The sequence below is a fragment of the Puma concolor genome, chromosome D3, assembly GCF_028749965.1.
Source record: "Puma concolor isolate L17-30 chromosome D3, mPumCon1.1.hap2, whole genome shotgun sequence".
Lineage (NCBI taxonomy): Eukaryota > Metazoa > Chordata > Mammalia > Carnivora > Felidae > Puma > Puma concolor.
Window position 1 is genome coordinate 53,784,528 of NC_141678.1, and position 273,813 is coordinate 54,058,340.

The 273,813-nt window shown below is 38.4% G+C and overlaps 4 protein-coding genes and 1 non-coding gene across 16 annotated transcripts; 3 read left to right on the plus strand and 2 right to left on the minus strand.

The window, feature by feature from the left end:
• Positions 1-12,551: 12,551 nt before the first annotated feature.
• TRAPPC8 (trafficking protein particle complex subunit 8) lies at positions 12,552-96,413 on the minus strand. 5 transcript variants are annotated; one of them, XM_086682684.1, is made up of 30 exons: positions 95,915-96,413; positions 87,581-87,775; positions 83,518-83,607; positions 81,829-82,003; positions 78,850-79,003; positions 76,251-76,344; positions 74,691-74,950; positions 74,220-74,335; positions 73,375-73,525; positions 67,813-67,913; positions 61,842-61,947; positions 55,477-55,494; positions 54,243-54,374; positions 50,341-50,565; positions 49,427-49,535; positions 46,964-47,158; positions 46,415-46,545; positions 43,966-44,040; positions 43,306-43,432; positions 42,730-42,884; positions 37,285-37,727; positions 33,388-33,535; positions 31,968-32,064; positions 30,611-30,679; positions 30,464-30,522; positions 27,988-28,161; positions 24,563-24,664; positions 20,140-20,285; positions 14,535-14,624; positions 12,552-13,595 (listed from the first exon to the last, which is right to left on the minus strand). In XM_086682684.1, exons 1-30 carry the CDS (start codon positions 96,069-96,071, stop codon positions 13,361-13,363), a joined length of 4,329 nt encoding a protein of 1,442 aa, XP_086538810.1. In that variant the 5' UTR covers positions 96,072-96,413; the 3' UTR covers positions 12,552-13,360. The 5 variants fall into 5 exon arrangements, with proteins under 5 accessions (XP_086538810.1, XP_086538808.1, XP_086538809.1 ...); XM_086682682.1 differs by having other exon boundaries at positions 55,477-55,497; XM_086682683.1 differs by having other exon boundaries at positions 55,477-55,497; positions 74,691-74,947; positions 95,915-96,412.
• Positions 96,365-143,901, plus strand: LOC147575574 (uncharacterized). Of its 5 annotated transcripts, none has more exons than XR_015242523.1 (3): positions 96,365-96,463; positions 97,656-97,716; positions 143,033-143,901. XR_015242523.1 is itself a non-coding variant. In XM_086682689.1 (3 exons), the coding sequence occupies exons 1-3, from the start codon at positions 96,559-96,561 to the stop codon at positions 143,072-143,074; spliced, it is 429 nt and encodes a 142-aa protein (XP_086538815.1). In that variant the 5' UTR covers positions 96,458-96,558; the 3' UTR covers positions 143,075-143,901. The 5 variants fall into 5 exon arrangements, 2 of the variants coding, with proteins under 2 accessions (XP_086538815.1, XP_086538813.1); XR_015242524.1 differs by lacking the exon at positions 143,033-143,901 and adding an exon at positions 111,749-116,916; XR_015242522.1 differs by lacking the exon at positions 143,033-143,901 and adding an exon at positions 111,749-116,916 and having other exon boundaries at positions 96,458-96,884.
• Positions 143,902-147,844: 3,943 nt separating this feature from the next.
• Positions 147,845-189,008, plus strand: RNF125 (ring finger protein 125). Its single transcript, XM_025931228.2, has 6 exons — positions 147,845-148,663; positions 164,775-164,928; positions 168,824-168,918; positions 171,007-171,097; positions 181,474-181,581; positions 184,884-189,008. The coding sequence occupies exons 1-6, from the start codon at positions 148,224-148,226 to the stop codon at positions 184,968-184,970; spliced, it is 975 nt and encodes a 324-aa protein (XP_025787013.2). The 5' UTR covers positions 147,845-148,223; the 3' UTR covers positions 184,971-189,008.
• A 9,238-nt stretch (positions 189,009-198,246) lies between these two features.
• LOC112868473 (U6 spliceosomal RNA) lies at positions 198,247-198,351 on the minus strand. Its single transcript, XR_003224297.1, has one exon. It is a non-coding gene; the product is annotated as a U6 spliceosomal RNA (small nuclear RNA).
• A 6,912-nt stretch (positions 198,352-205,263) lies between these two features.
• On the plus strand, positions 205,264-238,280 carry RNF138 (ring finger protein 138). 4 transcript variants are annotated; one of them, XM_086682690.1, is made up of 8 exons: positions 205,264-205,379; positions 205,919-206,112; positions 217,936-218,101; positions 219,281-219,396; positions 231,100-231,156; positions 231,980-232,091; positions 233,638-233,745; positions 236,005-238,280. In XM_086682690.1, the coding sequence occupies exons 2-8, from the start codon at positions 206,003-206,005 to the stop codon at positions 236,071-236,073; spliced, it is 738 nt and encodes a 245-aa protein (XP_086538816.1). In that variant the 5' UTR covers positions 205,264-205,379; positions 205,919-206,002; the 3' UTR covers positions 236,074-238,280. The 4 variants fall into 4 exon arrangements, with proteins under 4 accessions (XP_086538816.1, XP_086538818.1, XP_086538819.1 ...); XM_086682692.1 differs by having other exon boundaries at positions 231,106-231,156; XM_086682691.1 differs by lacking the exon at positions 205,264-205,379 and adding an exon at positions 205,531-205,599.
• Positions 238,281-273,813: the final 35,533 nt, after the last annotated feature.

Here is a 273,813-nt window from a genome sequence, read left to right on the forward strand (position 1 = left end):
GCCCTAAGTAAATACAAAAAGATTGAGATCATACCGTACATATTTTCAGACCACAAAGCTATGAAACTCGAAATCAACCACAAGAAAAAATTTGGAAAGGTAACAAATACTTGGAGACTGAAGAACATGCTATAAAGAATGAATAGGCTAACCAAGAAGTTAAAGAGGAAATTAAAAAGTATATGGAAGTCAATGAAAATGATAACACCACAACCCAAAACCTCTGGGACACAGCAAAGGCAGTCATAAGAGGAAAGTATATAGCAATCCAGGCCTTCCTAAAGAAGGAAGAAAAATCTCAGATACACATCCTAACCTTACGCCTTAAGGAGCTGGAAAAAGAACAGCAAATAAAACCCCAAACCAGCAGAAGACAGGAAATAATAAAGATTAGAGCAGAAATTAATGCTACTGAAACCAAAACACAGTAGAACAGATGAAACCAGAAGCTGGTTCTTTGAAAGAATTAACAAAATTGATAAACCACTAGCCAGTTTGATCAAAAAGAAAAAGGAAAGGACCCAAAGAAATAAAATCAAGAATGACAGAGGAGAGATCACAACCAACACAGCAGAAATAAAAACAATAATAAGAGAATATTATGAGCAATTATGCCAATAAATTGGGCAATCTGGAAGAAATGGACAAATTCCTAGAAACATATACGCTACCAAAACCGAAACAGGAAGAAATAGAAAATTTGAACAGACCCATACCCAGTAAGGAAATCGAATTAGTAATCAAAAATCTGCCAAAACACAAGAGTCCAGGGCCAGATGGCTTTCCAGGGGAATTCTACCAAACATTTAAGGAAGAGTTAACACCTATTCTCTTGAAACTGTTCCAAAAAATAGAAATGGAAGGAAAACTTCCAAACTCTTTCTATGAAGCCAGCATTACCTTGATTCCAAAACCAGACAGAGACCCCACTAAAAAGGAGAACTACAGACCAATTTCCCTGATGAACATGGATGCAAAAATCTTCAACAAGATATTAGCCAACCGGATCCAACAATACATTAAAAAAATTATTCACCACGACCAAGCGGGATTTATACCTGGGATGCAGGGCTGGTTCAATATCCGTAAAACAATTAACATGATTCATTACATCAATAAAAGGACAAGAACCATATGATCCTCTCAATAGATGCAGAGAAAACACTTGACAAAATACAGCATCCTTTCTTGATAAAAATCCTCAAGAAAGTAGGGATAGAAGGAGCATACCTCGAGATCAAAAAAGCCATATAGGGACAAGGCAGGGATGTCCACTCTCACCACTGTTATTCAACATAGTCTTGGAAGTCTTAGCCTCTGCAATCAGACAACACAAAGAAATAAAAGGCATCCAAATCGGCCAGGAGGAGGTCAAACTTTCACTCTTCGCAGATGACATGATACTCTATATGGAAAACCCAAAAGATCCCACCAAAAAACTGCCAGAATTGACTCATGAATTCAGCAAAGTTGCAGGATATAAAATCAATGCACAGAAATCGGTTGCATTCCTATACACCAACAATGAAGTGACAGAAAGAGAAATCAAGGAATCGATCCCCTTTACAGCTGCACAAAAAAACCATAAAATACCTAGGAATAAATCTAACCAAAGGGTGAAAAATCTATACACTGAAAACTATAGAGGGGCGCCTGGGTGGCGCAGTCGGTTAAGCGTCCGACTTCAGCCAGGTCACGATCTCGCGGTCTGTGAGTTCGAGCCCCGCGTCAGGCTCTGGGCTGATGGCTCAGAGCCTGGAGCCTGTTTCTGATTCTGTGTCTCCCTCTCTCTCTGCCCCTCCCCCGTTCATGCTCTGTCTCTCTCTGTCCCAAAAATAAATAAACGTTGAAAAAAAAAATTTAAAAAAAAACAAAAAAAAAAACTATAGAAAGCTTATGAGAGAAATTGAAGAAGACACAAAGAAATGGAAAAAGATTCCATGCTCCTGGATAGTAAGAACAAATATTGTTAAAATGTCAATACTACCTGAAGTAATTTACATATTCAATACAATCCCTATCAAAATAGCACCAGCATTCTTCACAGAGCTAGAACAAATAATCCTAAAATTTGTATGGAACCAGAAAACACCCCGAATAGCCAAAGCGATCTTGAAAACCAAAGAAAACCAAAGCAGGAGGCATCACAATCCCAGACTACAAACTGTATTACAAAGCTGTAATCATCAAGACAGTATGGTATTGGCACAAGAACAGACACTCAGATCAATGGAACAGAATAGAAAACCCAGAAATGGCCCCACAAACATATGGCCAACTAATCTTTGACAAAGCAGGAAAGAATATCCAATGGAATAAATACAGTCTCTTCAGCAAGTGGTGTTGGGAAAACTGGATAGCGACATGCAGAAAAATGATGCTGGACCACTTTCTTACACCATACACAAAAATAAACTCAAAATGGATGAAAGACCTAAATGTAAGACAAGAAGCCATCAAAATCCTCGAGGAGAGAGCAGGCAAAACCTCTTTGATCTTGGCTGCAGCAACTTCTCACTCAACACGTCTCTGGAGACAAGGGAAACAAAAGCAAAAATAACTATTGGGACCTCTTCAAAATAAAAAGCTTCTGCACAGCGAAGGAAACAATCAGCAAAACTAAAAGACAACCAACAGAATGGGAGAAGATATTTGTCAACGACATATCAGATAAAGGGTTAGGATCCAAAATCTATAAAGAACTTCTCAAACTCAACACCAAAAAACAAATAGTCCAGTGAAGAAATGGGCAAAAGACATGAAGAGACACTTCTCCAAGACATCCAGATGGCCAACCAACACATGAAAAAATGCTCAACATTACTCATCATCAGGGAAATACAAATCAAAACCACAATGAGATACCACCTCACACCAGTCGGAATGGCTAACATTAACAACTCAGGCAATAACAGATGTTGGTGAGGATGCAGAGAGAACAAGGATCTCTTTTGCATTGTTGGTGGCAATGCAAGCTGGTGCTGCCACTCTGGAAAACAGTACGGAGGTTCCTCAGAAAACTAAAAATAGAACTACCCTATGACCCAGCAGTTGCATTACTGGGCATTTATCCATGGGATATGGGTGTGCTGTTTCGAAGGGACACATGCACCCCCATGTTTATGGCAGCACTATCAACAATAGCCAAAGTATGGAAAGAGCCCAAATGTCGATTCATCGATGGATGAATGGATAAAGAAGATGTGGTATATATATATATACAATGGAGTATTACTCGGCAATCAAAAAGAATGAAATCTTGCCATTTGCAACTACGTGGATGGAACTGGAAGGTATTATGCTAAGTGAAATTAGTCAGAGAAAGATAAAAATCATATGAATTCACTCATATGAGAACTTTAAGAGACAGAACAGATGACATAAGGGAAGGGAAACAAAAATAATATAAAAACAGGGAGGGGGACAAAACAGAAGAGACTCATAAATATGGAGAACAAACTGAGGGTTATGGGAGGGGTTGTGGGAAGGGGGATGGGCTAAATGGGTAACAGGCACTAAGGAATCTACTCGTGAAATCATTGTTTCACTATATGCTAATTTGGATGTAAATTTTAAAAAAGAAAAAAGAAAATTAAAAAAGAAAAGAAAGTGAAACGATTGGCATTGCATGAGCAAATGGCGCATGTTTTGTCCGTAAGTCATATATGAGTGATATAAAATAATTCCTGAAAAACAAAACAAAACAAAACTCACATAGATACAGAGAACAGCTTGGTGGTTGCCAGAAAGGAGGGGGTTGGGGTGGGTGAAATGAGTGAAGGGGATTAGGAGGTACAAAGTTTCAGCTGCTGAATAAATAAGTCATGGGGATGTAATATACATCATGGTGAGTAGTCAGTAATATCGTATTGCATATTTGAAAGTTGCTAAAAGAATACACTGCAAAAGTTCTCATCACAAGAAAAACATTTGTATAATTTTGTATGGTGACAGATAGTAACTAGACTTACTGTGATCATTTTGCAATGTATACAGATTTTTTTATTGAAGTATAATTGGCACATGATATTATGATGTTACATTAGTCTCACATGTACAACATAATGATTTGACAGACAAGTTTATACATTGACCTGTGCTCACCACAAGTGTAGCTACCATCTATCACCATATAACACTATCTCGATAACCATTGACTATATTCCTTTTGTTGTACCTTTTATCCCTGTGACTTATTCATTCCTTAACTGGAAGCCTGTAGGTCGCACTCCCACACGTATACAAATATTGAATCAGTATGTTGTATACCTGAAACATAATGTTATATGTTAATTATACCTCAATAAATAATTCCTGAGAATCTCTGTGAGAATACTCTAGTTCCTTGTTATCAAGGGGAATTGGATCCAAAATGTCACTTATAATGTGAAGACTATGGTACTTACCAGCAACAAATGGTAAATACTGATACTATACATTCATTCAGGAGATAATTCTAAATTCTATCATTATACTCATAAAAATGTCACATCCCCGAGGAAACCTAAGACATGAACATTTTTGCTGTTAAATATGTACATTCATCGTTCCTATTCAGATCTGTCTAGGCATAGGGGTTGGAAATTAGTTTTTAAAGTTATTTGTTTTGGGGTGCCTTGGTGAGTCGGTCAGTTAAGTCTCTAGCTTTGGCTCGGGTCGTGATCTCATGGTCCGTGGATTTGAGCCCTGCATCGGGCTCCCTGGTGTCAGCACAGAGCCCACTTCAGATCCTTTCTCTCTCTCTCTCTCTCTCTCTCTCTCTCTCTCTCTCTCTGCTACTCTCCCACTTGCACATGCTCTCTCTCTCAAAAATAAACATTAAAAAATAATTTTGTTTTTAACTATTGTAATTTTTAAGTAAAGGTATTTTCATGGTTAGATGTATAAATGGTAACAAAGAATATCAAGTAAAAGGAAGCCTGCCCCCTGCTCCTGTCCCACAAGCATCCACTTTCCAGTCCAGAGACAACCATCATTATTACCAGGTTCTCCTGTTACCTTCCAGAAATACAACCCCAATAAGCAAACATTTTCCCAAATATGTACTTTTGGGCAACCGTGAGATAATTCAGAAAGCTGCCCCAATGACTGAATCCAGCTTGTAAGTTTTCCTGTTGTCCCCAGCGGCCTGGGGGGACTTCCAGTTTCAGTCATCTCACCCTATGGTATCATATCCCACTGGGAGGACTTCTACAGGTACATTGAAACTCCAACACATAGCCTCCCCAAATATGACTTAGCAAATTATATATTGGACACCAACCATGTTTCAAACACTTTATTTTTTTTTTTTTGTTTATTTATTAATTTTGAGAGACAGAGAGAGCAATTGGGGGAGGGGGCATAGAGAGAGGGAGAGAGAGAATCTGAAGCAGGCTCCCCACTGTCAGCAAGGAGTCCAATGTAGGGCTCGAACTCATATCCGTGAGATCACGACTTGAGTGGAAACCAGAAGTTGGATGCTTAACTGACTGAGCCACTCAGGTGCCCCATTTCAAATGCTTTAAAACCCATTATCTCATTTAAATATACCATAAAAGAATACCACGATATAAGGAAATAAAGAGGTTAAGAGATTTGTCCATGACCAACAAGTGGGGGTGGAGGAATTTTTTTTCTAAAATTTTATTTTTTAAGTAATCTCTACACCCAACATGGGGCTTGAACTCACAACTTCGAGATCAAGAATCACACGCTCCGTGACTGGGCCAGCCAGGTGCCCCACGATGGAGGAATTCTTACCGTCATCTTTTATCAGAGGTTTTGTTGATTTAACAATTTCCCAATGTAGCCTCCATTTTAGATTGCACTATGACAAATTAAAATGACTTTCTGATCAGTAAAACTTTAGTTTTACTTTCAGTGCCTTAAGGCAACTTTCAGTGCCTTAAGTTATTAAAAGTTTCAAGAAAATCCATCCATCTTGATTCTCTGGATGAGGTAAAGGCTACTAGAAAGTCAATTAAGTTTTAATTATGAAGTATATCCTGGCTTAATATCGTTAATGTTAGGTTGGTAAATTATTAATTTGCCTGATTCTAATTCTCTGTAGCAGAAGAAGGAAAATGCTAACCTAAACTCCACTAAGTGCTACCTCCTAAAATGATAAATTTCAACATTGTAAAAGTAAATGGGAAGGATGGCACCAATGTAAAATTGCAGTCCTGGTGCCCTCTAGTGGACATGGTTGGTTTCAGGAATCACTTGCTAAATTCTAGCGAAACCTGCCAAAGAGGAATGAGGCATTTCTTCTCACTATGCTTTGTCCTCTCCCCTTTCTCCTCCTTTATTCTCTGGTCTTGTCCAGGTTCCCAAAATATACTGATGATATCACTCAGTGTCAAAACTAATAAAACTTTACTTACAGAAACAGGTGTTTGTTTACAAAAATAGCCACACCTTTTCATTTACATCCCATGTTTGGCAGCCAGAGACTGTATGATCCTGAACACACGAAAAGGCTGTCTGCTACTGGACAGAAAAAGTTTGCTGATCTCTGGTCTGTAAGCGTTATCACTAGCTCTGAAAAACGCTTGGTGAGGAAGGGCTGGTCCCTGGTCGAAAATGTCTGGGAAACCCCCATGAATGCACATGAGCAGTAAAGAAACCTCTAATTTTAATTCCCTCATTCCCTAATTTGTTCAGTCAGGGAACTCTTTTTCATCTAATACCTATTTACATCCTATTCAGTGAAAAACATCTTGGGAAATACTATTTTATAATACTGTGCTTAAAGCATTAAGTCTTATTACAGTTCTTATCAGTCTAAGAGGAAATATTCCATCTTGGTGCATCTGTACTCATTTCTTAAGTTATAGTTAAATGTTATATTGAGTGTAATTTACTTTAAAATAGTTCACCAACGGGGCGCCTGGGTGGCTCAGTCGGTTAAGCGTCCAACTTCCGCTCAGGTCATGATCTCCGGGTCCGTGGGTTCAAGCCCCGCATCGGGCTCTGTGCTGACAGCTTGGAACCTGGAGCCTGCTTCAGATTCTGTGTCTCCCTCTCTCTCTGCCCCTCCCCTGCTCATGCTCTGTCTCTCTCTGTCTCAAAAATAAATAAAAACATTTAAAAAATAAAAAAAAAAGTTCACCAACACAGGGGGATATATAAGTTCGTTTTAACCACCTAGGAGTAGTTAAAAAACACTTGAAGTACCTAACCCAGGAATGGTTATTTAGCCATTGAAAATATCTCCTCAGTCCATAATCCAAAAATGTCTACCAAAACCTTTCAAATATCAGTTATCTCACTTAGCACTAGTTGAGTTTAATCAACGTAAGGTGATTGATGTAAGTGGTGTTCAAGATATGCATATTGGCCAGAGATATTCTACAAGGTCCTCCATGTTTACATGAAGACAGTTTAAGGAACTAGATAGGCCAGTAGCCTATACCCCTTGGAGGGCTAAAATTCAGTCCTGGTTCTGGCCACTAAGTATCAAGAAATTCTGTCACTTGATTCCAATCTGAAGATTAGCTGAATCTTTGCCACTCACCATCACATCTGAATTGAGTAAACATTTTAATTTTTTTTTTTTTAACATTTATTAACTTTTGAGAGACTAGGCGTTGAGTGGGGGAGGGGCAGAGAGCAAGGGAGACACAGAATCTGCAGGCTCCAGGCTCTGAGCTGTCAGCACAGAGCCCAACGTGGGGCTCGAACTTACTGACCAAAGAGATCATGACCTGAGCTGAAGTCAGATGCCCAACCGACTGAGCCACCCAGGTACCCCAAGAATTGAGTAAACATTGCTGCCAAAATGCAGGGAGCTAGAACTTCTCCAGCATCTAGGAAGGAGTCTTTATGGCTGCTTTGTGAATTGCAGTACTTATGTGTAGCAGAATTCACTGTAACATGTCAACCAGCAAATAACCTGAGAGGAAGGAAAGCTGAGGCTGATATGAACACACATCCCAGTGAGCCTGCAACAGACCCAGTTTATGCCTGTTTGTCCCACTGAAATTAACAGCGCCCCCTTTCACTCTCAAAATACCTCATTTGCAGTGAAAACCCATGTGGCCATCTTATTTATAGCTCTCATCTACCTATGCCTAGTATTTGTGAATGGCAAAACTGACAATGTCAAAAGCTACTAAGAGTTAATAGTTATGGATGATCAATGGCCAAGAAATAGTAAAGTTGACAGGCAAGCTGGGATTGAACATCAACCACAGCCTAATTGTTTACTTTAACTAATTGAGCATAAGAGCTATTGTAAACTGAATTTTTATTTCAATATCCTTAAGTAGAAAACTAATCTTTGAACAATTTGCCATATTTTAGGGGCTTATGGTTAAGACAACTGGCCTAGCCACCTAGAACTTTTAAAGAATAATATTTCTATGATGTGACTAAAAATTAGATAGAAACAAACTTGATAAAAAAAACAGTGCTTTGCAGGCTCCCTAAAGCAATGTTTCCTAAAGTGTGGTGGACAGGCCCCCTCATTAGCTTCAGGACTTGTTAAAAACCACAAGATTAAAAAAATTTTTTTTAATGTTTATTTATTTTTGAGAGAGAGAGAGAGAGAACAGGGGAGGGGCAGAGAGAGAGGGAGACACAGAATCTGAAGCAGGCTCCAGGCTCTGAGCTGTCAGCCAGAGCCCAATGTGGGGTTCAAACTCATAAACTGTGAGATCATGACCTGAGCAGATGCTTAACTGAGACACCCACGTGCCCCAAACCACAAGATTTAAAAACAATAAACAAACAAACCTCAACAACAAAAACAAGATTCCACACTCAAACCAAACCAACAAAATTGGTCTAGGCAGGTAGACCATCGATTTCTAGGGAAGTAGTGTATGGAATTCCACTTTTAGTAGTGACCAATGATTATGCCCATACAGTTTGAGAACTGTTGCCCTATTGAGTCCTAACGTCTGGAATATTCCATAAGACACCTTAGCTCTTGGCTAACTATAATATAGAACTTCTTTATGTCTATGCCCATACCCTGAGGTCTGCTGGTAAATGTTTATCAACTTACAGGAAAAAAGTTTCTAAGCAGATATCAAGTCTTTGCAGCACAATTTACAAATAATAAAATATGTAATATTCTGTATTATAAATTCTATATAGCTCACTGATCCTCACAGAAGGTTTTTGTTGAGTTTTGCCAAACTCTTACACAACCAACTTATGTTGCAATCAACAAATGAAAGTAATTCCAATATGAGTGTTGGTTGATATTTTTGTTTACGTTGAGGAAGAGGAAAGTGAGAAGACATGCCATGCCGGGTCCTCACCTGATGCTGTTCATCAATGACATGAGCAACTTCTTTGCTGATCTGGATAATAGTTTTCAGATTCTGGAGGGATATTTCCTCAAATATTTGTGCTATTCATAATGTAACAGCTACCTGAATGCAACACTTTTAACCTACATTATTATATTCCCCATTGTTCTCTGAGAACTAAACAGCAAACATCAATACATCAAGTCCTAATGTGTAGCATCTGATGCCCCTGGGGTAAATATTCCCACTATGGATAATTTCAAACTTCACCAGAGCAAGACGGCATTGAATGCAGAGTCAGGAACAGATGAGCAGTAGCCTAAGACCCAGAAGTGCTTTGTTTTGTTTTGAGAGAGGGAGCATGTGCTCGACTGGAGAGGGGCAGGAGAGAGAGAATCTCAAGCAGGCTTCACATTCTGCTCGGAACCCAACATGTGGCTTGATCCTACAACCCTGGGATCTTGACCTGAGCCTAGATGAAGAGCCAGGTGCTCGACTGACTAAGCCACCCAGGCGCCCCCCTGCAACCCTAACAGAAATTGCTCTGTGGCCAGGTTTTGAATCTTCAAAGTTCTTGAATCTGGAAAATGAGGTATTTTGATCTCTCCTCACTTTTGTGCAGTTCCCCCTAGAAGGTTGCTGGGATACATACTAGAATAAACTGTGGCAACCGCCGAAAGCACAGGGGCTGAGGTTCCACCTGCTTCAGACTTGGCCGAGCCTGGCTCCCTCTGGCCCACACCACAGCCCGTCCTCCTTCAATTACAGAGGCCAGCCTTGGAAAGAGCTCTTCCTCTTCCTTTACTGCGTGTATCAGGGTTTTGTGGTAAAATTCTGGGAGTTGCCGGTCCCAGTCAAATGAGCCTCTCCTCTGGTTAGTAAGTTATTTTGAAACCAGACTTTCTAATCAACAGATAATAGCCTTGAAATAATCCGCCTGGAATGTTTGCTGAACTAACACATACCATTCAAATGCAAAAAATGAACTGGGGAGGGGGGTGCCTTTCACAAAAGCATCTAAGTCTCAGATGTGTCCCTTCCTCCCACCAAGTACAGCATAATTAATTCAACAGCTAAGGAAGTGCAAACTGTTGGTTAGTAAAGCTGACTTCTATCACAGCTTAAAGATCAAAACAGAAACCTGGGGAGGAGGGGGGAAACACAGGACATGCAAACTCTTCTGAGGCCCCAAACTACAGCCCAATAACCCTGGAAACAAGCAATGGGATATTATCAAACAGCGCTGGCCCTAGCAAAAGCATGAGATGGATCAAGTTTCTCTTTGGCTCCTCCAATCCCCGCCCCCACCCCTGCACCTCCCACCAGCACTCCTCACCTTCCTTCTAGGCACTGTTCCTGTGTCCCATGCCACCAGGAGCCGAGACCTGCTCTTACAAGCAGCCTGACGAATCTTATCGATTTGGTTATTACAGCACTCACAGGTTATTTGCATTTTAATGGAGTCTTCTGGAAATCAGGCCTAAGGGCGTGAAACTTAATTAAAAAATTTCTGTTGAGATTGTAAGTTCTTTGAGCTGCACAAGCCTCATAATACTCAATACTCTCCTAAGTAGCCAACTGATAAGGTTATTCCCGTTTCCTTAGCTGCCTGATGAATGGACCCTGTTTCTTGCTGCTCCTAAGAGACCCCACTGCAAAGCCTATCAGAGCTCCATCTGCCAGATCTCCTGTTGAGTACTTAAAAAAATTTTTTTAACGTTTATTTTTGAGAGAGACAGTGCGTGAGCAGGGGAGGGGCAGAGAAAGAGGGAGATACAGAACCTCAAGCAGGCTCCAGGCTGTCTGCACAGAGCCTGACGCGTGGCTCAAACGCAAGGACTGTGAGATCACGACCTGAGCCGAAGTCGGACACTTAACCGCCTGAGCCACCCAGGTGCCCCTCTTGCTGAGTACTTTTGCAGTGAGGGTAGACATTGTTTGAGAGGGACTTCAGCTGGCCCTTAACCCCTGTGTTCTCTTGGCTCCTTTCCACAGTTCCTTCTGGATTCCTGTCTTCCCCACCTCCACTCTCTACAAAGGCTTGTAGTAGATGCTTGAGACAGTTTGCTGCAATTCAGTGCTAGATTCTCCATGTACAGATAATTTCAAATTAGCAGTATTCTCTGTCTAGTTATGCTAAAGGTAGGAGTTGGGTGCGGCTTCACTTGCTCTTCTTGATTTGTATACTTAATTGCAGAATGAAGGGAAAGGTGAAGATTTAGGTAGACATCATTATCCTAGGGCCACCTGGAAATAAACTCTCTGGTTTTGTCTTAAAATAGGCTTCATTTCCATTCTTGAAAGTATTCTTGCTGAGTTTAAATTCTGGCTTAGCAGTTAGTTTCTTTCAGCCCTTTGAAGATACCCCCCCCTTTTTCTGATTTCCATTATTTTTATTCCGTGGTATGCTATCAGTTATGCTACCAATTGTCTTCTGTATTCAAGATTGTATTCCCCTTTTCTTTAATTCCCAGCATTTTCACTACGTGGCATCCAGATATAGGCTTCTTTATATTTCTGTTGTTTGGGATTTACTAAACCACTTGAATCTGTAATTTGGTGTTCATCTTGGAAAATTCTCAGAGATTCTCTTCAAATACCACTTCTGCCCTACCCTCTCTCTCCTCCTTCTGGGACTCCAGATAAACATAAAATTTTCTCACTGAACCCAGTAGGTCCCTTAGTTTCTTGTGCTTATTTTCCAAATACTGTCTCCTTGCTTCAGAAGTTCCGATGATTTCTCCTGACCTGTATTTGTTTCAAAATATGTCAAACATAAGGCTCTGTGCATCGGCTGTTTCTTCCTAAGTAGATAAACACTCCCAAGGCAAAGTAGCCTCAAATGTTGATCTCTCCCCTCTAGACTTTCTTCTAGATTTTGGTTCACTAATAACTGACTATACTGTTAACACTTTGTTTTTTGTAAGAGGTTTTCTTCTCTTTTGTCTAGAGTCTACTTTTCTTCAGCAGGAAGGCTAATCACCTCGTCTACCATACCCAGCATCAGAGTCTGCAATGTGGTTATTTTCAATAGTTCAGTAGGCATGATCTTCCTTTCTCCCAGGATATTAAAGAATTCTCCAAATTTGTAACTGGGTGTCAGACATGACATATTTACAGACAAAATTTGTTTGCTCATGTAAACATGGCCACCAAGGACTACTGGAACAAAGCCTTGTACTTCATGTTTGGAAACAAGGCTTTCTCAGGAAACTAGTTTGTCCTGCTATAATTAATATGGTTAGCATTCATTTTAAATAAAAACTATATGATGTCCTCAGAATTAAAAAAAGGCATCTAATAAATCTATACAGTGAATAGCATGTCTTTATTCTATTTACATTTGTTATAAATATAATACATTTTTGAAAAGCTTATTTTTAATTAACTTGAGATTCATATTTTAAACAGATCAACTCAAATGTTAAAGTTACATAATAAAGAATATGATAATTTAAATGACAAAAAATCTCATATTGTGAAATAGTGCACCCTATACTGAGATGAATGAGGAAAAAAAAGTCAAACTCCTTTCAAAACTATATTCAAAGCATCAGAAAAAATTTTTTTCTTTTTACAAAGTTATGTATAAGCCATAGGAACCACCAGATACTGAAGTATGAAGACTCTATAACCAAAGTTCAAAATGTATTTTAGAGAATTGTGTGAAGCAACACAGGAAAATCCGTATTTAACACTCTATAGAACTTCACAGTAAAGCTGGAATTTATTGACTAATGGCTTAACAAGAGTATCACCAACAAGGCCTTTCCTTCCTCAAAATCATCTGGTAATATTCATATACCATCAATATGTTGTAACAGCAGACTTAGACACTGGTTTTTAAGACAGGGCTTAATAAGGTGCGTGGCTATGTTGAAATTCTGTATTATGAGCATGTAAATTATTACCAGGGTTTAAAGAAATACAAAAAAAGAATATGAGTATTCTCAGTCCAACGTGCTTTGACATCATCAACAGATTGACAAGTTGAAAGTATTTTGCAGTGACCCGACACCAACCTCCATAACAAGTTAGGTATAACAAATACTGCTGTTAAAACCCATTCAGTAAAATAAAACTGATTCTTGTGGATTTCAGTACAAATTTGCAAGTCATCACACATTATTGATGATGATCAGGGCAGGCATGGAGTTCTGCTGACTCGTTTCAAACACTGTAACTTGGTCCGATAACTTGGCAAATACCCTAGGTGTTCCAAGGTTATAAACACCTGTATGGACAAAGCATGCCTTCAGCTGCAAACTGTGAATCTCCTGGCTTCTAAGCTGAAGTTTATATTGTGTTTGTCCAAGCCATGTAAATGATCCATGGATTTCCAATGCTTCTGGACTATGTGGGAGAAGGAAAATGGTAAGTTGAAGGGTTTTATAAAAATTTTCCCCAAGTCTCAGTAACACATCCCTTTCATCTAGCAATTCTACTTCTAGAAACTTTTTCATGAAGCCAACTGTTTCTTAATAACAACAATGAAAACAGCTAGTATTACTATTGCTCTAATAGTCAACATTTATTAATAGTTACTATGTTCTAGGCACAAGCATTATTGCATTTAATGCTCACAACAGCAGGTAGGAAATAATGGAACCTGATTTCAAACCTCAGCTTTTAACCAATTGGTTATCTGTACCTAAAAAAAAAAATCATATACAAGGAATGCTTATAATACTGAAACCATTTATAATGCTGAAAAATGGAACCCAGTATCTACCAATAAGGCATTAATTTATGACACACATAATCATACATAGGACATGTCTGGATTCCATACAGCTGCCCCAGATCCTATTTGGAGTGTTTATACAGTAGTAATCCATTCACGTTTCATATTACTTTTCCAAAAATCCAAAAATTTCTGAATTCCAAAAAGCATCTAGCCTTGAGGTATCAGATATGGAAGTATGTACCTGTGTTTTTGGGTAAGTATTATTTTACAATCATACACGCACAAAAAAAAAACCTTAAAAACACTTCTATCACAAACTTGCTGATATTCAATTTTAGAGTTTTTTATCACCAACAAACTTTTCTGAAAAATTCTGTCTCCAATCAAAACAATTCACTGCTTTTGGAAACTGCTTGTTATTTTATCACTATTGAAATGCTGAGACAACCCTCTGTAAGTCTTCTGTAACATTTCTGTAAAACCAAACACCCAGGGCACGCCTGAATAAACTTTCTCCATCCACATTAGGTAATTATATCCATAATTAAATTGTTCTCAAATCAATCTTAAGCCACAAAACAATCTTGCACTAAATACATCTTTACCTTGTTGTTTTATGCCGAAGATCAACTATTACATCAACATCAGCCTTAGAACAATTGGAAAGTAAAAGGGTGACTGGTACTAAACAAAGGCTGTGGAAGAAAAATGAAAAAGGTTAGGCTGTGTATTTTCTTTTTTAAATCAGCTATCTTGAAAATAACACTTAAGAATACCTAACAATCTCCTTAAAACTAATTAGATTCAAGTAGGGAAAAAAACTGAGTTCCAAAATCACTCCAGACAAATTATTTGTGTATATAAGAAAAACCTGTTACTACAATACTTGCATACTAAATCCCAGAATATATACATCCACAAAACCATCTTATTTCCATTTATTATAGCTACTACTAAAAAAAAAAAAACAAAAAAACAAAAAAACAACAAAACAAAAAAAAAACACCCAAGTGTTTCTAAGTGGTTATTTCTCAAAATGAAAAACAAAGTAAAACTCAGATCAATGAAGAAAAAAATAAATCATGAAAATGCCAACAACTAATCCTGTTCTCTTTACGTTTCTTGAAATTTACTTTATTTTGGGAACTTGGACTAGATTGACCTTTGCTTTTCTACCAAATTTGCATAAAAGCCATTGTGTTACAGAGAATATGAAAGTTCTTTCTATAGAACAAATTATGAGGAAAGCCTTTTTAAGTGGACACATTTTCTCAGGTAACCCAGTTTCTCCTATCACTTTAGAATTAATAAATTACTAAAGCATTACTAAGCACAGAAAGGACAGGCAGTGACAGAAGAGGATATATGAATAGACTGGTGTATGTTCAAATCAAGAATATAATAAATGGACATAACCTGGGCACAAATGAAGCCTGCTTACATACTAGTATTAATATTTTATTCTATAAACACAAAGAATAAAGAGATAGTAAAAACTAGGTGTGCCTGGGTGGCTCAGTTGGTTAAGTGTCCAACTCTTCTTTTTTTTAATGTTTATTTATTTTTTAGAGAGACAAATGCAGAATGCAAGTGGGCTGGGGTTGGGGCAGAGAGAGAGGGAGGCACAGAATCCGAAGCAGGCTCCAGGCTCCGAGCTGTCAGCACAGAACCTGATGCGGGGCTCGAACTCATGAGCTGTGAGATCATGACCTGAGTTGAAGTCGGACGCTCAATCGACTGAGCCACCCAGGCGCACCAAGTGTCCAACTCTTGAGTTCGGCTCAGGTCATGATCTCATGGTCTCTCTCATGCAGAGCCTGCTTCGAATTCTCTCTCTCCTCTCTCTCTCTGCCCCTCTCCCTGCTCCCTTTCTCTCAAAATTAATTTAAAAAAAAAAAAAAACACTTTATACTAATAGTCTTTGAAAAATGCTAATCTGATGAGGCACAAACAGTCCCTAGAGACCAAACTGCTGACAACTATCCCCCCACCACCAAATTTAGCATTAATAAAAGCATACTACAGTTTGACTAAGGTTCAAATATCTACTCAATAATTCTGTACCTCAGTTTTCTCAACTGCAAACTAGGAACAATAATTGTACCTACCTCTTGGGTTTGTTATGATTAGGTGAGATCAAATATGCTAAGTGCTGAGAATAATGCTCAAAAGCTCCATAAACAATGTCTAATGTGACTTCTTATTTTGAAAACTATGGCAGCTAAACCCAGTGTTTCACCTCTGTTATCTCTGGTCAAATATTCTTCCTCATATTCTTGTTCCTGTATGATCCGTGTGCTACTGACATAACCAAACCTCCTGCTGTCGCATTCCCTCCCACATTTCTGTTACATTAAGAACACTCCCCTAGACCCTTAATCTCTATGTTTCTATATCTTGCTTTAACTGAAATTTGGCTGAATACACGGCTTCCTCTACAGTCCTCTCAACATTAGATGCTGTGTTTCTTCCAACAGCTTCCATATCTCGGGTCAGAATGTATCGTTAATGTAGTTCTCAATGCCACTTCTTGATGATTTCTTCCTCCTACCCCTTCTGTCAAAACATCCATTTTTTGGTCATATTACTCCATGGTTTTTAATCTTTTTTTATGTCCTCATACTAAAATACTAAAACCAAAAACAGTAACTCAGTACAGCAGATTCTTTGGGGGAGGGAGAAAGGATGAGTATTTTGAAATATCTGAGGTAAAGATGAGGGAACCATCTGCTTGACCTCCCACCTCCCATTCATCTTACACGTCTGGGAAGCAGAGGCATACCACCTACGTGAGAGACACTGCTCGAAGGCTTCTCTTCCAGATCATATATTGGCTTCAGTTAAAAGCTTCAGCAGGAATTTGCTTTCTTCTTTTCAATCCTGACAACTTTACTAAGTAGATAACTCATTCAACACCTTCCCAAATTCATACCACCTCCATAACCATCAGTACTATTCAAAACTCATCCATCTACCTTCCTTAACCATACTGTATTTTTTTTTTAGTCACCTAAAATAGCTACCTCTGAAATAATACTGTCACTCCACTCTCTGACAACCATCTCCCATTTCTCCAGCTCTCTCACTCAAGTATACTTCTATTCTTAGTTTTGTAAGGATGACCAACCACTCTGGCCCTCTACATCAGTGCTTCTCCAGTGCTTCTCCATCTTGGTGGCTGCGGTGTAACTATAATTACTGTTTAGCCATTATTTACTCCCCTCACTTCATTATTTACTTCCCTAGCCATTATTTACTTCCCACTGTGGGACTAGGAGTCATTCTTGTTGATGTGAAGGTGAGGCTAATTGGCCAATGGAATATTAATGTCTTTGACGCAAACAAAAGCCTTAAATGTGCTATCTCAGTATAACTCACCTTTGTACTCCAGAGATATGCCATAAGAAGAACATATCCAAGTAGCTGCTGCCCATTGCACTGAGCCCAAAATATATGTGGTGCAGACATGAACCCAACCAACCACAGCTTGAAGGTGAGCTGCAGCCAAACGGTAAGCTGATCTGCGGATCCATGAGTATAAGAATGCCTTATAAGCAACTAAATTCTGGAGTGGTTTGTTGTGAAGCATTTCTGTGGCAACAGTGATGGATACAGGTACATGCTGGTATCATCTGAGGACATTTAAATTATACAGATGCCTGGGTCCTACTCCCAGAGATTCTGATTTAACTGGCACTGGAATCTTTAAAAATTCCCCAGGTAATTCTAATGGGCAGCAAGGGCTGGAAAAAACTGCCACATTTCATCCTTATCTAGCCTGCCTTGTTTTCACATACTTTGTGTACAGTTTTAATTCTGTGATGTTTTATTTTTAACCCACCACTCTACTCTAGTTTGATCAAACCTGCCCTGCTTCACATAATTCCATGCTAGATTCCCAGATTCTATGATGCTTTTTAACTCCAATTGAATCATGTGGACAATTCCTAAATATCCTTACCTCTAAAGCACAGCCAAGGTTTTAACTGCTACGGTTAAAAAGAAACACCATGGAATCTAAGATATGAAGCAGGATAGGTCTGATAAAGTAGAACAATGGGTTACAATGAAACATCGGGGCGGGGGGGGGGGGGGGCCTGGATGACTCAGTCATTAAGTGTCTGACTCTTGGTTTTGACTCAGGTCATGATCTCACAGTTCATGAGTTCAGGCCCTGCATCAGGCTTTGCACTGACAGCGTGGAGCCTGCTTGGGATTCTCTCCCTCTCTCCCTCTCCCTTTTTGTCCCTTCTCCTCTCTCTCAAAAATAAGTAAATAAACATTAAAAAAAAAGAAACATCAGGGAATCCAAATTTCCCATGAAAGTACATGAAGTCATGACAGATTGATAGGGATAAAACATACCATCTTCCCCCTCAACTACAGCTGCATATTAGAGCAACATTAAGACCTGGACAAAAAGAATTTTATAAATAATTTAAATGGTTAAAATTTTTAAAAATCTGACAACAGTGGTGGTAAAGATATGAAGCAAAGGGAACTGCTGGTGAGTTGTACAAGATGGTCAAACTATTTGGAAAAATTCCTAGATAAGTATGCAAAAATAAGGGGGGCTGGGCAAGTTCACATAAACCGAGAGATTATACACAAGATTATTCACAGCAGAATTCAAAATAGCTCAAATATGAAAATAATCCCAAAGTCCATCAAGAGAGTAAATTATTCCAGTGTGTTCAAACATATTCATATGGCAATGAAAATGTTATAGCTTCATGCAGTGGCTGACAATTACTAACATAATATTAAATGAAAGCAGCTGGACATAAAAAGAAGATACTCTGTATAATTCCATTTATATAATAAAGTTCAAAAAATGCCCCATGAAAATCAAAATTAGAGATGCATATAAACTTAGTTGGGAAAATTATAAAAAGAAGCAAAGAAATGACTACCAATATGGCGGGGGGGGGGGCAGGGTAGTGACTGCGAGGGAGTACCAGTGGGCTTCTGTGATGCTAGCAATATTTTATTTCTTGAATACAGGTAGTTTGGTTATTTGGGTGTTAATTTTGTGGGGGGCAGGGAGGAAATGACTGTAGTCACTCATTGTCAGATCCAGTAAGTAACCTTTTCATCCTTTTACTATTTGACATTTTTGCAGCATTTTAAACAGTTAACCCATTTCTCTCTCACTGAACTTTTGAGATATCACTTTCTCATTGATCTTTTCTTCCTAATTACTTCTCAACCAGTCTTTTTCACGGATTTCTTTTTCCTTAGCTTTTCTCTCAGATGTCATTGTTCTGCAGGTCACTGTTCTTTTTGTTCTATCCCACCTCATCCCCACCCCTACCCAGGGTGACTTCACCAAAATTCATACCTTCAATTTTCACTTATAGACTGATTCTAATAGACTTCTCTCCATGTTTTTATACCTGCAAACCAGCAACTTTCTGAAGTGTCATCTGATTTAGGACTTTTTATTTACAGAACCTTAAGTTTATATAATCAACCTACTTACCAAAATTGCAAATACAGATGCCCCTTGAACAATACAGGGGTTAGGGGTACCAACCCCCACACGATTGGAAATCATATACACCTTCTGACTACCTTAACACTTAACTACTAATAGCCTACTGTTGACCCAAAGCCTTACCAATAACATAAACTGTCGATTAATGCATATTTTGTATAGTATATGAATTATATACTATATTCTTATAATAAAAGAAACTGAAGAAAAGAAAATATTAAGAAAACCCTTAAGAGAAAACACATTTACAATAAAAAAGATCATGTATAAGTAGACCCACACAGTTTGAACTTCATTGTTCAACTGAACTGAACATCATTCCCCAAGAAGTTTGGCACTTAGTAAATCTTAAGTAAATGATGCTATTAAAACTTGAACTGTTTGATGAGTCTATACTATAGTCATTTCTTACAATTAATTTGTGTCCAACACAAAAACAACATATTTTTTCCTTGTTTTTGACTTAGTGATAAACTTGCCCACCAGAAACTTTTGGCAATTGAGGTGTCTAAGGCAAATAGCCATCTCTAACCACAGGTGCAACATACAGTAATCAGAGTAAAGGGTAAAATATTTAAGAGCACTTTACAGATACTCAATATTATTCTAAATTTCTTCATCAATATTTGGGTTAATGCTATCGTTTAAATAAATAAGAGTCTCTGCGTGGGTGTGCACACGTAGAAAAATTTTAACAAAAATAAGCCTCAGACCTTTTTTGATGAAATGGATGATTAAATGATTCTGGATAGTGAAGACTCGTTTTAATGAGATTAGAAAGCTGCTCTACTGACGGTCTTAAAGGAACTGTAGTGTTTTCTGGCCTGAAAAATTTTAATAGTTCCATTTCTGGTGGTTCCTGAGAAAAGAAAAAAATATACATATGACAATAAAAACACTGTCTTGTTAAAATATAGCATAAACAAAAGTAGTTAAAAACAGCTGAGATAAGGGAAAGCATGAACAATACTTTCTGCTGTTATTTAAACCAATAGAATCATCTGCGATATAATCTAGGATAAAGAATTTAGACTCAGGGGCACCTGGGTGGCTCAGTCGGTTAAGTGTGTGATTCTTGATCTCAGCTCAGGTCATGATCTCGCAGTTTGTGAGTTGGAGCCCCATGTCAGGCTCTGCATGGACAGTGTGGAGCCTGCTTGGGATTCTGTCTCTCCCTCTTTCTGCCCCTCCCCTGCTCATGCTCTCTCCCTTTCTCTCTCAAAATAAATAAATAAACTTAAAAAAAAAAAAAAAAAAGAATCTAGGATCAGAATCATTTATTCATTCCTTATTTATTATATGCTGGAGTTAGACTTGAATTCCAACAATTTCACATATTAGCTCTGTGATCTTGGATAAGGCATTTAATATCTTAAGACTTAATTTCCTCATTTATAAAAAAGTCTCATAATAATTTCAAAATCTGTTGTGGGTCTCATCTAGTAAAATTCCTTATTACTTAGTACTTAAGCTACAGACATTCAATTGTATAGCATCTGTTTTAATAAAGAACTAAAGTTGCCTTAAAATTTCATTTTGAAAATAGACTGCTGTGTTTTATAGATTGTAATCCTTCATCTCTATTAACTGAAGGTTAACATACATGTAAAAGTCTCAATATAGCCAATGTCAGGCATACTGTAAACATTTCAATATCATTATCATCTAAATGAAAAGAGAGAGTATTGTTCCCTTTCTAGTGGTATTTTTTTCTTAACCATTTTTTTCTCCATTTCCCTTTACCATCCAGGAAAATTTTGATTTTTAATTTCTTGCTAGCCTAGCTGGACATTGATCTACACCAGGGATTGGCAAACTACAGCCCATGGACCAAATTCAGCCTGCCTCCTGGGTTTTTTTTTTTTGTTGTTTGTTTTTTGGAAAGAAAGTTTTATTGACCCATAGCCATATCCATTTGTTTACATCCTGTCATATGGTTGCTTCTGGACTTCACCAACAGAGATGAGTAATTAAGACAAAGACCTTCTGGCCAGTAAAGCCTAAAATATTACCTACCATCTGCTTATTCTTGGAAAAAGTTTGCTGATCCCTGATCTATATAGCTGTAAAAGCAAGACCTAAATTTGCTTTTGATTTATAAGTCAGAGAAAAGTGACTAGAGGTTTACTCTGGAAGAAAGAAGAGAACGGAAGCAGAATTTCTGGGGTGCTGGTTATGTTCTATTTCTTTATCTGGGTCCTGGTTATACTGGAGTATTCTTCAATTTGTGAAATTCAATGTGCTATTCAACTGTTCTGTATTTATCTTACACTTCAATTGAAAGTTAAAAAAATGTATTTTTTAATATATTCCAATCATCAAAAAATAAGCTATTATTTGAGACTTCTAAGTTATACTAAATAAATTTCTATATGCCACTTATTAGGAGGAAAATACATGAACAACAGCCATGAAAAGGATACCAAAGGCCCAAGCTAATTTACTAACAGAATATTTAAAAGGTTTCCCCCCTCCCAGCTTTAGAGTAGCAAAAAGTATTTTCACAATCAGCACTAAATATTTGTGCAGCAGTTTGATAATAAGGATCTGATTCTACCTTATGACATTTCTACCACAAGACAGACAAGGTGTAAAGAATAATTATCCTGGTTTTACAAGTGAGTAGTAAGCTAAAGTTCATTAAGTTATGCAAGTAATTTATACTAGATCATCAATCTGAAAGTTTTTGGGCTCCAAATCTATTATTCACAGTATGATGAAACTGCTTTATGTCCCAAGCTCAGTTAACCATATAAAGAGAATATAAAATATTTCAAAAGTGAAATACAGAGAAATAAAAAGGATATGCTATTCATGGTACATAAAATGAAAATATCACTTTTTTTGTAAATGTTTATTTATTTTTGAGAGAGAGAGAGAGCAGGGGAGGGGCAGAAAGAGAGGGGGACAGAGGATCTGAAATGGGCTCTGCATTAACAGCACAGAGTCTGATGTGGGGCTCAAACTCAGGAACTGAGAGATCATGACCTGAGACAAAGTCTGATGTTTAACTGACTGAACCACCCAGGGGCCCCAAGAATACAAATATATTTTATATAAATCACTTCTGGGGTACCTGGGTAGCTCAGTCAGTTGAGCATCTGACTTCAGCTCAGGTCATGATCTCACGGTCTGTGAGTTCAAGCCCCGCATCGGGCTCTGTGCTGACAGCTCAGAGCCTGGAGCCTGCTTTGGATTCTGTGTCTCCCTCTCTCTCTGCCCCTCCCCCACTCATGCTCTGTCTCTCTCTCTCTGTCAAAAATAAACAAACATTAAAAAAAAATTTTTTTAAATCACTTCTTCCTTTTCTAAATACTTATTCTGCCTATGTTTGAGATATTCTAGATTATCAAAAGTTTGTAACACAGACAACCAAAACTTAGGACTTCAAAGGGGAAAAAACAATTTTCTTATATTAAGAAATAGATCCAGGGTTAAATTTGATATCTTCATTAAACCTAATGGAATATTACCATTAGTAATCATCAAAGTAAAAACTGATTCAAGTTGTAGAACAACCAGTGGATGCTAAAACTAGTGGAACTAGGTTTAACAAGAAATCAGACATTTACATAGGCCCAAATTATTTCTCCACAAATTACTTATTAGAAACAACAGTAACTTTACTGTAGAGAAATAAGGTGGACCTTATCAGTGTGACCCATCACTGATAATGAAACAAATTAATATCAAGAGCTTTCTGATGTAACTCACTGGCAGGGACATAACATCACTTCTGTAGTATCCCTGCCAAAAATGTATAACCTTAATCTAGTCCTGAGGAAACAAGAAAAAACCAAAGAGGTATTATTTTACATTAAAATAACTTGCCCATGCTCTTCAAAGATATCATATGACACAGGACAAATGAAGGCTCAGAAACTGTCCCAAATTAAAGGAGACTAGAGAAACAGGACAAGTAAATGCAATGTATGATCTTAGACTGGATCCTGGTAAGAAAACACAAACTGTTACAAGGATAAAATGGAGAACTCTGATGGCATTTGAATATGGGCTATACAGGAGTACTGCATCAATGTTAAACTTCATGAATTTAATAATGGTTTTTGTGATTATTTGAGAGATTATTCTTTTTTTTTTATGATTTGGGAGAAGTTTTTTTTTTTTTTAAATGTTTGTTTATTTTTGAGAGACAGAGAGAGACAGAGTGCAAGCAGGGGAGGGCAGAGAGAGAAGGAGACACAGAATCCGAAGGAGGCTCCAGGCTCTGAGCTGTCGGCACAGAGCCTGATGCGGGGCTCAAACCCACCATCTGATCCGTGAGATCATGACCTGAGCTGAAGTCGGACACTTAACTGACTGAGTCACCCAGGCACCCCTATTTAAGAGATTATTCTTATTCATTGCAATCCTCAATGAAGTAAATAGGGGCAGAGGAGAAGGATGTCTGCAAATTTACTTGACAGTAATTACTTAAGAATAATTAAGAAAAAAATCAATGTGTACATAAACAGAGGAAGAATGATAAAGCAAAGAAGGTAAAATGCTAACCACTGGTGAACCTTGGTAAAAGGTGTAAGAGAGTCACTCTTTACACAATCCTTGCAGCTTTTCTGCAAGTTTGAAAATTATTTCAAAATAAGTTTTCAAAAATAATGTAAGAAAGCTTGAAATTAAGATTCATTATTTAGAAATGCAATACAAGGTCATGGTTCAAATTACTGGAAATTTTGTTCATATATACAAGAACTTTTTGGTAAGATGAAATAGTATTTTATGAGAAATGAGAACACATATTAAATACTATTCCCAGCTGCTGCACAACTCCAGGGGCCTTTACATTTCACGATATGCCTCCTCTGGAGTTCTGCAGTGGCAAGGGCATGTTTCCCTTCCTCTCAAGCAAATCAATTCTTTTTGTAACTATGAATTCTAGATTCAATACAGAATATTAGGAAACCTCAAGATCACAAGTGTATCTAATACTCTTACAAGATGCTAATGAATTTTATTTATGTTCATTTCTCATTCTAATTAGTCATCTGCCACCAACCCCTCACGCAAATCTCAATATAAAAGCCTGCATATACCAGCAGATCCCTTTAAAAACCCAAAAACCAACCAAACAAAAAACCCCAAGTTCACAAGAAGACCCAAAGCAAACATTACTATTACCTGTTTCTGAGGACATGAAAAGGCTTCTTTTCCTATAGTGCGAAGAATAACATGATGCTGACCTTCCAAAATTAGCTGCTTACTATCTTCCACTACATAAGCCTAAGACATACAAAGCACAAAAATGTTACCTTGCTTGGCAATACCTCAAAAGTAATGAATGCAATTATTTGATGGAAGGTAGAAATATCATGGCTGTTTATCAATTATCAACACGATGGCTGTGTCAGCATTTCTACTTTTATTTACTCATTCAATAAATAATCTGTCAAAATCTGTTTGCCTCAGTATAATACAGTTGGGCCTGGATATTTGAAGGATACATCTTAAAATCTTTTTTCAGTTTTCTCTAGAGCTCTTAAGAAACTAGTGCTATAACACAAGTCTTTTTGTGATTGAACTACCAAAATACAGGCAAAACGTACATGCTTCTGAAATGCCACAGGGTTTATCACCTAGAAGAACATAATCGTGAAAACAGTCATAAATCTTATAAGTGGAAATGTCACACCCTTGGAGATATCTTAAACATAAGTACATATACTTAAAAAAAAAAAAAAAAAAAAGGCCAATTTCATCTATATCAAAACACTGGTTCCAGCATATAACTCATCTCCCTCTTGAACCACTTCTGTCCCAGAGAAAATATAATACGTAAATGGCTCTGATACGCTGTTATTGCCACATTATGCAAATACAAAGGTTTAAAAATTTTTTAACAAGCCCAATTTTTTTACTATTAGATTCAACAGACACAAAATTTCTCAGCCAAAATGCTATAGAAGTTTCTAAATGTTTATGTTCAATTTTTGTACTCATTTTACCATGACCAGTGACAGCATGTCATCTGCAGACCAACTTGGGAGTAGTGCACTAAGGCATTGGACAGCCCAGGACCTGCTCGTGTGAACTAATACGTAACCCAAAATGCTGGACTTAAACACCTGACGCGGTGGACCTTTGAGAGGTTGAATACAAGGTTCTGAGACATGTCACGTTTTTTCCAATGGTCTCATGGGATCGAACAAAAATCACCCCTAGCCATGTCTAATTCTATAAATAACATTCTCCTTTCTGCACAAAGGCTTCGCTTTTTATTTTTTTATTTTTTTTTTAGTTTTTTTTTTTTCAACGTTTATTTTTATTTTTGGGACAGAGAGAGACAGAGCATGAACGGGGGAGGGGCAGAGAGAGAGGGAGACACAGAATCGGAAACAGGCTCCAGGCTCCGAGCCATCAGCCCAGAGCCTGACGCGGGGCTCGAACTCCCGGACCGCGAGATCGTGACCTGGCTGAAGTCGGACGCTTAACCGACTGCGCCACCCAGGCGCCCCAAGGCTTCGCTTTTTAAAACAAACATTTGGGGCGCCTGGGTGGCGCAGTCGGTTAAGCGTCCGACTTCAGCCAGGTCACGATCTCGCGGTCCGTGAGTTCGAGCCCCGCATCGGGCTCTGGGCTGACAGCTCGGAGCCTGGAGCCTACTTCAGATTCTGTGTCTCCCTCTCTCTCTGCCCCTCCCCCGTTCATGCTCTGTCTCTCTCTGTCCCAAAAATAAATAAAAAACGTTGGAAAAAAAAAAAAAAAAAAATTTAAAACAAACATTTATGCTTAGTTAAAACTGCTGAGTTTTTCTGTGCCTCTTTTCCAATTATTTTTCACAAAGATGTTGTCTGAGCTCGGTTTTTCTCCTGAATTATATTTTATTAAAAGAGTCCTAGGCATCCTGTGTTTCCTCCTCCACAGCTTAAATGACTTTTCAAATTTCATTTCATTCAGTGTGTCATTTCTGCATTATCTAGAGACCTCACTAAAGGAACTCTACCACTTTCTCAAATGAGTATGTGATAAACACAAATACGAGCCACTACCAACTTCATATCCCATTCTTCATTCTATTCCAATTTCCATTTTCTAGCCAAGGAGCATCACAATCTTAGTTTTCTTCTTCATGTGATCAGCAGTACTACTAGTAGTGGGATTTTATTCCGGGCTGTTTTTTAAAAGGTAACACTTTCACCCCCAGCCAAAGTTACTGTGGACTTAACAATGAATACAGAGTACAGATTACTCAAAATCTTGTCTCAGTAATATTACAAACTGTTACACGGCAGGAATCTGTGGAGTGACAGCCACATACGCCACGGTTCTAGTATATATTTAATGACTGGTTGGTTTACATTAAGAGGAAAATACTGCTAAGCCTGAAAATAGAATCCTCTTGATTCTAAGCCCCAAGAACATCTGATTTCAAGCTAAAAATGTGTAACTGACCTTTTAAATATTAAACATCTATAGTCAACAAAAGTACCAATTTGTTTAAGCAGTTTTATTAAAACTCATGCAAAAAATAAAAAATAAAAAACTTATGCCAGCTTAGTTTCAAGAAAGTTTATTTAAAAATGTGTGATTTAGTAAAAATAATAGTCTAGAATATCTGAACCAATTTAAAAATACATATATTGATCATCTACTATGAAAATACCTCTATGTGAGAGAGCTCTTGTATCAGACAACACAAAATGAAACCTTTCCACATAGTTCAGGTGAATATCCTTAGGCAAGATCCTTAATTTCACTGTAGAATTGTTTTTTAAAAAGTAATATATAATTTTATTATATATTCTATGTAATGTATACTATTTATATACAATTATAAATTTCTAAGATACAGAGGGTACACTGTGCGAAACAAGCCTGCTCTGTATAACAGGTAACTCTAAGGAAGACTAATGCCTAAGCAATCTCATTTTGCTCTGTCATGTGTGGATCTTATTTGGATATGATTTTTTAAAAATTAAAATATTTTAAAATAATCTGGAAAAAACAAAAACAGACCAACAAATAGATCATAATTAAGAATTACTGTTAATTTGGTTGGATGAGATAACAATATTTTGGAGATGTTAAAGAAAGTCTTCATCTGCTAGAATACAGAGCATTTACACGTAAAATATTATGTCACTAAAAAAAAAAAATACTATAGCAAATAATAAAGGAAAATAAAAATAAAAGAAAACAAAGGAAAGGGGCTAATGGAATAGATGAAAGATGAATAGCAACAAATTAGTGACTATGGAGTCTGAGTAATGGGTACCTGAAGGTTCACAGTGCTATTTTTTTCCATTTTCAGTTTCTGAAAATGCCAATAATAAAGAATTTAATAATAACAGTTGTTTTCATTAACAAATCTATAATATTCTCAGTACCACTTAGAAGTAACAATAACAAAGAAGAAAGCTATCTAATTTGAATTCTTTAAGTAAAAAAGTCATTATAGAACTACGAAATAAAATTATAAAACAACTTTAATATTGAAACTAAAAATTTAAGCAGAAAAAATGCAAATACCAGCTTACATTTGTTCTTTAGCTTAAGGCTCAAGTATCTGTAAGCAAGGCTTGCTGAAATAATTTAGTAACACATACCTTCCATAATACGACAATATTCAAATCCACCTCACTGCACTTCTGAATCAATCTCACAGCATCCTCTAATGACTGTTTTTCAGTATGCACGGACAGCTGGGCTTGTGGTTTCTTTAATTCAGAAGATAAGCTTCGATAAAAGAAGTCTGCACATGGACTTGCTGAACTTATTATCTGTCAAAAGAAAGTCACTTATCTACATAAATGTTTTCAATTAAATACACCCTACCAAAATTTATATTTCTCTATATGTTTCTGTATAACCAAAACGCTTATTAAAAAATTTCTTGTCAATCTGTCAATAGAGGGAGGCTGTAAAACACACTAAAACATTTAAACACCTAAAATATTTGGTATAAATTACCCTGAATCTTAAAGCTGTTACCTCAAAATAATTAATCTACACTGCCATGACATTAGGTTTGACCTTCCAAGTATCCAGGAAGATGATGGGTAGCTCTAAGAAAATGAATAAAAAATAAATTATTGAAAAGTAATATTTTTTGTACTATTAAAATAACAGAAATAGTTCTCATTCGAATACTTAGAATACTAGACAACATCGAGTGAAACAGAATGCAAACTGAGTAATTGGTCTTAATGTGGCTCTTCTACTTGAAGGAAGAGAACATGAGAAAAGAATTTTTTAAAAACTTCTTAATGGAATCAGAAGTACAGGATTTCCTTTAATGGGATATTATGTTTCACAGTAAACTGTCTACACTTAGGATTCCCTTCGTTATAGGCTATATTATATAGATGCTAAGTTTCAAGTTAATTATTAAATATTAATAAATATACACATTTTCCCTTTAAGAATAAACTATTTTCTGGTAAGCAATTGTCCCCATAGTTCTCTCATTAATCTGTAGTGCTTGGGGAGTTCTATTTACTCAACCAGATTCATCAAAAGGGAAAATGTCCTTTTTTGTCTTTACTTTCTTCAGTACTCCTATACAAAATTATTTGCTAATATATACAATAAAAATTATACACTTAATATGATTTAAGGGTCTTGATTATGTCTCTAGGGATTTTAAATTTAAAAAAGAAGTGAAAAGGACAAACAACTGAAATCATGAAACCTAAATTCAGTCATTCAGGAGGCATGGCATTGCTAAAAGTATACTTGTTTTGGAATTACTGGGCTTTTGGTACTCTGAGATATTTCTAAATAACTGCTTCTTCAAATAGGCAAAAGATAGCCACAAAGAGTGAGTCAGATGAAGGCCAATGATAAGAGAAATACAAAAGCATAAGAATGTCTGGAATTATCAAATCAAAAAACACAAAGAAGAAACAATAACACAAACAGTAACGTTGGTAACAGTACCAGGGCATGCCTACGTGGAAGTTTACACCCTTGGTCCAGCATTTCTCAAAGCAAATCACCACATCACCTCGTCAGATTATATGCAGAGCTGGCTGAAAATGCATATTCCTGGGGTTAAGCTTCCAACTCTCTGATTTCAGCTTGGGTCATGATCTCACAGTTTGTGAGTTCTAGCCCCACATAGGACTCTGTGCTGACAGTGTGGAACGTGCTTAGGATTCTCTCTCTCTCCCTCTCTGCCCCTCCCCGACTCACATTGTCCCGGTCTCTGTGCCTCTCTCAAAATACATAAATAGGAAGGGAGGGAGGGAAGGAAAAAATGCATATTCCCAAACTCCCCCCAAGACATAACAAATCAAAGTTTTGGAGGCAGGAAAGCAAAATTTTCATTTTTACAAAATTCTCAGATCAAAAATAGGGTCTGAAAAAAAAAAAAAGAGACTAATAACCTTAACATCATCTGGGAGCTTACAGTAATTTAGTATACATATTTTTTATTAAGTAAACTATGCCCCATGCAGGGCACGAACTCACAACCCCCAAATCAAGAGTCACATGTTCTACCAAATGTGCCAACCAGATGCTCCAGCTTATAGCAATTTAGAATCTCAGGTCCCACCCTAGTCCCACTGAAATAGAATTTGCATTTAACAAGAGCCCCACATGTTGTGAAAGTTTGAAAACCTACTCTAAGTGATTCTTACAAATAATTAACTTGAAATACTACTGTTTGGGAAAATACATTTAAAACTACAAAAGAGCTTATTATTTTGGTCTCAGAACCATATGATACACCAAAATCCAGAGAAATATCATCTTTATGTTCCACTGTAACCACTTTCCCTAATAAATTGGTTCCCTTGTATAATCTGGTTTCTTTCTTTAATACCAAGGTTTATACTTTTTTCCTGTGATACCCTCAAAAGAAAGTTAGTTTTGAATAACTAACTAAAATGGCATAATCCACATAGTATTTCTGGTCTGTTTTAGAGCATGAAGGGAAGCTGCAAAACCCAACAATGTTGACATATTCACCCACTAAAGATTTTGAGGATTACTAAAGCAATAGTTTTGCCAAAATAGATATTCCAGAACTGTGACTTTGATCCAGAAGATCAAATGCTATTGTGCTTATTTTCATACCTGTTCATTTCCAAAGATGATATCTGCAAAGGTGTATTTTTCTGAGGACTGTGTGGCAACTAAAAAACAGGGGAAAACAAGCTAATCATATCGTTGGCATGAAATATAAAATACCATTAAGAAAGTCTGAAAATAAAATGAATTTACCTTCTTTTTCCTTACATCGTATTGCCTTGAAGCAAAATTTTCCCTTCTCCCTGCTGGCAAGTTTGGCATCTAGAAAGAAAAGAAAGAAAAAATTTCAAAGATCCTTCTCAGCTTCTGACATGGTAAAACCTAATTTATTATTCAGACTTCCTTAACAATACTGGAAAATAATTCATAATTATAAATAATGTTTAATGAAAAACATCTTTGTTTTCATGTCAATAAAGCAAATTTCACTCAGCCCATAAAAAGGATGAAATTCAACTTTCTTGAAATACATGGTCACACATGTGCTTGTGTGTGTGTGTGTGTGTGTGTGTGTGAATAAATAATACTCATTTTATATTTATGTGTGTGTGTGTGTGTGTGTGTGTGTGTGTGTGTGTGTGTGTGTGAAATTACAGATAAAAGTTTAAAAGATCCGAACCTGGGAACCAGGGAGCCCACAACCCACCATTCTATCATTTCTTCATTTCCTTTCAGTATTTTTTCATATGTATGACTTACATCAATATTGCTATATGCACATACTGTGCTATGATGCATTTCCCTGCTATTACAGACACTTTTAAAATGTTAATAAATTTTAGTGACTAAAAAATAGTCTGAGTTATAATTTACATTAAAGCCACACTGAATTTCTCCCTATTAAACACAACTTTGCGATTAACTGCCCTGCTCTCAGTATACAGATTTTCCTATGTTTTGAATTAATTCCTTTGTACAAATTCCAAAAATAAGGATTACTGAAAGGCTAAGTATGAGTTTAAATATTTTTATAGCTTCTGAAATAATACTGTACAATTTTTCTCCAGAAAAAGCAAATATTTTGTCAGCTTCCCTCCACTCTTAAAAGCACTGGCATTCTCATATTACTACCAGGATAACTGACAGAAATATCCTGCAAAACAATCTGTCAATATATATCACAAGTATGTATATTCTTTTAAGTGTTATATGGGTATAAAGTCAGTCACTACAGAGGTATGGTTATACACAGAAAAAACAGCCTACCAATGGCAAAGGACACAAAAAGAACCTTCCACATTCTAGTCTATATGTTTCTGTACTGTTTGAAATTTTGGAAGTGATCATCTACTCAGGCACTGATTTTCCAACTGAATAAAGAAAATGCAAATAGAAATATGTGGAAGGGAATAAAAAGATGGGAAAGAACAGATTAAGATAGGTAATTTGATTCACAGTCACTTGAACTAATGAAAACACAACTTAATGCTTAAAAAAGTTAATTATAAAAAAGGTACCAACAATCTTCTGATATTATAGTACTATTCTGAAAAAAATCAAGCAATGAAGATTTGAAAATTTACTATGAAAAGGAAAATAAAGCACAAACCTTTGTTTTCAGAGAGATTTACAGATTTCTGGAATTTCCAGTGTTTGCTACTACTCGATACTTGTACTATATGGAATTCCTTAACACCTGCTTCACTCTATCAAAAAGAAATAAGAGTCATTTAAGATTTAGGGGCATGAACTTAGAATATTCTAATGTAAATAATATTCTGACTCTGCTACCAAAGTAAGTATTAATTAACATAAGATTAAATTTTTATTTTAAAATAAATAATATACATTTCGGAATGCTTACGTTATTTAAATCCCTCCTTAAACTTACTTAGAGAAGTCAACATTTTATATGAGAACTGTATTTAACTATGATGTACTCCCACTGGAGTATTCAGTCATTAGAACCTATCATAATGAGTTACTGATAGTATTTAATCAAACAGTATTTGTTGTCAATTTTTAATCAAAACTGTAGTATTTTTTTTATTCCTTCTCATCTTTCTGAGATATCTCATTGTCATTAAGGCAAAAATAAACAAAAATTGAACAAATCAGAATCTCCATACACAGCCAATGCACATAAAGTTAATCTGTATACAATTTTTCATTTACCTGGAAAAGAGCTAATTTGAAATTATTACAATTTTCTTACTTTTACAAATGTTATTTTCTTTAAAGATCACCAAAGTATTAAGCACATAAATCCTAAATATCCTAAAAAGCAACCTTACAAATTTATGAAGCTAAAACAAAGGACATTACAGAATTCATTACAGAATAAGCAACACCATGTAAGTATCTGAACTGAATCAATTTGATGCTAAGATGCTATCTTATTATTATTAAGTAGGCTTCACACCCAGAGTGGAGTGCAATGCAGGGCTCGAACTCACAACCCTGAGACCAAGACCTGAGCTGAGATCAATGGCCTTACCAACTGAGCCACCCAGGTGCCCCACTAACATGTTATTTTAATAATGAGATCACATTTCCTTCTTTAATACTCATTTTTATATTTAGAGTATATAAATAAACAGGAATGATAAAATGCTTGAAATGCTTTATATAAGGAAAATGGTACCCTCAGAAATATGTAAGTGACGATTACCAAGTTAATAATACTGAATGGAAAATCCTAATACAGAACTTTGTAAATTTAATTACATCAACAGATTCTGAATGGTGAGACTAGAAAGCACTCTATCAGATCTCTTTTGGGTTTAATTACTCACGTATAGGGCTACCTTTCATATGATACATACCATATTAATGCCACCAGGTCATTTTATTTGAAGAGACTTAAAATCACAAAGCTAATAGAAAATTAAGACGTTTTCACACTGTTGTATATGAATATTCCTAAATTCCTAGCTTATGCTATCTTGTGAAAAAAGAATCCTTTACTAAAAATAAAGGAAACACTTCCACTATAATTAAAAATAAAATTTAGTTTTAAACCAACTTACAGTATTGGTATTTTCCACATCCACAAAGACTAACATATTGCCCCCTCTGCCCTCCTCATCTTCAAGAGAATTACTTCTGCAGACAGTGGCCCGTACATTCAAAGATCGGCTGGTACAAATGACTGCAGTGTGTCTTAATATTCTGTGACTAAAGAAATAAAAAATAGCAAGTTTAATGTAAGAACCTCTCCATGTGTTATGATTCTCTAATTCCAAATAAAGCTTTTAAAACCTAATTGCTCTCAGGACCACTTATACTCAGAAAACAAAACAAAAACAGAATAATAAAGTAAAATTATGTAGTGTAACTTCCGTTCAATTCTTCTCAGTTCAGAAGGAAACTAATAGTCACCTTGACTCTAGGCATGTCTGCTTACCAAACTCATCAGTCTAGCACAGGAAAATAATTTTCATGCAGCCATGTCCTCATTATGCTTCTTCTCTGACAGTGGTTCCAAAGTAACTGATCCCCTATCAAGTAAACTTCAAACTTTAACTTGGCATTCAAAGCCCTCCACAATACAGCTATTTACATTTCCATGTTAATTCCCCGTTACTTTTTTTTTTTAATGTTGCCTCCTAAATTTTTTTTTTAAATGTTTCACATTTACTTATTTTTGAGACAGAGAGAGACAGAGTGTAAGTGGGGGAGGGGCAGAGAGAGAGGGAGACACAGAATCCAAAGCAGGATCCAGGTTCTGAGCTGTTAGCACATAGCCCAACGCGGGGCTAGAACTCACGAACTGTGAGATCATGGCCTGAGCCGAAGTCAGACGCTTAACTGACTGAGCCACCCAGGCGCCCCATAATTTTTTTTTTTTAAAAGTACAATTGAAATATACTATCCTATTAGTTTCAGGGATAAATCATAGTGATTCAGTATTTTTATATATTATGAAATGATCCCTTTGATAAATCTAGTGACCACCTATCATACAAAGCTATTGCAATATTACTGACTATATTCCCTACACTGTACATTGCATCCTCATGACTTCTTTTATAATTGAAAATTTGTACCTCTTAATCCCCTTCACCTATTTCGCCTACTCCACCAACTCCTCCCTACTCTGGTAACCAACAGCTTCTTTCTTCTATGAGTCTGTTTCTGTTTTTTTTTGGATTCCACATACAGGTGAAATAATGTGGTCTGTCTTATTTTACATAGCATAATACCCGTCCAGGTCTCCACCCATGTAATCACAAATGGCAAGATTTCATTCCTCTTTATGGCTGAGTAACGTTCCTCTGAGTGTGTTTGTGTACACATGTGCATTGCACATCTTTATCCTTATCAACAGGACACCTAGGTTGCCTCCACAACTTGGCTAATATTATAAATAATACAGCAGTGAACAAAGGAATGTATGTATCTCTTTGGATTGGTGATTTTGTTTTCTCCAGATAAATACCAGAATTGAAATTGCTTTATATGGTAGTTCCATTTTAATTTTTTGAGAAACTTCCATACTGTTTTTCTAAGTGGCTGTACCAATTCACATATCCACTAACAGTGTATATGTGGGTTCCTTTTTCTCCACATCCTCACCAATATATATTACTTTGTGTCTTTGATAACAGCCAATCTGACAAGTGTGAAGTAATAGCTCATTGTGGTTTTGATGTGCATTTCCTTGATTAGTGATGCTGAGCATCTTCTCTTGTGCCTGTTGGCCATCGGTAGGTCTTCGGAAAAATGTCTACTTAGATCCCCTGCCCATTTTTAAATTGGGATTTTTTTTCTTTTTTAAATTTTTTTAAAAGTTTCTTTATTTTGAGTAAGTGGGGGAGGGGCAGAGAGAAAGGGAGAGAGAATCCCAAGCAGGCCCTGTACCATCAGTGAGGAGCCCAACGTGGGGCTCGAACTCACAAACTGCAAATTCATGACCTGAGCCAAAACCAAGAGTTGACACTTAACCGAGCCAACCAGGCGCCCCTAAATTGGGGTGTTCTTAATATTAATTGTGTAAGTTATTTATATTTTTGGATATTAACCCCTTGTTGGATATATGATCTGCAAATACTTTGTCCCATTCAGTAGGATGCCTTTTTGTTTTGCTGATGGTTTCTTTGTGCAAAAGCTTTCTAGTTTGATGTGATCCCATTTGTTTTCGCTTTTGCTGCCCTTGCCTGAAAACACTGGTCCAAAAGAATATTGCTAAGATCAGTATCAAAGAGCTCACTGCCTATGTTTTCTTCTAGGAGTTTTATGGTTTAAAATCTTGCATTCAAGTCTTTACTCCATTGTGAATTATCTTTGTTTATGGTGTAAGGTAATGGTCCAGGTTCATTCTTTTATATGCAGTTGTCCCATTTTCCCAACGTCATTTATTGAAGAAACTATCTTCTCCATTGTATATTCTTGCCTCCCTGGTCAAGATTAATTGACCACATATGCATGCATTTATTTCTGGGTTTTCTATTGTGTTCCACTGATGTGTGTCTATTTTCGTCCCAGTATCATACTGTATTGATTACTATAGCTTTGCAGTATAGTTTGAAATCAGGTAGCATGACAGTTCCAGCTTTATTCTTCTTTCTCCAGAATGCTATTTGGGGTCTTTTGTGGTTCAACACAAATTTTAGGATTCTTTGTTCTCATTCTGTAAAAAATGCCAATCGTATTCTGATGGGGCTTGAACTGAATCTGTCGATTGCTTTGGGAAGTATGAACATATTAACAATATTAATTCTTCCAATCCATGAACACAGTGTATCTTTCCATTTATTTATGTCATCTTCAATTTCTTTCATTAATGTCTTACAGTTTTCACAGTACAGGTCTTTTATCTCCTTGGTTAAATTTATTCCTAGGTATTTTATTCTTTTTTACGCAATTGTAAATAGGACTGGTTTCGTAACTTCTTTTTCTGATAGTTCATTATTAGCATCTAGAAATGCAATCAATCTCTGTATGCTAATTTTGGATCCTACGACTTTACTGAATTCATTACTTCTAACAATTTTCCCTTCTTTTACACATATTTTACACTGCGACCAAACTAACTATATTCAGTTTATATTTCCTAATTTGCAAATCTTCATTCATATATACAGCCACTCCCTGGAACACCCACTACTCTCTTGCCTATCCCCCTTGATACCCAAATTTTGAAATCTTTACTTTCCTTGGAAGGTCATTTCACCACTACTATATTCTACAAAGCCTTCTCTGACTGCCTTGGCCAGAGTATGCTCTATTGTACTCTGAAGGAGAATATTATTGAGTATCTAATATGTCCCCATTATAAATACTGTATCATTTTGTCCTCAGAAGTCTTATTTTAGATATTCCATTAATAAATGGAGTAATACAATTATTCCTAGTTAATTTTATAAAAATGACAGCAGCATTATCACAAATAAAATAACCTGTTGTTTAATGATTTATAGGCCACAGACCCTTGTGAGTGCCAAGGTAAATTTCTTCAGTGACCCTTATTATAACACCACTCTAATCATCTGTTCTGCAAATATATATTTTCCCCCCATACATTCCCAGGAGTCAGAAGAGGGCACAGGGAAAAGGAAAGGTAAAACGAAGTAATTTTCTTGAAACAGGATGACTATCGACAGGTTGTTTTCACATACAAATGGTACCTGTGAACTTCATTATTATGTGGTAACTTTGGCCCTGGTACTTGGTCGAATCAGAGAATCATGAAGTTAACAGACAGAAGCCACTAAGAAGATTATAGTAGCCTAATTTTTTTCACTTTTGGCTACTTAGAACTTAGATTAGGGACAAACTCAATTATAAACATCATGCATAATACAGAAGGGAGTAATTTTTTAAATAAACAATGACAGATGTTAACAAATATCAAAATGTTTATTTGAATTTGTGCACATACATTAAACACAGAGCTTAAATCAAGAAAGTTTTATAATACTCACCGGATCTTAGGCTGCTTTTTAACACTTTCATAGTAAAACAAAAAGTTAATTTCATGGACACCTTCTTCATCTGGCCCACGTAACCACATTGGTAGCTGGACTGAAGCTCCAGGTAGAAGAACAGTGTCAGGAAGGGGAACAGGAATCACCTCTGGCTGACTCCCTATGCCAATGCCAAAGTCTACAGAGGAAGCCGATGATATGAGTGCCATACACACAGCGGTAGAGTCTGTCGCAACAGTCTTGTAAGCACTACAGTTCTCAGAAGCTGAAGGACTCAGTGGTGTTAGAACAGCTGTGTTACCACCAAAAGTAAAGAACTCTGGACGTTTAGAAACAACCTTCAATCCAGTAAGAGGACTTTTGCTGACATTGACAAACTCTACATATGCTTTTCGGATTTCTCCACAGAGGAGCCCTGTAGGGAAATGTATAAAGAATACCTGCATTGGAGGGAAAAAATATTATTATATTGTCTGTTAAAAATTCCGAACCTCTAATGAATAATAAGTTGTTATATTTCTTTATAAAGAGAATTTCATTAATTCTCTTTGATATCTCCCTGAATATGTGGCAATTAACAATACCATTTTAGAAAATGTTATTCAACAGCAGATGTCAGAGGTATGAATTAAAGACAAAACATCAGTGACAAGTGAGTATCAGCAAAACTCTGACGACTGTGTAGACTATGGGTAAGAGAAGTTGTAAGAAATATAACATAGCTATGTGAATTAAAGAATTGTCAGTTGAAAAGCCCTTATCAATGTCAACTTGAAAAGTAGCTCAACTATTTGTTTACACAACAAGATGAAAAGATACCCCATAAGTCTTAAATGGGAGGAATGTACAGATCCATGATTCCATATCCATAATTTTAAAACCAAAAAGCTCCAAATGACCTCAAACGTTTAGTAACTCACATGGGAACAAAACCCGATCTAACAGAGGCTTTTTATACCCTTTCCCATTTAGTGTGATAGTCCTATGGTTCAGTCACACAATATTAATTTGCTTGATTTCCAGATGCTACCACAAACCCAACAGGGGTTACATAACACTTTATATAAGAAACCACACACACACACACACACACACACACACACACACACACACACAATTTCTAAAAATTAAAGGAGAAAAAAATTTCCAACACACATCCGGCCTCAGAATTTCAGATAAGGGAATGTGAACCTGTATTACAGAGGTAGAAATATGGGCTACCAACCATCTAGTAAGTTATCTGCATTTCCCCTTAAGTCAGGAGCCTGGGTGGCTGGGCATTTGACTCTTGCTTTCTCCTCAGGTCATGGTATCATGGTTTGTTAGTTTGAGTCCCATATAGGCTCTGTACTGGCAGTGCAGAGCCTGCTTGGGATTCTCTCTCCCCCTCTTTCTGCCCGTCCTCCTTGCATATGCACACTCTCTCTCAAAATAGATAAAGTTAAATAAAATTTAAAAAAATAAATAAAAGATCCTTAAGTGTAAATATCAGAGGTACACTGAAAGTATCCAAGAAAAGAGGAACATAAAGGTAAAAGTGTAAGAAAAAATGTTCTAATGAAGTTATGACTAGTAGTCCCAGAGGAGTTATAAAAATCCAGTGGAAAAACCTGTTTCTTAATCTAAGTTTGAAAGGAATTTCACTATGGCCATAGTCTTAAGGAAAGCAGATAAATTCTGTGGATGTCAGAAGCTTTAAAAGTGGATATGAAAATGGGGTGCGTGGATGGCTCAGTTGGTTAATTAAGTGTTCAACTTCAGCTCAGGTCATGATCTCACAAGTTCACGAGTTTGAGCCCCACAGTGGGCTCTGTGCTGACAGCTCGAGCCTGGAGCCTGCTCCAGATTCTATGTCTCCCTTTCTCTCTGCCCCTCCCCTGCTCATGCATGTTCTCTCTCTTTCTCTCTCTCAAAATAAACAAACATTAAAAAAAAATTTAAAGAAAAGGCCTCTGACCTAAATCCTCCCCCCCCCCAAGGTAAGAGGATGGCAAGACAGTGAATAAATGTACATTTGTGTATTTTCTTAAGGCAAAATATTTATGGTATGGATCTATTGTGGGGTTTTTTTGTTATTCACTACAAGCTTTTTTGTTTAATCAACCAAACACCCGTTGTTACTATGTAGAATAAGAGGTCCTCTACATATTCTACCTTCTGCAAGGAAAATTACATCTATAACAATAAAGTTTTTTTTTAAACCACTATGGTATGCAAGAAGAAAACTTAAATACAGAATGAGCAATATCAAAAACAAAATAATTTTAAAGACTACTCAGTTAAACATTTAAAATTAAACATCATCTGGTTCAATTTTCCTCATTTCGTAAGAGAAGAAACTTTCCAAGGTCAGATAATTAGAGATGGAGCTTAGAAAAAAGTCTAAAAGAAAGGCTCTATACGTAATAATCTATCATCTGAGAAGTACCGCACTTAAAAACCATTTGTACTTTTACCAATCTTAGTAACAAAGAACATCTTAATCATCAGATACAATGAAAAGTATAAGCTGGGTGGCTCAGTCAGTTAAGCATCCAACTCTTGATCTTGGTTAGGGTCGTGATCTCACAGTTCAGTTCCTGAGATCAAGCCCTGAGTCGGGCTCTGCACTAATAGTACAGGGCCTGCTTGGGATTCATTCTCTCTCCCTCTCTCCCTCTCTCTCTCATTCTCTCTGCCCCTCTCCTACTCATGCTCTCTCACACTCTCAAAATAAATAAATAAGCTTAAAAAAAAAGGGTAAGCTATAAAAACTGAGTATTCTGGTGTCCTCAATGGACTGATTTCAATTAACCAGAGGGGTCAGAATCTTCCCTTTCAAAAGTAAGCTCTAGGAAATTCTTATGTATAGAATTCCAAGCAAACTGTATAAATTAGTGACTTCTAAACTATAATGATGGGGGGGCGCCTGGATGGCTTAGTCAATTATGCATCCAACTCCTGATTTCAGCTCAGGTCATGATCTCACACTTGTGAGATTGAGTCCTGTGTGCCTCTGTGTGGACAGTGCACAGCCTGCTTGGGATTCTCTCCCTCCCTCTCTCTCTCTGACCTTTCTTTCCCTACTCACACATGCACTCTCTCTCTCAATACATATAAACTGAAAAACAATAAATAAATAAATAAATAGCTAGCTAGCTAGCTAGCTATAATGATGAATAGCCCTAAAATAAAATTTGGATCCCAACTCATTTCAATCCATCTTCAGCCTTAGAACTCCTAGGTGTAGCAATGCAAATCCTAATAAAAATCCAATGCATTACTACGGGAACTTGACAGGCTTATACAAAAATGGCACAAGTATAAGAAAAAAGAAAAAAATTAAAGATTAATTTTTAATCTGGTTTGCCAGATTCAAAAAATTATAAAGCAAGATTATAGTATTGACAAAGAAAGATGAGGAATTATTATGGGCAAGAATAGGTATACACACTTTAAGGATATTAGTATATTAGAAAGATGGTATAATGAGTTGCCAATATTCAATTAACGGTAAAAATAAAGTTCGACTCGCTACCCCTTGACATTCGGAAGAGTATTATTCTCTTGGATTTAAAACAGAACACAGACATTAAAAAATAAAACGGTAAAAGTTTTGACTATAGAAGTCTCTTAAAAGTGTTTGTAAAACTCAGAAGCAACAAAGGACAATCAGATAGGCCTTCATATATGTTAAAAGCCTTAACATGGTGAAAGACACCAAATCAAAGTTAAAATATATAAAATATTTATCAAGCAGAAGCTAGCACTGAAGTCAGTCCATAAGTCTTTTTTTTTTTTTTTTTTTTGCCCTACATAACTCTTTAAGTGAACCATAATTAACCAAGTGTAAATCTTGGGCAGAATACATGTGGCTCAGCAATACCCTCCCTCAAACACAACCCTCCCCTTTACTTTTTTAATGAGTATACCTCCCCCTCCCCATACAGGCATAGGATTAGTGCCCATAAAAACCATCCAATGAGAAAAGGGAAATGGTACCCAATTCAAAGGGTATCAACAGGTAATCATATAAACATATAGAAGAAAAAAAATCATATGAACAAAAAACGTATGAAGATTGATCAATCTTATCAGACATCAGAGAAATGTAAATAAAAAGAATGTCATTTTTCACCAATCTGATTTGCAAAAGTAAAAAAAAAAAAAAAAAGTGATAATACCCAGTATGTCATAAATGTGAGACAACGGATATTCTCATGCTCAAGGTAAGTGCAAATTGCTATAGCCTTGCTGAAGGTAATTCTGTAGTATGTTACAAAACATTTTATTTATATATCCTTTGACCGAGCAATTCCACTTTAGTCTAAACTAGAACACAAAGTATATACATAATGTGATTTACTGCAGAACTATCAGTAATGATGAAAAACCAGAACCACACTCAACAACAGACAAATGGTTAAAATACATTATGGTATCTAAATAAAGGAATACCATATATAGCTGTAAAATAAGGAATTTTTACTGAATGAAAACAAAGACCAAGTTATGTTGTTAAAGACAAAAAGTGAGTAAGGATAAAATGTACAGTATGATTCCATTTATAATTACTAAAACTATACATAAGTGTTCAGTGAAAGGTCTGAAAGGAGAAAACGCCAATTTAATATCACGAGCACTTGTAAAAGGTAAGTGGCTAAGCTTCTAACTCCCCTACTAAGAAAACTTGATGCAGGAGGAAAGACCTTCTGCCAGTGTCTGTAATACTATACAACCCTGCCACTGGTCTGCCTCTCAGGTAGACAACTGATCCAAGGTAGGCCAGATTTCTCTCCTAGAAACTTGAAACTAGTAATAAAGTGGCACAAAGACTGGAAAAGTTGTTAAACTAAGGTCATATCAAAAGCAATGCTTTCTAAAGGCTCACAAACATTTGCTGCTAAATTTCCTGGAGGTGCCAAGTCCTTATTTTTCTGAGACTTACTGTTCTAGAATACTTCAGTTTCCAAGAGATGTTCCAATATCCTTTAACTAAATAATACATTTTCTCTTTTTTGGCTTATGCTCCCTAGCATCAGTTTCTATCTCCTGCAACTAAAAAAGCTGGAACTTATATGGCATAAAAGTAGGGTGGGGTAGGAAAACAGAGAATAAAGGGAATATTGTTTCTTATGAATATATTTATCTATTTTGTGTAAACTTTTTATAAGCATTAATTCCTATATTATTTGTGTACCTTATCAAAAAAGAGCCACTGATTTTAATAAAGTGTTCTTTATTAAAGTGTTCTCAATTTCCATCAATATTTTGAGGTTTATATTTTATAACCTGGCTGTGACTTATCTTTGTAAATTAGACCTATTTAACCCTAGCTTAGCAATAATTAAAAAGTATGGTTCAATGTAACATCAGTACCTTCAGAGTCTATAATTAATTTACTGAAAATATTATCTGACCTTATAATTTATTAAGTCCATGAAATTTTAAAAAGTGAAATACCTCCAACAGTGGCATTTCCTCCGTGATAATGGGATCTAAACGTCGATCAGGACCATATTTGATAGATGTTTTCTCTTCTTTTGTATTGTTAAGTCGAGGGCCTTGAATTTCTAAATCCTGTCTCCCTCTGACTGACATACTCAAGGAATGTTTTCCTGAAACAAAAAATAATCAATGCCCTAAAATAATTTGATATGTTAAGTGACATAAATTTAGCTTGAATACTGTAACTTTCATATTATTTCTAGAAAAATTCTAGACAATTACTGAGTAGCATGAATCATCAAAAAATTAGTCACATTTTACTTTTATGTTTAACCATACCCACTGTATGCTGCTCAATTTCTCATTTAGGAGAAATGAGACTTACTTACTTTGCAAATACAAAATACATTAGAAAGGAATACAGTTGTTTATTTTTGAAGCAATGGCAGAGTTTAAAATAATCCAAATAATCTAACTGCCTTGGTTAAAGGTACATTAGACCCATTTTTAAAACATGCTATTTTCATTCATTTTATTTTATGAAGATTTAATTACTAGTTTTGTATCTGTTTAGCAATGCTATGGTTTTACCTGTGTGACATCCAGGAAGAGAACCAATGCCATCTACTGTCATGCAGCCCTGAATAGTGCCAAGATTATAAACAACTCCGAGAATATGCAGCTCCCCTATGTGATGGGGAAAGAGCTTTAGTCTTGCCTGTGGAGATATTTAAGTCACTCTTATTATCTGTTTTCATAATATCTTAAATAGTGCAATACCTAAATTCTGTAATATTGCAGAAATTGAAAGTCATGACCTAAGCTTTTGAATAATGAATTAATTTATTATACTGGAAAGCATTTGCTTCAAAAGAAAAATCTGTAAATTCTGTAAATTCTACAATTACAGGCACAGATCTTAACTAATACTTCAAAGTAAACAAAAACCAAAATATTCTGGTCAACCAAATGTCATATGAAATTACCATACTGACCACCCCACAAAAAAAAAAAAAAAAAAAAAAAAAACCCAAAAACATTGCACCAGGCTTCTTTGAAAATTAACAAGCCAAATTAACAAACCAGACTACTCTTCTCCCACCAATTTCCTCTTGTGCAATTCCTGTTTCTGAATCTTCCAAATTTTAGCTTTTAAGAAAATTAGAATATAAAATAAACCTAATAAATTGGTTTTTTAAATTTGTTTCCAACTTACTTTTTCTTAAGACATAAAAATAAGAAAATAATTACCACTTTAGATTCTTCACTGTTAATTAAGAATTCTGAAATAAGTTCAGTTCCAATCATTTTAGGTTCACCTGTTACCTGAAAAATATTTTGTAAAATACATAGTCTAATGAAAAGTATCAGAAGAATATTAACATTCCTATACATCAATATTTAAGAACAATAACAATAATTACAGTTAGCATTTACCAGGTTCTTACTATGTGCTAATCAATATACAAAGTTGTTTTTTTTTTTTTTTTTTACTTTCACACCTGGAGTGATCTAACATGTGATATATTTTTCTATTTCATTCAGTCCAATTCAAGTGAGGAGGATAAGTGATCTACTCAAAGTTGCAGCCACCAAGAGGATAAAACTTCAAGACATAAAGTTCAGCTACTAATTGTCAACAATGGCCAAAATGGCCGCTTAGTTTAATTTTGCAGTAAGAGCAAATTTCTCCATCTTTTACTCTGACTGGCCTCTTTTTCCACATTGTCCAATTGTATCGAGTAATGGCAGCCTAAGCAACATGCATAAAAGACTGGTGGACAATAAGGGCAGTAGGAGAGAACAAAAAAAAAGGCCTCCTCCAAATCAATGACTTCTGTAAGAGACTATAATCTTTGGTCATGTAACAAAGCACAGTTAACTGGCTCACACTTGGGGTAAAGCTGGTCCTCATAAACACTGTTTTACTTTTACCATGAAGTTAGTTATTTCACACAATAAATTAAAATTACATTTCCCTAAATTTCAGTTCAGTATCTTAGTCCATCAGCAGCAGAAAGTTATGAAGAAATCCAAAGAGTCTGAAATTTACAGGATAAAGTAGAACTTAATTATACACAATGAAAAAATTCCACTTTAATAAACCTCCTTTAAAATTTAATATATTAAACAGACTAATATACTAAAAAGCTAATGGATCTTTTAAAAAACTGTACCAAGAGTGAACCATTCATAAGCTTCTTATTTGTATTCCAGGCATCAGAAAAAAAAAATTAGAAAAATTCATGGAGTTGCTAAAATTCAAGTCAGAATAGAGCCTACAAAATCTCAATCTTTGGAACTATCCACAATGAGTGTAATCACAAAACGTCTTCAATGAATTTAACCAACAAGACTTTACAGAAGGAAATCTTTAAAAATCAAAACACTCCAAGAGAAATAATTTAATAGTAAAGTTTAGTACGACATACATCTCTTTCCAGTTCTCCCTTCATAAATCAATGCCAAATGTTGGGATATTTCCCAGTTCCAAAATAATGATTAAAGCATATATCAAGGTAGTACAAAGAAGTAAAAGTTATATAGTAGATAGTGGTGAATAGCCCAGTAAGTGGAAAAAAAAATTATTTTTCCCAGTTATTTCTGTTACAATCAGCTTGGTAATAAAGATTATTTGTCCAAGTCATTCCTACTTCAATAATAACTATCTTAGGGTTGGGTGCCTGGGTGGCTCACTCAGTTAAGTGTTCAACTCTTGATTTTAGCTCAGGTCATGATCTCATGGTTCGTGAGCACAGAGCCTGCTTGGGATTCTATCTCCGCTCCTCCTTGACAAGTGTGTGTGTGCTCTCTCAAAATAAACTTAAAAAAAAAAAAACCAAAAAACTATCATAGATAAAGAGCTTATTACAGACACGAATAAGAAAAAGATAAAATACATATAAAGATAATCCAAAAAAAGGAAATCCAAGATCTTCAACTTCACCAGAAATTAATGAATGAGATGGAAAATAATAAAGTAAAACAGCATTTTTCATACCTAGTAAATCAATTAAGATGCTTTTTTATAAATAAGAATGCTTAATGTTGCAAAGATGAGATATCCAATCCCATGTGTTGCTGGTAAAAAGCTTTGGTATGACCTCTTGGGAAACCAAAAGAGCACTAACATACTTATTCCCTAAAATTTTTTAACTTCATGCCTAGAAATCATTATTACAGAAATTATCAGGATGAAAAAAGTATACACCCAAATTTTTACCATTGAATTATGAGGATAGTAAACAAATGGAAACTTCTAAAACAACTATCAATGGAGACACAGTAGAAGAGCTTACAGATCATCCATGATGGAATATTACACAGAAATGAAATATTAAGACATGTTAATATCAAGATACACATACAAATCAACAGAATGAAAAAAAACCAACATACACAATATTTTTAAAATCCCATATATGAGAGAAAACATACAAATAGAAATTACTGGAAAGATATATAGAAAAGTGTTAAAGTGGTTATTTCTAAATACTGAGAAGACAGATTTATCTTTATTCTGTATGTTCTTTGTATTCTCTATTTTCAACAATATGCATATATCATACTTTTTATAGCTAGGGAAAACAGGCATAAAAAAGAATAAGTGTAGTTCACTGAACAGAAAATATTGAAATGTTATGCATCTGCTAGGCTATTACTGAAACATGCTTATTACAAATACCTTTTAATAACTTACTAGTTCTTTAACTTCTTCATTATCCTTTCCACTAATATCTTTAGGTTGAAACTTCCATAGCAATGACAAATCAGTCAACAAAAGTGGAACCTTCAAAGGATTTCTAAAAGCCACTTCCACTGTTATTGGTTCTACAAAAAGAAAGGCCTAAATTAGTAACTTCAATAAACCCCACCTAGCATGCTATGCTTCAATTCTCTGAACACACCTTACTTTCACAGCTCTGCATTTCTGCCTAGACTGTCCTTTACCAGCTTATAAATGTCCATTTATTCAGGATTCAGTTTTAAAACTACTTCCTCTAGAAGATTTCCCCAATTCCTATGTGCTAACGAATGTCACTCTCTCTTCTATATTCCAATAGCACACTTATATACTAGTATTACATCTCATACATAGTGCCTAGTTTTATACATACAGCTCACTAAGTTATGATTCCTAATTTATTTTTTGCATGCCTGGCTTCCAGTAATTTTTGGCACATAGAAAATTATCTTGCATCTGCTGTAGGTAAACAAAAAACCATGAATAAAAATTCAAGTATATCACCTTCTACAACTGCCAGTGGAAATCTTGAGTTATCTGAATAACTATTCAAACAATATTGTGTGGGGTAGAAATTGGATGGAACTACTCCTCTGTTAACCACAGCTACAACTTGTTCCTCAAGTTCTCGCCACTGCTGAGAGGATTCAGAGTCATATTCCTGATCGAGACTTACATGAGTAGCTGCTTGCTTTTCACCTAAAAAAAAAAGTGTCACAATTAAACACGTTTGTTAACACCTGCCTTCAATGAAACATATTATTATTATTATTATTATTATTGTATTTGAGAGAGAAACAGAATGTGCACGCAAGCAGGGGACAAGGGCAGAGGGAGAAGAAGTGGGGGTGTGGGGCGAAAGAGAAAGAGAGAAAGTGAGAGTGAGAGAGAGAGAGAGAGAGAGAGAGAGAGAGAGAGAGAGACAGAGACACAGAGAGAGAGTCAGTCTTAAGCAGGCTCCACGTTCAGCACAGAGCCCGACACCGAGCTCAATCCCACAACCCCGGGATCATGACCTGAGCCAAAATTGAGTCGGACACTCAATCGACTGAACCACCCAGGCGCCCCTGAAACTTATTTTAAATAAAAATATGAGGTATCCGAATAAATACATATACATATACACTCTTGCCTATAATTATCTGAGAGAAAAATATCCTCTTATTAACCCTAGTCTAACTGGAACTTGGCTTATAACACTGATGTTCTTTTCCTCTTGACTCTGAAAGAATATATTTTTCCTAATATTCCAAATAATTTTATATGAAATACTTCAAACATACAGAAACACATGGGGAATAACAAATATTTATATATTAAAATTTAACAAATGCCAATGTTTGTTATAAGATCCCAAATACTGTTCATAAAATAAATGTTACAGATAGAATTATTGCCCTCTGTGTAACCCTCCCAAATCCTACTGCTCTCCTTCATGTCCACTAGCCCTTCTTCCCAGGGTTATTCCAAAGCTGAAATATAATGTTTTCATCCATATTTGTTTTTTACTTGATCACATGAATATATACATAAACAATGCATAGAATTGGTTTATATGTTTGAAATTTATAGAAATGGAATTACATTTGACTGACTGTTCTGTAACTGTTTTCACTCAACATTATGGTGTATTATCCATGTAGAAACATACAGAACTATTTCTACAGCATGAATCCATTGTATAAATATGCCAAAATTTATCAATTCATTTCCTGCTACTGTTTCACTTTTTTTTTTTTTTGCTGTTAACACTAATGTTGCCATAAACATCTTGATAAATATTTTTTTTTTTTTTTAATTTTTTTTTCTACGTTTTTTTTTTTTTATTTATTTTTGGGACAGAGAGAGACAGAGCATGAACGGGGGAGGGGCAGAGAGAGAGGGAGACACAGAATCGGAAACAGGCTCCAGGCTCCGAGCCATTAGCCCAGAGCCTGACGCGGGGCTCAAACTCACGGACCGCGAGATCGTGACCTGGCTGAAGTCGGACGCTCAACCGACTGCGCCACCCAGGCGCCCCTTGATAAATATTTTTAAATAAAATACTAAATTAAATCTCAAGGAGAAATATAGTAAGCTTAAATATAACAATACACAGAATCACAAAGTTTACTCTAACATACATCAATATATTTATACTCTTGGCCCAGTATACCATTCTAAGGTTCAATCCTAAGAAAATAAGCCTATATTTTAAAAAGTCTTACAACAAGGACAGCAGAATATTGGCAATTGTTCTCTGCTTCTGTGTACATTTGAAATTTCCATAATAAATTTATTAAATTTATTAATTATAAATTAATAAATAAATTTCCATAATAAAAAGTTAACAAGTTTTATCCACAAGAACATCCATCACAATGTTTATATAAGGAAAAGAAGAAAATAGTCCAACTATATAAGACACGAACATTACAGTACTTTATAAGTACTGAATAAAGTATCTTACAGCCATTAACATTGTTCATTAAGATTATATAATAACATGGGAGTGCCTGGGTGGCTCAGTTGGTTAAATATCTGATTTTGGCTCAGGTCACGATCTCATGATCTCATGGTTTGTGGATTCGAGACCCACGTCAGGCTCTGTACTCTGAGCCTGGAGCCTCCTTCGGATTCTGTGTCTTTCTCTTTCTGCCCCTCTACTGCTTGTGCTCCCTTGCTCTCTCGAAAATAAATAAACATTAAAAAAAAATTTTTTTTTAAAAGGTATGTAATAACATGGGCATTTTTCCTATTATGTGAGAAAACCCATTATAATTATAGCTATTTTGTTATTTCTAGCTTTTAGAGCCGGAAGAAAAACCATTGAAGTAGTGGTTATCTTCAAGGTGGCAGGATGGTGACATGGTAGAGTTACTTATCTTCAAACATTCTTCAACAATTACAACATCATTTCTTAAATAAAGAAAAAAGCACTTAAAAAAATAGTCACTAGGTAAAAAGGCAAAATAAAATTTTACAAACCATCTGCTGGTCGTCTGTCGTGGCCAAAGAAAACCCGTGTGGCTGAACTGTTAATATACGGTAAAGGTAGCTGCGGTAAAGGGCCATCTGGTGACAGCTGACTTACATTCTAGGAGAAATACAAAAGAAAAAAGTTTTTTTGAGAAAATTCCATTTCCTTCATATTTGCCTCCTCATTTTTTAATATGCAAAGTATTAAAAACATGTTAAGCAAGAATATTAAGATAAACAATTAATAGTTTTACTTAATACATCAGTCATAAAATTTTAGGTCTCATTTATTCTGGCCCAAGAGAATCTTCCTAAAGTTACTCAGCTAGCTATTAGCTCTCTTTGGAAGTTAAAACTTCCAAATATTATTTTGGTGCACTTTACTTCCTGTGACTCATTACAGCATCCTATCTGCCAAAATTCTAACCCATATGATCTCAAATTAATAAAGTTTCTTAGAAAGAGGTATTTTTCTGCAGGACAGATAAAATATTCATTATCCATAGGTCTTCAGAAAAAAATTCACAACTTTCCACTTTTTCCGTAAAACAATGTTTTGTATTTTCTACCCTCTTGTCTCAGTGAAGTATTTTCTCACCAAGGGATGGTATGAGGACCCAATATAAAAAAATTTGTATGATTCAAAAAAAAGAAATAATAGTCCAGAATGTTGTTAATTCCAATATAAATCAAATGCTTAATGAAATATTAAAATCCTCTTGTAAAGAACTGTAGAAGAGCAATGCAACTCAGATCTATGACTCAAGAGCATAGCCTGCCACACTTTATTATGGCAGATAAGTACATAAATTCTAAGAAAGCCATTTTATTAAACTCCTACTAGACACCACTGAATATGCTTTTTGCTGAAAGTAATAACTTAAATATAATTTTAATATCTAGTCCTGAAAATAAGTATTCACCTTGTAAACATAAAGATACTCTCTGAGGAAGGCCCCTTGTTGAGCAGCAGATTGTTTACTTTCATTGATTAAAATATGCCTAAAAGCAGACACAGCATTGTCCAGTTGCCTAAGGGTATAGGACTGGCGCCCAATAGTGAAGTTAATGTGATCCTCTGCCAGAGACCAGCCTTTTCCTTTGTAAACCTGCATGGCTTGACAATAACAGCGTAAAGCATGCTTTTTCTGTAAAAAAATAAACAAAGTATTACAATCTGAATTTCTCTTGGACTAGAAAAAACAAATACACACACACATAATCACATAACTGTTAATAGGTACTTCCTCTAACAGAGACTGGAATGATGAGCAAAATGAAACTAACATTTATGAAAACCCCATTGCAATTATTACTAAAAACCAAGAGATCCTGAAGTAGGCAAGTTAATTGCTTTGTCCAAGGGCAGGAAGTCTAAGAAGTCAGAAATAATAATGACTTTATAAAAAACCATCTAGGAGTTCTCAGAATGGCAGTATATGGAGTCATGAATCAGAGGCTTGGTTGTTATTTTAATGTTTTTTTTTAATGTTTATTTATTTTTGAGAGAGACAGAGACAGAATGAGAGTGGGTTAGGGGCAGAGAGAGAGGGAGACACAGAATCCAAAGCAGGCTCCAGCTGTCAGCACACAGCCCGAAGCGGGGCTTGAACTCACAAGCTGTGAGATCATCACCTGAGCTGAAGTCGGCCACTCAACTGACTGAGCCACCCAGGCGCCCCGGTTGTTATTTTATAACTAAGAACTATCTTACCAATTTTGTTATGATCATCTCTATACCACTGCATTGGGCTGAATGAATACCCCATACGTGTGTATGTATGTATTTATATGTGTATACACATTTTTTAACTACTGTTTCACTTGGGAGTAAGAGTATGATATATTCTTTTTTTTTTTTTTTTCCCCACTGCTGCATCCTGCCACACCTGTGAGCAATTATTTGGCATTAATTACCTATCACTGCCACACTCTGAACTCAGACAACCTTTAGCTTAAAACCTGGATTTGGTACCAAGGAAGAGGCTTCTCCCCACTCAACCTTCTGCTTCAGAGTATACTCTTATACCTCCTCTCCTCTCCAGGGTGGATTACAAACTTTTAGTATGTATATCCAAGACTGCTCGTTTTTTAAAAGAAATGTTTCCTTGTAAATAAATAATTAAAACAAATCAAAATCATCTGCCACTTAATACCATAGAATTTAAGAACTCAGTATCTCTTTTGTGATATTCCTACAGAGATACCCAATTTGAATCTCATCACGAGGAAACACCAAACAAACCTAAATTGAGGGATACTCCACAAAAATAACTGGACTGTAATCTTCAAAAGTATCAAGGTGATAAAGTCAAAGTATCTTTCTGAACAGGATCCTTATGCTATAAAGGACCATTTTTATGGGACAACTGTCAAAACCCACATGGGGTCTAAGGATGGGTGGTACTGTATTAGTACTAAGTTCTTGATTTGATGGTTGTATTATGGTTATATAGTAGAAAAAAGTCTTGTTTCTAGGAAACAGGAAATAATGTCCTAAAGTATGTGGAGGTAATGAGATACCAGGGAGACAACTATCAAACACTCAGGTAAAGTTTCTAACTGTACTTGTAACATTTTTATAAGTTTGAGACTATTTCAAAATAATTTTAAAGTGATGTTTCTTGAAAACACCCCTAATCTCCATACTGCATTTAGTAAAAAGGAATACAAACAAGTCTTAAAAACTAAGAGATACAGAGAAAAAATTGAATATGTCAAAATGCTGAGTTCAAGTACATTTTTAGGATTTCTTGGAAAAACATCCAATGAGATTTAAAAGGTAAAAAGGATTTAAAGTCTGCTTTTTAAAGTAAGAATTGAAAGACTGTCTAGGGGTATACTTGGACACATATACATATACCCTCCCCAGCAATTTTTTTTTTTAAGTTTATTTATTATTCTGAGAGTGAGAGCAGGAGGGGCAGAGAGAGAACTGGAGAGAGAGAATCTCAAGCAGGTTCCACACTGTCAGCGTGAAGCCTGAAGCCAAGGCTCGAACTCACAAACCTGTGAGGTCATGACCTGAGATGAAATCAAGAGTCAGACACAACTGATTGAGCCACCCAGGCACCCTCTCCCCAGCACTTCCTTAAAAATTTTTTTTTACTAATTATCATAAAAAAAATTTACTAATTTTAATCTTTGGTAATGCCAGTTCCTTTTTTTTAAATGCCTTTCACTAGTTGATAATCATAATGGAAATCTAATGGGGAAAAAAAAAAAAACCTATAAAAAATTTCTAGGGGCGCCTGGGTGGCTCAGTCAGTTGAGTATACAACTCTTGATTTCAGCTCAGTTCATGTTCTTGCAGTTGTGAGATCAAGCCCCATGTCAGGCTCTGCAATGGGCATGGAGCCTGCTTGAGATTCTCTCCCTCCCTCCCTTTCTACCTCTCCCCAGCTTGCACTCTCATGCATAGGCTCTCTCTCTCTTAAAAAATAAAAAAAAAGGAAAAAGGAAAAATTTCTAGGGACAAGATAACCAATCCAGCACAAATTCTCAGGGAGGACTGAGAAATGGCATTACTATACAAACATATCTCCTCTACTGTCCTCTCATCCTTGCCAACAACACACATTTTAATGGAAATGTCATGAAAAGTTGGTGTTTCTCAGAAACAATTTGGCCTCAGTCACAACTGTTTGTGTTCTACGTCCTACCTTCCAAGGAAGATACTGTTCTTGACCAACTTCAATAGGATATGCATTTGCTTTTCCAACAGAAAAGCATTTCTAGTCATGCTTTCAGCTGCTACATACTGTCTGAGAAAGAGGTTCAGGGTCTATATAGAATGTTCGCAAAATACAAAACCAGGTACCCTGGAATCATTAACTCCATGATATAACTACAGTTAGATTACTGAGCCAAATAGTAAATGTATGTCAACCTACCACAAATGTAGCCATTTTTAATTTGCTATGCATTTCCTAGAAGCAACATGCCCTACAATTTCAGAAGATGAAATATGCATGGCTATTTCCAGTTTCAATGACATCATCATGTTCACAAATGAAACCATTCACAAAAGTGGACAAAGATGTGGAAAAAGAATGACTTGTTTTTAATAAGAGACAATGGACCATTCGCAATGAGGTATATAATTTTCCTCCCAAGCAAAGGGAACCACATACTTTATGCATTTTGTAAATTTTTGAACAGAACACTTTTAAGTTTTTTATTTTGAAAGAGACAGAGACAGATAGGAACACAGAGAGCATTCTTCAATCCACATTTCTATCCACCATTTACTACCGCTACCACTCTGCCTCCAGCAAAGTCCCTCCAACTAATGCTTAAAGAGGCAACTGGGGCTGGAGAAACTGCTCTAAATTAATCGATCTAAATTAAAGATCTCTCCAACCCAACTGCTTCCAGGTACGAGAGAGAGATGATTTCTACTCATTAAATATTTAGTAAATATCAAAAGGCACTTTGAGAGGTAACAGAAGACTAGAGCTGAAGTAGGGACAGTCCAACCACTGTGAAGGATAATTAAAACTGGTTGAATACATTCAGTATATTGGAACTTTCACATATATACTTTGGTTTAAGCTCACAAAACTTTGGGAGAATTTTCAAATTTTATAAATACAAAACCTGAGGCTCAGAGAAGTAACCCAGGTCATGTTGTGAGTAGAAGATCAAGACTGAAGCCCACATTTACCTAAATCCAAATCTCATGCCCTTACCAATATAACAAAATTTACTTCCATTTTTAGGATTAATTTTAAATCATAAAAAATTGACAAATGACATACATTTATAAAATACATAACTGTAACAAAAATTAAAATAATTTATTTGTTAAATAAAATGCACTCACTTGCCCTGCTTTACTAAACCGATGTCCTGCCAGTATCATATGAAATGCGTATTTTCTAACCATGGGGCTCTTCATGTTTATAAAGCAATGTGCCGCCTGTTCCAAAAGAAGTGCACTTCGAAGATCAGAATCCTATTGAATGTTTAAGAGAAAATAAGGTTAGTTTCACAAAATTAAAAGTAAAAAGATAACTGGTAAAAAAATATTTACTTTCTAAAAACAATATAAGCATATTCACATTAACTTAAGAGTATCTGAGGGAAGAGATCAAGGGGCAATCTAATCTTGATGATTCTTTCTTCCAATAAGCATGAACTTTTCTTAAAATCCTTCAAAACATTCTCTACCATGAAATATTTTCTTTTGTTTTTCATAAAGCCAAATGTGTGGTTATGATATGTACCCTGTAATAAATCTCTGAAGAAATGTAATCCCTTTTCAGGGTGCCTGGGTGGCTCAGTCAGTTAAGCGTCCGACTTCAGCTCAGGTCATGATCTCACACTCCGTGAGTTCAAGCCCCACGTCAGGCTCTGTGCTGACAGCTCAGAGCCTGGAGCCTGCTTTGGATTCTGTGTCTCCCTCCCCCTCTGCCCCTCCCCTGCTCATGCTCTCTGTCTCAAAAATATACAAAAGAAATGTAATCCTTTTTCAAATGGCAAAGAAAAAAGTATATAAACTGAGAATTTAATACAGGTATACTGAATAAAGATAAACCAGAAAAGAGAATGCAGAAAACAACAGATTCACAATTATCTAATTTCTTCTGAAACTGATCTGTGACATCCAATAGCCTATTTCCATCCAAGATAAAAGGAAAGATAAAAAGAGAATGTGTGTAGATTATGAAATAATCCAGTCTACTATTTTATCCTCTATTAACTTTACTGGATTTAAAAGCAATTCTCAATTTTTGCTTAATTCAAGAATGTCAAAATGACTGCTTTTCATTAAAAAATTTAGAAGGCTTTTCCCTTAGAAGATTATCACCTACTATTAGTATTATTAGTAAATGGTCAACTCAAATTAGTTTCCACTTCAACAGACTCTTACAACAGTGTCTACAAAAACCACATACCGCATTTACATCCTCACCCATAAGGACAACCTTTCAAATGAAAGAGCCATCATCACTTTACAAATAACTGAGAAAGTAGTGAAGGTTGCTGATCAAGCATCAACAACATTTTCACCAAAACTTTCTCTAGGTTTTCAGCTGTTCTCAAGCTGAACTTACCATGCCCTTCCATGTGTTCTGCTGCCATTATTTTCCCCAGGGAAAGTTGAAAACAGAAAACATTTACTTTAAATGCAATAATGTCAACAAATTATAGTTACATCAAATAGTGCTCATAATCAGTGTAATCAGTGATTATAACTATCTCTGCAGCAATCACAAAATTAGAGTGGAAACAGATCTGAGGAAAAAATCTAGAAAGCATCCAGTAAATGGCAGATATTATTTCAATCCCCTTGTGACAAAAACTAAGTATCTGATCAGGTGTTTTTTTCTAAGTAAGATCCCAAAGCTAGTAAGTGGGAAAATCAGGAATGTACAATTAACAAGCAGTTCTTATCCAAGGGTTTACATCAGAATTACTTAAGGCACCTAGGGAGTATACTTTTTTTATTTTTTAGGAAAATGTTTTCTTTAAAAATACTTTTTTCTAAAAGAATAAATGTTCAGAAAAAAAAAAAAGTGAACATCTTTCTTTCCTACCCCATGCCTCATCTGACTTTCCAGAGGTACCTACAGTTACCAGCTTGGTGTTGGTGTTTGTCATTTCTCTCGCTCCATATTTGTTTTTATGTAATACATAGTTTTCTAAAAATACACATACTTTTTGATACATAAATGGTATTATACAGAATATTCTTTATCTCATTTTTTGACTTACAATAATATCACGGACATCTTTCAAGACACCTACATCTCTTATTTCTTTTAAAGCTACATTGTATCCTGTTATATAAATACACCATAATTTTATTAATACAGTGTCCAACTGATTTAATATTGCTTCAGAATTTTGTTACTACAAAAAAATACTTTGATAAACATCTTTACAAAATCATTTTTGAGTAATTATACATTTTTATTAGACACATTTCCGCAAGTAGAACCGGTTAGTTAATGAAAGCTATGTATATAGTTCAATTTCTAGCCAACAGAAAAAAAAAAAGTAATACCAACATATAGTCATCTCAACAGAGAAGGAGTGTATGTTTTCTATTCCACTCAGCCAAAAATCATTTAAATTTTTTTTTACCTCTTTAATTAAAAAAAAAAAAAAAAAAACCACTTTGCTCAACATACATTTACTAGTAAGGCTGGTAATCTTTTCGTACGTTTAACGATCTTTGTATTTTTTCTGTGAATCACCCATTTATACTTTTTTTGTGAATGGGTTTTTGTGATCATGGGGTTTCTAAAAGCCCTTTGTACGCTTAATCAATATGAGGTCTTTGTCATACATTTGCATTAGTATTTCCCAGTTTTTACATGAAAGTTTATTTAGTAGTCAAGCATACTATCTTTTGCCTTTATAGCTTCAAAATAACTGCATCAAACTAAGAAAGGGTGATATCATTCCTAGATTAAAAAAAAATGTTTTCCTACATATTCTGTTAGGTTGTTTTTCCATATTATAACTTAATCAAGCTATAATTATATTATCATGTAACAAGTAAGACAGGAATCCAACCTCAAACAGTTAGATGTCACAATACTATTTGGTGAATAACCTAACATTCCCCACTAGTTTTAATGATACCTAATCATATGTTGTATTTAAATTCTCATCCTATTCCATTACTCTCTCTTTTTATCACTGTAAAAAGTTTCAATTTCTGTAGCTTTGTAACATTTTAATATCTGGAAGAGCAATTCCCTCTAATTACTTCTTCTATTTCAGAATTTTATTTAGGCTTCTCAATAGTATTTCACAGGTTTTTTTAAGTGCTATAAATTAAGTCTATACCTAGTATGTGCAAGCGAACACACGCTGGCACATACAAACATACAGCATAAATACATATATATGTTTTTTAATTGCCTATGAGGCTTCATTAAACTCAAAAACTTGGAAGGGCAGCAATCCTGGACATTTTGATTAAGATAAGGAACACGCCTTAGAATCTTTGATGGTATGTAAATGATTCTAATGTATAACCCAATTGAGACCAGGACAGTAAACCCTCAGCACAGTCAAAATTAATACTCAAAGGCTGACCAATTTAGAAGAGACCTGGAAGTCCATGGCATATTATTAATTTAGTTGAAGCAAAATTTGACTCTTGAATCCAGTATGGCAGTTGTCTGAAAAAGAATCAATTTGCTGTGCTGAATGCCCTACACTCATGGCTCACTGCAACTTTGTTCTTTAGTAGTCCCTATCGCTTACAGTGACACCTAAAGGAGAAAAAACATTCCCCTGAAACCAAAAAAATAGCCCCGCAAAGAATCACAACTGCCATCAGTGTCGATGGAAGAAAAATGAAAGGATTTCACAAAGTGACAGTTTTATCTAGAAAGCAGAGGCTTTGAATGAATTGAATAAAATTTTATTTTAGTGGTAGTTCACATCTATGATATGAACAAGTCTATTACATACGCTCCATAAGGAACTAAGAAAAAAATATCTGATACTACAGAACTGATACAGGTACTGGTGGCACAAACTTAAAGGAATTAAATCTCAAGGATGGCTTTCAGATTTTTTCTTTGGGTAACTATGAAGTTAGCAGGAAAGATGCTATGAGCTGATGAGTTTACCACAGGAACAGTTCCTGCCAAGGTGAAGAACCTTGTAAAAACTATTACTATCCCAGATAGTAAAAAAAAAAAAAAAAAAAAAAACTGATTTACTGTGTTTAAATGCAGTAACAGACAAAGGGGCTATTAAGACCAGAATAAATGTTGAGCACAGAAACAAAGACATAAGTAGAAGAAAAGCATCATATCTTAAGCACCAAATTCAGACACGCTGTCCTGTGTGGTGGTAAATGTGGCATACTGTATCACTAGCTGGGTTTGCTCTGTCATCCTGAGAATCCCAGGGCCTAACAATAGTAAGATCCACTTGCCCATAAATTTGCAGTCCAAAAAATAAAGCCAGAAGAATTTTCGCTAGATAATTTTTATTCAAGCTCCTAAAGCATAAATTCCCTTTATATTCACTGATAATTCCTAGACTGAAAAACAGCAATATATTCAAACCCACGTTAAGATTATTTATTACAATACGGAACATCATCGCCCTCAAGTGTCTACATGTTCAGCTCTACAAAATAATTTATGTCTAGCAACTATTCATATTGATCAGTTGTCAATGCAATATCAATTACTCAACATTGTTAATATCATCCCTTAACCTAATTAGTTAACCTTTTTAGAATAATTAATGGTTCAGCTCAACAAATACAGGTAAATTATATACCATGTGCCAAGGCCAGTGCTAGGCAAGAAAGACAAAAATGTAGAAGACAACACAGTTCCCTACCCTCAGGAACTTAAATATGATTTCCAGTATTACATGACAAGTCAGGTCTTCCAGCATTATATGAGAGGGGAGGATAGAGACACAGGATAACCTGGGGCACTGCAGATAACTATCTTTAGGACAAGACTGATATAAGGACTTGTAGACAAGGTGAACAAAGAGGAAAAGGGCCACAGTCCAGAAGGACATTAAGGACATGAACCAAGACAGCAGTAGGAAGGACTTAAAGTGGAGGGAGTAAATTATTTGGAGATACGGAAAGAAAACAACAAAAACAAAAAACACCCAACTGGATTAGTGATAGGAGAATACAGGCACCTCTCAGTTTTGTGCTGAGCAAACAAGGAGCTAGATGGTTATACCATAATTTTAAATCATGATCAACAAGGTAAGAAAGTTTCTGTGTTTAGATATGTTAACTTAAGGTGCTTTAGAAACATCCAAGTAGGTAAGTCTAAAAGGCAGCTGGCATTACAAATCTATAAACCTCAAAGAGATCAGTGTTGAAGACAGATTTAAGAGTAAAAATCATCACTAAGAACTGACAACACCCAAAAATGTGTAGAGTAAAAAGTACAGCAGTCCAAGGATTAAAACCATAGGGTATATTAACATTTAAAAGGCAAACAAAGGAGGCGCTTGATTTTGTTCTTTTGCTCTTAAGCATTCATCTAAAAAAAAAGGCCTATCTTTAACCATACTCACAAAATCACTACCATTGTACTTTACAAGCCAGGAGTCAATGCAACTTAATAATATCTGTTGTAAACCTTCACCAGCAACTATAAATGGATTACTTTTTCTGTCTTTTGAAATATTCATAATATAGATTATTTTCAATGCTTAAGATTATTGTTTTTAAAAGTTCATACTAGTGAAAACAAGATTAAAAAGTCCTCAGTGATTACTCATTTTAAGTATCAACTGTATATGAGAATGATGCACATGTATGTTGCTTTAAATATTGTTATACATAAAATACCTAGGAATAAACTTAACCAAAGAGGTGAAAGACCTGTACTCTGAAAACTGTAAAATACTGATGAAAGAAACTGAAGATGACACAAACGAATGGAAAGTTAATCCATGCTAATATACTGGAAGAATTACTGTTGTTAAAATTACCATACTTCCCAAAGCAATCTACAGATTCAATGCAATTACCATCAAAACACCAATAGCATTTTTCAGAGAAATAGAACAAACAATACTAAAATTTGTGGAACCACAGAAGACCCTGAATAGCTAAAGCAATCTTGAGAAAAAAGAACAAAGCTGGAGGTCTCACAATCCCAGATTTCAAGATACACTACAAAGCTTTAAAAATCAAAACAGCACGGTACTGGCACAAAAATGAGATATACAGACCAATGGAATAGAATAGACATCTCCAAAATAAAAGCCATCCTTATATGATCAATGATCTATCTATTTAATCTATGATAAAGGAGGCAATAAAATACAATGGGGAAAAGTCTCTTAAATAAATGCTGCTGGGAAAACTGGACAGCTACATGCAAAAAGAATGAAACTGAACCACTTTCTTTACACCACTCAAAAATAAACTCAAAATAGATTAAAGACCTAAATGTGAGATCTGAAACCATAAAAATCCTAGAAGAGAATGCAGTAATTTCTCTGTCATCGACCATGACAATGTTTTTCTAGATACGTCTCTTTTTTTGTATAGGGCAAGGGAAACAAAAGCAAAAATAAACTATTGGGACTGTTATCAAAATAAAAAGTTTTGCACAGTGAAAAAACTGTCAACAAAAAGGCAAGCTACTGAATGGGAGAAGATATCTGCAAATAATATACCCAATAAGAGGATAATAGCCAAAATATATAAAGAACTTAAACTAACTCAACATCAAAAAATAAACAATCCCATTGAAAGTGGTGTAGAGGACCTGAACAGACATTTATCCAAAGAAGACATACAGATGGTCAACAGACACTTGAAATGATACTCAACATCACTCATCATTAAGGAAATGCAAATCACAATTACAATGAGACATCACCTGTCAGAATGGCTAAACTCAATAACACAAGAAACAACAAGTGTTGGTGAGGGTGTGGAAAAAAGGGAAACCTTGTGCACTGCTGAGAATGCAAACTGGTACAGCCACTGCGGAAAATAATATGGAGTTCCTCAGAAAGTTAAAAATGGAACTACCCTATGATCCACTAATCACACTACTGGGTATTTATTTTCCCAAAGAATACAAAAACACTAATTTGAAAGGATATATGCACCCCTTGTTTATTGCAGCTTTACAACAGCTAAGGTACGGAAGCAACCGAAGCGTCCACTAGTAGACAAATGGATACTTATATACAAAAGGGAATATTACACAGCCATAAAAAAGAATGAACTCTTGCCATCTGCAACAACATATAGATGGACCTAGAGGATATTATGTGAAGTGAAACAAGTCAGACTGAGAAAATCAAATACCATATAACTTCATTCATATGTAGAAACTTAAAACAAATGAATAAATAAAAAGCAGAATCAGAGCTATAAATACAGAGAACAAATTGATGGTTGCCAGAGGGAAAGGGTTGGGGAAATGGGCAAAAATGGATGAAAAGGAATGGGCAATACAGGCTTCTAGTTATGGAATAAGTCATATCATAGGGAATAGCCAATGATACTGTAATAGTGCTGTATGTGACAGATGGTAACTACACTTGTGGTGAGCACAGTATAATGTATAGAGAAGTTGAATCCTGTGTTGTATATCTGAAATTAATGTAACATTGTATGTCAACTATACTCAAAGTAAAAAATTTTTAAGGAAAAATAATCTAAATAAATAAATAGTAACACATAAGTCAGAATCTAATTCACAGAAGATGTACAATATATGTTTGTGGTTAATAATAGCATAGACTTAAAACTTAGAAATAAAATAAATTCTCAAAATATTTATGAAATATCACATTTAAAATTAATTCAACAAATAGCTAAAGTAGCATAGTGTAAATTCCCAAAAGGAAATTCCCCTCTACTTATGTTTTGCACACCCTTTCAAGAAAAAAGACACACTTTTTAAAATTTATAAAGTGTTATTAAAGTAAATATTTTCAGTACCTCACTGGTCAACCGTATTAGGAGAGCTGCGGCCTCTGAATATTTGCTTTGGCTTTTTAAGATTTCAGCACTAAGCAATACACATCTTTCAGCCAATACCATATTCCTAAAGAAAAAAAGAAAAGAAAAATATAATTAGCACTACAATAATATCTTAATACATCATAGTAACCATGTGTTAAATAAAAGTTCCAATTCTAGTTTGTGAATAAAAAGAAATCCATGTTCTTGTTTTCCACTTACCAAAAAGGTTAAAAAGAAAACTTCAAAGAATTCTCATAAGTATTCAAAACTTTTGATCATCATATAATTTCACGGTAAGAATACGGTGCAAAGTCACATTTTCTATACACAAAACACTAGAACCTAAATGGTATATTTGAACCAGCTGCTGGTTAACAAATAAAACTTGCTATGAACACAAAAGAATACATACATTTCACCATATTTCTTTCTCTTTCCTCATTGCAAACTGTGGTTATGTGTGTTTTAATATACAGCTACTTCTGGGAATACTTAAGTGTTTTCCATCTAGTAGTACCATTGAGATATTTCAATTGGAGATAACATGAGGGGCAGTGATGCCTAATTGATTCTTGAGCAAAATCTTTGTAAAAACAGACAATCAGCTGATTTTTCTTCATGGACTACTATCATCAATAATTAAAAATAATAAAATACCATTATTAACTCTAATAAAATAGAGGCATATGAGTGGCTCCGTTGGTTAGGCATCTGACCCTTGATTTCGGCTCAGGTTATAATCTCACAGTCATGAAATTGAGCCCTGTGTTGGCCTCTGCGGCAGGCGTGGAGCCTGCTTTTAAGATTCTCTCTATCCCTCACACTCTGCCCCTCCTTCTCTGTCTCTAAAAAATAATAATAATAATAAATTAAAATATTCTTACTGTGAAATTATAAGATGGAATGCTTTTGCTGGGAAATAGCAAAGTTTTTTATTTTAATTTTCTAATCCTTATATCAAAATTGGCCTTAAAATTGCACAGATTACTAACTTGAAGGTCATTCTGAACAGTGATATTTTAAAAATACAATTTTCTACATTCAAAAGTTATCTGCCATAAGCTTACTACAAATCATGTTTTCTTAGGTTAGTATTTATAAACATCTAAGGTTATTTTAATGAACACAAAAGACTAACTCCTAATTAGTAACATCTACTCATATATAATATGCTCTCTTCTTTTTTTTTAAGTATATTTATTTTGAGAGAGAGAGAAAGAGAGTATGGGGGTGCAGAGAGAGAGAGGAAGACAGAGAATTCCAAGCAGGCTACACACCATCAGCACACAGCCCCATGTGGGGCCAGAACTCACAGACCATGACATCATGACCTGAGCCGAAGTCCAATGCTTAACCTACTGAGCCACCCAGGCACCCCTTAAATATGCTCATTTCTTAAAGAGTTTTAAGTAAACTTTATAAACACTCTTACATCTTACACTATTGTTTTGCTTATTTTTGTTTGATTCCTCACCTATTTTCTCCATGTGGTCAGTTATTAGGTTAAACGCTACCAAGTCCTAGATTTGATTAATTTGTTTATTCAAGCAACATTTAAAAAAATCATTTTGGGGGCACCTGAGTGGCTCAGTCGGTTGAGCGTCTGACTTCAGCTCAGGTCATGATCTCGCAGTTTGTGAGTTCGAGCCCCGCGTCAGGCTCTGTGCTGACAGCTCAGAGTCTTGAGCCTGCTTCAGACTCTGTGTCTCTCCATCTCTCGGCCCCTCCCCTGCTCATGCTCTGTGTCTCTCTGTCTCTCAATAATAAATAAACGTTACAAAAAAATTTTTTTCTTAAATCATTTATGTTCATATTTGCAAATCAATCAATGTGATACATCACATCAACAAAAGGTATAAAAACCATGTGATCATTTCAATAGATGCAGAAAAAGCATCTGACAAAGTACAACATCCAGTCACGATAAAAACCCTCAAACAAAGTAAGTTTAGAGGAACATACCTCAACATAATAAAGTCCTTATATGAAAACCAACAGCAAACATCACACTCAGTGTATGAGTTTTTTTCCTAAGGTCAGGAACAAGACAAGGATGTCCACTCTCACCACCTTTATTCAACACAGCAGTGGAAGTCCTAACCTCAGCACTCGTACAACAAAAAGGAATAAAGGGCATCCAAATAGGCAAGGAAGAAGTAAAACTTTCACTATTTGCAGATGACATGATACTATACATAGAAAACCTGAAAGACTCCACCAAAAAACTACTAGAACTGATGAATGAATTCAGTACAGTTGCAGGATATAAATCCACTGCATTTCTATACACCAATAATGAAATAGCAGAAAGACAAATAAGAAAAAAAATTCATTTACAACTGTCGCAAAAATAATAAAATACCTAGGAATAAACTTACCCAGAGAGATAAAAGACCTGTATTCTAAAAACTGTAAAACACTGATGAAAGAAAGTGAAGACAACACAAACAAACGAAAAGACAATCCATCCTCATGGATTGAAAGAACAAATACTGTTAAAATGTCTATACTATCCAAATCAATCTACAAATTTAATGCAATCCCTTTCAAAATACCACAGCATTTTTCATAGAACTAGAACAAATAATCCTAAAATTTATATGGAACAACAGAACCTGAATAGCCAAAGCAAGCTTGAATAAAGAGGAACAAAATTGGAGGTATCACAATTCCAGAGTTCAAGTTTTATTATAAAGCTGCAGTAATCAGGGTGGCTGCAGCCTGGGTGACTCAGTCGGTTAAGTGTCTGACTCTTGATCTCGGCTCAGGTCATGATCTCACGGTTCATGTGTTCAAGCCCCATGTTGCACTACGCACTGTCAGTGCAGAGCCTGTTTGGGATTCACTCTCTCCCTCTCTCTGTCCCTCCCCAACTCACACTCACTCCCTCTCTAAATAAATAAATAAATAAATAAGACTTAAAAAAAAAAAAAGCTGTAGTAATCAAAACAGTATGGCACTGGCACAAAAACAGACACATGGATCACTGGAACACAACAGAAACCCCAGAAATAAACTCATAATTACATGGTCAACTAATCTTTGATAAACGAGACACGAATATGCAATGGGAAAAAGTCTCTTCAACAAATGGTATTGGGAAAATTGAACAACTACATGCAAAAGAATGAAACTGGACCACTTTCTTATACCACACACAAAAATAAACTCAAAATGGATTAAGGACCTAAATGTAAGTCCTGAAACTATAAAAATCCAGGAAGAGAGCATAGGCAGTAACTTCTCTGACACTGGCCACAGGAACATCTTTGTAGATGTCTCCCAAGGCAAGAGAAACAAAAGCAAAAATAAAATATTGAGACTACATCAAAATAAAAAGCTTCTGCACAGCAAAGGAAACCAACCACACTAAAAAACAATCTACTAAATGGAAGAAGATATTTGCAAATGACCTGATAAAGGATTAGTACCTAAAATATATAAAGAACATATATAACTCAACACCAAATACAATTAAGCATCAATCCAATTAAAAAATGAGCAGAAGACATGAACATTTCTCCAAAGAAGACATCCAGATGGCCAAAAGACACATGAAAAGATGCTCAACATCACTCATCACCAGGGAAATGCAAATCAAAATCGCAATGAGATATCTCCTCACACCTATCAGAATGGCCAAAATTTTGAATTTTTAACAAAAATATCTACATTTTTTAAATAAATAATTTTTTAAAAAATCATTTGGTTCAGGCATTGGAAGTGCTACAAACTCAAGTATTTCCATGACACAATCCCTAACTAAAAAAGGAAACTGGTATAAAACAGGTAATGGACACCTGGGTGGCTTAGTCAGTTAAGCATCTAGCTCTTGATTTCAGCTCACATCATGATCTCACAGTCATGAGATTGGGCCCCGCATCAGACTCCACACTGAATGTGGAGCCTGCTTGACATTCTCTCTCCCTCTTCCTCTCCCCCTCCCCCACTGCATGTGTGCCCTCTCTCTAAAAAACCAACAAACAAAAAAACATAGATAACCAACGGGGAATACTTGATATTTACTATGATTTGGGGAGAGAAAGGGAATGGATGGCATCATAAAAGAATATTTAAGAAAATCTTTTAAGGATAAACAGGATCTCATCAGTTAAAAGGTGAAGCATGGTATTCTAAGAGGAAGGCATTGTAAAAGTAATATTGCATTTCCTGTACTTTAAGAAAATTTATTTACATTTTAATATTTCTGAGATCAGGGAGCTTCTTAAAATGCACATGTATAATGAATGTAGTGTTTCTCATTTATCCCAAAATATATATTAAATTGATGATAAATCTTATCAATTATGATAACTTAGAATGAAGATTATAAAGTAAATTTTTTGCAAAACAATAAGTGTAGACTTAGAAAAAGATGATAGTCTATTGCAGACAGGAGGACAAAATTGGATTGCCAGACATATCTGGCTATCTGAGTCACTAGGTATTATGCCTTCTCTTTTGCATCATTCCATGTGCCTCTCACCGAAAGCTATGTACCTTGTGAAAACAAGAAAAATCTTCTCAGAGAACGAATATTCAAACTTCTTGAAAGTTTTTTACTACTCTAGTTTCTATGACACCTCACTCTCCTAGTTCTTCTACCTTCTGAACCTCACCTTTTCAGAATCCTTCAATGTGTCCTCCTTCACACAGGGCATATCTCCTGCCAGACTCTCCAAATATATACATATATATATGTGTGTGTGTATATATATATATATATATATATATATGTGTATATATATATATATATATATATATATATATATATATTTTTTTTTTTTTTAAATATAGTTTCGAACAGACTGTAAAAGGTAAGAGGTGGGATCCAAAATTGGCTCCACCACTTATTAGCTGCGGCCCTAGAGCAAGTTAAACTCTAAGTTTCATTCTTCTCATCTATAAGTGAGGATAATGATAGTACCCACCATTTCACAGATTTGTTGTAAAGATTCAATGAGCATGTAAATTACTTTGGCATAGTGGCAAATGCTGGGCACACACAAAAAAGTTAATGCTTATTAGTGCTGTTAAAACACTAAAAAACACACTGCTATTACTAATCCTTAAACAACATTATAAGAGACAAGACTGCCTCTTTATCTGTCTTCCAACCCATTCATTCTACATAGAACAGTCAGATCAACCTTCCTGAAAAATCACTTTTATTATGTCAAGGTTCTATGTGAATATTCAGGAACTCTCCATTGCTAATACATAAATCTTAACTACAGCTTAAGAATAACAATAATAAGTGAGAGTGAAGGCTCCCCACACCAATGTCTCTCAAAACACCTTTTCATGTACACCTTCTAACCTAGCCAAGGCTCCATTTCCTTTTACCAGTGATGTTCAACCAAAACATTATTCCTGCCAATCACAATTCCTGAAATATATTCATGGCTGTCAAATCCCCACTACCTTTCTTCTAGATTCATTCCTTAAAAATACTACGAAACCTCCTCTGACCACTTTCTGCACCGGTTCATAGTCTCCTTACAGGTGGTGAGTTCTAACTACTATAGAGTTCCAAGAGAACTCATTATGTGTGAAGAAAACACTTCTCGTTTTCTTCCCTGGACTACTATTTAATTCTCTGTGTTCTGCCTATTTAACAAGAAAAATTCAAAATGGCTAACCCCTGGCTTAACAATAGTTTAGGTTAGAGCTATCCTCACAATAAAATCATCCAATGTAACATATAACCCCAATTTTACATGTAACAAATTCTTAACTACAAATCCAAACAAAAGAGGAAAATAAGGGATGTAAGAAAACACTGACTTTTAAAAAAATCACCTCATCTTATCTGAGTATACGGACTTGATTTGGGAGCTTGTTTAAGTTTAAAGCCTGAAAAACAAACAACCATTTACATCTAATAATAATGTAAGTGTTAAATTTACCTCTAAATGGACAGAACATAAACATTCTAGTCACCTACTTGCAGATATCCCTGTATGTCTGGATTGCTGTATCCATATAATGCGCAGGGTATGGCCTAGGCGCTCCTGGCTGAAGGAAAGCTGACACTGCTGCCATTTCCTAAAGAAAAAGATATTTATACTATTTCAAAAAGAGGAATATTCTTATAGTTTAGCATTTGGAAAGCTAAAAATTGGACTGAAGTTTGCTGGGGCTTTTTATGTATGATATAGAAATTTCATGGATTAATGCAGGCTTGAAAAATATATGCTTTTCGTTTTTCAATTCTACAGTCAAATACCAAAGTCTGTCATTCAGAATTTAAATGAGATTTTCAAGAAGACCTCAGAAGCATTTTGAATTATGGTGTATATATACAACTACCAAGCACACCTAGCTTAAGATTCTGCTACCACTTCCTCTCTGTTCTTCCCTATTCCTCAATGAGGAAACAGACCAATGATAAGACCATATAGAGCAAGACAAAATAAAACACATCTCTTTCTAATTACTGGCATCAGAACAGGCAAAGAGAGCTCTCAACAACTTGAACTATATATATTTTCAGCTATTTACACACTCTAATGTATATCCTATACCATATAAAAGGCACAAAGACCTTATTTCTTAGACTTAAATTACTGTCAGTTTTCTAGATCTTTGTATTTCATTTTTAAAAGCCAATCTATTGTCAATGTGTATGCTTTCAGTTAATAATGCAAAAAATATACAATAGTCCTAATGAATTTAGAAATGATGATCCAAATATGGGTTTTGGCTTTCTTAGTAAAATATCCCATGTCCTTTTATAGACCAAGTTTTAATAAAAACTAGAAATAAATGAAACCTTCATAAATTGGGAAGGAAAACTGTTAATGCCAACACTTTTAGGATGAACATATGTATTTATCTGCAACTTTTAAAATAGAAAAAAATACAAATAATTACCTAAAAACCAGAGAATAACTAAAACCTTAAACGTGACAGACTATAGGTTTCATGACAATATAAAATGTATCTGTTACAGAATGTCTTTCCATCCTCAGTACCCAGCAGTGTTTGCTCCAAAATTTACTGAAAAAACTGAATGAAAATACATTATATCCAGGGGCACCTGGGTGGCTCAGTCAATTAGGTTAAGTGTCTGACTCTTGATTTTAGCTCAGGTCATGATCTCGGTTTATGAGTTTGAGCCCCACGTAGGGCTTTGCACTGACAGTGCAGAGCCTGCTTGGGATTCTCCCTCTTCTTTCTCTGCCCCTCCCCTGTTCTCTCTCTTTCTCTGTCTCTCTCTGTCTCTCTCTCTCTCTCCCTCCCTCTCTCTCTCTAAATATAAATAAACTTAAAGAAAAAGCATTATACCCATGTGACAAAGTACACTACAGCTCTGAAACATGGTTTCTTAACTACTTTATTTTTTTTTTTATTTTTTTTTTTCAACGTTTATTTATTTTTGGGACAGAGAGAGACAGAGCATGAACGGGCGAGGGGCAGAGAGAGAGGGAGACACAGAATCGGAAACAGGCTCCAGGCTCTGAGCCATCAGCCCAGAGCCCGACGCGGGGCTCGAACTCACGGACCGCGAGATCGTGACCTGGCTGAAGTTGGACGCTTAACCGACTGCGCCACCCAGGCGCCCCACTACTTTATATTTTAACTAATGTAACGAATACACATATGCTTCTATATTATACAAAAAAGCAAATATGCATTGAACATACCGTATACTATATTGTACAAAATACCCATTTACTACATACAAACAATATATATTACATATATTAAAGGGTACTAAGAAAAAATCCTGTGAGAAAAATATGCCCCCAAATTCTAAGTTATTTTCTAATTCTGCAAGTATTAAATCAATATACATTCAAACAAAACCGACATAATTTTTACAGATCTGGTGAGAACATTCAGAATGATCACCCCCAGCTATTATTATCAAACCATTAAATCATTTCTTATAGTCATCAGTAACAGATCAATACTTTTTACAAAAATTTTCATCAAGAACCACAGTGATCTACTTACCCTTCAGTTAGTTAAGGTAGTTATATAACTGAACTACAAAAAAACAGTATTAAGAATTCCTATTACTGGTTTTGCTATGATACTTAATTTTAAAGATAGCATAACTAAATACCTTCTACAATTTTCAGCTAAAAAGGCAAGCAATATAGTCTGTCCTACTACAACATTTATTTTGACCTTATCAATTAGCTAAATATGTGAATGGTAAATAGGAAAGTGGTATCAACACAAATAAAATTTGTATTCATTTATAAACAATTTTTCTTGGGCAAGGGGATCAAAAATAGCAAATATAAAATTATAACCTTCAGCAGGAAAGGAGCAAGCCCTAAGCTCAGCTGTTGCACAAGCAGGAGCTCCCTTTATCTGTATTTTACAGAAAACGAATGCCTGAGTTTTGGTGCTCACTGACTCTCTCTCTAGAGAAGTACATGCCCAGTGTAAATGCACAGTTCTTGGCTTAAGACAGCTTCACTTTGCTCCACGCTCCCCATCATGGCACCATAACGGATTAGGAGCTCTTCTTCTCCGCCTCTACTCCCAGCCAGTACTGATATACTGGTTCTGTGTGTGTGTGTGTGTTTTAATGCCTTTAAGTAACTTCTAGGCATGATGGAGCAGCCTCACTAGATTACATATATCATCTCTCAAGGTACAAATTTTGTGTTCTTGTTTGTACTTTGTTTTAAAAGATACATACATAGTTTTTTTTTTTTTAATTTTTTTTTTTTTCAACGTTTTTATTTTTACTTTTGGGACAGAGAGAGACAGAGCATGAATGGGGGAGGGTCAGAGAGAGAGGGAGACACAGAATCGGAAACAGGCTCCAGGCTCTGAGGCATCAGCCCAGAGCCCGACGCGGGGCTCGAACTCACGGACCGCGAGTTCGTGACCTGGCTGAAGTCGGACGCTTAACCGACTGCGCCACCCAGGCGCCCCCATACATAGGTTTTAAGAAGACTTCCCGACCCTATTTTTCTCCATGGCCTATTATTTTTAGGACAGTTTTATAGACTACAAGGATTTTCAGGTATACATATATTATAGCAGATATACCTTTATTTTCCATTGCTAAACTGTTTTTTCTCATACAGTTGCTATTAATACCACCACCTAAATGGCTTAAATACAGTATTTATCAGATTATAGATAAAAATGAAAAAGCTTACACACCATAAAACCACTGACATTTTTTTGCCATACCTTTATAAAGACCTACCTAAATACAAGCAATGAATTAGCAAGTACATAATGTAAAATTTTATCAATTCATAAATGTTATATTTATGAAATAACATTAAGTATTTATTATTTCATATCCATATAGTCATCATTTTAGATGACTATAATAAAAGATTACAGAATGTCTGGCCAAGGACAATTCATGTAAGTTTTCAAACACTTCAATTTATAAAGATAGCATATTTTAAGTTCCTGAACAAGGTTTTTATTTTTTTTTTTAATTTTTTTTCAACGTTTATTTATTTTTGGGACAGAGAGAGACAGAGCATGAACGGGGGAGGGGCAGAGAGAGAGGGAGACACAGAATCGGAAACAGGCTCCAGGCTCCGAGCCATCAGCCCAGAGCCCGACGCGGGGCTCGAACTCACGGACCGTGAGATCTTGACCTGGCTGAAGTCGGACGCTTAACCGACTGTGCCACCCAGGCGCCCCTTAAGTTCCTGAACAAGGTTTTTAAAAGTTAGATGTTTTTCATTAAAAATATTACAGGAAGGGGCACCTGGGTGGATCAGTCAATTAAGCATCTGACTCATGATTTTGGCTCAGGTCATGATCTCATAGTTCGTGGAATTGAGCCTGCACTGTCAGCACAGAGCCTGGTTGGAATTCTCTCTCTCTCTCTCTCTCTCTCTCTCTCTCTCTCTCTCTCTCTCTCCTCCCTCCCTCCCTCTCTCTCTCAAAATAAATAAATATTTTTTTCGCTCTCTCAGAAATAAAGAAACTTTAAAATTTTTTTTTTTTCTTTTTTTTTAAAAGGGGCGCCTGGGTGGCTCTGTCGGTTAAGCGTCCAACTTTGGCTCAGGTCATGATCTCGCAGTTTGCTAATTCGAGCCCTGTGTCAGGCTCTGTGCTGACAGCTCAGAGCCTGGAGCCTGCTTTGGATTCTGTGTCTCCCTCACTCTGCTCCTCTCCCGCTCATGCTCGCACTCTCTCTCTCTCTCTCAGAAATAAAGAAACTTAAAAAAAAAATTTTTTTTTTTAACATTACAGGGGCACCTGGGTAGCTCAGTTGGTTTTGCATCCAACTTCACTCAGGTCATGAACTCAGAGTTCATGAATTTGAGCCCCACATCAGGCTCTCTGCTGTCAATGCAGAGCCCGCTGCAGATCCTCTGTCCCTCTCTCTCTCTGCACCTCCCTGCTCATGCTCTCTCTCTCAAAAGTAAACATTTAAAATTACAGAAGTGAAAAGGAAAAGTAATATAATTTTGCAATTTTAGCTTTACATTTTTAAGTTGCCTATTTTAGTTTTATACACACATAATATTAAAATAAATGCAAAATAAGTGGCAATTACTAACAAGCGCCTACATGATAATTCCCAATGAAATATTTATTCTCATACTTTTTTGTTCTTCGCACTTTGTTTACAAGCTTACATACTCTTAAAGTGATTATGTAGAATGCAACAGTGCTGATTTTACTCTTTTCTACACACAGAAAGCAAATTACGCATATACATATGACAACTTTAAAAGAACATGAAAATGTTATAAGGCAACAAGTATATTAAATTCTCTCTGGGGATGCCTGGGTGGCTCAGTCAGTTAAGCATCCGACTCTGGGTTTCGGCTCAGGTCATGATCTCGCAATTTGTGGGTTTGAGCCCCGCATCTGGTTCTGCACTGACAGCCTGCTTGGGATTCTCTCTCTCTCTGCCCCTCCCCCGCTCATGCTCACTCTCTCTCCCTTTCAAAATAAATTTCTGACACACCAAGGTTTACATATCAATTATAAAAACTAACATAGCTGATGCTTACTGACAGCTTATAACATACAAGGCAGTGTGCTAGGCACATCACATGCCCTTATACCTCTTCATCCAACCCTATGCCGTAAGGGTTCACACTGTACAGGCGAAAAAACTGAGGCTTAGAGATGTTCAATACATGCCTAAGATGACAGTTTGTCTCACACCAAAGTACATGTTCTTAACCAATATATAGTCTTACATCAGAAAAAAACATTTAAGCAATTTTAAAATATTTTTCAGTAGCTCTAAAAGCATCTGCTAAAAAAAATTACTCAATATAATAACAGAAACTCAAATTAAATTTTGAAAGCATACACAAAAATTAGAAGGTACTAGACAAAGCTAAGACATCAACCATTATATCTGACCACGTTTAAACCAGTTTGAGGAAAATCCATCAATTCAGCATAAACTAATTCAAAACCCATAAAGCATTATGTCCTCTTTGAGTACAACTTTATCTCTAGGTATTTTGTTTTCCATTTCATAAAGAGATTTCTAAATCATTTATGACAATAGAAATAAGAAATTATAATATTACAGAATACCAACCAATGCACCAGCTGCATAAAGCATTGCTTGATCATTAAGAAAATCTTTCTTTGCAGTATGATAGCAACTATAAGCCAAATCATAATGCTGCACCAAAAAGCATAAGTCAGCCATTTTTCGGATTTGAAGCTCTGGTGCTTCCGGTGGATACCTATAAATATAAAATGAATTAAGAAAGGAATTTATAATTTATAACCCCTGAACCATCAAATATTACAAAATGTCTAACAAGCTAGACAAGTGAGTCTAAAATATTAGGAAAACTAATCTGATTCAACAAGAATTCTGTCTCCAGTGGGAGACTGTCATTTCTCAAAGACATTTGGAAACATTTGTATTTATATAATTTATAGCCCTATACTGAGAACTTCTCAACAAGAGGCAAGAAATTTTTCCATGGTCAAATTATTAGGCAAATGGTCAATTCTAGGTAACTCACTATACATACAACCACAAAAAAACACAAAAACCCAAAATGAACTTTATTTTCCCTTGAAACAAAATTTTCTAAATATATGCCATGGCTCAGAACCACTAGACCACAATATTTTATTTAGATGAGTTATTAATGAATATTTGTTCTAATTCCATCTTTTTACAAATAGGGAAAGAAACCCAAAGTAAGGGACTTTCTCCATTGTTATTTATTTTTAGATACCCAATTCCCTAATGGTTTAAAAACATTTTTTAATATAATTAACTTATAGTCACTGTTCTTATCTACTGAAGTTTTAACAAATATGAAACTAAAAAACTAAAGAGATAATTTTTTGCAGGACATCACACAGTCACACACCAATCAGAGTTAAACAGAAGAAAAACAAAAACAATAATATTTTACTCACAGCAATCCAGATGTATTTTTCAGCTCATTAATGCTTTTTTCTGGAACTTTACTGCCACTAAACCATTTTTTAGTTGCAGAAAATAGAGATCGACTTAAACCTTTTCTTGATATTAGCTACCAAAAAAAGAGTATACGTTACAAATATGAGATTTAGTATTTTACTTTTACATACAATATATTCTAAATAACTAAAAAGCTTTAATAGTGAGCAAATATTCATTTTAACAACACTGATTTAAAGAAAATTGTCCAATATGCTGGCAAAATCCCTAATGTAAATAAGTATCTTCTAGGATTTAAGAGAATTTCATCACTGACAGTGATGCCAATAAATACTAGCATTAGTCTATCTTAAAAAAAAAAAAAAAAAAAAAAACTTCAAGTACTTTAAATAACTTATACTACTATATTCCCAAATTTACTCTTTACTGAAAATTTAAAAATACTAATCCGAACAATTAAATCTTACCTGATCATTTAATTGCCGAATTGTTTTCTCTATATGTGGCAAAAGGCCCCGAAAAGTGAACTCTTGTATAAACTGTCGAATTCTATCATGATCAGTAAGGGTTAAACATGCACCATGAATAATTCCAGTATTTGCTTTCTTTGTTTCATGTAATGATGAAGCAGATTTTACATGATCTGGGCCATCAATGCTGTTAGAAGCGTCACTGGATGAGTCCAACTGAAGTGGGTGAGCTCTAAAGTTATTTGGTAAGCCATCTACTGAAAAACAGATCTTTCTTTTACTTTCAGAATGCAACAGAAAATTGATATTACTACCATACTGCTAAAGAAAAAAAAAAAGAATGTTGTAACCCTTCATCTTTCTGTGTATCTCAGAAGTCTAAGATACAATAACATTAACATTTTCCCTCCTAAAACTACAGGACTTGGGTTAATATTTGTTACATGTAATAGCAATTTAAAGATTTTAAATAGGGGAGCCTGGGTGGCCCAGTCAGTTAAGCATCCAATTCTTGATTTCGACTCAGGGCGTGATCTCAGGGTTTAGACAGCACAGAGCCTGCTTGGGATTCTCTCCCACCGCTCTCTCTGCGCCTCCCTCTCCCCACACCTGGCTGGCATGTGAATGCATATGCTCTTTCTCTCAAACTTAAAAAAAATTAGATTCATATAAATAAATGAAGAAAATTACAGTGTTAAAATAATATAACGAATAAATTTAAATAACACAACTAAGCAATAACAAAAATTTTAACAAAACAATTTTAGAGGGGCGCCTGGGTAGCTCAGTCTGTTGAACATCTGACTTCAGCTCAGGTCATGATCTCAAGGTTTGTAAGTTTGAGTCCCGTGTCAAGCTCTGTGCAGACAGCTCAGAGCCTAGAGCCTACTTTGGATTCTGTGTCTCCCTCTCTCTCCACCCTCCTCTGCTCGTGCACTCTCTCTCTCAAAATTAAACATTAAAAAAATTTAAAAAACATTTGTAGAACTATCACTATCAAAAACTGTAATTTAGGGGCGCCTGGGTGGCTCAGTCGGTTAAGTGTCCGACTTCAGCTCAGGTCATGATCTCGCGGTCCGTGAGTTCGAGCCCCGCATCAAGCTCTGTGCTGACCGCTCAGAGCCTGGAGCCTGTTTCGGATTCTGTGTCTCCCTCTCACTCTGACCCTCCTCCATTCATGCTCTGTCTCTCTCTGTCTCAAAAATAAATAAACGTTAAAAAAAAAAAATTAAAAAAACAACAACTGTAATTTAAAATACAGAAATAAAGCTCTCAAAATCATGTCAACTTTGGGAATAATTAATGCTGCACACAGTACCTTCCCCCTTGCCTCCTAAAAAATTTTTAAAAGAAATAGTATATATTACTCTCGGTAAACAAATTTTTAAATGTCAAAAAACGTCAAACTCAAATGACTCAAAAAACTCTTCAAAGGAGAAGCCCATTTTATTTTTATTATGAAAATTTCCCCCATCTTTTATCTATGAAGATTAGCATGCTTTGACAACAGTGCAGATTTTCAACTAAAAGAGAAACTTAGAGAAAGTATATCAAGACCTTTGACTTCGTTATCTAATCCATCCAATGAAAGCAAGTTACTATCAGAATTCTTATTTGAAGTTATAGTACAAGGGCCATCTTCATATGATTCCTATCAAAATAAAATAAAAAAGCATTAGCAGTTAGTTAATTAATCATATTTAAGATATCACCAAGTCCATCAACAACTGTGGTTTTTCTGCTGACTATATGCCTCATTTATTTGTTTTAGCAAGACACTTTCTTTTTAGTCCTCCAAATTCTTAATTTCTTTCATATATTTTATCATTCTAATCCACACCTACTATATTCCTAAACGCCCTTTCACGTTCAATCTACTATCCTAATTCTTCTGAATTCAAATGATCTCTACCTCAGTTTACCTGTTTATATGTAATAAGTACATGAATACCTGCAGAGTTGTCTGAAGTAAGAAATAAATGCCAAGAGAGAAGGACTACTAGAGTCAGGCAGGGGAAAATAAGAGGATGGTATGAAATCTCCTGGGTTATGGACATGTGTTAACAGGTTGGAGTAAATTCTGAATATATCACAGTGCATTAGAAATATATCCAATGCAATGTTTATTTGTACAAAGGCACTGGTTTCTCAGTCACAAAACAAACTTAAAATAAAAATACCCAGACTAATTTGAGGTATTATTCTGAGTGTCATGCTTTGAGGGAAATTACAAACTAGTACTTAATAAGATAAAAGCGATCAGGACAAGAAACTGCCACTCAAGAAAGAGTTGAAAAAAGTGGTTATATTTAGCCTGGTAAATACAGAAGGGGACACAAAAACTATCCTTCTACATTTTGAAAGGTGACTTAATGAAAAACTGGTCCCAAAGGACCAAGGAGTATAAGCTAAGGGAGATAATTTTTGGTTGATCCTCCAGCTGTTCAGACATGAAGAGAGTACTAGATGAGGTTATTCATAGGTAAAGGAAATTAAAACAGATAAGGGGTTAGGTTTGATAAGCTTTAAAACTATCCTCCAGGAGTGCCTGGATGACTCAATCTGTTAAGCGTCAGGCTATTGATTTTGGTTCAGGTCAAAATCTCACAGTCGTGGGATTGAGCCCTGCATCAGGCTCCATGTAGAACCTGCTTGAGAGTGTCTCTCTCTCTCTCTCTCTCTCTTGCTCTCTGCCCCTCTCCCCTGCTTGCTCTCTCAAAATAAAAAATAAAAACAATAATAAAAAATAAAAAAGCTATCCTCCAATCCTGGCATCTAGCTATAGAATTTCTGATACCTCTGTCTTCTTTAAAAGTTCTCAAACTGGTCAATTTGACTTATGTTTCCCTTCCTTAGAATGACTGGACTCTAAATTCCATTTTTGGGGGGCGCCTGGGTGGCTCACTTAGTTAAACATCTGACTCTTAATTTCAGCTCAGGTCATGATGTCACAGTTTGTAAGATTCAGCCCTACATCGGGCCCTGCACTGACAGTATGGAGCCTGCTTGGGATTCTCTCTCTCCCTCTCTCTCTCACTGCCCGTCCCCTGCTTGCTCACACACCCTTTCTCAAATAAACACTAAAAATAATAATAAATTCCATTTTTCAATATTGTCCCTATTCTGAGCGTGGCCCTGAAAGACCATTTTTTTAAATAAAACTCCTTCATATGCAACTGGTTTTTCTTTTTTCTCACTTTTTCCCAGCATTTTCTTAAAGTGAGTAAATATCAGTATAACACTATATTTGGATCAAAAATTCCATATATTACATAGAAAAATAAGGCAAACAGATTATTAAACAATATTTATATTAAGACATCAAAAATCACAAACTTTATAATTGTTATTTTAAAAAGAATATCATAGAGTACCCAATGTAATTCAAATGTACAGAACACAACTATATTTTCATTCACTTACAAAATCCCCCTTCTACACACACACACAGAAAAGTCAACTCCTGATTATCTGAACTAAACATGGGAACTTCATATTTGACTACTACCAAGTGGCATACAATTCTATCTTAGAAGTTCAACAGACCATGAAACCTTATACCTACCCACTTCAACTAATAGGCAATTAACATTAGACTAGGACTCTAGATTAAGAAAGGAGAAAATTAGGAAGAAATAACACTTCCTGAAAATTCAGAAGGAAAGGAAATCAAAGGAAAGTTAGGGAAAAAAGCCCACCCACCTAAAAAGTATGAGCTCCAAAAGGTGGCCATAAGAACAGCATGTTGAAAATGAAGGAAGGCAACCCCAGAGCATGTGGATAATAAAGAATTGACTGTAAGCATTCATAAGGAATTATATGTACAAGTAAAAACTTCTATTCTCTACATGTCTAGCCAATCTCATTCAATTCTTATGTAATTCACTTTTCATTTTTTTAAGAAAAGATCAATTAATACGGATATTATATACCTGAATGGAATACATATAAGGGATTATGTGTTAGTTAAAAAGTTTTAAACCACTGAATTAAGAGCTCACATGCTGATAGATCAGAACTAGCTAGATTCCACAAAATAAATAAACAATTCTACTAGTTAAACGAAGACTTAAAAAATTCTACAGTGATGCCATTATGTCATAAAACTGAAATACAGCTTTTGTGGTTTGCTTCATGGTTGTTTTTTTACATATACCTGGTTTTGAATACTATTTTTCTGAAGATACTGACTCCAAGGATCTGGTATCTGTTCATCTGATGCTCGATTAGATGTTCGAGAATTAATTTTAAGTAAATAGCAACCCTGAGTTCCATATTTCTGTTTCATTTCTTCATAAATTGATTCGGCTCTAAAATAAAAAATGGAAAAAAGTTTGTAGTAAATGGAGAGCATACCTTAGGCAATAACAGATATTAAAATAATGCAAAAATAATCCCCAAAAAAGGCAGGACAGATAAGCAGATATAAAATAGTAAAAAAATTAAAACAAAGATCATGACCCTAACTGAAATTTAGCTAGCTTGGATATCACCTTAAAGCAGAGTTAACAAAATGTGCTTCAACGGTCAAAGAGACCATTCTGGTGGTCAAACTAGTTGAACTACAGTAAACAAAACCAGCAGACCACCTCCAAGTCTTCCATTTACTAATGTGAACTGTAAATTTCCAAAAAATGGCTTCAAACTTCTAGATCAAGAACTCTTTCAACTGTAAGTACCAGGCTTTAGGGAAGAAGCTTTTGGAAATTCCATCTGAGAAAACAAACATTTATCAAAAAACGTAGGCGCCGAAACAGAAAAGTATAGCACCCCAAAATTTATAAAACATCTTTCACTGCTACAGATTATCCTTCCCTTAGCTGTCTTCAAAGGGACACAGTTCAAAGACAGAAAAGGAAAGAAAACTCAAAAAGAGCAGCTGACTTATTTATTACATAAAATCCACCCTTTTTTCTTGCAAAATTTATAATAGCTGAATCCATGAGTTACATCTTAGATGCAATAAAAAGTAGTTTTATTGCCATAGTTTAAGTTAACTAAGCTATGCTAGCTGGTAGTGATAACACAGCCTAGGAAGCAAACAGCATATTCTGATGAAAACTGAAATTTTAGTACATAGGGCTAATCTAATTTAAATGGTATCTTTTTAAGTCAATCAGCCATCTGGGGGGGGTGAGGGGGGAAGAGAAAAGTTTGTATTATATTTAAATGCAAAAGATAATACTATACAAGTAACATGCCTGCCAGACTACCGAATCATATTTACACACTATAAAATTAAGGCTGGATTAATAAAAGTTATAAATGTATACAAGCAGATATAAGTATATGTATGTGTATATACACTCAAGTACAATAAAATAAACTGCTCACTTTACCAGTGATACTGCTAAAGATATGAACCACTGATCTAATACCTGAATTACCACTTAAATATCCTAGTTACAACCCTTCAATATGAAAGATACATATCATATTCTATAGATAGAAACTAATTTTAATAGCGAGTTCAAATTATTTCTATTTACATAGTATACTTCATCCACAGGCTACAGCCTGTTTATGATTTCAGAAAAAATCCTAAATATTAATTATTCCTCAGAAAAGTTCTTTGGTTATAAAGGAAAATTTATGGGGTGCCTAGCTAGTTCAGTCAGTGGAGTATATGACTCTTGACATTGGGGTTGTAAGTTCAAGCCCCACGTTGGGTGTAGAGACTACTTAAAAATAAAATCTTTCAAATAAATTAATTAAAATAATAAATACGTAAAAGGAAAATTTATTTAAAAGGTAATGATATGTGCTCAAAACAATGGCAAGAAATGATTATTTGATTGTATATCCTAAATGGCACTGATTTATCAGACTGACAATTTTAAACAAAAAATTAATTTGATCCACATCCCAAATCAAAAGTCAAAATAAACTCCAAAATCATAAAAATAAAATTACTTTTTATGTTATCTTATTTTTTAAGAACTTACTATATTTTTAAAGATAAGTTAATCATTTGTTCCAAAGATAAAAGGACTACGGCAAATCACTAATAATGAATATTAAAGGACATGTAAGAAATGTCTGGGGACACCTGGGTGGCTCAGTCACTAAGCATCTGACTTCAGGTCAAGTCATGATCTCATAGTTTCTGAGTTCAAGTCCCGCTTTGGGTGAGCTCGAGCACCACTTCAGGTGAGCATAAGGGGAGCACAAAACCCTGCTTCAAGGTGAGTTCAAGCCCCAGGTGAGGCCCACTTCTCTCTCTCTCTGCCCTTCGCTCACGCTGTGCCCATTCTCAGAAGGAAAGACAGAAAGAAAGACAGACACAAAGGAAGGAAGGAAGGAAGGAAGGAAGGAAGGAAGGAAGGAAGGAAGGAAGACAGATGGACAGAAAGAAAGAAAGAGAAAGAAAGAAAGAAAGAAAGAAAGAAAGAAAGAAAGAAAGGAAGGAAGGAAGGAAGGAAGGAAGGAAGGAAGGAAAGGAGAAGAGAAGAGAAGAGAAAATAAAGAAATGTCTGCATGTTTTTGAGACTATGAAAACATCAAGGCTAAAAATACAAAGTGACAATAGGGTAAAGAGTGGAAACAGAAATGCCCTTAAAAAAGTCAAGAAGTGAAAAGTTAAAAGGAAAACTGAGAAAAGAAAAAAAAAATGAGAAAGTAAGAAATAACAGCTAAGACCTACAAGTGTAAAATGGCAGGCACTTTGGTACAAAGATTGTAGTAACAGATATATATTGAAAGCAAAGTTTGGATAAGCATATGAAATCTAACATAAAATAACTTAGCTGTTGAACATAACAAAGATATAGTTAAATGTTTTATTAGTATTTTTACTTTCTTAGATAAAAAAAATACATCTAAAATTTAAATAAAACGTGCAAACTAATATCTAATCATATAACAGGGAAAAACTTTTAGTTAAAAAAATAAAGCTTAGGGGCACCTGGGTGGCGCAGTCGGTTAAGCGTCCGACTTCAGCCAGGTCACGATCTCGCGGTCCGGGAGTTCGAGCCCCGCGTCAGGCTCTGGGCTGATGGCTCAGAGCCTGGAGCCTGTTTCCGATTCTGTGTCTCCCTCTCTCTCTGCCCCTCCCCCGTTCATGCTCTGTCTCTCTCTGTCCCAAAAATAAATAAAAACGTTGAAAAAAAATTTAAAAAAAAAAAATAAAGCTTACCTCTGTTCATCTCCTGCACTTACATCATGTAAAAGTACATAATATTTAAGTGTATTTGGTATAAACCACTTGGGGTAGGAATAGTCACTGTTGTGCTGAATTCGATGCTGTTCTTGTGATAACTTTGAAAACTGTTCCACAGGTTCAGCTTCACTAGACGATGCTACCAACATACCTTGTAAACCATATTAAGGTAATTATCACTTATCACTAAATGATACATATTATCCTATTAAAATAAACTTTGAGGAAATTTTCTAAGCTAAAAAATCTGATTTCATAGATTTTCACTGCAAACACAAAATAATTTCTCCAGCATTTCCAAATAACTCAAGGTTTTAAATCTCAAATACTTTTTTGACGATGGTTTTTAGGTCATTTACATATATAAGGAAATCCATGAACATAAAAATGGACAATATCAAAGTTACACATCAGCACAATGAACAATTCTGCTGAATCTTGCTCCTCTCCATTCCATCTCACAGCGGTTTCATACTCTATCCTACCTCTTAACTTTCTCTGCAACCTCATTAAGAAAAGTAAAAAGTCATAAGCATCAAAAGAGGTTAACAGCTATAAAACAGGTTACTAAAATAATGGAAAACTGCTTTTATATATGAGATCTTGCATAAGAAACTAATCTTGAGGCAATCAGCAAAAGCAGTTAACAATGACAGTTCACATTTACTCTTTGGTTCAGAAACTTACTAAACATGAAATATTTGAGCTGGAGAAAAAAGAAAAACAGTAAGTAAGCCATCAGTATTCTTACTCTGTAATAAAAATTAATTTATTAAAACCAGTCTTGTCGAGGATGTCATTTTACAAAAACAACAGTTACAAAAACTTGAAGCATCATCAATGAAAAATAATTTTTCTATTCTCCCATGTCCTCTCAAAAAATTTGCCTTCATAGGGGACACCTGGGTAGCTCAGTTGGTTAAGGGTCCGACTTCAGCTCAGGTCATGACCTCGCAGTCTGTGAGTTTGAGCCCCACGTTGGGCTCTGTGCTGACAGCCCAGAGCCTGGAGCCTGCTTCAGATTCTGTGTCTCCCTCTCTCTCTCTGCCCTTCCCCCGCTTGCACTCTCTCAGAAATATACATTAAAAAAAAAAATTAAATATTTGCCTTCATAGAACTATTTCTGAGATTACTAATTTCCAAAACATTTGATTTTAAGAAAACACAAAGGTCAGGGGGCACCCAGGTGGTGCCCAGGTGGCTCAGTCAGTTAAGTGTCTGACTTCGACTCAGGTCATGACCTCATGATTTGTGAGTTCAAGCCCCGTATCAGGCTCTGTGCTGACAGCTCAGAGCCTGGAGCCTGCTTCGGATTCTGTGTCTCCCCCTCTCTCTGCCCTTCCCACGTTCATGCTCTGTCTTCTCAATAATAAACGTTAAAAAATTTAAAAAAAAAAAAAAAAAAAGGAAAGGAAAGAAAACACAAAGGTCAGGCACCTGGGTGGCTCAGTCGGCTAAGTATCTAACTCTTGATTTCAGTTTGGGTCAAGATCTCACCGTCGTGAGATCAAGCCCTGCTTCGGGCTCTGCACTAAGGGAGGAACCTGCTTAAGATTCTCTCCCTCCTTCTCCCTCTGCCCCTTCCCTACTTGTGTACTCGTGCGCCCTCTGTCAAAAAATAAAAATAAATTAAAGAAAAAAGAAAACACAAAGGTCAAAGGATACATGCTAAATAGTGGTTCAGAAATTCATGATCTGATGCTGGCATCGACTGAAGAAAGGTCTCTCTGTAAGACTCAAACCATGGAGTGGTAGCTAAAATAAACAAGATATACAACAGTTAAAATTCCTTAACAGAATCAATTTACAACAAAAAAATGTCAAGTCCATACCCCTAAAAGGTGTGAAAGATTCCCAACAGTAAATAAGCATTTTTCACTTGTACTTAAAGATATAAACAAGCATTTTCTACCTCTGCTTTAAAACTAGTGTCTGTGCCATACATACAAATATATTCACATATAGGAATATACATTTGCAAAAATAAAACTGACTTATTCCTAAACCTACACAATGATCCACAATCTACTTACCTATTAATCCTTTAAATATTACCTACATGAGTAAAAAGATTCTGAAACTAAAGTTTGTGCCCCTCTCCTCTTCATAAACATCATTTCAAAACAATGGTTTCTTAACCAACAGTGATTTTGACCTCCAGGAAATATTTGGCAATGTCTGGAGATACTTTGGGTTGTCACACTAGGGATGGGGTTGTGTGCTACTGACTTCTAGGCAAATACGTCCAGAACAGTGCAAAACATCCTACAATGAACAGAAGACAGCTCCCCACAAAAAAGAATTATGTGGCTCAGAATGTCAATAGTGGTAAGGTTGACAACATCTACTTTATAATTTGATTACTTGAGTATGACAATAACAAAACTTCTTTAAATGAAATTTCAAAGTATATTTACCTTGTAATCAAATATAAGGAGGTGTGTTTTCACATTTTTATAAATGTATATAATGTAATTCTTAAAATGTCAAACCTCTCTTGCTCCATGCTAAGCATTTTACAACTACTCTTTATTTGTTTTTAAACTAACTTACAATTAAGTCATTAGGTCATTTCACACGGTTTAAACAGATTATATAAATCACAGTTTTACTAAAGGACATTCTATTCCTAGCTATTTATGCCGACTACCAAAACTTTCACCTCAATCACTGAAAAACCTAATATACTTTGTTCACATTATAATACTACATTAACCAACTGGAAGGTAAAGGGGAAAAAAAACCATTCAATCTTGGCCAAATAGTAGTATCTAACCTGGTGCCATATATAAACATATAAAATTTTAATTCCAACAAATACCTTATGAGAATAACCCATATATTGTTTAGGAGGGCTATCAATGTAACAATTTCATGTTCATTGCTATGAGAGAAAAAGCTTTCTTAGAAATACCATAATCTATATGAAAAGTGACAAAAATTGGAGAATAAATGACAATACTAGCCAATGTTATAACCCATTTTCTTTCTAACCAACCAATAACCTATATCTTCCCCCAAAATCAGTCAAAATTAGTCTAGCTATAAAATTAATATGTATTTTCACTTAGCACCAAGGACAAGAAAATAAAATAAAAGATAATGAAAATTTGGTTAAATAGGAAGGAATCTTCAGACATGGGGAAATGATGTTCTGTATCTACCAAACTACTTTAACAGACTGTTAAAAAACAAACAGACATAAAACAGCCTCCCCCCCCCCCCCATTTTACAGATAGTCAGACATCAGACTTGAGCATCTTTCTCTGGAGAAATGAAATGGCCCCAAATAAAAGAACCATAAGTATTGGGCAACTCTAAAGCCTATTCACAGCCTCACCACCCAGTACAGAAGTCCACTAGATAACAAGAGTTTATTATGCCCAGCAGGGCGTTTAATTCTCAGTTTGAAATAGAAAATAATGCCACAGGCTCAGCAGATATGTGAGAAAAGTTTCCAATGTGAAAAAGTGACCAAAACAAACTGAAAAAAATAATACAAATGAGAGGAAAACACAGGATAAAAGAAAACTTAAATACTAAAAGAAGCCAACAACAATTTATTAATTTCCTGAATTAAAATACCACAACATGACACAAGAACTGCCCAGTACAAATAGGAAAACAAAGAGAGCAAGGCAAAGTTTCAAAAAAAAAACAAACCACATACACACACAATAAACGTTAAAATTTCAACAGAAGGTTAGGAAAATAAAGTCAGAGATAAAGATATCACCCAGAAAGTAAAACAAAAAGACACAGAGCTGTAAATGAACAATATTTATAAAAAAAGGAAAGAACACTAAAGGAGCAACTGAGAAGTTCTACATCCAATTAACAAGTAGTTCCAGAAAGAACAGGGAAAAACAATGAGGAAGAAATTAACCAAGAAACAGTATAAAAAAATTTGTCAAGTTTAAGAGTATGTATGCCCAGGGCACCTGGGTGGCTCAGTCGGTTGGGCGGCCAACTTTGGCTCAGGTCATGATCTCACTGCTGGTTCGAGCCCCGCCCGCATAGGGCTGCGCTGACAGCTCGGAACCTGGACCCTGCTTCGGATTCTGTGTCTCCCTCTCTCTCTCCACCCCTCCCCTGCTCATGCTCTGTTTCTCTCTCTCTCTCTCTCTCAAAAATAATAAATCATTAAAAAAAATTTTTTTAACAAAAGAGTATGTATGCCCAAATTATCAAAAGGGGCTGCTGATACGAGTGAAAAAAAAAAGTTAAATTAGGCCCAAAATGAAACTTCAAAATAGAGATAAAGAGGCTCTAAAAGCTTCTGAAGGCTGGAGGGAATGAGGGGATAGGTATCCTAATGTCATCCAGCTTCTTTACAGCAATACCAGAAACTGAAAGTGGAATAAATCTGAAGGAAATTATTTCCAACAATATATATAGCCAAACTATCAAATATAAAAGCTAAAAGCATTTTCAGACATTAATTGGCTCAAAAACTTTACCTTCCAAGTGACCTTTCTCAGGAAGCTACTGGAGATGTCCTTCACCAAATTAAGAAAATATACCAAAAAAGATAAAACTGAGAGTCTACGGAGAAGAGAAAGGAAGGAAATCCCCAGGCTGACAGTTGTGGAACAGACCTTGAAAAGTAACTAGTCCAAGGTGCAGCAGAACAGTGTTTCACAACTTTTATTTTGTAATCTCCCCTATGAGACTTTTAGACGTTTCTAATTAGTCTTCACAGATATATACATGTACCGTGCACCTATTTATGTACCATGGTCCTTTGGAGAGTCACAAACCATTGTAATATCTAGGATTTTTGCACCACTGAGAACCAAATTTTCTCCCCCACTGATAGATGATATCATTCCTCACTAAGAATGCAGAGAGAAAACTTCAGGAAGGAGATCCTGATAAACAGATTATCTGATAAATTAATGTCAATCATGAAATCTTATCAAGAGGCTACTGGAAGTTTAAAAGACTAGGAAGAGATACAAAGAACTCTAAGCAAGTTTGCTTTTCAAAAAGGCAATTGGGGGAGCGCCTCCTAGGTGGCTCAGTTATGCATCCAACCTCGGCTCAGGTCATGATCTTGCAGTCTGTGAGTTCGAGCCCCGCGTTGGGCTCTTTGCTGACAGCTCAGAGCCTGGAGCCTGCTTCGGATTCTGTGTCTCCCTCTCTCTCTGCTCCTCCCCGCTCATGCTCTGTCTCTCTCTCTCAAAAATAAAATAAACATTAAAAACAATCTTTTTAATAAAAAATTAAAAAATAAGCTCTACAAAAAATTAAATATTTACTCATATATTAGAAAAATGTCTTCAACTTAACACCAAGCAGGATAAAAAGTAAAATAAACTTAATTCTTTTCATTTTAGTATCACTTATGTCACAAAAGAATATATTGCTTTTTATCTACTGCTAGTTCTTTCATTCAAGATTTATCATGCATAAGTTTTAGGCATTACTTTAAGTACTGGAAAGAAAATAAAGAGCCAAAGTTCCTGTCCTCATGGAGCCTTCTATTAACTTTACAATTAGAACTATAAAAACATTTTCATTATAAAAAAATAAAATGAAATGATGTAATTCATAGTTGGCTGTCTACTTGACTATAATCTCTGTAAAAGCAAGGATTGGTTTTTTACAATACTGTATTCCCAGGCTCTAGCACCCAGTAGGCATTTATGATTTCCAAGATACAGAATTACTTTTTCTAACAAAAGAAAATTTCATTTAAATTGTAGTAATAAAACTTACTACATACCACTGATGTTGAGGTCATAATCTCCTGCTGTAATCACATTAGCTACTAATCCTTCCGCAGGCTGACTGCCAGAAACAACATCATTCAAAAGCTTCCGAATGGCTCCGGGTTGAGGTGGTTGGGTGATAATGTTGCTTACTGCTATCTTCAGATTTTTGATTATGTGAAGTTGATTATTAGGATCTCTCATATGAACTTAAAAAAAAAAGGAAAAAAACTTGAAATTAATCCTACACAATAACAATCCAACAATAAACAATTGGGTTAATAGTTTACAAAAAGAATGCACAAATCAAAAACCAGGAATTCCAAGTGGAAGTCTTCCAGAAGTACAACACAACTGACTTACTTATATACCAAGAGGGCTAGGTAGAGTCTAACCTTCTCCCTCAATGCTACTACTCAACAACTTTGCTATTTGTAGGTCCTTTCCTTCCCCCTATTTTCTGGAGTTGCCAGGAACCAATCCCCATCTATATCAAATCCCTAATTCTCACTCACCCTAAGGGCAATCCCCAGGCAGTGTGACCTATGAGATCTGTAGTATCAATGCTGAAAATAGTAAAGGGGAAGAAAGGGGAATTAAGTGCTGCATGTGGGTTTCCTCTGCTTCTCCTAGTATACTGCCTGCATTCTCAGCCCTATTCTACCATCACAAAACTCAGGGCCCACCCCGGAGCAAGATGTTGATAGTAGTAAGGCTATGTTCTGGAACATAAGGTATATGAAAACTCTATATTCTCTGCTCAACTTCACTATGAACCTAAAAAAGAAAGTCTGCTCTAAAAAAGAAAGTCTACTTTAAAAAAACAAAAACAAAAAGAAAATGCCCAGATCCCTTCCCCCACCCCAAAACCCTGACTCCACCCTGCTATAGGCCTTGCCAAGGTGACAGGATTTATAACCAGTGTTTCAGAACTTTAGGTCAGGGGATAGGTTTGCAGGGGACTGTTAACAAGACGGTGTCCACAGTGCACAGCAGGAAATGTGAACGTATTCTTTTCACATAAATATAATCAAAGAAGATCATTAGTTTCCATAACAGTATTAAAAGCAGTCCATTATATTAAGGACTCAACTTTTTATTTTTTTTTTTAACGTTTATCTATTTTTGAGACAGAGAGAGACAGAGTATGAACGGGGGAGGGTCAGAGAGAGAGGGAGACACAGAATCTGAAACAGGCTCCAGGCTCTGAGCCATCAGCACAGATGCCTGACGCGGGGCTTGAACTCATGAACCGTGAGATCATGACCTGAGCTGAAGTCGGACGCTTAACCGACTGGGCCACCCAGGCGCCCCTGGACTCAACTTTTAAAGTCAGACTTTACTTTAAATCCTAGCCCACCACATGTTTTCCTAAAAACTTTTCAACTTTTCTATGCTTCAATTTCCTCATCTATAACATGTAATTAATGCCTTCTTCAAAGGGTTACTTTAAGAATTTAGATGAGATATCGTTAGATGAGACAATTAAGTGAAAAGCACTGAGCACCAAACCTGACATATACATAACTATATAGTTAGGTGCTTAAGAAAAAATGAAAGCAGCAGGTATCACACACATTCAAGTACAGCATGGATCATCATTTTTAAATAAGAGGCAAACTGGAAAACTGGCTTTGGATACCTACCCATTAAAAAAAAAAAAACAACACTTTTTTTCCTCAGAGGAGAATCTTTACATCAAACTTTTTTTTTTTTAAAGTTTACTTATTTATTTTGAGAGTGTGTATGTGTGTGTGTGTGAGAGAGAGAGAGAACAGGAAAAGGGCAGAGACAGGGAGACAGAGAATCCCAAGCAGGTTCCACACTGTTAGCATGGAGCCAGACGTGGGACTCAAACCCACCAACCGTGAGATCATGATCTGAGCCAAAATCAAGATTCAGACACTTCACTGACTGAGCCTCTATATGAAGCCCATATTTTAAAATAAAGTTACATCAAATGTCTTCCTAAAATTTCCTATGTGTCCTCTCTGTTGACTTCTCAAGTTTTAATTAACATAAGACGATAATCTTTTAAAAATACTACATATGGCATAAATATGTACACTTGTATTATAAAAATAAATATATGTATAGAAAGTATACATGCAGGGGCACCTGGGTGGCTCAGTCAGTTAAGCGCTCGACTTTGGCTCAGATCACGATCTTGCGGTTCATGAGTTCAAGAACCGCGTCAGGCTCTATGCTGACGGCTCAAAGCCTGAAGCCTGCTTTGGAATCTGTCTCCCTCTCTCTCTGCCCCTCCTCTGCTCACGCTCTGTCTCTCTAGCTCTCTCAAAAATAAACATTAAAAAAATTAAAATTAAAAAAAATTTTTAATTAAAAAAAAGAAAGTATACATTTAAGTTCCATTATGACTGGCTATGATTAAAAAAGGAAGAAAGGAAAGGGAACCTCAACTGTATAATATTTGATTTCTTTTTAAAGAAAAGGAAGAAATACAATGTAAATGTAATAAGATTAATATTAGTTGGTTCTGGGTAGTGGGAAGCTTAGTAGGAAATTCTCTGAATTCTTCAATAATTGTTTGTTTTCTAATTTAAATAAACACACAGAAGCCTTTTTCCCTAATTAAATTTCCCAGCTGGTCTAACTATGAAATAGAGAAAATGAAAAGCATGAAAATACTATGCTGCATTTCTGATATGTTTTAGAAAATACTGTACAAGTATTCTCCCTAAAGTTGGTCTCTAATTGTCAAAAAACATAAAAGTGTCTCTCAAAATTTTAAACTGGCTAATTACTGTTAGTATCAACACAAAAAAGTGTCAACACAAAAAAGACATTCTAGGGTCGCCTGACTGGCTTAGTCTGTAAAGCACATGACTCCTGGTCTCAGAGGTCATGAGTTTAAGCCACACGTTTGGGGTAGAGGTTACTTTAAAAAAAAAAAAAAAAAAAAAAAGACATTCTAGTTTTGCCCATATTCAGAATGAGTTTATCATTTATTAGGTAATCCTACTAATAAATCCAGAAATGAGTTAACAGATGTGACAGCCAGCCTCTGAAACAGTCCCCAATAATCCTGTATTTTGAGTTATGCACACACTTGTGTAATCCCTTCCCACCCAGGGTTGTTATATGTGCCCAACAGAACACAGCAAAAACAAGAGTACATCACTTCTGAAATAAGGTTATGAAAGAGTACAGGGTCTATCTCGGGTGCACTTTCATCACTCCCTCTTAGCGAAACTAACTGCCGTGCCATGGGGATACTCAAGGAGCCTATGGAAAAGCCTACACTGCACACAACAGAGATCTCAGGAAAACATCTAGTGAGGAAGTGAGACTTGCCAACAACCACATGAGTGAGCTTGGAAGCAGATCCTCCAGCCCCGATGACTACGGTCTAGGCTGACAGTACCACTGCAACCTCAAGAGAGACCCTATCCAAGAGAGACCCTGGGACAGAACTACCCAGCTGAGCTACTCCCAGATTCCTGACAAACTGAGAGACAAGAAATGCTTTTGTCCCCCCTAAAGTGCTTAATTTTGGAGTAATTTGTTATACAACAACAGAGAAGTAAAACACTGGAATATCCCAAAACTAACCTAATAAAGAGGAAGATAAGAGCTAAGAACGATTAAAAGAAATACTCTGAAAAAACTCACACAGTTCTAAAGCTTGGCTTCATTAAGAGTATATCACAAAAGGTGACATCATAATCACATGACATCTCAATTTCAAAATGAAATTCAGCTCTACCATTGTCTTACTTTTACAAGTTACCATATAAATATAATTTTTTTGTTGTTTTATATAAGTAACCTCTACCCCCAACATGGGGCTCGAACTCACGACCCAGAGATGAAGACTTGCATGCTTTTCCAACTGAACCAGCCAGGTAGTCTCATAAATATAATTTCTTGAATACTGTATTATGAAGTAACATTTCCCAGTATGTGCAGGTCCACAGACTACTGTTTCCTCAAGCTAATTAAGAGTTGTTTCAGAAAAATCAATTTCATGTTCAAATAATTTGAGAAACATAGGATTAAGTTTTTAAAAAGTCTCTTTATACCAGGTCTTCCCAGAGCCTTTAATGTGCTCAATGACACTGTAATTCTCCCGAACACATGCTATTTGAAGCAAACTTATTTGATCATAAAACTCATTTGCAGGGCATGTATAAAACATTGGGTGTCCTATGGAATATATTTTTAAAAATGATAATATCTTCTATGTTTTTACCTAGCACACGAGACTTTACTATATACAGGAAACCTGAATTGCTGGAAAAATAATCATAACTTGTACAAAAATGACACAAACAACATATGTATCTAAATTTTAAGGGGTGCCTGGGTGGCGCAGTTGGTTAGGCCATCTGACTTCGGCTCAGGTCATGATCTCATAGTTTGTGAGTTCAAGCCCTGCATCAGGCTCTATGCTAACAGCGTGGAGCCTGAAGTTTGCTTTGGATTCTGCGTGTCCCCCTCTCTCTGCCCCTCCCCCGCTCACACTCTGTCTCTCAAAAATAAAATAAAAACATTAAAAAAAAATTTAAATTTTGAAACTTCACTTGAATTCATCCAAAGTTTGGTACTTGAAAAACTTGTAGGTTAATTATCTAGTCACACTAACATGGTAGTTAAAATTAATAAAATATATCCTTTTAAAGAAAACTAGAGGCAATAAGTTTCCTTCAAAGGTCCTTTAGAAAATATTCAAGATTTACACTGAAGATTTACATTCTGTTCTTTTTAAACCCTTAAGTAAATTTACTCCAGTTAAAAATAATACTTTTTGAAAGTGACAGTCAAGTACTTTCAAAAGTTGATGTTTAAGTGAAATTTTCTTAAGTCTTATAAATGTCTAAATGATATGCTGAAATACTGTTTAAAATTACTGAAGAACTATCACTACGACAGCAAGAACAGTGAAGTCTGATTAAGTAATACTACCACCACTATTCTTTGAAATAGATGGCCAGTAGAAATTTCTCAAGCAATATTAAGATTACAAACTTTGTGTTGAAATGACGAATATATATTCTTTTAGGTCTCAAACATATATATAGCATAACGATAAGAAAAATATACATACTCACCATTACTTAATATAAAGAAATACTTGTTGGATTTTAAAACATGTATCCAAGAAATCTAGAATGGCTCTCCACTGACTAATACATCAAGTCTAAACTCTTTTTTTTTATTATTTTTATTTAAACTCTATTTTTAAGGCCCTACACATGCATGGTATTCAAATTTGTTTTATCAACCCTCCCTCACTATTCACTATAGCTTTAAACCATGGGTTTTTCTACTGAAATCGAAAAAAAAGTGCACTCTACATTATATCTCAATAGTCAAAGCAAGTTTTGACCTCAAATAATAATATACCCACAGGCCAGAATGGAGTCCAATTATTTTTTTTAACACTCCTTTCTCCTTTTAAGGAAATTTTAGCTGTTTTAGTTAGTTGTGTTCTTAAACTATGTGCCTGAAGTTATATTCTCATGCCTCATTGCCTAAAGATACGCTATCTTTGAGGAATCCCCACACTTGAGACAAAAAACAAAACAAAACAAAAAAACAGTAGCCTTTTCTGGATGGCTAAGAACCCCAAAATTTATTTATCAGCAAAAAATTAAACTACAGAAAATTATGTCCTTTTCACCAAATTTCTAATGCCACCACCAAAGTCCAATGTCCTAATCACCTTAAACTTTGAAATGTTTATCAACTCTTATTTATCATTATAAACCATACAATTCTAATCTCCCCAACTTGATACCCTTGCTCAAGAATCTATGACTACCACACATTTTTACCATTAGATATGAAATCCAAAATCCCATTCCCAGAATTCAAGATCCTTCCTTACCTAGGAATCATCTTCCCTTACTATACTGTACTCTGATGGGGCAGTTTCCTCACTGCTCAGGAAGCACTCAATCTTAACTTCTAGCTTTTGCCATTCTCACCTCATCCCCATCCTCAATGGGAAATGCTGGCACTCTTCCTTTCCACCAACTCTCTACCTAACCATGAAAGTCCAATTCATTTTGTTTCTTCCTAAATCTTTTGCAGTTTACAGAAGGAAATCAGAAAAATCCTGAGGTGGGCCCCTATTCACTGCACTATTCAATACAGGAAGCACCAGCCAGATGAAGCTATTGGGTTGGGCACTTGAAATGTCTAATCCAAACTAAAATGTAAACCTTATAAATGTCTAAATGCATACCAAAGTTCAAAGACTTAGCCATAAGAACATAAAATACTAAGATGTTTTATACTGATTACATGTTGAAATAGTAACATTTTGGAAATATTGGGTTAAATACAATACTAAAACTAATTTCACCTGCTTTTTACTTTTTTTATAGTGTGACTTCTAAATAATTTTAAATTATATATGTAACTCACATCATATTTCTGCTGGACAGCACTGCTCTCTAGTGTGAATAACAATCCTACTGCTAAGAGATAAGATGACTTAAGAATACTTTGAGTCACATTGCCTGTTTTTAAATCTTTCCCACATACAGGACTGTAGACAAGTTAACATCTTTATGACTCAATGTTCTCAAATTTAAAATGGTGAGAAGAGTTATCTACTCTATAGGATTCAACGAGAGCTAGAAGAGAAGAGCTAAATAAAGCAGGTATCAAGTAGTAGCGTTATTATTCCTCATCAACAAAGCAGGAAAGAGCATACACATCAAAGTCAAACTGATTCTCACACTTTTTTTTAAGAACTTAAGAATGTAGGCCACTTTAAGGGCACCTGGGTGGCTCAGTTAAGTATTAGACACCGGATTTCCACTCAGGTCATGATCACAGTTTGGTTCGTGAGTTCAAGCCCCGCGCAGGACTCTGCACCCACAGCATGGAGCCTACTTGGGATATTCTCTCTCTCTCTCTCTCTCTGTCTCTCTCTCTCTCTTCCTCTCTGCCCCTCCCCTACTCTCTCTTTCAAAATAAATAAGCATTTTAAAAACAAAACAAAAACAGAATGTAGGGCACTTTGTTGTTCTTGATTTAGTAGAACATTGGAGGAGCTGAGCTTGATGGCTAAAGTACAAGCTGAAGAAAATCCAAAGGTTCCCAAACTTTGTTTTTTTGGACAGCTCCCACTCTCCTTTAAATAATAAAGTGAACTTATGGAGCTATTCTCTCAAAGAATACACACCTGTGGCACGTAAATACATACATGTATGGCACAGCACTTTCTGTGAAGAAATCATCATAACCAAATAAACATCATAGTCATTTGCTTGATACAACCTCATCATAGAACCCTTCATTTTATTCGGACCTTAAGAAGAAAGAACTTTATTTATACTTTGCTATGTTCTATTTGCAAAGGTAAATATATTGGTTAAATACTCGGGAGTTTTATTATGCTTAGTTTTCACTAATAAAGAATGTAAAGGTGATGAAAACAGGCGGCTCTTCAATTAAAGACACATTTTTCCTGTTGATTAAACTTTTATCTGAAAAACTGAATCTTACGACTTTTCCATTCCTATAAATCTATTTAATTCCAACCATCCAAATTACAATTTGTCCTTACTTCTTCATCCATCAGGCAAAAGGCTGTTGTAAGTTTTATTATTTTTATAACATTTTTTTTCACAAGAGGTTAAGTAAAATACTATATGCCTAAGAAAGTGTTTACATTTTCAAAGAAAAAACATAACTAAATAGAAGCTTAGAAAGAGATAGGCCCCAGGAGGGCACCCGGGTGGCTCATTTGATTGAGCATCCAACTCTAGATTTCCGCTCTGGTTCATGAGATCAAGTCCAGCAGCAGGCTCTGTGCTGACAGTGCAGAGCCTCCTTGGGATTTTCTCTCTCTCTCTGCCCCTCCCCTGCTCTCTCACTCTCAAAATAAATAAACTTAAGAAGAGACAGAGCTAGGCCCCACTACCAGAAGAATACTACTCAAAACAACTTTGAAAGTCCAGTTTAACACCCAGGGGAAGATGATTCGTCTTCTTCATTAAGACTTCAGTGGTCTAAGGCAGCATCTTCCTACCCTTACCTGCCTTGCAACTTCCTAATTCCCTCCCTATGGTCGTTGAAAACAGTCTCAACGCCCTTCTCTGGGACTCTTCCCCCCCCTCCCCCCCCCCCCCAATTACCCAGCAGCCCCGCTGGTCCGGGGAAGAAGGAAAGTGCCTAGAGAAACTAGAGGTTAGGACCGCGCTGTCTTGACAACCTCACTCATGGCCCCTCCCCCAGCCGCCAGTGGAGACACCCCGGGGCCCCAGCCGCGGACGCCACTCTACCGGCTCCGAGATGTAAACATCGCCCTTTTCTTCCCTGCCCGGCCCGGCTTTGAGGAAGCACAGTGAAAAAGGGAGGAGACCACATACCCTCCGAAGTGAGGCGAGAGAAGGGCTTAAGCAACTCCGCGAAGCTAAGGTGATTGAGGCGAGTGAGCCGCTCGGCTTCGTCGCTGCACAGCGCGGCGACACAGGGGACGAAGGAGTCCGGGATTAGCTCCTGCACTGATTGTACACACTGGGCCATCGCCGCGGCACAAGCAGCGGCGGCGCCCGCCCTCCGGCCCACTCTCAGAGACTGATCTTGCGGCTGCAGCAGCTACTGCCGCCGCCCGCCGGCCTAGCCCGGCCGGGCGGGGCCCCACACTGAAGCCTTGAGACCAACAGAAGGAACAGACGCCGCTGCCTCGGCTCCCAGGCACACACCACGGACCCCTCCCCTGCACGGCCGCTCCTCAGGGCTCGCCCCGGCGTCCTCGCATTCCACCGTGATGGGTGGAGACGCCGACAATCGCCAGTTAATCCTCCAGACGGTAAAACCTTGGTCACTGCTCGACCGGAACCGCCATGTTGAGGCCGAACCCTGACCCACCGGCAGTACCCGTCCCAGCAGGCCCCGCGCTCGCCCCTCACGTGACGGTATTAAAGGAGGCGATGGGGCGGGGAAAGAGCAGAGGAGAGGGAAGTGAAGAGCGACGGAGGCCGGTTGGGAGGCTGGCGCCGGAAGTGGTGCGATGGGTGGGCCCCTACGGAGTGAGGCGGGGCTACAAGCGCGGTGGGCGGAGCCAAACAGGAGACGCGCGACTTTAGGCCTGGTTCTCCCACAAGCCTTTGGCAAAGCCGAGCGAGGTGCAGGCGCCGAGCGTGTGAGTCCGCGTTCGAGATCCGGGCTGTCACAGTGGTGCGGGAGCTCGCTCGCCTTCCACGCGGGCCGGGCCTGTTTGGAGCCCCAAAGTCTCTCCCTGGAAACAGTAGGCAAAATAATGTGGCTGTTCGCGCTGTTTCCCACGCTCCCCGTAGGGCAGCAAGGGACACCTGCTCAAGGAAAAGTGTGCTGCACGTGCGATATGTGCCTGTTTCTCGTGGCGCGGGCCTAAGCAGACCTTGTATCGTTTAAATACAGCCATGCTTTTAGAAATGGACTACCACAAACGTGGACCCAACCAGTGAGCAGAAATGTGTGGTCTTGTGGGTGCTGGAATTAACACGCATGTAAGAGGAAACTCCTGGCACTACTGTATGTTTGTTGGTCGCAGGGTAGTGGTGTGCTTGCAAACATCTGAGTCGTCCGCCGCCACGTTCGTTTCTCCACTATGCTTGGATGTTTACTTCACAGTGATGGAGTTGTGGGAAGCCAGTAATTCCTTACCAAATGAAGTCCTAAACTGGCTTCCGTTCTTAGCTTGCCTTTTTAGAGATTGTTCGGTTACGTAAGTAGAGGTGAATGAAAGGGATTCTATTACAGTGTCACTCAATTGTTTGAATTCCTTCTGAATTATAAGCCAAAGATACAAGGCAAGGAAAACTACAATGCTCTATCATGCTTTTATGGTACCTTAATTTAAAGGAGGCTTCCCCAACACCAGTATCTCAAATTGTCGGATTGTTTGGCACCCTGAGGTTTTTACCTTGGTAAGAATTTATGACAGGCAAGAGGTATGCCTTTCTCCTGTAAATTGATGGAAGGTAGGAAAGGACGACAGGACCTAATGACATGACATTTTAGCCACAAATCAATTTAGAACACATAACATGCAAGTTGAGGATCTGGGAATTCATTTCCTTAAAACTGTGCCTGAGCATCTCTTGGAAATTCTTCTTGTATCCCCAGGAGTACACACCCCCTTTTGAATACCTTGGACCTCAATCCCTTATGTGAGAATCCTATAAAAGTGAGTATGACTCAAGTTATACATTTTTTTTTTTTTTTTGGTAACAGGGCGCCTCAATGCAAGCATACAACTTTATTTAGTACTCAAAGTAATTAAAAAGGCAACATATTTTTTACACTAAAATTAAAACTATTTGTATTAACCTCTCTGAGGACTCTTATTTTTTTCACTTTTTTAAAAAGTTTATTTATTTATTTATTTATTTTGAGAGAGAGAATGAGTAGGGGAGGGGCAGAGAGAGAGAGGGAGAGAGAGAGAGAATCCCAAGCCAAGCAGGCTTGCCAACACCAGCCCAAAGCCTGACACAGGGCTTGAACCCATGAACCTCAAGATCATGACCTGAGCTGAAATGACGAGTCAGACACTTAAGCAACTGAGCCACCCACGCACCCCTGAGAAGGACTTTCAAATATTTTAGCCTAAGTGAATTTTTTGACATATTCACATTCCATAAAATTCACCCCTTTAAAGTATACATTTCTGTGGCTTTTAGTGTATTCAAAGTGGTACAACCATTACTACTATCTAATTCCAGGACATTTTCATCACCCTAAAAAGAAGCTTGGTACACATTAGCAGACACTCTCTACCCTTATACCTTCTCCAGCCCCTGGCAATCACTAATCTACTTTCTGTCTCAATAAGATTTACTTATTCTGAACATTACATATAAATGGAATCATAGAAGATGTGACTTTCTGTGTTTGGCTTCCTTCACTTAGCGTGTTTTCAAGATTTATTCATGTTAGCATATTATCAGTACTTCATTCCTCTTTATGGCTGAACCTCAATGGATTTTTGTCTTATGCACTGACTTTACAATCTAACACCACATCCACAGAGTGGGTGAGTAATTCACTGTAAAAATCTATTTCTTTCTTCGTCTATCCTGATCTTATAAGGTGTCCTCATCTAAAGGTTAAAGCTGAGTCACTGCCTTCCAGGCTACAAGAGTAGACAAAAGAGAATGGAAAAGCACATGATTAATAGTTTAAGTTCAAATTGTATTAATGGCACTCAATAATCTCACTCACATACTATTGGCCTTAATGAGTCTCACAATCTCATGTATCTCCAAAACAGACTGAAAAACATAGTCTTCTGTTGCTAAATGAAGAGGAGGAGAGGGAATATGGGATGGAAGTCAAGGTATCCACTACATTTCATTATTTATTATTAATGAGATACCCTGCAGAATGTATTTGTATGTAACTGAATGTATTATATGGGGTCCAAGATATCACACATCTCTCATTTCTCTGATTCCTCTGGACACTGGAGCTTTTTGTATCTCATGTCCTTGGGACTATTCACTGTGTCCCGGAAAAATGAGGTGCTATGATTGGCCAGGCTTTGGTCATGTGCCCAACCTCAAAGTCAAGAGGATAGGGTCTATCACTAAAAGAGGAAACTTGCTGGACAAAATAGTAACAATAACACAAACAACTAAGGACCTCTTTTCCAATATTAAATATGAGGACTATCTTCCTTCTCTCCCCAAAATCAAAGAATGACATAAAATTTCTGCTAAGCCAATGGGCTTATATTTTGGTATACTGTGCTATCAGACGTTCATTGATTATTTTATTTGGTGTGTATGGTATTGCTGATCTCGTCTGATGGCTGGTGAAGTCAAGTTGAAAGAACAGAGACACTAGAGTCAGAGAAGCCTGGGTGAAAAAGCAGTTCTACCACTTGTGAATAGAAATAATATCACCATTATTGGTCACTATCCACCAGGCATGATGCTTTACATTCTCTACTACTTTTGCTTATCAACAAACCCTTAGAAGTGTTTGCATCGCCAATTTTTCGATGTAGAAACTGAAACACAGAACAGTTAATTAACTTGCCCAAAGATAATCAGCAATGGAGTGTGGAACAGGACCAGCACAGTTTAACCTAGAGACTTGATCACTAGGGTAAATTGCTTTTCCACATTTCCTTGCTTTGAAAGCACCTATAGAAATTTTCATTTGCATAGTTTCGTATACATAGTTTTAGCAAGAAATCTGTGGCTTTTGACAAGTCACTTATCTTTCCTGAGCCTCACATTCTTTATCTGTAAGCTTAGAAAGTTGAGACTAGAAGATTTGCTGTATTCATCTGAAGGTGAAGATCTGAGAATCTATTCTTTCCACTATTATTAAATTTCATTGCGTGAACAGTAGATGGTGCTATTGAGTATTGGCTTTTAAACCCCAGTAAAAGACTTTCTAATTCCTGGATACATAGTTTTCACATAGGAGACACTTACCTGTATATCAGAGCATTGGAGATCAGGGGATGACCAGAAAATTCATACGTGAAAAGTTTCTTAAGCTCAAAGATTTTACATTATGTTGCTTTAAAACGCTAGGGGGGAAAAAGACTTAAATATATAACCCACATGTTGGCCTATATTTTCTATTTTATTTACTGCACTTGATGTTTTAAGATTATTTATTAACATTCTAAAACACATGACATCCACTTTCTAATTATTTTAAGGATGAATCATAACCACAGTTTTGTACTCCAAAGCTCATAATTCTATTTTATACTTATTACAGGTATTTACACTCCATATAAATCTTCTCTAATTAAATCTGCAGGTAAAAATCTTTTGTAAATATTTTTCTCCTTTATGCTTCTAAAATAAGAGATTGTATCAATGCTTGATTTTATTTTTTTTTAATGCTTGGTTTTAGGAGCACCTGGGTGGCTCAGTCAGTTGACCACCTAATTCTTGATTTTGGCTCAGGTCATGATCCCAGAATCATGGGATCAAGCCCTGAATCAGGCTCCACACTGAGCGTGGAGCTTGCTTGGGATTCTCTCTCTCTCTCTCTCTCTCTCTCTCTCTCTCTCTGCCTCCCTCCCTCTGCCCCTCACCCCTGCTTGTGTACTCTCTCTCACTAAAATTTAAAAAATATAGTAAGGGGCACCTGTTTGGCTCAGTTCGTTAAGTGTCCAACTTCGGCTCAGGTCATGATCTTGAAGTTCATGGGTTCGAGCCCCACATCAGGCTCCGTGTTGACAGCTCAGAGCCTGGATGCTGCTTCGGATTCTGTGTCTCCCTCTCTCTCTGCCCCTCCCCCACTTACGCATACTCTCTCTCTCAAAAACAAACATTAAAAATAATTTAAATGCTTGCTTTTAAGTTATATATAAATACTTCCCAAAACTGGAAAAATGTAGCAAAAATCCATAATATTATGCCCAATGGTGAAATATAAGAAGCATTTACTTTAAAGTCAGAATAAAACAGGATGTTCATTATCACTGTTGCTATTCAATACTTTTCTAGCTTCCTACAAAAGCAGCTAGAAAAGAAAAATAAGCAAAATTTATAGGCTTTCAAAAGGAAGAAACAAAGCTGTACTTGGTTGGAGATGATATAGTGGAGTAAATATCCAGTGCACCTTCATCATATTCATGTGGCTGTTCATCTTCTCTTCAGTTGCTCTCTCACAAGTGGAAGGCAGAACTCATATTTTCAGCTCTTAGAGTTAAGGCATCATCATTTGACTTGGCTTTGGTCAGCTAGGCGTATACTTGCAAAAATCCTATCTGAAAGTGAATTACATGAGATGATATGCTTTTGGAGAACTTTAACTTCTGCTCTCCCTGGTAGTGGCAGAGGCACCACAACGATGTCAATTCTACTGAAATTAATCTACAGGTTCAATGCAATTTTCATCAAAATACCCACAGAGATTTTATGGAATTTGACAAACTAATTCAGAAATCAACATTTAAGAACAAAGGTCTAAGAATAGATAATTTTGAAGACAAATTCCAAGGTATTTACCCTACCAGAAAGCCAGCCATACCAAGGTCATAATACAGTTGTCAAAAGACAGCTGTAGACAAATAGGCCAATGGAATAGAATAGAGAGCAGCAGGATAGACCAACTTGAAACAAAGCAATATAGAAAGGATGGAGTATTCAATAAATGGCGCTTTAATAATCGGTTATCTCTTTGGAAGAAAAATCCAATTCATTAAAAAAGCCAGTTTAGGTAGGGGCACCTGGGTGGCTCAGTCCGTTAAGCTTCCAACTTTAGCTCAGGTCATAACCTCGTGGTCCGTGAGTTCGAGCCCCACATCAGGCTCTGTGCTAACAGCTCAGAGCCTGGAGCCTGCTTGAGATTCTGTGCTCTCTTCCCCTCCCCCACTCACACTCTGTCTCTCAAAAATGAATAAATGTTTAAAAAGATTAAAAAAAAAACAGTTTAGATAGAATAAAGATGCAAATAACAATAGCAAACACTTACTTGATGCCTATTAAAAGCCTGGTATTGTTTTAAGCCTTTTACATATGCCACTTATTTATTCCTCATAAGAACCCTATCAAATAGGTACTGTTAATATCATCTCATTTTATAAATGAGGAAACTGAGGCAAAAGAAGTTAATTAAATTGTCTCAAAGCCACTAAGTAGAAGAACTGTGATTTGAACTTAGGTAATCTGCCTCTTGAGACCATTTTAATATGCCATATGTTAATGCATTATATTGTCTCCCTTTCGGACAGAGGAGGGACAGATTTCTTAAACAAGATTCCAAAAGTGCATATCCTGACAGAAAATATTGATAATTAAATTTAAGATCTTCTAGGGGCGCCTGGGTGGCTCAGTCGGTTGAGCGACCGACTTTGGGTCAGGTTGTGATCTCACAGTTTGTGAGTTTGAGCCCCACATCAGGCTCTGTGCTGACAGCTCGGAGCCTGGAGCCTGCTTTGGATTCTGTGTCTCCCTCTCTCTCTGCCCCCTCCCCCCCAACTCATGCTCTGTCTCTCTGTGTCTCAGAAATAAATAAACATTAAAAAAAATATTTTTAACAAAAAACCAAAATAAATAAATAAAATAAATTTAAGATCTTCTTTTCATCAAAAGACCACAAAGATAGCAGAAATACAAGCTACAGATGTGAAAAGATATGTATCTACACTAAGGAATTATGTTTAATAAGGAAAAGGGGAAACAGTACAATGGAAAAATGGACTAATGACAGAAAGTCATTTCACAGAAAAGGAAACTTGAACTGTCAATAAACATTTAAATATTCTCAAAGTTAAAAAAAAATGGGCAAAGGATACAAATAGATGATTCTCCAAAGAAAGATAATAAATAGGCAATAAGCACATAAAAAGATGTTCAACATCATTAACCATCACGGAAATGAAAATCAAAACCATAATGAAATACGACATCACACCCACTGGGATGGCTGTAATCAAAAGAACAAAGAATAACAAATGAGACAAGGATGTGGAGAAATTTGAGCCTTCCTCTACTGCTGGTGGGAAGGTAAAAGGGGTGCGGCAGTTTGGAAAACAGCTTGTTAAACAGAGTTTCTCAACTATTAAACATGGAGTTGCCAGGATGCCTGGGTGGCTCAGTAGGTTAGGTGTCAGACTTTGGCTTGGGTCATGATCTTGCAGTTCACAAGTTTGAGCCCCACATTGGGCTCTCTGTTGTTTGCACCAAGCCTGTTTCAGGTCCTCTGCCCCTCTCCAGCTTGTGTTTTCTCTCTCTCTCAAAAAGAAATAAACATTTTTTTAAAAAGTAAAAAAACAAAAAAACATAGAGTTACCATATGATTCAGCACTTTTACTCTTAGGAGAGATGAAAATGTATGTCCACACAAAAAGTGGTATGTGAACCTTCATAATGGTATTATTCATAATAGCCCAAAAGTGGAAACAGTCCAAATGTTCATCAACTAATGAATGAATAAGTAAGTATATACCATGCGACAGAATATTATTACTGTTAATATTACTGATACATGTTACAACATGGATGAACCTTGAAAACATGCTGAGTGAAAGAAGTCAGTCACAAAGGACCACATATAATTCCATTTATATGAAATATCCAGAATACATTCATAGAGATACAAAATAGGTTAGGGTTGGGGGGAGTGAGGAGGAGGAGTGGCAGAGTTGGAAGCTTATGGCTAAGGGCTGCCAGGCTTCTTTTGGGGTGATAAAAATATTCTAAAATAATTATGATGATGATGCCCAACTCTGTGAATGTGCTAAAAAGCCACTGAATTGTATAATTTAAGTGAGTGAAATTGTATGGTATGTGAATTATATCTCAATAAACTTGTTACTCAAAAAGTGCAATTGCAATGATTTGCAATTAAAAAAGATCAGAGATGAGGAAAAGCATTACAATTTGTGTTGTAATGTTTGGTAACAACAAAACCATAAATGGAAAGAAATTCTAGTCATGGTTTTTCCACTGCCTAGTTGTAAGACCTTGGAACACTAGTCACTTAACCTTTGTAGATCTCAAGAATCATCATCTGTAGATTAAGGATTGTACGAATGCTAAGAACTTAGGATTCTAGGGGAGCCTGGGTGGCTCAGTCAATTAAGCGTTTGACTTTGGCTCAGGTCATGATCTTGCGGTTCTTGGGTTCAAGCCCTGCGTTGGGCTCTGTGCTGACAGCTCAGAACCTGGAGCCTGGAGCCTCCTTCAGATTCTGTGTCTCCCTCTCTCTCTGCCCTTCCTCCCCCCTTCCCCCCGCCATGCTCTGCCTCTCTCTCTCAAAAATAAGTACACATTAAAAAAAAATTTTTTTTAAAAGAACTTATGATTCTAAACAATGGTTCTTAATTTTTAGGATCACAGATCTCTTTGAGAAGTTGATAAACATCAGGGGCATTCTGGTATAAATCATAAGGCACTGTTAATTACTATTAATGTTTAATATTGTTTTGAAATTTTGGACAAATGAAATAAAAATAACTGGTATAAATATTGAAAAAGGAAAAACAGGCTGTTATATATTCAGAAAACCCGGACAAATTTAGAAAAAAAATCATGATAATTAACAAAAATTATTCAACAAAGTGTCCTAAATTCATAAAAATCAATAGAAATGAACAAGAATAACCTAATTGGAAAATACAATTTTTTTTTTTTTAATTTTTTTTTTTCAACGTTTATTTATTTTGGGACAGAGAGAGACAGAGCATGAACGGGGGAGGGGCAGAGAGAGAGGGAGACACAGAATCGGAAACAGGCTCCAGGCTCTGAGCCATCAGCCCAGAGCCCGACGCGGGGCTCGAACTCACGGACCGCGAGATCGTGACCTGGCTGAAGTCGGACGCTTAACCGACTGCGCCACCCAGGCGCCCCTACAATTTTTTTTAAAAAAGATGTCACATTCAAATCTATACTCCTGAATTGGAAGGTTATCTCAATCAATGAAAATTTCAGTTATTCTTCAAATATTGAGGACTTTCCAGATATGTTTCTATTATTGATTCATAATTTAATGCCTTTGTGATCAAACATACTTTGTATGACTGAATAATTTTAAATTAGTGAGAGTTGGTTTAAGGCTCAGAATATGGTCTGTCTTGGTAAATGTTCTGTGTATACTTGAAAAAAATTATGTATTCTGCTCTTGTTGGAAGGTTGTTTTCTAAATGTTAATTAGGTAACATTGATTGGTCATGATCTTCAATTGCCTTGTACTCTTATATCTATCTATTATATTTATCTTTTATCTTATTAATATCTTTTTATCTTTTTAAAAAATTTTTTAATGTTGATTTATTTATTTTGAGAGAGAGAGCACTCAAGAGCAAGGGGCAGAGAGAGAGGGAGAGATAGAATCCCAAGCAGGCTTAGCACTGTCAGTGCATAGCCTCACGTGGGGCTCAATCTCATGATGATGAGATCCTGACCTAAGCCGAAATCAAGAGTCAGACACTTAACCTACTGAGCCACCCAGGCACCTCTATTATCTGTTTATTCTTAGGGCTGCTGTAGCAAAAATTGCCACAAACTGAGTGGCTTAAAATAGCAGAAAATTATTATTATTCCACAGCTTTGGAATCTAGAAGTCCAAAATCATGGTGTCAGCAGGGCCGTGCTCCCTTAGAAGACTCTAAAGAAGAATCCTCTTCCTTTTCCCTCTTGTAGCTTATGGTGAATATTGACAATCCTTGGCATTCCTTGGCTTGTGGCAAATCTAATCTCTGACTTTGTTGTCACTTGGATTGCTTTCCTATGTCTCTGTATCTCCAAATTTCCCCCTCTTTATAAAGACACCAGTGATTGGATTTAGGTCCCACCCTCATGTAACTTGATTACATCTACAAAATCCTTTTTCAAATAAAGTCGTATTTATACATATGGGGGTTAGGAATTCAGTACACCTCTTTCGTAGATGCAGTTGAACCCACAACACTATTCTTATATCTATTCTTATATCCATATATCTATCCTCATAGAAGGATATGTCATTCTGTATCTTTAGACTTACAGTGGATTTTTTGATGTACATCTATTCATTGAGAGAGAAGTATGGAAATCTCTGTCTATAATTGTAGATTGGCCTATTTCTCATTTCAGTTCGATGAATTTTTGCTTCATATAATCTGAAGCTCTCAATTTGGTGCATTAATGTTTAGTATTGCTAAGTCTTCTTGAAGAATTGGCTTTTTAGTGAAGAATGAACACTATCGTTCTCCCATGCAGCATAATACTGAAGGTCTTAGTTTGCATAATATGGCAAGAAAGAAATATATGGTCTATGGATCAGAAAGAAAAATAAGTAAGTCTCTCATTATTTGACAGATAATATTACTTAAGGAGAAAATTTACTTTATTGTCATAGAAAAGTTATTTACAACAGAGAGTTCTACAGAATTGCTAGATAAAAGATCAAAAAACCAATTGTGCTATTACATATCAGCAACAGATACCCAGAAAATTGACATTTAAAAAGATAATTCTTCAACAACAATTAAATATTTGACCTTATTGGAATATATATAATGTATTTTTATATGTACGATATACATGTAAATTTTTTTTAGCTTTTTGAAATTTTATTTTTTTATTATTTTTTAATATGAAATTTATTACATGTAAATTTTAAACATGAAATTATTTTGTGGAGAAAACCTTAAAACTTTATTGAAAAAGTAAATAATTTTTTTGAAAAACTAAAAAATTTAAAATAATACTTAAGTAAATAGATACGCTTTGTTTATGGACTCAACACTGTAAGGATGGCAGTTCTTCTCAAATTAATCTGTAAATACAATTCTAAATTTAATAATATGAGGAATCAGGGGTGCCTGGTTGGCTCAGTTGATTAAGCATCTGACTCTTGATTTTGGCTTAGGTCATGATCTTCTGGTTCATGAGTTTGAGCTCTGCATTGGGCTCTGTGCTGTCTCTCTCAAGATAAATAAATAAACTTAAAAAAAAAAAGAATATGAGGAATTACAAAAGGAGAAATAAGTAAATTTTACTACTTCAAAATTTAAAACTATTATTTACAAAAAAAAGGGATAATCAGAAAATAACCAAACAGGAGGAAAGGTTTATCGTAAATATAACAAAAATAAAATGTTTTCCATATACAGAGTTTCTTTTCTAGGAGAAACATATTTGCTTTTTGTTATATTTATGATAAATCTTTCCTCATATCTTTTTGTTCTTATGCATCTCTCCAATCAGTCCCACTTCTTTCTATCCTCAGGTATTTGCTGCCTTTACTGTTTTATTATACCTCACCTCAATTTTTCAATAGCCCATTAATTGCTCTTTCAGCCTCCAATCTTGTTCAGCTTCAATCTCTAGAGTGAACTCTCTAAAATGCATATCTAAACATGTTATTCACTTCTGTAAAAATTTTCAGTGACTCTCCATAGCCCAAATCCCTAACATGACATGTTAGGATATATTTTTACCCGGCCATTGTCCTCTCCCCAGTCTTTTCCTCCACAAATGCATTCTGCTCAAATTTCATCTTCTCGTGAGATAGAATTCTCTTTCAAGTTTAGCAATGTCGTGTACTTCTACGTGTCTCATAGCAAAACTTAATATAGGCTGTCCCATTGTAATATAATCATTTGTTTTCTTATTTGTTCTCACATATAAATTTTGAGTTTTTTGAGAGCAAGTACACAGTAGGCACTCATTTCATCACCCGTGTAAGATAAATGAAGGAAGGATATAAAGAGAGAGATCATAGAAGTTTTACTTGGCAGCTCTGTAAATTAATGTCTCGCTTTTCAAAAGCAATTTGGTGGCATGTATCAAGGGCTATGGAAGTGTTCATAGTCCTGCCCCAATTGGTTTACAACAAGGCAAACAATCCTTCTATAATAATATCTTAACTGCTAAAAGTTGAAACCATATGGGCTGCTCTCCATGGTTCTGAACTATACTTGACAATCCAGACACTAATTTAGTTCACTAATATCTCCTGTGTAATTTTTCCCCCAGATATGTGAAGCAGAGTAGGGAAGAGAGGGTTATTCGAAAGAAATGTAAAACAGGAAGAGAGATTATTCCAAAGGTATATCACTTAGACTTTCAGGTGGAAAAGGAGATTCATTTTGAGATTATTTTCAGGTGGTTTCAGCTGCAAAATTCCACAGCAAAGGAATCAATAGAATGAAAAGGCAACATACAAGATGGGAGAACATATTTGCAAATCATATATCTAATATATCCTACAACTCAATAGCAAAGAAACTAATAACCAATAAAATGGGCCAAGGACATGATAGACATTTCTCAAAAAAATATATAAATGATCAACAAGCATATGAAAAAAAATGCTGACTGTTACAAATCATCAGGGAAATGCAAATCGAAACCGAAATGAGGTAACATCTCACACTTGTCGGGATGGCAATTATCAAAAAAATAAAAGATAACTGTTGGCAAGGATATGAAGAAGTTGGAGCTCTGTACATTGTTGGTGGGAATGCAAAATGGTGCAGCCACTATGGAAGACAGTATGATGTTCCTCAGAAAATTAAAAACAATTACAATATCCAACAATCCCACTTCTGAAAAATTGTACAAAAAAATTAAAATTGGAATCTTGAAGAAATGTTAGGACACTAATGTCCCACACAGCACTATTCATAATAGCCAAGATGTAGAAACAAACTAAATGTCCATTGACTGATGAATGAATAAAGAAAATGTGGTATATACATACATGCAGCAGAATATAATTCAGTCTTAAAAAGAAGAAAATTCTGCAATCTGCAACAACATGGATGAATCTTGAGGACATTTTGGTCAATGAAATAAGCCCAACACAGAAAGATAAAAACTGCATGATCTCTCTTACAAGAAATATCTAAATGTTCATAGAAGCAAAGAGTGAAGTGGTGGTTGACACGGGCTGAAGGGAGAAGGAAATGGAAAGTTACAAATAATGGGCATATCGTTTCAGTCAAGCAGGATGAATACGCTCTAGAGATCTGCACATATGGTCATCAATTGTATATTGCACATTTAAAAATAGGTTAAGAGGATAGATCTCATGTTAAATGCTCTTAATATAAAATTCAATTTAAAAATAAAATAAAAATGTAGTTGTTTGCCTAATAATATAATCTCAAAATATACAAAGCTAATATTTAAAGGATTAGGGGCAAAAACAGACAAATCTTTTTAATAATTGATAAACAAGCAGAAAAGAGTCCATAAGGTTATTTGAATAACACAGTTAACAAAATTGACCTAATCATTATATAAAATATAGTTCAACAAGTGTAGAAAACACATTATTTTCAAATACACATGGAACAATTATTCAAATAAATCATATGCTAAGTCATAAATCAAGACTAATCAAATATCAAAGATTACAATCATAGAGAAATTAACTATAAAGAAATTAAGCTAGAAATAAATAACAGGTAACTAGTAAATCCACAAATGCATGGAAATTTCATACTTCTAAATAACTCTTGGCTAAATAAGAAATCAGAATGAAATTAGAAAAATTCTGAACTAAATGCTAATGAAAACATGTCATTTAAAGTCATGGAACTCAGTGAAAGTAGTGCGTAGAGGAAAATCTAAGACTTAAATATTTATGAATAAAAGGAAATGATATCAGTTAACTGTTTATGCAACCAACTAAAGAAGCTAAGAGAAAATCAGCAAATTAAATCTAAAGAAAAGAAGAAGGAAATAATACAGATAAGATCAGAAATCAAAGAAATAGAAAACAAATTGAGATAATTCAACAAGGCAAAATACTTTTTCTTTGAAGTTTTTATTAAACCCTTTGTAAGGCTTAACAGGAAAAAGGTAGAAGTTTCAAAGACAGGCATGAAAAAGAAGACAAAAATATGCCAAAGACATTAAAAGGATAATAAGAGAATGAACTATTTATGTCAATACATTTGAATATTTAGATGAAGCCGACAAATCCCTCACAAAAAGGAAACCAAAAGAAATAGGATAGGTGAATAATACAATACTATTAAAGAAATTGCATCTATAATTAAAAAAAAAAAATTCTCACAGAGCAAACTCCAGTCCCAAGGGGCGTCATTAGTAAATTCTATCAAACATGTAAAAAAAAAAAAAAAAAAAAAAAAAGTATCCTAAACTCTTCCAGATAGGCAAGGGAATACTTCCCAACTCATTTTACCTAACCACCATAACATTGAAATCAAAACTTAACAGTAAATTACAAAAACAAGTTATAGGTTTACTCATAAACATAGGTACAAATATTATAAATAAAATATTAATAAATTAAATTCATACAGATATACGTGTTACATAATGACCAAGATGCTTTTATTCCAAGGAATATAAAATTCATTTAAACATTTGAAAAACCAATCATTGTAACCTACCACAATAACAAAACAAAGGAGAGAAATCATTTAATAATTTCAATTGATGCCAAAAAGCATTTGGTAAAATTTAATATCCCTTCATATGAAAATACCTATTGATCTAAAAATTCTCAGCAAATAAGGAAAAATAATACAGTCTATCTGAAAAGAGGTATCTACAAAACTCATACAGAAAATACCTTTGATGATGAAATCTCCAAAGCCTTCCTGGGGAAAAAAAAATGATATCCACTATCACCACTTTTATTCAATATTTTACTTGATATAAACTATGCAATTAAGCAAGAAAAACAAGTAAATCTACAAAGAATGGAAAGAGATAAAACAGTCATTATTCACAGATGATACAATTGCGCACATTATAATCAGAAAGAACTTTGCATCAGCCAGTAGAATTAATAAGTAATTTTAGCAAGGTCACTGGATATAAGGTCAGTATATATAAAAATCAGTTGTATTTCTATAAGCTAGGAAAAAAACTACATAACAAAATCTAAAAAATTAGATAATAAAATATTAAAACAATGTAACTTAACATTGCATCAAAAGACATCAAATACCTAAGGAAAAAAATGAAGACATAGCAAGAAGTTGGCTATGTACTAGCAAAGAAGAAAGCACTCACCAGAAATTCACTGGCACCTTAAATCTTTAAGCCACCTAGTCTGTGGTACTTTGTTGTAGCAGCCTGAGGAGCCTAATATACCAAGATATCTTGTTTGTAACTTCTAATTTAATACTGCTATAGTCAAGCAACATATTCTACATGATTATGATTTTTTCATTAGATATTTTTAATGAGTCAACATCTTTGAGTCAAAATTCATGAGTAAACATGAATTTGAAAAGAAATTTGAAAATTTGGAAGGTGCAATCAAAGGGGACAACTCTATAGTTGTTAAGTGTAGAGTTCTGTTGATATCAGTTAAGGTAGTTGATAGTTTAATTCACATCAACTATGATGACAAATACTTTTAGAGGTTTCTAATATTTTTAGATAGTAGCAACTGATAATTGATTTTGCTCTAGCTTTTTCATTTCTATTTTTTTAATTTTTTTTAATGTTTATTTATTTTTGATAGAGAGAGACAGAGTGCAAGCAGGGGAGGGGCAGAGAGAGGAAGACAGAATCTGAAGCAGGCCCCAGGCTCTGAGTTGTCAGCACAGAGCCTGACGCGGGGGTCAAACCCACAAACCATGAGATCATGACCTGAGTTGAAGTTGCACACTTAACCAACTGAGCCACCCAGGTTCCCCTTTCATTTCTATTTTTTAACCATTTTTTAAAATTTATTTATTTTGAGGGAGAGAGTGCATGTGTGTGAGTGGGGGAAGGGCAGAGAGAGAAGGAGAGAGAGAATCCCAAGCAGCCTCTGCACTGTCATTGCAGAGCCTGGCATGGGACTGGATCCCATTTGAGATCATGACCTGAGCTGAGATCAAGAGCCGAACACTTAACCAACTGAGCCACCCAGGTGCCCTGCTTTTTCGTTTCTATGTGTAATAACTCAATTTCATACTGATAGGTGATCCCGGGGTTTACATTTTAGACTAAATCCAAGTCATGCATATTGGAAAACTGGGTCCTCATGTCTAAGACCTTTTCTTCTCTAAGACAAATATTTAGAAACCAATGTGCTAACCTTGCTTTCTGCTGATGTGCAGTGGCGACACTGCACTATCAGGTTTTGGCCGAGAGCAGCTTAGAGTAAACATCTTAATAACAGCAATGCTTTTTAAACATAAAATTTAAATAGAAATTATGCATAATAGTGAAATGACAGGATCTAGGGTTCTTATTTTAGGGCAAAACACTTTCATAGCACGTCCTGTTACCTATTTTAAGGGTCCACAGTGACTGTCCCTGAGTAGAAAATTGAGACAATTGTTTGGATAATTCAGTTCTTTCTATATCCACTTTTTTGCTGATCCTCCAGTTTCCAAAATGAAGTAAAAAAACAAAAAACAAAAAAATAACCACGTTGTTTATAGTCATAGTTATTTGGATAGTTCAGACCAAAGGGGTCATTTGGTTTGAATTATACGGTTTGCTTTCCCAGTTAATCTTTCTACCTTGCCTATGTATAGATAATTGTCTTAAGGTTGCTAGCATGGAAAAACAAATGAGTACATTTTCCAGAAGGTAAAATGACTCAACTCACTCATTTCAACTCACCTTGGAATAAGTCACCTTGCATTTAAAGCTGTGTACATAAAACACCGAAGGGTACAAGTGTTAATAGTATCTGTGAACCAGAGTTGGCTCTGGGTATTCATTTACTTTTGCTTGCAATGCTCTAAAGATTATAAGAAGACTGAATTCCTAATATAATCTTTGCCTTTCACATCTTGGGCAAGTCCCTTAATCTACATATATCTAAATTCTCTCACTTTTTTAAATGAAATTCTTTCATTTTAAATATCTAAACAATACTATATTTACATTTATTCATTGATTTGGAATCCCAAAACAGTAAGATGTATAATTTCTTCAAAGGTCTAAGATCTTTTTTTTTTTAAGATTTTATTTTGTAAGTAATCTCTATATCTCATGTAGGGCTCAAACTTACAACCCTGAGATCAAGAGTCACATGCTATATCGACTGAGCCAGCTGGGCACTCCCAAAGCTCTAAGATATAAAATTCTTTCCCAATACTTCTAAATACATGGTAAGATTAAGGAAACTTTTGCTTGAATTCTTAGAACTTCAAGTAGAAATCTCTGACTAATGGTAGCTACCACTTACAGAGCATTTTCCAAAGGCTAGACACTGTTCGGAGTGTTCTATGTATATTAGTCCATTGAAAACTTTCAGCAATTCTAAGAAGTGAATCCTATTATTAGCCTCACTTCACAACTGAGGAAACCAAGTCACAGAGAAATTGACTCACCCAGGAAGTCCCATGTAGTAAGTGGTAGGGTTAGAATCTAAACTCTGACAGACTCTGACTCCACATTCTTATCTATTATATGCTGTACCCCTTCTATTGCCCTGACTGTTTATAATGTCATAACTTGTATTTCAAGTTTCTCCTCAAAAAATACTCAATAAATGGATGTGAGTAGAATTCTTAATATTGTACTTGAGAAATAATAGAGTTGGCATTTTCTTAAAAAGACCACAAAGTATGAAGAATATTGATTTGAAAATAATACTCAACATTTCTGCTTTAGTTTGAGGAATCACTGGCACAAGCCTTAAAACCATATGAACATAAGGTTTATTAGAATAAATCAGAATAAACTTATAAAATGCATCTTGGATCTGTTGTTCATGCTTTTAAGCAATCGAGTCAATGTCGTGGCCCAGTTTCCCTCTGGACAGTATTTTGCATCACAAAAATAATTCTAACCTTCCGAAACATACAATGGACCAGAAAGTGAAGTTGAAGACATGATCTTTGTATTAGTTACTACAAAAATAAAATGGAGAAGTTATTATTGATACCCACAAAATTCACTGGCCTTACAGAGACATTTGATAGCCTGAATTTTGCAGTCATTAAGCCGGTTTGGAACTCCAAAAATATCAAGCATATTTTAAAGTTTCTACAGTGTTATATCTGGTTCCATTAAATAAAAGAACTTTGGAAAATAATATTTCAAATACTGTTCAAAATCCTATACTATTCAAAATAGTATTTCAAAGATAGTATGCAAATATAAAGTAGTACTTTTACCATCAGAATCTGTAGGCTTCTCTATTCTTCCGACACCAATGCATTGAAATCTGAGAGTATACAATTCTCCTTTCATCCATCTGAGTGACCTTCTGGAAAGGAAAGGGGACTCTTACTCTTTCCAGCATCCTTGCATGGATCTGTGCTTAATCTCATCTGCTTTGCTAAATGCTGAAACCCCTGACTTCAGTGGCCCTACCAATCCTTCCCGTCTTCTCCTGCAGAGCCTCGTTCTTATGTCATGGCCGCCCCCTCTCCCACCTCAGGCCACATGCATTCCTCGGCTTTGTTCTGTCACCCATTTCCCAACCCCTCACTCAGGGCATGCATCTATGAGTGACACTTTATAGAGCCACTTTACCCACACACAGGATGTGATACCCATGGGATATGATTTTCATCCTACTTCTGAAAGTCAGAGAGCACTTTCCAGGATGGTTCTCTGAAAATTGATAACAGGTTTTCTTCCAGAAAATTGCAGGGCAAGTTCAACTCATTCTATTTTAAGAAAATTCTCTTAAAGTTTCAATTTTTAAAAAGCCAGGAGACTACATTTCTGGCTCTGCAAGTTATACATATCTTGAAATTGTGTCCATGAAGTCATTGTATGAGATATTTTATCCTACTTATGCTTGGAAAATACACATCAAAAATGTGAATGAGATCACGCACTACATTGCAGTCGGTTAAGAGCTGTGAGTAACACAGTTCCGAAAAAAAAACCACCTAGGTTCTGTGTCAACTTGTACCAGCTAAAGCTTTTCAAATATATTGTAGAATTGTGCAGTGTGGCTTAGTTCCTTCATCAGATTCTGGGTTTCACACCGACTGATCAAAGGACAAGAAGGGACATAAAATCTAATATTCAAACTAGAATTAAAAGCTACAATATTCCAGTCAGGTGATAGTCTAGCCTCTACTTGGTTGCCTCTGATGACTGAATACCAAAGCCAATGTCTAATCCACATCTTAGCCTGAACTGTCTAATCCACATCTTAGCTTCCTCATGACTTTTACCCTTTGTCTGGATTTTGCTCTCTAGAGCATTATATAACAAAAATACTATCTCCTTTTACATATATGAAGAGAGCCAGCTAAAAGTACCATGTGCCTTTATAATCTGCTCTTCTCTAGACTAAAAATATACACGTCTTTAACAGTTCCATTCAGGCATGGTTTTTAGTTCCTTTTCCATTTTCCCTTCACTTCTCTGAGAATACTTTCATTTGTCTGTGTTTCTCTAAAATCTATAAAGAAGTTCCCAAATTCAACACCCAAAAAACAAATAATCCAGTGAAGAAATGGGCAGAAGACATTAATAGACATTTTTCCAAAGAAGACATCCAGATGGCCAACAGACACATGAACAAATGCTCAACATCACTCATCATCAGGGAAATACAAATCAAAGCCACACTGAGATACCACCTCACACTAGTCAGAGTGGCTTAAATTAACAATCAGGAAACAACAGATGCTAGTGAGGATGTGCAGAAACAGGAACCCTCTTGCACTGTTGGTGGGAAGGCGAACAGGTACAGCCACTCTGGAAAACAGTATGGAGGTTCCTCAAAAAATTAAAAATAGAACTACCCTATGACCCAGCAATAGCACTACTAGGAATTTATCCAAAGGATACAAGAGTGCTGATGCATAGGGGCACATGCACCCCAATGTTTATAGCAGCGCTTTCAACAATAGCCAAATCATGGAAAGAGATTTTCAAAATATCCATCGAACGATGAAGAGATAAAGAAGATGTGGTTTATATATACAATGGAATACTACTTGGCAATGAGAAATCCTGCCATTTGCAACAACATGGATGGAACTGGAGGGTATTATATTAAGTGAATTAAGTCAGAGAAAGACCGCTATCATATGTTTTCACTCATATGTGGAACTTTAGAAACTTAACAGAAGACCATGGGGAAGGGGAAGGGGAAAAATAGTTTCAAAGAGAGAGGGAGGCAAACCCATAAGAGACTCTTGAATACAGAGAACAAACTGAGGGTTGATTGGGGGGTGGAGGAAGAGGGGAAAATGGGTGATGGGCATTGAGGAGGGCACTTGTTGGGATGAGTACTGGATGTTGTACGTAAGCGATGAATCACAGGAATCTGCCTCCGAAACCAAGAGCACATCGTATACACTGTATGTTAGCTAACCTGACAGTAAGTTATATTAAAAAATTAAAAATTTTTAAAAATGCAGTAATTAGAATCGAACAGTGTTCCAGATATGATCTGATCAGTACAAAGTGCAATGCAATGATTATCTTCCATCATGTAGAGAGTACACCTTATTTTTTTTACTTTTTAGTTATTTATTTTTAAAGTTTATTTTTTAACTTTATTAATTTTTTTTAGTAATCTCTACATCCAACATGGGGCTCTACCTCACAACTCTGAGATCAAGAGTTTCATGCTCCTATGACTGAGTCAGACAAGCACCCTTGGAAAATATACCTTTTAAATGTCAACTAACAGGGGCGCTGGGATAGCTCAGTCAGTTAAGTGTCTGACTTAGGCTCATGTTGTGATCTTATAGCTCGTGAGTTGAAGTCCCGCGTGGGGCTCTGTGCTGACAGCTCAGAGCCTGGAGCCTGCTTCGGATTCTGTGTCTCCCTCTCTTCTGCCCCTTCCCTGCTCACACTCTGTTTCTGTCTCCTTCAAAAATAAATAAACATTAAAAAAATTTTTTAATGTCAACTAACAAGTAGGAAGTTTTCTAAAAATAAAGTTTACGGTGACTGTCATGTATGTGGCAGGTATTTCTGAGGGCCGTTAAAGGAATAGCCCTCATATTTTGCTTATTTTGTTTACGTATGTTTTATTATTTTTTTAAGTTTATTTATTTACTTTGAGAGAGAGAGAGAGTGAGCAGGGAGGAGCAGAGAGAGAGGGAGAGGGAATCTCAAGCAGACTCCGAACTTCCAACACAGAGCCAGATGCGGGGCTCAAACTCATGAACTTGTGAGATCATGACCTGAGCTAAAATCAAGGGTCTGACACTTAACTGACTGAGCTACCCAGGTTCCCCATATATATGTGTGTTTTAAAGAAAACTTGCAGAAGATAAAGGTTATGGGACATTTAATTTTGTGTCCACCTTGAGGCTTAGGTTTAAGTCAGTCTATCAGCTGCTCAGAAATGATTCTTGCCTGAACTAATTTCCACTGGATAGGGCTTGTTTAGAACATGAATATAAGAACTGAGACCAGCTGTTGTATGGTGTCAGCACTTATAGATATTATGGGCCTTCTCCAAGGGAACAAGGAGGATAGTATTGGGGAAGCATCCCAAATAGAAAACTGGCATGATCAATTTTCTAATGTAAATATGAGTCATATATTTATTTATTTTTGAGCAGAATAGATGTTTCAGTAAAATGAAGAAATGTTTTCTGTAGTAATGATAATGATCAGACACAAGACTATCCTTCTCAAAATTCACTTGGGCCAAAGTTAGAGTTTGGAATTATTATTTTGTCCAAGCAGGTAATTGCTGGGTACGGGATGTAAAAATTTGTTCACCATATCTCCAACAGTTGATACAATGCTTGGCAAAGAGCAGGCTCTCAAAACAACTTTTGAAAGTAAGTCAAGAAAGAAGGAAAGGAGGGGCACCTGAGTAGCTCAGTCGGTTAAGCATCCAACTCGTGAATTAGGCTCAGGTCATGATCTCACGATTCAGGAGATCGAGCCCCGGGTCAGGCTCTGTGCTGACAGGGTAGGGCCTGCTTAGGATTCTCCCTCTCCCTCTCTCTTTGCTCTCTCTCTCTCTCTCTTTCTCTCTCTCCCCCCCTCAAAATAAATAAGTAAACTTTAAGAAAAAAATAAAGAAGGAAGCAAAGGCTGGAGGGAAGAAGTTTCAGAATTACTGTAAAGATTTAAGAACACCAGTTAAAGACCCAGGGGCACCTGGGTGGTTCAGTAGGTTAAGTGTCCAACTTCAGCTCAGGTCATGATCTCATGGTTGATGGGTTCAATCCCCATATCAGGCTCTGTGCTGAAAGCTCAGAGCCTGGAGCCTGCTTCAGATTCTATGCCTCCCTCTCTCTTTGTCCCTCTCCCACTTGCACTCTGTCTCTCAAAAATAAATAAACGTTAAAAAAAAAAAAAGAACACCAGATAAAGACCCAAATATTGGTGCAAAATGGGACCTCCAAAATCAGTGTGCAACCTCCTTATTTTAGATATGATAACTGGCAACATAAAGGACGTATGTAACTTGTCCAAGGTGATAGTATCTTAATCTGGTTAGTTACTGCATCACTCCTAGATGTTGGGACTCTTGGCGCTTAAGCCAGTGCTCCTTGTTATACCATCAGAGCTACAAAAGGAATTATTAAGAGAAGGCCCTGGGTTCTCACACTCTGGCCCCAGACTAGTTGCCTTAGCATGCCCGGATTGGAGGAAGCTTGAGAAGAGGTCTTAGCCCTCTTTGTATCATTCTGGGTGAGACAGAAGTAGATCGGATTTGGGGACAGGACTTACCACTCTCAAAGAAAACAACCTGCCAGTAGAAATTGAAGGCCATGACAGCACGGATGAAATTGTGCTTCTTCTCACACCCATGATGGAGGATGTTAATGCTATCTCTGGAATACCGAGAAAAGTTCTGCAGCCAATCTTTGGGAAATGTTTGGTTAAACAAGCTTCTTCACTGTAAGACTATAAAGAGCTTTTCATATACTAACCTGAGTTTTGAATCTCCAAAAGGCAAATTGGTTCGCAGACATATTTCAAACTTATTTGACCGCACACCTCTAACTTTTTCTTAAGTTTTAATGGACTTATTTCCCCAAGGAGCGCATGTGGGGACAATGTTTTTTTCTGTTGTTTTTTCTTTTTTCCTGTGACTTCAGTTAGGGATATATTTCATGTCAGAAACCAGTACACATACATGCTTGTGAATGTAAAACTGAAACAAATGTTTTATCAAATACTACTTACCTCTTCTATATGTGCTGTATCTATTTTCTATTCTACGTTTATTACATTCTAATGTATCCTGGATTTTAAAACCCAATAAGTGGATTTCACAACCTATCTGTGGGTCACAATCGACAGTTGAAAACTACTGCCCTAGCAAATACATAGTGTGTGATTCAGCAATTTCTCCTATTCTGCATCCTTTTTAACTTCCTCTTATCTGTAAGCTGTGCGATATTGTTGACTGAATCTAAGATCAGCCTAGGATGAACCCAAATAACAGAGTGCAATTGAATAATCCACAGCCACCTCATTACAGTTATATTGAAGCGTGCCTTGAAGGAAGTATAATTTGGAAAGCCTAGAAACAGAATGACCATAGCATTGAAGAGATCTCGGTATCATCTTTTGACCCATGAAGTGACAAAAGAGGATCTATTCAATGAAAAAAGGAAGCCATAGAATGTTGTGTATAGTATGCTCCCATTTGTGTACAAAAAGGGGTTTATATATATATCTGTATGCTTGATGTGCATAAAGCATCCTTGGAGAATACCTCATAAACTGGCCACAGGAGTATGTCGTTGGTGGGTGTTACTGGGAGGGAGGGTGCTTATTTTTCACTGTGTATCTTTTTGCATTGTTTTAATTTTTTGCCATAAGCATGTATTTTAAGGATAGCTCTAGGTTTGGGGCGCCTGGGTGGCTCAGTCGATTAAGCGTCCAACTTCAGCTCAGGTCATGATCTCACGGTTTGTGAGTTTGAGCCCTGCGTCGGGCTCTGTGCTGACAGCTCAGAGCCTGGAGCCTGTCTTCAGATTCTGTGTCTCCCTCTCTCTCTGCCCCTCCCCTGCTCGCTCTCTCTCTCTCTCTCTCTCAAAAATAAATAAAACATTTAAGAAAAATTTATAAAAAAAGAAAACACAAGGATAGCTCTAGTTTCAAATCTTGATGGGGTATGTGTGTACTATAGTGATTGATCTTATTAACAAAACCATCTCTGCCTAGGGTGTGTGTTCTCTATTCTACCTCTTCCCCAACATTCAGCATTAAGAAAAAAAAATACAGGAAGAGGGCTCCAAATATATTTTCTCAGGATGAGGCAAGTTTTCCATTTTGCCCGCAACAGTAGAAGCACCAGTGACAGAGAAAAAGCAAGAAACTGAAGAAGAGGAATACCCTGAGAGGGTAGGCCTCCAAAAGGAGAGGGGCTACCTGTGTTTTGAGAAATTCAATAGCGATAACAGCAGCGGGTTTCAAAACTTCAATATTCATGCAAATCATTGGGGACACTGCTAAAGCACTCTGCCTTCAGAGATTCTGATACAAGTGAGTCTTAAGAGTCTTGGAATCAATTGCCTTTTTTGAAGCTTCTGAGACAGGCTCAAATAAAGGGAAGCATGACAATCCCCTTGAGAAATACACACGAAAAACCTAAGACAAAACAAAAACAAAAATCCAAAGAAGATTTCTGCTATGTGTATCACTGACACATGTACTGCTTATAAAAGAAAAAGGTCTATTGAATGTAAATTAAAAAAATAAAAAATAAAATAAAATAAAATAAAATGAATAAAAAGCTTCTGATACTAATTCCAGTGTTGGGACTGGGGCGTTTCCCCACACCAACGAGCAATTCATGGGACACCAGCTAGATGTCAACTCAATTCAACTCAATTCTGGCACATCTACAGAGATAGCATCAGATCCCACAGGGTAGAGGCTTAGTCCTATAGACTGTCTCTCCCCTTCACCCACTTTAGACACCAATCACAAGTCCAGGGTGTCACCCATCCTTCTGACCAACCAACTACAGACTGGAGGTTCCCATGACCTCCTCCTTGGACTTCAGATGCCAGTCACAAGTCCTGGTTTTTTCCTGTACTTCTGACTGGCTGTAAATCAGAGGGTCCCAAGACCCTCCTCAGATTTGACTAATTTGCCAGAGTGGCTCACAGAACTCAGAGAGACATCTTACTTACTAGATCACTGGTTTACTATACAAGGATCTAATTCAGGAATAGTCAGATAGAAGAGATGCACAGGGCAAGGACATGGAGCTTCCAAGCCCTTTACAGGCACGCCATTCTTCCTGAATTTCCATGTGTTCACCAACCCAGAGGCTCTCTGAATCCTGTCCTTTTCATTTTTTATGGAGGCTTCATTACACAGATATTAGTGATTAACTCAGTGGCCATTGGTGATTGATTCCACCCTAGCTTCTCTCTCCTCCCTCAAGGTTGAGGGGTGGGATTAAAAACTCAAACCTTCATACAGTGAGATTGGCTCCAGTTTCCTTAGGTGCTTTCCAAAGTTGTTTCATTAACATAACCAAAGATACTTTTATTACTCTCATCACCTAGAACATTCCAAGCATTTTAGGAGCTCTGTGCGAACAAGGGGGATAAAGACCAAATAGGCATTTCTTATTATAAATCACAGTTTCATTGTGACCAGTTTTTTCAAATTAATGATACAGCCCTTTCTAAAACAGTTATGAAGGAATTGTGCAATTGGTTTAAAACTTGTATCTAAATTGTCATCGATGGCACATTACAAGGAGCAACATTAAAAGTACATCTTCACAAACAGGCAAATGTACCTATGACTCTTTTCCTTCCTTACTTAATATCAACAGATTGTTTTCAATTTTATTTTGTTTTTATTTGCAAAGTTGATGAATACCCAGGCACTGATCCCAGTTTGGGTTTAAACTTTGTTCTAAATTCTTGAATAATTTCCCAGATTCTGTCTCTTTTTTAAAGCAATAGCCTTTCAGCTTCAAGTGGGTCACTCCTCAAACAGAGGTGAGTTTATAAGTTGACAAAACCTGGGGACCCAATCATCACTCCTAGTTTCCTTGAGAGTTTCCAAATCTGCGTAAGATAATACTGTGTTTTATCAAGTTCCTTCCATTCCCAAGAAAAGAGGTTCATTCAATAAATACGCCATACTCATATTTTAGAAAAAAGGCGGCCTTCAAAATGTTCAGTGCCATTCAAACCAGCCCAGCATCCTTCGGGGGTCCCACCTTCCCTCCCTTGAGTATAGCCTATAGCGGCCTCAGTAAAAAATAAAGGCATCTTCATCTTTATAGCATCCCTTTCAACAGGTTGTCTAGCTTCAACTTTATTTAAAAAAATTTTTTTAACGTTTATTTATTGTTGAGAGAGAGAAACAGAGCATGAGCATGGGAGGGGCAGAGAGAGAGGAAGACACAGAATCCGAAGTAGGGTCCAAGCTCTGAGCTGTCAGCACAAAGCCCAACGTGGGACTCAAACTCACCAACAGTAAGATCATGACCTGAGCCGAAGTCAGATACTTAACCCACTGAGCTACCCCAGGGGTCTCTAGCTTCAACTTTATTTAAAGCTAGTGAAAAAGAACTCACTATCTCTAGGAAACTCTTTCTATTTTTAGGAAATTTAGTAATTAGAAGACTTTTGCTAATGTTCCTTCTAAATGTGCCCAGAGATGCTTACCCGGACCCATGTGTCTTTTGAAGAAAACCAGAGTGAGCACATCTCCCGTGCAGGTTGCAGCTTTTCAGTTTTATGAAGACAGCCATCATACTCCATTCCACCATCTTTGTCTTTCCTCTGGCTCCTACAGGTGGGAAGGCTTCATGCACTGAGATTTACTGTAAATGTGAATCTAGTTGTATTTAATCTACTTTATACATACAGACTCAACAATTAAAAAAACAAACCTTTAGAAGTCATAGAGAATTAGAATACATTTGCAATCTAATGGGAAATTTTCCTTAAAAGAGACATGTGTAATGTATTCTTTTTCAGCAGGGATACGTGGTGCAATTGTTTTGTTTTTCTAATAATGTGTGTGTGTGTGTGTGTGTGTGTGTGTGTGCGCGCGCGCACATGTAATTTTTAAATGAAGTAAAACAACATGTTGGGGCTGAATTTTTGACTAAATGAAGGCAGATAGTAAGTTTTATGGGATATATAATTCTCTTTTGAATGGCCCACCAAGTTTTGAGTTTCTTCAAGGCCAGGCCCCTGTCTTATTCTCCTTGGTGTCACCAGTGCCTAGTATAATACCATGCACAAAGTTGGCCTCAATAAATGCTCATTGAATTGAGTTGACCTGAATTTCCAGAAGTGGAGAGATCACCAAAGGGAGATACAGACCAGGAAAAGGGGACTGAACTTACTTGAAGGAAGATCTTTTAACGGGACTCTTCCGATCTTGTCTTCCTATTTAACAGAAATACCTTCAAGGAGATGAAACTATACTGATAAACCCTTTGGCAAATACGTCTAGGACATCCTCCCCACCTTTAAAAGCTCTGCCTTCTGAATTGTCATTATTCTGATAACCCAAAAGCAATGACATCTTATATGTCATAATTGGCATTCTTTCCTTTCAAGGGAATGTGCATTTTTATTTATTTTTTGAAAAAGCTTCCAATGTTTTTTTTTTTTTAGGTGGGGGGGGGGCAGAGAGAGAGGGAGACAGGATCCGAAGCAGGCTGGGCACTGTCAGTGCAAGCCGGACACGGGGCTCAAACCCGGGAACCGTGAGATCCTGGCCTGAGCCAAAGTCGTCCTGCTCCACCAACTGAACCACTCAGGCACCACGAATGTACACTTTTGATATGGCCTTCTAGGGAAAGTGCTTTGTACTCAAGGAGGAATTGTAATGACAGGCAGAGATGACTTGAGAAGTTTGGTGTCAAGTGGTGCCTAAAACCCAAGTTCATGACTTGGCAGAAAGTTGGAGAGAGCCCCCAGGAGAAAAGCTGGGGGTGAGAGGGAAGCTGCTTGGGAGTCACAGCCAAGGTGACATAGGTTTGCTGGAACTTCCAAAAGCACTCTGACCCATTGACCTACTTGGTGCAGGGCTGGGAGTGCGATAGATTACAGCACACGTGGTACTGGCAGAGTCCTCTACGTGCAAAGCACCTTGTGTCTATGTGCCCTTATTTGAGCACTGCTTGTACTTTAACCAGATAATTGGCTAACAGCAGCACTTGCCCAATCACACGGAAACATGGCTATTTTCTCAGAGTAAAACAGGCACTCATCTTGGGACTTGGCCCAACTCATTCCCCTAGGAAGGGGATGGGAGACTTTGTCTCAGCTGAGAGCAGGAGTTCATCCACAAGGGCAAAAGACACTGTCCTCAGGTAGGGCAGTCTGTGTCTGGGATATCCACTCATCAACCAAACTGGATTTCAGGGACAGGCTCTTAGTCTTCAAAGAAAGAAGAAGCAAATGTAAGGCAAAGCTCCAGTACCAGGAGAAGGATGGATAGTTGGCCTAGAATAGTACTGTGTGATGCCTTAATATAAGTAAGTCTTAATAGAAGTATGAATAACATTCCTTTTCATCCTCAAGAGACTCCTACTTAGGACAATACATCCTGTCATTCTTGGTGGGGGGTGCTCAGAAGGATACCAGGAAAACAACTTTTGCACCAGGAACCAAGGCAGAAGCCATCTTTATAAATTGGGATAAAGGGTATTAAAATGGGAACTGTGGTCTAGGACCACGTGTGGGGGCTTGAGTGAACTACCCTTGGAGTGACTGGGAATCTCAAAGTCGGTACTAACCACATCCACATCAGAACACAACGTGGGGGCACCTGCGTGGCTCAGTTGGTTAAGCGTCCTACTCTTAAATTTTTTTTTAATATTTTTTATTTTTGAAAGAGAGAGAGAGAGAATGCAAATGGGTGAGGGGCAGAGAGAAAGGGAGACACAGAATCTTAAGCAGACTCCAGGCTCCGAGCTGTCAGCACAGAGCCCGACACAGGTCTCAAACTCCTGAGCTGTGAGATCATGACCTGAGCTAAAGTCGGACGCTCAACCGACTGAGCCACCCAGTCACCCCAACGTCCTACTCTTGATTTTGGCTCAGGTTGTGATCTCATGGTTAGTGAGATCAATCATGTCATCAGTCTCTGCACTGAGGGTGGAGCCTGCTTGGGATTCTCTCGCCCCCTCTCTCTGCCCTCCTCCGCTCACACCCACTCTCTCCTCCCCACTCTCAAAAAAAAAGAAAAGAGAAAAAATAGTACCAATAAGAGTCTGTGTCCTTATTCACAATGACCCCTGCAATCTTTCAAAATGCAGGGGGACATAGTCTTCCTAGGTCAGGTCTCTACTGTCAGCTTCATAATTAAGAATGACTGGTATTAGTTTAGCATATTGAAGTAGTGTTAACCATGCCTGAAGAAGAGAAAGTTTTGCACTGGGTATTCTTTCCAGATATGGGCAAAACACTACGCTGCATAATACAGAGATGGCAAGATGTTTATAATCCAACTGGAAAGTTAAATAGTTATGAGTTTTCAAATGAAGTCTAAGACCGCAACAGGAGAATTATCACAATATAGCACCTGGTTAATAGTCAAACCATTTGTGTTAGCTGTGGTTTTTATGACAGTTCAGAGAGAGAGTAGCCACTTCAGATCAAGAAGATGAAAGACAACTTATGAAGGAAGTGAGACTTTCCATTTATTAAGTAATTTATTACTTATTTACTTATTACTCGTTACGGTATTTTCACAGACAAATTCCGATTCCTCAGATTAACCTCATGAAATGGGTATTAGTATCCATAATCTACAAAGGAAGAAACTGAGGCTCCAAAGGTTTAAGCGACTTCTCCTTAGTCACTCAGCCAGGGAACAGAAGAGAGGGCTTGAGCCCATGTGTCTGTAAAGGACAAAAAGTATACCCCATCTGTGTCTCCCCTACTCTCAATACTCGATGACAATAATACCTCACTTCTGACACACCAGGCAATTCTGGGATCCCAGCTGGGTGCCCCACAATTTTACTCAATTTTGACAGTATCGACCTGGGAATAGTGTCAGATCCCACAGGTTAGGCGCTCTCAATTGACAAAAATAAAGCAATTTAATAAGAAGTTCGATGTCCTTTATGCATTGGAAAGCAATCCATGGTTGGGGGAGTCCAGTGCCTCACAGGCAGTGGGGCATTCTTCCAAAGGGCTGTTTGGGAAAGAGCGAGGTTTATAAAATGTTAGAAGAGGCAATATGGAAACAGGACGTGATTGGCTAGGAGGTCAAGAATTTCCAGGGGCGCCTGGGTGGCGCAGTCGGTTAAGCGTCCGACTTCAGCCAGGTCACGATCTCGCGGTCCGTGAGTTCGAGCCCCGCGTCGGGCTCTGGGCTGATGGCTCGGAGCCTGGAGCCTGTTTCCGATTCTGTGTCTCCCTCTCTCTCTGCCCCTCCCCCGTTCATGCTCTGTCTCTCTCTGTCCCAAAAATAAATAAACGTTGAAAAAAAAAAAATTAAAAAAAAAAAAAAGAATTTCCTTATGATGCAGGCAGGTCAATCAGAATAAGGCAAAAGTATTTTTCAGTTGATTGGCTGAGGTTGCATATCGGACCTTATTTATTTATTTATTTATTTATTTATTTATTTATTTATTATTTTTTAATGTTTTATTTATTTTTGAGAGAGAGAGAGACAGAGTATGAGCGGAGGAGGGGCAGAGAGAGAGGGAGACAGACAGAATCCACGAAGCAGGCTCCAGGCTCTGAGCTGTCAGTACAGAGCCCAACATGGGGTTCGAACCCATGAAGCACAAGATCATGACCCAATCCAGAGTCGGGCTTTTAACCAACTGAGCCCCCCAGGCACCCCATATCTGACCTTATTTAGAACAGGGAAATAATTACAGATTCTTGGCAGTTGGGGACTGGCTGGCTGGATATACTGAGATTCTAGTCAAGTGAGCATTTACAGGGATGCAGACATTATCTAAGTTTTTAGTTTGCTGATGTGGAACCCTAAGCAGCTCCATCTTGGGCCTAGAAATGTATTTCACCAGGACTCAGTCCCACATGACTGCCCACCGCCACCACTTTACCTGCCCGTCACAGGTCTGGGTTGCCACCTTTGCTTCTGACTGACCAAATATAAATTGGAAGTTCCCACAACCCCTCCTCAGCTTTGATTAGTTTGCCAGAGAGGCTCACAGAACTCAGGAAAACAATTTATTTACTAGATTCCTGGTTTATTTCAAAAAGATAGAACTCAGTAAAAGCCAGATGGAAGAGATGCATAGGACAGGGCATCTGGGAAGGCGCGTGGAGCTTCCTTGCCCTCTCTGAACACCCCCCTACCCTCAACCTCCACGCGTTTACCCGCCCCAAAGCTCTCCAAACCCTGTCCTTTTAAGCTTTTACGGAGAGTTCATGACATAGACAAAGTTGATTAAGTCACTGGCCGCTGGCAACTGATTCAACCTTCAGCCCCTCTTCCCTTCCTGGAGGTTGGAGGGTGGGACTGAAAGTGCCATCCTGTGATCACGGTTGGTTCCCCTGGCAACCAGCTCCCATCCTTAGAGGAACTTGTCTGTGTTTATGTCACCTCGGTAAGATAAACTCATGTGTAGTTGAAAGGGGCTTGTTCTCAATAACAAGACAATCCTTTCAGCTTTATGGCTCTGAAGCTATTTCAGGAGCCAAGAATAAGAGACCAAATGCTATAGCAAAAGTTGATGCCGGTGCTCCTATCACTCAAGAAATTCCAAGAGTTTTTGGAGGTCTGTGAAACAGAAACAAGGATGAAGACCAAATCTATATTTCCCACTATAAATCACAGTATCGTGGTATCTTACTTCCATATTTCTATTCTTTCCATGGGGGGGGGCGCACAGCGTAATCAGGGGCCTCCAGTCAGGTTGAGCAGTGTGCACAAGTATGAGATCAGACAATGGAAGGCCTATTTGGAGTTCTGCAAGCAGCGGGTTGGACAAGAGGGGGCATTTCAGGAAAGTACAGGGGTGGCATCCCACCAAAGAAGGTAAGAAGAGCACTTAAAAGGCCCTTAGGAAGCAAGGACTTTGTAAAAAAAAATTTTTTTTTATTTTCTTTTTTACATTTATTTATTTTTGAGAAACAGTGAGACAAAGCATGAGTGGGGGAGGGGCAAAGAGAGGAGACACAGAATCGGAAGCAGGCTCCAGGCTCTGAGCAAGTGGTCAACACAGAGCCCGACGCGGGGCTCGAACCCACAAACCATGAGATCATGGCCTGAGCCGAAGTCGGACGCTCAACCGACTGAGCCACCCAGGCGCCCCTGTAAAAAGTTTTTAAATAGCGGTCCAAAGAGCATCAGGAACCTTCCCATTTGGGTCTGGCCCTCCGTGCCTGCAGCCCGAAGTGGGGACATGGAGCTCAGGGTCCTGGGTTATCCACTCCGGTTGCAAGGCCAGGGCAAGGTATCTGCTAGGGAAAGAGAAAACAGCCTCAAGTGAGAAAGAACTGGGGCGCCTGGGTGGCTCAGCTGGTTAGGCATCCAACTTCGGCTCAGGTCACGATCTCATGGTTTGTGGGTTCCAGCCCCGCGTCAGGCTCTGTGCAGACAGCTCAGAGCCTGCAGCCCGCTTTGGATTCTGTCTCCCTTTCTCTCTGCGCCGCCCACCCCCCAACATTCTGTCCCTCTCTCTGTCTCAAAAATAAATAAACATTAAAAAACATTAAAAAAATAAAACCAGAAGGAACAGATAAACTGCAAACTAGAAGAGCAAACGAGACACTAGTGTCATGGGGTGCAAAGAACAAGGGCTTCACAGTCAGCTGAGTTTAAATCTTGACTCTCCTACTAGTTACATACACGACCTTCGCTGGTCATTTAACATCTCTTAAATTCAGTTTCCTCATTTGTACCTACTTTTCCATACACTTTGTAGTTGACTTCCCCAAATTCCTTTTACTTCAGCTGATCCACCTAAGACAATCACAAGATTCTCATTCTCCTTGCATGATTGAACCTGGGATGGCTAAGGAGCTATGAAAGACTGTGGACTGAATGGTGTCCCCACAAAATTCATATGTTGGAGCCCTACCTCAACAGTGTTTCAAAAAGCAAAAACGTAGTGCCCACTGCCACCAGCACCCATTCCATTTAACCAGGGAGTTTAGCTTCAGAACACAGCAGATATATAAAAATTGAACAGAATTGCAGGGAAATGGAAACAGAACCCTGATCAAACCTTGCCTGAAGCCAATATTGCACTTTTTTTTTTTTTAATATGAACCCATACAATTTCCTACTGTTTCAGCAAGCGTGAGCCAGATATCTGTTAGACTACAGCAACCTAGGTTTATTGTGAGGGTAAAATCAAATAATGGGGAAGTGCATGGTACATATAAATAATAGCTACTATTATTTTAGGCAAGCGACTACTTTGTAAGTCACCCCATGTAGTGTCACAACCGGGAGATCTATGTGGATATAGAGAAATTTCCTCTCGGTGAGTAAAGGTTATGGTGAACAGAACCACTCTGGAAAAAGGAAGAAGACTGGAATAAGAGGTACATGATTGACCTGGGATTTGCCCCTGGCAAACCAGATTCAGATTCTGGTTGACAGCGAAGAAGCCAGCAGAAGGAACAAAGCAGAACTAACATAAATGGTGAGACCTGCTGTCTCCTTCCTAATCTCCATTTTCAGCTAGTTTTCCTATGCTTCCTGCTAAATCAAACAGCCAGGTCTGCTTTAGAAATTTCCTGAAGCCCTTTCTTCGCCTTCACTAGAGTTCCCCTTATTAGCTTCTCCAGAATGTACTGTTCTATAAACTCTACTTCTCCTGTTTCAATGTTTACACGACTCAAACAGGTAAAAAACGGTCAAGTTAAAGGAGCTCATTTAGTTCTTATTCTGTTGTACTTTTCTTTAGCTTCAAATGCCTTCATTACATGTTTAAAGCAAAAGCAATAAAACGTCTGAAAATTCTTTCAAAACCACATTGTTTACTTGATGGTAAGCAGCGTTTACACAAAACCGAAGTAGCCAGGAAGATAGTAGCTCTAGGCCACTGGACAGCTCTTCCTTGAATTGTTGTAGCTGGTAATTAAGCTGGTAGACACGGTACGTTTGTTAGTGTTTTCTATTTTTATCAGTTGCTCCTCTAAATTCTGAAAACTATTCGGTCCTTGAACTGCTTACGAAATCATTTCCTCGTTTTTAAGAAGCATGTAAAACAGATTAAATTCGCTATTGTGATCCTAAAGCAAAAATTATGGAAATGTACAGGTATGACTGCAAGGACGGTCACTGCAGCATTATTTATAATAGCAAAAAAGAAAATAACCAAATGTCCAATACTAGGGGATTAGTTCAATCAGTTAGGGTACACGGATAAATGCCACTAAAATATGCAGTAAAACCATATAAATTATCATGTGTCCATAAATGACAATATAAGCAAATGAAAATATTTTATATATTTCATATATTCTATATTAATATAGAATCAGTGATAGGAGCCAACAGAGACAGGGGTGCCTATTAAAAACCTAGGTAGGGGCGCCTGGGTGGCTTAGTTGGTTAATTGTCTGACTTCAGCTCAGGTCACGATCTTGTGGTTCATGGGTTTGAGCCCCTCACTGGGCTCTCTGCTTTCAGCACAGAGCTTGCTTTGGACCCTCTGTCCCCCCCATCTCTCTTTCCCTCCCCTGCTTACACTCTCTCAAAAATGAATAAACATTTAAAAAAAATTAAACAAAAAAAGCATAGGTAAAGGGGCACCTGGGTGGCTCTGTTGGTTGAGCGTCCAACTCTTTTTCTTATTTATTTTTATTTTAACATTTATTCATTTTTTTGATAGAGAGAGAGTAAGCAGGGGAAGGGCAGAGAGAGAGAGAGAGAGAGACCTACACACTCAGAATCTGAAGCAGGCTCCAGGCTCTGAACTGTCAGCCCAGAGCCCAATGCAGGGCTTGAACTCACAAACCGTGAGGTCAACTTGAGCTGAAGTCAGCCCCTTAATGGTCTGAGCCACCCAGATGCCCCTCCAACTCTTGATTTTGGCTCAGGTCACGTTCTCACGGTTCATGAGTTTGAGCCCCACATTAGGCTGTATACTCACAGCGCAAAGCCTGCTTGGGATTCTCTCTCTCTCTCTCTCTCTCTCTCTCTCTCTCTCTTTCTCTCTCTCTCTGCCCCTCCCTGCTCATACTTGCTGTCTCTCTCTCTCTCAAAATAAATGAACTTCAAAAAAAAATAGGTAAGGATACCAGGCAAAAAAACCTGTGTTAGGCAGAGAATTGGGGCAGCCCTGCAAAGGTACAAAGCAGCAGCCAGCCAGGGGTAGTGCGATCTGACCAAGAAGGTACTGTGAAGCAGTGAGAGTGCCCAATGGGAACAGGCCCTGCTGCATATGTGGGAAACATGTGATAAATCCCAGAAGTACTGATGCTCACGGAGGACTGGGGTGGACGAGCTCCTGCATCACTGAGAATCCGTGAAATTGTTAGTATGTTTCCATGTGTTCTATAAACAGATGTGGCTTTGGAAAACCAGACACATTTCCACTTTTCCCATAAGGAACAGTTTTCCCTGCAGGACATAGCTGACATATTTATACGCTCTCAAAAACAAATTGTTTTCAACCACTTTCAAATAATTTAGAAGACTTCATTTGCTTATAAAGGTATATTGACATTAATAATAATGATTCCGTTTCTCAAAAATGTTCCTGCATTTTGTGCTAAGTATATAGAGAGGTAAGAGAAGAAAAAGTTCCATTCCAAGTAGAGCTCATTTTAAAAGTAACAGTATGGGCACCTGGGTGGCTCAATCAGCTGAGCGTCCCACTCTTAATTTCAGCTCGGGTCATGATCCCAGGATCATGGGATCCAGCTCCATGTCAGACTCAGCACCGAGCATGGAGCCTGCTTAAGATTGTCTCTCTTGCCCTCTGCCCTTCCTCCCCATATGTGCGTGCTCTCTCTCTCTAAAAAATAAAAATGCCAGTAAATGTGGAGTACATGACTAGTTACAAGGAACTTCCACTTGCCATTTAACAAACATTCATCATGTTCTTACCATGTTTAAGACCTTCTCTTAGATGTTAGGTCTATAAGGTTGAATGAGATTGGGTCCCTAACCGGGAGACAGACAAGTCGATCACAAATTGCATTTTAGTCAGAATCAGAATTTCTTTTTTAACTTCTTTTTTTTTAGAATTTTTAAAAAATCTTCAAAACTCTTTATTTTATTTTACTTTATTTTAAAATTTTATTTATTTAGATTCAAGTTAGTTAACATACAGTGTTCTTCGGTTTCACGAATAGAACCCAGTGATTCATCACTTACATATAACACCCAGTGGTCATCCCAACAACTGCCCTCCTTAATGCCTATCACCTATTTAGCCCATCCCCCCCCACCTCCCCTCCAGCAACCCTCAGTTTGTTCTCTGTATTTAAGAGTCCCTTAGGGTTTGTCTCCCTCTCTGCTTTTATATTATTTTACCTTCCTTTCCCTTATGTTCATCTGTTGTGTTTCTTTAATTCCACATATGAGTGAAATCATATATTTGTTTTTCTCTGACTGACTTAGTTTACTTAGCATAATACACTCTAGTTCCATCCACATTGTTGCAAATGGCAAGATTTCATTCTTTTTGATCACTGGGTAGTACTCCATTAGTACTCCATTTTGTGTGTGTGTGTGTGTGTGTGTGTGTGTGTGTGTGTATACATTCTTTATCTTTATCATTCTTATCCATTCATCAGTTGATGCACATTTGGGATCTTTCCATAATTTGGCTATTGTTTTGGTAGTGCTGCTATAAACATTGGGGTGCATGTGCCCCTTCAAATAAGGATTTTTGTATCCTTTGGATAAATACCTGGTAGTACAAGTCCTGGGTCATAGGTCGAAATCAGAATTCCTGAAATGAACAATACAGTGATATAAGTAAGGCCAAATAATTGATATGCTAATTGTTCCTCTCTGCTGCTGACATAATCCCTTGTTAAGCCTTTACCTCAACCTTATTCTGGAATAGATGGTCTCCCTTAAGCAATTCTTTAGGCTAGAAGTACAGTTGGGGATTCTTGAGTGTGACTGAAGGAGATTAGCCTGCAAATTTTTTTGAATTCATTACTGCTTTATGTATCTTGCCTCTTCCACCAGCTGGTCCAGTTAAATTGCTAATGGGGCAATATGTGGATCGCTCACCAACATCTATTGTTTCTCTTTCCCATCGGATAGCAGCCAAAGGGTTGAGAAACTGATGGCCTCTATAGAGGTATGCCCAACCTGATAAACCCATCCCCTTCCCCAATTATTAATTCAGGATCCCAGGCCCAAGTCATTTAGACCTTTCTTACTTTAAATACAGATATGACTTAATTCAAGCCAATAAGAAAAGTCTGTTGTGGACTTTTTTGCAAGTGTTTTTGCATATCTTATGCCCATTCAATCTCCAAGCAGTTCCATGACCTGGAAAGCCTACCATTAGGAAATAGGTTGCTTAACAGATGTAGTCCTTAGAAGAGGCTTCTGTGTTGATGCTCACCCCGGATATAGCCAAAGAGGACACTGGACAGACTAGATCTTCCCAGAGGACAGAACTAGCGCACAACAAAGGCAATAGAAAGGGCAACCCTCTTGGGGGCACAGCCTCAGGCTGGCAATGTGGTTAACCAAGGACCTCACCTTTCTGCATGACAGGGAGCTCTTGTTATTCCTGTCTAACAGGATAGGATATGTTTTTGGAACGGTGTGTTATTGTCCAGCCTTCTGTTTTACCATTTTTTAATCAGTTGTCTTGTTCTTTGTATACTGGGGAGCTGGGGGCGATTTATCATTCAGACACAGGCCCCCTGAGGAGCTATAGCTGGGATTGATAAAGATGACAACACAGTGCCCAGATGGTGGAAGCTGCTGCCGATCCCACAACTGCACGTCTTTGGGTTGACTCCTGGGTGAATGCATCTCAGAAGTGGGTCATGTAGGATGATGTATGTTGTGGATGCTGCAGTGCACTACCCAGATCGCTCCTCCATGACCAAAGCACTCATTCCAAGCGTGATGTCTGTTAGGGGCTCACAGCCAGGTCTCACCCTAGAAATTGCCCCACCTCCTTATTACGTCTGTCCTCAGGGGAAGCCGGCAGCCAACATTATTCATAGCGGGGTAGGGAGGCGAAGTGAGAGGTGGTACAAAGGCTTCAAAGAAGGACAACTCCCTGCCCACCTCTCCCTATGGGCTCCATTACAACTGCATCACAGATAAATTCCTCCCTCTGCCTGATCCCAATCTCACTCACAGTGGTCGATCCCAAAGTACTGCCCGATAACTTTACTGTACCTAAATTCCTATCCCAGAACCTACTTCCTGGGAATTCAACCTCAGATAATAAATGACAATAACAATATTGTTAGGAAATACTTAGGGCTTATTATGTACCAGACACTCTTCAAAAGGATTCACATATATTAACTCACTTAGTTCTCACAACCCATCATTAACCCCGTTCTACAGATGAAGAGAATGGGGGGCAGAGAGATCAAGTAGCCCGTCCAAGGTCATACAGCTGGTAAGCTTCCAAGCTGGGATCCAAGCCTAGGCATTCCGTTTTGAGAGTCCTGTTCTGCCTCTCAACCACTTGGGTAGTACTCATTTCATGCCAACTACCTTCATACCCAGTATCACTGCTGAGAAATTCAGGGCCAAGAAAAACATCAAGTTACTACAAGAAGCAGATCAGCCCACATAAAGCTTGGCAGCGGGCTCAGCTTGCACATGGCCAAAAGGATCCCCGACTCTGGGAGCTCCCCGGCTCATCCTTGGCCTCCCCGGCTATCTCAGAAGGGGCAGTCAGCAGCCATGTCAGGGTCAGTGGGGAGCAAAGGCTCCTCAGTGCAGACCAAAGACCTCAGGGTTTTCTTTAAGCAAGAATCATGACAGGGGCAGCTGCTGCTGAAGACAGGAACAGGACTCAGAGGAAAGCCAGAAATCTGAAAAATCTCAGGCAGTCTGCCTTTACAGCCAGTGCTGTTCATAACTCTTGCTTCTCAACAAGGGAGAGAAAGGAGTGCATTTAAGGATGCCAGCGAGCCCAAGGGACGTTGAGCAGATTGTGGAAGAAACTCCATCATCTGTCCCACCCCTGCCCTACAGGAGCAGCCATAATCTTAGGGATGAATCTTTGTCCTGCATCCAACATTCCAGATGCTGGTTCAGGACCTCAGGCCCCACCTCAGCACACGACACTGCCCTGGCCACAGGAATGGTAGCAAGAATTAAGGGCCGTGAAAACGCACTGGGGACAGTAGCAGAGTTTCCTTGAAGTCGTACGTGGTAGTTATCTCAGCACCTGCCTGAGAGGGAGAGGTCATGGAGGAGGAGGCAAGGCAAAAGGAAATGGTGCTGCTACCTCCGGATTAAGTCACCCCACAGCCTGCACTTGCTCTGGGCTTGTAGCCACATGAGCCAGTGAGTCTCCTGACTGGTTAAGTCAGCGTGACTCAGATTGTCTTTGCTTGCAGCTGATGGCAGGGACATCTGCAGACCTGACTCACACTGTCTTCCCTCCAGTCCTATCGATATGTTTATGAGACAGACAACTGGGGAAATGCCTAGAGAATTTTTTTTTTTTTGTAAAATATTCATTCAGACTCTTCTGTGGCAAATGACAAGAGCCAACTGTAGCTATCTTAAGCAAAAGAGAACTTTTTGGAAAACTGACACATTTCACAGAATCCAAGGACAGAGTCACAGCTGGGCCTCAGGAAGAGAGAAAGCCTGAAATGCTGTAGAGAACCCAAGAGTCCTCATTCTCTGTCTCTCTCTGGTGCTTCTGCCTTTTTGTCACTCCCCAAAGGCTTTCTTCTCTATCCTGCAGTCCAAAAAGTGGAATATGACTACGTGTAGCTTCCGAATTTTACATGTTCTAGCTAAAGCAGAGAGAAATGGATTCATTTTCTCTCCTCCCGCCATTGCTCTCTCCTTCCCTAGCTTTTGAAATCTCTCTGCCTAAATTTCAAAATTCCTACAGAGCAAACTTCTCAACCCAGCTTGGGTCAGGCAGCCATCTTTGAACTAATAAACAGTGACTGGTGGCTGGGGGAGGCGTGTTGGGTGCAAGGTCATTTCTAGGAAAACAGTTACTCCTGCTGACCCAAAAGGAGAGAGACAGTGGGGCAACAACAAACCCAAAAGAAGTTTGCAGCAATACTCATATGAGCAACAATACAAGGAAATGAAAGCAGTTTTACCAGCGGCCCAGTTGGTTCAGCCTCCAACTTCAGCTCAGGTCATGATCTCACAGTTTGAGAGTTTGAGCCCCATGTCAGGCTCTTTGCTGACAGCTCAGAGCCTGGAGCCTGCTTTGGATTCTGTGTATCCCTCTCTCTTTGCCCCTCCCCTGCTCACACTCTGTCTCTCCCTCTGTCTCTCTCAAAAATAAATTTTTTTAAAAATTTAAAAAAAAACAACAGAGACTTGAGTTTCAGTTCAGAAATTTCAGCCACACAAGCTGTGTCTACACTCCAGCTCTACCACTTACAGGCTGCCTGGCCTCATGCCACTTCTTCCACTTAAAATGGTGAAAATGCCATCCAAGAGTGAAGGATGAATGAGTTACAATAACAAGAAAACAATCCAATTTTTAAAATGGGCAGAGGATCTGAATAGACATTTTCCCAAAGAAGCTGTGCAGACGGCCAATGGACACATGAGAAGACGCTCAACATCACTCACCATCAGGGAAATGCAAATCAAAACCACAGGGAGAGATCACCTCACACCTGTCGGAATGGCTATTATCAAAGAGACAAAGACATTACAAATGTTGCTGAGGATGTGGAGAAAAAGGAACCTTTGTCCCCTGTGGGTGGGAATGTAAACTGGTGCAGCCGCTATGGAAAATGGGGTGGAAGTTCCTGAAAAAAATTTAAAATAGAACTACCATAAAAGCCAGCAACTCCACTTCTGGGTATTTATCCAAAGAAAATGAAAACACTAATTTGAAAAGATACATGCACCCCTGTGTTCATCGCAGCATTATTCACAATAGCCAAGATATGAAAACAACCTAAACGTCCACTGAGGGATGAATGGATAAAGAAAACATGGTGTATACATACACAATGGAGTACTAGTCAGCCATAAAAAGGAAAGCAATCTTGCCATTTGCAACAACATGGATGGACTTGGAGGGTATTATGCTAAGTGGCATAAGTCAGAGCAAGACAACGCCTGTATGATTTCACTAATATGTGGAATCTAAAATAAACAAACCAATGAACAGACAAAACGAAGCCCATAGATACAGAGAATAGATGGGAATAGATGGGAAATGGGTGAAGGAAGTCAAGAGGTATAAACTTCCAGTTATAAAATAAATAAGTAATGTACAGCATGGGGACTATAGTCAATAATATTGTATTGCAGATTTGGAAGTTGCTAAGAGGGGAGACTGGCTGACCCAGTCCTAGAGCATACCGTTCTTGTTGGGGTCATGAATTCAAACCCCACATTGGGCAGAGAGCTTACATTAAAAAAAAAAAAAAAAAATTGCTAGGAAAGCAAATCCTAAAAGTTCTCATCTCAAGAAAAACATTTTTTGTAACTTTGTGTAGTGACAGATAATCAACTTACTGGGGTGATTGTTCCATAATGTAAACAAATGTTGAATCATTATATTATACATATGAAACTAATAAATTGTTGTATGTTGATTATGCTTCAATAGAAAAAGTAATGCACTTGCACTGGCTATATTAGTGCCTTATAAGTAGTATCTAGTATCATTTACAAAGTTTCTTTAATTGCTTAAAATACCATTTCAACAACAAATAAAAAGTGAAAAGGGGAAATTTTCTGCTGCTTTGTCTGAACCAAGTCATAAATCACTGGCACTGTGAGCAATGGTCTTTGCTAGGGCCTGCAGGAATGAGACTGAGCAGGGTGCCTTCCTCTCCTGGGGAGATCAGCAGTTCACAGGATATGAGGTTTCCAGAGCTGCATTGCTCTATCGATTAACTGCAAAGGAATTTTTTTTTCACAGATGAGTTGACAATAGCAGAACCTTTAGTAGCATCTCCTTGAGAGGCATCTAGCATCGATTTTTCCACTGTCTCCTGAAAGAGGATTCTCCAGAGCCTTACAGTGAAGAAAACAATGATTTTTCCCTTACCTCTGCAACTGCTGACCTAGAATCACCTGAGTTTTCTGTATTCACTTTAATACTACGGAGACAAGCTAGATGGAGGGTCCCGCTATGCCATGGAAAAGGCCATTATTTCTGAGTCAGGCCTTATATGTGCCAGGGACATGGGGGTTCGGTTTAGATTTTTTGTTTAGGTTTTACTCCTACAGTTCTTGTTTATGGCAGAATTAATCTTTGATTAACGTCAATTTTATATTACTCTAACATGAACTTCATTCCATGTAAAGTCTTCTTTATATTATTGCTACTCTACAGATCACCATTAATAACTTCAGTTTTTGACCAGTCTTTTGTCTCTCCATTCTCATTTGGCAATGGAGTTCCAGATAATTCTCTAAAGCAAACCTAATACAACAATACTGTCATTAAGTCTACTGAGTTTGTTACTTTATGTATTATGGTTAGCAATTGCCCATAAAGGTTAACTAGAAGGCAAACTTAGAGCTGCTTATTTTTCTTTAAGTGGAATGATCTTTGATTAGACTCATACGTAAACTAAAAAATTAATAGCTTCAAATCTGACAGACTGTATTGATGTGTTTTTGATCACAAAATTGCTCACTATATGCATATTGGCATTTAAAAACTTATAAATTTATTTTGAGAGAGAGCCAGAGGGGCAGAGAGAGAGAGGAGAGAGAGAATCCCAAACACGCTCTGCACTGTCAGCTCAGAGCCTGATGTGGGGCTTGGACCCACAAACCATGGGATCATGACCTGAACCAAAACTAAGAGTCAGACACTTAACTGCCTGAGCCACCCATACGCCCCTATGCGTGGTAGCATTTTAATAGCAGCTGGTTTCATATGTTGGAAGAGTAGCCAGTTTTATATTAGAATCAATAAAAGAAGGAAATGGCCAATATAAACATACATACGCTGAAAAACAATTGTGGCAAATTCCTAACACACTGTATCCAATTGCCCAGTGTCTTGCAGAAGGACTTATGGATTTAAGTTAATTCCCTTTGAATGATCTTTTCTATAATCTTGGATATTGTGCTTATAATAAACTCTGATTACCAGCGATGATATGTTGTTTTGGTATATTGCACTGAAGTTGGAGAAATCCTACACTTTTAGCAATCCAGTTGAAGTGTGAAATTAATAAAGTTAATCCAGCATCCACTGATTCATAACATCTGTTCCTTCAGCAATTTTGCTAATTGTACAGGGACAGAGAGTGACCCCATCCAGCCATCACCCCACCTGACCTGGCGGGGCACCAGCTGTGAGAAAGCTTTGTGCACCTAGCATGGCATCTGGAGACTTGCCTCACCACATATCATCATCCCACCTGGTCCATGGGTGTGCACCTAATACCTGCATGGACCATGTCTCTCCCCCCTGTCCCACTTTTCCAATTGTTTATTTATTTTTTCTTAAATTTTTTTTATTTAAAAAATTGTTTAATGTTTATCTTTGAGAGACAGAGAGACAGAGCATACGTGAGAGAGGGGCAGAGAGAGGGAGACACAGAACCCAAAGCAGGCTCCAGGCCCTGAGCTGTCAGCCCAGAGCGCGACATGGGGCTTGAACTCACCAACTGTGAGATCATGACCTGTGCCAACTTAATAGACTGAGACACTCAGGCGCCCCCCAGGCGCCTCCCTCTTAATTTTTTTTTTAATGTTTATTTATTTTTGAGAGAGAGACAGAGACAGAGACAGAGCATGAGCGGGGGAAGGGCAGAGAGAGAGGGAGACACTGAACCCAAAGCAAGCTCCAGGTTCTGAGCTGTCAGCATAGAGTCCGATACGGGGCTTGAACCCACAAACTAAGATCATGACCTGAGCCAAAATCAGAGGCTTAGCTGCCTAAGCCACACAGGCACCCCTCCAACGGTTTAAATAAAAGACCAAATATAAAGAGGGAGGGAGGAAGAGGAGCACAAACAACACACAAAATGTATTTGTTCTAACGCTTTCTTATAGGCAATTTGCTGTTTACTTCAACGTCTGAGGACACTGTGGCTCTTTCACATGGTGCAACTGATACCAGTTTTGATATAATGTCAAAAAATGACACCCACAACTCTTACCGCTATGCTAGTTGTTTTTTTTTTTGTTTGTTTTGTTTTTGTTTTTGTTTTTTTTTTTTTTTTGAGAGAAGGCACAAGTGAGTGAGGGGCAAAGAGAGAGAGAGAGTGGGGCGGGGGGAGAAGCGAGGCTTGAGCTCACCCAATGTGGAGCTGGAACTCATGAACCTTGAGGTCATGACCTGAGCAGAAGTCAGATAATTAATCAACTGAGCCACCAAGGCGCCCCCAAACCCCACACCACTGCTATGCTATTTTTTAAGAGAAGAAATTGATCTTTTAGCTTAAGGCACAGAGGAATAGCTCTTACCACTAAAGCTTCCCAGGGATTTCTGCATAAAATCTATACTCTAGTTGTTGTTGCCACGCCAGATCATTGGAATTTAACCTCTACCATAATTTCTGTGTGTTTATTTCTCAACTGACCTATGTTTCCAATTCTGAGGGCATCAGCTAGAAGTAAACAGTGTGTTAGCCCTCTTTATATGCTTGACTTTTCCATTTGTAAAATCAGTACAGTAAAATGTACATCTGCTTTATTCCAGGGACATCTTTAATATTTTAAGATACTTTAAGTTACCTATATTGAGCCTTAAAAAAATCAAGTCTGCCTGTTTTCACCAATTCCTATGTTATTTTCTGGATTTAGAAGTTAAACTTCTAACACATTAAAAAGAACAAGCAGCAAAAACAGAACAGACTCAGTCCTACCTCTATATCTGATGGTAGGATGGAAAAAATTGGTGCTGTAGACCAATGTTTGTATAGTGTCAGAAGTATAGACCTTTAGGAGGCTGAAACAATATGGTTTCAAACTCTGGCTCTACTATACAGAGATTGTTTGGCTTTGGGCCAGTTTCTCTCTGAGCTTAAATTTTGCAAAGGGGATGAGAAAGAAGTGTTGTCATAAACATTAAACTATATACACACATATGTATAGAAATATGCATGTATACATATGTATATATAAATGGTCTAATTGTTATAACACTGACACATACATATATGTCTATATACATATATATGTGTTTGTGTGTGTGTGTGTGTGTGTGTATACAGCAATAAACATTGTGCATGATCCATAGTAATGAATCAAAACAGTATCTGTTGTTCCTTTAATTATTATCTGCTAGGTTAAAGAGGCCTTCCATAATGGGAACATATTTACATATACTCAGTATATACCGATATGTATGTCCAATGGCAAACTATTTATATCATTGTTGGTGTCGGGCAAAATCACAAAAAGATTGTATATTTGTATACAAATGCATTGGGTGTAGAGATTTAAAAAAACTGTAATAAAAAAATAAACTATTATTTACATCATTTATCGTTACTTACCTTTTCACCATTTGTGATCTTATTTCCCCAAATAGATTACATCTCTTATAAATACGCCAGTTCTCCCCAAGTACTATAGGGACTTAATTTTTCATTCGAATGTATCCATTTGAAATGGTGAAGGGTGAAATGCAAACGCTTTCACCTTGTTGGGAATGCTTCCTTATCTGCAAAATGAGAGGATTAGGTCAGATGCTTCCTGTGACCCTTTCCCCTTCTAAACATGCCATGACTTCACGGTCATTGAAGTAAAACACCCGAATGTGGATTTGGTTCAATCATTACGGAGTTGTGCTACCGGCTAAAAGTTACAGAATACGGAAGTATTTACTGAGCTATTCCTGGAGTAAACACATGCTTTGAGTATATGCTGTAGTGCGACTGTTCACAACTGCAGTAAAGTGCAACTGTCAGGATGGCATGGGAATAGCTGCCCCCAACATGCTACCTGGGAAACCTAGCAACATCTGGGAGCGAGATTGGCTACCAGGGAAACTGAGGACAATATTCAGATTGTAAAAACCAGTTCTGCTGAAACCAAGGCCAAAGATCCAGGTCCTTGACTGGTCAATCTCCTGGGTCTTTCATGCAATAGAGCTTCATTTGTGATGATGTCCTTCTCCCTTTAAGAAGAGAATAGTCCTTCATTTTATTATCAAACAACACTTCAGATGGTGGAGGTGTGCTGAACACTATTCAAGATCATTTCTGGGATATTTAGATTTCTGTAGCACACTAGGGATCTTTATTATGTTCCATTGGTTCATGGATAGGAAGTTTTTTAATTCTCTTTATAAATTCAGAAGCATGTATGTTTCAGTGCCAGGATATTAACCAGTGTAGTGTTGCCATTGTTGAGGAGGCAGGCTCATGGTCATGGACGGATTACATTAGGAATGAATGTAAGTCTCTCCCCACCTGACATCCCTGCTGTTGTCAAAGTAACTGGAAGGGTCTGCTGCTTGCCCATCGTATACAATCCTATTTCTCAAAGAATGGCCCATTGAACCTTGCATCAGAACCAGCTGGGCAAATGTTAAAAATGCAGCTTTTGGGGTGCCTGGCTGGCTCAGATGGTAGAGCATGCAATTCTTGATCTGGGGGTTGTGAGTTCCAGCCCCACATTGGGCGTGGAGACTACTTTTTAAAAAAAATTTAACTTCTGTAGCTCACCCTGGGTCATAAATTCAAATATCTTGGAATGGGACCATTTTAACAAGCCACTCAGGTGATTCTGATGCTAGATAAAGTTAGACGACTCTTGACATAGAGTGACTTGTCAAAATTGCAGATTTCGCTATGTCATTCTTCTACCTAAACTCTTAATTGGTTCCACAATGTCACAAAGCAAGTTGAAGATCTTTAACCTGCCCATACATCTTTCATACATACAGTCTCTGCCCAAGTCTCCAGTTTTTTCTCTCCCCATCACCCACCCTGTGCTGAAAACTCCAACCACCAAGGAACTGTTTGTAGATGCTCCAAACTTTCTTCTTTTCTATACTCACCAGGTCCCTTCTTTTTAGAATGCTCTGCCTTTCTTTCCTTCACTCCAGTTTCCTTCTATCTGGAATGTTCTTTGTTTCCTCTCCTCTTCATTATATCCCCCTGGGATAAGTTAGCACCATTGCTGTTTCTCTGTCTACACATGGGTCTTATATCAAGTGATAAATGCAATGCCACTTTTCTTGTCCATCTTACCTACTAGGTCATGAAAGTCCTTGAGGACACAGGACAAAAACATCAGTAAGTTTGGTTGCAAGCAACAAAACTCAACTTTGAGGAAATTAATCAAGAAGAAAAAGGAAGTACTGGTAAGATGCTACATAGTTAGAAGATAAAAAAGGAAGTGCATCAGCTTAGGAAGGACAGACACCAGAGAAGCTGCAGACCACAGCAACAGGAACTTCTACCCATGCCAAGGGAGGCCCATGACAGGTAAAAGGCAGAGCCTATGATAGGCAGCCCCACGAAGTCTTGTGGGATGATGAAAAGAAAATTCCTCTAAATGAAGAGTGTCTGGTGTCGTTAGGGAAGAAGTGGAGATGCTTGGCGGAACAAAAACAACAGCTGTCCACTTCACTGGGTCTTGCTCCCAGTTGCGCCCACCCCCACCCCCACCCCCGTGTCTGGTGCAGACCTGGACACATAGTAGGCTCTTCCTGAATGGGAAATGAACGGTGTCAGAGAGAGAACTAACGCTACCTGCCAGACAGTGAGCAAGCGTTTCAATGTTATTGCAGTCAGTCTCTCACAATTCTACAAGTACATGTTATCTGTGTTTTTCAAATGAGGAAACTAAGACCAAAGAAGTAACTTGCCAAGGTTACTCAGTGAGCGAGAGAAACAGCTAGGATCTTGAAAACGGACTGTACTGCTTTCCTTCAGTGAGAAACATAATGCTATTCTCCATGAGAAGCGTACCTTATGTTGAGTTTTGTTTTATTTAATAACATCCCTTTCTTCCATATCATGCTTTTTTAGGTAACAGTGTCTTAGAGATACCTCCATGTTATCCACAGTAGAGGACGACCAGTATTGCATGAAGTTCATAGACATTAAGAACCAGATTTCTTGAGGGGTGGCCCTCAATTGGGGTGGCCCAATTGGGGCCCGGATGGCCCAATTGGTTGAGTGTCCGACTTCGGCTCAGGTCATGATCTCACAGTTCATGGGTTTGAGCCCTGCTTCAGGCTCTGTGCTGACATCTCAGAGCCTGGAACCTGCTTCGGATTCTGTGTCTCCCTCTCTCTCTCTGCTCCTCCCCGACTTGTGCTCTCTCTCTCTCACTCTCATGAATAAATAAATAAATAAATAAATAAATAAATAAATAGGAACCAGATTTCCTGGGTTGGACTTTGAACTCTGTTTTTTTACCGTAAATGTGATCTAAGGTAAGTTTTTAAGCTATCTGTACCTCTCTTTCTTGGAAGCAAGGATGATATTAGTTACCTATGTCCTAGGGTTAATATGAGGATTAAATTAGTGAACACGTATAAAGTACTTAGACTAATATCTGATATGTAGTTAAGTGCTATAACAAAAGAACATTACTTGTTCTTTTTTAACTATTGCATTGCCCTCCACAGTATGTATGGACTATAATATATGTTATCATTCCTGTATGAATAGAAATTTTGTTGGTCGCAAGGTTTTGGTATTATAGACAATGCTACAAAGAACATTCCTGTTGTGCCTCCTTGTGCACATGTTTGTCCACATATCGGTTCAAGGGGTAGAACTGCTGAGTTAAAGGACATTTGTATGTAAAAGTTCTAATTTTTATCTATTGCAATGGATATCCACAGTACAAATGTCAAAATGTGCAAAAGGTCATATAGTAAAAGTCTTTCTTCCCACTCCATGTGATATCAGAGATGTTGATTATAAGGCTTTTAAATTTCCTTTATACTAATTTATTTATACTTCTGATGCTAGCCAGGACCTAGAATCTGAATCGTAAATTTATTCTCTGGCTGACACCATCATCATCATCATCATCGCCGTCGTCATTGTCACCTTTATAAATTTATTAGGAACCTTATAAATGATATTAGATAGTTCATTTTACCTAGCCTTCCCTATTCCATTGTCCTGCTTTATATTACTTAATTTTGTCTTATTCTTTTTCTAAGATTCTAAGTGCTTCTTATTTTTACACAAGTCCCTTAGTAAAGAGCACATAGATTTTTAAAACAAAAGATCTAGAATAAAAACACTGTTTTGCCACTTATTTGCATTATGTAGCCTTTGCTAAGTTAAATTCTCTGAGCCTATAAAATGGGAACAATAATGTCTACCTATGAGATTAGTATTGAGTTACATATATAAATATAAATATATGTGTCACTCCCTACATGTCAGGTACTTTACATGCACTATCTCTAACTCTTGAAGTAGTCACAAGCAAGATTAATAGGAAGGCAAATGCAGCAGACTATGAGAAAATCAAGGAGATAGTAGGAGATGGACGCGGTGTAGAAAATCACCAAACTAAGACCTGAACTTTGAGTTGGAAGAAGTTGAGAGTGGTGGGTATTGGCAGGAAGCGTTTAGGCAGAGCCAGAAAAGCATGTGTAGAGGTCCTGACGTTACAGAAAACTTAGTTACTCAAGGAATTGAAAGAAATAGAGAAATTTAGGACCATGGAAAATAAGGGAGAGAGTGATAGCAGATGGGGCCAAAAATAATTATTTTGAATTCCCATCTTTCTGGTTTTGGAGAGTGTTTTGTGTAGACGTGATTGTTCGAGCTGTTCTCGCCATCTTTCTGCCCTGAGAAAGACACTGGGATGGCAAGAGGCTGGACACTTGAAGACATCACTGAACTACTGAGCCAACTCTGGAAGTGCTCACCTCTGGACTAATTTATCTTATTAGGTAATAAATATCCTTATTTGATTAAGGCAATTTTAGTTGAATATACCGACCACTGAAGGCATCTTAACTGATTATATTTAATGAAAGAGGAAGATCACACAGGGCTTTGTAGATCATATTAAAGATCTGGAATTTAATTCTAAGGGTTATGGAGAGCCATTAAATGTTTTTAAGCATGTGGTGAATTTTGCTTTTCAAGAGATCACTTTAGTTGCAATGTGGATAATAGATTGAACAGTGGCAATAGTGGAGGCAAGTGTAGGAGATACAAACTATTGCAACAGGTAACACAAGAGAATGCAATGATTTAAAACATGTGGTTGCCATGGGAATAGAGAAAAATGAACCTGTTCAAGAGATACTGAGAGATACACTGGAGGCAGAATTGTGAATTGGGATTGTGATTGATTCGATGTGAATGAGGAAAAGGAAGAAATCAAGATGGCTCCCAGGCATCTGGATTGAGCAACCAGCTAGATTGTAGTGCCATTTACTAAGACAGGGATAAACAACTGGAAGTAGAACAGGTGGGAGATTACTATAATGAGTTCATTATTGGACATGTTGAGCTGAAGGTGCCTGAAGCAACGAGGTGGTTACGTCAAGTAAGCAGTTGGACATCTGAGTGGCTCAGAATAGAGATAAAGACTTACGAGTCTTTGGAACCCAGATGGTAACAGAATCTATGTGATGTTTGAGATTCTTAGGGAGAGGGTGAGGAATGAGAAAAGGCCCTACAACAGAATCCTAGGGCCTCCAGCACTTAGTTTTTCCATGGAAAATGAAGAAGCCAGTGAAGGAGACTGAGAAGAACAGTCAGAAAGAAAGAGGGAAAGTCAAAGAGTTTCTACAAAGAAGGCGTGCTCGACAAAGAAGGCGTGCTCAACACCTACAAATGCAGTTGAGAAGTCAAGGAAGAAAAAGACTGAAAAGATTCTGTTGGATTTAGCCACATGAAGGCCACAGGTGACTGGTGAAGAAGCAACTTTTAGACAGATGGAAGTGGAGTGGTTCAGTTCAGAACCCAGTTTGGACTGGATAAAGAGAGGAAAATTCGGAAATGGAGACACAGATGGTAAAGAAGCAGGTCAAGAAATTTGGCCTTTAAGAGGACATAGGGCAGGAGCTGAGGGACAAGTGGAACCAAGGGAGGGTTTTGTTTTTCTTTTAAAGATAAGGATGGCTATCTTTCCTTTACCTCTATATCCAATTCAGTAGCAAGCCGCTTTAGGTCTTTCTCTTAAATGTATCCCAAGTCTGTCCATCTCTCACCTTCAACCCAGATAACTCACTGGTTTCAGCCACCATCATCCTCACCTGGATTAATTCAGTAGTCTCCAACTGGTTTCTCTGCTTCCATTTTTATTTTGTTCTTGTCTTTTTGAAATCCTAAGGCAGTCATGGTAAATGAAATCACGGTTTTGAAAAAGAATCCAAACTCTTGGTCTTGGCTTATGAGATTGAGTATGTATGATCAGACTCTTCTCCTATCTTACATCCCATCTACCCCACTGTCCCCCTGTGTTCTGGCTCCACGGGCTTCTTTCTGCTCTTTGTTGCTTTCTCACTCACTGGTCTCAGTGCTTAGCAAGCTTCTTCCTACATCTTTGAATGGCTGACCCCCTTTCATTATTCATGATTGCTCAAATGACTTTTTTGCCTCATCCAAATAGTCTTCTCTGACCTTCTTATCCTCCCCATCCCCATCCTCAGTCCTGGTTTACCCTATGCATGGCTCTTATCATCTGAAATGATCTTGTTCATTTATTTGTTGATTATATCTTCTCATTAAAAGTCTGGGGGAAACTGGGTAAGGTTTATAGGATTAATATGTATTACATGTATTACTGCATGATATATGTGTGTATTATGTATTACTATGTGTTATGTATAAATGATAAGCATGTGAATCTGATTATCTCAAAATAAATGTTTTCGGTTTTGTTTTTTTTAAGTAAGTTCTGTGAAAACTGGCATTTTGTCTCCTTGTTGGGAACTGTGTCACCATCACCAGAACGAAGTGTGGCATACAGTGGGCACTAAAGAAGTCTTATTAAATGTGTGACTTAATAAATGATATATTTGGTCATGTCTAAAAGAGGATGGGGCGAAGACTACCAACAATAGCAGGAGACTCTGAGCCAAGGAAACCCGGGTCGTAGAATTTAGCACTAGAATCCTTGTCTTACAGTTGAAATTCGAACCCGGGTTTCCAGAACCCTTTCACCGCCCCATACTACCTCTCCATTAGTGGAGTATTGATTAGATGACTGAAGTCCTGGCGACACTCGATCAAATTTCGTCTTTGTAGCCTATGGTGATTCCCACAGTGCAGGGCAGATAGGACCAGCACCTTACGTGTGGGGTCTGGTTCCCATAAAGCATGACCAGGCCCGCACTCTCTGTAACTTGCAAGACTGGGTAAGGAGGCTGTGTGCAAGAGCCTGGAAGGCTCACTGAAGCGCAGGTCCTCAGCTCTGCAGTTGAGGTTTCAGGTTTCAGTTCTCCCAGGAGCACGAGATGTCGCAGCGTGCACGGTGCGGCTGCCGCCTCCGCCTCCCCGTCTCCGCTAAGGCTGCGCTCGAAAGCCAGTTCCAGGCGCGGCCGCGCACACTCTTCTGCCCTAGACGAAGGTTGGGCGCCGTGGCTGAGGCTGCTGCAAGCTGCCGTAGCTGGGCGCGCTGGGAGGTGGCGAGCACAGCTGGGCCGGGACTTCCTTCCTCTACCGCAGGACAACAAAACAACCCGGCAGCAGGCACTCAACTCTTGGCAGCTGTCTGGCCGAGAGGCGCAGCCATGGGCTCCGTGCTTAGCAGCGATAGCGGCAAATCCGCCGCCGCCTCGGCCGCCCCGCGGGCCCTGGAGCGCAGGGGGGACCCGGAGCTGCCCGTCACGTCCTTCGACTGCTCCGTGTGCCTCGAGGTGTTGCACCAGCCCGTCCGGACCCGCTGTGGCCACGTGTAAGTGCCGGGGGAGCTCGGCTCGCGCGCCCACCCTGGGGAGGGAGAGGTTGGGGGAAGGCATGGGGGATTTCAGGAGCCAGCGCTCGAATGAAGCTACCGCAGGGAGACACCTGGACCCGTCGAGTGCGGGCCGCGGGAAAAATGACCAGTCGGAAGGTGACACAGGATTTCAGGAGGCGAAAACATTAACAAGCGGGCTCTGCAGCGCCTCCCCCCATCACCCCAGCTGCTTGTTCCCGGAGCCCAGGTGCAGAGCCCCAGGGATGGGGATCCCAGGAGCGGGACCCGCCGGGAGCCGGGGCTTGCCAAGTGGGGAAAGTGCTGTCGGCTGGAGAGCCAGCACCCGCTTCGGCACAAGGCAGTGGGCTCCTGCAGAGCATTTCTCCCGCTGAACTCAGTTAATCGGACCGTGCTTCCCCCTCGCCCTCCCCGCAGAACCCAGGTCGGTTTTGTTTTGCTGGCTTGTGCACGTGTTCTAGAACGCCCACTGAGCCTAGCCTCTTGAGCAAACAAAGATCTGAGCAAACTGTCCTTCCACCCCCACCTCCCTTTCCTAACACGGACATTCAGGCCCCTGAAAGATCAACCCAAACTGGAACGCCCAAGTGACTCTGTAGTCCTAACAGTTTAAGTACCTGTCAGGGCGGGGCTGGGATTTGAACGTTAGCACGGAGCCCTGGAGTGTAGCCGTTTAAAAACCCAGCCACAAAGTGACGGGAGCTTGCAGACTACCCTCCCTTACGCAGCGCTTCCCTAAATCGCCGGAAAGTATAGATAAAAATAACTGTCTTAAAAACCAGGTACCATGGAACTAAAACTTGCTGTTAGTTTCTAAGAAGAGTTTAAAAACAAAATCCCTATGTAAAACGTGTGCTTGAGTAACTAGTAATAGGAGTTGGATCTGTGGATTCGTTCACTCTGTTTACATAGAAGCTTGCTTTCCGTGGCTGCCTGGGTGTGTGGCCGAGTGTGTGCCTGTTGGGGTCGGGGTGCGTGGATGGGGGGTGGTTGCATAGAGAGCGGAAGCCCGCTTAATGTCTTTGCCCGGCCGTTTATAGTTTGATGAAGCTCCAAGGCAATAATACCGCAATGGCTAGTTAAGTGTTTTTGGCTTACCAGGAAAAAAGTTACCATATTATAAATGCACGTGCACAAAATGTTTTTAAAAGGACTGAGGTGGTCCTTGACACCTATAGACCAGTAACTGAGAAGCAGTTTTCACCACTGAAAAGCCCAGTAGTGAGCCAAGGAAGAAAAATGCAGCCTACACAGTGTTTTAAATAAAGAGTGCCCTGGGCATTATTTTGTGGCTGCATTTTCAGGGCCTGTTGTTTCAGCTTTGTACTTTAAACTCAAGTCTAATTGACCTCCTGTCTGATTACTGATGTTGTTTCTCAGCTGTCCAGATATAGTTCATTGACATAAACCCCAAGGCCAAGATGGAAGCCAAGATATCGTTGTGTGATGGTATAATATATTGATTAGCTCAGGGCAGTAATAACCTTGTGGTAACTATATTTAAATTTAGCCTGAATGAGCATTAAAACTTTAAAGTTGCCCCAAAGGTACACAGTGGGTGTCAAGTCTTGAAGGTGTCTTTTGTAGAACTGAATGGAATTGGGTAACTTTGGTATTGGAGATTGTTATCTGATTGGGGATAGTTTTCTATCCACCCCCGCTCCTTTTGGAGTTTGAATACTATAACTTACTGTTCGCAGGGTTTTGGTTCTGCTGAAGGATAATACATAGGTGTAAAAAGTTAAACCTTTTGTTTAATCTTTTTCTTTGTTAGAGTTTGAATAGGAAACCAGCAACTGGAAAAATAGTCTCATGAAGTAGCACAACAAGGGCTGGAGGAATGGCCTTCCCTCACTTTTACTGTTCTTTGTTTTGATAAATCTATGTCCATTGTTCTGGCTGTGGGCAGAATTTCCATATTCCTCCCTTTGGCAAATTTGCTTGGGCCCCTTCCACTTTCTAAATGTTAACTCCAATTCCTTCTGCACTGGAGGCTGTGAGTGCTGTTAACACCATTTGTATTTCTGAAATGAATTACTCTCTTCCATTGACCTTTGATTGGAAAATGAAGAAATGCAGATGAAACCTGTCTGTATTATCCCATATGGAAGCTAATTTCCAAACTTTTTGAACTTGTTTGTGTATGCTGATTTCTGTTTATAAACTGATTTCATAGAGGGCTCCTGGGTGGCTCAGTCCTTTAAGGGTGCCACTCTTGATTTCAGCTCGGGTCTTGATCTCAGGGTGTGAGTTCAAGCCCCACATGGGGCTCCGTGCTGGGTGTGGAAGCCTACTTAAAAAAATAATAATAATAATGAGTTAAATAAAATAAACCTATTTCAAGTCAAGCAAGATATTAATAATGGCAAAAATACATTGAATGAATATGTACATAGCACTTTATAAATCGTATTGTGATGCAGTAGAAACAGTGGGCTTGATTTGAAATTCAGCCCTGCCACTGACCAGCAGAGCTGAATCTCTTTGACTCTGTTTCTTCATTTGTAAAATAGGGTGAATAATGGAATTTTTATGAATTTTTAAGAAATGTAAAAGTAGCTCATCATAAGGCCTCAATACAGGATATCTATTTCCTTTAAAGTCATTCCACAAAGCAAGAACCCACGAACAGTATTATTTCTTATCTTTATATTTCTTTTGGAATAAAACCGGGCCATAAAAGATTGATCTATGACATTTTCAAGATGTCCCAGATAGCCTTTCTTTTAGCTTAGTTCTTTTTCCTTTGGTGGCCTTGAATTTAAGAAGTTCTATTTTAATGCTCTGTCATTTCAAATTGACTCTATTCATATCTCTGTATCAGTTGTTAAAACATATTTTGGGGGAAAGGTTTCCTACCTCTACTTTATCTTCTACTATCAGTGGGTGAGGGGGAGGGGGTAGATGAGGAGGGGGCAGATAAGTTGAAGCTGTATAAAGGAAACTGAAAGGGAGTCTGATTTATATTTAAAGTAAGTATTCAAGGAAATTTGTTGACCAGTTGGATATGATAAATGGGGGAGAAAGGGGTGGAAGGCAACTCCTTAGCAAGTAACAGATAAAAGGGGACAGAGTTCAGCTCAGGAGGTTGTTAATGAACAAGTGATGGGGCTTGTTGAGCGTACAGTGGTCTGAGAGGGAAATATCCAAATAGAAATATCCCAAAGGCACTGGGACAATGGGTTTGAGGAAGGGTCAGAGCTGGAGCTAAGGGAGTTAGTTATCTAAAAGAATCAAGAGGTTGAGGGGTGCCTGGGTGGCTCAGTTGGTTAAGCGTCCGACTTCTTCCGCTCAGGTCATGATCTCACAGCTCAGCTTGTGGGTTCAAGCCCCACATCAGGCTCTGTGCTGACAGCTCAGAGCCTGGAGCCTGCTTCGGATTCTGTGGTCTCCCTCTCTCTCTCTGCCCGCTACCCCTTACTTGTGCTCTGTCTCTGTCTCTCTCAAAAATAAATAAAAGCATTTAAAAATATTTTTTTTTAAGTATATCCCTTGTCATATAGAGATAGGTGTTAGGGATAAAAAAAATAAATAGGCGAGGAAATGGGATGGGAAGTATGTGGGAGAGATGCAATTTTAAAGATATTTAGAGCAGTGCTTCTCAAATTATCTGCTGTAAAGAACCACTGAGGTTTTGTTTGTTTTGTTGTGTTTTTCAGCCCATCACTGACCAATACTTTTATAAAATAAAAAACATATTATGGGAAACTGAAATTAAAAAATACCAAAGATACATAAAACACAAGCCCTCATTTTAAAAGTTATTAAATATACTCAACAGACATAAAATTACTCTGTCAGATTTCTATACAAGCTTCTGAAAATACTTCTCTCAATTTCTATACTTAATTCAGCATGAACTATTAATAAACAGGGTCTCAACAACCTTTTTTTGGAGGAAGTTAGAAGGTGAGGAAGGTAGTTCAGCTCGAGAAAAATGTAAGGGGCAGTTGCATGGGGTGTGGGACATTTATTTTATTTTATTTCTTAAGTGTTTACTTATTTTTGAGAAAGAGAGAGTGCAAACAGGGGAGGTGCAGAGAGAAAAGGGGGGACAGAGGATCCAAAGCAGGCTCCGTGCCGACAGCAGACAGCCCAATGCCGGGCTTGAACTCCTGAACCATGAGATCAACACCTGAGCTAAAGTTTGATGCTCAACCGATTGAGCCACCCAGGCGCCCCTAAATGAGGATTTTGAACAGAGTCATGGCATGAGCTGATTGAAAAGGATGACTCTGGCTGCTGTGTTGAGAATGGACTGCAGTGGGAAGAGCAGGACCAGGAGAGTGAGTTAGGAGGCCACTGTAATAATCCAGCAAAGAGACCAGGACCAACCAGCAAGGGAACAGTGGAGGTGGTGAGTGGTAGAATTTTAGATCAGTATGGAGGTGTAGCTAACAAGATGGATTCAATGTGGAGTGTGGGAGGAAGTGAGGCGTCAAGGCTGAGTGTAAAGTGCTTGGCTTGAGCCAAGGTTGGGGTTGCCCTAATTGAGATAGGAAAGACTGGGAAGGTGGAATGAGGAACAAGGTCAGGTCAGGCGTTCCATAACTGACAGGCCAAGTCTGGGACAACCAAAGGATGTTGCATAGGCGATTGGATATGTGAGTCTAGAGTTCAGAGGAAGATCTGAGCTGTAGATAAATGAAACTGGGAATCATAAACATATCCTTGATATAAATCCATGGGACTGGATGAATTTATTGAGGAGTAAGTGTAGTCAGAAAAGAATAGAGGTCCAAGGACTGAGCAGTGGTACGTACCAACATTTGGAAGCTGAGACATGAAAACCTGAAAATCAGGGGCACATAGGTGGCTCAGTCGGTTAAGCATCCAACTCTTGGTCTCAGCTCAGGTCATGAGCACATGGTTCATGGGATTGAGCCCCACGTTGGGCTCTGCACTGGCAGGGAGGAGCCTGCTTGGGATTCTCTTTCTCCTTCCCTCTCTGCCCCTTCCTTGTTTGTGCATGTGCGCGCTCTCTCTCTCTCTCTCTCTCTCTCTCTCTCTCTCTCTCTCAAAATAAATACATAAACATTAAAAGAGAGAGAGAGAGAGAGAAAACTTGTAAAAGAAGTAGCCATAGGGGTAGGAAGGAAACCATCTGGTGTCCTGGAGGCCAAGTGAGTGCAAGAAGCACTTTGGAGGGAAGAGGGATCCATTGAATCTAGTGATGCTTGAAGGTCTGGTGGATGAAGGTTGAGAATTGATCACTGGATTTAGTAATGTGGAGGCTATTGGTGACCTTGAGAACAGCAGTTTCAGTGGAATGGTAGGTGCCAAAGCCTAATTAGGGTGGTTTGGTGATCGATCATAGGCGTTAGAGGAAAGAAGCATAGGAATTCCTTTGATGTAGTTGGGAGGCAAAGCGAAAGAGAGAAATTGGGACAATACAGGAAGGAGAAGTGGGATCAAGAGAGTTTTCTTATAAGAGAAGAAAAATGGTGTATGCCACATGGTTATGGAAATGAATCAATAGTGAGGGGGAAACTCATTCATGGGAGAGGAGAGAATTTCAGAAGCAATGCCCTGGAGTGGGAGGAAGGTGCTGGAATTTACAAGCCCGGATTGGGGAGTGGAGGGAGGATTGGCCTTAGCTAGGAGAATGGACAGTTTATTCATTTCACAGGATGTAGAGCATTAAATGGGCGCAGATGCAGGTGAATTGAAGAAGTGGAATATTGTGGAAGTTCCTAACTGATTGCCAATTATCATTGACATATTATTTGACCTGTGATTTGACTTCAAGATGAAACTTGGAAGTTTAAATATGAGCATCCAGACCCCTGATGTTAAAGCAAGTGTATACAGAATGACTCCTCTTCCCCGTGTGCTTGGGTTAAGCATCACTTAAATTCAGGTGATTAGAATCTCTTGTACCATCAAGGTCCAAACACTCTGGAGAGCCATTGCTCTAATAAAAGAATGCTACTTCCTACATTGCTGTTCCTTAGAAGTCTGGCACTTAGTAGATGTTTAATATTTGTTGAATTAATGAATGAGTCTAAAATAAAATGCAGATTGAATACTTGGGTGAATGTCCCTCAGGCAGGAACAACCACTCTATAGTGACAGCCAACGGATGCTATGTAGTTGAGTAACAGATAGCAGTTCCATCATAGTTTTTGAACTCCATTATTTTTATGAGGTTACTCATCTGTCCCTGTATTACTGAGAGTTTCAGAAAGATGTGATTAAGCTGGCCTGAAATATGCCTCCTCTGGTGGTTGGACTGCTCTGTGTTTACTTAGCAACATTAGTATTGTCATAGGCAAATTAAATATTAGTGATCTGTTAAATTATGTATTCTCTAACAAACAAAACCTAAATAATGTAGCAGATTGAGTTTTATGCCGAGATTTTCCTCAGAACTTGGCTGCGGGCCCGTGGACCAGGAGCATTGCAGAATCTTGGGTCCCATCTCACATCTACTGAATTGGGAACTGTTTTAATAGGATGTTTAGGTGATTGATAGCCATGTTAAAGTTTGAAGCATGGCTTTAGCCAACCCTATTTAATTGACAGTAAAATACAGCAAGTTGAGGACAGCATTTGAAGGTTAAAGAGAGGCACCCCTCTAAGATTTTAAGTTAAAAAAAATAGAATTTTTCTTTAGGGGGTTAAATTTTATTTATTTATATTTTAATGTTTATTTATTTTTGAGAGAGAGAGACAGAGCACAAGTTGGGAAGGGGCCGAGAGAGAGGGAGACGCAGAATCCAAAGCAGGCTCCAGGCGGTAAGCACAGAGCCCGACGCGGGGCTTGAACCCACAAACTGTGAGATCACAACCTGATCAGAAGTCAGTTGCTTCACCGTCTAAGCCACCCAGGCTCCCCTAGGGGATTAAATTTTAAATCAACATATAATGTGGTATAGAGATATGCAGAGTCAGGTTTTGGAAGCTGAACCATTCCCGGGATGGACTTTGAGTGGAACCTAATTGAATACATAAATACATCAAAGGAAATCTTAGGGGCAGTGGGTGGCTGGAGGGTTTATGCTCTAAGAATAGCTGTACTCAGGCCTGTCCAGGCTGATGCTTGTAGGTGAAGAGGGAGTGGGGTGTGTGTGGGTGTGTGTACGTGTTTATTGCCCTACACTGGAATGTTTTAGCCTAAGATTCTTATCACCTTGAATAACAATAGCAATTCCTCTTATTCTATTCACATTTTCAAGCTTACCAAGCCCGCTCAAGATTTTCATTCAGCTTCCCATCGGCATGCCCACAGTGAGGCAGCTTCTTGAGAACAGAAATAAAATGTTACATCTACCTCATGTTGCCAGTGGCTCTTCCAGAGTCCCATTTGGGACGATGTCCGGATACTTCTTTTGCCTGTTTAGCCTTAGACCCCATGGAGTCCCTAATGCATCCCTTCCCTCCCTTACTATACATAGAGTTCAGTTTTACCTCTTGAGATTGGGTACATAATTGTACCCGGTGTCCTCAGCAAGCCTTTCCTTAGTTTTCTACAATGCTTTGCTGACCTCTTCATTATAAGGGTCTTATTGATAATCACATAATTTCAGGAAACAGCAAGGAGTTAATAAAATAACTCTTGGGAGCAGGGTATTTAAGTTTCCATCTGGTTTCAGAGATCTTAGAGTCATTTCCATATGAATGAATCCATAATTCATTTCTTCAGGAGCTGCAAACAACAAGTGATGTAAATGAATGTGGAGGGTGAGTACTCCACAGGATGGGGGCATTCGCCCACATGACCACAGGGGAATTGAGTCCAGACTTGGAGGAGACTAGCTTTTCACGAAAAGTCAGAAATTTGGGTTTAGTTGTAAGATCTGATTTTAAAGCAATGGCAACTCCCTCAGAATTTTTAAAAAATATTTATTTATTTTTAGGAGAGAGCAAATGGGGAGGGTCAGAGAGAAGGGGACAGAGGATCCCAAGCAGGCTCTGCACTGACAGGCTGACAGCAGCGAGCCCTATGTGGGGCTTGAACTCACGAACCGCGAGATCATGACCTGAGCCCAAGTCGGACGCTCAACTGGCTGAGCCACCCAGGCGCCCCTCACTCAGAATTTTTGAAAACATTGAAGTAGTTTTAAAAAAAAATATGGGGTGCCTGGGTGGCGCAGTCGGTTAGGCGTCCGACTTCAGCCAGGTCACGATCTCGCGGTCCGTGAGTTCGAGCCCCGCGTCGGGCTCTGGGCTGATGGCTCAGAGCCTGGAGCCTGTTTCCGATTCTGTGTCTCCCTCTCTCTCTGCCCCTCCCCCGTTCATGCTCTGTCTCTCTCTGTCCCAAAAATAAATAAACGTTGAAAAAAAAAAAAAAAAAGAAAAGAAAAAAAAAAAATACAATGCCTTCTATCCTTAGCTTCTGTCTTTCATCCAATTTCTCTTCATTCTGATAATGTCTTTTATGATTGATCATTCTCAACCACCTTATGAAGGTGGGGAGGGGGCAGACAAATAGGAATCGCTTATTGTGTTCATTTCTATCTCTTGGGTTCTTTCAGAAGGATACAACAGTGTTATTGATGGGAATGTTGGGCCCTGCCCAGAAAATTCTCCTTTGATCCATTCCTCATAAGTGATTTAGTTATTTCAGTTTACTGAGTAGCTACTATGTGCCTGGGGTGGGGTAGGAAGGAGGACTGCAAGATTCTGAATGGTTCTGGGGCGCCTGGGTGGCTCAGTCGGTTGAGCGTCCAACTTCGGCTCAGGTCATGATCTCACAGTTTGTGAATTCTAGCCCTTCATCAGGCTCTGTGCTGACCTCTTGCTCAGAGCCTGGAACCTGCTTCGGATTCTGTGTCTCCTTCTCTCTCTGCCCCTCCCCCGCTCATGCTTTGTCTCACTCTGTTTCTCAAAAATAAATCAATGTAAAAAAATTTTTTTTTAAAAAAAGGATTCTGAATGGTTCTGAGCTGTATGTATTTCGGTGCTCTTCTTCATGCAATGTTGTTGTTTCCAGTCTATTGTCCCTGGGGCACTTAAAAAATTTTTTTTAATGTTTATTTATTCTTTGAGAAAGAGAGAGAGCAGGAACAGGGGAGGGACAGAGAGAGGGAGACACAGAAGCAGGCTCCAGGCTCCCAGCTGTCAGCAGAGAGTCCGACGTGGGGCCCAAACCCATGAAACACGAGATCATGACCCAAGCCAAAGTCAGAAGCCCAACCGACTGAGCCACCCAGGCGTGCCATCACTGGGGCATTTTTGTTTTGTTGTGTTGTTTTTCAGTTTTATTGAGGTGATACAGTACAATTCACACAGTGTACAAGTTGATGGATTTTGGTAGTTATCTATAATCCTATAACTACCTCCACAAACAAGACCTAGTACAGTTAATTACATTACCCTAAAAAGTTCCTTCAAATTCTTTTTTTTTAAACATTTTTGTTAAAATTTTTATTTATTTTTGAGAGAGAGAGAGAGTGCAAGCAGGGGAGGGGCAGAGAGAAGACAGAGGATCTGAAGGACTCCAAGATGGCAGCAGAGAGCCCAACGTGGGGCTCGAACTCATGAACTGTAAGATCATGACTTGAGCTGAAGTCGGATACTTAGCTGACTGAGTCACCCACGTCCCCCTCCTTCACCTTGTTTGTAGACAACTCCCTTCCCAACCCCCTGGCTCCAACAACCCCATCTGCTTTCTGTAACTACGTTTTGGGATCCTACAATAAGTAGTCTTTTGTGTTTGGCTCATTTTACTTATTATAATAGGGCATATATTTGTTGTCATTTGGTATGTCATAAATCCCTTTGCCTCACTTCCAAAATAAATTCTGAATCTGTCCGCTTACACTGTCTATTGCCTCTTTGCTGGTCTCAGCCATCCCCCTCTCTTGAACTTACTCTTCCAATGGCTTAAACCTAAGCTCCTCACTCTTAGGAGGCTCTTGTACCTCTGTAATCTGTTCTTCAGGGACCCCAAGTGATCTATATAATGTAAGTCAAATTGCATCACCCTCCTTCTTAAAACCCTCCAGTGCCTTCCTATGACACTTAGTTATGTCTTTATGGTCTGTCTCCTGACCCTTTACTACCCTTTCCCATATCTCCAGGTATTCTCCCTGGGACCTCCTGCCTTTCAAGCATGCTGGCTTTCTATACCTCAGCAACGTCGTCCCTGTCTTTTGTACTCTTTGTTTTCAGCTTGGAAAACCATTCCCAGATCTTCCTCAGAGTGGTGCCTTCAAGTATCATCTCAGGGACCACCCATCTAAATGCTCTCTCTGCCCCACTCAATTTTTATTGTCAACTGTTTTCTTCTCGAAGCATTTATCATTTGCCGGTCTATTTGTTTACCTGCTTATTGCCTCTCTCCCATTTCCAGAACTCTGAGAGCAGGGACCTTCGGCACTGCCACGATTTCATCTCGAACACTAACTGACAATAGTAAGCAATTACTAAAAATGTCACCAGTGCATGAATGTTTGTATGGGTGGGTCTAGGGAGGTTTGTGCAGATTTATGCATTCTCTCATAAAGTCTTCTCTATAACCATGGATTAACTTTTCTTGCTAAAAGCGATGGTTATAAAAATTCCTTATGGAATTTTCTCTCTTCAACCTTTTATTGTATTCCAAATTGTTTTGCGCTCTTTAAATTTATTTAAGTAGGACGCCTGGGTGGCTCAGTTGGTTAAGCGTCCAACTCTTGATTTTGGCTCAGGTCATGATCTCACGGTTCGTGAGACTGAGCCCCATATCAGGCTCTAAGCTAGTGGCAAGGAGCCTGTGAGCCTGCTTGGGATTCACTCTCCCTCTCTCTCTGCTCCTCCTCCCCTGCTCATGTGCATTTGTGCACGCACACACGTACTCTCAAAATAAATAAATAAACTTAAAGAAATGTATTTAAGTAAGCATAAATGCAGCATAATCTTTTCTTCAGATGGAATTTGGATGTCCTTAAAAAATATTTTTAAAAATATTTTTTTCGGGGCGCCTGGGTGGCTCAGTCGGTTGGGCATCTGACTTCGGCTCAGGTCGTGATCTCACGGTCTGTGAGTTCGAGCCCCGCATCAGGCTCTGTGCTGTCAGTTCGGATCCTGGAGCCTGCTTCAGATTCTGTGTCTCCCTCTCTCTCTGCCCCTACCCACTCATGCTCTGTCTCTCTCTGTCAAAAAAAAAAAAGGATAAACGTTAAAAAAAAATTTTTTTTAATGTTTTTCTCTTCATGTTCCATTAAACATTTCAGGTTTCTCATCCTCCAAAAATTTCCCTTCCTAAATTTACAGCTAACTTTTTCTCAGGAGTAAACAAACTTTAAGTCATAGTAAGATGGTTAATTTTCCCTAACGTTTTTTCCCCTAACGTTTTATTATGAAGAACTTCACACCTACAGCTAAATTGGAAGAAATGGTGCAGTGAACACCTAGATATCCACCAACTAGATTCTACAATTGTTAATTTTGCTATATTGCTTTTATCTCATTTTATCACATACCTATCCATCATTGATCCACCTTACTTTTGGATACATTTCAGAGTAGATTACAATAATCAGTACACTCAATTCCTTCTTCTCTCAACATACATAGTACTAACCAGACTTCAGTATTTGTTTATGTTTTTTTGGGGTAAATTACACCTGCAGTGAAATGAATACCTCCTAGGTACAACCCCTGTTGAGGTACAGAAATATTCGTTACCTCCAGATAGTTCCCTCATGTCCACATATCGCCAGCCAATCCCTGTCCATGTATCCCCCATGAGCAACCATTGTTGTGAGTTTTTTCCTATCCCATAGGTCAGTTTTGCCAGTTTTAGGACTTCACATAAGTAGAGTTTATACAGGATGTGCTCTGTTGTGTCAGGCTTCTTTCGCTCAGTATATCTTTTTTTTTTTTTTTTTTAATGTTTATTTTGAGAGAGAGTGAGTATGCGCACGGGGAGGGCCAGAGAGAGAGGGAGACAGAGAATCCCAAGTAAGCCCCATACTGTCGGCACAGAGCCCACCTCGGGACTGGATCCCACAAACTGTGAGATCATAAGTGGAGCTGAAATCAAGAGTCAGACGCTTAACCCACTGAGCCACCCGGGCACTCCTCACTTGGTATGCCTTTGAGATTCATCCATATTGCTGTGTGTATTGTAATTTGTTGTTGTGTAGTACTCCATTGGGGGAATATGCCTCAGTTTGTTTATTCATTTTCTTGTTGCTGACACCTGGGTTATTTCAAGTTTGGGACTGTTATGAAAACACTCCTTATTAATATTCTTGTACAAATAGACATATGTTTTCACTTCTCTTGAGTGAAAACATGGGCTTGGTATTGCAGGACCAAAGGGTGCCTATATATTTTGTTTTACAAAAAACTACCGGACCATTTATCCTGAATGATTATAATTGATTAACTTTTTTAAAGAATCATTTATTGTGTAGGTAATATGGTTATAGGGTTAAACTTGAAATTCGACGATGAAAATCTCCTCCTTCTACCACATGCCCACCTCTTCTTTCCAGTTCCCATTTCTCCAACGGGTTGGTAAATGTTCTTTTTTTTTTTTTAATCCTTCTAGATGCTTTTATACATCTACAAATTATAAATAGCTTATACTATATACATAGTTCTACACTTTGCTTTCCAAGAGGTTGTATTTTTGAGTTATCTTGCTTTTGTACCTTGTTACATAGCTTATATATATACACACATTACCTAAACCTGAATATCCCCATATGGATTCTAATTAGATAACTCATATAATGCTTGATCACTTGTATACTTCTTATGCTAATGCACTAGAGTAAGGATATTAAATTCTCCAGTTCACAAGATTTGAATTTGATAACTGTACCTTTAAGGGGAGAATTTTAACCTCAGATTTAAAAAAAATTTTTTTTAAGTTTTTATTTATCTTAGAGAGAGAATGAGAATGCTTCTGGGGAGCTGGGGATGGACTGGGGAGGGGCAGAGAAAGAGGGAGAGAAAGAATCCAAAGCGGGCTCCAAGCTGTCAGCGCAGAGCCCAATGGCTAACTAACCACTAAGCTCAGATTTTTTTGAACTAAGTAGTTCTGCAATCTTATTTCTGCACTCTAAAACATGAGACTTAAGTTGCAGTGGGATCAAGTTCATTTCCTTATTGGTAACACTTTAAAAACTCGTGGTTTTTATGTACTCAAAACCAGCAAGGTCAGTTTGTTCCAAAACACTTTAGCCTTGATGTGTGTTCTCCATTTAATAATCACTTTTGTTAAGATGAGGACAACGAATTGACTGATCTACCAGATTTGCAACGAATATTCTTTCATATAATGCAATAACGTCGATGTATGCTCATTTGAGAGTTTCCTGCCACATCTATCATTGTGTAAATAATGTAGGGGAATTATAGTTGAGGGACTTGGTTTCTTTTAATGCCTGAAGTGTGCTACTTTTCATGAATATCTCCTAGGCATTTCCATTGTAGTTATCAATTGTAGTTACAAAAACACTTGCAAGACCCACAAAATGACCATAGAAATGTACTCTGTAAAGCCCACTGGTTTATACGAGTACACCCACAGTCTCAAAGTGTTGCTGCTTCTGCTGGTCACTGGGAGGAACTGAGATGACTTAAAAAGGACTACAGCTCTTTATTGACTCACATGGGGTTTGTTCTGGTAAAGCCATCCTAAATTAAAGTCAGTCGAAAATGCATTTAATACACCTGACGTATTAAACCTCATAGCTTAGCCTAGCCTGTAGCCTACCCAAATATGATCAGAACGCTTACATTAGCCTACAGTTGGGCAGAATCGTCTAATACAAAGCCTGTTTCATAAGTGTTGAATATTTCCTATGATTATTGACTGCTGTACTAAAAGTGCAAAACAGAATGGTCATATGGGTGTAGGATGGTTTTAAGTGTATTGGTTGTTTGCCTGAGTGACTGACTGGGAGGGCCCGGCATTGTAAGAGAGCACCATACTGCATATTCCTAGCCCAGGAAAAGATCAAAATTCGAAATCTGAAGTATAGTTTCTACTGAATGAGTATCGCCTTTGCATCACTATAGTCAAACAACCGTAAGTGGAACCACTGTAAGTTGAAGACCTTCTACACAGACTTTTGAGCCCCGACCAAAACTACCTGGGGTTCAGGGTGTGTAAACTTGGCAAGTTCTTACACCTCTGTGAACAACCTCAGTTTGCCTCCAGTCAAGTGAGGAAAAGGCAGAGCAGCATTTTAGGGTTACTCTGGGAGCTGGATGAGATCATGTCTATTAGGGTCCACCACAGGGCAGGGCACCAATATTAGTCTTCTGTTTGTCTTGGTATAAAACTCAAGTAAGTTGTGAGGAAAGGGGAAGGTTTTTAGTTGACTAAAAACAAAAACAAAGTATCATCCGCTTGTTCCTAAATTAAACGAACCGAAGGTATTGTGTCAGAAGTATAACTTGAGCATATGGACCACTTGAAATAAATACCCTTCAAAAGTACACTCTGAGAAGCACTTGTTAGGAACTCAAAGAAGTGCGAGGGCAGAATGTGCCTTACAACTTGCAGTTAATCACCTGTTAATCACCTGAAGCACAGAGAAGGAAAATACAGCAGAGGACTTCGATCTCTTGATTCTGGTAGGAATTTCTCTTGAAAGAACAGTTACTGAATTTTGAGTCGGAAAACCCAGCTTAAGACCAACCAAGTTCAGGTACTTTCTACAGGTGTGACCTTGCAGAAGTAACTTAACCCTGATGTGCCTCAATTTCCTCTTCTAGAAGTGGCAATAGTGATCTTTCCTCGGGGTTTGTTAAGGTCAAATGAATTAAGGCACTTGGAAGTGTTTTAAAGTTTGTTAAAAATAAAAAACAAAAGGGGCGCCTGGGTGGCTCAGTTGGTTAAGTGTTTGACTTCGGCTCACGTCATGATCTCACTGTTCGTAGGTCCGAGCCCTGTGTCGGGCTCTGTGCTGACCGCTCAGAGCCTGCAACCCGCTTCAGATTTTGTGTCTCCGTCTCTCTGTGCCCCTTCCCCACTCGTGCTCTGTCTCTCTCTGTCTGAAAAATAAATAAAACATTAAAAAATTTAAAAAAACCCACCAGTGTACGAAGTTTAAAGTTACTTCGAATAAAAAGTTACTAAACAACAATAAAAGCAAAACATCTAGGAAAAAAGAAAGGGTAGGGATCTAGACAGACCTGGGATTCCAAATAAAGAGCAGGACAATCCCATCGAGTTGTTGCTGAATCGGTCTTATGTCAGTCTGTTTAGTGTTCATCTTCTAGAGAGAGGGTTTACTGAGTCTGGCCCATTCCAGGTGCTCTTGTCTTCAGCAGGGAATTGTGGACACCTTGACTGAGGTCCCACCAGATTGTGTCTCATATAAGAGGTGTAGTTCCTGCAGAGCAAAATCAGGATGCTATTGCAAGAAAGAGGAAATGGATGTTGGACAGGCATAAACATCAAGCAAATGCCTCAAGAACAATGCAAATGTCAGCATCCTTTGTGCGCATATAACAATTAAAAAAATGTTTTTAAATGTTTATTTATTTTTGAGAGAGAGAGAGAGAGAGAGAGAAAGCGAGCGGCAGAGAGAGGGTCAGAGAGCGAGGGAGACACAGAGTCCGAAGCAGGCTCCAGGCTCTGAGTTGTCAGCAGAGAGCTGGACACGGGGCTCAAACTCGCGACCTGCAATATCATGACCTGAGCCAAAGTTGGACACTCAACCGACTGAGCCACCCAGATGCCCAGACATTATGATTAGTTTATCAGAATAATAACATGTATGGTATTTTGCCTCCTTGACTTCTTGCTACTTTCTTCCCTAACATACAAAATCCCACAGAGCAAAGACCTATTTTCTCCCCGAACTCCCCCCCCCCGCAGAATTAAAGAAAAGAAAGAACACATTAAGTATCCTTTGGGTTATGGTTTTCATTCTGTTTATGGGAATTCTATTCCACTACTTTGTGTTCTTTTGTTTCAGTGCATGCAGTGCATGAAATGAGTTGTGACTCCAAAGAAGTCTCATGTGAAAGCAAGAGACTGTCTGCCAAGCAGGGATGCAAATGCACATTGCATTTGGTAGTACAGCTCCTAGCGTGCAAGGTGCCGTGAAAATACAGTGTGCACAAACAAACACAGAGTGGTAGCTCCTTTATACCTTTTCAGGAGAGTGATGTATTCTTGGTTTCTTCTGGGTAGATTCTGCCGTTCCTGTATCGCTACCAGTCTAAAGAACAATAAATGGACCTGCCCTTATTGCCGGGCATATCTTCCTTCAGAAGGAGTTCCAGCAACTGATGTAGCCAGAAGAATGAAATCAGAGTACCAGAACTGCGCTGAGTGTGACAGCCTGGTAAGTGGCCCTCTGCCTGTGCTCACGGTTCCCGGCTTGGACTGCTGAGGAAATTGTTATGCAGCTGATCATTTCACCCATGCCTTTGTCTTCATCCTACCCTGACTTTCTAAAGTTTGTTGTCTCTGCCTCTCCCCTTCCTTCTCTCTGTTCTCATATGTATAGGCTGTGGTGCAATTGGCCCCTGACTCCTACCATCACCTAATTTTTCAGACAAATGCTTTCACCCACCGCTTCCATTTCCTCCCTTCCCGTCGGTCCTGTGACCTCCCCCGCCCCCATCATGTTGCCTACTGGCATAATTCCAGTGGCATATTTCCTCCTGTATTCTGGACTTTGCAGTGTTTCTCTCCGTTGATCACATCTTTTTGCGGGTTTCCTACTAGCCTGGTTAGATCATGTGAGGTGTCAAAGACCACGGGAAGATTCTAGATTTTATCCTAAATGCAGTAGTGAGCCACTGAGTGTAAGCTTTCGATCAGGTTTATATTTTTAAGATATTGCTCTGGCATGTGAGCGCAGAATGATTTGGAGGGGGCACATCAGGACTGGTGAAGCCAGTTCAGTGGCTAAGGATGGCTAAGGTAAGAAAGGTGGGTTAGGGCGAGAGCGTTAGACAAGGATAAAGGATTGTTTCGAGGGGTGTTTAGGAGAGACAGTGGAAGGAAATCGGTAACTGACTGGATGTGGGGGTGAGTGAGAATATAAAGTGTCAGAAGAATCCTCCCAGGTTTCTGACATGCGTAGGTGAAGGTGCTGATATAGAGAGCAAATTTGGAGAAGAATCCACAGAGTTTTAAATATGTTACATTTGAACTGCTAAGGGGGGGATAATTATTATATGAAGTCTAGAGATCAAAAGAGAGATTACGTGCTGAGGATCTGAATTTTTTAGAGAACTTTCTTGATTGTTAATCTATGTTATGTTTTCTTAGTACCCTGTGCTTCCTCTTTGTACTATTCATCACCATTTGGAATTATGCTTTTGGGATTTTTTAATATAATGTCAGTTATCCCCACCAGATTTGATTTCCATGAGGGTAAAGGACTGTCTATTTTAAAATTTTTTTTTTTTCAACATTTATTTATTTTTGGACAGAGAGAGACAGAGCATGAACGGGGGAGGGGCAGAGAGAGAGGGAGACACAGAATCGGAAACAGGCTCCAGGCTCCGAGCCATCAGCCCAGAGCCCGACGCGGGGCTCGAACTCCCGGACCGCGAGATCGTGACCTGGCTGAAGTCGGACGCTTAACCGACTGCGCCACCCAGGCGCCCCAGGACTGTCTATTTTATTGGCAACTGCGTACCCAGCACTTTGAAAAGTGACTGGTGCACAGTGCTTAATATATTTTTTTTTGAATATTTATGTAAAACTCCATAATCTGTTCATGGCTGTCTGACTACAGAATGTATGCATGGTCTTTGGAGTCAGACATCCTGGGATCAAACACGAATTCTGTCATTCATTGTTTGTGATTTGGGGACGTTATCATCTAAGTATTAGTTCATCTTTTTGTAAAATGAGGGAAAAGATAGTGTTCATGAGGTGCCTAGGTGGCTCAGTCAGTTAAGGGTCCTACTCTTGATCTCAGCTTAGGTCTTCTTGACCTCAGGGTCATGAGTTTGAGCCCCTCATTGGGCTCTGTGCTGTGTATGAATCCTACTTTAAAAAAAAAAAAAGGTAGTGTTCATGCCATGGGATGGTTGTAAGGGAAAATGATAAAACATGTATGGCTTTTAACACTGTCTGGAACATGGTAAATGCTCAAAATCAATAGCTTTTAATATTTATAATAATAGATTGTTGCTTATTTTTACTTTGATATGTTTTGTCATCATATAAAATTCAACATGCACAAATCCAACTCACTGTAGTATTCTGTCATCTAGTTTTTATCCCACCTTTGGTGTCTATCAGAAACAAGAATATTCTCTCAATGATCCTGGATAGAAATCCCCTTCCTTTTTTCACCCCTTATAATGATTATTCACAAGTATTTTGATTTTTCCTTTGAGGTATTTCTTACAACTGTCACTTCTTTTTTTTTTATTTTTTTTAATGTGTTTTCATTTTTTTGAGAGACAGAGCACAAGCAGGGGAGGGGCAGAGAGAGTGGGAAACACAGAATCTGAAGCAGGCTCCATGCTGACAGCACAGAGCCCAATGCGGGACTCGAACCTATGAACCATGAGATTATGACTTGAGCCAAAGTCAGACACTCAACCAACAGAGACACCCAAGTGCCCCTCTGTCTCTTCCGTTTTATGTTATTCCTCTTGCCAGGAATATTGCCATTCCTTCTTTAAAGTTTATTCTTTACTTTGAAAGAGAGAGAGAGAGACAGAGAGAGAGAGAGAGAAAAAAAACCAGCTGGGGAGGGGCAGAAAGAGGTGGGGGACAGAGGATTCAAAGCAGAGATCTCAGTGCTGAGCTTGAACTCACGAGCTACAAGATTGACCTGAGCCAAAGTCAGACACTTAAATGACTGAGCCACCCAGGCGCCCCACCTTCTAGAGCCATTTTAGACTCTACCTATTCTTCAGAGTCACGGCCAGATTTCCATTTCAGAGGCCTGGCCTTAGTATTGGAGTCCCCAGTATCAAACAGTTTCCTATCTACTTGTCTACATGTGGTTTTGCCCCCTTATATTAGATTATAAGCACCTATAGAGCAAGCTCAGTGGCTTGCCATCTCTTACAATGTCTTCTACAATTTTGTGTCTAGAGTAGACACTCCATGAATTTATCAATTCCTTTGTCAGTATACAGTCCCCAAATTTCTAATTTGTATGAAGAATGTTTACCTTTGTTGTTCAAGAAATACAAAGGAAGAACTTTTAACAAAAGTAATAACGAGATGTGAGAGAATTGACGTATAAAGTTGGTTGTTAAAAGTTGGAAAACAGTGTCTTGACAGCTACCTCAGTCGGTCCTACTTTGTACATCTTTTAGGTGGATATGTGTAAAACAAGGATATGTTTTCACTTTTCCACTTGCTTTTGTTTTTGTCTTTTGTTAAGCAATTATAACAGTTTCCTTACACGTTAGATTTCATGTTTGAGGTTTAACTTCCGTAGTTTGAGTGAAACGAAGCAGGGTGGGTCGACCACCTTACCACAGCAGTACAAAGCTTCTTTTAGCACAAGATCTTATCAGTTTCTAATGAAACATTTAGTAGAATATGTGTTATTTAGCCACAGACAGCCTCATGGTTAGGATCTCTGAATGTATATCTGAAGGAACAAGGGCTCTTTATTCTGCCTTGGTAAAAATGGACTGTAAGAACTGTCTTTTATGTTTGCTCTTAATGGGGCCATTAAATATACTGTGTATTGTGAATTCATGTAATACCATTGGATATATTATAAAACTGTGGTATTTATATCTTTCCCTGAGGGACAGGATTTCCTTTACTTACTATGACCGTCTTTAAAAGTAAAATCCATCTTTTGGCTCTTTTTATCTGTCATTGTTTTCCTTTCCCTCTGTCTCTTTTTACTGTTTTCTTTTTTCTTTCCTCCACCTTGCTGTCTTTTTCCTCTCCCCTTTTTCTTTCTTACTTCTTAACCGTCACCAGATTAGGTAATGGCATCCAAAAAAAGTAAATTTGAGTTAATAAATGTCTTTCCACTTTAAAAAACATATGCTTTCTGGAAGAACCAAATTCAAGAACTCAACATTTGGGTCTTTGAAGTATTAGAGAAATTTCTAAAGTGTTATTTGTGATAATGCCTTAACTTTGTTGTGCTGTTGTCATGAATGCATCCTTTTAATCAACTGACCCCACACTATATATGATCTTATTTGAAATAATGAAAGTAATAAAGCTGGATCATAAGACTTCATTGAGCCCCTTTGCAACAGGCAATTTATTTTGAATTTGCTTTTATATAGGTTTGCCTCAGCGAAATGAGGGCACACATAAGATCTTGTCAGAAGTATATAGATAAGTATGGACCACTGCAAGAACTTGGGGAGACGGCAACAAGGTTTGTTTCAGCACAACATAGTTGAATGCTAAATTTGATATGCTTGGGAGAGAAGTTAATAGGCTGGAACAGTTAACTGTTTTATTGTGAAAATATGTATGGAGTGTGTTTAGGCTCTGAACCATAACACCTCCTATTGGTAATCATTTTACAAAAGAATTTTGCTTTCTGTACTTGAAAAACTTTGCATGGGGGTACCAACCAAGCACTGGAGAGATTGGAAGAACTTCCTCAGACAAGTTTGTATTAAGGAAGATCCAAAACTAAAACATGGAACTGTTGTAAGTTCCTCACGGCTCTATTTTCTGACTAATAGATTGACGTAGATCCTGGATTCTTTTTCACTCTTCCACTGCCATTGCTCAGTGCCCCAGCTCGTTTCCTCTTGTGTTGCTGGTTTGTCTTTAGAAGGGAGGAAGTGACACCTCAGTATATAGTCTAACAAGGAAGAACAGGTCTGGGGCAGGCATCTTTTTTGTGGGTAATCTTATGGGGCTGGAGGAAGGATGGAAATAGTTAGTAGGGGCAATGAAGAATAGTGATCATTATTATTTTTTCCTTTAAAAAAAGAGAAATGAATCTGAGCCATTACTCTCTTGATGGGCAGAGTAATTACAAAGGTTGGAGTCTCTCCCTACCAAAAAAATATGGAAATGATTTGTGTTTTCCTGCATGGGCTGATGGCTTTGAAACCATTAATCTAAGTATGAGCTCAGTTATGAATAGTGATATTCAGTAGGAGTGTGACTTTTTTTCCCTCTCCTGAAGGAAAATGTAGTTTTACTTATTTTAAGAAAATGCACTGAAAGCTCAAATTTCCTAACCTGAAAGTCTAGATGATTGCCCCCTTCCTTTGTTTTACTAGAGATTGCTTTGCAAATGTATCCATTTATTGTAGGGTTAGTTTTATACCATGATGTTATAAATTTTAAATGAGTATTTTAGCTCAAAGGAGAGTATGAATTCTATTAGCTTGGTTGCAAGGACCAGTAGGAAGGAAGGACAATAAATGGGTTAAGAAAATGTATGCGTTTGATTGCAAGGTTGTTAGCTTTTATAAAAATATAAAAATATATCCAGGCTAATTTAAATCCTAATTTCTTCTGCTAGTTAGAATTAAGTAATAAACAAAATAATAGAAAATGAGGAGGGTTGTTGATTAATCAGTCTTCTAGGATGGAGTAAGATTTGCATTTAAGATAGAAATCTTTGCTTCATAGAAGAACTTAACTGCTGCATGATTCAAATTTTTAAAATTCTTAAGGGTATAAGTCTTAGGGAACAGGAAGTTATATCTATGATAGAAAGTGAGCAAAAAATTTCAAGCCTCCATATTGTACCTATGCGTTTAAGGCAGCACTGTCCAATAGAACACACATGTGAGTTTATGTTTTCTAATAGCCACACTAAAAAGGCAATAAGAAACAGCAAAATTAATTTTTAGTGTATTTTATTTAACCAAAGATAGCTTAAGTGTTACCATTTGAACATGTAATCAATATAAACATTTTTGAGATATTTTGCTTTTTTTTATATTAAGCGTTTGAAACTCACAGTGCATTTTGTACTTCCAGCATCACTCAATTTCAATAGCCACATTTTAAGTGACAACAGACGTATATGGCTAATAGCTACTGTACTGGACAGCACGGACGTAAAGGTCAAATACTCCTTATAGTCACCTGTAGTAACATGCTGGTGGGGCTGAAGAACAAACAACACCCAGTTATGTTTCCTGAATTAGGAGAGGGAGGAAGAGAAAGAGAAAAAGTAACCCAGGGACAGCTGGGTGACGTGGTCCCGGTTTGTCAGTTAATGGGTGCTCAGACTGCACTTTGCTTCCAAAGAGAATAAAGTGCTTCACATGCTGCTCTGGCCGTTTCTCCGCGGTGGCCCTGGGAGGATACTTAACTTTTCTCCATGAGAAAAAGCGTAGGCATCTGACCATTATCAGGATCAGAAAAATAATGTCAAATCTGGAAGTTTCCAGAACAAGGGCTGGAAACTAGATCCGCCTACGTTCTATTGCTTAGCTCTAGTTTAAATGCTAGCAATTTTAGTCATTTTTGTATTCTGTGCAATTTCCAGGTGTGTGTGTCCATTTTGTCAGAGGGAACTGGATGAAGACAGCTTGCTGGATCACTGTATCACTCATCACAGATCAGAAAGGAGATCTGTGGTAAGGAATTTTGTTACCATATACTTCTGCAAAGTCTAAGTTCGGTATACATTAGAAACCCGTTCAATAGGCTTCTGCTTGTAGATATATTATGAAAGATAGTTTATGTCAAGGTTGTGGTAATTCTGTGACTGTTAACAATATGTGAGTGGTAAGAATTACTAATGTGCGGGGCGCCTGGGTGGCTCAGTCAGTTAAGCGGCCGACTTCAGCTCAGGTCATGATCTCACAGTTCATGAGTTCGAGCCCCACATCGGGCTCTGTGCTGACAGCTGGGAGCCTGGAGCCTACTTCTGATTCTGTGTCTCTTTCTCTCTCTGCCTGCCTCTCTCCCCTGCTCGCTCGCTCGCTCTCCCTCTCTCTTCCTCAAAAATAAATAAACATAAATTAAAAAACAAAAACAAAACCAAAAAACTACACAGCTAAAATCGAACTTGAGTATACTAACTGTGGTCACGTCCTAAGTTAAAAACATTTTTTAATAATGCAAATAAGGTTATCACAATAATTCACTAGAAATGAGCAGTAGGAAGTTACTCATCTTCAGTCAATCTGTTGTTTTATTTCACAATCTGAGTATTTATCCATATGCGTGCACAATAAATATACATATTGCTTATCATTTCCTAGGTTCATTGAGATGCTTCCTTTTTTCTTTTCAGCCTGGCATTTTAGTTCTACTTTGCAGTGTAACTTTTATGATTTTCATTTTGGTATAGTTGTGAGGGAAAGCAGGGTGGTGATGGGTACATTACTTAGCCATTTTACTATTTTTGTACCCTTGGTTACCAATTTTAGGATGTGAATTCATATTGTACATTTGAACTCTTCCTTCTATTGGATTTTTTTTCCTGAGAGGAAATCCTTAGATTTATCTTTCTGGGACCAAGAGAGCAAACTTTATAATAGTTCTTGAAATATACTTCTAAAATGCATTCCAGAAAGGTTGAGTCAATTTATATTTGTGTAAGCGATTGATAAGTAAACCACCTTCATCTTAACCTGGCCAACAGTGGGTACATTTACTTTAAAATTAAAATAAAAGGGTCGCCTGGGTGGCTCAGTTGGTTAAGCATCTGACTCTTGATTTGGGCTGAGGTCATGATCTCGCAGTTGTGAGATCCAGCCCCGTGTTGGGCTCTGAGCTGACAGAGTGGAGCCTGCTTGGGATTCTCTCCCTCTCTCTCTGCCCCTCCCTGCTTTCTCTCTTTCTCTCTCTTTCTCTCTCTCTATCTCAAAATAAGTAAACTTTACTTTTTTTTAAGTTTATTTATTTATCTTGAGAGTGACAGAGACAGCACGAGTGGGGGAGAGGCAGAGAAAAGAGAGAGAGAAAATCCTAAGCAGGCTCCACACTGCCAGTGCACAGCCCGACACAGGGGGAGCTCTAACGCACAAAGCTGTGGGATGGTGACCTGAGCAGAAACCAAGAGTGGGACGCTCAACTGACTGAGCCACCCAGACACCCCTAAATAAATAAACTTTTAGAAAGAAAGAAAGAAAGAAAGAAAGAAAGAAAGAAAGAAAGAAAGAAAGAAAGAAAATTAAAGGTTTAGCAGATATAAAATGATACCTCAAAGATTATTTTGAGTTTTATTTTAGTTTTATGTTATATATATACGTGTGTGTGTGTGTATACACACACAGACATATATGTATGTGTATCATTTATATAGATATGAGTTTTGTTTTGTTTTTTCATTTGAATTTTAAGGTTATTTTCCTCCATAAAATCCTTTTGGAAAGTGATGAGATTGAAACATAGGTATATTAGATAGATAGGTGATAGGTAGATAGATAGATAGATAGATAGATAGATAGATAGATAGATAGATACAAGGATAGTTCTCACAACAATCCTAGAAGATAGGTGTGATTACCTCCATTTTACAAATGATAAGTTGAGGCTCAGAGAGGTTAACTAAGTCTTACAAGGTCACACAGCTGTTAAGTAGCAGAGCCCCAACTTGAACACAGTAGTCTAATTTCCAGAGCATGGTCGACCCCTATGATCTACTAACAGGTTCACAAGAAAAGCCACACAATACGATCAAAGGTATTTGTTATTGATCCTAATGGCTTAGGCATTTTGGTTCTTGGAATGGCCTGATATGTGTTGGGAGAGCAGGGGAGACTGTCACGGGCTTTTACGGCTCGTAAGTTGCTCTGTGGGAGGAACTGGGCTAAGGAGCTATGTTATGATAGGTCCCTGGGGAGCTAGAAGAAGTTAGAAGAAAGCATTAGGATGGCATAATAATAGCTACCATGTACTGAGTTCTAAGTGCTTCCTTGTCTGCTGACTACCCTGTGGAGGTATTATCGCACAGCCTGAGTCCTAACCACTAGTACCCAAGTGCTGCTCTGACTGGAGGAACACCTGGTGCCTTGGGCCATGGTCTTAGGCTGCATCACAGGAGTAATCTGGGGCAGGCCGTGTGCTGGTCTGTCCATTGGTACTGTGTACGTGGCTCCAACAGAAGCCCAGTCCTCGTGCTGCTCAGTTTGCCTACCAGATTAAAGGTGCCCATGGAAGCTAGGTCTTCCTTGATTTAGAGGTCGCAGACATCATTGAAGAAAGCCTACCCAAGGGCAGAGATAAACCAGAAATGGTGGGATCAGATTGCCCATAGAATTAATAGCTGAAACCTAGCTTTAGAGGAGATCATCTTTGGTGCAAATCCCATTAATGTCTTCACCTCTGTGTCATCATTCGTAAAATGGGGATGATGATGATAATGATGCCCTTTTCACCGGGTGGTAGTAAGTGAGTCAGGTGATAATGGTGGGCTACTACTGCTTTTGCAACTACATAAAACCAAGGCCGGTGGAGATTTCAAGGAAGCCGTGTACCCTCACTGTTGGGGAACCCAAGCTGGAAGGGGTGTGAAGTAATGAATTTCACAAGACCAGGATGCAATTGTGGCCTTGAGGCAGGAGCAGATTGTTCACAAAATCCATGGTTCAGTAATAACACGAGGGCCGTCTAGGTGGCTTCTAGCACAGAAGACCTTCAGCTTCCTATGTTAATGTTCCATGCTTGAATAGGAAATCAAGACAGGTGTCACTCTGAAGGATCTAGAGCCACTAGAATTCAGGAGATATGCTTTGATTATGAAAAGGCTGGAAGCAGGTACTGTGGCATAGTTGAGGTTCACATGCTTAGGGATCCCCAGTCGGGGAAACACCTCCCTGAGAAGTCCTATGTCCAAGGCTGACTCTGGACTGGTTTGGAAGTTAGCAAGGAATCATTGCTTTCAGGGGCAGGGTTGCTGGGTTTGCTTGCAGATAAGATCAGTGACATCATCTGACCTATCTGGCATAAGAAGTTTCATGGCAGTTAGAGATTTGAGCAAATGATTCTGCCTTCTAGATAAAATTAGATAATTCAGAGATCGAACCCCAAGCAACTAATCTTTTCTTTCTTTTCTTAAGACTGGGGTAGTGGGTTAAGAACATCAGGGAATTTTGAATTTTCTCACATGCAGCTTTAAGAACCAACAGCTCCTTGGGGTGCCCGGATGGCTCAGTCAGGCAAGCGTCTGACTCTTAGTTTCAGCTCGGGTTGGGCCCTGCACTGACAGCATGGAGTCTGCTTGGGATTTTCACTCTCTCCCTCTCTGCCCCTCCCACGCTTGTTCTCTGTCTCTCAAAATAAATAAACTTACAAACAACAACAACAACCAACAGCTCCTTTTTGCCACACAGTAGTAATATTCTGCAATGTTTTATTAAAATTTTTTTTTTAACATTTATTCATTTATGAGAGACGGCACAAGCAGGGTAGGGGCAGAGAGAGAGGGAGACACAGAATCCGAAGCAAGCTCCAGGCTCTGAGCTGTCAGCACAGAGCCCGACATGGGGCTCGAACTCACAAGCTGTGAGATCATGACCTGAGCCGAAGTCAGATGCTTACATGACTGAGCCACCAGGTGCCCCATCTGCAATGTTTTATTTAAAAACATTTCTGGAATATTAAACTCAAAGGAGGCCAATGACATAAACAGCTTGCTTCAGATTGAATTGTGAGACCGCTTTTGAGAGAAATTTGGTATTTTGTCCTCTAAAGGGAAGATGTTTCAACAAGAGCCACACTTTCTGGCTATTCTTTTTCTTTCAGTGGTTGGCTCTTACTTATCCTTTAGAACTCCTCTTAAATCTCACTTCCTCAGGGAAGCCCTCCTTGACCCCCAAATTACTTGTAGCTCTTGCTTTTCTCTCCTCTTTTTTTCTTATTCATCACAATTTGTAATTGTGTATTCATTTCATGTCTGTCTTTCCCTGTAAGTTATTTGGTTCACGAAGTCATGGAACCTCTTGGTTCAACACTGCTTGGCCAGCTGTTGGAAGACAACCTAGCACATAGGAGGATACAGTGATTACGAAAAATAAGATATTAAAGAAAACATCATTTCATTCAAAGGATGCAGTAGTCTCTTAATTTCTGCCTTGTTCCTGAGATTCATTCCTTAAGGGAAGGGACAGGACTTTTATTGGTTTGGAACATAAACTGTGGTGACTAGAGCCTGAGCCACCTGCCCACAGAGGTTTATTTCTGTGGATATTTAGAATATCTGTGACTCGACTGGGTAGTGGGAGAATATGTTTTGGAAGGAAGAAAAATCTGTATTAAATTTGCTTTCAAACTCTTACTAAATTAGATGTGCAGTCTGGTACCTTAATTTTGGTTACATATTTGTCTGTAATTATTTTCGGTGCATGTCTCTTTTCTCTTTTTTTTTTTTTTTTTTTGACTCAGGAATTTTAAATTTCTTCCCCAAGTGGTGCTTGGCATCAGATGGTTGCTGTGGAAAAGTTAACCTAAACCACAGATAGAGCTGGGTGTCCATTGTAACAGATGTTCCGAAGGATTGAAGTTGGTGGTAGCTTCTAATCTGGAGGCTGTTTTTCACCTGTGCTGTTCACCATCAGATAAAGTCCATACTGGGATGAGGCCAACATCTGTTGAATGCACACTGCACAATGGTTGATTCCTAATCTGAGTAGCGTGGCCCAGGAGCACTGAGTAGAGGCAAATAATAAAGGATGAGCCGATATTAGCCATTGGCAGCAGTAGGGAGGGTATAGGTGAACACTTAGGTACTTGGTAATGATTAGTAACTCTCGTACCATTTCTTTCCCCTTCCTATTCTTGCCCTCTCCTCCTTCAGGTCAGATCCTTCAATGTAAGACACACAAAAAATCTTTAGAGTACTATAGCTGTTGGCCTGTTTTACAATGTCCTTCTGGTAGATGTACAGCAGAAGACTGAAGTCTCATCTCCACTAGTTCCTACTAAAATCAGACGAAAAACAAAAGCTACTTAAAGTTCCAGGCTTTCTGTATCTTTCTCCTTCGCTAGATCTCAAAGCTCCTTAATCATTGAGCCAGGGGTTAGCATCTCTGTACCTCTGACTCTTGACATGGGGCCTCCAGAAACCAGAATAGGTGCTCAAATGAACCATCTATTGAGCAGAACTGCTCCCAGTGTATCCTTCCAGTCTCATGTCCTACTACTTCTGCCACAGGCCCTGTCTTCAGCCTCCTACAGCTTTTCCCATTGCCTAAGCAGGCCTGTCCTTTTAGATCTCCGGCCGTCTCCCACATTGATTTTTCTGCCTGTTGATGTTCCTCACTGTGGCATTGCTGGCTCGTTCTTCCAGACTCATTTCAGTTACCAGCAGCTTGGCTGAAGCTTTTGCTGATTTCCCGGGCAAAATTAATGATTCCCTTTTTAGGTCTTGAACTGTTGTTTTGAGTATAACATTTGAACATATAGCGTAACGTCTCAGGTATAGCACTTGCTATGCAGTAGTAAAAGTATTTGCTTCAATGATAACAATAGCTGCCATTTACTATTTGTGCCAAGGACTGAGCTCATATAATGACTGAGCTTCAGAATGTTAAATGATGTGTTTTAAATACACAAACAGCCCCGCAAAGCAGAGATAGTTCTCATTTTGCAGGATAAGATTAGTTACTTGCCAAGGTTAAGTCAGTGAGAGGTAGAGATGAAATGGGAAACAATTTTCCAGGTACTGGGAATGCAGGAGTGAACAGGACACACGTAGTTGCTTCCGTCATGGAGCTCCAACTCTTCAAGAACAAGGATCAAATAGTAGTAAATATATGGTGTTTACTGAGTGCCTAGTGTGTACCTGGCACATTAAGGACATTATCTCTAAACATCATAACTGCTCTACAGGGTAGGTGGTAGTATCTCCACTTCATAGAAGAGGGAAACTCATGTGCTGAAGGTCACATAACAAGCAAGAATCTGCAGGGATTTGAACCCAAGGCTCTTTGATTTCACAGGCCATGCAACACAACCCTATCTTTACTGGTTCCCGTATTCCAGGTGCCTAGCACATAGTAGAGGCACAAGAAAGAGTATTGAGTGAACATACTTCTATAACTAGTCTCCCTTCCTTCACACCACAAAAAATTAATGTTGCCTTTCCTTAAAATATTTCTTGGTCTCAGCTGTGTTCTCATTACTACATAGGGGTCTCAGGGTAGATTAAGTGCTATCTTGGGATAGCATTTTGTGATTAGAAAATCGGAAATGATTATAAAGCAATAGTAACTTAAATGATGTAATTTTATTAAAAATAAGGCAAATATTGGGGCGCCTGGGTCGCTCGGTTGGTTAAGCATCCGACTTTGGCTCAGGTCATGATCTCCCACTCTGTGAGTTCGAGCTCCGTACGGGACTCTGTGCTGACAGCTCAGAACCTGGAGCCTGCTTGAGATTCTGTCTCTGTCTCTCTCTGCCCTTCTCCCACTCACACTGTCTCTCGCTCTCAAAAATAAACATTAAAAAAATAGTAAATAAATAAAAATAAGACAAATATTAGTGGAGTAGCGCAGAATTCAGAAGTATATGTTTAGATATTGAGCATACTGAAACCAAGACCTCCATAAAACAGTAAGAAAAAATTACATAAAGCCCTCATTGAAATGTAAAGGAAAATGTTATCATCCAAGCAGATAGATTAAACACTGTTATAATATGAAAAGAATGTTGAATTGCCTATTAGGAGGCCTAGATTCCCATTCTGATACTTAAAGTGGTATAAATTTAAGTTAATTTTTTTCCTTTCTGAAATTGGGTTCCTGAAGAGAATAGGGTAATAAATTAATCGGGGCGCCTGGGTGGCTCAGTCGGTTGGACTCAGGTCATGATCTCGAGGTTCACAAGCTCGAGCCCCACATCAGGCTCTGTGCTGACAGCTCTGTGCTGATGGCTCAGAGACTGGAGACTGCTTCAATTCTGTGTCTCCCTCTCTTTCTGTCCCTGCCCCGCTCACAATCTGTCTCTCTCTCCCTCAAAAATATAAATAAACATAGAAAAAAATAAAAAAAAAATTGGGTTGTGAGGATCAAATAAGAATAGTACCTAATTTAATGCCTAACACATACCTTGCATTCAGTAATGATTCTGCATCTCATATTTTTTTAAGTTATTTATTTATTTATTTATTTAGAGAGTGAGAGCAGGAGAAGGGCAGAGAGAGAGAAAATCCCAAGCAGACTCCACACCATCAATGCAGAGCCCAACTCAGGGCTCAAACTCATGAACAGCAAGATCATGACCTGAGCCAAAATCAAGAGTTGGATGCTTAACCAACTGAGCCACCCAGGCACCACTGCATCTCGTATTTTAAAATGAATGCATGAGGAAATGGAATTTTTAAAAAGAAACCTAAGTTAAAACATAATAGTGTCTGTTAAAGAAAGTCATTTTTTTTTTTAACGTTTTATTTATTTTTGAGACAGAGAGAGACAGAGCATAAACGGGGGAGGGGCAGAGAGAGAGGGAGACACAGAATCGGAAACAGGCTCCAGGCTCCGAGCCATCAGCCCAGAGCCCGATGCAGGGCTCGAACTCATGGACCGCGAGATCGTGACCCGAGCCGAAGTCGGCCGCCCAACCGACTGAGCCACCCAGGCGCCCCTAAAGAAAGTCATTTAAATTAGCCATTAGGGATATACAAATTAAAATCATGATGAAATACCACTGCACACCTATCAAAATGATTAAAATTAAAAAATACACACACACACACACACACACACACATACACACACACACACACACACACACACACACACACACACACACGGGGTAAGGTTAAGCATCCGACTTCGGCTCAGGTCATAATCTCACCGTTTGTGAGTTCGAGCCTTGTACTAGGCTCTGCGCTGGCAATGAGGAGCCTGCTTGGGATTCTGTCTCTCCCTCTCTCTTCCCCTCCTCCACTCGTGCTTTCTCCCTCAAAATAAATAAACTACGACACAATACAATTAAATTTTAAAAATATAGACAGTACCAAATGCTGGTGATAACTCACACATTGCTAGTAGGAATGTAGAATGGAACAAGCACTCTGGAAGATAGTTTGGCAGTGTTTTACAAAGTTAACCGTAAAACTCACCATATGACCCAGCTATCACACTCCTGGAAACTTATTCTAGAGAAATGAAAACATGTTTATGCAAACATCTGTATACCAATATTCACCGCAGCTTCATTTATAACAGCCAAGAACTGAAAACAACAAATGTCCTTCAGAAAGTAAATGGATACATTGGCACATCCACATCAGGGAGATCTACTCGGCAATAAAAAAGAAGGAACTTTTGATGCATTCAGCAACCTGGGTGAATCTCAGAGCCATTATGCTCAGTGAAAAAAGCCAATCTCAAAAGATTAATCCTATTTATATAACATTCTCAAAATGATGAAGTTCTAGACGTAGAGAACAGATCAGTGGATACCAGGGTTTAGGGAGAAGAGACAAAGTAAAGAGGAAGCCCAAGGATGTTCCTTTGTAATGACATGGCAGTTCTGTATCTTGATTGTGTTTGTGGTTATATAAATCTATACATGTGATAAAATTTCATACAACTACACAGGCACACCGAAAAAACTGAGTTCATGCAAAAATAGGTGGACTCTAAGTAAGGTTTGTTGTTAATTGCCAATTTACTGGTTTTGATAATGTACTACAGTTACGTAAGATGTTGCCATTGGGACGGGGCGCTTGGTGGCTAAATCAGTTAAGCAGTTAAGTGACCGACTTTGGCTTAGGTCATGATCTGATGGCTTGTGGGTTTGAGCCCCACATCAGGCTCTCTGCTGTTGGCATGGAGCCTGCTTTGGATCCTCTGTCTCTCCCTCTCTCTGCCCCCACCCCGCTCGTGCTTGCTCTCTCTCAAAAATACGTAAGCATTAAAAAAAAAAAAGATTTGGGGGTATCTGGGTGGCTCAGTCAGTTAAGTGTCCAACTTTGGCTCAGGTCATGATCTCACCACTTAGGAGTTTGCGCCCTGCATTGGCCTCTGTGCTGACAGCTCAGAGCCTGGAGCCTGCTTGGGATTCTGTGTCCCCCTCTCTGCCCGTCCCCAACTCACACTCTGTCGCTCTCAAAAATAAACAAACATTAAAAAAAAAAAAAGATGTTGCCATTGGGGAAGCTAGGTGATGGGGTCATAAGACCTCTGGCATTATCTTTGGAATTTCTCATGAGTTTATAAATGTTTGAAAATGAAGAAGGTTATTTTTTAAAGCCATTACTGCTATTAAATTAGGAAAATATGTGTAAATACTAATTGATGCTAGTGGGTTGTAATCTATATTGCTGGTGGAAATAAAAAACTTTAGGGCAATAGATATTAGGAACTACAAATGTTCATAGTTGTTGACCTGCTAATCTCCATTGTTCTATGAGAATTGTTCTATGTTGTTCTATGAGAATAAATCTAAAGGTGAACACTATAGATTACATCATTTGTAATAACAAAATATCTGCATACCAAAAAAATCTTATATATTTCAAGAGCGAGGCAATTAATCGATCTGCTAACTGCAGTATTGTTTAAATAATAAGTTGATAAATATGTACAGAAGTGCATATGAAGAAATAAATGCAATTTTACTTAGTATTATTAATATTTATGCAGTTTTAAAATATCATGCTGAGGGGGCGCCTGGGTGGCTCAGTCGGTTGGTTAAGTGGGTTAAGCGTCCGACCCGTGATTTCAGCTTAGGTAATGAACTCATGATCATGGAATCGAGCCCTGTGGCAGGCTCTGCACTGGGAGTGAAGCCTGCTTAAAATTCTCTCTCTCCCTCTCCCTTTGCCTCTCCCCTGCTTGAGTGCACATGCACATGCTCACTGTCTCTCAAAAAATAGATAGATAGATAGATGATAGGTAGATAGATAAAAAATAAAATATGATGGTGAGGAATGGTCAATAGATTCATAAAGTTAAAATTCACTTTGCTGAATAGTTTTTTTTTAATTTTGTAAAAATTCTGACACTAATGATTATTTTTAATTCTTTCTTGAACTGTTGGTTTCCTTCATTTCCAGTTCTGTCCACTCTGCCGATTACTACCTAATGAAAATCCAGGCAGCTTCAGTGGCAGTTTAATAAGACATTTGCAAGTCAATCACACTTTGTTTTATGATGATTTCATAGTAAGTATATTTTCTTACTTTTACATTGTTTCTATGTGGTATGTGTTAACCTTACCTTTTAAAATTCAAGCAAAGAAAATTATGGTGGAAAAAATGTGTATAGACCTGAAGTTAAGTAATAGCATTAAGTAGGAAATTATAAAATACAGTGTTTTATAAACTTGACTATTAATATGAGTTATCTGCCTTAGACAAAATTATTTTCTTTGTGATTGAGATAATTGCTCCTTGTATAAGGTACTAGAGTTCACTTTCAAATTATTTTAATTTTTACTCTAGTCCCTCTGTGTGTCTAGTTTTAATATTTATGAAGTTGAAAACTTATGTACCTGAGATGAAATTATATCACATGAGTAATGAAATGGCTCAGAGTTTATTCTGCATGCAGTTGATACTACATTGAATGGCTAATAACAGATATGGTGTTATCAGTGTAGTAAGACACACAGGTCATGTTTTATTTAAATTCCATAAAACACAAAAGTCATGTTTATTGGACTTTTTCAAAACTGAAAAGTTTTTATTAGGAAAAATTATAAACATGTACAAAGGTAGCCAGAACAGTACCATGAACTCCCACATGTCATCAATAACTACCCATCAGTAATTACCAACTCATGGCTAATCTCATTGTATTAAGAATTTTTCGGGGGGCACCTGGGTGGCTCAGTCAGTTGAGCATCTGACTCTTGATCTTGTCTCAGGTCATGATCTCATGGTCGTGGGATCAAGTCCCATATCGGGGTCTGTGGTGGGTGTGGGGCCTGTTAACATTGTCACTCTCACTCTTCCTTTGCCCGTCCCTGCTCACATGCGCTCATGCGTACTCTCAAAAAAATAAAAATTTTAAAAATTAAAAAAGAATTTTTTCTTTCAGTATTATTAGTAATTGACTTACAGCACTGTGTAAGTTTAAGATATACAGTATAATGACTTGTTTATGTATTGTGAAATGATTACCACCAATAATTTTACTTAACATCCATCATCTCATATAGATGCAGAATAAAAAATTTTTCTTTGTGATGAGAACTTTTAGCTTCCAAATATACCATACATTGGTGGTAACTACAGCCTTCATGTTGTGCATTACATCCCCAGTATTTATTTATAAGTGGAAGTTTGTACCTTTCAACCACCTTCATCCAATTACCTCTCCCCCACCCAAGATTTTTTTTTTTTTTTTAAGATGGAAGAAAAGTTAGATGTAGTATGAATAGTTCTAACTTATGACCGTATTTCCCATGATCAGGAATGAGAACAACAAGCCAAAAGTTAATGTAGCCTTTGTTCTACTTTGCTCCATGTGTTGCCATGTGAGGGTAATGTGTTATCCCCTGAGTCCCTTTCAGCAAAGGGGGTATTGCCTATTATGGGAGGAAATCCCTCATAGCCATGTTCTGAAATAGTATATTTTATTGTTTCCTCTATCTAAATACATGAAATATTAAGGGCTAAATTTAACTTTGCATACAATTTTCACATGATTTTTTTTTTTTTTAATTTTTTTTTCAACGTTTAATTATTTTTGGGACAGAGGGAGACAGAGCATGAACGGGGGAGGGGCAGAGAGAGAGGGAGACACAGAATCGGAAACAGGCTCCAGGCTCTGAGCCATCAGCCCAGAGCCCGACGCGGGGCTCGAACTCACGGACCGCGAGATCATGACCTGGCTGAAGTCGGACGCTTAACCGACTGCGCCACCCAGGCGCCCCATGATTTTTTTTTTTTTTACTGCTTTCTTTTTATGCAATTTTTTAAATGCAATTTCAAGATAGAATTCAATAATTGTTGAAGACTGTCACTTGAAAATTTTTTCCCTGCTTTCTGATCTGCCCACTGTGGTTACAACACGAGGAGCTTGGGTTCTGACCTGGGTTTACGTAACCACTCGGTCACAGCTCTGTGACCTTGGGCAAGGTATTTAACCACTGAGCCTGTCTGTTCATTTGATAAGTGAGGAGAGTAAAACCACTTTGTCCCATAAGCTCTTGAGAGGCTTAAATTTGATAGTGCATGTAAAGTGATATGCACAGTTTGGGCAAGGGCGTTAGGCGAGTTGGAGATGGGGAGAGGATAAATGGGGGTACTAGGACCACTTGAAGAATTGAACAGGCTACACAACAGAGGCTTCATGTTCTCAGCTCCAGCGCTCAAATAATGTCTTTTCTGGCTGCTGAAGCTCCCAGGGCCTCAACAGAGGCTGGTTCCGGTCTATATGTTCTCGTGTTTTACAACACATAGGGCTTCCTCTTTCCCTTAGCTCTGATAGGTGTTTTAAAAACTAGGTTGATTTCATATCTGTTCTGGCTATTCATAGTCACTCCATTCTTCTCGAGATTTTTCAAAGTATGATTCAGGGCTGGTCAGGAGGAAGCGACTTTGATGAGAGTACTTTCAACCCACTCAAAACCATATTCTTGGATGTGGAAATAAGGTAGAAGCAGTATTGTTTGTTTTGACTTTTTGGTTTCCCAAGCTACTAAGTACTATACTAAGCACTTTAGGCATATTATCTCATCTTATTCCTTACAGCAGCTTCTATGAAGTGAGTATTGTGTTACTGTCGTCACTCGCTATGAAACATCTGAAGCTCAAAAGTTAATAAATTGCCTAAGAAAAAACCAGGATTGGTCCAAATCTTGTTCTCACCTAGGCCTTGTGGCTTTCCTTTGGATTTTGTTGATTTGCATTTATGCTTTTATGTTTTAGAATAGATTTCCAATAGAGACTTTACCTTATTATTATTATTATTATTATTATTATTATTATAGAAGAGGAGATGAGTTGCACAGGATAGGGCTCTTAATAGTTTTTGTTTTATTTACAGCACGTGCTAACTTAAAGGTTCGAAAGCCATTTTGACCATCGGGAGGCAAGGAGAATTTTGTGTTCAATATATTTTTCAGAGATAGATATTCAGTAGAAGTCCTGGGATTGGTTAATTCTAGGGGAATGTCTTGACTTTACTCCATATTAGAAGTTTACTTGGAACATAGCACCCTGACCATGATTTATAATGTTGACTAAAGATTACTAGTGTAAACTCCAAATCAAGGCTATTCTACTATGACAATAACAAGTTAATTGTTATGCATTAAGAAGAACTAGAAAAATGTACTAGCCCCAAAGCAAAAGTTCTGGGATAAGTTTATGAGAGTTTCTGTGGAAACGTGGGACAGGTCACTAAATTCAGAGCTCTACTTTCCTGCAAAATGAGGCATTGCCTTGACCTTTATCCTCCAGTTGCTGAAAACTATCATCTCTGATTCTATGTTTCTAATTATTTTTTTTTATTGTAGGATTTTAATATAATTGAGGAAGCTCTTATCCGAAGGGTTTTAGACCGGTCACTTCTGGAATATGTGAATCACTCAAACACCACATAATTTTATTCAAAGGAAAGGAGAGGAGACCATTCAATTGCACCATTTGTTAAGATGCTGCTCGAACAATTGGAGGGAAATTGTCAATGTTCGATGGGCAAAAATGTACAACACAGTTATATGTTTGTCTATGTTTATTGTTATATTGCATTTTAAAACTGCTTTCATTGGGATGGTTTAAATCTGTTTTACATTCTTGACTTTCTTAGACACTTAACAAAAAATAGTCTCCATCAGCCACCAAGGTATAGAAGAGAACATGAGGCAGGATATGTGGGTGAACGATCTTTATTTGCAAATTGGATGATACTATGTGTAATGCTATAGATTAATAACTATCATCATAGTTGGGCAAGATAACTTATATTTGTTCTATGTAAAAAGATGGAGAATGAAACCAAGTATGGACATTCAAGGAAACCTGAAATCTGCTCTAGTGCTTATCTAATCTCTAACAGAATAATATGGGTAGCCTTGTATCAAAGTAGGAAAGGAAAATCTTGGAAGTCAACAAAGTCCGCTTAACCAAATTATAAAACATAATACTGTAAACAAAGTAAATGTGTTAACAATGTATACTTAATCCTTTGACTTTTTATAACTATGCACAATAAGAATTTAGTATTATATTTTTCAAATATTTGTAGCTTATTATTTAGAAATATTTCTATAATATAGGTAATTTCTTAAGGACCTTTAGCTGATATTTATAGAAGTGTTCATATTCATAATTTTTAGTGGAAAATCCTAAGGGCTTTGATTTTTTTTTTTACTTTTATCTTTTAGAAAAAATAAAATAAAATATAAATACTGAAAACCAAACAGAAAATGTAGGAAACAGTTTTAGAACTCTGCCAGCCACTCTGGATATCTTCTGTGTATCCACTCACAGTTATTAGCTGTCTTCCACAGGAGTAACCACTACAGTGATATCAATACCTAAGTGTGTATTTTTAATCTGTAGGTTTTTTCTTTTCCTTAAAATGTATTATTAGTTAAGAACTTGGTCTGGATAGAGTTATCCACAGCCTGTATTTTGCTGTTTGCATACTCATGGTGCAATTCAGCATGTTCCTCTTTCCTCTGAATATTGACACATGGATCCAAATATAATAGACTCAGGTTTAATCCTTTTTGGCAAGATTATAGGTCATGGTGTGTTCTTTCATCAGAGGGCACACAATGTCTGGTTCTCTCTTTTCGTGATGTCAGCTGAAATTGATACTCAATGCCTTGATCCATTGATTTATTGTGAGTTGGAGGATATTCTAACCCTATCATTTCTCTTTCATTTATTAGTTGGAACATTTTTATAAAGAGATGTTTCCCCACATCTTCTATTTGGTTGACTAACGGTCAGATTTGTATAGGAAAGGGAAAGTAAATGTTTGTATTTTCCCTTTATTTACTAATTTTCAAGATAATAAACTTGTTTCCTATTTCTTCCAGAGATCACTTTTTCTTTTCTTTTTTTTTTTTTCAGTGTTACGAACTCATGAATTCAAACATGTTTGATAGGCCTCAACCCATTTCAAATATTACCTTATTGAAGTTCAAATTGTCCCATATCTGGCTATTGGGAGCCACCCCAAGTTGGTGCTGAGTCGTTTTGACCCTACACTAGCCATCTTTAATAGTTTCCTTGCTATCTCAGAAGATCCAGGCTCAACTTGTGTGTTATTTGCCCCAGACCTGGAATCAGCCATCTCTCTAAAAAGCTTGGTTACTTTCAGTGAGAAATGGCATTTCAAAATCATAATCAGGACTCTATGCATGCTCGTTGCTAGTAGCTTAGCCATGGTTTCTAGGAGAGAGCTAGGAAATACCTATTTTTTTTCACAAGATAAGACACTTTCTGAGTTTATTGTAAAACTTCCAAGTCAAGTTGAGTACTATAGGGATTTTACTTAATCCTTCCTGTTACTACTATGTCTCCATTTTCTACACCGAGAATCCTGGTTTTCAAGGACACAGGGCATGATAGAGTTAGACTATCCCACAATTATTCACTTCCTTTATTTACCTTACACATGCAGCAGCCTCAGAATAACAATGCTAAAACCATCATCACCAATATGGTAACTGAAACAATTAAAATTTTTTCATTTGCTCTACCCATTCTCTATTTTTAAAAGTCATACTATGGGGCGCCTGGGTGGCGCAGTCGGTTAAGCGTCCGACTTCAGCCAGGTCACGATCTCGCGGTCCGTGAGTTCGAGCCCCGCGTCAGGCTCTGGGCTGATGGCTCGGAGCCTGGAGCCTGTTTCCGATTCTGTGTCTCCCTCTCTCTCTGCCCCTCCCCCGTTCATGCTCTGTCTCTCTCTGTCCCAAAAATAAATAAAAACGTTGAAAAAAAAAAAAAAAAAAAAAGTCATACTATGTCAGCATTTCCAGAACATATTGGTATAACATACTATACTGTCTCCCTTCTATCCCCCCTTTAGTCTTACTTCTTCAAATAGCTATATATATAGTGCTTGTCACTGGTGGTTACCTGATGACTCTGTTTTTTTCATATCTGGATCTTTAATGATGAATCCAGGACATAGAATGATGTTTCTGTATTGAAAGGAAGAAAAGGAAGCTATGAAGACTAGTGATAACAACTGAGGATAAAATATTTGGCTATACTTAGCTTTTTAATTGTAATCATTATAAACTTTGTTTCTTACACATAAATGTAGTCATAATCACGCTGCCCCAAATGCTTTATAATTATCCATTCCTTCTTTAAAGTCTTGCTTACTATTCTGCCATCCTCTGTGAGGTAATTAGAAAAACATAAAACCGGATGAAATCTAGAAGGCCTTATTTCCTCTCTTTTAGATACTGGCTTCAAGCTTGCTTTTTACAGCTGCAAACAAGTAGGAAGAGGTTTTTAGTTTCACAAGCTCTTGTCCTGCAATTTGGATGGACCATCCAATAAAGCAAAACCTGCTAGACGACAAGTACAAAAAGAGAGGCATTTTTCAAAGATAACCAGACTGAAAATCTAGTCCCTAAAAAAAAAATAATAATAATAATAGTAATAATTTATTTCTGAGCATTAGTACTGATTATCCAGAAAAATAAAGCTTTATTAATTCAGAGCAACACAAAAGGCATCTTTAAATCTGTAAAACAAAAAAACTTCAAAACGTTGAAAACCATATTTTAAGGCAAGCTTTAAATCCTTTACCACTATTAACTTCAGCACAGCAATTCTGCATCCTGTCCCTGGATTCCTCTTAGGATAATTTTGCCACCTACAGGACAAACGAGGTGCTGGCCGCCTGAATTATTTTGCCTTCTGAATTAATTATCTTGAGGTCTAACATGGTGAAGTGCAAATACTCATTGTTTCACTGTGCCTTTAACCTTTTATAAAAAGGAATTGACAATTCATTGTTTCAAAAAAATGAAAACCGTAAATCAAACTGTCATACTGTACATCTTAAACATAAGTATACAGTGATGTATGTCCGTTATTTCTCCATCAAACCAGGGGGTTGGGGGGGGGGGGGGGGATGAGAACCAGTATTTGAAGCTGTTGACTATTAACAAAATATTTTACTTTCTCTATAGTGCTTCAAGATGCAATTTTTTCAAGGCCTTATAAAGGAAAAACTGGTTCACGTGTTACTCTTTAAAGATCAAATTCTTCTAACCCAACACAAACCTACGGAGATTTTTCTTTGTGGGCTTTTTAACCCAAGTTTCTAAATTGTAGCTTGAAAAGTTGGATTGTGAATCTAGGATAAAGAGAGTTTCAGATCAGATCTCCTAAGAGAGATCTGCTTTGTTTCTTTACCTGGTGTTAGGTGTCTTTCATTTCGAAGTGAGTGTACTCCAGTTATTCAATGTTTATAGTATCATTTGTACCTTTAAACATTGATTTTAGGGATTTTAAAAAGTCACTGAGGAATTCATTCCTTTATTATTCAACTACAACAACAAATCTGTATAGTGATCAGAATTTAAAATGTACAATTCTTTTCCTTCTGTAAATATGTATTATTGTTAGAAATAAAGAATGGCAGGACCATTGCTTTCATTAAAATATCTACTGTGTCTGCTTTTTTTTTTAATGTTTATTTATTTTGAGAGAGAGAGAGAGAGCAGGGAAGGGGCAGAGAGAGAGAATCCCAAAAGGCTCAGTACCTGCAACGAGGAGGCTGATGCAGGGCTCAATGTGAGGCTCGATCTCACGAACTGCAAGATCGTGACCTGAGCCAACATCAAGGCAGTCAACTGACTGAGCCACCCAGGCACCCCTACTGTGTCTGTTCTTAAATACGGATATTGATAAATGTTTACACAAACTTGATTAGCTTTTTAAATTGTCATTGTTCAGGAATATCTATTGCAAACATATACCTTCCTTTAGGCCAGTAGTTAGGTCATTTTGCCTCCCGGGAGACATTTGGCAATGCCTAGGGACATTTTTGGTTGTCATATCTCAGGTGTGCTGTTGGCCAAGGATGTGGCTACATAGAGAGAGGCCAGGGATGCTGTTCAACGTCTACAATGTATAGGTCAACTCTCCACAGCAAAGAATTACCCTGTCCAAAAGGTCATAGTGCTGAGGTTTAGAAACCCAGATTTAGGCCAAGGTAATGCTGAGCATCATGGAGTTATTACTGGTTCTGTTTCCAAAGGGCCTCATTGAAATTTAAAAGGTAAGATGTAAATGAACTCTATAAATCCTACTCCTTGCTAAATACATACTATGTATTTATGCTAAATACATACTATGTAACAATCATGTGTACTTCAGATGTGAATATATTCAAACAGACGAAAGCTTTTTGGGTTTTCCACAAGAGGTACAGGACAGAACACAGGTGCTATTGACGTGACCTCTGATGACTGTTTACTGAGTGCATCCTAAAAGATAGAAGCAGTCCAGAATGGGTTGAGAAGACTTACCTTTATCATCTAGATTATCTTTACTGAAGATGACAATATATGGCAGAGGGACACCTATGTCTGAGATCTTTGAGGCTAAGATATATTTAAGTTTCTAGCTTATTACTGGAAAATCATCTGGTATTTTAATCTTGGAGGGTCCAGAGAAGGCCACAGGTGGGTCTTGATTAAGGCTAATCATTGCCACAGAGCAGCCGTGTGAGAGCCCAATGAAGGTGAACCCCCCAGGAACTCCCCCAGGAAGAGATTGGTCAAGGTAGATAAGGTCATGCTGCAATTACAAACAACCCCAGACCCCAGTGCTCACTCAGTCAACTGTGGATCCTGCCTATTCTCTTGACAGCTGTTCTCCAGTCTCAGAATCCCAGACTATTTTGGTCTCATGGCATTTGTGTATTACCGTGGGCTTCCCCAGTCATCCCTCATCACAGTGGGCTAAAGAGTTGATTACACAGGTCATTTGCACTCACATTGCATTTGCCAAAGCAAGTCATGGCCATATGTGATATCAAGGCATTGGGGAAATGCAATTGCCTTAGGTAGAAGAGAAGTGGATACTGGAATGCTAACCATGGAAGCACAAGCCGGGAGGCAGACATCGGGAGGTCCCCAGGGAAAAGGTATTAAAAATACTTGTGGAAAGGGGCACTGGGTGGCTCAGCTGGTGAAGCCTCTGACTCTCCATTTCAGCTCAGGTCATGATCTCAGAGGTTCATGTCCCACATCAGGCTCTGTGCTGACAGTGCAGAGCCTGCTTCGGATTCTCTCTCCATCCCTCTCTCTCTGCCCTTCCTTTGTTCTCCCTCTCTCGCTCTTTCAAAATAAATTAATAAAACAAACAAACAAACAAACAAAAACAACATGTGGAGGGGCACCTTGTTGGTTCAGTCAGTAGAGTATGCCACTCTTGATCTCAGGGTCATGAGTTTGAGACCCACCTTGGGGGTAGAGTTTACTTAAAAAAAAATACATATGGAAAAGAGAGGCAAAAAGTTAAAACGAGACCAGCTTTTTAGAAACATGAACTGATACTCATTTTGCTATGGTAATTTTTGCTTCATTTTACTCAAAGTTTGGGATCATTTTACCAAATGAAAGCTCTTCTAGTTTCTCAAACATAAAACAATAATTTCATTTTTTAAATCACTTTTTCCTTTTCATTAAATGTCAGGTGCGTTCTCAGTTCCTTACAAATATATTTTCTCAGTATACTTCATCAGAGCCACTTGTGTTACTTGTTAACTGCATTTTTCTGGGCCCTTCCCGGGTGTACAGAATCAGAATGTCTGAAATTCTGATCAATTCATCAGCAACTTATCAAAATGTATTTAAATCCATCCATTTCCCACCATCTCTGGGATTACAATTTTAATCGAAATCATCTTCATCGTGTGCCTGGACTCCTGCAGTAGACAGGACTTCCTGTCTCCACTTGAGACATTATGGTCCGTTATTCATACAGCAGTGAGAAGGATCTTCAAAAGCAGAAGTCTGATTATGTCCTTTCCCTCTCCGCTGCTTAAACTGTTCCCAAGGCTTCCCCTTATTACTAGAATAAAACCCAAATGCCTTCCCATTGTCTTCAAAAGACTTTCATGATCCGGCCCCTACCTACCTCTCCAATTTTGCTTCACTACACTCTTCTTCTCCTTGATCCTGACACCCCAGCCACACTGGTCTCTAGGTTCACTAAACACACCAAGGTTAAGGTGGTCCCTGTGCCATGGTACTTTCTATTCCTGTTGTTTGAAGGCTCTTTCTCTGGAGTTTGGTGTGTTTGCCTCTAAATCATTCAAACTCTCAGCTCAAATGTCGTTTCTCACCAGATATTTCCTCACAATTCTAGCCAAAAACTCTTCCCCATTTTGTCATTTGCCTACTATAGTTTCTTCTTAACTGTTATTAGAATTTGAAATTAGCTTACGTGTTTATTTTCATTTTTATTCAGTGTCCTCTTTAGAATATAAATCCCTTGAATGCAGGCACCACTAAACTACCCAACATCTTTAAAAAATTTTTTAATGTTTATTTATTTATTTTGAGTGGGAGGGGCAGAGAGAGAGAAAATCTCAAGCAGGCTCCCCCTGACATGGGTCTCAATCTTATAATCTGTGAGATCATGTCCTGAGCCAAAATCAAGAGTCGGATGCTTAACTGACTGAGCCATCCATCCAAGCTCCCCTACCCAACATCTTAATGTGCATTTTATTTTTTAATTTTTTTTAAACTAATTTATTTATTTTGATGGGGCACCTGGGTGGCTCAGCTGGTGAAGGGTCTGACTTCGGCTCAAGTCATGAACTCACAGTTCGTGAATTCAAGCCCTGTATTGGGCTCTGTACTGACAGCTCAGACCCTGGAACCTGCTTTGGATTCTGTGTCTCCCTCTCTCCCTGTTTCTCGCACGCTCTCTCTCAAAAATAAATAAACATTAGAAAAAAATTATTTATTTATTTTGAGTGAGTGAGAGAACACAGGGGAGAGGCAGAGAGGGAAAGACAGAAAGTCCCAAGTAGGCTTCATGATGTCTGTGCAGAGCTGGATGCAGGGCTCGAACTCATGAATTGTGAGGTCATGGCCTGAGCTGAAATCAAGAGTTGGACGCTTAACTGACTAAGCCACCCAGGGGTCCCTGGAATTAGTAAGCTCAGGTCATGATCTTAGAATTAGTAAGAATACCTCAATAGGTGTCTTAGCTCAGGCTGTTACAACGAAATACAATAAACTGGGTGACTTACACAACAGACATTTATTTCTTACAGTTCTGGAGGCTGGGAAATTCAAGATCAAGGTGTCGGCAGATTCAGTTCTTGGGGAGACTCCTATTCCTGCCCTGTAGATGGCCACCTTCACATAGCACAGGCACAGCAAACTCTGTTCTCTTCCTCTTTCTATAAAAGAATTAATCATATCATGGGGGGGTCCACCCTTATGAACTCATCTAAACCTAGTTACTTCTCAAAGTAGTAACTGCAAATGCCATCACATTGGGGGTTAGGACTTCAACATGAATTTTGGGAGATAACATTCAGCCATAACAATAAATATGCAATGAATGTAAAAATATAGTTAACAATGAAGAAACATCGTAAAGCACATATATATAAAACATGAAACTATTACTATTTATCAAAGATATTAAACAAAAAAATTATAATGATAACCATTTTTCTCTCTTAACACAATGTCTGGCATAGTGTGATCTCTCAATAGATACTTTTTTCAAGCAGTCTATCAGCAAAATTTCTCAATTAATAGTTCTTCACACAAAGATGTGGTGGAACTGGCACTTTGTAGTAGCATTAATGGTATAATTTACACATTCCAAAGCAATTTGGTGGTGGCATTTTACCCCTGGACACAATATTCTACTTCTGGAAATATTTCCTGGCACTCTAATCCAAAATGGAACCTATGTGCAGGATTATATTTATTGCACTGCCATTCATATTAACAAAAAAAGGGAGGACATAAATTAGAGTCCAATATTTTTTTATTTTTTTAAAGACCTCTTTTTCTTTGTTGTTGTTTTTTTTTTCAACGTTTTTTTTTTGTTTTGTTTTGTTTTTTTGTTTTTGTTTTTTTTTTTATTTTTGGGACAGAGAGAGACAGAGCATGAACGGGGGAGGGGCAGAGAGAGAGGGAGACACAGAATCGGAAACAGGCTCCAGGCTCCGAGCCATCAGCCCAGAGCCCGATGCGGGGCTCGAACTCACGGAGTGCGAGATCGTGACCTGGCTGAAGTCGGACGCTTAACCGACTGCGCCACCCAGGCGCCCCTGTTGTTGTTTTTTTAAATGTTTATTTATTTTTGAGACAGAGAGAGACAGAGCGTGAGCAGGGGAGGGCAGAGAGAGGGGGAGACACAGAATCCAAAGCAGGCTCCAGGCTCTGAGCTGCCAGCACAGAGCCCGATGCAGGGCTCGAACTCATGAACTGCGAGATCACGACCTGAGCTGAAGTCAGATGCTTAACCAACTAAGCCACCCAGGAGCCCCTATTTTTTTTTTAAAGTAATCACTATGCCAAGTATGGGGCTCAAACTCATGACCCAGATGTCAAGAGTTGCAGGCCCTACCAACTGAGCCAGCCAGACATCCCAAGTCCAATACCTTGTAAAATGTGGCCTTTTGGTTGACACGGTTATTAAATACGTTAATACATTTTTCAGTTTACTGTCAGGTCAGCCTGGAAATAATTTTATCTCTAAATTATCACATTTAAACTCTGGCATTTATGGTTAGTTTTAATTTAACTCCCAGAGGGCAATCCTATTCACTATTTCCAAATTCTTACGAAATATTTTATTGTTGCTCTAGTCCTCCTACCCCCAATAAATCATATTGTTTCATGCCTCTGCAATTTTGTATACTTCCTTAGCCTAAAATAAGTTTCATGATTTCTCTGAAAAGACTTTTTTCAGCCATCCAAAGTAGAGTCAACAACACCATCCTTTATATCATCACTATCCCTCGACCACACCTCCCTTGCTACATTTATCATATTTCTTTGTTTATATACCTGATTCTCATGAGACTGGAATTTCCTTGAGGGCAAGGCATGGCATTTATCTTTACCTTCACAGAGGCTTACTATAAACTCAATACATGTGTCTTAGTCTGCTAGGGCTGTCGTAATAAAATACCACATACTGAGTGGGTTACACAACAGAAACTTACTTTGTCATAGTTCTGTAGGCTGAAAAGTCCAACATCAAGGTCCATCAGGGTTTGGTTTCTAGTGAGAGCTCTCTGGCTTTCAGATGGCCACCTTCTTGCCGTGTCCTCACATGACAGAGACAACATAAGAAAACTCTCTCTTGTAAGGGCATTAATCCCATCATGAGGGCACCTTCATGATCTCATCTGATCCTAATTACCTCCCGCAGGCCCTATCTCCAAACACTATCACATGGGAGGTTAGGGTTTCAATACACGAATCTGGGGGGGGGGGGGAGATAGTTTATTGTAACATGTTTGTTGGATGGAAAAATGAATAGCTGATAAATTGATTAGAATACTCATGTTAGCTCCTTAGCATATTTTTTTCTTACTAGTAAGGTATATATGGGGAGCGAAATTATGATAAAGAGAGCAGCATTATCTCTGAATTTGCTCAATATTTTTTCCCTAGAACTTAGCACAGTGCCACACATCTTTAGGCACTCAATAAATATCTGGGGAAAAATTGGTAAATAAATTCTAGTTTGAGGACTATAGGCAAGATATTCCTTTAATGAGTGAAGCCTTTGACCTAGATGCATCTCTTTTCTCTAGATGTACAACTGCCGGTCAAGTGAGCCAATCTACTATACAGATTCTCTCATAGACAGGATTCTAAAGCAGCAATTCAGGCCACTGGTATAGCTCTTATAGGAGAAGCAGTATTATTTCGCCTTCATTCAGTACAATTGGAGGTATGGTGCTAATTCTGAGAGACCATTGTACGTTATATATTACAGTTGCTGATTTTAATTTGCTCCACATTATACAGTGTAGTAATTTGCTAGAGTTCACTTAGGTAACCAAATAAAATTGCCTAGCCCAGGTAATCAGATAAAATGAAGAAAATGTTTAAAAGACTATTATATGTCTTGACATATAATATATATATTTTACTATACCTCTAAGTGTATTTAACCTTGTTCCTTTGGCACATTCTTAAACAATGTATGGAAGAAGGTCAAAATTCTGTAAGTAAAATCATACTGTCCTTTGACAGTATTTCAAAAATGTGTTCTCCAAATATTCAGTCTTAAGGCACACTGGTTGGAAAACGATCTTAAAGAGAGATAATAATTTCTAATAAAAAGTTTTTAATAATGTAGTCAAACTCTTAGGAACAGAAAATAGAATGGTGGTCGTCAGGGCAAGAGGGAAGGGGAAAAGGGGAGTTGTCGGTCAACAAATATAGAACTTCAGTTTCAAAAGATGAAAAAGTTCACTTGTTACATAACAAGGCGCATATAGTCAACACTAGACTATGCACTTGAAGATGGTTAAAATGAGGGGCCCCTGGCTGGCTCAGTTGGTGGAGTATGCAACTCTGGATCGTGGGGTCATGAGTTTGAGCCCCATGTTGGGTGTAGAGATTACTTAAAAATAAAATCTTAAAAAAATGGTTAAAATGGTAAATTTTATATATTTTTTTATCACAACAAACAAACAAACAAACAAAATTGGTATGTGGGTAAACCAAATACCATGGTGTAAATATAATTCTATGCCAGTTTGGGAAATCATAATTGTCAGTGAAATTTAGGAAAGAGGTATCATCTCACTGGTAACGTTTTTGAGATTTCAAAAATAAAGTATTTAAATATAGAGACTGAACAACTCTCCTCCCTGTTGCTATTTTTTCCACCCACTGGTCTCTCTCCAGACTTGGGATAAAGTTTAAGGTTTTAAGAAGCTTTAGAAAGCTTTTAGAAGAAGCTTTGCTTGCTTCTGTTTTCCCCTATTAGTAATGGTTGTACATTCTCTTAGATATTTATTGTTTTGAGCCACCAATCTGGATTAGTATCACTTAATTATAAGACTTTTGATGGAATTCTTAAGAAGACAGTTTTTGCTGTTGTTGTGGTGCTGTTGTTATTGTTGTTTCTCACACTGAGTATCTTCAGCTCAAATAATTTAGCATTTGGGGACCACTATGAGGGAAGAATCTGCCTGAGACCAAAAGGAATCCAAGGAAAGCAGAGCCAAGAGAAAGTGAAAAAACTAAATCATGAGGTATCTTTTGAGCCTCTGGTTTCAAATATGCATCATCTCAGCTTTACCATGGAATCATGTGAACTAGAAAATTCTATTTATTGCTTAAGCCATTAAAAGAAATTTTTATTTATTTATTTATTTAGAGAGACAGAGAGAGCAGAGGAGGGACAGAGAGAGAGGGAGAGAATCCCAAGCAGGCTCCATGCTGTCAGTGTGGAGCCCAACTCAGGGCTCGAACTTATAAGCCATGAGGTCATGACCTGAGCCGAAACCAAGAGTCAGATGCTTCACTGACTGAGCCACTCACGTGCCCCAGCTTAAGCCATTTTAATACTTGGTTTTCTATTACTTGCAGGGCAAAGAAACTTGACCAATAGGGATTCCATGCAATATTTCTGCATTCTTTTTTTTTTAATTATTTTTTAATGTTTATTTATTTTTGAGAGGGAGAGAGCAAGCGAGCTGGGGAGGAGCAGAGAGAGAGGAGAAGAATCTGAAGCAAGCTCCAGGCTTTGAGCTGTCAGCACAGAGCCCGACATAGGGCTCGAACTCACACCGTGAGATTGTGACCTGTGCCAAAGTCGGATGCTTAACTGACTGAGTCACTCAGATGCCCCAATATTTCTGCATTCTTAAAATGCATTTCTCCCAGGGGTGCTGGGTGGCTCAGTCGGTTAAGTGTCTGACTTCGGCTCAGGTCATGATCTCAGGGTCCGTGGGTGTGAGCCCCACATTGTGCTCTGTGCTGACAGCTTAGAGCCTGCAGCCTGCTTTGGATTCTGTGTCTCCCTCTCTCTCTGCCCCTCTCCCGCTCATGTTCTCTCTCTCTCTCTCTCTCTCTCTCTCAAAAATAAATAAACACTTTAAAAAAAATTAAAAATGCATCTCCCCCATTACCTAGTTCAAATTGGTAATGTACAACCTTAGAGTTCTAAGTGATATAGACATCAATACCAGAAGTGGGATTACTGTTTCAGATCATCAGAGAAAATGCAGAACTAGCTGAGCTGTGGCTAGGTTGAGGGTTGGGGTAGTAAATATTCCTGCACTGTAGGTTGAAAAACTTAAGATTTTGTAGGTAGATACAAAGCAATTGCCTACACTATATCCTTAAGTTTATTGGGCCTAAAGCATATGGCTATGAAGGGTAAAGCCTTAGAAAACTTAGTAGCAAATCATTAGTGGGTCAGTATTCCAGTTATCAGTCTATTAATTCTAAGTTCCAGATTTATTATTTTCGCTTGCTGTGTGAAAACAGATCTGGGCCCTTAAATATTTTTCCTTTGCCAACACACGATAATACTTTTTTCCAACAGAGGGCACTAGAGAGAATATGCAGGAGGAAAGGCGTTCTGTTCCCCATTCTGGTAGATCCTTGCTTCCCATAGTGCACAGAGCCAACCCCAGCTTCTGCAGTGCACAGTGGCCAGCAGCACCCAGCAGACAGCATCTGCCTCCAACACCCCCCTGGATGGTTTGTGACAGAATGCCTCCAGGGGACACGTCTCTGTAAACAGCTTTCCCTTGCACCCTGCATGCTTCTACCAGCATGATGCCACAGAGACTTCTCTGCCATCCAGTGAACCACAGCTGGGTCCTCTCCAGCTGTGGAGAGGGGTGGGGCCCTTCTCTGGGTACTCCGTTTCAACGTTTTGTTGTTTAATATGGAATGCTTCATGAATTTGTGTGTCATCCTTGTGCAGGGGCCATGAGAATCTTCTCTCTGTATGGTTCCAATTTTAGTACATGTGTTGCTAAAACAAGCATTCAAGCCTATATTCTTTACAGTCCTCTGTACTTATACCAATCCCCTATTAGAGTTAAAAAGGTTTTTATATTAAACTTTCTCTGTTCAAGTTACTGTGATTTCCCTCCTCTGATTGCACCCAGACTGATAAATCAGACTGATTTTTCCTGAGTACCTTCAGTAAGGCATAACAACAAATTTGCAACGTTTTCCTGGATGTGAGCAGAAAAAAAGAGGAGCTGGGAACTCCTCTGAGGTCCAAATCAAAACAGTCCAAAGTACAAAGGTCAAGTGCTCTGACTCACTTTACTTTCTCTGTGTAAGATTAAAATGCTGATTGAGAAAGTGAGTATCCTGTCACCTACAACAGGGAGGAACGAATGAAGGATGTGAGTTACCCTGATACCCTGGGCCACACCACAGCACCTCACACTGGCTCCCCTCCTGACAAACAGGATGACATTGCTGTTGCAAACTACACTGGACTGGAATTCAGTCTGTGGGCAGGGTGCTATTATAGAAGAGAAAGAAGACTTCTCTGCCGGCTCTGCCAGTTCTTCACCCACACTGTCCTAAGACAAAGTTTGTCAAACTGGGTACATGTTGACCCCAGAGCTGCTGCTAACAAACAGAAAATCTATGACGATAGCCCAGCCTTGGGTCTTCAACTTAGCAACCATGCTGACCTGATAACGTTTTTGGTGTTTAATCTTAGGAAATTGCCATAAAATGAAACTGATAGGTGACTATGGTTTTATTAAAATTGTAGCACCAGCAAAATCCCGTCTGTATAACAGGCCTGTGATTCACTGAAATCAATGGGATAGGATAGAATGTTCTAATTCTTTAGACAGCCTCAGGCCATTCTTGTACCCGGTACCATTAACAAGTGAATTGCAAATGAAATATACCCCTTCCCTCTCCCTAAAAAAGGTTATTTACTTTAATGTCCTTTTTGGTGTTCCCTTGGCAATAGGAATGATTCCAGAAGGCAACACTAGACTGCCACATTAGTTGACAATAGAATTCTCACCACTGCCAAGTCAACCGAATGATACCCATGAGACTCAGTGGTTTTCTGCTTTGCTTCATTAACTCTGTCCAGCAGCAAATGGTACATATCCTGTGATTTCTTCCCTTCTCTTCATGTTTTAAATGTTAAGTTTTCATAATAGTTGTATTTGTTCTACATTGTGGTACACAAAAGGTGGTTGATAGGGACTACATTTATGATTTAGTCTAAGGCAGTAGGATAATGAGATATTAAAACTAGATCAGATTAAGATTCAACTAAAGGGATAAATTATTTGGCGACTGGAAAAATAGCAGTCTTGTGACATTGCCTCTTGGAGCACAGCTGGAAGGTACTTTGGATTGTCTCCTTTAGAAGCAATATATGCAATATGTATGGAGGGGGAATGGGTGGAATAACTGAAATTTATGTATAGAAAGAAGGGTGTGTATTTCTGCTGGAGGGTTCTTCTACTTCTCTAAAATTTAGGCTTTGTTTGCTTTTTAAAACTGGTGTCAGGCTTTTGCCTCTATTGTTATAGTGGAACTAATCTTGTTATGGTTGTCTTTATCTAAGCCATGTGCCCAGAGAATGTCGATACATGTGTGAAGTAAAGGGGGCCCTGGAAGGAAAAAGAAAAAAAGGTGGAGGAGAAAAGAAAGATGTTTAGATGCTTTAGCTTTAAATTTACATATTTCTCTCAAAGATTAAAAAAAACACCAAAGAAAAGTTGAAATGTGAGTTCATTTGTTGGAATCTATTGCCATTTCTGGTCTAATTTATGGTTCTGCTTTTTAGGATGGCATATTTGATTCCTGAAACAATTTCAGCTGCATTCAAAATGTCTGTTTCATTTTTGGTTTGGTCTCTCTGCTGATTGGCTTTCTCTTTTCGGGCAAAGGAAGAGGCTACTGTCCCTTAGATGATATTAACATACCTTCCAAGTTAGGCACTAATAGAAATTGACTAAACTATCGGGATCTCAATTCTACCTTCTTGAGAGAGTATAACTGGCACAAGTTGGGTCTATATCCCCTCTATTTTAATCAATTTTAACATGGAAGCTCGATTCAAAATAGGGCCACTTGGGCTACTGGTAGGAATATTAGTAAAAAATGATAGCTGTACAATAGCACATAAAATACTGCTGATAGGAAATTAAACATTATTAAATAGCACAAAAAATGCATATTCATAGTGACATTTATGAAAGAGTTGAAACTTAACCGTCCCAAACTAGGGTGGACTAAAAAAGGGTAAATTCCTTTATTTTCTATACTTAATTTAATCTCACTTTTGTGTTTCCATTTGTGCTAATTTGCAGAGTTATGAAGAGACACTCTAAACTCACAATGACAAGTAACTCAGTTCCTTCTCTTTGGGGAAGAGGAACCACTTTTGCAGTGTTTCATTCTCCTCTGCCTTCCTATTTCCTCCTAAAGTGTTGATTCAATTAGGAAAATGGGTTGGAATCCAGTCAGGAAAGAGAGCTCTCAATAAGTAGTTCAAAAGAGGATGTTTAATATGGAAAACAATTACAAAGATGTCAGGAGAGCTGAAAGACCATGTGCGACAGTGAGGCAAACACAGAAGCTGCTGAGAAAAGGCAGGGACTGCCCAGCTGGCTTGAGGCTCCTGAACCATAGAGCAAAGGGTGGTCTTCCAGAAGTTAAAACCATGGCAGAAACAAAGCCACAGCCAGAAGCAGAGACGAGAAATGTTTTGGCTTCTTCCTTCCAGTCTCTCATCAGTGTCTCCCATTGGCTGAATATAGACAGAAGTCACTTAGCTGGCAAGGGAGAATGAGAAAATCTGCAAGGGTCAGCTCTAGCAATATAGACCAAAATGGGTGACAGGTAGGGAGGCAGATCTGATAGTCACCAAGCAAATGTCTGGCGTAGACGCTTTCTACTACAAGTAACGAAACAGCCAACTGACAATGGTTTAAACTAGAAGGTCTTAACAGGAGACAGGACAGTTTCAGGGTTGATTAGATTATTAGAATGGCTCAACTACCTAAGGATCTACATCCCTTCCATCTTTCAGCTCTGCCATTGGTCAGCATATTGGCTTATTCTTTGTCTTGTCCTTTTCACAGTTTCATCATGGTTGCAGAGTCCCAGGCAGCACAGGTTGACAAGAAAACATTCAGATGTAGCATGGTATTGTTTATTCCCATTTGTTTGTTTTTCAGTCAGCAAAGAAAGGCACTTGTTGAAGCACCTCAGAAGAATCCCTCTCACACCTCCTTGGTCATAACTGCATCACATGCCCAGGCTTAAACCAATGGTAAGAAGAAAGGACCCATCCAGACTGGCTCATCTCAATCATGGTATTTCCCCTTGAGCTGGAAATATCCTCCTGAAGGGCATAGCCAGGAAAAAGAAAAGATACCCGAACAAAACTCATGATTTGTTACAGTGGGGGGTGGAAATAGGGTTTATAAATGTTTGTTGATGGGAACATGGTGCCCTGTATGGTTTCCCTTCCGCATTTTTATTCACTTGACCTCCTTCTTACTCAGCCTGAGTGTGGGATGAGGTGGGGAAAAGAAGAAATTAGGATTAATGCATCAGGAATGTAAAGAATGTTGGTTTTTTTTGTTTTAAAAGAACATTTCCAAAACAGGCTTAATAATTAAATGATATGCCTTCAGCAGATAGGTTATTTATGTACATGATCAGGACTAATGTTAAAAATATTTAGCCACTAGAACCAAATGGGCATTGGACATTCAGGACAGACTATTTATTGCCCAATCAGAATGGGCAGGCTGAGAATGGGCACCAGAGCTGTGCTGGTGCAAACCAGCTGAATGTTGACACGGTTGACAATTAAAAAAGATACCAAAGGGTGGACAGTGAAACGTGAGCCTCACTCCCATTCCATCCCCCAGCTTCCCAGTTCACTTCCCCAAAAGCAACCACTCTTTCCAGAAAAACAGACTGTTGAGGCTCTGTGGTAAGACAAAGCGAGGCTTTGTGAAGACAGAAATTAATTTTCTGAATTCACTTATCTCCTCCTTTTAGTACATTAATTGCCTGGCCTAGTGGACTTGGTTGGAGAGTTTTGCATATGGGAGGGCCCAGAAGGCAGTAAGTGGCAAGGGGGAAAGGTCCACATCCAGTCCAAGGGATTGTGGTTGGAAAAGAAAGGAGGAGTAGGGAAAAGGTTAGGTTGAGGGGAGTGCTGGGGGCCTGGGAGCTGAAAGCACATTACCTTATAGGTTGTGCAGAAGCAAACTAGGGGTCAGCACTACATGCAAAGTCAGGGACACAGAATGGCTAGATGAAATGATTCTCCCTCCCAGGCTGGGAGAGGAGAGGGCCCCAAGGGATGCCACGGATGGTGGCTATGTTGAGAGCAGAGCCTGAGGGCCCTTCCTTGTTGAGGGTCAAGGAATTCGAAGAGAATTGTGACAGAGCTACAGAGGGCTCTACGGTGTTGGTGAGGCTGAGTCAACCAGGGTACACACGACCGCGCCTTCACCCAGCTGAGTCAGGCAGAAGTAGCCTTTACCAACAGCTACCAGCAGCAGAATGTCCGGAACACAACGCATCTCAGAGTGGAGCCAAATTAGCCTCCCTGCAGAATAGGCCAGCAAGAATTCAAAGGAGACCTTGCAGATGTCAGGACCCGGGTTCTCCAATAGTGTCTCAAGTTCATGTCAGCTACCCCTTGTCCTCCGTCTTATCCTCCCAGATGCCATTTTGAGGGGAGCAGACTGAGAGAGATGGGATATTAAAAGCTTAAGTGTTTTAACCTAAATGTAAAGAAACTGATTACATTATGGCAACAGAGTTTAAACTAAAAAACATTTAGAGTTTTTCCCTTACTGCCCAAAGGCTGTATTTTATTTACACAGCTGAATGTATTTTGAGTAAATCTGTGACACTGCCATAAAAATATCATGTAATTTTTCATGTGAAATGCTGCCAAGAGAGAAAATTATGTCTTTTGGCTATTATGGTTTATTTGTCTAAGCTTAACACTCAGAGGGTAACTACATTTTCCTTATACCCACATTTGTGGAGGATTTCTACATACTATCAACTATATGTATGTAGAAATCCACCAAATAGTATGTAGAAATTCACCAAAAATGTGGGTATAATGACTTCTTAGAATATGAGAAACAATGCAAACACGTTTGGATTAGGGCATGGGTAAAGCTGACATTGTAGAGGAAGAATGAAGCAAATAAAATTAAACTCACAAAATTAATGTTCTGGTTAAAGATTCTCAGTGAGTAAAGGGAAACATTCTTTTTAATAGAAAATACGCTTTCCTGGGTGCCTGGGTGGCTCAGTCAGTCAAACATCTGACTTCGGCTCAGGTCATGATCTCACAGTTTGTGAGTTTGGGCCCCGCACCGGGCTCTGAACTGACAGCTCAGAGCTTGGAGCCTGCTTCAGGATCTGTGTCTCCCTCTCTCTGTCCCTTCCCTGCTCTCACTCTGTCTCTCTCTCTCTAAAATAAACAAACATTAAAAAATTTAAAAAAAGAAAAAGAAAATACACTTTACTTCCTAAAGTGGTCAAAACGAGCAAAATATGATTGGAAATACATCAAAAACGTGAAGTTTGAAATCCAAGAACCATTTTATAAGTAAATTTGAAAAGTACCTGGACTAATGCTATTTGGTGTCTCTCCTGTCAACACCTGTTTGGTGTTTCTCCTCCCAGGAAATCTGAAGCTAAAATTAGCTTTCCTGCTCTGCTTCCACTGTTCCTGCTAGGGAGGAAAATGTTGTAGTTTGGTAAAGGGAATTAGCTGTTCATTGGACAATTCAGTAAATATTATTCTATGAATTGTCATATTAAGATGCATAGTGAGACCCACTTCCTCCATCAAGTTTTCTCTAAGACCATACACATCCAGTCATCCCACTTTTTATCCTCATTATAGTCACTGTTTATGAAAAACAAAACTTCGGCAAATACCATTTTTTTTGTCCTTTTATTTCATCAGACACCCAAGAGTGTAAACTAGTCAAGAGCAAAGTTCAAGACACCAGCATAATAACATCTAACAGTTCCAAGGACAATGGCTTCAGTTTATGATTCACTTAGACTGTAGTGGAGAGCCTTAACAAAGCAGGGTAAGGATAATTTTCTTTTCTTTTCTGAAACTAATTGAGGATGCTCTATAATGTTCCAGATTTTCCTTAGCTCCTTTCATGCGGTTGTGATCCCATCCAGATGTATCTGGCTCATAAACAAAAATATAAACATTTACACTAGTGAATAATGATGAAATGTTTAGATCCATGTTTCTACCTCACTTTTCTTCAAAGGCATCAGAAAACAAGGTGTTGGGTGGTGGAAGAATGCATCTGCGAGAGTAACCCGTCAGGCTGTGTTAAGGGGGAAAGTTCAAACCCTCTCAGGGGAGCTTATTATTTAATTTTTCCTCCTCAAAGGATCGAAATTGCAGAACGGATATTTACTTGTTTCGTAACACATCTCGACATGATCAAAACATTTTGTCAGGGACAAATAGTAAGGTCCATACCTTTAACATTAGGGAATATTTCTTGAGGAAAAATTCCTGGAAAACCCAATATATTTGATAGAAGCGGCGAGAAATGGTGTCCCCGCTAGGGGGAGACGTGGCGGGGGGGGGGAGCGGTGTACAGGTGGGCACCCAGCTGTTTATGTCACAACCAGCGGCGGGCGCGACGCGCCGGTTGCTATGGAGGCCGCTCTACCCACCCCGCCCTCTCCCCACTCCTCGGTCAGGTGTTCGCCGCCCCCTGGTGTTCGGCAACCCGCCCGGCTGGCTGCAGGCAGAGCAATGCCACGGGAGGGCTGCTGGAGGGGGCGGTGGGATCCCGGTGCACCATGAGCCTCGGGCCCTGCCCCCTTTCGGGCCGATAAAGGCTAAGCACTCTTCTCGCCAGTCCCCTCCCGGCCTCGGCTGCCAAGGCAGCAGCGGCCGGACTAGAAGACCGAGGATGGCGCAGGGCCACTTCTTCACGGACCCGCGCGGGGAAAGCAGCTCCAATCCCCGCGCGTCTCCCGGGCTCCTAAGTGAGCGGCTACGCAAGCAGAGTGGAGGGGCGGGGCGGAGCGGGGCGGGGGCGGTGTGGGCGGGGCAGGCAGCCTTGGAACTGGCTAGGTAGCCGGGCGCAGCTAGACGGCTGTGCGGGCGGGGCCAGGGGGTGGGGGTGGGGGTGGGGGTGGGGGGGAAAAGGAGTCCGGAGGCGGAGAAGAGGGAGGGGGCGGAACCGCGGCCGCCTCGTGGAGCCAGGTAAGGGAGCGGCCTCGGGCGGGAGGCAACTGCCTGGGGGCGGCCTTCGTTCACGCGCGGAGGGGCGGCGTCCCGCGTACTCCGAGCCAGGGTGGAAGCGAAAGTGAAGCCGCTGACCGGTTTCTCCACCGTGGCCTCCAGCCAAGCACCTCGCCCCACCATTCCGCCGGGAGGAGCAGCCCTAAAGGCCGGCCCTCGCCCGGCGCGTGCGGCCGTAGCGTCTTAGCGTTCGGCCCCGCCCGGTCCCGCCCTGCCCCGCCCCCTTCCTGGCGCGAGCCGCTTCCTGACGCGATTCCCCTCCCCCTTCGGGTTCGCGTAGGGAGTCGGGCCCCGGGCCGCCACCGCCAGCTCGGCCGCTGTCGCCGCCGCTACCGCCATCGCCTTGATTCCCCCATCCCCCGCCATGGCCGAGGAGCTCTCTGCGGCCACGTCCTACACCGAAGATGATTTCTACTGTCCTGTCTGTCAGGAGGTGCTCAAAACGCCCGTGAGGACCGCGGCCTGTCAGCACGTGTGAGTAGACGCCTCCTCCCCCGCGGGGAGCCGGGTGGTCGTTTAGGCCCGGCATCCAGCCCCGGACCCTCGGCTGCGGCCTGGCAGGAGCGGAGCCCACTGCGACCTGGCCGAGCTCCCCTCGGCGCGGAGGGCCTGTTGCCTCCCGCCCTCCTCCCGAGCTCCGGGCCAGCTTCCTGCGCCCGCCCCGGTGCCCGAGCCCCTGGCCCCCGGGTATCCATCCCTTGCTTTCGCGCCCCCGGGGTAGTGGCCAAGCTTGTCTCGGTCGTGTCTTCAGGCCCCGGAGGCCCCCTCTCCTCCAGGCCCAGGAGGAATTGCAGGGAACGTGGAGCCTTTTTGTTTCCTAGCAACCCGAGTGAGGGCTGGGGTGTCGAGTGTCAAAACCGACCGAAGGTGCCCGCACCGGCGCGCTCGCCTTCCTCGCCCCACTACCCCCCACTCTATGACCTGCCTTGCTTTAAAGTTTTTCCTTCTTTCGGAACCTTGGTCCATTCTTTCCAGATCCAAGAACGCTTATCTAACTTAACCTTTCCACCCTGCTTCACAGACCACTCTTGAAAATGTTCTCTCTCCTTTAAAATTCAGTACATGTTAGAATGATCTAGAACGGGTTTTCTTCTCTCACGTTAGAACTGACAGGATTTCCGGGTATTGAAGTGATAGTTTCCTTTTGTTTTACCCTTCTGCTTATTACTTGGTTACTATGAAGGTGGAGATAGGAAAGGAAGATTGCTGTTTCGTGGAATGAACTGAAGATAAGGCAGTAACTCCAGGAGTGAGGGAGAACACAAAGGGATTAGATGAGGTGGCATGGTGCTGTTCGATTTGGCATACTTACAGGAAGAACTTCGATCATCCTACAGATAATTTTGGTAGAGTGTCAGTAAGAGTTGGAAGAAGCCCTTCTTGTAAAGATATGTAGCACATCTGACAAACCTGGCTGCTGATCAGAGTCCTTGAGGAACTTTGTAAGTAAACATACCAATACCTAGGCTCCATTCCAAATTTACAAAAGAATTTCTGGCAGGTGAAGCTTGGAAATCTTTATTTGAAGAAAGACACTCAGATTTGAAAGTTCTGTGTGCTTGCAAATAGCTGAAAAGAATGGGACACATTTATTTATAAATACATTTCTTTTTCCTTCAACCCTTTTTTTTTTTTAATTTTGAGAGATAGGTTTTGTAATTTCATAAAGAATGGAATGAATTTTGGGTTCTTAATCAGAGATTTTATTACAGTTATTTGATACCCATTTTTCTCACTCTGATCCTCAACCTTGACTGCACTGTCTACCTTACTCCTATTATGCGGTCATTGTGTGAGCCAGGAGTATGTGACTTTATAGGAGTTGTGCCAGTTAAGTTTTGTTGTTATGGGACATGAATGACTGTCTGAAATTGCTTTATTTGGTGCAACAAATGCAGATTGTTGGAGAAATATTTTGAGATGTTATGTTAAGGGCACAATGTATGCTTTATTGCCTTTAATCTGTCAGTGTTCATTATTATAATTTGATGCCTTTCCTATGCTTGTGCTGGCAGTGGGTGGACAAAAGGGAAGGTAGGAGGTCAAAGAGGAAGTGTTTCTGGACAGAATCCTTATCCTTTGGGTCATTGACCTCATAGAACTCATTGTAATCTGCAGCTCTCCTCAAAATTCCATGCAGTTTGCTCTAGTTTGCTTCCCTTGTGGGACATTTAAAAAAATACTTTTTAATGTTTATTTAGTTTTGAGAGAGACAGAGACAGAGCTTGAGTGGGGGGGGGGGTGGTCAGAGAGAGAGGGAGACACAGAATCTGAAACAGGCTCCAGGCTCTGAGCTGTCAGCACAGATCCCCACACGGGGCTCGAACTCAGGAACCATGAGATCATGACCTGAGCTGAAGTCGGACGCCCAACGGATTGAGACACCCAGGCGCCCCTCCTTGTGGGACATTTTAAATCAGACTAATTTGGCTTGACATCTAGGGTATGGAAAAGAGAGTGGAGATGGTTGTTGAGGATCTTTTTCTAATCATCTCATTGAACTTGGAGATGACTAAATGTTACATTTACTAGACTAAACGTAAAAATGAAATGTAGGGTAGATTTTATTGGTAAGAAGAATGAACATTTACTGCTTTATCACCCCATCTCCTCCCTCCCCGCCCACAGACACACATGCTCTAAGGTTCTGCCTGAACAGTGAATTAAAGTAGGTGGTGGTGGTTGGGGGGGGGGGGGAGTTTTATTTGGAAAGGATGGTAATGGTGGAACAGGGCCTTGATTGACTAGGAGTTTGGTGGGGAAATGCAATTGTTTTAAATAATCTAGTTTATCATGTCATTTGCTCTTCCCTTTTCACAAAAGGCAAACCTATGCCTTTAAAAGTGCTTATTATATTTAGCCACAAAATCAGTTTTTGATTCATTGATAGTAAGAAATGAGTGATAAGAATTTTGGATCACTGTGGATCTGTTAGAAAGTAAAAAATTGTCACTGCCATTTCAGTGACAGCAGAGGATTTGCACACTGCCTATTCTAATCAAAGGAGCAGGTTCATTATCATTAGAATAATTGCACCAAAATATAAATTCCTGTATAATCCTCTTTAGTTCCTTCAAACAGGAGATGTGGAATGTTTTCTGTATGTCAGGTAGAAAGAATACAAAGTGCTCTTTTCCTGGGGACTGTTAATAGACTAGTGGAGAAGACCTAAGCATGAATATGATCTGGAAGCGATTTAAGAGGAAAATTTTATGTGAGCATTGAGAGCAAGTGTCAAAATCAGCCTATGACTAAAGGAGAGATTTCCTCGATGAAGCAGTATTTTAGGTCAGAATTGATTATTCAGGGCTTATTGGGGAATACCCTGATTAGGTTTATGGTATATTCAGAGGCAAGGAGGAGTTCTAGAGAATGACTATTTCCAGACTACAAATTTTGGCTGGAGCCAAAGGATGAGTGTAGTAGATAGAGTTTAGAGGTATTGGCAGGAACTTTCTGTATAAGCCAATTCGAACTTTTTCCTGAAAGCCAAAGAGATCTGTTCAATAATTTTTGGCAGAGGAGCAGCATGATCACATTTCACATGATTACTTTAGTAGCAGGATCCAGCTTTGGTGTAGTGGTGAGACTAGTGAAGAGGTCAATCACTGATGTGTCAGAGAAAAAAAAATGGTTAGAACCTGAACCAAGGTAATGATAGTAGGAATGGACAGAAGAGATTCCTGACATTTTAAGGAAACCCATGTAAGATTTCGTGATGTCCCATAGTTAAGTGTATGTATGTGAATGTGGAATACATGGAACTAAAGCTATGAGTATGGATGGTAGCCACTGAGGGAGGTCTGTAAGTTGGAAGATAGCAGAGGACCTAGATACGACAAAGTGCTAGAGGCTATGTATTTAAATCTGGAGTAGAGAAAAGTGCAGCTTGAGAAGGAATGGACAGGATAGGGAGAAAACCAGGATAGAGTGTGACATGGAAGCTGAGAAGAAATACAAGGAGACAGTAGTCAGCAGTGTTAATGGCCTTAGAGTGGTCAGATGCAATATTTTAAAAAGCAAGTAAACATAAATTAAGAACATTAAAGTTGAGCCGGTATTCAAAGTAAGGTTTAAGAAGAAGGTACCGTGCTCGCTCCGGCCGCACATATACTAAAATTAAGAAGGCACAGACTGGCATAGTAGTAAGGTATTTCTTTTGGTGTTTTCATTTGTAATCTTCAAAGGCTCTTTGAATTTTTTTTTTTTCAACGTTTTATTTATTTTTGGAACAGAGAGAGACAGAGCATGAACGGGGAAGGGGCAGAGAGAGAGGGAGACACAGAATCGGAAGCAGGCTCCAGGCTCTGAGCCATCAGCCCAGAGCCCGACGCGGGGCCCGAACTCACGGACCGCGAAATCGTGACCTGGCTGAAGTCGGACGCTCAACCGACTGCGCCACCCAGGCGCCCCTTCAAAGGCTCTTTGAACCAAACCTCTCTTCTTTCCTGTTTTGAATGGTCAAGGGAATAACGTTTGTGCATGGTTAGAAAGTAAGCTTCATTGTGGTGAAAATTACATATAATACGTTGATGCCTTGCCATACTCTTGAAGTTGGAAATCTAATGTTTGTTTTTGTGCATCTCTGTAAGGAGGCATCTCTAAAACTGAGATAAGGGGAGCTTAGATGGCTCAGTTGGTTAAGCATTTGACTTTGGCTCAGGTCATGATCTTGCAGTTTGTGGGTTTGAGCCATGCATCAGAGAGGCTCTCTCTCAAAATAAATAAACTTATAAAAAATGATAATATAGGGGCACCTGGTGGTTTAGTGGGTTAAGTGTCTGACTCTTGATTTTGGCTCAGGTCACTGTCTCATGGTTCGTGGGCTCCAGTCCCGCGCTGGGCTCTGTGCTGACAGTGAGGAGCCTGCTTGGGATTCTCTCTCCCACTCCCTGCCCCTCCCCTGCTGTCTTTCCCCTCAAAATAAATAAACTTTTAAAAAATGAGTTAATGTATCAGCTTTTACTTCTCATTAAGCACATACTTGTATGATTCCTTATTGACCTGCTTTGTATTGTCCAGTTCCTGAATTTTCAGTTTATATTTCTCATAATTTTAACAACTTTATTTTGTTTGAGCAGTCATACTCTAAATATATACTTTAAACTTTTCTTCTTTCCTACAGACTTATTATAATTCTGAAAGGTAGACTTGTATAGGTTTTTGCTGACTTAATGAATGCTGCTGTAAACCATCTTTTTTCTTTATTTTTTTAAAGATTTTATTTTTAGGTAATCTCTCTACCCACCATGGGGCTTGAATTTACAACCCCCAAGATCAATAGTCACATGCTCTACCAACTGTATTTATAAAATGACATAATTAGAAAACAACTATGCTATTTAATTATGTAACAGAAGATTGACTTAATTTAAAGTCCTGAAGACTAACTTAAAATGTGTGATTTTTTTTTTAGTTTAAGTTGTTATGGGGAATGATTTTGACTATAGACTAGGAAGATACAGGGTACTAGATTTTTAAATAAGATGTGGTGTATATATGCATAAATACTGGAATGTGTGTGTGTATGTGTGTGTATATATATATATATATATACGTATATAAAAAGTACACACACATACACACATACATGGAATACTACTCAGCCATAAAAAAGGATGAGATCTTGCCATTTGCTACAACATGGATGGATCTAGAGGGTATTATGCTAAGTGAAATAAGTCAGAGAAAGACAAATACCATATGGTTTTACTTAACATGTACAATCTAAAAAACAAAACAAATGAACAAATAAATGATGAACAAATACAAAACAACTCATAAATACAGAGAATAAACTCCTTGTTGCCAGAGGGGAAGGGTTAGGGGATGGGCTAAAAAGTGAAGAGGGATTTAAGAGGAATAAACTTCCAGTTACAATATAAGTCATGAGGATGAAAAGTACAGCATAGGGAAGTCAATAATAAGGTAATAACATCCCATGGTGACTGATGGTGACTCTTCTTACTGAGGTAGGCATTGACTAATGTATAGAATTGTCCAGTCATGATATTGTACACCTTAAATTAATATAGCATTGTACGTTAGCTATACTTCAGTAGTAAAAATAAAAAATCCATTCTCAAGAATACCAAAAACTTACTTTGACAATTGCAGCTTTATTTCTTTTGAAAATTAAAATAGTTTTATTTTTCTGTTTATAAAAGTGACATAATTTATAGTGCAAAAAGATACAAGGAATGAAGTGAAACTCACAGTGCCAGCACCCTGATTGTAGTTGAGAACAGTATGCTGTATCTGTTCCAAAGGGTGGCTGGCTAACTGATGGCTTTAACTGATTTATGTATCTTTATCTTTCTGTCATCTATCTATTAATATTTGATTGACTAAATGGGATTTAGTGATTTAGTAATTTAGATTTGCATCTTTTTCCCTCCCCCTTCTACTTTGTTTTGAAACCAGTTCTATTTAGCAAATTCAAATAGTCCAGCCAAAGGGAGATGAGGAATAAGCAAACAAGTTCTATTTACTTATTTATTTAGTTGGTTTATTTATTTATTTTGAGAGAGAGAGAAAGAGAGAGGAAAGAACAGATAGAGAGTCCCAAGCAGGCTCCTCACTGTCAATGCTGAGCTGGATGCGGGGCTGGAACTCACGAACCCCAAAATCGTGACCTGAGCTGAAGTTAGACGCTTAACTGACTGAGCCACCCGGGTGCCCCAAGAATAAGGAAGTTTTGTATCTGAGGAAGCTTGGTGCTTGGTGGTACAGAAGAAGGAACAGTAGAATTGGATACAAAAGACTTGAATAACTTTGTACTTAGAACATTTTTGGAATCAGCTGATTTGACTAATGTCCTCACTGTAAGCTCTGTTTTAAAGGCAGCAACCTAAGTCTCCTTTTACTTACTGAAGCCTACTGTACACATTCACTATTGAGTAAAGGAACGAATGGGCTCCAGGCTCTGAGCTGTCAGCACAGATCCCAATATGGGGCTTGAACTCACAAACGGTCCTATCAGACCTGAGCCAAAGTCAGACGCCCAATGGATTGAGCCACCCAGGCACCCCTAATTCACAATTCTAAAGGTACGAAAGGAAATATGTCTTCCTAAATCACTATTACTTTATACATTCTTTCAGAGATATGTATATAAACAAGGTTACAAATATTATTTTTTGTTGTTCACAGAGCATTCTATATGCAATTTTTTGTGTCGTACTATTTTCATGTTACTATTTTGAGGATCTTTCTTTTCTCTCTTTTCTTTTCTTTTCTTTTCTTTTCTTTTCTTTTCTTTTCTTTTCTTTTCTTTTCATTTCTTTTCTCTTCTTTTCTTTTCTCTTCTTTTCTTTTTTCTTTTCTTTTCTTTTCTTGAGAGAGAGAGAGAGCGCACATGAGCAGGGAGGAAGGGCACAGAGGATCCGAAGTAGGCTCTGCCCTGATAGCAGCAAGCCCTGTGCAGGGCTCGAACTCACAAACCATAAGATTGTGACCTGTGCTAAAGTCGGACTGAGCCACCCAGGCACCCCTGGAGATCATTCTATATCAGTACATGTATACATATTATGGTTGTAGAGTTTTCTTCATTTATTCAACCAACATTAAGTATCCATTATGTGCTAGTAGTATTATAGATACTAGGTCTGTAATATTCAACAAACCAGATAAAAATCCCTGACCTCATGGAACATATTTAGTGTTCTAGTATTCCATTGTTTGATGTATCATTATTTAACCAATTTCATATTGATGAACATTTAGGTTGTTTCTAATCTTTTACTGTTTTAAATAATGCTGCAGTGATTAAATTTGTATAAATGCCATTTCACATGTGAAAGTTTTTTCTGTAAGATCAATTCTCACAAATGAAATTGCTGGGTCAAAGTGTAAATACAAGGGAATTTGTCAGCTCAGTCACTCACAGAAGATGGCCACTCTAGAGTCTTTTGCATAGCAAATGTTTTATAATTTTTATGAAGTCCACTATATCATTTTTTTCTATTTAGAATGTGCTTTTAACATCAAATCTGTGTAGCTCTGTATTGTGAATATTTTCTCCTCTTTTTTTCCCTAAGAGTTTTGTAGTTTACTCTTTTGCATTTACTTCTGTATATTAGTTTCCTAGGGCTGCTGTAACACATTCCACAACCTTGGTGGCTTATAATAACATTTATTTTCACGTAGTTTTGGAGGCTAGAAGTCTGAAACCAATTTCTGTGGACCACAGTCAAGGTGCTGGCTAAGGCCTGAGGCCCTTCAGAGACACTGCTCCAGTCTCTGCTCATCTGAACTCTGTATGTATGTCTGTGCCAGATCTCTCTTTGCCTCTCTTACAGAGATGCTTGTAATGGCATTTAGGACCCACCTGGATAAGCCCAGCTAATTTCCCCATCCCCAAATCCTTAACTTTAATCAGGTCTGTTGTAATATAAGGTAATATTCACTTGGTCTGGGCATTAGAAAGTGAATATATCTTTAAAAGTTTCTTTTTTCTTAATGTTTTATTTATTTTTAAGAGAGAAACAGAGAGACAGATTGTGAGTGGGTGAGGGGCAGAGAAGGAGACACAGAATCCGAAGCAGGCTCCAGGCCTGTCAGCACAGAGCCTCTGAGCTATCAGCACAGAGCCTAACACGGGGTCAAACCCACGAGCTGTGAGATCATGACCTGAGCCGAAGTTGGACGTTTAGCCGACTGAGCCACCCAGGCACCCCTAAAGTGAATATATCTTTATATGGCAATTTCCCAGTTTACTACAATCCAGGATCTGTTTTAATTTTTGTATAAGGTGGCAGACTTAGATTGGGGTTCATTTCTGTGCCTATGGATGTCCAGTTGCTCTAACATCATTCACTTGTTGCACCTTTGTTAAAACACTTTTGCTTTTTTTTTTTTTTAATTTTAAATAAACTCTATGCCACCCACACACACATGGGCCTTGTACTCACAACCCCGAGATCAAGAGACACATGCTCTGCCTACTGAGCCAGCCAGGAGCCCCAGTCATTTTTGCTTTTTAAGATCTATTTTTGCCAGTCTTTAAGAAGTTTCAGTATTTATTTAATAAAACTCTGTTTTGCCTTTATTACTTTATAATGTGTATTTCTACTAAAAATCTTTATTTATGTCTATATTTTGAATAAAGTTCTAACTTAATTTTAAACCTGATTACTTTGTTTAGTTTTTTATATGAATATTTTTCACTGTTTTTGACACTATCAGTAATCTTTAATAATGTTCTTACTATTTGGAGAGTTTATATTGTACAGTTGTTATGTGTTGTAATTTTGGAGGTTAATTGAAGATTTTCTAACCAAACATTTTGTCATCCAAAGTGATTTTTATTTCTTGCTTTTCTGTATTTTATGCCTTTAAATCTTGTATTTGTAGCCATGTCCATATTTTTGAAAGTAGTAATTACTGTATTTGTTTCTACTTTTTAGTAAAACTTCATTCAGCATTGAAACATGTTTTATACTTTATAAAAATAGAATCATGCAGTTGTACTCTCTTGCATCTGGCTTCTTGAGCTGAACATTATGTTCATCCATATTCATTCTTATTACAGTATCCTATAGTTTTAATTTTCCGAATATGCTATAATTTGTTTATTCATTCTTCTGTTGATGGACATTTGTGTAATTTTCAGCTTTTGGTTATTACCAGTAGTGTGGCTATGAACTTTCTAGGAAATTTCTTCAGATCATATTTGCAGCTCTGTTGGGGATAAACTTTGGAATGGAATTACTAGTGGGTACCGTCAGTTTTCCAAATGGTTGTATCCTATCAGTTTACACTCTTACAGATTGAATGGGAGTTTAGGTTGGCTCACATCTTCCCCAACACTTGGTATCTTTCATCTTCTCCTAAAATTTTAGTTATTCTGTTATGTATGTAATGTTATCACATTTTTATTATTTTAGTTATTTAGTTAATAAGTGGGCTTTGAAATTTTACTTTATTTTATCCCCTCCCTCTAAATATAGCATTTTTGCATCTTGGTTAAGATCTAATGTTCTGTGTTTGTATTTTATTTATAATTGTTAAATTAGCATATTGACTAATTTACCTTTAATTGTTAACTGTTCTACTTGATTTCTTTCATTCAAGCATCATCATTCAATGATGATACATGATTATCTCTTGTAATGAATTTTGCTGGTATGAACTTTGACAGTTTTCAATTGTTTATTTAGAAAGTTAGCTTAATAGTTTGGTGACAGTTTTGCTTTCATCTTTTTATTATTTCTCTTTGGTAGCTTATTAGACTTGGCTTCTCTAATATTACTTATCAGTCTCTTCTTTTTCTCTCTTTTTCTCTGAACACTCCTTTAAATGTTTATATTTCTCTAGATTGTTTCTTTAGTGCTCTTTTGCACTTTATCTGCTCTCCATATTTTTCTCCCTAATTTCCAGATCCTTATTTCCAGGTCTTTACTGGATATCATGCATTGAGATATTTGTAGGCACTTTGTACCTTTCCTCTGTCAAACCAACTCTTACAATATTTTTTAACTTGGTTAATATAGTCACCTTTTACTCAAGTCTTCTGGTTATAAATGCTTATTTTTCTCATTCTCCCACAAGTTATTCTCAAAAAATTCTGTTGATTTTATTTGTTAACATAGGAAGCTCCCTGATAACTGTGTCTCTAAAATAGAAATCCCATTTCACCTATTCCTGCCTTAGTGCAGACCTTATCATGGTCTAGACTGTGGCTCCAGTTAGTCTTGTTTTTTTGTTTTGTTTTGTTTTTTGTTTTTTTAGTCTTGCTTTTTTGGTTTGTTTCTGATTCATCCTCCCTTCTTTTTTTTCTCTTTTATGGTCCCTTTGATTAAAGAGTGCAAACACTGAAACAAAGAATTTAAGTTAAAAGTTTATTAAAAATTTACAAAATATATAGACCATTAAATTTTAGTTTTTAAACAATTGAACTTACAAATGATGGTTTTGTAACTTTGTAGTTTTTATACTTTCTGAAACTACTAAAGCTTGAAACAGCACTCAGGCTTTTGGGATGCCCTTTCTTTAAAAATGATTTTGATAAGTATTGACAAATTGTTACCCAGAAATGTAGAGCACTCATTTCCTTTTATCTTCTAACACTGGTTGTTATTTCTAAAACTAGTTTTTAGTTTGACGGCTGAAAGATGGTATCTTGGTCGTGTTTACTTTGCATTTTTTGACTCCAGGTTATAATGAATATTTTTAATAATTTATGGTCTTAATTGGTAATCATATCAAATGCTATGTTAGTGATATTAGCTACTATTTATGGAGTACTTTCATAACTGTCAAAAATACTGTGATAAGCATTTTATTGTATTATCTGTTTTAATCCTCTGAATAACTGTATCAACTGTAGATACTTTTCATTTTGTGGGTGAGGGAACAGATTGTGGGGGAGAAAAGTGACTTGTTCAATGCTGCATAGTTAGGAAACTTATTTCCTATGATCTGTTACACTAGTCGCTCTCAACTTTAGTTAGATGAGGAAGATTGAATATTTGTACTTATAGGGGATTGGATTAAATGTATATGGACTTTGGACCCCATATATGATGGCTATGATTTATCTAGTTTTTTTAAAAGCAAAATGATCAAGTTGGGTATTTGGCTAGGTTAGGAGAGAAGAAATAAAAATTTTAGTGAGTTTGGTTCTAATTAGAATGTTGAGAGATGGTTAGAGCAGGATGGGTCCTTAAATATTTCTCAAACTATGTTTCATTGCTCACTACTGTGGGAAGTTTTCCTATTTCCTGACAATACAAGTTTGGGTAATACGTTTTCCCAAGCAGAGAAACTTTAACTTTGTTTATCCTAGAATTTCCCAAATTTGTGCACTGTTTTCTGGTAGACCTATTCATATTCATGTCTTATGGAATATCTTGAAATACATCAACTTGAGATAAAAGTTGATGTAGTCTATTCTTTCATTTTATTAGGGGAGGAAATGGAAATCCATTGTGGCCAAACATGTTGCTTGAGATCACACTGCTAGTGAATGACACAGTTAGGATAAGCCAGTCATTCCTTTGTACCATGCTTCCTTTAATAATTAATATAATGTTAATACTTATTTTTCATATATTATGTTAAAAAGTTTAAAGCATAATTGAGTGTAGTTTCTTTTATATTTCCATCTAGTTCAGTTGTTAGCCTTATACTCTGAGAAATACATGTACGGTTTTTAAAATTCTGCCATTTATGTACATATGAATAACCTAACTCATTTAGCATGAATATATATCCATAACCACTTGCTTGTGTTTAATCATAGAAATGGAAAGAGTCTTTTTTCTGTAGTTAACATGTCACAAACGTTTGGTTTAGTTTCTGTAGAAAATGTTTCCTGACTGCAATGAGAGAAAGCGGAATACATTGTCCCCTCTGTCGTGGAAATGTGACTAGAAGAGAGAGAGCATGTCCTGAACGGGCCTTAGACCTTGAAAATATCATGAGGAAGTTTTCTGGTAGCTGCAGATGCTGTGCAAAACAGGTAGAGTAACTGTGACATAGCTCTTTGAAAATGAAGTTTCTACTCTACTTTGAAAATGAAATTCTTGTTTGAGTTTTCTTGGTAGGTGCTGGTTTGAAGAGAAAGAAGTTACTTAAATTAGGTAGAAAGGTGAAAAAAACCACCTGATTATAGATTTTACTAGATTATAAATGCATTGAGAACAGAGACTGAGAGATACAATCTGTGAATTTGTCATTAATTTTTAGCATGGCATCTTTCTCAAAGTAATTGCTTATTGATTACCTACTAAGTAAACTAAATGAACAAACTGGCATTTAACTCATTTAAACCCCATTCTGGCACAAATTGTGATGGTAGCATCGTTATTGCAATTTTGTACATAGAAATGGGCCAAATAGAGGAAGTCTCTGGTTGCCCACTTTACTTGTGTATTTATGTGTGTAAGAAATTACAAAATATTTTGCAAAGACTAATTAATTTTTAAGGAACAGGTGAGAACATCAGGTGTTGGCAAATAACTGGCATTAATTCCCCAGTCTGGATTTTATTCTATCACTTGGAGAGGGAGTGAAATAGGGGTGGTTAGGCTTTGAGTATATCCATGTGTCTATGGATTTATTGCAGCCACTTTTTCAAACAGCTAATAAAGTCAGTGAGCAAAACCAGTTGCTATTTCATGCATTCACACAAGTCAGATCTGCTTTTCCATCTCTTTGAGGGAGGTGTTAACTGACAGGGCAATGAAGCGAAGCTGGAAAATACACTTGAGAGATTCTGGCTCTACTCCTCAGTGAGAAACTGAAAAATGTTCCAAGTGTTAACCTGGGAACCTAATTTTTTTTTAAAGCACTTTCTAACTCTGCCAAGTTGCAGTGAAGAATAAAGATATGCCCAATACTTTCAGGCAGTGTATTACTGCTTTTAATGTATTTTTTTTGTCTATTATTAGTAGTAGAGTTTCAAATATAAATTTATTTGCTAACATTTTTTGCAGTAAGTTCACATCTGCATCTAACAAACTTATTACTTATTTTCAGCTTCTACTTAAGAATTAAATCATTTACTAAAAAAATCTTGTTTAAATGGAATACTAAGTTGGTAATGTTATATTTTGGTTTTTGGCTATTGATAATATCTCAAATTTATGACTTCATTTAAAATTAAAAGTCACATTACATTTTGATCAATAATTTACAGATTAAATTCTATCGCATGAGACATCATTACAAATCTTGTAAGAAGTATCAAGATGAATATGGTGTTTCCTCTATCATTCCAAACTTTCAGATCTCTCAAGATTCAGTAGGGAACAGGTAAGCAATATTTATTCTTAAAAAGAGAATTTTTATAGTTAAAATGGGATTGTTTGGGGTAACTGTGTGATAAGGTGTTTTTTGTTTTGGGGGGTGTGTGTGTTTAAATTCCCAAGTAACAGAAATATATTTGCCTTCAAGCTTGTTTAACTTCTCTAAGATTGCATGGGGAGAGTGACTTCATGTCTAAGATTGCATCGGGGAGAGTGACTTCATGGTATACTTAAGCTTATGTTATTCAAAAATAATTCTTAAAAAAAAAATCTACATTTCTTTGAATAAAAAACAAACATGAGGGTTGAAGGCTGTTTTCTTTTGCAATTGAAATTACTTGAAAACTAAAAATCCCTTTCAACTAAAATCTTTTTTATTTGCTATTGAGCAATAGAGTTGTTTGAAATTTTAATTTTCATAGTAAAATGTCATATAAAAGTGAAACTTGGTACTATTAAATTCTTAGCCCTATTTTAGTTCCCCTCTTTTTTTAAAGTAGATTTTGTTTTTATTTATGTTTTATTGTCTCTGATGTGTGTATATTAAACATTTTTATGAAATGTATTTTACACAGAATAATGGCTGAAATGTACATGTGTGATTTTAATAGCATTAAGACAAATATCCAGTTACTCCTAACACAAATTAAAAAATAGAACATTCTTCAGGGTCTTAGAATCTTCTTGGGACCCCATGTCCTTTTGAACTGCATATTCCCCAACGTAACCACTCTCCTCTTTTTTAGGTTATTTATTCCCTTGCTTTTCTTTATAATATTACCACCTATGCATATATCCTTGTGTAAGGAAAGGCTCCCAGGAGACAATGTGTTAAGCAGTCTCTCTCAAGATTTTATTTGAGTAGCATTTCATTTCATGTGTTGCTAATTTTCAGTGATTAACTACTCTTAAGCACTCATACTGTATGTAGCCTTCTCTACTCCTTATTTGAAACTGTTCTAGTGTTTAGTAATTTTCTGATTGCCTAGTCGACAATTTTTTAAATTTTTTTTTTAAGTTTACTTATTTATTTTGAGAGAGAGCAAGTGGAGGAGGGGCAGAGAAAGAGAGGGTGAGAGAGAATACCGAGCAGACTCCACACCTCCCCACTGTCAGTGCAGACAGAGCCTGACATGGGACTCAGTCCCATGAACTGTGAGATCATGACCTGAGCCCAAATCGGGAGTCAGATGCTTAAATGACTAAGCCACCCAGACGGCACCCCCCCCCACCCGTTTTTTAAGTAGGCTCCGTGCCCAATGTGGGCCTTGAACTCTTGACCCTGAGATCAAGAGTCACATGCTCAAAGCTCCACTGACTGAGCCAGCCAGGTGCCCTTGCAAGATTCTTTTTAGATTCTCATTTTACTTGACTTAGTGTCATTAGATGAAATGGGTCACTCCTATTTTACAATTTTTTTAAAAAATCCCAGGTTCCTTCATCCCTGTGCTTTCTTTGTTATTGTACCTCTGCTATATTGAAATTACTCAACAATTTGTTATTAACCTAATAGATTATTCTTAAGTGTGAGGTGGTTTGTCTTGTTTAACATTGTCTCTCCAGTGCTTAGCAAAGTTCCTAGTATGTATGATTTTTGCAGTCACTGCTTGTTAAAGAACCAAAGTTTCTTCTCAGGAGTCTTGCCTTCTGTCTTACTTCTCAGATCCAGTTTGATTCCTGATAGCAGTGTTCCTCTTCTGTGCCTTTCTTCTAAAAGTAGTGTCACTTCCCTAGCTCAAGCCCTCATCATCTCTCACTTGAACTATTGCAACAGTCTTTTTGTGGGTGGTCCTACTCGAATGTGTTTTACATTGCCAAATTGTTATTTCAGAAGTGCAATTCTGATCTCTTTCTCCCTGTCCTTAAACCTGCCTCCTTGTACCTTGTCAGTAACTTAGCCATGCATGACCTGATAGCATTGTTTCTCATCCTGGGTTCCAAGGGCCACCAAGGACTCTGTGAACTACCTCAACTACCAAATGTTTTGTGTATGTGCATTGTTCTGGAGAAAGGATGTTGAGATTCTTAAGAAGTTCCATGATCTAAAATCCAACAACTGGTTTATAAGACAGAATTCTTTATTCTAAAGCCCTTTTTGATCTGGCACTTGCCTTGCCCCTTTTGGCCTTTCTCTTTCTTGGTTACCCATCATTGCATCATATGCCTTAGCTATGTTGAATTATTTGTACCATATCCTTGTCATCCTTGAGAAGCAGTATAAGTTAGTGATTTAAAAAAAAATGAACCCTTGGAGAGACTGCCTGGGTCCCAGGCTCTGTCACTTAGTAATTGTATGATTTTGGCAGGAAATTATACTTCAGTTTTCTCATCTGTTTTAAAAAAGTGGATGGTAATGATACTATTAGTACCTCGTTGGGTTGGAAGCCAATAAATAGGTCAATAAAGGCAAAGCATATTGAATAGTAGTACCTTGTTTGGTAAATGTTAGTTTTTAAATATCACCCTCATTATTCCCTCATCTACATAGTTTTACCAGTAGTAGTCCCTTTTCCCACCACTCCAACTCACACTTTGCCAGTCAATGGACTTTTTCTTCTCTTTGAAGATTTAGACCAAGTGTTAGATCTGTGGAATCTTTCTGACCTCTAGAATTTCTTCCTTTCTTTGTTCTCCAACTAGACCCTCTAACACTTTATTTATTTGTTTAGTCTGTCTTTTTAAAATCTAGAATGGGCTTCTTGGTATTATTCATTTTTATATCCTGTGCAAATTCTAATTGCAATGGAAAAATTGGGTTTGTGTATGGATTGTTAGTAAGGAAAGTGGTGATGGAAGGAAAAGAAGGTTTTTTTTTGTTTTGGGGGGTTTTTTGTTTGTTTTTAATGGCAGGGAATAGAAGATACGATGCCAGGATATAGTAAAGGTCTTGGGAGGAAAGAAACAGTATGTTCAAATTAGATAGTTTGAGGAGAATTTAGTAAAGGGACTGTTTTCAAAGAGTAGGGTGTTGGGTGAGCAGCTAAATCACAAGGAGTGGTGAGTGATATACTCTGGGTCAGGGGAGGGGAGGAAGTAAATACCAGAACTCGGAGACAGAAAGCTATAAAGCTATATGGAGAGGACAGTTAGTGAGGATGCAGCCAGCTGAGGCAGTTTTGCTGGGAAGGAGTCTGGGAAATAAGTGTCCTAGCTCTCCTGTTTTACCTTCCCAGTTGCCTGCTGGGCTGAACCCAACTGGGAAGCAGAGAGGGGAGCCTGTTGATGCAGGTTAGTCTCTCAGTACACAAAGCATGGTGCACAATGGAGAGAAGATCTGGAGGGGCAAAAGATACCCAGTATATAAGGATTTCAGTTAGTAGCCAAATATATTGTAATATCCTACACACTATATTTCTCAGCTTCCAAGTAGCTAGGACAAAGAAGAAAACATCCATTAAGTTATTGACATTATCAATGATATTGTAAACAAAGTAGTTTCTAATAAGAAACACAGCTATTTCTGATACTAAAAAAGTGATACTGAAATGATTTTGCCCATAGCATCCTCAAAAGAAGAAACTATGCAGTTAAATATCATCTTTCCTGTGGTAAATACAAAACACGTTACATAGGACTCTAATTTAAAGACCTTCATTGTAGCATATGATAATGCCTTATTGCAGTGTATTAAAACTTTCCTTCCAGGGGCTTTTCTCTGAATTTCTGATAGTCTGGCTTAATCTAGGGGTGGTGGTCTAATGGACAGGATCTATATATTCATGCAGTTCTCCATGAAGATTATTTGCTAGCTGCTAAGTTTTTAATAAACATCTCAGTTTGGAGAACTTAAGGTCTTACTCTCTGTCAAGTAACTGGAGAGAGGATACATTTTATATTGCTGATAAAGAGCAGAGCCATGTAATTAATAGCTGAGGATTTGGTGGCATTTAATGAAAATTCATTGCCTTTTTTTTTTTTTCAAGTTTATTTGAGAGAGAGAAAATGCACCTGTGGGAGAGAGCAGGGAGGGACACAGAAAGAGAGAGAGAATCCCAAGCAGGCTCTGAGCTCAGCACAGAGCTCAATGCAGGGCTCCATCTCACAAACCATGACATCATGACCTGAGCCAAAATCAAGAGTCGGATGCGTGGGGTGCCTGGGTGACTCACTTGGTTAAGCATCCTACTCTTGATTTTGGCTCAGGCCATGATCTCATGGTTTGTGAGTTTGAGCTCTACATCTGGCTCTGTGCTGATAGCTTGGCGCCTGCTTGGAATTCTCTCTCTCCCTCTCTCTCTCTGCCCTTCCCCCACGTGTGTGTGTGTGTGTGTGTGTGTGTGTGTGTATGCTCTCTCTCTCTCTCTCTCTCAAAATAAATAAGTAAACATTAAAAAAAAAAAAAGAGTCAGACATTTAACCGACTGGGCCACCAGGCACCCTGAAAATTCATTATTTTATTAATAAAGACCTCTCCATGGCAAAGTCAAGGGACTCCCTAAGAGTAGAGCACATATGTTTTCTCAGGGTACAGTTCACAGTATTCCTTCATAAGTACAAATGGATGATTTAAACTCTGACTCCATGACTGTGGAAATTTTTTTTTTAATTTTAATATTTTTGTTTTTGCATTTATTCATTTTTCGAAAGACAGAGTGCGAGTGGGGGAGGGGCAGAGAGAGAGGGAGACATAGAATCCGATGCAAGCTCCAGGCTCTGAACTGACAGCACAGAGCCCGATGTGGGGCTCGAACTCATAGACTGTGAGATCATGACCTGAGCTGAAGTCGGATGCTTAACTGACTGAGCCACCCAGGTGCCCTTTGACTGGAAATTCTTAAAGTGGTGTTTGCATGTACCTATCTCAGTAGTAACAAAATTTCAAAATAAATCCATAGATCATTTTATTAGTTCAGCATAGATTTATTATACTTTCTGAACTACTGGGCACACTCTACATGTTATAGAATGTACAGGGATGAGCAAAACAGACACAGTCCCCTTTTCTGTGTATGTAGTAGTATAACTTCCAGTCGAGTAATCCAAAATAAACTAGCCCACGAGTTTCAGTCAAATCATTCAGGGTAGAACTATGTACTATGGAGTAATAAATATTGGAGGATGTTTAACAAAATTATCGCATTAGTATGGGGTAGTTCATCATAATAAATATATAGCAGTGCTAGTTAAGTCCATTTGTAGCTCACAACAATAAAATTCTCGTTTTAATGTATAAGACTGCATGCTTTCTGTTTTCTTTAGCCTCTAGAAGTGAGGATGAGGAGGAGTGGGAAGGAAGATGAATGTAATCATTAAGATGCCAGACACATTTTATCTTCCTTGGAAATTGTTTGGTCTGTTTGTAGACTTTTCCTACTAATTTTGACTCCTTGTAAACATTAATAAGTAGGTATCAGTGGATTCATACAGTTTAGTCCAAATATAGCTCTTCACAAAGACTGAATTAAAGTTGAAGGCAATCTGGCGCGCCTGGGTGGCGCAGTCGGTTAAGCGTCCAACTTCAGCCAGGTCACGATCTCGCGGTCCGTGAGTTCGAGCCCCGTGTCGGGCTCTGGGCTGATGGCTCAGAGCCTGGAGCCTGTTTCCGATTCTGTGTCTCCCTCTCTCTCTGCCCCTCCCCCGTTCATGCTCTGTCTCTCTCTGTCCCAAAAATAAATAAACGTTGAAAAAAAAAAATTAAAAAAATAAATAAATAAATAAAGTTGAAGGCAATCTTACATTGTCATCTTTTCTCCAAGATGTTGAACATTTTTAGTGGCTAAATCTTTATTAAGGAATCTGGTACAAGTATTATATAAAATGGGTTTTCATTATTCATAAGCCTTCTTTATATAATATGGATGATAATCCTTTATTACATGCATTACAAATATTTATATATATATATTTTTTTTACTCAGAACTAAATATTTTTTTGCCATTTTGTAAAACATAAACATAGAACTTGAGGTTTTTCTTTATATTTTTAAAAGACTAGAAATGGGATACTGTAGTATTTTGAAAACTTTGCTTTAAGGACTATCACAGTTTAATTTAGCATTAAATGGCATAGTTATACATAATTTTAATTCTTTTTTTTCCTTTTTAAAAAAAGTTTTATTTAAGTAATCTCTACTCCCAACATGGGGCTCAAACTCACAACCCTGAGATCAGTAATCGCACGCTCTTCTTACTGAACCAGTCAGGCACCCCCTTACCTTTTTTTAAAATTTGGAAAGCAAACTTAATATGAGCTAGCTAGCTATCCGCTTAACTGATTTTTAAGTGTATAAAATAGTATTGTTATCTGTAGGCACAATGTTGCACCCCAAATCTCTAGAACCTGCCTTGCGTAACTTATGTTTTATACATGTTGATTAGTAACTCCCTATTTCATCCTCTTGTAGCCTCTGGCAACCACCATTCTATTCTTTGCTTTTATGAGTTTGGCTAGTCTACTTAACTTCATGTAACTGAAATCATGCAACTGAAATTGTACTGTGACTGGCCTTATTTAACTTAGCATAACATGAGGTACATTCATGTTGTCATCTGCAGGATTCATTCACTTGCAGGATTTCCTTTTAAGGGTGAATAATCCATTGTATGTATATACCACATTTTCTTTATCCATTCACATCTTTGTTTCTTTATGCATTCACAAGATTGTTTCTGCCTTTTGGCTATTATGAATAGCACTACAGTGAACATGGGAATGCTAATATTTCTTTACTGTCCTGATTTCAGTTGTTTTAGATAAAGACCCACAGGTGAGATTGCTGAATCATATGGTAGTTTTGCTTGTTTTTTTTGTGGGGGAACCTCCGTACTGTTTTCTATAGTGGCTGCACCATTTTTGCATTCCCACCTACAATATACAAGGGTTCCAGTTTCTCCACACTCTAACACTTGTCTTTTGTTCTTTTGATAATAGCTATCATAAGAGGTATGAAGTGATAGCTCATTGTGGTTTTGATTTGCATTTCCCTGATGATTAGTAACCTGGAGCATTATACCTGTTGGCCATTTGTAGATTATCTTTGGAGAATTATTTATTCAAGTTTTTAGCCCATTTTGTAATTGGGTTGGTAGTGTCTGCTGTTGAGTTGTAGGAGTTTCTTATATATTTTGTAAATTCACTGTTTATCAGGTACATGGTTTACAAATATTTTCTTCCATTCTGTAGGTCATGTTTTCACTTCTTGTTTCCTTTGCTGTGCAGAAGCTTTTTAATTTGAGACAGTCCTGCTTGTCTGTTTTTGCTTTTGTTTCCTGATTGCAAATGCGTTTGTTCAGTTTTTGGCTAGTCTTGTTATGGTGTCTTTTGACATACTAAAATATATATTATATTTCTGTATGTATATATAGAAATATAATTATTTTCTTCATGATTTTTGCTTTTTGTGTCATGCTTGAGAAATCTTTTCCTACATCAGGTTATAAGATATTTTTTTCTTTAACATTTTAAAGTTTTGCTTTTCACATTTATTTTGGATGTATAATGTGACAGGAAAATTTTTCCTCATGTGATTAGTCATTTGTCCCAGTACCATTCATTGGGTCCATTTTTTCTCACTGATTTACAATGCCATTTCAGTCCTACACATCTCTGTATTCTGTTCTATTGGTCTATTTGTTTATTGTCTAGTATCAGGCTATCTTAATCACTATGACTTTAACAGTGAGTCTTAATGTCAGATAAGGAAAATTTCCCACCTTGTTTTACTTACAAAACACTCTCTGCTGTTACTGATCCTTTGCTATTCCATATGAATTTTAGGATCAGACTTTTGAGTCTCCTGAAAATCTCTGTAGAGATTTTGATCAGAGGCGATATAGAGGTTGAATTTATTGAAAATACATTAATTTGGAGAGAATTGACATCATATGGTACTGATTTTTCCCACCTCTCTCTCCCATTTTTAAAAAAATATGCTGGAAGAGGGGCGCCTGAGTGGCTCAGTTGGTCGCGCGTCCGACTTTGGCTCAGGTCATGATCTCACAGTTCTTGGGTTCGAGCCCTGGGTTGGGCTTTGAGCCCACAGCTCTAAGCCTGGAGCCTGCTGCACATTGTGTCTCTCTTTCTGCACCTCCCCGCATTGTGTATGCGCTCTCTCAAAAATAAACAAACATTTAAAAAATATGCTAAAAGAAATCCGTTTAGAGCATGTGTAAATGTTTTATTGTATCTTTTCCGAAAAGTGTATAGTTTTTATTAATATACAAATGGATTTGTTTCCTGTTTCATAATCTAAGTGGTTATTCCTAGTAATTAGGATTAGTACAGATTTATACATTAAGGTTGTATTTTGCAACTGTTGATTTATTAGTTCTAAGAGTTCCAATTAATGGTAGATGTTTTTAGATTTATTGAATGGAAAATTATTTTGTTTTTTATACAGTTTTGTCTCTTAGTTCTTCATGTCATAATTTATTGCATTAACTAAGATCTCTATCTGATATTAAATAGGAGGCACCTTTTTCTTGTTCTTCATTTTAAGTGGGAATGCATCTAGAATTTTCTATTATGTTTACAATGTTTTATTTTTAACCTAACAGAGTTATTCTTTATCTGTGTCATGATGCTATCACTCTCAACTTAAGATTTCCTCCTTAAATGGTTCTATTCAAATCAGAATCTTTAATGGAATTAAAAAAAAAAAAAATATATATATATATATATATATATATACATCTGGCTCCATTCCAAGATATTTTGATATCTAGAGTCTAGGCATTTGTATTTATTTTTTAATGTTTATTTATTTTGAGAGAGAGAGTGCAAGCAGGGGAAAGGACAGAGAGAGTATGAGGGGAAAGAGGGAGAGAGAGAGGAATCCCAAGTAGGCTCCAGGCTGCCAGGGCCGAGGCCTGCGTGGGGTTCCAACCCACGAACCATGAAATCATGAACTGAGCCGAAATCAGGAGTTGGATGCTTAACTGATTGAGCTACCCAGGTTCCCCTAGGCGTTTGTACTTTTAAAAGCTTTGTGAATGATCAGAGGGTTTTTTTTTTTGGTTTTGTTTACATTATGGAGATTGAATTTTATTGGATGATATTTTTCTGCATCAAATGAAATTATCTTTTTTAATTTTAATTGTTAATATGCTGTCAGTGATAGATTTTCTGTTATTGAACCCATTGATGTATTTCTGGAGTAAATGAGTAGGCTACCAGTAATAGACATGATACAAATGACTAGAAAGGGCTGGAATGATGATAATGAGAGTTGTAATGGAAAACAGAACTATATGGGCAATGGAAGAGAGAGAAAGCATTTTAAAAGAGCGTTAAATTTGATATTAAAATGTTTTAAATCACTTTTGTGATTTCATATCTCATCAGTGAAAAAAATCAGGCATGCATTCCTACTGTGTGTATGTTTATTTAAAAACTACGCATGTATTTTTACAGTACTGATACTTTATGTTATAAAGCATGCAAAATTTAAGTGAGCTAAAGACGAAATCGTTACTTTAAAATAAGTTTTGCTTTATTTAATGGTATAAAATATTTTATTCTTAAAGTTTTATTAATACTTTCACTAAAACCAGTGCTGTTGACTGTACTTCCTAAAATTTTTTTTAATCTTAAACACTGTGACATAATCAGAGATTTGGAACTATGTTCACTTTACGTTGATACTTGATTTTGATGACTGTCATAGCTGAAAAATATACCTACCATACAAAAAAGATACAGATCTGAATGGAAGGAGTATGTCATAGGTTGAGATTACTAAAATTTTCAGTTTCACTCACTAAATGTCAAAAGAGCTTTTGTTGAAATTTTCATCTTCCTTAATGATGTTATAGTTGTTATTACAAAGCAATCAGAAGTTGTAACAATGTTTTTATTTTTTTAAGTTTGTTTATTTATTTCGAAAGAAATAGAGACAACACGAGTAGGGGAGGGGAAGAGAGAGGAGAGAAAGAGGATCCCAAGCAGGCTCTGTGCTGCCAGCACAGAACCCGAGACAGGGCTTGAACTCACAAAACTGTGAGATCGTGACCTGAGCTGAAACCAAGAGTTGGACACTTAACTGACTGAGCCACCCAGGCGCCCCTGTTAAAATGTTTTTAAAGGGCACCTTCAAAACCCAGTGATTGTGTTGATTTGGAAGATATTTTTAATGTTCTTATTTTATTTTTTAATTTTATGTGAGAGAGAGCCCAAGTTGGGGAGGGGCAGAGAGAGGAGGGAAACAGAGGATCCGAAGTGGGCTCTGTGCTGACAGGCTGACAGCAGCGAGCCCCATGTGGAGTTTGAACTCATGAACCGTGAAATCGTGATCTGAGCTGAAGTCAGATGCACACCTGACTGAGCCATGCAGGAGCCCCTTTATTTGGAAGATTTTGTTTACTTTTTAATTTTTAAATTTTTAAAAAAGTAAACTCAGTGCCCACTGTGGGGCTTGAACTCATAACCCTGAGATCAAGATGCATGCTGTACTGACTGAGCCAGCTAGGTGCCCTTATTTGGAAGATTTTTAAAGCAATTAGAAAAATCTGTTACAAAGTTTAAAAACATTGATAGGAGATTTTTTAAAATAAGTGATACATACTGTTTTTGGTGACAAAATCGTAACATCTCTTTAATAAATGCAGTCTCTGACTGAGTTATTTTAAAAAGGTGTTTAGTCTCCACATTGTTAAAATACCACCTTTACCTGAAGAGACAGATGAGATCTGCTGGAAAGGTGCAGAAAATAGTGGTTTAATAGTCTCTTTGGGTATAGAAACTGGGAAGCTTGCTTGCTCGCTCAGCATAAGATCTGTGTGGAGAGCTAACATGGTTTATCTTCATAGAAGGAGCTGTCATTGGAAGGGTGTCTACAGTATATATACAACTTTCTTGTATATAGCTTTATTATGAAAAACAAATTTTAAAAAGTCAAAAAGAAAATTACATGTTATTGAGATGATATAGTAGTACTGCTTGTTTTTTGTTTTTGTTTTTGTAAAAATATGAATAACCAGTTTTCTGAGTTTAACAACTCTTTTAACTCTGGTGTTGAGATATAAGAGAAAATCTCTGTAGGGTACAGTTTTCTTGCCCACTTCTTTTTTCATTTCTGTTTTAGTGTTTCTGCTATTGAAAGGCCTTGTTTCTATAAAATTGACCACACTGATGAAGTTCTGTAATGCCTAAGTGACAGTTCCCATTTAGAATATACCCACTCTTTCCTCTGGATTTCTCTAATGCTGCATATGACATTTGGCTCTGGCACAGGGTCCAAGTGAGGATGTCAAATGGTTCTGTATATTAAATGTTGGAAAGCCTAGTTCCTTTTTGGAAAATATGAACATAATGATTTTCTTAAATATTTTCTTACGCCTACTCCACGTTGGAGGCCATAGCTTTAAACCATATCCTAGTTACAAGTCAAAAAGTTCACAAATTCTTGCCTCAGCCCCAGCATTCAGTAACTTAGTAGATTAGGTAGAAGAATCTCTTACTGTGAAAGTCTGAAGGGCCTGGGGAAATATTATCATGCTATGGATTTAAGATAATCCTGAAAAATTCTATATTATTTATTTGCAATTGCATAAATTAATTTTAAAGGACATAAGGACTTAATAAACAGTCGTCTTACTCAAACTTATTTAAAAAGTAAATGATGCCATAATTGTTTCATAGTTCAGAACTATTTGAAGTTCAGGCTTTAAAACAAATTCAGACTAGTCATTTTCATTAGCAATTCAAGTTAATGAATGTGTAATGTGCTTTATTACTTGAAGTATTAACTATTCCCCCTCTATGTTTCTTAAGTAATAGGAGTGAAACATCTACGTCTGATAACACAGAAACTTATCAAGAGAATACAAGGTAAGCTTTTGAAAATTCTGCTACTTTAGTAAATTACATCTATCACTTTATAAAAATAGATTTTTTAAATTAAACTTTCTTAGTGAATTCATCAGACAATGCTAGAAGTTGGGAATTTAGAAATAAATGCTGCAGATGCTTTTACAGATCACATTAAATTAGAATAGCTCTCCTTTTTAGCTCTCCTTTTTCACTGTGGTCAGGTTTCTTCCATGCATAATTTAGGTAGAGTTGTCAATATTGAACTGTCTCTTGTTGAAATTCTGAGGTATTAAACATCATTGATGTGTGATCCTCAAAATGTTTTGAAATGTTGATCATTCTGATGATTGATGCTTTTGTTTTTCACTTTTCTTATGAATTTTGTATGTTTGATTGCTAGAGACTGGGATAAGCTAAAGATATGATCTTGATGGGAGTCTTTTAAAAGTTTTGAGTTCTTAGATAACGGGGGTGTCCAAACTGGGACACCACAGGATATGTACAACTTTCAGGGGAGTTATAGTGACATCTGTTGGCCTTACACAAATGATTAAATTTAAGTTGTTTGGACCTAACTGCTTCATAAGTGGGACAGCTAGATTTGTTTTGTTTTAGGCCTTGAGGCACCATGAAAAAAATGTACTGAGACATTTTAAGGGTACGTAAACTGAGATTGGGAACATCTGTTGTAGATGATTTATTGAAGATAGTTTTTTCAAAATTTTAAATAGTCTAATAACTTTTTAAAAAAGAAACTTACAGTAATTGGTCAGAATAGGAAAGCATAATTTTTATGTTACAATTTCAAATTAAGTACAGTTCATTTAAAATTGTTTTATAGCTCTTCTGGGCATCCTACCTTTAAGTGTCCCTTGTGTCAAGAATCAAATTTTACCAGGCAGCGTTTACTGGATCACTGTAACAGTAATCACTTATTTCAGATAGTTCCTGTGGTAAGTACATATGTTTAAGATGTTCTTCTGCATTTTTAAATACACTGTTTCATTTATTTCATTTCATGTGTACAAGGGAAAGGAGTTGATTTAAATTTGGATGGGGCATTATCATTAAGGTAGGTTTAGGTCAACAAAAAATTGATGACTGTGAAGCAAAACGAGATATTTAAAATTCCAGTAACTCACTTATAAAAAGGGAGATGCTTATTGTAAGGGTAATGTAGGAGAATAGCCCGGAGGAGAGTGAAATAATGAAAGGTGAGCTGGGGATTCATTTGAGGAGTGGCAGAACCAAACTTTATTGGGGCTTCTCGGTTTCTTAGTCTAGAGAATGCAAACGACTGGGTCTGATCTGGTGGATCTGCTGCAGGTGAAAACGCTTATAAATAAGTATAAAGTCAGTAGGTATTTTTAATTGTATCCTTGCAGAATCTAGTGTATGAATGCATAAAGTAAGGAAGGAAAAGAATTGTACTTTCTTTTTGATGCATACATATCTTTTTGATGCCATTTTGAGGCTGTGTAAGAAAGGGGTGAGACCTTTTTGATGAATGAGGGAGACAGAGTGGAGTGCGGGATTCCAAGATTGTGGTAATGGTCCTACAAGTCCTCTTTTGGAACATGAGTTACATAGGTAAGTGATTTCACCTGTGGATGGAACAGGAGAAACTGAACTGAACTGGAAGAGATACTTCCTTTTCAGCTGTACATTTTGATACATAAATATTTTCTTCAGAAATAAGAGTAGAAGGAAAATTTTATAAATTAAGGATTATAGATATTTCTAAGCAGTTTTAGTGGATGTACTAGAAAAAAGTGAGAAAGAATACACCTCAGTAACTGTTGAGGCCGCCCTTAAACTCTCACATAGCACTAAGGGAGATACCACCTACTTTGCTCATTAGGAGAGGGTCAGTTACTGTTAAATAAACATACAATTGCCAAAGATATCTCCAGGAGAAATCTCACATTTAAGAGATTTCATTTGTTTTATATCACACTAGCAGATTTTTGTTTCTGCATTGTATTTAACACAGCACAGACTTTGACTAGAGTCCAATTACCAAAAGTTTCTTCTTATTTCATTTCAGTATATCATACATTCACTTTTTAGTATGTCCTCATTAAAACCTTAAGGATACAATTTAAAGTTTACTTCACTTTCATTTTACTTATAAAAAAGTCATAATAATTGTAGTTCTTTGTGGCTCAAATGAGATTACGTACTTGTTAATGATAGCAACTATGATTGTTATTAATTAGCAATTATGATTGGGTGTGTTGTTTCAATTCAAACAGTTGTGTAATCAGAGTTTAAACTAATAAAATGTATAAGATCTTTTTATTGTGTTGAATTATATTACTATAATTTATCTGAGGTAATTTGGTCCAGAAGTGATCTTTTCCTAAAATTTGGATCTTAGAAATGGTTTTCATATAAATGTTTTCGGTAACATAAGCCTGTGTTATTTTAATACTTTCAATAATTTGTATGTTTGGTTATTTTCATTATTTTTTATTTAAAACATTCTGTTTCTTATAGACGTGTCCTATTTGTGTGTCTCTTCCTTGGGGAGATCCTAGCCAGATTACTAGAAATTTCGTTAGTCATCTAAATCAGAGACATCAGTTTGATTATGGAGAATTTGTGGTAAGTGAAATTCTTTAAGTTTAAGAAAATACTGCTTAAATATTCAAGTTAAATTAACTTTTTCGATCTAGACTTGAGTTTTGAGACCAGCTGTTGTATCATACTGGATGGTTATAGAGCAGGTTCTGTTGTTTTTGTAATCTAGGTGAACTTTGGTTTGTGGAAGTGATAAAAGGTGAATTTACTATTCACATCCTATACTAGAGAGATAATTAATATAAGAAGAGCAGACTCCCAGATTGTCCAGATGATGACTTATATGAAAACTGTCTAGATTTAAGGGATAACTGTACCTACTTAGAGAAGTAAAAATGGTTCAACAGATGGAGAGTGTATTTCTCAACTTATACTAAGTTGCTTATTATAATAGATTTCTTGTATCCACGTGAGGTACAGTCTTTTTTAAAAGTGAGGGAGGGGCGCCTGGGTGGCGCAGTCGGTTAAGCATCCGACTTCAGCCAGGTCACGATCTCGCGGTCCGTGAGTTCGAGCCCTGCATCAGGCTCTGGGCTGATGGCTCAGAGCCTGGAACCTGTTTCCGATTCTACATTTTATTTATTTTTGGGACAGAGAGAGACAGAGCATGAACGGGGGAGGGGCAGAGAGAGAGGGAGACACAGAATCGGAAACAGGCTCCAGGCTCTGAGCCATCAGCCCAGAGCCTGACGCGGGGCTCGAACTCACGGACCGCAAGATCGTGACCTGGCTGAAGTCGGATGCTTAACCGACTGCGCCACCCAGGCGCCCCCTGTTTCCGATTCTGTGTCTCCCTCTCTCTCTGCTCCTCCCCTGTTCATGCTCTGTCTCTCTCTGTCCCAAAAATAAATAAAACGTTGAAAAAAAAAATTAAAAAAAAAAATAAAAGTGAGGGAGCTTAATTATTAAGTAGAGCCAGGTTGAGTAGATTCTGGTCTTAGTTGATGGCTTTTAACAGGGTGCACAAGGGAAGTTACATAATGTAAAAATGCATCCCTAAAGCAAAACATGTGGTTACTTTCTACCTTCTAAATGTGTCATAATTTTTTTAAAAAATTAGATGATTTGTTGTATTGTGAAATTACATTTTATTCAACTTCAGTGAATTAAAACCTTATCTAATTCAATATTGATCCTGACAAAGAATGGCTGATACTTGTTTTCCAGTTTAGGAAATAAGCACAGGTATGTGCAGTTCTGACAATGGAATGAACAGAATTTACACTTTGCTCTCCAATGTTGCAGTTATATCATTCTTGATAAATGTTTATTTATTTTGTGGAATTTGCATATTTAGTCATATTGTTTTAAAATAACTCAAATGTATGTAAAATTCAGATGTACTTATAATTTTAGCATTTTTATGAAATAATTATAGATTCTTAAATTCTCATTTTAAATCAATGTTTACTGTGGAGAACTATTTTTTGAAAAAACAAAAATCTATCTTGTGAACCACTTTTGATCTAATTGTCAGATTGGGTTTTTTTTTTTGCCACAGAAGAGTATATAATTTTAATTATTAGGACTGTCAAGTGGAAGCCTATTAAAGCAAACCGATAGGACATAATTGATAGTAAGCAGAACTGTTTAAGTGAAAGTAGCGATATAACTAAGATTGAGCAATAGTTTTTAGCTTTGTGTTATTATTAAGAAGCTGCTATTCGGGGTGCCTGGGTGGCTCAGTCGGTTAAACATCTGACTTCAGCTCAGGTCATGATCTCACAGTTTGTGGGTTCATGCCTCGTGTCAGGCTCTGTGCTGACAGTGCAGAGCCTGCTTGGGATTCTCTCTGGCTCTCGCGCTCTATCTCTCTCTCTGCCCCTCCCGGACTCACACTTTGTCTCTCTCTCAAAATAAATAAACTTAAAACAAACAAACAAAAAAAACTGCCATTCAGTGCTCTTAATTCAGTAAATGCTCATTTTCTTTAAAATGAATTTATTTTTAGACATTTGGCATTATTTTCTAGAGATGACAGAATTTATCACTTGATTGTGGGTTACCTTTAACTGTACTTTTAATTAATGGCCTTATCATAAGGTCATTATAACTTTGAAATTTCATTCTCTGCTGATCCTATGTATTTTATCAATTATTCTTAAATAATTACAACTGAAATTAATTACTTATTAAAGTTCAGGCATTTAAATCTTATATTTTAAAGGAGAGTATATATTATAGTATAAACATAAACCATTTCAAGTATGTGTAGTGTATTGGGCAAAGTATTGAGTAGTAAGTATGTTTTTCCTTTTGACATGTTAATGTCATTGTTTTTAGAATCTTCAGCTAGATGAGGAAACCCAATATCAAACTGCTGTTGAGGAATCTTTTCAAGTAAACATCTGAAGGCTGTAGACATCTCTGCATCTTTGTGCCTGCAAGTGCCATCTTTAAGGGGAAAACTACATGAAGTCACCGTTTCAATAACTTGATGTGTGTATTAATAAAAGTAATTCAGTCTTTTGATTTAGTTTTTCAATTAAAAAATAAAGGTGAACCATCTAAAAGTGAAAGTTAGGACATATTCTTTAAAAATATTGAAAGGATTATATTTCATTAATGGAAAAAAGGGATTCCCTGTTGTACTTAACTTTTTTATATTATACATGTTTGACTTTTTCCTTATGTTGCTTTTGGAATTTGGTGCAGTTCTCCCATTGATGTTCTTGTACACAGGTAACACACAGTAGCACATCCTGAAAGATGTGATTGATATAAACCTACCAAATCTGAGCCAGTTATCAGAGTTGCAGAATGGAGACTTGAAGTGCTAAATGAAACAATCCAAAGGAAACTTTTTTAATACAGATTCTAGCTGAAGAATTCATCTATAAGAAAATTGTATTTATATAATGTTTAGTATTTTTGAAGACTAGTGAGATTTCTTTAATAATTATAACTCTTTAAAAAGTGAAAGTTCATTGTAAAGATATTTCCTTTTTGCTCTAGAAGGAAATATTAAGAGAAAAATTTCTTTGGTGGGCAGTTGGTAATTTCAAATCCTGTTTGTTTGGCTGACTAATTTGTAAACCTAAAGTATATTAAGCTGAAATACAGCTCTTTGGCCTCAGAGTTTTCAATTGCCAGTATTTCTCTTTAGCTAAGATGAAACTTTCGTTAGAAACTTTCAGTTGGTGATATCATATTCTACGTCTATGAGGTTTGGCTTCATCTCAGTTTAGAAATTCATTCAAAGCTAAAGATGTGTATGTATATATGCATATGCTTTTGTATGTATATATACACACATATGCATGCAGTTTGTCAGGTTATCTACAGAATTTCTATTAAGGTTTTTTAAATATACAAGCAATATGGGATTGACGTATTTATCTAATTTGATTAAAATTTTGTATATCACCCAACTTTTAAAAGGTAACAGTCAAATGCTAAGTGGTCTAGTTGGCTACTATTACACCTTAAAATTGAATTTACACACGTACATAATTACCTTGTTTATATGGTGCTCATTTGTTATTCTCAAAGATAATGCATGACTATGAAGTAATGAGATGGATGCTACCAGCTATTCTGTTTCACTACTTTTTAGTCAAAACTGGGTTTGTTCTTCATATTTATTAATGAGAATCATAAAATAACTTGTACTAGAAGGCCTAAACCACAGAACGAAAGATAAAGAGTGTTATTAGTTGACATTCCATACTAACATGCATTGTTTATGCTCTCTTTAAAATAACTAAAAGAACATAAAAGAAAATCTCAGAAGTAGTTTGCTGCTAACATATACATATATTGTATGAAAGGGTATATTTTGGTTTTGTTAAAACCCTTGTTGACTTTTCTACAGTGAACATTTTTTTTAAACTTCATTTAATAAAAATGTTAATTTTGAAAGTGGAGTTTTGTAAAAACCTTTTTCAGTCAAACAGTAATGACTATGGGTAGTAATAACAATCACCAAAAAAAGCCATACATCTTAATAACATATGCCTTTGTTCTGTCATTCGAAAGAGTGATGTTTACTATGTGCTTGAACATTTTCTCTGCAGTTACAAGAGTGTAATTGGAAGAATAGCTCTTTAATGAACTCTTTTAAAAAGATTTTTGACCATAGGTTTTTCCAGTTTAAAGCAATAACTTTAGTACTTTCTTTCAAAGTTAATACTTCCAGTATATCAAGTTAAACCGTTCTGAGATTTGAGAACTTCTTTAAAGGACAATTGTAATAGAGATCACCTTGATGAAATTGTGTTTTGAAGTTTGTGGATTAGTTAAAATATCAATAATATTCTTGTGTGTCTTTCCTATAAGCATTTTCAGAAGGAAAATATTGACTGCTATTATCTGGGAACTCCTCAGTATGGAAATGTTTGTTTAAAATCTCACCTTTTGTCAGTGGTTTAGAAATAGGGACAGGCTTTACAGATTTACAGCTTAAATTCAAGGAGGGAAACTCTATTATAGATACTCTGATACCTTAAATTTCACAATACCACTTATATTTCCCTCAGCAAATTACAGTTTATGTTGTTAAACAGAGTCTTATTTGAGATGTATTACTTTATTTTTCAATTAAAAGTGGTTTTCTCCTACTTGTGTGTCTAATTAAAATTTTGTCTAGAGGCAAACATGATAACATTTAATTCTCATAACTCACCCTAGAAGACATGTAGGAGATAACCCACCATTTTGCACTTAAAAAAGTGGCTAGGAGAAGGCTATGCTGATGCAGTATGTTGGATTTAACTTGATAACCCCATTTTACTTCAAATGGTAAGTCAATTTAGAAGGCTATTCTGTCAAGTGTTTATGCAGCAAGATTTCCAAGCCCTGTTAGCAACCAGGCAGAAAGCTAGTTAACTGGTTAATAAACACTTTTATATGGAGAAATTACCCTTAAGTAAGATATCAGGGCTGTAAGAACATATTGCCAAGTACAATGTCAGGTATCTTTTGGGCTGCTTAACAAGTATCAGTTATCTTCACTGAATCTTAACTTTTATAGAAATCCAATAGGGCTGCTACTCAAAGAATAAACCCTTTGAAGAGGTGATGACATTTTAGCCTTTGTAGAAGGTGTGACCCAGAAAACATGTAAATACATGTAGTATAAAACTCATAATAGAAATATGAATAAAGTACTCATTCCATGATACCACTTAGTGTCAATATAATTTTCTATTATGCAATACAATTTTGAAAAAAGGTGTGGAATGGAGAGGAGTTAAGCAATTAGAATACAGGAGCCTCAAGAAAATGGGTATTAACCACCTGATTCCCTCCTAATCCAACATCAGTTGTCCAATCCTGGGGCTGAGAGAAGGGACAGTCACCACACTCACATCCCTGAAATTAAAAAAAAAAAAAAGTGTATTGCATTATGTACGTTAACTTACAAACTTGCATTAAACTATACTATACTATACAGTTTCCTGTATTAATAAGAACCCTTGAGAGTATAGGTGAGGCATCTACCATTACAGAATTCAAGATGATCAGGGAAAGGGAGTGAATGTGGAGGAGACCTAATCAGATGAGTTAACAGCCACTCTGTGCAAGGGAAGAAGAAACACCTGAAACGTGAATGAAGACATTTCCTGTCAAATGCAAAACAACGCATGATAATGTGCACGAAGTGAACAATTGCCTGTTGTAATTGGAGCTTAGATCAAGAGAAAACATTACTAGAATCCCAGAAATCCCCTAATTTCTACTTGCAGTCACAACTGGCCACCACCACTAACTTCTAATACCATAGATTCTGCCTGCTTTTATGCTTTATAGGAAAGGACGCACACAGTAAAAACCTGGCTACTTTTGCTCAACATTTTGAGATTTTTATATGTAGGTTTTAATTTAGTCAAAAGCAGCCTACAGTAACTTGTCTTTTGTCCAGAACAAAAAAGCTAAAAAGTAGCTTCTCAAGCTACTTTTTAATATGTGTGAATGTTAGATGCATTGCAAGTGGTTCTTTGATGTATGCTGGCACTTGTAGGTGCCAGATCTAGGTAAAAGCTGAAAACTGGCTGGCCTTCCCCTCATGAAGCTGCGGAAAGACAGGTGGACAGTGTAACCAATGGCCTTCCACAGCTTTTGCCTGACCTTTCTCGTAAGCTATGTGTGGGATGTTCTTTTTCCAGGGCATTTTGTAGGCAGTGGATTCTAATAAGTGTAGGGACTATTTTCCCTGGGAATTGAGTCTAATGCTACCAACAGAGTTACTGTGAATACACAAGAAGAGATACTGAAAGTGTTTAAAACAACCAAGACTAGTTTCTCAGGTTAGTCTGGTTTTCATGATTCTGCAGGCTGATCCATGGTTTTGGACAAATTACTTAGCCTCTCACATTTGTGGGTCTGAGGATTGAGTGAGTTTATACACAAAATTCTTGGAACACAGCCTGTTATCTTACTGTGTATTCAGTACACTTCTACCAATTATGTTTATATCTGTCAGGTTCTCTCAAATCCTACTAGGAAAGTCTGGGATAATGTTTCTTTCCTTTTAGCATACAGGTTCTAAAAGGTTATGATTAGTCTTTGTTATCTGCAACTTTTGCAGGAACATCTGAGACCTTGTGTTTGTCTCCAAGAAGTACAAATACTCCAGGTAATGAGGACTTCTAAGTAAAAATATCTTTGGGGTGCCTGGGTGGCTCAGTTGGTTGGGCATCTGACTCTTGATCTCAGGTCAGGTCAGATCTCAGGGTCGTGAGTTCTGGTCCTGTGTTGGGCTTCACGCTGGACAGAAGCCTACTTTAAAAGGGGGGGGGGGCAGAGGGGGGGGCACGTGGGTGGCTCATTCGGTGAAGCATCCCACTCTGTTTTGGCTCAGGTCATGATCTGGTTTCGTGTGTTTGAGCCCCACATCAGGCTCTTAGCTGACAGTTCAGAGCCTGCTTGGGATTCTCTCTTTCCCTCTCTCTCCACCCCTCCCCCACTCATGCTGTCTCCGTCTCTCAAATAAAACTTAAAAATATATATTTTTTAAAGTATAATCCTTATAAAGAATAATCAGCTCATAATCCTACTGAGCAATCAGATATATGTCCAGGATTTATTTATTGATGAGGAATTTAACCCCCTACCCTCCTCCCCGGTTTTATTCAAATATAGTTGATGTACAGCCCTGTGTAAGTTTAAGCTATACAGCAAAATGACCTAGATTGTGAAATGATTACCACAGTAAGTTTAGTTAACCTCCGTCATCTCCTGTAGATACAAAAAACAGGGTTTTTTTCCCCTCTTGTGATGAGAATGCTTGTGATTTACTCTCCCCACTTTCAAAGATACCATACTACAGTGTTAACTATAGTCCTCATGTGCATTATCGCCCACTTTATTTTTAACATGCCTGGTTCTTAGCCAGCAATTAACTTGAAGAAACCACTGTCTAGGAGAAAACTTACTTTGAAACATTAACAATTCACTTGAATAACTTATATAAGTTTGGGTTATTCAGTAGTATTGAGAATATTACTTCATCTAACTTTGTTTTTCTGTTTCTAGATACAATTGATATAATACACTTTTGAAGCATTTTTTTTTTTTATGTTTATAAAGTGATTTTAGGTTCATTAGACCAACAATTCTCAACCTTTTTGGTCACAGGACCCCATTACACTCAAATTATTGGTGTAAAAAAATTCTGCCATAATTATGATCCTAAATATAAGAAAACAGTTTTCTTATATTTAGAACAAAATATTCATAGAAAATGTTTTTGTAGAACTGACACACTTCTACCTGTTATCTATTCCTCCACCTAAGCAAGAGGTTTCCTAACACAAATTTATGTATTTATTAATTTATTCCTTTAAAAAAAAAGCTTCCAACAAACATCCTACTAAGGTAACATCCTTAAGCAACTTGGTATGCAGTTTCTTTTAAAAACTTTGTACTTAAAGTCTTGATTATCAATCCACACATGCTTCCACTCTCTACCTGTTTGTTGTGGGGGACTTCATTTCTGTGTCCTAGCTGGAGCTTTTTGAAATTTAGATACCTCAAGAAGGTGCTTTAGGGATTCTGCAGAAAAACAAGTATTGTATACCAGATTAGGGAGATATAAGTTCCCAAGAACTTCCTTTCTTCCTCCCTCCGTCCCTTCTTTCCTTCCTTCTTTCCTTCCTTCTTTCCTTCCTTCCTTCCTTCCTTCCTTCCTTCCTTCCTTCCTTCCTTCCTTCCTCCCTCCCTCCCTCCCTCCCTCCCAACCTCCCTTTTGGAACTTAAGCTGTGTCTTTAGTTGGCAACCTGCAGAACTCCAGGTTTATGGGGAAGTTTATGGGGAAGACTAAGCTGAACAGAGATGATGATTTAGCAAAAAGAAAATAGGAATTAAGTCTCTGAAGGTAGTGCTGCGGAGCTGAGTGGAAGAGCACTTTTCTGAGCTACTGAGATTTTCCAGAATGTTTTCAGGCTATGGCATATCACATCCAAGCAATCTCCACAAGACAACTTCATGATTCTATATTTTAGTCTGATCAAAGGTAACAGGATCACCACCTGTGATTATGTGTTTTTGAGATATAATTGACATAACATTAGTTTCAGGTGTAGTAATGAAATATTTGTATATATTGTGAAATGATCACCACAATAAGTCTAGTTAACATCCATCACCACACACAGTTGCCAGTTTTTTCTTATGATGAGAACTTTTAAGATGAATTCTTTTAGCAAAGTTCAAACATACAATACAATATTATTAACTATAGTCACCATACTGTACATTACATCCCCATGAATTACCCATTTTATTTTTAGCATTTATTTATTTTGAGAGAGAGTGGGGGAGGGGCAGAGGAGGGGGGGGAGAGAGAGAGAATCCCAAGCAGTCTCCACACTGTCAGTGCAGAGCCCAACATGAGGCTCAATCCCATGAACCGTGAGGTCTTGACCTGAGCTGAAATCAGGAGTCAGACGCCTTGCTGACTGAACCACCCAGGCGCGCCCCGACTTACTCATTTTATAACTGGAAGTTTGTACTATTTGACCACCTTCATCTGTTTTGCCCATCTCCCCCTCTTCTGGCAAACGCCAGTCTGTTCTCAATTTATAAGTTTGGTTTTTGGTTCGTTTGATTGTTTATGTTTATTTTGAGAAAGAAACGGGGAGAGAGGCAAAGAGAGAATCCAAGCAGGCTCCACACTGTCAGCACAGAGCCTGACCCAGGACTGGAACTCACGAACCATGAGACCATGACTTGAGGCAAAATCAACAGTTGGATGCTTAACCAACTGAGCCACCCAGGCACCCCTGGCTTTTGTTTAGATTCCACATAGAAGTGAGATTATGTAGCATTTGTCTCTCTCTGACCTATTTCACTTAGCATAATGCCCTCAAGTTCCATCCCTGTTACAAACGGCAAGATTTCCTTCTTTTTTGTGGCTGAATAATTCCTCTGTGTGTGTGTGTGTGTGTGTGTGTGTGTGTGTGTGTGTATGTGTGTGTGTGTGTACACTTAAGTTGTCCCATGTCTTGGCTACTATAATAATGTTGCAATGACATGGGAGTGCAGATATATCTTTGAGATCCTGATTTTATTTTCTTTGGATATATACCCAGAAGTGGAGTTGCTGGGTCATATGGCAGTTCTATTTTAATTTTTTGAGGAAACTCCATACTGTTTTTCACAGTGGCTGCTCTGATTTTTGTTCCTACCAACAGTGCACAAGAGTTCCCTTTTCTGCACATCTCACCAACACCTACCTGTCTAATTTTTTAAAAATCTTTTATTTTTTTATGTTGAGAGAGAAAGAGAGCATGAGTAAGGTAGGAGCAGATTTGGTATCAAATAAAAGAAATTATCACCAAGACAAATATCAAGGAACTTTCCATTTATGGTTTCTTGCAGGAGACTTATGGTTTCAGGTCTTATGTTCAAGTGCTTTAAATTTTGAGTTAATATTTGTGTATGGTGTAAGATAGTGGTCCGGTTTCCCCAACACCATTTATGTATTTTTTATTTTTTATTTTTAGTGTTTATTTTTTGAGAGAGAGAGACAGAATGTGAGTGGGAGAGGGGCAGAGAGAGGGAGACACAGAATTTGAAGCAAGCTCCAGGCTCTGAGCTTGGTCAGCACAGAGCCTGATGCGAGGCTGGAACTCATGAACCATGAAATCATGACCTGAGACGAAGTCAGACACTCCATTGACTGAGCCATCCAGGCGCCCCTCCCCAACACCATTTATTGAAGAGCCTGTCCTTTCCCCCACGATATATTATTCTTGGCTCCTTCGTTGTAAATTAACTGACCATGTATGTGGGTTTGTTTCTGGGCTTTCTATTCTGTTCCATTGTTCTATGTCTCTGTTTCCATGCCAATACTATATTATTCTGATTACTACTGTTTTGTGATATAGTTTGAAATTGGAGTGTGATGCCACCAGCTTTGTTCTTTCTTAAGATTGTTTTGGCTGTTCAGGTTCTTTTGTGATTCCATGTAGATTTTAGGATTGTTTCTATTTCTGTGGAAAATGCCATTGGAATTTCAATAAGGAGAGCATTGAGTATGTAGGTGCCTCTGCTTTTGAATTCATAAAATAAGAAACTCTTGCAATATCAGAAAGATTTTGACTTCATCTCAAGTAAAACTTCATCGTTTTCTTCAGTCATTCCTCATGACCTGGTTTTAGTGTCACTTACCTTTTTGGTCTTCATTAGCTGATCCCAGTTCAGTTTTTTTAATGCTCTGAATTATTGGCTCCATGACTGGGATATAGTGCTTTAAATTTTTTTCTTTTTTCTTTTCTTTTTAAGTTTATTTATTTATTTTGAGAGAAAGAGAGAGGGAGAGCATGAGCTGGGGAGGGGAACAAGGAGAGGGAGAGAAAGAATCCCAAGCAGGCTCCACACTCAGCAAGGAGCCTGATGTGGGGCTTGATCCCATGACCTTGGAATCATGACCTGAGCAGAAACCAAGAGTTGGCCGCCCAACTGACTGAGCCACCTAGGTGCCCCTTAAGTTTTTTTCTGATCAATGCAGAACGATTTGGTACTGTTGTATGATTATATTAGAAACCATATTTTAATCAGAATTGCTCAATGTATCAACAATAGCCAAATTGGAAAGAACCCAAATGTCCATCAACTGATGAAGATGTGGTATATATGTATACATATAGTAGTGTTCCATTATATATATATTTATATATATATATATATATATACACATTCTTTTTCATCACCAAGCAGTATTCCATTTTATATATCTTATTTTATTCATATATATAATGGAATACTATATAATGAAATTCTTTTTCATCTCCAAGTAGTATTCCATTTTATATATTTTATTTTATTCATATATATAATGGAATACTACTTGGTGATGAAAAAGAATGAAATCTTGCCATTTGCAACAGCATGGATGGAACTGGAGGGTATTATGCTAAGCAAAATAAGTCAGAGAAAGACAGATATCATATGATTTCACTCATATGTGGAATTTGAGAAACTTAACAGATGATCATAGGGGAAGGATAGGAAAAATAAGATAAAAACAGAGGGGAGGGGCGCCTGGGTAACTCAGTTGGTTAAGTGTTCGACTTCGGCTCGGGTCATGATCTCGCAGTCCGTGGGTTGGGGCACCGTGTCCAGCTCTGTGCTGACAGCTCAGAACTTGGAATCTGCTTGGGATTCTGTGTCTCCCCCTCTCTCTGCCCCTCCCTGTTCTCTTTCTCTCTCTGTCTCTCTCTCAAAAATAATAAAACCAGAGTGGGGGGTGAACCATAAGATCTCTCTCTGTCTCTCTCCTCAAAAACAAATGAATGTCAAAAAAACAAACAAACAAACAAAAAAAAACAAAACCCAGAGAGTGGGGCAAACCATAAGGGACTCTTAAATACAGAGAACAAACTGAGGGTTGATGGGGGTGGGGAAAATGGGTGATGAGCATTAAGGAGGGCAATTGTTGGGATGAGAACTGGGTGTTATATGTAAGTGATGAATCTCTGGAATCTACTCCTGAAGCCAAGACTACACTGTATGTTAGCCAACTTAAGAATAAATTAAAGAAAACCAAATTGCTCAGGTATACGAACATTGATAGCAATTTATATCAGTTACAACCTCTAAAATGTTTTTCATAATTTAGGACCTTCCATTTATGACTAGTGAATTTTCTTTTTCAGTTTTGGCTCCTTGTTGCTGCATACATGTTTTGAATTTTAATTTTGGTATTCAACATATTAGCTATCACTCCAAGATGTATTTGCAAATTGGATAAATGAGGCCTTGACCTTGTTGCACAGGACGAAACCAGCCCAGGAGCAAACCATTAAAGACGGCTTTAGTCAGGTTTCATCCATTAATAATAGAGTATGGTTATCAAACCACTTATGAATAAATTTAAATCCTCTAGTCTCCAGCTCTTGCACATTGTTCACAAGCCTAACAGTTCTCAATCTACTGGTCCAGTAAATGTGTTCAAAGAAGAAACGTATTCAGTTCAATTTGACTTAGTGACTATACAGTGGGTCCTTTATTTTACTATTTTCTAATTGCTTACAAGCCAGCTACTCTAGAATTTTGCCAAGCAACATAATTCTCAGTGGTAATTTCCAGAGAACTCTGCCTCTGTCTTTGGAAAGTTGGTTCTATTAAGAATACTTAAAGGTGTCTGCATGTGGGATGTTGTATGCTCTTCATTAGTGATAGGTGTATGATTTCAATAGAGCTGGAGGTTTTTATTTCTTCCGTTTGTTATATTCTTGAATATTAGGGAGGACATTCTGGTTCTGAAGAAGTATTTCTTGCACAAAATTCAGCAGTTTGATCCAGATAGGGTTTCTTAGGTACTGAGTGGTTGGTGCTTATTGAGGGCCTATGATATCATGAGTACAACACTTTTCAGTGCAAGCATGTCTAAACAGAAGTGAAGTTCAATGTCAGGCTTATTCCTTTCAGATTTCTGATAAATGACCCTGCAGCTTATTATGTGATGTAGCCAAATATGATGTTAAGGAGGTAAGTTGATCTGAGGTTAATGAAAGCTAGAATACAGGAAAGGTTATATTTATTTCATAACAGTTTGAGTTGGGTTTAAGACATCACATTATTTAATCCAGGGATGGAAATGTACACATGAAATCAAGGCCTGTCTCTTTGTTATTCTAAACCTGGGACTTACTGGGGGCACCTGGCTGCCTCAGTTGTTGGAGCACTTGACCTTTGATCTCGGGGTCGTGAGTTCAAACCCCACGCTGGGCATGGGGCGCCTAGGTGGCTCAGTCAGTTAAGTGTCTGGCAGGTCATGATCTCATGGTTTGTGAGTTCAAGCCCCTAGGCTCTCTGCTCTCAGCACAGAGCTCCCTTCGGATCTCCTGCCTCCCTCTCTCTCTGCTCCTCCCTCTCTCTCAAAATAAAATAACTCTCTCTCTCTCTCAAAAATAAAATAAAAACATTAAAATAAAATTTAAGCCCCATGGGTTGGGCATAGAGATCACTTAAAAACAAGAAAATAAAAGAAACCTGGGACTTACAGGCTTGTCTCTTGTCTTGCCCTTATCATTGCTCAAGGATTATTTGTGGTAGTTCCTTGATAACATCACAAATTTAAAAGTGATTATTGTCATGATCATCATAGATTGATATTCAACCCACCTTGGGAATATGACAGGGCTAGGCCCCTGGCGTTGTCTATCTTGGGTTATCTGTGGACCCAGGTCCAAAAATCAAAATCTTGAGGTGAGGCCAGAGGTCAGTTCATGTATGACCAGTTCAAGAGCACCGAGCCAAGAGGGAAGAGATGAACTGCAGTGCTGTGGTTCAGCAATGGACATGTTAGTCCCGGAAGCAGACCCAGAGCAAGAAAAGAAGGAATGAGGTCTGAGCACGTGGTGCTGTGGGGTTGGCTCAGGTGAACCTTAGCAGAAGTGGATTCTCAGAGCACGGGCATCCCTTTCATTGTTTTCATGCCACCTGATGATTGGATATGAAGCTTTCACATGGGAGGCTCTCAGCGAACAGCTGTCCTTGTCACCATTGTCATGGGGTTGTCCCTCTTATACTGAGACTCGGTTATCTGGAACTAGAGATATGAATACACATGAAATATTATTTACTTGTATTCATGTATCTTGAGCTTCAATTTCTCTAGTAACTAAGTGTATATTAAGTATTATTTTCCTTAGTAGAAAAGATGGAAGTCAGGGTTTATATCCTGAGAATCTTAATTCTGAAAAGTCCCTTATTTCCTAGATGGCGGTCTCAGAGCTAGTTAGTACTTGTTTTATTTTACTGTGTTGAAATACCGCTTTCTCTTGGCCTATGTGACACTCAACTCTCCTTGGTTTTCCTTAGATTCCCCTCCTACTCCTTCCCTGCTGGCTCACCGTCTTCGACCTGGCACTTACGTACATGCTAGAGTTCTGGAAGGCTCAGTCCGTTCCCCTCCTCTTTTCTCGCTGCATTCTTTGTCCCTAATCAGAGATCTCATCTTTGCACATCAGTGATCATATTTGTGCAGGTTTCAGGTACCGTCTTTATGTTAACCGATCTCAAATTTTCCTCTGTGCCTCTCCTCTGAGCACCGGCCCTGTATGTCTATTTGCTTAGCATCTCTGATTGTCTTGCAGGCACCTTAAGTTCACGATGCTATCTTCTCCTCACACCGAGGTTTCTGTGTTCCAGAACTCAGAATCATAGTACCTTCTATCACTTGCCTAAGCCGAAAAAGCCTGGGAATCATCCTTGGAACTTGTCTTTTCCTTACTTCACATATCCAATTCATTATCAAACGCTGTTATTTTATCTCCTAAATAGTTCTTTGCTTTTCTTCCTGTCTACTCTCCTCCCGCTACCCAAAGACATCATCCCTACTTGTGGACCGCGATCAGTCTTCCTGTATCTGCTTTTGCTCCCCTTAGTATACATATCCCCCAGGTGGTCATCATTTGCTGCTTAAAATCATCCAGTGTTCTCATGAGAAAAAGAAAAAAAGTTCTCAACGTGGCTATAGACTTCCCCAGTTTGCTTTTTCTTTAACCTTCCCAGCCTCATCTAACACCACCCTCCTTACTAGAGACCAGGGTGGGAGAGCCACAGATTCCCATCCCCTGAAGTTGCCACATGCATCCCCAACACAGTCTTCACACATGCTGTTTCCTCAACATAGGACACCTCCCCCCTCATGCCCTTCCCCGGCTAGCTACATACGATCTAATCATCTGAAAGCTCACTTCTCACCTTATTTGTTCACGGGCGTCCTGACGTCCCCATGCTCTCAGAGCACTCACGTCCCACCTCCCCGACAGCTGTTTTCTGTGCTTCCCAATTAAACTAAGTACTTACACTTGAGTCCTTGGATCAGCGTCTACTTCTTATGAACCTCAAACCAAGATATGCAATAAATCTCACAGTGTGTCTCAGAGTGTGGTGCCTGGCCTCGCGGTCTCAACATTATCTGGAAATCTGTTAGAAAAGCAAATTCTTTTTTGGAATACAATTTTTTTTAAAGTTTATTTATTTATTTTGAGAGAGAGAGAGATAGCGTGAGTAGGGGAGGGACAGAGAGAGAGAATCCCAAGCAAGCTCCACGCCGTCAACACAGAACCCAATGCAGGGCGCTTGAACCCACGAACCATGAGATCATGACCTGAGCTGAAACCAAGAGTCAGACGCTTAACCAACTGAGCCACCCAGGCTCCCTAGAAAAGCAAAGTTTTAACCCAGACTTCTGATATAGTAGCTCTGAAGTTGGGGTTAGCAATCTGTGTCTTAACAAAGCCTTGAGGTGATTCCCATGCACCTCAAAGTATAGAACCACTGGAGTAAGTGATACTTTGTGTCCCAAACAGAAAACCCATCTCTTTCCCCCTTGTTCCAAATATATCTCTAAAAAGTTAAAAAAAAAAAAAAGGGGGGGGGGTGCCTGGGTGGCTCAGTCAGTTAAACATCTGACTCCTGATTTTAGTTCAGATCGTGATCTCATGGTTTCAGAGTTCAACCCTGGCATTGGGCTCCGTGCACTGACCCTGCGGAGTCAGTGCTGGGGATTCTCTCTCTCTCCCTCTCTCTGTCCCTCCCCAACTAGCACTCTTTCTGTCTCTCTCAAAATAAATAAATAACTTAAAAAAAATAAAAATAAAAAGTTAAAAAATATAATATTCAGAATTTTTAAAAGAATCTTAGCTATTTGGGGGCACTAACCATCTTGAAATGATTCTTAAGAGTTTTAGACCATCACTGCTTTTTATTCTTCTATACATTCCATATACAAGACTGATCCCATTAAAAAAAATTGATGTTATTCAGACATGCAGTTACTTTGATTTCTTTAACTATTTCTCACTTTCCTTTCTTACTGAGATCGGTTTATGATAACATTATTAAAATTTCCTTTCTAATACCTTTTTTGTTTTTAATGTCTTTGGTCTGGGGATCATGCTACCTTTATCTGAACTCTTGAAATCTGATTCTGTCCCCCACTAATTCATGAGTAGTTTTCCTTTAAAGATTTTTTCCCAATCTATTAACACATTCCATTCAAAGTTCTTTTCAGTTGTACCTTGATAATTTGACAATCTGCCTTTTTTTAGGAGATATTTATTCCCAACAATGTTACATATTTTCACTGTCTTCCAATATTGAATCTCTAACTGAATCTCTGTTCATATCTTGTGCTTCTGTAATGAAGCCAGACACTTGCGAGTTTAGCTTCTCTGGTCCAAATATTAGTGAAGTTTTGAACACAGGAAGATTAATTTCATCAACTTTCTTCCACTATAAAAATGGTGGCAGACCGTTTTCTTGTCCATAGGAATGCAAGAACATAAGGAGAAATATTTGATAATCTTAGAATTTGAGTGTTATTTTTGAAAACTATAAATTGTGTGTACTGTTTTGTTCTTTTGTTCTTTGGTATTTACCAATTTCTGCACACTATAAAAATAATAAATTCCTTAGCATGGAAATCAATGCAATTTTCCACTAGTCTCCATTACACAATCTACAACCTGGTTTAAGTTAACTGTTTGAAATTCTCCCCAAATACTCTTCACTTAGTCTCTTTTCTTTTTTCTTTATAGTACCTCTCCTTTAAGTTTTTTTTTTTTTTTACATTTATTTATTTTTGAGAGACAGAGAGAGAGCGCGAGTGAAGGAGGGACAGAGACAGAAGGAGACACAGAATCTGAAGCAGGCTCCAAGCTCTGAGCAAGCTGTCAGCACAGAGCCCGAGGCGGGGCTTGAACCCATAAACCATGAGATCATGACCTGAGCCGAAGTTGGATGCTCAACCGACTGAGCCACCCAAGTGCCCCTATAGTATCTCTCCTTTAAATTCTTTTCCCATACCTCATTTCGAAATTTGATTCATTCATAGCTCAACAATATAAATTAAATGACTAACCTAGATATGTTCTAGTGCTTACGATGTATCAATGAAAAAAACAAAAATCTCTGCCTTCATGAACCTTATATTCTGCTTGATCTTTAGGCAGAATTTATTACTCAATAACAATTTATTTATACCTCTAATAGAACATTACAATTAATTTGTATTAAGTCTCTTTCCCAACTAGACCAGTTGTTTTAAACACTGCCTGCTCACTAGGACCACCTGGGACCTTTGGAAAAACAATCATACTCAGATTCCATCTCCAGAGGTTTTTATTTATTTGGTTTGGCGGGGGAAGGTGGGGGGAGGCCCACATGATTCTAATATACAGCCGGGGGTTGAGAACTAACCACTGCACCAGAAGAGACTATGAAGTTTTTGAGGGTATGATAATGTTGCTCATTTGGTATTGCCCAACCTAACACACAGTGGGCAATCAACATGTGTTTGTTGAACTGTTTTGTGGCAGTAAGGAGAAATAGCACCGCTCTCCCTTCACTGAGGGACTACGATGTTGAGATAATAGTCTCTAAGGGGACTTGAAGGAATTGGATTCATTTTAGGTAATGATTACGATGCATAATCAATAAAAATTAACAGGCAATATCCAGCTCTTCCTGTAAGTGGCCTGAGGTCATCTCTGGAAATGGTTTGCTACTCACTTGACCAGAAGACCCTGCAAAATGATTCAAATCAAGAGGTTCAAGTCTTCGTGTTCACCTTGAGAACACACATGAAGCTGTCCAGGCCATCAAGGGTATGCATATCTGAAAAGCCACCAAGTATCCAAAGGATGTCACTTTACAGAAGCACTGTGTGTCATTCCATCACTACAACGGTAGAGTTGGTACGTGTGCCCAGGCAAACAGTGGGGCTGGACACGGGGGTCGGTGGCCCAAAAAGAGTGTAGAATTTTTACTGCAGGTGCTTAAAAATGCAGAGAGTAATGCTGAACTTAAGGGTTTAGATGTAGATTCTGTGGTCATTGAGCACATCCAGGTGACAAAGCCCCTACGATGAGACGTAGAACTTACAGGGCTGGCTCCTGGTCAGATTAACCCTACATGAGCTCTCCGTGCCACAGTGAGATGATGCTTGCTGAAGAAGGGCAGATTGTTCCTAAACCAGAAGAAGAAGTTGCACAAAAGAAAAAGATATCCCAGTGGCGCACGGGTGGTTCAGTCAGTTAAATGTTCGACTCAATTTCAGCTCAGGTCATGATCTCACAGTTTGTGGGTTTGAGCCCAGCATTGGGCTCTGCAGTGATGTGGAACCTGCTTGGGATTCTCTCTTCCTCTCTCTCTGCCCCATACCCCACTTGTGCTTGCTCTCTCTCTCACAGAATAAATAAACTTAAAAAATTTTTTTTGAAAACCTGTTATAAAAAAAAAAAAAAATACCCAGAAGAAACTGCCTGTCCCCAACTCGTGCACACACACACTCTCTCAAAATAAATAAATAAACATTAAAGTAAAATAAAGATTACATGGCAACTGGGGATAGAGGAGAACTCTAATTATGTGTAGACTCCAAAAAAAATGTGCAACCTTGCCATGATTTTAAGCTTTGGGGACAGTTATCCTGAAGGATATAAAGTGTTGTGATACATTTTCATGATTCTGTGACAGGAAAACTGGCAGCTCTGGGGGAAGGAAGCACGCATTTCTACTTTTTATCTGTCACCTAAGTAACGTCTTGTTCCTAAATACCAGGTGGAGTTAGCTGTAGCGACGAACATGCAGAAGGTAAGAGGAATGGCGTCTAATTAAGGGTGTAGGCAAGCGGCACACTGAACAGGTCGGCTAAAGCACATCCACTTAATAGCCACAAGGTGGCAGCCTAGAACTAGGACATGACGGCTGAAAGGTTCGAAGACCGAACACCTTGAACACTCTCCAGAGCGGAGAATGGAGAGCAGGTCTATTGAGGCAATCCAAAAGGAAAAGAAAGAAAGAGATTGTAGTACTTACAGCATTCATCTTTAGAATTGTGTGTCCCCTAGAATAAAAGCCAGACACACACACACACACACGCACACACACACACACCCAAACACGGCAAAATCTCATCGAATGCACGCTTAACTTGCCTCGCTCGCTGAGATTCTTTTATTTATTTATTTTATTATTATTTTTAAGTTTACATCCAAGTTAGCTAGCATACAGTGCAACAATGACTTCAGGAGTAGATTCCTTAATGCCCCTTACTCATTTAGCCCATCTCGCCTCCCGCACCCCCTCCAGTAACCCTCTGATTGTTCTCCATATTTAAGAGTCTCTTATCCCCCTCCCTGTTTTATATTATTTTTGCTTCTCTTCCCTTGTGTTATGTCCTGTGTCTTAAAGTCCTCATATGAGTGATAACTTGCCTCACTCTCAAGAAGCCCTACATGAGTTTGAAATGTTTCATGCATGAGTTGGCTGTTTCCTCACGTGTTTTCTCAGGTGGACGTCACTTCCTTTGTACCATTTAGGGTATGATTTTTCAAGACTATTTAAGGACTTCCTGAGAGAAGTTGTGCTTTTATTTGATTTTCACCTAACATATTTACTTTTTTTTTTTTTTTGGTTTGAGAGAGAGAGAGAGAGAGAGAGAGAGAGAGCATGAGAGGGGGAGAGAGGCAGAGAGAGAGGGAGGGAGAGAGACAGATTGAGAATCTTAAGCAGGGTCTAGATCCCACAACCCTGGGATCATGACCTGAGCCAAAATCGAGTCGGATGCTCAACTGACTGAGCCACCCAAGCACCCCTAACGTATTTACTTTTGAGCTTAACCCTCTTATAATATGTTACTCTACTCTGCTTATGAAAATATACTTTTACAAATGTGTATGTAGATTATACATAAATATATCTTATGTGTTATAAATATATCTAACATATAATGATAAATTGGGAAACCAATGTTTTCCATCATTCCTTGCATGCAGTAGGTGCTCAATGTATGTTTACTGAACTGAAGGGGAACAGAGGTAAAGTGTCTAGGAAAAGGAAGGTACAGACTTAGCAGCAGAGCAAAAATTCAACACAACGTAGAAGTCATCGAATGTCGTAGAGCAGAGGCCACGGTACAGAGGGTCATACACTACTCAACATAGTGTAGACAGGTAAACAAGCAACAGGGGAAAAAGAGAATTCCCACTCCTCTGTCTCTTCTCAGAGCAAAACTACCACATCCAGGAGGCCGAGAGACTCAGGGTCTCTTCCTCTGGTTGGATTCAAACTGTCACCATGTCTACATGTCTTTCTAGTGATTTGAACACCAGTTCTTCTAAGATGAATATGAAACTTTAATAAAAATAAGAATACCATGAAGCTGATTACCGGAAGGCAATGTTTTGAGGGTAAGCATGCAGTTTGAACTCATATGTCCAGTACCGTGCACAGAGTAAGTACTTAATAAAGACTGATTACAAACCCAACCCCGCCAAAAAGAAGTTCAGGAGATAAGCACTGAACCACATGAATGTAGGGAATTACTGGAGGACTGAAAAGGAAACGTTATTTATGGTAAACCATTTATATACTCCTTCAAACATAGCTTTTGTTAAGTATCCAACAAATCACAATCACATTTGAGCAAAGTCGCCTTTCCCCAGACACACACTAGGCTAAAAGCAATGTCTATAGAGAGGGTAAAGGTTACCATATCACCCTGCCTTCAAGGAACTTATAACTTAGTGGGAGAGGATGATGTGTCCATAAAAAAAAAAAATTCCATGATGTATGGCAAAAATAAATGCTGTAGAATCCCAGAGGAGGGAGAGGTCATTTTTTTTTTTTTTTTTTTTTTTTTTTTTTGACGTTGAAGCATTCATAGAGGAGACTGCCATTGACCTGGACTTTGGAACATGAATCAGACATAGATAATACCAGGAGGGGAACATGGTTGGAGCAGAGGGCCAGGGAACAGGCTCGGGAAGGTGTACTTAGGAGGGTGAGGAGACAAGAGTCACAGAACAGAAGTTCGTGGAGGGTGTGGCACGAGATAAGACAGAGATACATATGGGGCAGAGCTGAGGCTTCCTGGGGGCCAAGCTCACGAAGTCTGTTCTTTATCCTAGAGGCACTGAAGGTCTTTGAAGAGGGTAGTGAGCCGGTGGAGGCTGAACTCTTGAAAGATTATGCGGTGTATGTTGATTTGGGAATGATGAGAGATTTAGATGGTATTTTATTTTGTTTTTAAAATTTTTTTTTTTCAACGTTTATTTATTTTTGGGACAGAGAGAGACAGAGCATGAACAGGGGAGGGGCAGAGAGAGAGGGAGACACAGAATCGGAAACAGGCTCCAGGCTCTGAGCCATCAGCCCAGAGCCTGACGCGGGGCTCGAACTCCCGGACCGCGAGATCGTGACCTGGCTGAAGTCGGACGCTTAACCGACTGCGCCACCCAGGCGCCCCATTATTTTGTTTTTTAAAAATTATCCAAACACCATAAAATACAATCTGTAGCTGCCATGTGTATGTAAATGTTCAAATGTATTATAGTCAATAGATTTATTACACAATTATAACTAAGTCACAAAATAAATAGGAGAATCATATGTTATTTTAAATACAGTATTTTAAAATTCAGATGTTACTGGGGAGTGGATGATGAATGAGAGGAACAATGGCTATGACTTCATTTGGAAGTCACATTCCCAACCTTACCTGGAGGGCTGAGACCAGAATCTTAGTTTTGAAAGGCGTTTTCTGTGGCCAGCAGGGCAGTGGGTCGCTATACACTATGGGGTGTCAAAGGGCCAGCTAACCTGAATCAAAAGTTCTCTTGTCCAAGATCTCCAGCCAACTGCAGCACAAACTATTTTTTTTAAATGTTTATTTTTAAGAGAGAGAGAGAGAGAGAGAGAGAGAGAGAGAGAGAGCACGAGCACAATTGGGGGAGGGGCAGAGACGGAGAGGGAGACACAGAATCTGAAACAGGTTCCAGGCTCTGAGCTGTCAGCACACAGCCCAACACGAGCCTTGAACTCAGGAACAGCGAGATCATGACCTGAAGTCTGACACTTAACCGACTGAGCCACCCAGGTGCCCCAGCAGCACAAACCTTTTGTAAAGACAAGTGGTATCCACATTTTCACTTATGTAATGGAAAAATACATCTGCTATAGTCTGGCAGTTCATCAAAAGATTAAATACAGAGTTACCTTATGAACACAACAATTCCACTCCTAGTATATGCCCGAAAGAAATGAAAAATATAGCCACATTAAAAACTTGTGCAAGAATGTTCATAGCAACATTATTCATAGTAGACAAAAATTGGACACAACCCAAATGTCTATCAAATGACGAATGGATAAATAATAAAATGTGGCATATTCATATAAATGAAATATTGTTTAACAATAAAGAACTGAAATACTGATACATTCCACAATAGGGATGGATCTTGAAAATGTTATGTTAATTGAAAGAAGCCAGACACAAAAGACCACATATTGTAACATTCCATTGATATGAAATGTCCAGAATAGGCAAATCCACAAATCAACAGAAACAGAAAGGAGATCAGTATCTCCAAGGGTTGAGTGGGTCGTGTGGAAAAGGAGAGTGACAACTAAAAGGTACAGGGTTTCTTTTGGGGGTAATAAAATGTTGTAAAATTGATTGTGGTGTCAGTTACACAACTCTGTGAATATACTAAAGGCCACTGAATTCTACACTTCAAAAAGGTGAATTATATGGCATGCGAATTTTATCTCAGTAAGACTGTAACCCAAAAAAGGCAACAGACACATGAAAAGACGCTCAACATCACTCATCATGGGGGAAATACGAATCAAAGCCACAATGAGATACAGCCTCACCCCTATCAGAATGGCGAAAATAAAAAACACAAGAAGCAACAAGTGTTGGTGAGGATGTAAAGAAAAAGGAACACTTGTGCATTGTAGGTGGGAATGCAAACTGGGGCAGCCACTGTAGAAAACAGTATAAAGGCTCCTCAAAAAATTAAAAATAGAATTACCATATTCCACTACGAGGTATTTACCCAAAGAATCCAAAAACATTAACTTGAAAAGATATATGCACCCCTATGTTTATTGCAACAGTATTTACAGTATCCAAGATATGGAAGCAACCCAAGCGTCTATTGATAGATGAATGGATAAAGAGGTGGTAGATAGATACAATAAAGTACCACTTAGCCATAAAAATAAGTGAGTTCTTGCCATTTGCAACAACATGGATGGATCTAGAGAGTATAATGCTAAATGACATAAATCAGAGAAATAAAATGCCATATGGATCCACTCATATGTGGAATTTAAGAAACAAAACAAAGAAATAAGAGACAAACCAAAAAAACACTCTTCACTGTAGAGAACAGATGGTGACCAGAGGGGAGGTGGGTGGGGAAATGGGTGAAATAGGTGAAGGAGATTAAGAGTCCATTTACTGTGATGAGCACTAAGTGATGTATAAAATTATTGAACCACTATATTGTCTACCTAAAATGAATATAACACTGTATGTTAATTATACTGGAATTTAAAAAAAAAAAAAGACTGACCAAAAGAAAAATGCCTGCTGCAGTACCATGGTACTGGAAAGGATTTCTTTCTTTCTTTTTTTTTTTTTTAATTTTTTTAATGTTTATTTATTTTTTGAGAGAGACAGAAACAGAATGTGAGTGGGTTAGGGGCGGAGAGAGAGGGAGACACAGAATCCGAAGCAGGCTCCAGGCTCTGAGTCATCAGCACAGAGCCCAACACGGGGCTCAAACCCACGAGCTGTGAGATCATGACCTGAGCCGAAGTCGGATGCTCAACCAACTGAGCCACCCAGGTGCCCCTAGGATTTCAAGATATCATCTAACATAGTTTAATCAATCAGATGTAGTTCATCTAATATAATGGCACCAATTCATTGAGCACCGATAACACGCTGGGTGTTTGGATGTGATATTGTGAAAGCCCTAAGGAATGGCACTTGGCTCAAACTGGATCAGAGAGAGTTCCCTGGAGGACACGGTGCCGAAGCTGAGAGTTGAAGGGTAATCAGTCATCGGCATGGTGGTACTCAATAGTTTTGCGGGGGTAGTTTTGGGGAGCGCTGTGCAGGGAAGCCATATATGCTTAGTATAATTGGTGAATAAAGTACCAGATTAAAATGGGCAGGAGACGCAGCTAAAGATGTAAACATAGCATGAAAGGCCTTGAGTGCCATGCTGTATAGACTGGACCATGGAAGCGTTTACTCCAGAAAGTGACACAGTGTTTGCATTTCGGACAGATCACTCTGTACATGGGGAAGAGAGAGTCACAGGAGGCCATATTGACCGAGAGGATCAGTTAGGAGGCCAAAGTCCAGAAGAAAGACATGCTTGAGAGAGTGAAAGGGTACACAGTTGGAGGGATGATAGAGGAGAGAAGGGAGGAGAGAAAGGATTTCCAAGATGTTGAGGAAGGAGTATGAGGAAGAAGAAGAAATTCAGAAATCTAGCACTGTGGTTGATGTGCCCAGGTGGAAGGAGCCCTTGACTGCGACAAGCTTGCGGAAGGTGGAGTTGCCCAGAGAAGACCAAAGTGAATTGAGTTCTAGACCTGTTGATTTTGAGAGATGTCCACATCTTGGATCTTGGAGCTGAAGCTTAAGGATAAGAGGTCAGTGAAAGCACAAGAACAGATTAAATCACCCAAACTGATGTGTGATAATATTGAATAGCTGTTAACATTCATTACCCACTTTCTGGGAGTTCATATGCATTAACTTATTTGATTCTTCCCACAAACATTTTCAGTCGATACTTTTACCCTATTTATGGAGATATGAGAGATTAGGAATAATAATTTCTATAACCTCCCCACAAACCTACCTGTCTGCTTCATGTACGTGGTCGGTTGGCTTCAAGTATTTGGTCTACGGTGGATGAAGGTCACTCTGCTCGGAGTGCAATCCCTCCGCTTAAGTACTAGATCTCATCCTTGCTCACTTTGGACACTGTTTCAACAGCTGTCCCCTCTCTCCATCCATCACAAAAATTTCCCTCTCCACTGGATCATTCTTGCCAGCCTACAAACACAGTGATTTCTCCCAGTTCAAAGAAAGGCAGATCAAAACTCTCTCTTGATCCCCATTCTGCTTTCTTGCTCATGTCTCCTTTTTCTTCTTCCTTTTACACCTCAAAAGAGTTGCCTCTATGCATTGTCCCTAACTTCTCTATTTCCTTCTTATTTGACATCAGTTCATATAACTTTTATTGCCAAAATTGTCCTTAGCAAGTGGCCAAAGACCTCTGTTTCGCTAAATCCAAGGATCAGCTCTCAGTTCTCCTCTAATGTGACGCATCTGCAGCATCTGACTCAGTTGATTGCTCCCTCTCTCTTTTTGTTACTTGCTTTGGAGGCTACCACAGTCCCTTGGATCTTCTCTTACCTCTCTGGTCACTCTTTGTTAGCGTCTTTTGCTTATTCCTCCTCATATCCCTGAGCATTTAGTGGGTAGGGTCCCTGCACGCAGTCCTTCCAGATCTTCGCTCTTCTACTTTACGTCTTGTTGGTCTCAACCAGCCTCATGGTATTAAATACTCTCTGTATGTTGTTAATCTCAGAATTATATCTTTAGCCAATGCCTGTTCCCTAAATTCTGTATTCACAGATCCAACTGTCATCTTCGATTTGATGTCTAGAGGAAAACTCAAACTCAACTCGTCCAGACTAAACTCTTGATCTCCCTCTTCCCATCCAAACTTGATTGTCTTTCATTTCTTGCAATTTCAGTTAATTGCAACCTCTAATATTCTGGTTGCTCAGCCCAAGAACTTGGACTCATCCTTCATTCTTCCAGCTCTCCCATACCACACATCCCAGTCCAAATTCTGTTGACTTGACCTTCAAAAGACGTCCAGAATCCCACCTCTTTGCTCCATCCCCATTGCTGCTCCCCTGGTCTAAGCTGTCATCTGCTTCTCTGTTGATTTTTGCAATAACCCTTTAATAATCCTCATTTGCTGACGTTTCAAGCTATTCCCAGTATAGCAGCCAGAATGGTCCTGCTAAGACTGATTTGATCTTGTTATTTCCTTGCTCAAAATCATCCATTGAAGGCTTATCCCACACAGAGTAGAAGCCGAGGTCTTGGCGAAGTCTTACAAGCCCTCCCCTCTCTCTACACACACACACACACACACACACACACACACACACACACACAGAGTTGCCTACTTGACCCCTCCTCTTTCTACTCTCTCCCTCATTCACTCCAGCCAACTGTCATCCCTGCTGTTCTTTGAACGTATCAGGTGTGCCTTCAACTCAGGGTCTTCCATTTGCTACCCCTCTGCCTGGAACTCTCTTCCCATAACAATCCCCAAACCTCAATCCCTCACTTCTTTCAGATTGTTATGCAAATGTCAGCTTCTTGGTAAACCTTGCCCTGAAAATCCTATTGAAAATTGCCACCAACACTCTTTATTCTCTTTCCTAACTGTGGTGGGTTTGCATTACCAATTTAGCTTATATTATTATTATTATTATTATTATTTAGCCAGACTGGTTTCCCAGAGTTCCTTCCCTACAGAGTTGTCAGGCTGCATGAGATGTGGAAGGCGGCGGTGAAGGAATGGCCATACTGGTTTCACACGTAGAGGACGGGTACAGTGTGCAGAGCGCTGGTGCAGCCAGCTGTGGTGTCGCTTACCTGTGGGCTCACCTGGCTGGCACCAGGCTGTGGCTGGCCCCACAACTCTTACAGCTCTCTCTCGCTGGAGCCTCCTTTAGTGTCTCAGACTCCTGGGTCAAGGGTGTGTGTAGCTCCCTGATGAAGGGTGCTGGCTTCTCGCGTAGGACTTTGCCACATCACTGAAGACAGAGGCTTGGAGGCAAAGAGAGATAGTTGATCATTCTAGTCCATCCTCTGGGTTTCATCTTCTTCCCTTACTTCACATCTGCCTTTCCTTGCTGGCTACCCGCCCTGCTGACTTCAGGCACCAGCGCCAGGCACAGAAGCAACAGTACATATAGACCCATTTCCACAAGTGCATGCAGTCAAAAACTAAATGCATGTGCGCACGTGTGTGTGTGTAATTTTTTTTAATGTTTACTTATTTTTGAGAAACAGAGACATGGAGTGTGAGTGGGGGAGAGACAGAGAGAGAGAGAAAGACACAGAATCTGAAGAGGCTCCAGGCTCCGAGCTGTCAGCACAGAGCCCGATGCGGGGCTCGAACTCATAAGCCGTGAGATCATGACCTGAGCCGAAGTCAGACCCTCAACCGACTGAGCCACCCAGGTGCCCCTGCCCACTGTGACCATTTTAAGCTACTGATGTGATATCGGTAAATGGGGACTGGGGAAGAGATGCTAGCAATTAGCTCTCTCGGGCCAGTCCTAAGCAGCTCCTGTCCACCACTTGCTACTCTGCGCCTCGTCTAATAGACCCATTGACATTTTTTCCGTTGCTCTCATCACCTTCTACCATGCTACATATTTTAGTGATCTGTCTCCCAGCTTGGAATGTAAACTCTATCAAGGTAGGGGTTTTTGCTTGTTTTTGTTCACTGCTGTATCTCTGGCTCTCAGAACAGGCGTCGTACTCACTAGCTGTTCCATATGTATTTACTGGAGGGGGTGAGGGAATGAATGAAGGAATGCAGCATGGGAGGGAGGAATGGGGCACTTAGGAAAGTTATAAGGGATTTTTTCTGAGAAACTCCCCTGCCCCCAGTATCTCCTTGCTCTGGAGGTTAGATTCCCAAAGCTCTGCTCTTTGGCCATCTTCTGTTGCAGTCACGCGATATAATCAGTATGTTTTCAGCCAGCCAGACCTTCTGGCAGAAGGTCTCTTCGAAGACACGGCTGTTGTTCAAAATCTGTGCCCCTGGTGCTCAAGCTAGTACTTAGCACTTGTAGGTGCATAGCATGCATTTGATGAAAAATTAAATTACAAGGAGATTTAAGACATTTAAGACATTTTAGACATCCCAGCAATTTATCTCAGGCTTTCCTCAGAGGTATTTTCCGTGGAATCTTAACAGAAATTGGACTGTTACAATGCTAGTTTTGTCCTTATGTTCTCTAACATATAGGCCTGTTTGGGGGATCGGAAATAAATATTAAGTGGTACTGTATAATGAGACAAGTCACATTTGGGATTAACAGAAAGTTGATTTACAGCCCAAATTTTTAGTCCAGAAATACCACTGTCAGGATAACCGATAACTGGACCAGGCTACTTTTGTTTATTGATTTTCCTAGAAGGTGTTGTTTTATAGGATCTCGACTTTTGAAACTTTGACTTCCTATCCATCATTCATTAAATTCTGCCCCACTGGCTTCAGAAAAAATGTCATCTGGCCAGTGAGTTGGCCTTTGGCCACCTCATGTGAATAGTGCCCCTCAGTCACTCTAGCCCTCCTTCCCTTCAGTTATACCGTTCTTGAGGGCATGTACCACTTCCTGGCAGGGATTTCCGTGGTGACGTATCTGACGGTTGTCTCGTCTCCCATGAGTACATAAGTGCCATGAGGGCAGGACCTGATCTGTTTCGTTCATTGCTTTATCCCCAGTGCTGCCGATAACACTGGTGTAAAATAGGGGCGGGAAACCTGTGGACTGGATGGTTACGAGCTTTCTGGAGCAGTAGGTGGATCTGAAACTGATAAAGACGAGAACAGGAGAGCTGATACTAGGACTGCGTGGTAGCCTCCTCTTCTTTTTTTCTAAGTTTATTCATTTATTTTTGACAGAGAGAGAGAGAGCGCACACGCAGGAGAGGGGCAGAGAAAGAGAGAGAGAGACACAGACTCCAAAGCAGGCTCCAGGCTCTGAGCTGTCCACACAGAGCCCAATGTGAAGCTCGAACCTGGGAACCCCGAGATCATAACCTAAGCCGAGTCTGACGCCCAACAGACTGAGCCACCCAGGTGCCCCCTTCTCTTTTTTTTTTCTACATAGATGGACAGATGGCTCTCCCATGGCTCCCCTAACCCTTCCTTTCTGACTCTTTCCAGGTCTGCCCCCTTCCCACCATTACTCAAGCCTTTCTGCTAACGTGCTTGAGTCTCTCTTTGCTTAACAACCTTTGTTAGAACCTGCTGCTCCCTTAAGTCACTCCCTACCTTTCTCCTTTTTCTCACCATCGAAATTTTCTAACATGCGGAATGTCCTGATAACTTCCATCTTTTTTTCCATGTATTCCTCCTTTAAACTTTTGCAATGTGTCTCCCATTCCCAAATATTTCTGGAATCTTCTCCTTGTGCAACTATATCCAAAATGGTTTTTCTTAACCTTTTGAATCTATCCTCTAAATAGCAGAGTAAACGATCTGAAATGAAAACTTGATCATCACAATTTCCCACTTGAAACCTTCCCAGGCTTTCCATCCATTTGAAGATCAAGTTCAAGCCTGTTTTTCATGCCACACCGCCCCTGTCCCCCCACCCCCCGGCTCTGATGTGGGGTGTTCCTACCACTCTCCTCTGCTCAGCTCACCATTACTCTGTTGGGCATTAAGCTTTCCATCTGGACCCACTGTTTTATCCTTGCTTGAACTGTAATTCCTTTGCTCTGGCTGCCTTCTGTCTAAAGTATCAGAGCTCCCTCCCCATCCCCAACTAGCTAATTGCAAATGATGTTTTTTTTTTTTTTTTTTTTTAATTTTTTTTTCAACGTTTATTTATTTTTGGGACAGAGAGAGACAGAGCATGAACGGGCGAGGGGCAGAGAGAGAGGGAGACACAGAATCGGAAACAGGCTCCAGGCTCTGAGCCATCAGCCCAGAGCCCGACGCGGGGCTCGAACCCACGGAACGCGAGATCGTGACCTGGCTGAAGTCGGACGCTTAACCGACTGCGCCACCCAGGCGCCCCACAAATGATGTTTTTTAGAAGAACATTTATTTATTTAGTTTTAAGAGAGAGAGAGAGAGAGAATGAGTGGGCAGGGACAGAGAGAGAGGGAGAAGAGAATCCCAAGCAGGCTCCATACTGTCAATGCAGAGCCCAATGTCAGGCTCAATTTCATGAATTGTGAGATCATGACCTGAGCCAAAATCAAGAGTCAGAGGCTTAACCGACTGAGCCACCCAGGTGCCCCAACTGATGCTTCAATAATTTAAAAACATGTTTTTTTAGTCAGTAGAGCATGTGACTCTTGATCTCGGGGTTGTGGGTTTGAGCCTTACATTGGATGTAGAGATTACTTAAACACAAAACCTCTAAAAAAAATAAAGATAAAAATTTTTTTGAGCAACTATGGATCAAGTTGTCTTTTTTTTTTTTTCAACGTTTATTTATTTTTGGGACAGAGAGAGACAGAGCATGAACGGGGGAGGGGCAGAGAGAGAGGGAGACACAGAATCGGAAACAGGCACCAGGCTCTGAGCCATCAGCCCAGAGCCTGACGCGGGTCTCGAACTCACGGACCGTGAGATCGTAACCTGGCTGAAGTCGGACACTCAACCGACTGCGCCACCCAGGCGCCCCTGGATCAAGTTGTCTTAATATCATCTATTGAATCATCTGTCCACTGATTTTAAATGTCGCATCTAGCATATTCTTAAACTTGCGTATGGTTTGGGGATTTATATTGTTTTATTAATATGTTCCTATTTTTATTATTGTAAATTTCAAATGACTTTTCATGTCTAACATCATCAGGTGAAAGCAAGCTTCTCTACTTTCTTCCCGCATAGCCTCTGACACCCATCCCCTTCTCTCAATTCATTTTCAAAATTTTCTTGACTGTTTTCAGACACTCATTTTCCCAGGTGAGCTCCAGAATCATTTTTCAATTTTTCCCTCTTCAAAAAATGGGATTTAGATTGAAATTGTACTATAATTATAAGCCATTCTAGAAAGTATTGTTTTGTTATTACTGTAAAGTCAGGAAGAGGAAAGCAGAGGGGCCAACAATTGTTCGCTATAATTCTCATAGTCCCCACCCAACATTAATTTGTTCTATACTTTATTTTTTGATATGGTACGATTGTTTTTTTAATGTTTATCTATTTATTTAGAGAGAGAGAGAAAGAGCATGTGCAGACAAGCTGGAGAAAGGAAGGGAGGGAGAGAGAGAGAGAGAGAGAGAGAATCCCAGTTTCTGAGCTCTCAGCATAGAGCCTAATGCGGGGCTCAATCTCAGGAACTGAACCATGAAATCATGACCTGAGCCAAAATCAAGAGTCCCAGGCACCCCTGCAACTGTTGAGAAATGGTTTCTTGTCAAGCAAAATGATCTAAGATTCAGGAATTGGCTAAAGAGATTATGGGGTTATCTTCTAACAGAGCTCTGGGGACTGTCAAGAGAACACTCTCTGATTTTGTAGGGGTGCATACATTTGATTGTCTCCTATTGACGAAGGCAAAATGGAAGTGGTAGAAAATGGTGGTCATGCAAATGGCTCTTGGCAATAGAAGTGCAAACGCTCTTGTCCAGTAGAGATACAATTGGCTTCTGCCCTTTAGAAGGATAACTTCAATATTATACATCATTTTCCTATATAATATCCATCAGTTTTGCAAATATTATTAGCATACTTATTTCAGCATTTCTGATTGTCTCTATAAATGACTGTTCTTCAAATTCTTCTTAAAAGTGGTTCTTGCATCTTACTGGTTCTTTAGTACTTAACTGAATACAATCTCAGACATGTGTACATTTATATTTACATAAGCGTCATAATTTTACTTTTTTGAAAATTACACTTAAGCAGTATTATGCCTTAACAGACTATGTGGGAAATGTAATTAAAGCAGAATTCTTTTGCCTATAATCTTTGGAGGAATTAATCTATATATGTCATATATGATTATAAAGCAATTCAATGATACAGAAGCCAGCAATCTTGAATATCTTAAACCCAGGCAAGATCATAATGTCCAACCCCTTACCTTAAATTAAAAATAATACTAATGGTAAAGACAACTTTTCAGACAAAACAGCAGATATCACAGATATCACAACTTTTCAGACATGAGCAGATATCACAGATACAAAGGAAGAAGCACTTAGGAGGCTCATTCAAAGATTTACTCCCAGTAGGGGTATCTTATAGAAAAAGAACGTTGAAAAAATATTTTATTATTTATTTATTTATTTTGAGAGAGAAAGAGCATGAGCGGGGAAGGGGCAGAGAGAGAGGGAGACAGAGGATCTGAAGCAGGTTCTGTGCTGACAACAGAGAGCCAGACACGGGGCTTGAACTCATGAACCGTGAGATCATGACCTGAGCTGAAGTCGAAAGCTTAACCGACTGAGCCACCCAGGTGCCCCTAGGAAAAAAGAACACTTTATAATTACTGTAAGATCAAATACATCAAGAAAAAAAAGTTTGGTATTGGGGTGCCTGGGTGGCTCAGTCGGCTAAGCATCCGACTTTGGCTCAGGTCATGAGCTCACAGTTCGTGGGTTTGAGCCCCGTGTCAGGCTCTGTGCTAACAGCTCAGAACCTGGAGCCTGCTTTGGATTCTGTGTCTCCCTCTCTCTCTGACCCACCCCAGTCACACACACACACACACACACACACACTCTCTCTCTCTCTCTCTCTCTCTCTCTCTCTCACTCTCTTTGTCTTTCAAAAATAAACATTAAAAAAAAAAAACAACAACACAACATTGGTATAAGGCACCTGATACTCCATCGGGTGGGTAGAGAACTAGATTCTGGGGACAAATCTTAGTCCCACTAACCTTCATCAGCAGATGGCCTGTGCATTTTATCAGCAGTGCTAACTTCACCCCAGGAGAAAGTTCTTCCCAAGTCCAGGTTTGGGACGTTTTTTTTTTGTTTACACTATTCTTACAGTTAAGCATAAGAAAGTACACCAAAGTTCTGAGTTTTCCTTGATTTCTTTAATGCTTTCAAATAAATACAGCAAATGTTCTGTATTTGTCAATTGTTTTTCTTCTTTTTTTATGGCTTCAAGCAAATAGTCCAGCTGACTCTAAGGTCCACAATTAAACAAAAAAGGCCCTTTTCTTGCTCCCATGTTTTGGTTCCTTTCTTCAGAGCTAACTCTTATGGACGGCTTCTTGTGTATCTCTTACATATGGGCAGGGCACAGACAAGCAGACCTGTCTGAGATCTCTAGTATCTTTCTCCTTTTGAGCTCTGGAGATGGCTCCTTCAACAGTACCACCAACCACAGGTGAATGCTCAATGACATCCACATGGAAGAAGGACAGCTAGGACAATTTCTCCTCCACGTAACTTGTCACTACTCAAGGTGACAAAGGTGGGCTTGTCCAGCGCTTTTTCAGGAAACCAGACAGAGCATTTCTGATGAAAAGAGGAAAAGCCAAGAGACATGACCTGGGAGAATTCTGACTGGTGGAGGGCCAGGCCTGCCTGTTAGAGGGTCAGAGAGTTGGGCAGAGGAGAACCCAGCTAACCTCCTAGTGCTATTTGCGAAACCCCAAAGGAGAGAGGCCCTGCGTTCGATTCCAGGCATCTCCACCAAAACAAAAAAGGCTGGAATTCTTTGATCTTTCTGAGAAGCTGAAGTGCCCAGGGCCAGGGAGTGAGGTGGACTTTGAGGGGTAAGGAAGAGTGGGGGAGGATTGGCAAGCCTTGGGAGGGTGTATGGGGCAAGGGATGGAGACGGTAGGAGTCTTCCAAGGGCCCAAACTCTGGGGCTGTGCTCCTTTTGAGGGTCCAAGAGGACAGGTTTACAATTTCAGGCCAGTGCAGTTTTGAGACCTTTGAAGGCCTGGGTCCATTTGATTCTTTGGAGAACCCCCTCACCCCCTGACATTTCTTTCGTACTTTTTCTTTAATGTTTATTTATTTTTCAGAAAGAGGGAGGAGAGAGGGAGAGAGAGAGAGGGAAAGCACAAGTGGGAGACGGGCAGAGTGAGAGGGAGACAGAGAATCTGAAGCAGGGTCTATGCTGTCAGAGCAAAGCCCCATGGGGGTCTCGGACTCACAAACCATGAGGTCATGACCTGAGCCAGAGTCAGTTGCTCAACCGAGTAAGCTACCCAGGCACCCCTCAAACATAATAAAATGTACTAAATGTACTGACATTACACATTCCATTAGTCTAGTCCCCCCCCCCGCCCACAAAATATTACGTGTATTTATATAATTCTACTTTTGAAAATATTTGGCTGTAACTTTAATTTTTTATTGTTTTTCTTCATAATCATGTTTATTTGAGATTTCTTGCAAAGTGAGAAAATCTGATCTGTAAATTTTTCAAATGCAAAAATATTTGTGAATATTAAATGTAATGACATGCATTTGACATATGAAATTTGGTACATTTAATTAGACATTTATTAATTGCACATCTGTAGCTTTATTTTTAGATCAGAGCAAAAAATTTTCCCCCTAGCTCTGTCTTAAGTGTTTTTGTAGACAGCATTGTTCAAGCTCATTGGCCCTAGGCCCCGTTTCTATGGTGCCTAATGGATAAAACAGCTTGCTTACAGTCCTTGGGCTTGATGGTTTGAGCTGCTTCCTGGAAATGTCAGGAAAAAACTGCCTATCCCTTCATGAGAATTCAGTGTGATGTCCATCCAGGGAAGATGAGGCACGATGGAAAGAAGCAGCTCTCTCACCGTAACATTGTTTTTCATTCTTATTAGGTTTTAAGTTCTAATTCCAATGTAAGTAACATACAGTGTTATATTCATTTCAGGTATACAATATAGTGATTCAAAATTCCATACATCACCCAGTGCTCATCACAAATGCACTCCTTAGTCTCCATCAGCTATTTTACCCATCCCCCACCACCTCCCCTCGGGCGACCATCAGTGTTTACTCTACAGTTAACAGTCAGTTTCTTGGTTTGTCTCTCTTTTTTCTCCTTTGTTCATTTGTTTTGTTTCTCAACTTCCAGATATGAGTGAAATCGTATGGTATTTGTCTTTCTCTAACTGATTTATTTAGCTTAGTATTATACTTTCTAGATCCATCCATGCTGTTGTCACCCTAACATTTTTGGGCCATGGACACCTTTTGTTAGTCTGGTGAAGCTCCTGAGAAGCTCCCTTCTCAGGATAATGTTTTATTTATTTATTTATTTATTTGTGCTTATTTGTTTATTTTGAGAAAGAGAGAGAGAGCACGCATGATCAGGGGAGAGGGAGAGAGAGAAATAGAGAGAGAATCCCAAACGGGCTCTGCAGTGGATGGAGCCTGACTCAAGGCTCAATCTCATGAACCGTGAGATCATGACCTGAGCCGAAAGCAAGAATCAGATGCTCAACTGACAGAGCCACCCACGTGGCCCCAGAATAATGTTTTAAATGCATAAAATAAAATACGTTAAGATTAACAAAAAGCCTACAATTATATTGAAATCTAGTTAACAAAAAGAATGTTTGTGATACAGTAATACATGTGTTTGTTAATGTAGTAAATGACTAGACCTAGCTATGAGCTCCATGACTGCCATAATTCAAAGCAGCAACGAGCATACACAACATTTTGAGATATTAACACTTACTGTGATCTGATATGAAAATATTTGTTATGTTTATTGGTGACAGTCACAAGTATTGATACCTATTAAGGTTTGTGCTTATTTCGCAATGGGAGGAAATCCTACATTTTAATTAAAAGTCAATGAAATTGAGATGTAATCATTTTACATAATTATTTTCTCCATCAAATTCACAGAACTCCTGGATTCTATTGATAAATGTGGATCTCAAGTTAAGATCAATGGTGGCCGAGAGATGTCCCACCATCATGAATTATTATATGGGAGGATTACAGACACCAAATGACTCTCGACCTTACCAGATTCTGGGGCTGAGTCTCTGCTTCTCTTAGCCCCCAGAACCACTGTCCCCAACTCTCCTGTTGTAGTATTAGTCAGACCTTTGGATATTTGAGATGTTTGAAGTGATTTCTAATCTCTAGTTCAAGGCTAAAGGTAGGACTCTGAACTGTACTCTATTTTTTGAGCAAATGATTCCCCAGACAGCTCTCCTTACGTATCCCACCTTAGAAGTTTTTAATTTCCTAAAATTTATTTCACCTTTAGCTCTAAAGTTCACATTTCATACCAAACCACCACCATCAACCTACCTTCCCATCCATCCATCCATCCATCCATCCATCTAAACATTCAATCATACATTTAATAATGATACCATGCTGTAAAGATATGAATGTGTAACTTATCTCCCTTGCTCATAACCTCATACCAGGAAATATCTACATTAGTGCAAAGGATCATCTATGATAGATCATCTATGATAGATCATCTAAGATAGATCCATTCTCTAGGATTATCAAAGCAAATCAAGTCACATCACTATGCAGGACTAGTTTTTAGGGCCAATTTGTGAAATAGGCAGGTTACTCTTGGCTTTTGGTCCTCAGTCCTGAAATGTCTAATGGTTGGCAGTAAAATCCCCCAACATATGTATAAGCTGACACTCATTTCCATGACTGCTCATTACCTCTCTTCCTCCTCTCTCTTCTCTTAGATGAAGATGGAACCGCAGCCTGTCCTTCCTGTCTGTTTTGTCAGAAAACGGCAATGACTTCATCTGCAGTGTCTGTGAGGTTTTGTTCTTTCATGTTCTAGGCTGAGGCATAACCCTACAGCACGCTCATCTGGAGAGCCAACTCCATGGAAACATTGACAAGTAGCTTCAATTATGACACTTGAATGATGACTCTTGAAGCCAATGTTGTTCTTTCCCTTTTATTCTTACCCTAATTGCAATGAATCACATGTCACCTACTCCATGCACACCTTGCTCTTCTGGCCATACAGAGCAAAGGCAACAGCTGGAGGGCCCAGAACCCACAGCAGCACCTGTCAAAGCATAAATCCTTGGTCACAGAGCGGCTGAGCATTATTTATCTATATCCAAAGATTCCATGATGGATGTGTGAGGAATCAGATGCTGCTGCTTCTCACCATTATGGCAGGGATCTGAAAATCCAGAGCTATGACGGTCTTCCCCATCCAAGGGCATAGTCTTTAGTTCAGAATGATGGGGTTCCCCACCTTCCTGTTAGCTTATCAGGTACCTTGGTGACCAGTAAACTTGCCAAAAACCAGGCTGTCACCTTCTCCCCTGGACTGGCCCAAGGGTCCATCTTCCCTTTTCAGTTGGCTTCCTAAATCCATGTATAGACTACGAGCAAGTACTTCACTGTTGGACCTTGGTCCTTGGTACCTACCTTTCTTTGTAACAATGATCAGGTTGAGTCTTTCCAGATGACTTTAATGCCGAGTTGATTTAAACACCCCTATAAACTTTTCAAGAGCAGGGATCATGCCACTTGTTTCTATATCTCCACATAGCACAGGGCCTGGTTGTGGCTTTCTATAAATATTTTGGAATAAATATGTTAATTAAAATATACTTTGGTTTTCTCCAATAATTTCGCTTGTTCATGAACTCCCCTACGTACACATCTCTGGTCCATATTCTAGTGTTGTCTATATTCTAGGCACTAACTTTATATACATAATTTTTAATATACTGAACATACTCTTTTTTCAGGAACAGATTTATTTTCTTAATTCAAATCTTAGTTAACATACGGTGCAACATTGGTTTCAGGAGTAAAATTCAGAGATTCATCACTTATATACAACACCTAGAGCTCATCACAACAAGTGTCCTCCTTAGTACCCATCACCCTTCTAACCCATCTCCCACCCCCCTCCCTCTATCAACCCATAGTTCTCTATCATTAAGAGTTTTTTGTGGTTTGTTTCTCTCTCTTCTCTCCATCCCCCCTGAACACACTTCCCATATGTGTATCTGTTTTGTTTCTTAAAGTCCATATATGAATGAAATTATATGGTATTTGTCTTTCTCCGATTGACTTATTTTGCTTAGCATAATACATTTTAGCTCCAACAACATCATGGCAAATGGCCAGATTTCATTCTTTTTGATGGCTGAGTAATATTCCATTGTGTGTATATGTGTGTGTGTGTGTGTGTGTGTGTGTACAGACCCAGAGAGTTTAACTTTCTCATGTTCAGATAGCTATTAAATTGATGAACTTCTTCTATTTTTTTTAAGTTTATCTATTTTTTTTAGTAATCTCTAAACCCAATGTGGGGCTCAAACTCATTACCCCAAGATCAAGAGTCGCATGCTCTTGTGACTGAGCCAGCCAGCTGCCCTTAAATTGATGAACCTCTTATCTAAGGGCCCAAACCCTTGTCTTTCTGAGTCTTGTTCTACCTTCCTGTCATTATAAAGCAATAGTTCTCCAAGTGTGGTCCACAGACTCTTGAAATGTCCCAGAGACCCTTATAGGGATCCACAAGCCAAAACTATCTTCATAATAATACTGACATTTTGGACTTTTTTAAAAACTTAAGTTTATTTATTTTTGAGAGAGAGAGCCAGAGAATGCAGGCTCACAAGCGGGGGAGGGGCAGAGAGAGAGGAGACAGAGAATCCCAAGCAGGCTCCTTGTTGCCAGCACAGAGCCCGATATGGGGCTCAAACTCATGAACTGTGAGATTATGACCAGAACTGAAACCAAAGTTGGATTATCAACCCACTGAGCTACCCAGGCCCCCGGGTTGTTGTTGTTGTTGTTTTTTATTGTTGTTGTTGTCTTTTTAATGTGTTGACAATTGCACCTTGATGCAAAAGCAGTGGCAGTAGTAGCCATTGTATTTTTTTTGTCTTTTAAGCAAGCTCCATGCCGAGCACAGAGTGCAACAGAGGGCTTGAATCCAACACCCTGAGATCAAGACCTGAGCTGAGACCAAGAGTCAGATGCTTAACTGACTGAACCACCCAGGCGTCCCTAGTAGCTGTTGAATTCTTCAGCACCATGCCCTTGCAGTAAAAACAACCACAGTCTCACTTGAAAATGTCCTGATGAAGCTATAAAAACCAATTTTATTAAATCTAGGCCCTTGAGTGCACATCTTTTTAATATTCTGTGTCATAAAATGGGAAGTACACACAGAGCACTGTGCTGCATGCCAAAATATGATCTTTGTTTTGGGCAAAGCATTTGTGTGATTGCTTGAGACGTGAGCTGCTCCAGCTGCTTTTTTCATAGAACACCGCATTTGCTTATAGAACAAGCAGTAGGCAGACTGTGATTATTAGGTATTTCGCAGAAATGTTCTTGAAAACGAATGGAGTGGGCTTAACCTATCCAGGAAACCAACTGACGGTATTTATTACCAATGCTAAAACTTGAGCTTTCAAGAGAAAGAATTTTTGGAACACCTGTGTCCAGAAATTCGTCCCTGCAAATTTAATGGTTTCCGAAATCTTTATCAGCTTTTTGGATGAGATTGGTGGTGTCGACCAAGAGATTTATCTGATAAGGGATACGAAATGAGTCAACATTGGGAAGATCCAGATTTTCTGAAGGACAAGTGGTGTTACAAATCATGCATAGGGAGGGGCGCCTGGGTGGCTCAGTTGTTGAGCGGCCGACTTCGGCTCAAGTCATGATCTCGCGGTCTGTGAGTTCGAACCCCGTGTCGGGCTATGTGCTGGCAGCTCGGAGCCTGGAGCCTGCTTCGGATTCTGTGACTCCCTCTCTCTGTCCCTCCCCCGCTCACGCTCTGTCTCTCTCAAAAATAATAAACATGTAAAAAAAATTAAAAAAAAAAACAAATTATGCATAGGGAAAGCATCCATTTGAAATGCAAGATTAGACCAATGGATTTTAATATAACAAAGTATGAAAAGTTCATCGTTGTGATTGAAGAAACTGTGGCATGTGAAATTTGGGTGTAGTATTTAAGAAGAACAGCCACAATCATCTAAAAAGTCTGTTAAATTACTCCTCCTCTTTTCTTTTTTTCCTTTTTTTGGTAGCCATGAGAGGATTTGTTTCTTTTAACGTTTATTTTGAGAGAGAGACATAG

What these genes read in the sequence shown, in the direction of transcription:
- RNF125 (XM_025931228.2), top strand. Translation starts at nt 148,224, where the DNA reads ATGTCGCAGCGTGCACGGTGCGGCTGCCGCCTCCGCCTCCCCGTCTCC. An exon ending in CGGACCCGCTGTGGCCACGT is followed by an intron (nt 148,664 to 164,774) that starts GTAAGTGCCGGG and finishes TCTTCTGGGTAG; the next exon opens with ATTCTGCCGTTCCTGTATCG. An exon ending in TGTTTTATGATGATTTCATA is followed by an intron (nt 181,582 to 184,883) that starts GTAAGTATATTT and finishes TTTTTATTGTAG; the next exon opens with GATTTTAATATAATTGAGGA.
- TRAPPC8 (XM_086682682.1), bottom strand. Translation starts at nt 96,071, where the DNA reads ATGGCCCAGTGTGTACAATCAGTGCAGGAGCTAATCCCGGACTCCTTC. An exon ending in TCTGAACCACTATTTAGCAT is followed by an intron (nt 82,004 to 83,517) that starts GTATCCTTTGAC and finishes ATGGTTTACAAG; the next exon opens with GTATGTTGGTAGCATCGTCT. An exon ending in ACATACAGGGATATCTGCAA is followed by an intron (nt 61,948 to 67,812) that starts GTAGGTGACTAG and finishes TTTTTTCTTTAG; the next exon opens with GAATATGGTATTGGCTGAAA.
- LOC147575574 (XM_086682687.1), top strand. Translation starts at nt 96,559, where the DNA reads ATGGGTGGGCCCCTACGGAGTGAGGCGGGGCTACAAGCGCGGTGGGCG. An exon ending in CAAGGAAAAGTGTGCTGCAC is followed by an intron (nt 96,885 to 97,655) that starts GTGCGATATGTG and finishes TTGTATCCCCAG; the next exon opens with GAGTACACACCCCCTTTTGA. An exon ending in TATGTGAGAATCCTATAAAA is followed by an intron (nt 97,717 to 105,551) that starts GTGAGTATGACT and finishes ATTATTCCACAG; the next exon opens with CTTTGGAATCTAGAAGTCCA.
- RNF138 (XM_086682690.1), top strand. Translation starts at nt 206,003, where the DNA reads ATGGCCGAGGAGCTCTCTGCGGCCACGTCCTACACCGAAGATGATTTC. An exon ending in ACCGCGGCCTGTCAGCACGT is followed by an intron (nt 206,113 to 217,935) that starts GTGAGTAGACGC and finishes CGTTTGGTTTAG; the next exon opens with TTTCTGTAGAAAATGTTTCC. An exon ending in TATTTCAGATAGTTCCTGTG is followed by an intron (nt 232,092 to 233,637) that starts GTAAGTACATAT and finishes TGTTTCTTATAG; the next exon opens with ACGTGTCCTATTTGTGTGTC.